Below are 220,261 nucleotides of genomic sequence, written 5' to 3'. Positions count from 1 at the left end.
AGATCCCTTGCTACTAATGGAAAAATGTAGCGGGTTTCCTCTCTAACACGATATGTCAAAATTATCAAATATTTGACATCCAGTAGTCGCAATGAATAATAAATCAATGTGCTCTAGTGGTGTCATTAAACAAAACATTAAATAATACTCACATGTGGTGAAGAAAGTCGTCTGCTCGAGGAAATTAAAATTCTGACACGCCCGTTGATGATAACATCATGCATATTTTCATAACACACATAATAACACACATACGTGTGATAACAATTTAAAGACATATGACTGGCGTACTAGTTGCTCATGACCAAGTCATTACTGCCATACCACCCAACAGTGAAACCTCTCTAAAGCGGAAACTTCTTAAAACAGGACTTTTTTTTATTAGGTCCTTTGGGTATCGAGTTTAGAGGGATTTTTATCTTGCTAAACTCTGAAAGAAGTTAATAGAGACCATTTAATGAACACTAAATTGACCAGAAAATGTCTCTGGCCATCTTTATTTTTAAAAAATTCTGGGGGCATGCTACCTTTAGGATTTCATCTCATCTACTTTTGACAAATTCAAATTTCCCTTTTTAGAATTTCGTGACATACCTGTTACAAATTCCTGCGACCACCCCTTATCTCTTTGTTTCTTCTTTCAGGAGATAAATTTCTGTGTTGCCATTGACAATTATTCTACTCAACACAAGTGGAAATGACAAAATCATATTACTTCAAACACAGATTTTTATTGCAAGTTTTTTTTAAATTATTGAACAGTCACATTCATCGTATTTCTTGTTCACAATTTCTAAACTTTTATACAGCTTTATGAATATAAAACAAGCATGATATTTTACAAACAATAGCTTTGTTATTGTGCAGTTTAACAATTTAATTAACTCTCTACCATTTGTACACAACTAATTGGCCAATAATATTTAAATAACTGCTAAATAAAGAGACTTAATAATCAAGATGACTGCCAACTTCTATAAATTGTCTAAACTAAACACACAAGCACAACTGCTATTAGTGGTAGATCCAGAAATTCTAATGGGGGGTGGCAATGACGTGGGCCACAAACGTTCCAGAAAAAGGATTCTTCAGATTATCTAATGGAAAAAAAAGAAGAAAAAAAAGGAGCAAAATTTATGGGGGGGGGGGGGGGGGGGCACCCCCTTAGATCCGCCACTGGCAATGAACAGACAGGCATGTGTCACAGAAGAATAAAAGCAATACATTTATCTATTGTGGTTTTAAAAAATAGGGACACAAAAGTGAAGCTGGAAAATTTTAAGTTGAAAATGCATTATAAAAATCCCCTAACTTTGGGTGGTTATTTTTTACCAAATACAGTGAGCTGTGTATAACTTTGATGTGTGTAAAACATCACGATCAACAGCTTTTATCAAATCTGTCTGATCTGGCACTCTTTGTATACTCATTCATTCATTTATTCATTCACAGGGTTAGACAAATCCACTACCCTTTGGTCCCGCCGCTAATTAGTGAAACTTATTAACTGTATTATTATAATACAAAGGACACTAGCCCAAACTTCTGCGAGAGCTTGTAGCTTTCTAAAACATTTGTTGTCACCAATTCGGAAGTGTTCCTTGAATCCAGTCCACTTTATATAACTTAATAGGGCACTTTTTGACAAACTAACATTAGTTTATCAGCTATATTTCTAGACTCCGATAATTGGCACCATTCCTCAAAGGCTATGTCGTTTTTTATTCCCAATTTGAAACTGATAAATTTCCAATCTGAATGTAGACAATTCTTTTTTTATTATATAAAAATATTTCTTTAAAACTATGCGTAACACTTGCAAAAGACCAAATATATGTTTAGTATTACTCTTTTAAATTCTACTGAGCTTAAGATATTTTTTGAATGAAACTAAAAATTCCTTCTTTTTTCATAAAACAATGCTAAAATTCCCAGTCTAAGCCATGGATGTCAAGTCAAATTTTAGAAATAAAACCCTGACTAATCATTTTCTTTCCTTACTTCTATGCCTATGCCATAGTTCAAATACTCAGTACTCATCCTGTCTTATCGCCAAATTAACCAATTGCTAATTTTTTACACAAAGTGGACACAAAATTTAGTCTCTGGCTAATACAAATTTCAGTCCTGACTACTAGTATGACCACTATTAATCAAGCTTCTATTCCACATGAACGTACACAAGCTTCAACAAAATGACAAACACAAATTATTTTTCCATAAATATGCACTTGATATGATATGGAAACCAGTTTATCATCATATTATATATATGGTTAAATGAAATAATTTTACGTACTGTAAATGTACGTACTCAAATTCATTGACTTCAAACAAGTTTCTGACATCATGGGCCAACTTTCAGTGAAAAATAAGAACTCAATTTCAATGCACCATCTAGATTACTGCCTGATATGGCACCAATTTCTATCCAAATTGTCTTTCTTTTTCAGGCATCTGAGAATTGAAAATTTGCGTAATCCATTTATGGGATATGCAAAAACAAAGTCGGGTAACCCATTTGTTTTAACGTAACCCATCATGACTATGTAAATGTCATAAATTCAATGTGCGAATGAAAAATGGGTTACACAAAACTACCGTACGCGAGCGATGCGCGAATGAAACTAAACTATCACAATTTTCAGAAGCCTGTTTTTTTGTAACACAAACTTTCCTTACATAAATCAATGATGTGAATCAAATCTTTTATTTATTTGGTCTAGACTAGAGAAAAGTTTTACAGCTACAGATTTGAATTGCGCATGTTTTATTTTGTTGATATTAACTTGAATACGGGTCAGTTCCACAAGTCACATCAGCTGCCTATTTTGTCAACCATGCCACTTCCGTCAACACCATTGTAGAAGAAAAAGTTGTTGTGTGGTTGATCTTTCTGGGATACAGCCTGCAATGTAAATAATAGAATGTGGATGTAGGCAGCCCCCAAAAAAGTAATTTTCTTGTTTATGGCAATCTGATTAAAATTAGCTCTACTGGGTTTAGCCAGTAGATCTAACAGCATTGTGTGGACTCCCATGTCCAGGTGACATTTCATCTATAAATAACAATTTAAATATCGACCAATTACACTTCATCTTTTATAGAGTTATTCGGGAGCATACAAATTCTAAAAATATCGGGTGAGACTATTTATGCAATAGGCGAACTTGTTGGTCCATTTCAACATTGAAAAAACAGGGAGGTAAGTGCAGTAATAAACTTTGGATTGTATACTAGTATAAACAGATTTTATGGCTATAGCATCACGGTTTTTTTTTTTTCATCTTGAAATGAATTTTATATAAATATATATTTCACGAATGTTTTCAAATTCTTTTTCAAATCACTGGTATGATTTTGCAAGGAAGGTTTTGATTGGTCGAATGAAAGGTCAACTGGACATGAGCTCCAACTGGCTGCTGTTAAATCCACATGTAATAGTGGAGCTAATTTTAATTAGATTGTTGTTTATGGTTGATATTAATTAATTAATGTCTAGCAAACTACACTGTACCAATAAATAAATGTAATAAATGTCTTACCTTTGTTAAGACATCCAATAGCTGATGTGTCTTTTTGTGCTGGGGTGTCGTTAAACATTCCTTCACTCGTTCAGTGTTATAAATTTATGCATGCACCTTGATACTGTAACTAGGGCTAGCTCTGGGGCAGCAGAAAATTTTGCCAAATTATCTATTAATCTTCAAAAATTACAGAAACCCAGTTATTCTGTGACAAAATAATTATTACATGAAATAATTTTCACGCCAATTTGTTTTTAATTCGCAATTGCCGAATTTGACAAGTGCCAGAGCTTGCCCTGGTAACGGTGTCACTGGTTTGTATATAGAGATTATTATATGAGCTTGTGTGTCATACCAATTTTACTAAACGAGTGTCAGGATTTTTGTATTGCCCGAGCGAGAGCGAGGGTAATAAATAAATCCTGACATAAAATCAGTACGACTCACACACGAACGTAATAATTTCTTTATTATCCATATTATTATTGTTGTTTTCTTTATGAATAACAAGACCCAACTCAAAATGTTTCAGCCACAATTAGAAGGAGACGACAAAATGACGTCATATTTCAAATGCAGTCTGAACTAGGACTGTAAAACCAACGTCATATTATGACGTCGCTTCCCAAAATTACGTTATTACACTTGTTATTACACGTGTGCTTCGTATGATTATTAACTCGGTTATGTTGAACCATATGGATAATAAAAGAAAACACACGGAACGTATATGAAAGGAGATTATTAATGTCCATGGTTTGTATTCGCAAGCAGATACCGGATACTTCAATTAGACATTTGTTTCCAAATTAAAAGAAGATCTGCTACTGTGAGTATATTTACAACAAACCTTGATGATTTCCTGTCCCAGCACTCCACCCACCACCGCACACACCGGGCTCAGCTCAGCAAAGCAATACCTAGAAACAAAACAAACCGGTACAATCAAATTATATTTACACAACTATAATTTATCCTGCAATCACAGTTTCTATTGACAGAATATGACGACGGATAAAGCAAAGCCAAATCCTGCTATTAGCAGAATGTGACTTCTGACGTCACACTCATAGCTAACATTACAAAATCACTCATTTGACCTCTAGGTCATCATACAATGTGGCTGAAATAACAGAAATAATAGCTTTTCCACTTAATTTTTATAGTCTGCAGGATAAAGAAGTAACTAGTTAATGACGTCGGATATCTGCTTTATCCCATTCAGGCCAATTGAGAAATTCCACTCGGCAGAGCCCCGTGGAATTTCCCATTAACTAGTTATTATCTATTTAACAGTATAGCCTTGGACAAAATGAAAGTCTAAAACACAACAATCTAAACATCGGATCCTGTTTAAATTGGATAGTTATTATGTCCCCTGTATGATCCGGATTAAGATAGGCTTCACTGTATAGTGAATATTTTGTTGTTATTCTACATCACCTAACTTGCAAGTTGTCTGGCTACATAACTGACATTTATAAACAAAGTTCTATTGTGTAATACACGCCTCTGAAAATTGCATGAGTAATAGTTTAGTTTGCGCGTCACTCCCATAAGTATAGTTTGCTTAACCTATTTTTCATTGGTGCATTGAATTTATGACATCATTTACCTGATCATGACAGGTTATGTAAAAACAAAATGGGTTACCTGAATTTGTTTTCACATAACCCATAAATGGTTTACACAAATTTTTAATTCTCAGAGGCCTGTAATAAAACATTTACAATGTTGGAGAAAAAAATGGCTGTTGTCAAACAGATTACTTTTTTTAAATTTACACTTACCACCAAGGTACACACATGACATCATATACCATACAATTTGATAAATATAGTCATGAAGCACTGGGTGGAAGATAAAATATTGAACAAATAAAGATGAATTTGATTTTCTACTTTCATTTACATGTATCATTGCTATCGACTAGAATTGTATATTCAGACAAACCTAGAAAAATCATCAGGCACTATTTTACAGTCACTGTGTATTTTCTTGAGAGTTGATTCTCTCAATTTCTTTAACAATATTTCATCTTCATCGTGGGATTTTATCAGAGGTCGTCTCTCCTGTTTTTCCAGGAACTTCATCAACACTATATTTAAAAACAAAGAAAGAAAAAAAGTAATAATAATAATAATACAATGCATTATGAAACAATCAAACAGCTAAATGCAATAAACAAATTTTAGTTTGGCTATTTACAACTCTCAACACATTTTATTTATGGTTATATGGCCTCGGACATATGGTTAAGGACCACACATATACTGAGAGAGGAAACCCACTGTCGCTACTTCATGGGCTACTCTTTTGAATTAGCAGCAAGGGATCTTTTATATGCACCAACCCATAGACAGGATAGCACATACCACGGCCTTTGATGCACCAGTTGTGGTACTGTATAGAATGAATGAATGAATGAATGAATGAATGTTTAACGACACCCCAGCACGAAAAATACATCAGCTATTGGATGTCAAACTATGGTAATGCAAACAAATAAAGTGATGATCACCATCAATATAAAAATTCAAGATTTAAATAAAAACAGTGTAAAGAACTGTGCAAAAATACAAATATCACAGATATATATACTGACTTTTACTCAAAATTTCAATTGTATCGCGTAAAAAACAAGGGGATTTGTGCTGTATTGGCCATTCTCAAAGAGAATGTTACACCCCTGCACCACAGTGAGGTTACAGCATGTGCAGGGGTGGTACTGTATAGAATATTTATATAATGAATATGAAAATGCATCTTTTTCAGCTAATTATGTATGAACTGGAATAAATCTGAACGACAAAATTATATTCCCTGATCAAAATCAAAGACGGCAATGGGTGTAGGGGGTAGGGACAGTTAATATATTACTTTAATTTTTTTAGCGGTACTTGGGGGGGGTGGGGGGGTGGGGGGGGGGGGTCTTTAGAGTTGGAGGCCAGTGACTCCTGCAACCACCCACCTCTGCTTCTAAGGCCTATGCAATTAAATCAACAAACATACAGAAATATGGTGGTGGGTGGAATCTGGATGTTTATGGAGGGTGTTGTTTTTACTTTGCTTTCTTCTTCCTTTTTTCCCCAAATAAAATGTTTTGAGAGCTAAGCTAATACTTTTTATGAATAGAGCACATTACTTCTTTAAAATAGCATTCTTTGTTACTTTGAATTGTAATGTCGTAATTTGTGCCATGTTGTTGCTGTTGTCAATTTCAGTGCCTAGACTAAGAATGCTGACTTCACATGTTATTATTCTCCGATAAAAAAACATTTTTTTAAAATATTTTTTAATACTTTATTGCCACAGAAGTATATTATAATAATGTCAGGGTTGAGGCCCTGAATTCACTACCTTACATTGTACACTCTAAACAATCATTACAAAATGTCAATCTACAAATAATGTACATACTAATATATAAAATAGGAGCAGCGACAAAAGTGGAAATAATTCCCCAATGATTAATAAATCAATGTGCTCTAGTGGTGTTGTTAAACAAAACAACCTAACTTTCGACAACTATTCCATTTACGTCAGTTTTTTTTATTATTATAAAAAAAAATGCTAATGAAATTGAAATTTATGGTATATTAAAAATCCAGCGAACTTTTGAGATGTCACCTCACAGTCTACAAATATAGTTTTATCTAACAAATGTCATGATTATTGTCAATTAATTTTATTCAGCGTACGTTTAACTTCAATTTGTATAAATACTGAACTAACTTGTGTACTGAAATTGACCTGCATTGTTGGTAAGTTTTTATTACTTTGGTTCAAAGACTTTACAAAGTTAGAATGACAAGGTACAGATCTTATGAACACATGTCATTAAAATTAATAACCATGATTATTAAAATAAGCAAACATCATTACGTTGTAGGTCTATTCTGAATGGCACCGTTTCTCGTTACCGGTCGCGAGATCACTATTACGCTAATTGAATATTTGGTATTATTATTATGTTTGAGGTGTCAAATGTAACCTTTTGTTCACATCAGAAGACAGAACACGGCTTAGCCAAAATTTTAGCCACATACAAATTTTATTTGCCATTTTTTGTAAAAATTAGCCAATGGCTAATTTGGCTACAGACAGTGCAAGCCCTAACTTTGGCAAAACAAAAACGTTTTGTATATTATAAAGCAGACTTGTTGACTATTACACACACACAAAAAAAATCCAGTATAATTCTAGTAAAGGTAATTATAAATATATTGTACAATAGCTATATAATCAAAGTTAAGACTTAAAATAACTCAAACTGAATAACTTACCCTGAATGATAAAATAACAGGCAGGTGTCTTTTTCAGTTTCTTCATCCCTTGTTCTGTTGTCCAGTCAAACTGCAGAGCATCTTCTAGACGTGAGAATGTGATGGACTGAAGCAAAACAAAATATCAATTATTATCAGCCATTAAAGGCTTTTGTAGGAGATATTGCTGGCACTATAATTTGCGAGATATCGCTTCTTATAATCTTGATTGGTCAAATTTTAATTACAAAACAATGTTTTGTTACGTCACTGTGTTTGTTTCAGCGCTAAACCTACCATTAGTGACGTCACGCGACTGCTAGTTAACGAGTCTACCGTGACATTCAACCCACATTAGTGACATTGTTTACAACTGCCACAAATGAAAAGAATGATAATGGATGATAATGCAGCAAGAGATCTTTTATATGCACCTTGTGTCTTGTGATATCATAACTGATCAGCACTCACTGATAAAAGTATAAAATCCTCGGCAAGCCTTGATTTCATACTTTTATCAACTCGCGCTGATCAATTATGATATCACAAGACACAAGGGGAGTATCCTCTATTTACATGGAATTAATTTGCCAAATTAAAATAAAATTTGACAACTGTTTTACAAATTTGTAAATATCAAATTTGGCAAAAGCCAGACCTAGCCCTGCAAGGTTAAACATGTAACTGTATGGATATGTTTGTAGTACGGTCGTTTTGTTTAACGACATGACTAGAGCACATTAATTAATTAATCATCGGCTATTGGATGTCAAACATTTGGTAATTCTGACACGTAGTCATCAGAGGAAACCAGCTACATTTTTCCTAATGCAGCAAGGGATCTTTTATATGCACCATCCCACAGACAGGACAGCACATGCCACAGCCTTTGATATATCAGTCGTGGTGCACTGGCTGGAACGAGAAATAGCTCACGAGGGTCGATCCTAGACCGAGCTTTACCACTGGGCTAGGTCCTGCCCCATGTTTGTAGTAAAGTAAAAATGATGTCTTAAGTTGATGAATTTCTGATGTTACATTCAAAAAATGAGGGGAAAAAAATATTTAAAAATAATGGATCAGTAAATTATTCTTATAACTATGGGGAACAATTTACTATGGATATGGCATTATGAAGACACTTTGACGATCTAGTAATTGATCTCATTAAATTTGATAATATTGATTGCATAGCACATACAAGGATACTAAATGTTTATCAGTTAATTACAGTTTATGGATAATTTAAAAAAAAGTATCACACTTGTATAAAATATTTATGGAAATAAAAAATGCATGTCGATTACCTGTGCAATACCAGACATTATTGTTTCCATCAAATCTAGAAACAACTCTTGTATGTGTTTCCAACTGTTTAAATTACTTTAAGATATAATTTAATATAAATTTAATTTTAGTCCAAATAAAAAGACATTAAGTAAAAACAGATATAAGAACAAGAAATGGGCACATAAGAATGCACTCACACATACACACACCTTTTTCACTGTGACAGTTTCGTGTTCTTCTTTTTTCATTTTCTTTGGTGGTGGTTCAACACTGTTACATGTTTTTTTGTCTTCTGTGGAAGATTTGGGTTTGGACACTTCTCTGATGAGGCAAAACAAAATTTTAAAATAATACACTAAATATCAATTAAAAATGGATTAGATGCTTCATTAAAATAATAACTCCCACTTTAACTCAGCCTTACCCCCAAAAATACAAATAAAAATCTAACTTGAGTTTTTTCTTCTTTTTTTTGTTTTGTGTCTAAAGCAAAATAAGAGTAGAAATCAATTTGCAAAACTAGAATTCATTCTACATGTATTACAATACTGGTAGCAAAAATATTTTAAATTGTTACCAATTACTTACCCAGATGGCATACATTTTTGACGTATATTTAAGAATAGTACTTAAAGATTAAGCTTTTTACTTTGATATATGTACCTGTAAGTTAGCACATACAAAAATTAAAACGACATCAAATATGATATTTAAAGGCTAAAATTCCATTAGTATTCCTCCTGCTTCTATTTAGCCACAACTGATACAATATATGATTTTTTAAATTCAGATAATATCTATTACATGTACTTACTCTGCAAATTCATGCTCTCCTAAATCACTAAACATGAAGCCATAGTAACCGAACACATCCCCGGCAAAGAACTTGACATTGTTGAGAGCACATATTTTGTTGATATGGCAGAGCGTGGCGGTGGGACAACACGTGGCACAGATCACATCAAAGTTTGTGAAAAACTTGTCAGGCTTCTTATCAACACATTCAGCATCGGCCGTCACTTCCACCATGGGGTTCAGAAGCTTGACTTTTTCCAGTGACGATTCAGCCCTCTGTTGTAAAATAAAACAAAAATTAAAGTTAAATGTTTGTTTTGTTTGGTGATGCTGCTAGAACGCATTCATTTATTCATCATCGGCTACTGGATGTCAAACATTGGTAATTTTGACATATAGTCTTAGTAAGGAAACCTGCTACATTTTTTTCATTAGTACCACTTGAGGGATTATTTATATACACCATTCCAGACAAGATAGCACACATCACGGCCTTTGAATTACAATTCAGCAGTTGTGTGAATTTAAATGTGTGTAACCGACACATGAAAAGAATGATACTTCAAAACGAATATTGTGTCTTGAATATAAAATGTTTTTAAACTATGTAAATGGAGAAATGCTGGGATTTAGGAACTCACATTTTTGCCGATATCCGCTCTAGACACCAAGAACTGAGCTGTTTCATCTTCTTTATCAACCTATGAAAAATACAAACAAGTGCCACAATAAATATCAACTAATAACAAAATAAATGTAATAATGTAATATACATGTATATAGTGGCAAGATTCGTAGCAAGTTTATTTCATACATTTTATTATCCCATTTAATACTTTATACAATTTGAATAAAATAAAATATGTTTTTCTATCTTACTTAAAATTTACCAATATATTCTATTTAGCTTCATTATCAAGTCATTAAAGCTTAATTTGCAGGAGCTGAATTTTGCAGAGGTATATCTGATCCTAAAATATCTTGTTGGAGGGAGAGTGGGTAGTTAATAAAGAATAAGGACACAAGCACTAATACACTATCATCCCCAGCTCGACAAAAATCGCATCTAAAATTCAAGGGGTATTTTTCCCCCATTCTGACATGGTATATTTTAATATATCAAGTACAATCAAACTTCGATCACTCCACATTCACTCCATTCGGGGATAATTACAGAATAATAGATCGCCGACTAAGCGGAACAAAATGATCTTGTGTTTGGTAGTCGGTGTCCGTCCATGGTGGAGAGCCTCGCTACGTAATACTTAATTACAGACACAGTCTGGTTAACTTCAAAGAGCAATTGTAATAATTGTTAAATAAATGCATATATTTCAAATTCATCTGGGTTATCTTTTTTGTTTTATTTACTTACTTTTACAACATACGCAAAATGAATGTACCACAGGCATCGAAGATGCCAACAGCTGGGGTGGGGTGGGATGGGATGAGATGGGGTGGCATTGGGTGAGGTAGTTCAGAGGTAGGTAGCGAAGCTAATATTAAGCGAAATCAACCAGCTGCAATGCAATGCAGTTTCAAATTTTAACTCTTTTATATTAATTTCGAAAACTCTAAGTCCCTGAAACTCAAACTATTTCCTCGTCCCCTTGAAGATCGAGTTATCGAAGTTTCACTGTATTATAAATATTATTTTTTTAAAAATGATGTTACAATAATTAATTTTAAGGACCAGTTATTGTAGCAGAACATTATATAACCCATAGCTCTATTTGTAGACATTTAGGTTCATACACACGCACACTAAAGACCCTTACTTCATACAAAATGTATGCTGACATTGTACTTTGTTGTTTGCAGTTTTAGCTGATGTTTGACAAATTGCCAGACACAAAATAAAAGTTGAATTTGTTAAAAGTCTTACTTCAAGAAGAATCAGATTCAACAAGCCATTATTTTGCAATCCTTCATATCTGAGGTGCGCAACTGCGCTTGTGAGCCCAAATGCACCTTAATTTCATAACAGAAGCTTTTGGGTTTTTATCCTCCTCCTAAAAATAATGTATCAGTGCACCTCCCACTGGTTATCTGAAAAGAAGCTGGCTTAACCCCAGCCCAATGGTAAAGTGCTTGCTTGATGTTCAGTCAAGGTTTGATCAATCCCCGGTGGTGGGCCCATTGTACTATTTCTCATTCAGCCAGTGCATCATGACTGGTATATCAAAGGCTGTGGTATGTGTTTGTGGGACGGTGCATATAAAAGATCCCTCTCTAAGACTAGATGGCAAAATTACCAAATGTTTGACATCCAATAGCTAATGATTAATAAATCAATGTGCTCTAGTGGTGTCGTTAAAAACAAAAACAATGACAAACTTTAACCCCAGCCAGCCATAGTGTTTGAATATCATTATACCGATTCGGTGCGCTATTTAAAACTTTACTCAAGCTTTACTCAAGAGTTTTCCCGATGTAATGCATATCACTCGCCTGGAACTTTTGCAGAAAGTGATTTTATCACTCACCTGATATTTTTATACGTGAAGTAATTTTAAACTATTTGCCATAATGCTCTGTGTTTTGACAAATATTTGAGAAAGTCACTAGCCTTCACAGAATCTTGGGCTAGTGTCCTGTGTATAATAGTAATACCATTGATAATTTCCATTAGCCCAGACCAAACATGCACTAGCCGTGACTGAGGACTAGTGGATTTGTTGAACCCCGTAATGCTAACAACATTTAGATTTTTTATACTTTCATCCTATTAAAATTAACAAAAACACATATATATATATGAATCTGACTCTAAAGCTTAATTTGTTGTAATCAGGACTTCTAGATTATGGTAGCCCCACTCCCATGGCTAGTGATATTCAGTGTTGGGCTAGTAAATATCTACTATTGCTATGCCCGACGGCTAGTGATTTTTTTGGGTCAAATGTGCAGTCGAGTCTTATTTTATAAATATGAATATCCTTTCCCCACCCAAACCCTTAATGTTAGTGTTTTTAAACTCCATCTCCCTGTTTATGTGACACATCTGATTATTACTATTATTTAGTAAAACTTTTATTAACTTAAAGTAAAGTAGGGCTAGTGAATTTTTAATCATGGATAGTAAATTTTTAAAATCACTGATCCCATGGCTAGTGGATTTTATAAAAATTCTAGAAGCCCTGTGTAAGCTTGGCTATTTATGAATTCTTACCACTGAGCTGTCTAACAGTGTCAAAGACTTGATTCCAGACAACACTATGTTCTTGGCAACTTCAGCTCCCAGACCTTTGATACCAATAAGTAGTACACGGGCCGCACGCAACCTATACAAAATACAACATTTAATGATCAGCAACTTAAACAAATAGATATGCAAGCTTTGTGAAGGCAAGCAGGGCTGCACAGACTGCACAAAAAGAAATTCAATTTGTAAGTGGATTGCTCGGAACCATGTTGGCAATAACCCATCTAACAGTAATTAACAATATTTTGATTGTGTTGCCACCACTCGCCAACTGCAAATTTTAGAAACAAATCGGCAAATTTTATTTAATTTGTTTTAAAAAGAAAATTCAAATAATGATTGATATTTTGTTTTTAAAACTGGGTTTAACAGATAATTTGGTAAAATGTTCTGCTTACCCAGAGCTAGCCATGCCTCATTCCACTAAACATTCTGGGTCAAACAATGGCAAATAGTTTCTTTATTTTTTTCAACTATATTACATGTATATATATTAGCAGGGCTCAAAACTCATCAGAAAAGTATGGTAGCCCAAAACAAAATATCTGGGCCACTAAATTTTCATTTTCAGTGGCCAAAACCTGCTTTAGGTAGCCCAAACACAAAATATGCCAACCCGACAATAATGTTTGTTAAATATGTAGGTGCTGATGGGTTTCCTCCTGTAGTGTGTATTAGTGATTGATATGTCAAATATTTGTTATCAGTGAACTCGATTTCAAATGATGGATGTAAAGGTATTTTAATATCAAACATAGGATTGTTGTTGTATCAGAGCAGAAATCTTTGACTACTGTTAGGTAGACATAGGATGGAAATATTTTATTTAACAACACTCTCAACACATTTACGGTTATATGGTGTCAGACATATGGTTAAGGACCACACAGATATTGACAGCAGGTTTCCTCTTCATGCACTACTCTTTTCGATAAGCAGCAAGGGATCTTTTATATGCACCATTTAGACAGCTAGTACATACCACGGCCTTTGATACACCAGTCGTGGTGCACTGGCTGGAACTAAAATAGCACAATGGGCCCACCGATGGAGATCGTTCCCAGACCGACCGCGCATTTACCACTGGGCTACGTCCCACTCCAGGTAGACATAGATTGCAAGCACAATAGTTTACTCTGGCCGTTCGACATGTACCCCTCCATATCAAAGGCTTTAAAGACTAATACTAACTCTAACCATTGAAAAGGGGGTATGGGTTGAACTCATGCCAAGGTGGTTTTCGATATCCAATGAATGAAGCAACCATACATATTTTCAAATTAATAAAATCATCAAATTACTAAATTTAAAGTCTATTTTTAAGAACAGATTTCATTCAGTCATTGCATTCTTTTAAGTCTGCAGTGAAAACAATATGATTCACTGGTTACATTTAAAATGTTTACAATGTTATAGATGGAATAAGACCACAAAAATTAGCCCCCCCCCCCCCCCCCCCCCAACTGACAAAGATCATAGCCAAAACTCGCTAAAGTAAAACACCTTCGTTGAGCATCAAGGCCCCACAACCGTATCTGTCTGTCATATAAAGCTGCTTCATCTTCTGTTATGTTCTGTTCTTTGTCCATTGTGTTTGGGTTAATCAACTGCATTTCACGTCGTTGTGTTTTGTTGGTTTTATGAAACACAGTATCAACTGCCACCAGTTTCACTTTTCCGCCTATTGCTGTTAAACGTCGAGTTAAAAACTGAGTTCAAAGAGCTATGACAAATTAAGTGTGTTGTACGTTTAGTCCAGTTAAGTTCAGTCAGCCGGTTGTAGATAACGCTTGCTAGACTGATTTTTTACGCTGCACATTAAACTGAATGACCACTTCGGGAATCAGTCACAACAGTTTGCAAACGTTTAGTGACAAACAGGCTGACTGAACGTAGATTTGGCCTCAGTTTAGCCGGTTGTTTTTCGCTTAAAGGAAGGGACAATTAAGGCATTTGGCCTGGTAAGCATATTCAACGATATATTATGCACATTATTGTTTAATATCAACAGGTATAATCGTATAGTAAATTAATAAAACGGTTAAATGTGACGGCTATTATATAACGGACGCAGCCATTTTGTACCATCCCAGTGATTTCATTTCATTTCAACTTATTTTCGTGCTTATATCCAATTAAGGTTCAAGCACGCTGTTCTGGGCACACACCTCAGCTATCTGGGCTGTCTGTCCAGGACAGTGGGTTAGTTGTTAGTTGGTTAGTGATTAGTGAGAGAGAAGAGGGTGTAGTGGTCTTACACCTACCCATTGAGCACTTAAGAACTCGCTCTGGGTTGGAGCCGGTACCGGACTGCGAACCCAGTAACTACCAGCATGTAGTCCGATGGCTTAACCATTGCGCCATCTAGGCCGGTCATCCCAGTGAATACGTCCTCTGGCGAGCTGGTGGTTACGTAATACCTAACGCGTCACTTCAGGAATTAGTTTTGGAACTGAAGAACCAAAACATACCTAATTTTTGCGGATGCATCGCAATGTTCTTTAATAATATCCATCCCAGTAAGCCAGCAACAAGTATATATTATTTTTCAATACAAAATAAACCACCATTGTCAGTGTTGAAAATACTGTATTATGTTTTGTTAATAATTTAACCCACGTAATGAAATAATAATCGAAGTGTTTTCCTGGTTAATTGGTATTTTCTTTCTGTGGCCTGTACCAGTGGTTCCTGATTGGCAGGTGTATATTTAGACGGTCCCCAGACACTGTCTAGACACACTAAAAAGACGTGTCTCTTTTATTAAGACGACAGGGTATTGCATGATAACCGCGCGGACACCCCTCAAATCGTCACGGACATTATCAGCCGTCCTGCTTTATTACTGTAAGTAATTCTGTAAAACCCTTGATTAAGTAGACTTTCCCATCTAAAATCACAAAACTGACCAATTACCAATCTGATTAAAATTAGCTCTACTGGGTCTACCACCAATAGATCTAACAGCATTGCGTGGACTCACATGTGACATTTCATCTATAAATAACAATTTAAATATCGACCAATCACACTTCGCCTTTTATAGCGTCATTCGGGAGCATACAAATTCTAAAAATATCGGGCGAGACTATTTATGCAATAGGCGAACTTGTTGGTCTATTTCAACATTGAAAAAAACAGGGGGAGAAGTGTAGTTATAAACTCTGTATTGTATACTAGTATAAACAGATTTTATGGCTATACCATCACGGGTTGGGGTTTTTTCGTCTTGAAACGAATTTTATATAAAATTTTATATTGCAATTAGTTTCCGGCATACTTCGTAATTCACCCGAATCATTTCATATACCCTCGGCATAATCCCGAATGTTTTCAAATTCTTTTCAAATCACTGGCATGATTTTGCAAGTAAGGTTTTGATTGGTCGAATGAAAGGTCAACTGGACATGAGCTCCAACGGGATGCTGTTAGATCCACATGTAATAGTGGAGCTAATTTTAATTAGATTGACCAATTACGTAGTCCCAAAGAAAAGAAAATTATCACTTGGGTATCGTGAGTGGTCGTTTTTGTTCGAACGTACCCTACCAATAGGCCTAATAATATGCTCTCTTTTTTCGGATTTTTTAAAAGAGAAAAATACTGTAACTCCATTTCGTTCTACTAATGCAAATTAAAATATATTTAGTTAAAGGAGACCGGACATGTAGTGTGTAATGGATTAAGTTAGAGTCAAAGACCGCATTACTCTAACGCCCGGCTCGCTGCGAGGCACCGGTCAGCTGCGCGTCTTAGGTTTGGGGTAAAAACAGAAGTGGGCGGGATTATGCATAGATCTGAACGAAAGCGAGGCAATACGTCATCGGTGAGAGTTACCAAGCAATACCGGTACACATGTTGATTCTTTGGTTGTGCCTTTCAGTCGTCTTTTCTTTTTCTGTCTCCAGGTTTATCGGAAATTTAATTTACAAGATAATTAGTGTTATTATATACTTTCGATGTAATTATATGATGGTTAACTGCGCAGTGTTTAACTGCAACAGTAACAGCAATGCATCCCAAGAAACGGCCAACATCATGGTTTCGATTTCCAAAAAAACGAGTTGTTTTAAAACATGGACGCATTATTGTCGTCGAACGGGCTTTGCACCAACTAAATACAGCAGGTTATGGTACATTTACAATGTGAAAATTAAAACAAGTATGTACTTAAGATATACATTAAATAAAGGTATTGCAATTTGTTCACATACGAATATTTAAACTTCACATTTATTTACCTATAATTACCAAATTAATTTTCACCGACAGCCCATAATGACTCCATACTAACGTCTCTTGATCTAGTTGGTTTGTTAATCGCATAACAAAACACCTTCAAAACGTGAATTATTACGTTAGTTAACAATGTTTATCGTCAGTTCAGTATATTGTCATTAAAATTAAAATGCTAACACTTTGGCAAGAACAACATATGTACTCTGGCCAGAAGGAATGATGGTTAAATAATTTTAAAGCTAATGTCGATTATTAAAGCATAATAAAATTGTACTTTTCAATGCTTTCTGTATGTCATATTAAAAATACTTTACACCAAATAATTATTTTAATACCTACCCTGGGTTTCTGCCAGAGGGTGCGGAGGGTAAACTTATATGTATATACTAAAAAAATTCAGAAATTAATGTATATATATATATATATATATATATATATATATATATATATATATAATGTTATATAATGTTTTATTTTTTCGATAGATTATAGTAACATAATTGCTGTTTAAAATTTATAAAAGTGCATGAAATAAAATGTTCAATAAAAAAACATTTCAAACCTATAACCACGCAATATACTCCTTTGAATATATTTAGTTTTTACAGGCCCGTAGGAACGACTGGGTGGGGGGGAGGGGGGCACTGACGGACTGGGTATAAACTCTATATCAGATTTTGGTTACAATGGCAAAAATTTATGTGATAAAGAAAAGCTCACAAGTGCCCCATCCCCCCCCCCCCCCCCCCCCCCCCCCCAGTTCCTACGGGCCTGTTTTATTACGTACCGTCAAATTATTTTCTGGCAGAAAACCTGGTACCTTTGGCAGAGGTCGAAACAAATGGTCATCTAATTTTCGACTGTTACCATAAAATAATATAATTAATCACTTTTGGCATCTAGCAATTTAAAGCAAAATTAACAATAGTTACCATATGGAATAAGCATCATATATTATTTTGTTTTACCTGTAATATATTTTACCTGTAATATATTTTCATCAGGACTTCTTTCTTCCTTCATGAATGATTAAAGAAAATAACACTGGATATATTGTAATTATTTTTATTTTATTCCAATATATAACAAATGTGTTTTATGTCAGTATGTGGAGCAAACTACCTGAAACAGTTGGTTTAAAATCATGATTACAAAATCCTAAAGATAAAAGGAACTGGTTCCTAACTTCACCCTCTACATATTATCTACATTTGTATAGGCCTGTAGGAACGATATTTGAAGTGTGTGTGTGGGGGGGGGGGGGGAGATACAGTCTCTAGTGAGGGATACAAACTAGATTGTTTTATCTTTATATCTTTATTTATGCAAAGTAGTGAAAATTTAAAACATACATTTTCATCCTAGAGTGTGTGATGGAGAACAAACCCCTAGGCCCGCCCCTCCCCAGTTCCTACGGGCCTGTTGTATTTTATATTAATAAATGCAAAGACTACATAATAATATTGTCGATAAGACATATTAGTTGTAAAGTGATTGTTAGTATGTGGCAACAGTATATATTTTCCAACATTCCTGTATTTCTGTACCCGGCTGTGGACAGTTTCGGCAGACTGGTAACACATTTTCTTAATAATTAAAAATACACGGTTTAACCAAACACATTAAAACTTGGAGGGTAACTAGTTAAGAGAAAGTTTTTTGTTAAATTATTATATCTTCCTTTGGTGAGGAGGGAACGCTTTTTGCAAATTTGCGAAATCGGCCTCTGGAATATCCACTGACGTGTCATATTTACATCTATGCTAAACAAGATTTATGATGAAATGTTATTACATTTTGTGTGGTTTTCTTCTAATTAGGTCCATTTGCTTCGGTTTACATTAAAAATGTCATAAAAAAATGTTTTAAAAAATGCTTGTATGCTAGTCTATGACCGTGTGGCTTCCTCGTCTTCGTCGGCAGTTGATTCATACGAATTTTCGTCTAAGACAACATTTCCAGGATTAGGAGCAAAGTCTCTGATAAGTGGTTCAAAATGATACGTTTGGATGCCATTAGCCCAAGCTGGACACAATTTTTCGTCACTCGAATCGCTAAGTTCGACCATGCTGCTTGGTAGTTTCTTCAGTTTTCCTCTCATCGATGACGTCACGGGTCTAGCTCATCAATTGTCGACAGTTTCCGGCAAACATCGGAGATCGGCCCAAAAAAAACACCCAACCAAGACTGGCACGCTTAACTTAAGCTAGGATTCCATAGTCACGATCGCGGCGAGCTTACGCGTCAAGCTTACACGACAAGCTTACACGTATGCGTCTTGTAAGATTCCATACATACAAAAATATATACGTTTTTTTAGTTATTTCGCGCCATTTGTTGTGGTAAGCGCACGATTTGTGAGCTTATCCGACTGGAATCGCTACAAGGTGCGATCGGACTTGTCGGATAAGCTAACACATAAGAAAACGCGTAAGTCACCGGACCTATGGAATCATACATATCTATTTCAACGGTTTCGATTTTTTTACGCATAACGCGTAAGTCTGACGGATAAGTTTGTCGTGTCTATGGAATCCTAGCTTTAGTCAATAAGGGGAGCGCGGTTGTTGCGTGTTGTGGTTTATGACGGCAAACAATTCATTACGCCGTATATATGTTTTGGTGTCCGGTCTCCTTTAAATAGTCTATTATACTATCAAGTCAATTATGTTGTTTTACAAGTCAGGTTGATGAAAACGAAGCGCCATGTCGTAAATTAGAGCATTTGTTTACACTGTGCATAGAGGAGTTGGACGGAGCCGACGTCACTTCGCCCCAAGCTATACCACCGGGCGTCACAAAAACGAAACAAAATGGCTGTCCCCAGTTAGCAGGAATAATCATGGGTTTTTTATTAACTTTAAAATTACGCGGGTTTGTTCATTTGTTAAAGTGTCAGTATGTGTTGGTGGTTCGGGTGGGTATGCATCTTTCCAACACATAAATAAGGCTCTTGTTAGAGTTGACCCTCCCTTTAAAGGGACAATCAAGTCAAATATAAGCCTTAATTTATATTCTCTAAAAATGCATACCCGGACCACCAAGACATACTGCCAGTTTAACCAATAAAAAACCGCATAATTTTAGAATGAATAATAAGAAGAAGAACATTAAAATGAAAAAAAAAATCCATTAGTATTCCTGCTAACTGGTGGCCGCTAGGCCTATATTGTAACAAAAGTGGAGCGCGATCAATTTGGGTAATTAGCAAATAAGCTGATTTTGTGAAAATTTGAATAGCTAAACCTTTATTCAAATGAGTGTTTTGTAAGATTTGATGAGCAAAGTTTCCATAAATATGTCTGACGTCCACAAACTCCCGCTTGGGTGTGGTTTGTATGGGTGTCACGGGGATCCTATAATACCCGTAACTGAATGAAACACACGATTATCCAAATATCTCTCCTAACTGTATATCTATTAGATCTCTCTGTAACGGGCAGTTATACCCGCGTGGCTCGTCTCTAGGTGTGAACAGAGATAAGATCTTATATAAAGTATATATAATATAGCACGTTTAGTTCACTAGAAAACACAACAAAAACACAATACACTTTGGAATCTGTATTAATCTACGCTGACAAATGTACTGCCGCAGTAGTTAATTAACAACAACAAATAGTAACAACCCAGAACTGATCACTTAATTAGTTAATCACTAGGTGTCTAGTTTATACAATATTCTAATCACTTCACCGTGACACAACACCCATACGTGTGATAATTGAGAAACGCTTCCAGGGGAACTTAATTAATAAAGGAATTACAACTCTATTCCTAACTGGTTAATTTTTAATTAACCCTTAACTACTCATACAGTAACCTTGTAATACAGAATTAATACTGGTACCTATCACAATAAAGACAGGATGACTGGTTAAGCTTTATATAAATTAGAACAGTGAGCCTACAGTTTACTGCGTCAGATTACCGGCAGCACCGTCTAAATAATATTGGTATAATACAGTATTAAAATATTTAAAGTCACATCAATCACATCAAGGTTATACAACAGAGCAGAAATAATATTATTTACCAGTCCGGACAGACAACGTTCCCCCTGGAAGCCTTCCTATGTTTCTCCTCGTAATCTCTAAAACCCTAGCTATTTATTATAAAACCCCAGTATCGCCTGGGGGTACATCACGGCACCGAATACCTACATGTGATATTTCCACAGCGATCAAGACGACAATTTTCCTTAGATGGCCAGACTTGCTGACGCCTAGTCGCCAAAATCACGGTTGTAAAAACCGCACTCGCGGAGGTATTACGTAACTACTCGCCACATGGCCTCCGGACCTGGGCTGGGTGTGTATTAGGCACAGCTCGACCACGGTCGCACGGAGGTATTACGTAACAAAGTGCCCACCTGGGCTTAAGTGCATATTGGAACTGCACACGGCCCTCTAAAACAATTAATATCGCCACAGGCGAAAACAAAATTAAGAGCATGTTCCGTCACAATGGGTGTGAGGTCTCACTACACAGATCACTTCCGGGTGAGAGTTCATTGATGACGGTCCACTATAGTTCCTAATTGTGAAACAACTTATGGTTCACTTCTAGGAAATGGTGAAGAATTGAAATAATATGTATGTTTAATGGTAAGCCTTATGGCTGTATTTTGGCCCATGCTATTTTGTAATATTGTGCATTGATCTTTTGGGACATGGGTGTATAACGTAAGAGACAGCCGGAGTGAATCGGTTAATGAACCGCCTGTTCGGACAGGTATTACAGTAAGAAGCGGTTATATAGCAAAAAAACTAAGACTGAAATGTTCTCAATTTTGGAGTGAAACTAAATACCTATATAATGTATGTTCGCAATGGTGTATGTTGTTAGTGCCAACATAAACCCGTTCTATGGGCAATCTTCATTTGGAGTTGGGCAATTTAACATGGGTTTCAATGGTAGATGACATCTGTGTAGTGAGATCTGGATAGTGTCAAAAATGCACCCCAAATCATGCAGTTTGGGCACATTATGATGAAAATAACACAAACATTTAACTACAAATATTTAAAATGAGTCATCTCTGTAATTATGACCCTGTTTGAAATTTACTTGAGACTAAAAATACATGTATCTTTCATACGTTTGTTGAATCGTTGTTTATTTTGTGGAAACTAAATTTAGCAATATTGAGCTTAGAGGGTATAGCGCTTTCCTGAGGTGCGATGTCTTGTATAATATGAACTAGAGGGGTTTTGTTTTCCCGTCCCAATTAGTCTACCACAATTCTAAAATATTGCTTATGCTATGGAAGCCAAACTTCGCTTCCAAGCATCTAACAATTGCTTGGCGTCATTTGTAATTGTAACATAATGGCAATATTCAGCGTATAGTATTTCGAGGACTCGCTTGAGGCTCAATGTCGTGCAGGATATAAAGTCGATGGGTTTCTTCTTGACTCAATCGGTGCCCAACGATTGTTAGATCATTGCATGTTTATACTGTCTGGGCCAAACAATTGCATGACGTCATTTGTCATTGTGGCATAATCTCAGTATTGAGCTTAGTGAGTAGAGCGCAACGTCGATGTTTGTTTTTTTCCGACTTAACCAGTGGCCAACGATTGTTAAATCGTCGTTTATCTTGTGGGGACCAAATTTCGCTTCCAAGCATGAAACAATTGAGTGACGTCATTTCTCATTGTAACATAGATGCAATATTGAGCTTATTGTGTCGAGCGCGATGTTGTGTAGAATGTGAAGTGGTTGCACGTGTTTTAGGGTGTGTTTTGTTGTTGTTGTTGTTTGTTTTTTGTTTTTTTCCTAGTACCATCCAGTGCCCAATGATTATTGGACCGTTGTTTATGGTGTGGTGAATCAATGTTTAACGACAACCCAGCACGAAAAATACATCGGCTATTGGATGTCAAACTACAATAAACTCTCTATATGTCAAACTCCGTTTTCTCAAACGTCACGCTATCTCAAAACAAGAAGTGGGTCCGAACCGTTTCTCTATATAAACATGTAAGAGTTTGTATGTTTATCTCAAACTTTGACATAAATATACACACGTTATGTCAAATGACTTATATGGTCTCATATGTCATATTCACTATATATTTTGTATATTTTTGTCGAAGTTGAAAACGTATTTTCCATAAATTAAAATAATAATTATTTAATAAAATTATTTCGATAAATGCAGTAAACCAAGCCAAGGGCTGCCTTTTAATTTATTATGTTTGTGTTCGATCATTAGAGGCAATGCTCGAAACCTTCGTGGTATATGAGCATGTAAAAATCTTCAAGTCAAGTCATTAGAGGCCAGTGGATTAACTTGTTATTGCCAAGTATGCCTAATTAGTATTTATTTAATCCGGTCGCTTGAAAGTGATGACCTATGAAACCGCGGCCGTTATCAAAAGCGGGTAACAATAAAAGTGGGATTGGGTATATAAACGGTATTGGATTAAGTGTTCTTACTATGAGTGGTTTTAACTTGTTATTTTAAGTCCAAATTTTAAAATAAAAATATAAGAGTGTACACTTGTTATGCATTCATCTTGCAATATGTCGGAAAACGAAGGCTGCGAGCAATCCAGTGAAGGACCCAGTCTGAGCACTGGGAAGTTAGCTGGATCCAGTGCTTTAACTCTGACACGCAAGAGAAAGTTAACAGTACATTCTTTTGAGAAGAAACATGAAGCAATCAAGGCAGTTGAACGTGGGACAAAACCTAAGATCCAAAGTGCATAGATGTTTAGTTATTTCAAATGTAACGATATCTCAAACTAACCGGCTGGCACCAGCAACTTTGACATATAGAGAGTTTACTGTATGTTAATTTATGGTGTGGTAGCCAAACTTCGCTTCCAGGCGTCAAACAATGTCTTTTGTCATTGTAACATATTCTCAATATTGACCTTAGTCGGTAGAGCGCAATGTTGTGTAGCATATGAAGTCGAGGGATGTTTTTCTCTCGTTCAAACCAGTACCACACGATTATTAAATGATTGTTGATTCTGTGGGAGACAAACTTCACCTCATTTTATCAAACAACTGCGTCTCTCTCTCTCTCTCTCTCTCTCTCTCTCTCTCTCTCTCTCTCTCTCTCTCTCTCTCTCTCTCTCTCTTCTCCCAACCAGTTCCCCACCAGTCATAGAACGTTTTTTTAGAAGCGTGAAACAATTGTGTGACGTCATTTTGAAATAATGGCAATATTCAACTTACTGGGTAGATCGCTCGTCTGAGGCACAATATCTTACAGGATTTGAACTGAGTTGTGTGTGTGTGGGGGGGGGGGGGGGTCTTTTTCGACCCAACCAGTGCACCACGACTTTTAGATGTTGTTTATGCTGCGGAAGCCGAACTTCGCTTCTAATCATCTAACAAGTGCGTGACATCATTTGTCTTTGTAACATAACAGCAATATTCAGCTTAGTTGGTACCGTACAGCGCGATCTCTTGTATAATATGAAGTCGATGGGTCTTTTTTTCGTTCCAACCCGTTCCCCGCGATTCTTAGATCGTTGTTTATGCTGTGGAAGCCAAACTTCGCTCCCAAGTGTCAAAGAATTGCGTGACGTCATGTGTCATTGTAACAGAATTGCAATATTGAGCTTAGAGGGGTACAGCGCTTGCCAGAGGCGCGATATCTTGTATAATATGCTTTTTATTCTTCCGTCTCAGTGTACCACGATTCTTAAATATTTTTTATACTATGGAAGCCAAACTTCCAATTGCTTGACGTCATTTATCATTGTCACATAACTGCAATATTAAGCTTATAGTGGTTAGAGAATTCACTTGAGTCGCGATATCGTGTAGAATATGGAGTCAATGGGTTTTTCTCTCGTCCCAATCGGTGCCAAACGATTATAAATAAGATCGTTGGTTGTGCTGTCTGGGACAAACAATTGCATGACGTCATTTGTCATAGCGATAATCTCAATATTGACTGTTGAGCTTATTGGATAGAGCGCAATGTCGTGTAGGATATGAAGTCGATGGGGTTGATTTTTCTTTATGTTGTGGGGGCCAAATTTTACTTACAAGCATTAAATAATTGAGTGACGTCGTTTCTTATTGTAACATAATGACAATAATGAGCTCAGTGTGTAGAGCTGGATGTCGTGTAGAATGTGAAGTGAGTGCACATGGGGCTTTTTTTGGTTCTTTCTTTCTTTTTTTTCTTTCTTTTTTTTGTTATGGTGTGTGTGTGTGTGTGTGTGTGTGTGTGTGTGTGTGTCTTTCTAGTCCCATCCAGTGCCTAACGTTTGTTAGATCGTTGTTTATGGTGTGGTAGCTACACTTCGCTTCCAAGCGTCGTACATTTGTTATTGTGACATATTCTCAATATTGAGCTTAATGGGTATAGGATATGCGATCGAGGGATGCTTTTTTTCTCGTTCTAACCAGTGCCACACGATTATTAGATCGTTGTTTATTCTGTGGGAGACAAACTTCACTTCTTTGTATCAAACAATTGCGTGACGTCATAAATTTTGTTATTGCAACATAATGGCAATATTGAGCTTATTGGATAGAGCGCGATGTAATGTAGGATATTAAGTCGATGTGGTGTTTTTTCTCGTCCCAACCAGTGCCCAAAGATAGGGCCTACTTACTTCGTTGTTTATGCTGCGATAGCCAAACTTCGTTTCCAAGCGTCAAACAATTACGTGGCGTCATTTGTTTTTATGGCGTGACGGGGCGTAGCCCAGTGGTTAAGCGCTCCCCTGATGCGCGGACGGTTTGGGATAGATCCCCGTCGGTGGGCTCATTGGGCTATTTCTTGTTCCAAACAGTGCACTACGACTGGTATATCAAAGGCCGTGGTATGTGCTACCTCGTCTGTAGGATGGTGTATATAAAAAATCCCTTACTATTAATGGAATAAATGTAGTTTGTTTCCACTCTAAGACTATATGTCAAAATTGCCAAACGTTTGACACCCAATTATCTACGATTAATAATCAATGTCCTCTAGTGGTGTCGTTAAACAAAACAAAATTGTTGTTATTGTGGCATACATAGAGGATAATAAACGAGTTACCAGTTATCAAATTAATGTCCCGAGTGAAATAATTTCCACTTGTTACGAGAGTTTGTTATTCTATTTATTATCCCAGCTATTTTGTTTTCTCTAAAATCCAATATTTTCAATACACATACACGCATATATATTTATAGAAACAATAAAAAAAACACTTTACATTTAATTCGAGCAAAAGTCAGCCTGCACCCAGAAAAAAAAAAAAAAAAAAAAAAGCCCGTACGCCTATGATGACATAATCTCAATATTGGGCTTAGTGGATAGAATTTTCGCCTGAGGCGCGATATCTTGTATAACATGAACTAGAGGGCAGTGGTGTAGCGTGGGTTACCAGCGCCCGGGACAAGGCATGTATTGCGCCCCCTAATCAGTGGACCGTTAGCACTCCCCGAGTCCCTTCCATTAGTCCAGAATTTTGCACCCAGGGCAACCGCCCCGGTGGCCCCGACCACGCTACGCCACTGCAGTAGAGGCGTTCTCTTTTTCCGTCCCAACCAATGCATCACGATTCTTAGATATTGTTTATGTTGTGGAAACCTAATTTCGGTTTCAAGTAGGATATGAAGTCGAGTGGTGATTTGTTTTCTCGTTACAACCAGTCATATACGATTACTAGATCGTTATTTATGCTGTGGGAGACAAACACCACTTCCAAGCGTCAAACAACAGCATGACGTCAGTTGTGAATGTAACATGATTAGAGCTCGCCTGAGGAGTGATATCTTATACAATATGAACTAGAGTGGGTTTTTTTGTTCCGTCCCAACCATTATTAGATATTGTTTATATTGTGAAAACCTAACTTCGGTTCCAAGAGTCTAACAATTACGTGACGTCATGGAGGCTAATATTTATAATACGTGTAAATTAGAAATACGTGTACATTTTATTTTAACTTTGTCGTCATGCTTACATCCAATTAACATTCAAGCACGCTGCCATGGGTATACACTTGGGTATACACTTCAGCTATTTAGGCTGTTTGTCAGGCCCGTAGCCAGGATTTTGAGGGTGTGTCGTGTAGGCTTATGGTGAAGTGCCCCAATTACCTTGGGGAGGGGGGGGGGGCAATGACCAATGCTGTTCAGCACTTCGAGAATGAACTTGATGTCACCACACCTCTGCCAGTGACACTGTGGCATAGTGCAAATCTCATCTGGAACTTCTTTGTGTGGCGCAGAGGCGGTTCCAGGGGGGACCAGGGGATGCGCCCCCACCCCCAATTTTTTTAAGTGCTCTCAAAATGTTCAATGCCCTCTTTGTTTGTATAAAAATTGTTTTGCACGTAAGCATTTTTAGCTGTATGAAGTTGTGCCTGTATGCGCAAGCTTGCAGATGTGTGTCTATGTTACTGATTCTCAATGGAGTTCAGTGTTCACCACATTGTTTAACGCGAGTAATGAGCGCCTTAATTTTGCGAGATCAAAGTTGCAGAATGATAGCCTAATAGTTTTTGCTTTGAAATTGTATAGATCTTCAAAATTACTTCTGAACAATAGGCTCTGTAATTTTTATGTATATCTGTCCTACCTAGACCGAGCCGTCCATATAATAGTGCCCTTTAAAGCTATTATTTACAAGTGTCCCTTTGTATCGGTTTTATTTTTAATATATAACTGCCCTACCTAAACCGAGCCGTCCCTAGAATAGTGCCCTTTAAAGCTATAATTTACAAGTGCCCTTTGTATCGTTTTATGTATAACTGCCCTACCTAGACCGAGCCGTCCCTAGAATAGTACCCTTTAAAGTTTTATTTTACAAGTTCTTACAAGTGCCCTTTTGTATCGTTTTCATGTATGTCTGCCCTACCTAGACAGAGCCGTCCCTAGAATAGTGCCCTTTAAAAACAAAAATCAAAGTCAAATGACAATGAAATATATGATAGTCATGTATGTATATACACATATATACGAACAAAAGTTGATTCTATGGCTTTTTCTCGGGTCTCCCTCACCCGTCAATCTAATTAAAATTAGCTCCATTATTACATGTGGATCTAACAGCAGCCAGTTGGAGCTCATATCCACCAATCAAAACTTTACTTGCAGAATCATGCCAGTGATTTGAAAATAATTTGAAAATATTCCGAATTATCCTGAGGGTAGGAGAGGGGAGGGTTAGTTGAGCCACTGGGTTAGTTGAGCCACCCCTTCCCATTTCTCTATAAAGAGTACTTTCAGACAGGTGGTGACACCTATTGACAGCTGGTGACCCACTTTGTCCTTGACCTAAGAAATAAACATGTCTGCCATTTGTATAAAATTTGAGAAAGAAAAGAGTGTTTTTCACATGGAAAAGTTGATTTCAACAAACAAGGTCAGTTGTTTACTATTTAAATAACTGTAAAGATTGTTAAAGTTATATTAGTGGTAATCAATAGTATAATAACTTATGTCTTTTCAAAACAAGTTTGAATCAAATGCAAGACATAACTTTTCCTTGATTAAGCAAAATGTCAAAATGGTGGGAATGGGGTAATTTGTGCCACCTTGAGTTGGGCAAGTTGTGCCAGTTAGGGCAAGTTGAGCCATGGCTCATTTTACCCCCATTGTATTTTTCAGGATGTTTTGTGGAAGACCTAAACATGTAGATATATTAACACATAATATGCATCAGTATGCCACGTCTCTATAAACGAAAAACCAGAAGGGGAAATACACCCATAGATATCTTAGAGAGAGCTGCTGCGGATGTTAGAGGTGGTAAAGGTATACGCTCTGCTGCTAAGGATTTTGGAGTGGACAGAATGACATTAAAGCGTTTTATCTCAAAACGTGATGTTGACCCTGAAGCTATAACTGGATATTCTGCCGTCTCTAGATCACATGCAGTGTTCACACCCAAAATGGAAGAGGATCTTGCAAATCATGTGAAACAGCTTTGTGATCAATTCCATGGTTTATCTCTACAAAAAATTTCTTAAACTTGCATATGAATTTGCATCATGTAACAATCTGCTTATGCCAGACAATTGGCAAAGAGATGGTAAAGCAGGAAAGGACTGGTGGTTTGGTTTCAAACAAAGACATCAAGATGGTTTTGTTTGACATTTTGTTAATGATGTGTTTTTCCAATTAATAGTAACCATGTTTGTGCATTCTGAAAACAAAAAATATTTACTGACATTAAGATTGTTATGTTTGACATTTTATGATTAATTGCCTTTTGTTTTTTGGTTACTGTAGAGTTTTGAAGAACACTTTTTGTTATATTTGTGTTCACATTTCTAGTAACCATGTTTGCGTTACTAAAGTGTATTCAGAGAGCCTTATTGATGTTAAGACCGCTATTTTTGACCTGTCATGGTTAACATGGGTTTTTTTCTTTTGGCTGTATAGTAACCATGTTAGGATTACTAAAGTGCTTATAAAAATGTACTAACGTGAAGACAGTTATATTTGATATTTCATAGTTCATGTTTTGTTTTCCTTGGCTCCAGTAATCATGCTTGCATTACTAAAGTGCTCATAGAATGCTTTACTGATATTAAGATATTTATATTTCACATGTCATAGTGAATGATGTGGTATTGCTTGGCCAACAGTTTTGAAAAACACTTTTTAAAGTTTCATTACGTTCAAATTTATTTGTTTTTACATTGTTTGTGTTATTAAAGTACATCCAGTTAAAGTTTAACTGATAATAAACATTTTTCATTATGTTTGATTGTGTTTACATTTCAATAAAAACAATTTAACACCACTGGATCAACTTACTCTTTGAAGTGGCACACTTTACCCCAACAGTGGGGAAAGTTAAGCCATTTAAAAAAAAAAAAAATTGATGGCCCATCAGACCGCATGTATTTGATCTATCATGCTAGCATCACTGGTAAGTATGAATGACATGATGATGTATGCATTACAATATTGATCATCCTCTAATATCTCATATCTTACACACAGGACACAACTTTGTAAAAAGTGGCTCAACTAACCCGCCCCTCCCCTATACGATATGTTTCATGTGAATTACGAATGCCTTATTTAGTCCAGTAGAACTAATTTTAATCAGATTGCTAACAATACTGCGTAGTTTCCAATGTCCAGGTAACATTTCGTCTGTAAATAATAATTTAAATATTGACCAATCACACTTCGCCTTTTATAACGTTAACGTTATTTGGGAGCATACAACTTCTAAAAATATCGGGCGAGTCTATTTTAGTGGCCGCAGTACAGCGAACCATACCAATACGTACGGGATGGGTTATCAGTCTTCAATTTTACATTAAAAATTATTTATTTATTTATTAAAAAAAACATGTTTTAAGGCATTCGTAATTCACACAAAACATGTCGTATACCCTCAGGATGTTTTCAAATTATTTTTAAATCACTGGCATGATTCTGCAAGTAAGGTTTTGATTGGTGGACATGAGCTCCAACTGGCTGTGTTAGATCCACATGTAATAGTGGAGCTAATTTTAATTAGATTGCCTCACCCGTTCTCCCGCCCCTGGTAATTTCCAAGGCGGTCAGTGCTAAAATTCACGATTTAATGATAGAGAGCTAAGAGTAACGGGTTTGAACTCTTCTAAATAATATTTTTTGGGTTATAAAACTCCAAAAGAGGAACTGATCACTGTCTAAAAATGGATAATTTTGCTATCAATCTAATTAAATTAGCTCCACTATTACATGTGGATCTAACACCAGCCACTTGGATCTCATGTCCACCAATCAAAACCTTACTTGCAGAATCCTGCCAGTGATTTAAAACTAACAGCACTGCGTAGTCCCCAATGTCCAGGTAACATTTCGTTTGTAAATAATAATTTAAATATTGACCAATCACACTTCGCCTTTTATAACGTTATTTGGGAGCATACAAATTCTAAAAATATCGGGCGAGTCTATTTTAGTGGCCGCAGTACAGCGAACCATACCAATAGATACGGGGTGGGTTATCAGTCTTCAATTTTACATTAAAAATTATTTATTTATTTATAAAAACTAAAAATAAATAAATCAGTCTTCAGTTTTACATTACAAATTATTTATTTTATAAAATAAAACATGTTTTAAGGCATTCGTAATTCACACGAAACATGTCGTATACCCTCAGGATAATTCAGAATGTTTTCAAATTATTTTTAAATCACTGGCAGGATTCTGCAAGTAAGGTTTTGATTGGTGGACATGAGCTCCAACTGGCTGGTGTTAGATCCACATGTAATAGTGGAGCTAATTTTAATTAGATTGTTTTGCTATGAAGAAAAAAAAACTAAACATTCTTGGGTTATGATACATAGATACATTTTAAAACAACTCGTTGTGAAATAAATGGTATCTAACGGCCACTTGTGTATTATTCTCTATAAAACATACCTTTTCATTTCTCCCCCCCCCCCCCTCCCAAAAAAAACACAACACAAAAAAAAAAAACCCACCAAACGTGTAGCAAATCATACGAGTTCACTTGAACTTGGAATTAACCATTTCGTGCAGATTGAGGTCGTTACGAAAATAAAATTACGGAAAATGCCGAACATAGTTAGTAATAATATGACCTTAGACCTCCCACAGTACAAGGTGAAGGTGTAAATTAGCACAGCGCTTGTACAGTTACTTTTTAAAATATACATTTAATATACTAAACAAAACAATAGCAAATTATATGAAACATCATCTATCATTTTTTTCTTGCAATATAAATTTGTAAACAACTTCTATTTCTTCTCTAAGTTAGCACGTGGTTTGACCGCGTGGCGTTGTTTGGTCGCCATTTTGTGTGTTTTTTGGCGGAGTGCAGAGGGAAGTGTATGGGGCTTTGATCGCACAATGAGCGATGAAGACAGAGATGTCGACGTAGAAAGTGATGTGAGTGAAAGAATGAATATTAAACTTTAATTTAGTATGTAAATTATTCCGTCGTACAAACTCCCCTTTGGGTCAGATTTGCTGTAAAACTGATCGGCAGGCGTTTGTACTTGCAGGGGGAAGACGATGATGGGAGTATCTATGGGATAGCCGACTCCCCGACCTCAGGATCCCAATCATCAGGTCCATTTTTTGATCAGGTAGTTTGAACCCATACGTTATCAACATTTGCACCTTAACGCATAATTTTAATGCACACGTATTTTTGTGGGAATACGTTTGACAGCTGAGCGTATGCTAATGAGTCTGCTGAACGGTTACCACGTGACTTACCTGTCATAACACATCGGGCTCATACATGTGCGCTTGTGTTTGGCATGGAATGTGTTCGAAGTTTCACCGATTGTGGTTGCTTTTTGTTTGTTTGTTTTTAAAATAACAAAACAGCAACATAGATTGCATATTTATGTTGGGTGTTCACATTGTTTTGGTTGACATTTATTAGTTTTACCATTGCTTTTGTTTAACTTTATCATCAAAATTTTAGTGTCATGTTGGATACCACACACTGACACAGGCTCTTGATTCATTTACTTTTTTTAAGTAATAAAAATGTATATAATATGGGTGAAGACTTGTAGAATTTGTCCACATATAACAGAAAAGGGGAAAAAACCATCATCAAATGAACATTAACATCTGAGTAACACATATGAGGGGTGGGATTTAGCTCGGTTGGTTAAGTGCTTGCTTGAGGTGCTAATGTCGCAGGATCGAACCACCTTGGTGGATCCATTCAGCCAATTTTTTTTTTTTATCATTCCAATCACAGCTGGACAATGGCTGTGGTATGTGCTTTCCTGTTTGTGGGAAAGTGCGTATAAAAGATCCCTTGCTGCATTACAATAAATATAGCAGGTTTCCTCAGATGACTATGAGTCAGAATTAGAAAATGCAGGGCTAGCTTTTGGTGAACACAAAGTTTCGCCAAATTATCAATTAAACTTTAAAAGTGGCAGAAAACCAGTTATTTTACAATAAAATGATGTAAAATTATTTCGCCAACTCAAAATAAAATTCGGCAGTTGTTTAAATTGCGAATTTGGCGACTGCCAGAGCTAGCGCAGAAATGTTTGATATGCAGTAGCCGATGATTAATTAATCAATGTGCTCCAGTGATATCGTTAAACAAAACTAACAAATATGAAATCCTCAACTTCTTATTATACTACTACTTTATAATATTACTGGTATGTGTAATATTGTTGCAACAATAATACACATGACAAACTGTAATGTAACTTTTCCAAGATTATATTAGATTAATATATATTTCAAAAAGGCCCTTTAGAGGGAACATTGTCATTATTGCGTTGCTATTCATTATGCAAATTTCAGAGATCCAGTAGGCCTACATAATTCTAAAATCTTTTCTAAAGTTTAAATTTTTAGTCATGTTTTAGATTGATTGCAACTGTCATTAATCCAAATATTGAAAACAAAATGTTCTTGTTTACATCTTAGTATTAAATATTAAAGATTTTAAGCTATGTTTAATGTCAGTTTTAGTTAATTAAAGCCGTGTTTAAACAATCTAGATCATGTTACATCTTGTTTTAACTTCAGCGTTCTTGCTGGGTGAAAATTAAAGGAGGGCGGCCGCTCGGCACCACACCCTTCAAAAAAACAAAAAACAAAAACAAAAAACACAATAAACGAAAAGCAAAAAAAAAAAAGAGGGGTGGGGAATAGTTTGGTTACCATATTGTTTTGTGTTGGTAGACTGAGAAAAAAGACATACTCCTTATTTTGCCTACAAAAAAGTGCAAAGGGGTTTATAAATATCGGTCTGACATTCACGGGCAGTTTCGGTTTTGCTGGACCGATCAAAGTTTTAATATTTTTTTTAATAAAGATTTCAAGATATACAAAAAACAATAAAGATGTTTGTAAAGTGATCTCCTAATGTCAGATACATTTTTGTTATTTCCATCTTAATCGAATGAATCGATCGCTGTGATAAAATAATATCGCCAGCTGATAAAAAGTAGTTTCGTTTTTGTAAAGACGGTATATATTATTTGGCACTCAAGATAAATGATAAACACTACCACTTGCGTTGTTTTTATAAGCGTTCATATCCCCTCAAAATGAAAAGTTTACAATATTTTATAAAGAACTGCTGAATAAACAGAATAACAGAAAGTAAAAATCATCAGTTTCAACCAATTATATCTGCAACTGAGGACAAAATATCAAACGATAGTGGAAACAAAAGACAGAATGACCGTTCTGATCACGTGACAAATTTGACGCCAAATAAGAGGGGTTTTTTTCAATCGGAGATTGCCGAATCTGTAAAAAAAAAAAAAAAGTTTTCATTGCTTACATAAAATATTACTTTTATTGTGTCTATCAAACATACAAATGGATACAGATATTGGACAAAATAGAGGCTGTTAAAAATACTGTTAAATTACATTACGGTAACTGTCATAAATGTTTCGTCAATTGCTTTTTCGTACACAACGCAGCTTGTTTCCTTTGATATCCAGTGTGCAGACTGATCGTTGTTTTTTGTGTGGAAAAAAGTGCATTTGGATATAGCAGAGATAGATGCTGGAAAATAAAGAGGGGCGCTCAAAAATAAAGGAGGGCGGGGAACGTGAAAGGAGGGCGGCAAAATGGAATAGCGGGGCAGGGTGCCCTGCTTAAATGGAGCAGCGAGAACACTGAACTTTTAAAAGTTAAAAACCAACATTTTATAAATGTAAAAAAAATTGTTTGGTTGTAAAGGCAGGGCTAGCTCAGGGTGAGCAGAAAATTTAGCCAAATTAACTATTAAACTGTTGTGTGTGTGTGTGTTTTGATGGTTTATGCTTTGTGTTCGTTTCATCTTTAATTGAACGCATTGTAATAGATCAATCATGTTGGCATTGATTGGTTTTAACTAGCTGCTTCCAAACGTCTCGAGTGGAGAGTTCCTAGTTTACCAGTGGACATCCGAGTGTATTAGGACAGAATAAAATAACTCAGTAACAGTAAAGATAATTCTGAGTTTTATGACTTAAATTAATTTAATATTATAATTGCTATTTTATTATGGATGTCCATTATATTTGCACCATTAAAGATAAAGTACAAGCAGCATAGTAATGTGTGTTCAATCATTGAACAACTTGCTAGATCCCATATAGGTTTCGTCTTCTCAAACTGCTTCAAATAATGAAGTGGGGGTGTGGGGGCTAGTGATTTTTCCTGGGGAGTGGTAACTTTCCTCAGCTACTAATCCCCCGGACCAGTGAAAATATTTCCTAATTTTTACCACTGTAAATCCTGTTGTTTTTTGTAGCAAAATGTCAATTATTACATGAAATTATTTTGTCAAATTAAAATAAAATTCACATTTGGTGGATTTGGTGAGTGCCAGAGCTATCTCTGAAAGGAGTGGTTGTAATGAAACAATGCTATAGACTTCATAATGGTTTGAATTGGTACTGTATAGCCTTTTCCAAATTGAATGCATTACAAATGTATATGCTTATAAAGCTTCATTTCTTGTGGAAAGTAACATTAATGTCTACCATGTTGCATTAGGTTTGGTATATACGTGTAGATCTATCTATGCAGGCGTTGACCTTAACATTTTTCAGTGGTAGCCCGCCGGGCTACCAGGTTATGAAAGCTGGTATCCCTCAGTAAAAAATAGTATCCACATAATTTTATTTAAAAAAAATTAAAACGAGAAAACAACCAAATCATTTATTTTTATTTAAACATGTTTTAGGTGTTTAAGCATCTTGTTGACTGTGTAGTAACTGGATGTACCAAAAAATTTAGTAGCCCGGTGGACTACCGTGTTTAGATATCTGGTAGCCCAAGTGAGAAATTGGTAGTCAAAACATCCCGGGCTACCGCTAAGATCGAGCCCTGGTATGGTTACCGTAATTTAGTAGTACAATTTTTTTAGGGTTTAAACCCTAAACATATTTTGTAAAAAATTGTCAAAGATGAAAGAAATAAAGTACTTTTTGTCAAATATATCATATAAAAAAATTTACCTGTGGATATATGTTATATTTATTGTGTACAAAGCAGGGCATAAAATGTGGCACGAACGATTTTGTCGTTCGTCTGTCGGTTATGCAAAACCAATATCAACATAAATGACGGATCGTTCGTGCAAAAGCTGTAGTCGTTCGTCAGAAAATCTTTTACAAAATTAACTTTGTTTTTGGAAGAAAATAAACCTACATTTCCGGTGTGCAAAAGATACAGTGTATCCGTGTACTTTCATTATAAAATGCTGCCTGCGTTAGCATGCCACTAACATATTTAAAATTTACGGTAGTGTGCTGAAATTCTCAATCCTGATGTCACGATATTCGATGCTTGAAGCACATCACAGAACCTTTATGGGTAGTTTCTTAAAATATATTATATTATATACCGATGCAATTTAATGACACTGATGAAAACAAAATATGTTAAACAAATTATACACGGGTGTCATGAAAATATATCTCACCGCTATTTCAAGTCATTCGGAATAAGTCTGTTGATTAAGGATTCTCCGTGGAGTTCGACACTTGTGTAGGTTCTTTCGGACTGAATTGTGTCTATTAATAGCAAACACAATGTTATTCTAGTGATTGTACCTAGTTTTGACAAAATGACCGCTAATATTAACTTTGTGACTTTCAAAGCATACCCGAACATAGCTTCATTTGGCTCATGAAGGTACCTGTGCAGCTACCATTAGATTGATTTAGTTTAAAACCCATTTTGCCTGTCACAAGAGCATGTACCATGCATTACGAACATGCACCATGGTGTGTGAGATCTCGTGTTCTCATATTATGAATAGCATTTTACAGAATTTCTAATTTCTAACGAATCGAAACTGACGTTGATAAATTTTGGCTAAATTATATCAAGGTTTTAAAATGTTTGATAAATATTATACTTGTTTAAGCCTAAATTGAAATTGATTAAATATGTTTTTTTTTTTTAAATAATTAAAATCTTCTGCAAAAGAGGTAAAAAAAAAGATTTTGACATGGGTCGATTTTCGTGGGTGGGTCGGTCGGGTTAGGACAAACACATCTAATTTTTATTTTCGCTTGGTAGCTTTTAAGTTAGTCCTAGCACACAAAAAGTATATTTTCGTGTTTATGATAGGAGAACTACGAAAATCGCTCGTTTGAATATCGTTGCCCATTAACCTTTTCATTTGTATCTGACTTACTGAAGAAAATCGTTTGTGTAAACATTAAAACCACACGAACGACATATTGGTTATCTAAAACTTTAAAATATGCCCTGACAAAGCCAAAACAATGTTGCGAAGAGTGACTGTCACCGACCTTAGTAACAAATTTTAGATTGCCATGGTTGACATGCCGGGCTTCGTCACAGTTAATGGTAACCCAAGGTATCTGGGCTACATGCAGTTTGTTTGGAATATTAGATTGCCATGGTTGACATGCCGGGCTTCGTCACAGTTAATGGTAACCCAAGGTGTCTGGGCTACATGGAGTTGGTTTGGAATATTAGATTGCCATGGTTGACATGCCGGGCTTCGTCACAGTTAATGGTAACCCAAGGTATTTGGGATACATGAAGTTTGTTTAGAATATTAGATTGCCATGGTTGACATGCTGGGCTTCGTCACAGTTAATGGTAACCCAAGGTATCTGGGCTACATGAAGTTTATTTGGAATATTAGATTGCCATGGTTGACATGCCGGGCTTCGTCACAGTTAATGGTAACCTAAGGTGTTAATGGTAACACGAACGACATATTGGTTATCTAAAACTTTAAAATATGCCCTGACAAAGCCAAAACAATGTTGCGAAGAGTGACTGTCACCGACCTTGGTAACAAATTTTAGATTGCCATGGTTGACATGCCGGGCTTCGTCACAGTTAATGGTAACCCAAGGTATTTGGGATACATGAAGTTTGTTTGGAATATTAGATTGCCATGGTTGATATGCCGGGCTTCGTTACAGTTAATGATAACCCAAGGTATCTGGGCTACATGAAGTTTATTTGGAATATTAGAATTTAGATTGCCATGGTTGACATGCCGGGCTTCGTCACAGTTAATGGTAACCTAAGGTGTTAATGGTAACCCAAGGTATTTGGGTTACATGAAGTTTGTTTGGAATAGTAGATTGCCATGGTTGACATGCCGGGCTTCGTCACAGTTAATGGTAACCCAAGGTATCTGGGCTATATGAAGTTTGTTTGGAATATTAGATTGCCATGGTTGACATGCCGGGCTTCGTCACAGTTAATGGTAACCCAAGGTGTCTGGGCTACATGGAGTTGGTTTGGAATATTAGATTGCCATGGTTGACATGCCGGGCTTCGTCACAGTTAATGGTAACCCAAGGTGTCTGGGCTACATGGAGTTGGTTTGGAATATTAGATTGCCATGGTTGACATGCCGGGCTTCGTCACAGTTAATGGTAACCCAAGGTATTTGGGATACATGAAGTTTGTTTAGAATATTAGATTGCCATGGCTGACATGCCAGGCTTCGTCACAGTTAATGGTAACCCAAGGTATCTGGGCTACATGAAGTTTATTTGGAATATTAGATTGCCATGGTTGACATGCCGGGCTTCGTCACAGTTAATGGTAACTCAAGGTATCTGGGCTACATGAAGTTTGTTTGGAATATTAGATTGCCATGGTTGACATGCCGGGCTTCGTCACAGTTAATGGTAACCCAAGGTATCTGGGCTACATGAAGTTGGTTTGGAATATTAGATTGCCATGGTTGACATGCCGGGCTTCGTCACAGTTAATGGTAACCCACGGTATCTGGGCTACATGAAATTGGTTTGGAATATTAGATTGCCATGGTTGACATGCCGGGCTTCGTCACAGTTGATGGTAACCCAAGGTATTTGGGATACATGAAGTTTGTTTGGAATATTATATTGCCATGGTTGACATGCTGGGCTTCGTCACAGTTAATGGTAACCTAAGGTGTTAATGGTAACCCAAGGTATTTGGGCTACATGAAGTTTGTTTGGAATATTAGATTGCCATGGTTGACATGCCGGGCTTCGTCACAGTTAATGGTAACCCAAGGTGTCTGGGCTACATGAAGTTGGTTTGGAATATTAGATTGCCGTGGTTGACATGCTGGGCTTCGTCACAGTTAATGGTAACCCAAGGTACTGGGCTACATGAAGTTGGTTTGGAATATTAGATTCCTAATTTGATTATAATTGCAAATTCACTAAATGGATATTGGGGAACTTCACTGGTGTTTTTACGGCAATTGTTTATTTTTAAATTTTGATAGGGGCTACCAGATCTTATAAGTTTGTATTCTTGATGGCTACCACTAAACCGTATAAAGGTCCAGGCCTATTTATAATAACATGCTATTTATAATAACGTCTGTTTTGTTTAAAGACACCACTAGAGAACATTGATTTATTAATCACCAGCTTTTGGACATCAAACATATGGTAATTTGACAGTCTTAGAGAGGAAACCTGCTACATTTTTCCATTAGTAGCAAGGGATGTTTTATATGCATTATCCCACAGACAGGATAGCACATACTATGGCCTGTGATATACCAGTCGTGGTGCACTGGCTGGAACGAAAAATAGCCCAATAGGCCCACTGATGGGGATGAATCTTAGACTGACCCTGCACCACGAATAATATATCCAGGCCTGCGCAAATTATAAATTTGATAAACGTGAAAAGGGATTATGCCAAAAGATTTTGCATAACCTATTTTGGTTTGCATAACCTGGGGTTTTTTTTATATAATTATAAACAACAACAAAAAATGTAATTTTGAGAAACAAGAGATTGGCAATGGTAAGTAAAATGTATATATATACAAATGTTTAAGATATTTAAAAATAATAATAATGATTAGGACTATTGTAATAAATTACCAAAATATAGTGAATGTCAGGCTTGACCTATTATATAAAACACATCATCATGTGTGCATAACTACGTGTGAATAAATAAGAATTCACTGCAAGGCAATCTTTTACCATTAATTTTGTAATATTAGTCTTTTATGTGTATATAATGTCATGACATTCAGTCCTAAGTGGGAGACTGTGCCATCCTCCTTAGCTGACGAACAGTTGATACTGATACTGTCATTGACACTGTCGTCGTCGTCACTGTCACTATCCGATTCGGAATTACAGTTAATAATAATAGGGTCACTGTGACTGGTTTACCCTGGTTGCTGATCCAGTTCGAGATTGTAATGACCATCACAATATCGCCATTTTTGATTGGTGAAATTCGGCTATAGGGCCTTCTAACAACCAATAGGAATGCACGTACTTTGCAAGATATTTATACAAACTTGACTGGTTACGTTACGCTCTACGAAAAAGCACTGCATCAGGAACAAGTCTAATGTTTGTACTCGCGATAAAAATATATTGGTACGTTGCCAGGACTCAATCTAATTAAAATTAGCTCCACTGTTACATGTGGATCCAACAGCAGCCAGTTGGAGCTCATGTCCACCAATCAAAACCTTACTTGCAGAATCATGCCAGTGAATCATGTTTCGTGTGAATTACGAATGCCTTAAAACATGTTTTATTTTATAAAATAAATAATTTGTAATGTAAAACTGAAGACTGATTTAGTTGTGGGTTTTTTAATAAATAATTTGTAATGTAAAATTGAAGACTGATAACCCATCCCGTACATATTGGTATGGTTCGCTGTACTGCGGCCACTAAAATAGACTCGCCCAATATTTTTAGAATTTGTATGCTCCCAAATAACGTTATAAAAGGTGAAGTGTGATTGGTCAATATTTAAATTATTATTTACAGACGAAATGTTACCTGGACATTGGAGACTATGCAGTGTTATTTTTAAATCACTGGCATGATTCTGCAAGTAAGGTTTTGATTGGTGGACATGGCCAGGACTAGTCGTTCAGTAAATTTTACACGAACGGTAAATCGGTTATGCCAAATAAAATGGCATAACCGATGCCGAATGAAACGGTCGTTCGTTCAATTTGTGCAGGCCTGTATATCAAAAGCTGTGGTATGTGCTATCCTGTCTGGGATGGTGCAATGCAAATAAAAGAACCCTTGCTACTAATGAAAAAATTTAGTGGGTTTCCTCTCTAAGACTCAAAATTACAAAATATTTGAAATCCAATAGCAGATGATGAATAATCAATGTGCTCTAGTGGTGTCGGTAAGCAAAACAAACTATCTTTCCTAACCATTGCCAAATAGCCAATTGCTAATTTGTATACAAAGTAGCTATAATATTTTGTATTAGAATACCAAAATTTCTGTAAATTAGTCACTTTTAAAATAATTTCCCAGTAAATACTATGCGTATATGAAAATTGGCTTTAAAAAAAAAATGAATGTGAGCCTTGCATAATCCAACATGAGATGATTTACAGGTAATTTCTAATTTTGTTTTACAGGTAATTTCTAATTTTGTTTACTAACACTCAATAGGAACTGGATACATTATTCATGCCAATTAAGTTGAATTTGGTCAGCTTAGGACCTTTACTTGTGTGTATGTGTTAACCTGTCTAAGGAATGGTACAGAATATAAAAGATCCCTTGCTACTAAATGAAAAAATGTAGCAGCTTTCCTATCAAAGACTATATGTCAAAATTACCAAATGTTTGACATCAATAGCCGATGATTAATAAATCAGTATGCTCTAGTGGTGTCGTTAAACAAAACAAACTTTATTGTGTGTTCTGGGTTGTTTACTTTGAGGACCTGTTGAATGGTACTTGTAGTAGTACATGTAGTTGTGACATTTGGTACTGGAAAAGAAACCACCTACTGCTTCATGGGATACTAACTTGTTTTCAAATTAAAACAATGGGTTTTTTTTATGTCTACTAACTTGAACATTTTTAATTTCAATGTTTGTACTGTTTGTACATGTACACATAATTTTTATGCATATAATAATAATAAAAATAATGATATATGTATATGGAAGTGTTCTATGAATTCCAGTGTTTACAATCAAAGTATGTGATAAATGCTAAAAAAGAAGAGGTAATGCATTCACTAAAAATAAATTTCTTTGAAATCTTGGATTCTGTTTTAGCTACTGTATTACATTGTTTTACTATGATTTGATCAAAAATGTCCTCTTGTAGTTGTAACATCAAATGTTAATTATTTTACCCACGAAAACATTGGAGAATTACATAATATAATAACATTCATGTATATGTATTAAATTAGAATTTAGAATGCAGAAAATATAATGAAATTAAAACCTAAGGCTGACACGCATACATTATCATATATTGAACTTGTACAGGCATGTAATATGGAAAAAAAAACCCACCTTATTTGCTGGCTATTTGATACAGTACATACATGCCTAATAAAAGTCATTGGCTTTTTTGGATTATATATATATATAGAGAGATGATTTCCTGTATTTGACCTATATATTTGCTATTTGTCGACTTGTATGTAATGTGGATAAGTACAGATCATTTATAAATGTGTGTACATGTAAATAGCAAATGTTACTGTAAATTGTGATGGGTATATACTTGGTACAGTAAGCAGAGTGATTCTAAATATGAATCATAATCAGCACTATCTTTACTGGTAGCTGTGTTTGGTGCTTACATCATAGCTAAATATCTGTACACACTACATGTAGCCTACAATTGATTCATACATGTGCTAACTTGTACTTGCTGACTAATGTATGTTACTGCTGTGTGTCTTCCTGGGCAATTTTATGGTAGGCTGAGACTCAGTCTATATGTTCATGTAATATTACATACTTGTTTTAAAGTTTTTTTGTTGTTTTTGGGTGGGGTTTTTGACATATTGAGCAAAGAAACTGCATTTAATTGTTTTTGTTTTTTTTTAAATTGCCATATTCAGCATTTAATTTTTATTTTTTTAATTTAGACTGCTTGGTCATGTTCGTTTTACATAATTTGTGTTCTAACTTAATGTATTTCAGTACTTATCTTTTTAATGTTTAATGTTAAATAGTTTAAAAATTTCTTTTTTTATTTATTTATTTATTTATTTTTATTATTTTATATAGATAATTTTATAAATTGCAAGTTTTGTTATGTGTTAACAGTAAAGACAAAGAATGACTACAACCAAATTTCTCACCCACTGTCAGGAAGTCAACACATGGTGGTGGGCAGTCAATCCTACTTTATTGACAAAGAGAGAAAAAAAGTTTTATTTAACAAAACACTCCACCCATCTTAATTATGTTTATATGGTGTCGGTAATATGGTTATGGATCATTCATAGATATTTAGAGAAGAAACATGCTGCTAATACTTTATAGGTTACTCTTTGTTACACCAGTTGTGGATCATTGGCTGGGATGAGAAATATGAGAAATAGCCCAATGGATCCACTGTCAGGGATTCAGTCCCACGTTATATCTGTATCCATTACGCAGGGCACAATATTTTACAAGAACTGCTGTTCTGTTCGCGTCACGAGAACTGCTAATCGGTTATGTGGTGAACAATTACATTCTAAAATTAATTGAAAGTGAAAATCAGTTTGTTTTTGAATCACCAGTGTAGCACAGAAATGTAGTTCGAGTGTTTTAGGATTAGGTAGGCCTAACTCATCAGTTACGAGGACTATATTCACATAACCGATCAGTCGGTTACCTAAGTAATACTCATGTGAATTGACTTCCAGTTGGTTAAGATTCTGAAATATTGTCCCCTGATTACAATGCTAATTGTTAATTAAATTTTATCAACCATGTCAAGTGTCCCGTATTTTTCTCTCAAAGTTTACAATTTTAGATGTTAAAATGCTTGATATGGCCTCAGACCACAATTAATTTCGCTATATGTTTCTATATAGCCTTAGTGGCTATAACATTTTTATTAATATCAGCAGGCCAGTGAAGTTTTGTATGTACCTTTGCCTGCATGGGGGACACATACCCTGAAAAGGACAACCCCTGTTGTCCAGCTCTTTCTCCCAGCATATTGGTTTAAACAGACACACCCTCTAAACCAGGCCGGAGTACACCCATTTCACACAAAAAGCACTACTTTTGCATGGGCCGGAATTACCACAAACAAGTCTTCAATGTCAGCAAGTTACACGTGTTTACAAACTACATGCTATCCCCTGTCACTTCAGTCAAACAGTTGCCACTTCATAGCTGTCTGCCATGAAATAATCACAGTCAAACAGCAGACTACTTGTGCAGTCAAATTTCCGGATTTTGGACAACCAAATGGGAAGATAACTGTGATCTGAGGCCTATCAGTCCATTTTTCCCCCTAAAAACTGGCCCACACTAATGCATTCCAATGATATACATATACTACTCAAAAGAATTTAAGGGTCAGACGATATTTTCGACATTATTTTCTGAATATCAATTATATTAGCTAGACCATAATGTCATGCATGGTATTGTTCCATTTTGACGAAAGTGGGTCTAAGCAACCCATAAATTAATTAAAATCCACTGTCATTGACACTGTCGACTAGTTCTAATGGCGAAAACATGCTTAGATTTGCACGTAAATTAGGGCGAAAGCGAAAGGTCTGCTAAGTGCCCATAACTTGCTTTTTCACAAAGCGCTTCATTTGCACGGTTTGCATGTGTATTCCATGTTCCCAATGCTGAATTTCCGTATAATTGGAGCTTGCGTTCGTGTACGGTGCACACTCCAAATTCGACAATGGTACGACGTCAACTGACTATCGAAGATCGAGGAAGGGCTATTGCTTGGCTTCAGGATGGCAATACGCAAAGAAATGTTGCTCTGAGACTTGGTGTCAGTCAGAGTGTCGTTGGCCGACTGTGGCAACAGTACCAAGCAACGAATTCTGTTCGAAATCGTCCACGTTCGGGAAGACCCCGAAGCACTACAAATAGAGAGGACCACTACATCACCAATATGGCTCTACATCAACGCACAACCACTGCACGCCGATTACGTGGAATGCGACTGGAACTCGAGTGTCTGATCAAACCATACGCAATTGTCTGAGAGCCAATAAATCTACACTGCCGTCGCCAGGCCGTTCGACCACCACTCCTACCACGTCACAGAACGGCCAGATGTCACTGGTGCACACTTCATCTGCGGTGGCAACGTGTTCAGTGGGGTCGAGTGATGTTCACTGATGAGTCCAGGTATAGTCTCCAGTTCAACGACGGTCGGGTTCGTGTCTACAGACGTCCTGGGGAGCGCTTCGCTGACGTTAACGTTAGACAACGTCACCGGTTCGGTGGTGGCAGCGTCATGGTGTGGGGCGGCATTTCTATCCACCACAGGACCCCCCTCTATGTGGTGGATGGCAATCTGAATGGAATCCGCTATCTGAATGAGATTATCCGGCCGTTGGTTCTCCCAGGCCTTCAGCAGATTGGTGGCGGGGCAGTTCTGCAGGATGACAATGCCAGACCCCACCGCGCTAGGGTGGTAACGGACTTTCTCAGACAACAAGGTATCACCAGGATGGATTGGCCAGCATATTCGCCTGACTTGGCCCCAATAGAGAACGCCTGGGACAAATTAGGCAGGAGAGTTCGGGATAACCATGCCCCTCCAGCCAACCTTCATGATCTGGGTCAACTTCTTATGGCAGAGTGGCAGGCCATTCCCCAAGAGTTCTTCAGACGTCTGATCAACAGCATGAGGCAACGATGTGTCGAGTGTATTCGCGCCAGGGGTGGATTCACACACTATTAAACGAATGTTCTAATGTGTAAAATCCATGTTTGACAACCTTCAACTTTGACAGCATGTCATGTGACTTTCTTGTATACAGTGACGTTTATTTGTGTTTTTTTGTAAATATGGAACAATAAATTAAATTTTTGGTGTAGTTTACATCATCAATCTAATACACTCTGAAACTTATTTGGTTATAAATTTTTGACCCGTAAATTCTTTTGAGTAGTATATTAAAGCAATGCTCAGTAAGTATCGGGATGTCACCTTTAAACCTGAGAGTATATAGAGGCTGTGTTAAAACACCTACCACAGTGCCTTGCCATGGCCAGTTTTAGCAATGGAAACTTGAGGAACACCAACTTCAAAATGTAATAACTTTATCAAATTTTGGGATTTCTTCATACAATGAGCAGCTATTTTTTCTTCTACATATGTTCTATCTGCACAGTGTTGTCTTGGAAAGATTTTGAAATATTTAAAGGAAAAAAAATCAATCATTAGATTTTACTTAATTTTTAATGAAATATTAAACTTAAATTTAAATTTTTGAAAAAAAAAAAAATCTAAAACTGTAAAATTTTGCATTTTAGATATGATAAGTGGAGGCTTAGTAAAGATATGGTGACTGAATTCATGATACATTATTAGAAATGTGTCAGAGGGATGGTGAAAGTCACAAAATTGGGGCCATTTGCAACACATTTTTACACACTAATTTCAGGGAAAATTAGACATGATAGGCCTCAGATTCAATTTTGACTTCCTGTATTTACTTAATCTACTTCATTTACTGTATTAGACATGTAGCCACTTTGTAAAAGGCAAAACAGTCCATATAAATGCATATTAATATGAATATGCCCTACAGATATTACTTAGGTATACACCATAATATGTTTTTTGTTGACGACAACTTTGAAAATGAAGATTTTGTCACAAAATGCTGATATAAATCCTACCAAGAGGTACTTGCACCATATTTTTCAGTTTCCAGTGATAACTGTCAACAAGTGTAGTCATGTGCCAGTGTCTTGGATACCTCAGTGTAATATTTCTTGATTGGAAGGATGTTTGTAGTAATGACCACTGAATATGCATTATGAATTATTCTGCCATAATGTATTACAAGCCAAATGTTAACCTTTTTGGCACATTTTCTGCAATAAACTTGACAAGTATACCAGCATCTGATTACTGAACACAATAAATACATTCAGACAGCATAGAATATTAGCCTATTAGATTTTCTAAGGATAAAAGACCATTTTTGAAAAATGCCTGAAGTGTGTAATTTACATAAATGTGGGTGAAATGTATTATTAGAGTACTTAATCTTGTTAAAAACTGTATACTATTTATTTAAAGTGTTTAATTACATTTAGTAGTGATATATTCATTATATTTAGATCTTCTGTCCAATTGCAATAATTGAGAAACTCGTTAAAATTCAATATGTAAAAAAAAAAAAAATCTCAATATTGACTAACAAAATCCAACTTTTGCTCTTTTTTACCAAATTATTAGCTCAAAACTGTTAAAAAATATTGCAACAACCTGTAATAACATCAGAGGTCATTTTATGCTATTTTGGAGGATATTGAAATTTAAAAGTTGAAAATTTTAATTTTAATTTTTAATAAATTCAAAAAAATGTTTTTTAATTTAATAAAATATTTAGAAAATAAATAAATTAGTTTTCATATTCCTTGTGGTATCCACAATCAGTCTGTGTAATTTCACCTCTCTGGTTATAATACTTTCATCAGAATCAAGCATTTAACCGGTGTAATGTGTGAACTATATCAGGCCTCAAACCACAATTAATTTCACTATATGTTTCTATATAGCCTTAGTGGCTATAACATTTTTATTAATATCAGCAGGCCAGTGAAGTTTTGTATGTACCTTTGCCTGCATGGGGGACACATACCCTGAAAAGGACAACCCCTGTTGTCCAGCTCTTTCTCCCAGCATATTGGTTTAAACAGACACACCCTCTAAACCAGGCCGGAGTACACCCATTTCTCACAAAAAGCACTACTTTTGTATGGGCCGGAATTACCACAAACAAGTCTTCAATGTCAGCAAGTTACACGTTTACAAACTACATGCTATCCCTTGTTACTTCAGTCAAACAGTTGCCACTTTATAGCTGTCTGCCATGAAATAATCACAGTCAAACAGCAGACTACTTGCGTGGTCAAATTTCCGGATTTTGGACAACCAAATGGGAAGATAACTGTAATCTGAGGCCATATAGGTAAAAAAAAAAAAAACACACACCTGCCTCATAACTCCCATACATGTATACATTATCTGTCATATAAATACATTGTAATTAAACTATGATGGAATGCTACTTAACACTGTTTTCCAGGCAGAAAAGCGAGCCCATCATAATGCTTTGGAAAGGAAGAGACGTGACCACATCAAGGAGAGTTTTCACAGTTTGCGAGATGCAGTCCCGTCTTTGCATGGCGAAAAGGTACATGTATGTATACAACCTTTCAATTTTTTACTCTCTTTCTTCGTAGTGTTAACCTGGTCAGCGTTTGTCAACGTGTGTCTGCGATCAATGTGGTAAGATTGTCCGCCAGGCTTTTTAAAAAGTAGTTTATGCATAAATTTGATGGATTTTAATACACAACTTGTCCAACTTAGGGATTCTGCAGCAGGATACAATTTTGGGATAAACAATTAATATGCAGGGATGTGATTTTGATTTCTTTTAGCTTTGTATCTGATTTCAGCTTTTTTATGTGTGTAAGGTATGATTTCAGCAAAGTTGACTACATTTGATCTGAAATGCTGAAACGTGATCTTTATAGTGTAGATAAACCATTTTATCCTATAACTTACCCAAGATATCCATGTCATAAACCCATGTGATAATTTAGTGTATTAACCCATGTAATAATGGTATGCAAATTTAAATGTATATTTTAAGGATCTCTAGGTAATAATGTGTTGTTGTCAATGTTGTTTACAAGCCAAGACTTGAGTGTAACGTTTCCATAAGATTTAGTTACAATGTGTGACGTCAAACAAATTTGTGCTAATTGTGACGATGTCATATTACCGTTTGAGGCAACTTTATTACTGTGATGTACTGAAAATCTGATTAAAATGTTATTTTAGAAGTGTTATAGGATAAATAGAATTCGCCACTCGTGTTTTCTAATAGGTAAAATAGTAACCTCTACAAATACTGATTAACATAGACTCGGTTGAGATTTTCCATATTAAAAAACACTTCCGACGAATGCTCAATATCCAGTATTAATGTATAATATAGAGGTTTCTGCATTTAAAATGATTTGTAAATGGGTATGGGAAAATGACATGCTGCTTGAAATGTTTTCAATATTTGTACCCACTTTAGTATTAACCATGATCAAAATGAAGGCGAGCTGAAGATTACTCTCCTGAAGTGTTGCTAGAAGAGTAATCACATGAAGTTTTCAATAAAATGTATTAAATTTTTTATTGATTTATTGCGAGGTGATCAGTTTGCCATTCAACTTCGTAGGAGAGCAGGAATTATTACTCGTCTTTCCTAGCGAAGACTGCACTTATACGTCAACCTCTTGAATTATTAAATAATAGTTTGAGAAGAAACATGTCAACTTCAGGCTTTTCTCCAGGATTTTTTTAAGGCGCTTACATTTTTAGCATCAGTATAACACAAATCAAGCCAAAATAAGTGGGATAGTGGGTTGAAAACAGTTAAGTGTTTGCCTTCAATCCTGCTCTTTTTTAAAGTAACTCATCAATTCCCCACCCCCAACAATTTCATAATTTGTGCCATGTTGTTGCTGTTGATTTCAGCGTCGTGTTAAATGCTTGTTGTGATTTCTGCTTGTAAAATAACTAGACTAAGAATGCCGACTTCACAGTATATTCCATTTATAAAAAAAAAAAACTAAAAAAAAAAAAAACCTTAATAAAATAAAAATTTACGGTCTTTTTAAAATCCAGCTAACTTATTAAATGTCGTACAAATATATATCTAACAAATATGATTATTGTATGCTAATTCAGTGTACGTTTAACTGCAATTTGTATAAATAATGCATGTGTTCATTTCCCGCAATCGCGATCTCTCAACCATAGATACAAAATTAACAAAGACAAAGGAAATAAATTAAACTTCCGTTAGGTATTCATTGATGCAAACAACTATTGTTTTTCTACAAATTTACATCAAGATTTACTTCTGTGTAATCGCATTGTTCAGTGTCCGCAACGAAGCCCCTTGACACATGGGTATCAGCTGACTCTGAAGCGTGACGTATATTCGCGTCGAGAGCTTTCTTCGGTTCAGCCAACGAATGTTCTTCTTAACGTTCGCGAACTATTTGATTTGGTGTCCATCGTGTCCATTTGGTTTAACATGAAGCACACAAACCAGTGTAGCGAATGTTTTATTTTCGCTCGATCTGGCTGAACTCAGCTCTTGGGATAAGTCTTTTGGCCCTGAACTGGCATGTGTATTCAAATTGACACGCATTATCGATTTGTTTTTATTACTTTGGTTCAAAGACTTTACAACATTAAAATAACAAGTTACAGATCTTCCAGATATTGAATTACCGTCACATTGCTGTCATACGTGTCGAATGCATGTGGTTTAAATTAATAACAGTGATTATTAAAATAAACAAACATCATACGGTCTACGCTGTATTCTGGATTTTCTCGTTACCGGTCACGAGATCGCTATTAAGCTAATTGAATATTTGGTATTATTATTATGTTTGAGCTGTTGGATAGATTATGTAACCGTTTGTTCACATCAGAAGATAGAAAATGGTTTAGCCAAAATTTTAGCCACTTGCAAATTTTATTAGCCATTTTCTTTTAAATAATTTTTAATTAGCCAATGGCTAATCTGGCTACCGACAGCACGAGCATTGGATGTTTTCAGTGTGTGGGAGTTTTGGGAAGGGGGTGTTAGGATAGAAATGATTGATTGCCAACTTAACTGTACTTTTAAAAAGTGCTTCATCTATCGTTTATTCAGTTAAATGGTACAGTTGATTCTGTCAATGGGCATCTTCTTTGATCGGCCTTGAAGCTTGATTGCTCGACACAGGAATCCCGTTAGCGTAAGCGCCTTCCTGACGGATTAGCGGTCCCAGTAGATGTGGTAAAATTACTAAACACCAATTGTGAGCAGACGACTGGTCCATTGTTAGGTATTTAGGACGTGTTTTACCTGTCATAGTAATTAGGTGTGCTTGATATACTGGTACACAAGTTGTTTGCAAGTGGTAGTCGACTGCCACGCTCGTACTTGTTTTTTTAAAGCACTTCAAATCAAGACGTAGCGGCAATTGATTTAAGGCGCTTCCACGCCGTCAAAGCGCTTACTTTACGGACCAAGGCGTGTCGGGCCGCTACGCCTAATGGCCCTGGGGAAACCCCTGAACTTAAAGCAAATGTATATCTTGTAATGATACATAAATAGAAAATATGTACACACAAACTTGCCTGATTATTTGTGAACAGATGTGGCCGTTTGAAGGTAAACACTAATACAAGAGTTGGCTAATGTGATTGAGTTTCTCTATTCAACAGAATCAAATTTCAAGGGCTCAGATACTAAAGAAAGCTGCAGACTATATTCAGTTCATGAGGCGGAAAAACCACAGTCACCAGCAAGATATAGACGACCTGAAGAGACAGAACGGTATTTTAGAACAACAGAGTGAGTGTATACTTCATGCAAACATGCCATACCCACTAAAATCTGAGTCATATTTATAGATACACAATCAACGTTAAATATTGTCTACCTTGTATGTGTTTTTTAGAGATTTCTCTCATTTGCAGTACTTTGTTTCATATCACTACTGGTTTTCATAGTGATTATAATCGGAGCTCACAGATTGATTATTAATTGATTATAATTGTTTTAGGTTCCCATACTAGCCATACATTTAGTTACAAGTTAAATCATTAGCAAACTCCGATCATGCTTTCACAGAAATAATGCAGTGACCTTATAACAAATGACTACTCCCTTAAGTTCCGTTAATTGTTCCAATTTGACCATAATTTATTAAATAAAGTGAAATATTATTTGCTATTACAAAATTGTGTTAACTCTGCATCACTGATAGTGTGAAGTGTGAGAAAAAAATTTACTTTCCTAAAACATGATGAATATTAATTAAATAGGCCATTCTCTCGCTGCTGAATTTTGATGGACCACTAAACCATAGATGATAGTTTGTCTCATTTATTAACTCCGCTCTTTGTGTCTATTGGGGTTTTGATCATTAAAATTGTGCATATGGATATTGCCACAGAACATTTTTGCTTTTAAGAAAAGTAGAATTGATTACGAAAGAGAATGTCTGTTTACTAAATCGGTATGATAAGGGCTAACCAATGTAAGAAAAGTAGAATTGATTACGAAAGAGAATGTCTGTTTACTAAATCAGTATGATAAGGGCTAACCAATGTAAACAAGCTTGATACTAACTTTGATAAAGAAAATAGAGAATGCACTTTCCTTTCTGTTTTCTTTGGGATAACTTTGGTTCAGGCTAGACTAGTCTTGGTAAGCCACTACATTTCTATCACTATATTGATACAAATATATGCTACATTTTTTGTAGCCAGTTTAGACTGAATATCGAAAACCAGAGTTTGTTCAGTAATATTTTAATATGTTACAAGATTTTACAATTTTTTTTATCATATTTCACGTGGATCTATGTGAATTTTGATTATTTGGCACTTGCATAAAACCTGATGCGAATATGATTTGGAGATTCACACATATTTTTAGCCCTGCTCATGGAGACCCTACATATTACATTTCTGACTTGTGGGGAAAAAACTAGTTTTTGCACTTTTTGATTTAGCGTTAAAGATTTTTGTGGTCAAACAAATGCTTGTCTTAACTTCTGGAATCTAAATTCACTGTTTATTGCATTAAATGGAGAAACAGTCTCATTATCTTGCTATCAAGTGCCTAGATGTTTATATAGCAGGGCCGTGTTTTACGCAGTTATCTTAGCGCCAAGATCACCTTAAGTGTGTAACTACCTTATGCACTTAAGATGATCTCAGCCCTAAAATCGGTTTGTAAAACGGGACCCTGTAGAGTACTGAGGAAAATGTTTTGACAATTGTTAACATTAAAAGTGATTTATATAACAAAAATTCTGTTGTTTCAGTTCGAGCCCTGGAAAAGTCGCGGACAACTGGTCAGTTTGTGTCCCAGCCCTCGGGGGCAGTTAACCCAAAAGGTGGTCAGATCTCGGCATTTGATGGCGGTTCCGAATCTGAGAGCTCCGACATGGAGGATGCAGCTCGTAGCAGGAATAAAAAAATAAAAGTAGAACCCAGCTGAGAGTTGTCGAGCCTTCATCTGAGGCAGCACAAACGTATATAACATTGTAGTATGTTTCTGTCACTTTCATCATCTATTACGAGCCCTCGTTTGGGGGCAAGGTTGAGATGTTTTAGGGCATCATTCGTCTGTTAATTAATCCTAGAAGTTGGAAGATTTAACAAGTACTGTGCAAGCCCTGAACATTTGAAACTGTGTGTGAGAGAGTGGAAAATTAGCATAAGTATGTTAACTTGAGTAAAAGAAAGTGAGTGTGTGTGTGTGTGAGGAGATACGTAATAATCACTCCCACTAGCTGCTATTACATGCCAAGACTACTGCTCATTACTAAGATCCCATCTGTGATATGGTAGAAATAGCCTAATAGTCTGGCAATTAAACAACCCTGTTTGGGACAATGGATTTGAAATGCTGATTACATCCAGCAAGTGATATTATTATCTAATGGTCTTATGTCTTGACGGTTGATAGTAAATCAATACTGCAAACAGGTGAAAACAAACGATCGCCTATTTCTGGAATGTCCTGTCATACCGGTGATATTTGCATAAATAGATAATTGTTTTACCAAAGAGGTTTGGGTTTTTTTGTTGGTGCAGGCAGCCATCTTTGCTTAAGAGTACAGACCACTGATGTTGCCAGTGAAATCACTGAGTCTTAATATGCCATGAAGTAACAACTCCCTGTTGTGGGTAGAACTCTTTTGAGAAGCCACAGTTTGTGCCCACGCTGTGTTTGACAAATGTTTGAGAAAGTCACTAGTCCTCACAGAAGCTTTGGCTAGTGTCTTATGTATTATAGTAATAGAGTGGATCATTTCCACTAGCCCAGACCAAACATTCACTAGCCGGAACCGAGGACTAGTGGACAGGCATGCTTGACAGTTTTCTGATGGAAGTATGCCAATTGGTCTCCTTGTCCATACCCAATAACCACAGTTTCTACATCAGTTTGTGGTTCTCTACCAAGATGTTGTTGAGAGTTCACTACAGAATAGTAGTCTTGGTTTGTAAAGCTGTCTATTTACCTGAATGATTGGAATTCTGTATATACATGGAAAACGTTGAAGATGCACCCTTGTGAATGTATCTTCATTACCAAGTATTCCCTTGCTAACTGAAAGCTGAAAGAATATGTTTTTTATTTGTTGATCACTTTCCTTTTCTATCTCCTTGTGTGTTGTTTTCCATCCAAGCATATTGGACCAATGTGATGTTACCCTTTTAACTGTTAGAATTTAAGAGTTAATGACTAATGATGCATCGGCATCAACATCATTACTCATAGATTAAATAATTTTACTTTATATGCATTAAATATATTTACCATAAAGAATTAATGTGAGTGCTCCCAACTCTACATTATTTGTATCTGGAACAAAGAGTTATTTGTTTAATATTTATATGAAATATTTGCTGAATTTTGTCCATAAATGTGCATTCACTTGCTGAGCGAGTTTGAAATGAAGCGTATGGTCTAAAGGGGCTGTCACATCAGCATACACTGTTGCATGTCGTTTTCTTGAAACTGTTGACACAAAGCATACAACATTGTTTCATATAGTTCCAGTTGCATTGGTAATATGAGTAATACAATAAATTGTTTCATTTCTTCCATAAGAAACTGGTATCAGTACTACTATAGAGTGAAATTCATGCTTGCAAAGAGTATGTCCAACACCCATATGCTGAATAGGTTTATGGTCATACGAGAGAAATTGTTTCATATTATAGTAGGCACTTGTTACACTCAAGTCTCTACATGTTCATGGTGTAAGTCAATAAAGCCAGATGTGTCTGTCTAATGTACACACAATGTTTTCGAACCAAGTTTGTCAGTTTTGCCTATTGAACATTCTAAATTGCCTTCGTACTAGGAAACGTACAACAATGCATGCTTGTGTGACAGCCTCTTACGGATTTTAAACTTGGTTGTTTGAAATTTGTTTTGTTATTTAAATTAGCAAGTTACTCCACCCACTCCCAATTTTGAAAAATTATTTGTAAAACCCAGTCATTAGTTAAAATTAGTTTAAATCGGTGCCACTTAAGTCAGAACAAACAATTAAGTGAAATGGGTCAAATCATGTAATTATGGATATATTGTTAAGGATCATGACACGTAAGAGCTGCTACATACATATGTATACACATAGATGTGTGCGTACAAACTGTTTTATCATCATCAGCCACACAATATTATACATAGAGCTGGGCGATATACTATATGTACCGTTCAGTATCGGTATCATGTCGATACCAATTTACCATACCAAGCAAATTTTAAAATAATGAAATTTCGGTATTGAAATAAGTTTTCCTCCATTTGGTAAAGCACGAATAATTTATCTGACAAATGCAAAATGGGTTAGGTATAAATTGGACAAGAGCCTTGTGTATGGAATTTAATTTTATTTAGATGAAATTAGCAGGTGAGCCTCAACTCGGGCATGCATTTAAAGCCGAGTATTCCGAAATTACCACTCGATATCGGTGTTGGTATTGTGTCAATACTGAATACTGTACCGATACTGAGGTAAATTACCCCCCAAAATATGAATATCGATGCCAAATTTCAATACCGCTCGGCTCTTGTTATACATCTACGAGCAGTTGGGTCCATGCATAACCATGTAAACTTCCATTGTAAGCTTGCCATTGTTTCTGATAGTAAAAGTATACAATGTTGAATCATTGGTGACTGTTGAACTACAAATGGTGTACTGTAAATCTGTGATGTGACTTGGGGGTGTGTACGATAAGAGGCTACTGCTGCTGTTGCCTTCCATGTTGTGTATATTTTGTACGGTGTACTTCATTTTATGCAACGTCCACGTGACCCGTGATCTCTGTATTTATTATTTAATGTCTGCAACTGAGGGGCAGTGGCATTTTATTTTTATTTTTATTTTTTATTTTGTTTTCTTTTTTCATTTGCTCCATTGACTGAAGTTTTACATGTTTGTGAAAACATGTAGTTCTGTTTTCATCCACTTTTTAAGCTGGACCAAAAACTGTTTTAGCAATTGGGCTAAAATGTATTTTAAATTGTTATGCTAAATTTGGTCACTCAATTTTCTTCTTTTTTTAAAAGCCAAAATGAAACAAAAATGCTTTTTAAATATGTGGTCCTTAAAGTAGTTATTTGGTAAATGTGTTATATATTTTACCAAATTCAGCTTTGTTTTGTACCCATCAAGTTGGCAAATGTCAGACTGTATGACAATAACTGGTCATAGTGCTAAGGATTACTGAAATGTTTGTTAGTGTTACCAATAGGGCAGACACAGTTTCCATCTAAACTGGCCACTGACTTGTCTAGAATATTGTTTTGAAATATGGGGCAGAATAATACATCTGGAAATAAATTTGTTTTATTCAGACAAGTGGATTATGAATTACTTTTGAAATTTGGTTAATATGCATATTTGTGGTATGGTTACTAGTATAACTATAGAGAGATGTACTAATAGCTTATTTTCTGAATAATTAATTTTTTACTTAGATTGTGGATGTTGTAAATTGATCCTTTTTTTTTTTTTTTTTAAAGTTTGCACAAAAATGAGGAGAGAAACATTTGTTAGAAAATGTGCTTTAATATGTTTGGTGCAGGCAGGTTAAGAGTATAAATGATCACAATGCTTTAATATGTTTGTTTGAAGTTGACCCTGCTTCTTGACTAAGATGTAAAAGATTGAATGTGCTCAGTTGATTTTGATTAGATGCAAAACAAAAAGTTGATAGATGTTGAATTGGTTCATTCGCCCTTATTATGAGCACCTCTTAAACTGACAGCACTACTGTCAAAACCATCATCATCATCACCCACTGTTTGATGTAAGGATGGACAACTAAATGGCTCAAAATGCAAAACTTGTGTTTCTGTGATAGTGAACAAAGGTATATGCATGTATATGCATGCAGATACAAGTTTCAAAAATAAAACAGTTGTATAAATATCACCTGTAGAAACAAAATTAAAGCTGCAATCTTAAGTGTGTTTTCAACATTTAAGCACGTAGAATAGAATCATCCTTTTGAAGCCGGTTTAAGAGTTTTCCCTCCGCCCCTCCACACACCCCAATGTAACATTCTTCATTTATGTTGGTTGTTACCAACGGTCTATGTTTACAGAAAAATTATACTTGGTCATTATGAAGCTCCAAAGATGGGATGTAAAGTTGAACAATATATTATAAAAAATAGTGATTTAACTTCTGTTACATCAGGGCAGTTAATAATATGTGTTGAGCATAAAATACACACAGTTATTAAAACTTTAAGTGTGTTTGTGATCTGTATTAGTAACTGTACCTGATGATAGTGGTTGGTGCTGTGAGGTTGCAGCTTTAAGAACAAGGTCTTTCAGTGGTTGGTAAGTTGCCAACACAGGTCTGAAGATTTCAGAAGTATATCAAGACTGCTGTACTGTAATTTTGATTGCATTTTATCCAGGTATTTTTTCAGTGGTTGGTAAGTTGCCAACACAGGTCTGAAGATTTCAGAAGTATATCAAGACTGCTGTACTGTAATTTTGATTGCATTTTATCCAGGTATTTTTCAGAAACAAGTTATAATTGACATTTTTGCTGTGAAGATGTTTTTCTCTTCATCTAATGTTTTAATGGGACATTATTGGAAAGATATTTTAAAGACAATTAATATTGTTAATGCCATGTGGCATCAGTTTTGAGTTGCTGTTATTGGGCTCATTGTTGCAGGCATTTAGTAATCCCAGTTTATGAGTAGTAGTTGACTGAAGGACTATTCATACTTGTTGTGCTTGTCATCAGAAGTGCAATTTCCATTCTTAGTCGACATATTTTTTAAAGTGTACATTTACATTTCGTTTTGGCAGATTGCTTTTTAAATGTTTAAACAATTAAAGACCATGACATTCAGTTACCAAAGTCAGTTGTTGTGCCTGGCATATCAAACGACCTGGAGTGAATACTCAGTTCTCTTTAATGCCATACTTGTCCCTCTTTCAGTTTGTTAGTGTCAGCTTGAACAAGTGCAAACATTATTCTGTCTGGTGAGTCCTGGTTTTTCTAATCCTGACCAGAGTATCACTGTGACCATAAAGCATAAAACTACATAACATGATTTTTCTCAAGAAAATGCAATCCAGTGGTTGCCTAACAATCTATTCTGTTCAGTGCTTTAAACACATATAGCATGCAGTTTGAGTCAAACCTGCAAGTTGGACTTTTAAAGTCTATACTTAAGGTTTGTCTTTGTCAACATGAATCTTTATCCTATTTTACAAGCATTTTTAAGTGAAGCATATGCAGGGGTTTTTTTAAAAGTAATTATCCTAAGCAATTCATATTCCTAACTCTTGAATAAGAGCTCTATACTAAGTTAACCTTTTTTTTTTCTTTCTTCTTTTTTGTTAACAAAGGCAAGTACATGTGAATGTACTCAGTATTCACTTTTTTGTCATTTCAGATATTTGGTAGTTGGAACATCAAACCTCTCCTCGGCTCCAACTTGCTCAATGTTATATTAACATTAGCTTCAATTTCTTCCTTGTGTACTTAAAGAATATTACTTGTGACCATTTTGTTAACTTATTCCTCATAACTGTCTTCATGGTCAACCAGTTGCAATCAAAATGTAATGTTTGAGATCACAATTGATCAACGATATTTCTGTAAATATACCACATCTATGTAGATTACATGTGATATTATATCCCAAGTGTTTGTTATTTTTGTTAAAAGCAGCATGGGGCCCAATTCACAGAGCTCTCTTAGGCTCTGCTAGACAACCACGCATCCTCTCTGCAAGTCTTTTAGCATTGCACTCTGAGATCGCAAAATTGCGAGTTTAGTTAATTAGGCCCCAGGTCTGCTTACCATTGTGGTTATTAAACTGGTTAAAGTAGTAGCAATACTAATTTTGCAGAACTCCATAAACAAAGGAATGTTTAAAATTATGACTGTTGACATCTTTAACGTATGGTTGTTCAACACTTGGTTTAAAGAGTGGACCTACCACCATAAAGGCTACTACTATAGCCACAAGATATCTTATATGTCCACTTTCCTATAGACAGGACAATACATACCACAGCCTTTAAATGTATCGGTCATGGGGCGCTGGTTTAGATGGGGAAACCCAGTCGGAGAACAGGTCCATCAAGGTGTGAATGCATTCAGTCTTCTGTATATCAGATACTGTTAATTATGGTCCATGGAATTGTTCCTGCTAATTCCAGTCCGCGTTCAGATTTGATGTTCTGACGCTGCACTTAATGTTTGGGATATCGAGGATGTGAAATTTGCTAAAAGTTTGTTGTAACAACACCACTAGAGCACATTGATTTATGAATAACCGTCAGCTATTGTATGTCAAACATTTGGAAATTTTGACAGGCTGTCCTAGAGAGGAAACGCTATAACATTTTTCCATTTTAACTTATTTTTGTGCTTTTATCCACTGAAGGTTCAAGCACACTGTCCTGAGCACACACGTCTGCTATCTGGGCTGTCTTTACAGGACAGTGGGTTCGTGGGTTGTGTGAGAGCTGGTACTTTGCTGCGAACCCAGTACCTACCACCCTTGGCTTAAGCACGACACCCACAGAGGCCAGTATTTTTCCATTAGTAACAAGGGATCTTTTATATACTACCCTACACAGGATAGCACATACCAGTGTAAGAGCTGGTACTTTACTGTGAACCCAGTACCTACCAGCCTTGGCTTAAGCACGACACCACAGAGGCCAGTATTTTTCCATTAGCAACGAGGGATCTTTTTTATATACCACCCTACAGACAGGATAGCACATACCACTGGCTGGAATGAGAAATAGCCCAATGGGCCCAACAGAATCGATCCACGCATCAGGCTAGAGTTTTGTCACTGGGCAGTGTCATGCCCAGTGTATGAGATCAACCTTATGACGATGCAGTTCTTACTATAGATAATCGGCAATGGATTATTTATTTACACTTTCCTTGAAGACACAGAATTATTACCAAATACCCCCCCCCCCCCTCCAAAATGTGCATCTACCTGGGATATAAGAAAACATCCAATATATAAATTTATTTCTGTGAATGTATGCAACACTGATCTAGGCAGATCTCAGTTGTCTGTTAAGTTACGGCAATTTGGGGTCCAATATGTGGTTATTTCGACCTTTGGTCGAGGGACAGAAAAGGGAACTTGCTGCCAACATGGGTTACAAGAGATAAAAGTGGATTAAGAAAAGAAAAATCTGGGAATTTTAATATTGGTGGCCATGTACAGTGTCCAGGGTTCTTACACATCTTGGAAATCCTGGAATGCCCTTAAAAAAGCATTTTATTTTATGGTGTCCTGGAAATTTAGGCCAAAAATTTGGTGGTTAATTTTTTTGGCATCTTTACTTTTGTTGTCCTCATAACCTGTCTAAATTCAGACAATTTGCTATAAAAATATTCTTTGATTGAACATTTCATGTCCTGGACATTTTTTTTTTAAATATCCCAGAAAAGTTATGAATGTTGTGGGGGTTTTTAAGTGTACGAACCCTGGTGATTAGCACTATGGATAGGTTTGCACAGTAGTCTAAAATGGTGGTCCAAATGCAAACGAAACATTGGGACAGAGAATGAAATAATTTTTTTGACAAACTGCAGAAGACTCCGAAACACTACCGTACAGATGATTTAAAATCTGGAAAATTTCATCTCCAAGTAATCTGTATCAAAAAGTCAGAATAGTACAAGTATACCACAGTCTTTAATGAGCCACTGGTTGGAATGAATAAACACAAACCAAAACAATTAAAGAAATAAAAGAGTTCTAGGCAATTTGCTCAACTTTATTGGTTGAGTATAATCAATATTAATGCCAAGTTAGAATGGGACTGTATATTCCAAAGCCTTTGATTTACTTCTAGTCATCTTTATCAAGGGTAATTGGTATTTTTAGATCAACTTTTCCCCATGTACACAACTGTACATTCAACAGCCTTTGATATATAATTTTACTTTTAGCTAAATTCCCAGTGGTTAAATAAAAAGCTATTTCGCATCAGTGATCTACTGATGCGAAATTGCTTTTCATTTGAAACTGGGAATTCAGCTAAAAGTAAAATTATATATCAATTACAATCAAATTTATGTCCACGAAAATATATAAGAAGACATCACAGACAATAATATACGTTTATTGACAATATCTAACAAATGTTATTGCTATAACTAAGTAGTATGGTATCAGCCTGGTGTTCAGTTCACCAGAGAGCAATTCTACACGTTCTGCAATGCTTTTATAGTTGTCAATGGGCAAGTGGATGTATTTCCACTACAACAGGTACGGTAATGTAAGGCAGATATTTTATAATACACCAAGTTTAATATAGGCATATAATATACTACATGATGGAATTCCACAAATCTCTATCCAGAACAAAATCTCTCACTCTGAATAATGTTCCTGAATTCATGATTTGGAATTTTGGTGGGATCACAGTTGGTAAACAGTTTATCATCAGTAAATAGATATATTCCTTTGTTGCATTGTTAATCATTATGGTATTTTTGTTTAAGATTTGACAACAAAGAAGATTTTTTTAAATATGACTGAAATTTTGATGTAGGGAATTTTTTTCCTTAATAAGTTCACTTATATAAAAAAATCACAACACAAATATTTGTTATAAAAACATTTCTGATTTGGCTCAAACTCTTCTTTTATGCTTATCATACCTAAGTTCTAATGAATACCAATTCCAGAAAGAAAAAGAAAATTGCTTAAGTGTTTTTATATATTTGATACAGTTGGCCATTTTAGCAAGTATATAATGATGCTACTGTTCCTCATTTCTCTGGTACAAACTTTAGTTATTGTGTTCAGTTTCATTTCCCGGTTTGGGTAAATTGTTGAAATACTGATTTGCTTGAACTACAGCATCTATTCCAATGTTGTACACTGGATGAATGGGTTTCTGAAAAAGAAAATTAAAAGGATATAAAAGCTAACCATTTGAACTAGGCCTAATTTTACAAGAGCTATAGCTACCAACATTTGTTATTCTTCAAAGGCATATAGGCTCCCATTTGTGGGGTTGAAGCGGGGCAGGCTGATTTTTGTCTGAATTAGCGAAAATGTCCGAACCTGGATAGCAATATTTTCTTCATATGTGCATTACCACCAAATGAATTAGTGCATTCTTACATGAATTACAACTAATATTGAGTAGAATGATAGAAGTACATGGTGAAAGGCTACCTGATCTTGCCCTACTGCACTTGGGGTGGGGTGGGGCAGCTAGCCCCGCCCCCGTCTTATGGTCTTGAAGGTATGGGACAAAAGAACAGTAACAGGTTTATTAAAAAATTCTTGTTTGGGGTACAACTACACAAATCTTAACATCAAAAGCCAAAAATATAATAAGAACCAAAAACACCCCCAAGAGTACCGGTGATATGATGGAAAACCATATGATTCAAGTCTAATTGTGAAATTTCTGCAATAAGATGGATGAACAGTTTGTTTTGGACCAACCACCATCCTAAGTTGTTCCTACATGTGGTTTGATGGTCCTAAATGCAGTGATTTACTGATTATGTGCAGTAGACCGAGATAAGTAGGTCACAGTAACCTAGTAACAGTACACGAGACACCGCCATCCCAAGTTGTTCTTACTTGTGAGGTTTGATGGTCCTGCATGCATCTGTATGCAAGATATAGTCCAGACAAGGATTTACTGTTATGTGTAGTAGACTGTGAAAAGTAGGTCACAGAGACCTAGTAATAGAATGCTACACACTGCCATCCCAAGTTGTTCCTACATGTGAGGTTTGATGGTCCTGTATGCAAGATATGGTCCGGACAAGGATTTACTGTTATGTGCAGTACACTGAAAAGTAGGTCACAGTGACCTAGTAATAGAATGGGACACATTGCCATCCCAAGCTGTTACTACATGTGAGGTTTGATGGTCCTGTATGCAAGGTATGGTCTGGACAAAGATTTACAGTTATGTGCAGTAGACTGTGAAAAGTAGATCACAGTGATCTAGTGATAGTATGTGACAAACCACCATCCCAAGTTGTTCCTACATGTGAGGTTTGATGATCCTGTATTCATCTGTATGCAAGATATGGTCTGGACAAGGGTTTACAGTTATGTGCAGTAGACCGTGAAAAGTAGATCACAGTGACCTAGTGATAGTATGCGACAAATCACCATCCCAGTTGTTCCTACATGTGAGGTTTGATGGTCCTGTATGCATCTGTATGCAAGATATGGTCTGGACAAGGATTTACTGTTATGTGCAGTAGAATGTGAAAAATAGGTCACAGTGACAATAGTACACGACAGACCGCCATCTCAGGTTGTTCCTACATTTGAGGTTTGATGGTCCTGTATGCATCTGTATGCAAGATATGGTCTGGACAAGAAAACATTAACAGACGGACTGACAATGTCATACCATAATACGACCCATCATAGATGGGCGTATAAAAAGATAAAAAAATATATCACTTCTAAAAATTAATATATTTTATACAATCTTACCACTTCGTTCTTTGGACTGCCAATGATATATTTCTCTGCCAGATGGCCTCCAGTAAAGTGCTGAGCAACAGAAAGACCACTGAGGCAATAACACGTGTGGTAGAAATCACGAGATCTGAAACACACAAACAAAATGGTGTCATTACTTCTTTCCATCAGTATACATCTGATTTGTAGATCAAATGTAGCTATCATATGATGCCTAACAGCTCATCATCTCTGAATGTAAAAGGTTTGTTTAAAGTTAAACTTTGTTTTGTTTTGTTAAAAACCACGACTAGAGTACATTCATTTATTAATCATCGGCTATTGGATGTCAAACATTTAGTAATTCTGACATTTAGTCTTAGAGAAAACCTGCTATGTTTTTTTGTTAGTAGTAAGGATCTTTGATATGCACCATTCCACAGACAGGATAGCACATACCACAGCCTTTTATATACCCGTCTTGGTACACTGACTGGTACGAGAAATAGCCCTATGGGTCCACCCAATGGGCTGCTAGTCCTGGGTACACACCTCGGCTATATGGGTTATCTTTCCAGGATGGGTTAACGGTTTGTTGTGAGAGAGAAGTCTATGTAGTGGCCTTACACATACAATGAGTGATTAAAACTTCCTCTGGGTGGGAACAACCTTAATCTCACTGAGGCTGGTGGGATCACACCGCTATTTCAGCCAATGAGCGACGTGTAGGCGACGAATTTAGTTCCATGAAAAAGAGTACCTCTTTTCTTTATTTTATTATGTTGGTGTCTGAACAGACTTGACAGTATGATTATGGAATATTGGAAGGGTAACATTGCCTCTTGATTTTGGCATATTAAACTGACAGATGCATATCTGCTTAGCTACAAGCAAGACCATTGTCAAATCAGTCACTTTACCAAAATCTTTTGATGTTTCTCACTTATGTCACCACAGTTTGTGTGTCAATATACACCACTTAAGTCTAGAGCCACATGTAATCAATAATCAAAGGCAGCACTGTAGAAATATGGTTCCAAAGAAATGTTCAGGCCATGGTATATATCCAGATTGCATTTTATAATAGTTCAGGTAAATAAATAAATACATACATACATACATACATACAAAATTATAACATATATATATATATATCCGAAAGAATTCACAGAGTGTTCACAGTTTGTTGCCAACAGAGTTATAGTTCAGTTCGGGGTCGAGTAAGTTTTTTGAATATGTTATTGTCCGATGAAGTCTATCATACATATTGTATCTTTTTCTTCTTAGAGATGCCCTCCTGGCTTGGAATTGCTGTGTTCGTTGACGACTCGCATGTCTCCTGGCTATCCGCTCGATGCTCTTCAAGTGGCATATGACCGATGTGGCATATGACCGATGTTTTGTCACGTACCCCAGCTCCCACAGCTGTACATCTTTGAATGACCGAACTTGAAAACCCACTGTTCAGCATATGCACGGCACTGTGTATGCGGCTGGTGAAATTTCTATGGTATGTAACAGTTTTTGGATTTGTTCTGCTGTACGCTCTGTTGACGCTCTCACACTTTTGAGTATTTGTGTTCAGTTTAGTCTTCTCAATGGCTTTTACACCCAGTCTTATGTCTATGCATTGTTTAATCAGTGCCTCGTCCTCTACCGTGACATTTAACTTTGTACCGGTAGGCATGAATGTCATGTTTGATCGTCCCTTTTTCACCCCTGAGCACACAAAGGAATGTTTTCTGCATGTTGCTCCACATTTCCCAGTCACACAATATAGTATACTCGTAGCGGTGTAAGACAGTTTGCTTACTAACTTGTTCATGTTGCCGGCAAGCTGGTTGTGTGCCGATGTATATTCACTGTGGCAGCGCCATCTCAAGTCGATAGCAAATCTTTTTTTAAACCTTTTCTCGTTCCGCTTTTGTGTTTCCAGGGAACATGTTGTCACTGAACTTGACCCTTTCTGTAAACTTCCTTTGTGATTCGGATAAATGACGGGTGTCTCTCAGATTTTTTATCTTCACTTTAGATATTTTGCTCTGGGATGACTGTAATCCGGACACGGCATGGGAATCGCCATCAGTCGTGAAGAATCCAATCGTGAGTGGAGAGACGTCTGATGAGAAGTCACTTGAACACTGAGCTGCAGAATGTTCTTCGTCTCCTATTGTGTCGTCAAGCCGGAGATTTGCTGTACAGGTACCTGTATGATCGGGGCAGAGTATTAGTCTATTTTCTCTCGCTGCTTGAAGCTCACGAGCCTTGCAGAGTTTACTTCCTGTGTAAAGTCCTATTATTTGTTTCTTGCCAGTCTCATTTTCCACCATAGTGTAAGTTGCTTGTGTAGCCGGTTGAAATGGTGTTGAACCGCACCCACTTGAAAGAGGATTGTTGTACCGGCAGTCTCTTTCTATGGCAATGGGATGGTCAGCTGAAAATCCCCTATTAATGTTCAGTTGTACTAAGTCTGCTCTGCGTGTGGACATGTCAAGTTTATTGAGACTGGTTGTCACTCGTCCCACTTCGTTGGCAGTATTCTGCATTCCGCTGGTAGCTGGGGGTGTGACTCCAGCACACAGCATTATTCCCCGGAAACCGGTAACACCGACAGATGTGCTCTGTAGTCCTACGTGTACACCGACATTTGGCTTTACTGATTTTGGTCCCCTCCTAGTATTCTATGTTGTCTCTTCATACAGTTTGTATTTTTTACTTGTGAATGAACACTTTTGACATCTCAGTCCTGCACGGGTGCACAGGCCCCATTTCTGACACAAGTCTAGATTCCATGTGTACTTGCCAGTGCACCCTGGAGAAGCTAGTCTGTGGTCTTCATTAGTGTCATTAAACATCTTCAGAAGCATACCACAGTGTATAATTTTGGAATCATTCATGTCCATTTTTGCTTTCAGGAACTCGCCTGCCTGTGTTCCACCTCCAGTTGAGATCCGTGTTGGTCGGAGAAGTCTAATGTCATTGGGAATTCCATCCGCATCCTTGACGATGTATGACGGTCTATCACAATGGTGTACCACAGCGTTGAACTCTTCTTGACTAAGTCTCTTGGTAACTGGTATGTTGTCACCTTCAGGCTTAAGACACTTTGTTTTAGTAACACCTATAGTTCTTTTGAACAGACATTGGTGTCCCTTTTGAAAGGCACCCTTGTTGTGCAGGTTTTCTGTTGGATTTTTCTTTGGCTTCATTGTTAGCACACTGGGTGTGGTATATTCTCTTAGTATAAGGAAAAGTTGTGAACTTTTGTATCTCTTAGCATGTAGCAGTCTTCAGTGGAATGGAACCTGTGGTGTGTGTTATGTTAATAAATACTCTCATGCAGTAAACTGATGCTGTTCTGTTTTGAATTTGTTTATGATTGTGGTCAGTTCTCTCAGCCATCAGATACTTTAGGCTTCAGTTCACTCCCAGTTTGAAATTGCCCATGTGTCCCGTTGACAGCTGCCAGTGTGCATACTTCCCTCTCATACTGTCCCAAAATAACCTTTTTGTGGCTCACTTGAATTTGCCAAATCCAATATTTAAATTAAATTTTTAATAAAAGTTCATGCATATGACATATTAAAATATGCCTGTACCCAGTATGGTCTTGTAATTTTAATGTGACCATTTCATAAGGTTCTGCTGTCAGTACCCCCCATTATACAACAGCAAACATTTGGAATGTCACCTCCATGTTGTAACTTTGGTCAGGTGAACTTGAGGTGTGGAGAAGCTTAATTTTCTATTATTTCAGCCCAGTGTTGCTAACCCCCGGGCCAATCTTCATGGCCTCTTGCGTTAATGCATATTAGAAGACATGACCAAATTTGGTGTTTTCCTACTAGGTATGCGTCATAGTATGTCATGTGTCAAAACTGACTAGCTATCCCATTCCAAACCCCCTCTTAAGGGATCACACCGCTATTTCAGCCAATGAGCGACGTGTAGGCGACGAATTTAGTTCCATGAAAAAGAGTACCTCTTTTCTTTATTTTATTATGTTGGTGTCTGAACAGACTTGACAGTATGATTATGGAATATTGGAAGGGTAACATTGCCTCTTGATTTTGGCATATCAAACTGAAAGATGCATATCTGCTTAGCTACAAGCAAGACCATTGTTTGCTATGCCTGTGGTACATATATTTAACGAGAGTAGCCTCCCCTCCATTAGCCCATGTGCTTAGGAGAGTGGATAATTAAAATTGCAGGTGGCGAAGTATCAATTTTATTTACTTAAATCCTGTCACAGAGGCTGTTCTCTTCATGTCCGGTAGTATATAGCACCTACTGTTAATAATTTAGTCAGTGCTTGGCTTTATATTTGTACTGTCACCAATGTATAATCAATAGTGGTGAGATACCTGGTGGTACATTCTAAAATACATCACAACAAAAGTAAAATGAACATACCATTGTAGGCCTAGATTAATGAAGAAATAATAGTCCAGCTTCAGAGAGAAAAATTAGATCGTGTTAAAGTGCTGTGCCAGACCATATACTAAAATTTAAAATTCCACAATTAAATGCTTTCTTAATTCATTGCAATAATATTTTACACCGATATGTAAATCAATAATTACGAAAATGCCCCATAAAAGTATTAAAACATCACTCCCGTAGAACACTGTCGGAAACGACCGAGTAAAATTCTCGGTAAAAACATTTGCCTGTAAATAGCCGTGACGTCACGAAGGGAACGCGCTTCACAGAAACCTACCACGAGATGACTTCCAGCGCAAGCGAAAGTGGGACCGACAGCGACTGCCAAGCTCATCGATGATGAATAGTGTAGTAATGATGACTGGACTAATATTTGTGCAACACAACAAATAATGCCTTATCAGTTTGAACCTGGAACATCTTCCGACGAACCACCGGCCTGACAGATGACGATGAAAATGGTCGTGGAGACAGCTTACCACTAGTTTACAACTTTTATTCTTGTTTTGTTCTTTAGCTTTTCGTGCAAATTATTTTGCTACACTGTATGTTCTAATACTTGTGATGTAGTAGAAAAGACGATAAATAACTCTTGAATTCTACGAGTCAAGTGGACCCGATATCGGTAATTTTAAGAAATAAACAAAAACGACTTTTAGTCCGTCCCATCCATGAAGATGAGGTTTTTTGTGTGAATAATTTCAGTTTAGTTTGACGTAAAAAAAAAAAGTAAAAGTGTTTTGGAAATAACAAAACAATACTATTTTTTGTGTGCAGTTGTGAAAACAGTCTGCTCAGAAATAAATAACTTATAGCACATTCCATAGTATGAAAAAAGGTTTTCTCTGTGGGAGGTATAGTAAAATTAATTTAATGTATTTATAGTCTGTTTTACAGGGAACGCCTTTTTTCATACTATGGAATTTACAAGTCATTTATTTCTGAGCCGATTGTTTTCTAAGATGCATACAAAATTAGCTTCTTTTTGTTTTTCTTTTTTTTTACAAAAAAAACCTACATTGTTGTAGGATTGGACGGACTAGGCTATAGATACTTACTTGTCTGTACTTTATTGTTTTAATGTTCTCGAACTATAAAGAAAAATCTCACAAATGAACGAGATGCAAACGACAACAAATCGGATCTCGATGATTGCACGAACCGTGCATGAGAAAACAAACTGACCGGAGTGTTGCAGAAAAATTGTTGGTACAGCATCTTTTTTTAAAGCCATAACACATGGTATTCCCATATCTCGCTAAAGCCGACAAGCCAGTTTGGACGAATCGAAACTAAAGTGTCTGCTGTCGCAACGGTCTCCGGCATTTTCTTCCTGTCCAGTATTTCCACGTTGTTTTAATCAAATTCACACACAGCTTTCTCAGCAACATTACTAGGAAATGCGTGAAGACTAAATTTATCGGCTTTTGTATTGCTACAGCCGCCAACAACACGCCGTTTAACCATAATAAACACAAAAGAAGCAATGAACAATAGCGCTGACTATCGAAAGGCGTTCCCTTCGTGACGTCACGGATCAAATCTTATGGAAATTCTCGAAACGAATTCAGCTGGTTCTGTTTTTCAGGGGAATATTTTTAAATGGAAAATATACCGGTATATAAATTTTTTACATTTTGTTTTTTAATTTTCTAATCATATTAAATAATATCTTGATTGATATAGCTCAATACATCATACATCTGGCACAGCACTTTAAAACAAGAAAATATAATTAACATTTCTTCAAATATGATGGATCAACCTGTGTATTGACACCAAAGGGTATTTAATATAATATATATTGTATACTACTTACTTGCCAGGTTTGTCTATAAGGCCACCACCAGGATGCTGGCAGCAAATAAGGAGATATTCCTGTAGTGCGTCTTGATGGAACATCCAGCGTTCAGCACTCAGGTGATCATCATCTGTAGGTTATCAACAAAGGAATCAACAAAACAAAATTACTGGCTGTAGCAAACAAAAAATCTGTGTTTTCAACCAGAAATCTGTGTTCTTATTATGAGAAAGGAAGAGAAAAATAGTTATTATCCACATAGTTCAAGATATTCAGGGAAATATAACCAGTACGACCCATTGTGTCATAATGTTTTCATGTGCACATCGAATGACGTCATTTTGGGAAGCGACGTCATAACTTAATGCGGCTTCCCCAGTGTAAATGCTTATCACAATGACGTCATTTCGGAAAATGACATTGTTTCATCGTCTCTTTTTAGTCACATTTCAAAAACGTTTTGACATGATCCTAGCTTGTTATTCATGAAAATAATGTTTTGGATAATGTGGATAATAAAGAAATTATTACACTTGCGTGTGAATCGTACTGATTTTACGAAACTCGTGTCAGGATTCATGTATTGCCCTCACTCTCGCTCGGGTAATACAATAATCCCGACACTCGTTTTGTAAAATCAGTACGACACACAAGCTCGTATAATAATCTCTATTTCTTAATAGTGGATAATACTATCAAAAGTTTGTTTTGTTTAACAGCACCACTAGAGCACATTGATTAATTAATCATCAGCTATTGGATGTCAAACATTTGGTAATTCTGACTTGTAGTCATCAGTGGAAACCCGCAACATTTTCCCACAGACAGGAAAGTACATACCACGGCCTTTGACCAGATGTGGTGCACTGGTTGGAATGAGGAAAAAATCCATTCAGCTGAACAGATCCACCAAGGTGGTTCGATCCTGCGACACAAGCACCTCAGTCAAGTGCACAACTGACTGAGCTAAATCCCGACCCATAATGCTATCAATATATGTGGATTTATGTACTTTGTCAAAAGTTTAAAATATGTTTAAATGCTATATTTTCATATTCCTTTCATTATTAGATCAATTCCAAAGGAACACGTTCAAAAAGATTTGTGTCTATATATCTTAACTATGATGTTAGAATTTTGAATGAACGAACGAACGAATGAACGTTTAACAACAACCAAGCAAAACAATACACATTGGCTATTTGGTGATGAGAATAATAATTAGTTATAAATCTAGTTCTATAGCCATACAGAAAGGCAGATAGATGACAAAGAAATGAGGAGAAGTTGAAACCTCGAGAACAGAGCACCATGTGAAACAGTGGGAAAGCTCCACCCTGCCAGAACGAGTAACAGCCATCCACTAGCTTGTTGGTCCTGCCTTGAAATCCACCTTCAAACCGCATCTGTCTGTTAGCAGTCCATCTCTGAAACCACATCATTAAAAAAAAAAAAATTAACACAGTTACCAAATGTATTACTACCATAGAACCTATTGGCCATTCCATAATTATCCAATTATTCTAAGACTTAACTTTAAAAATATAAAAATTATATGTAGTTATCAATGCCAATAAACCTGTTTCTGCTATATTGCAAACTGATGTGTATCATTATCCCAATATTCTAAGACATAACTTTACATGTAGTCTGAACTCAAATGCAAACAAAAATGTTACATTAAGAAAACAATTGCTATTCCATCTTAAATTATTTTTTATAATTTATTTGTTTACAGATTTGAAAGTGGGTTACGAAAAACAATTTATTCACAAATTTTATTTTTGGTGGCAGGGTACTGGATTGGTCATACGATAAGGGTTTCACAATGGTGAATGATGGACCCTATTCATAATCGATGTAAAGAATCAGGTAAACCATATTATGTTTTGGAAACAGAATATGGAATTTTTTTATAAAAGGCAGAAGACCCAGAAACACTGTACAGTCAATTTAAAATCCAGAATTCCAAATAAATATCTGGAAAACATTCATCTTCGAATGTGTGGCAGTACAGACCAACAGGTTCTTGATGTCGCAATGTTTGATGCCGCCGATCAGAATGAGTGCTGCCAGTCCACAGAATGAGTAGCCTCCATGTGCCTCCTGGCCAGGACACCCAGAAAACCCACCTTCATAACTCTGACACCTGAAATAGTAGGTACAATTCAGGTCTAAAATATTATTAATAAACTAAAACATATTTAATATAACATTTAGACATGTTACACAAAATGTTCTTTCTAAGCATGCTAAAGTACATTTGTAACACTTTAAAACAAGTAACTATTTTAAAAATGCAACTGTTGGTTAATGGAATTAAGAAAGGCATATATCAGTGTGCAAAACTGAAAATACATCACTATGGTGTAATACATTTTGTTAAAACACTGTTATAGTGTATTTTATCTATCAATTATTTACATAAATCTAATTAAGGTTTTTTTTTTACAATGAAAATCTAAATACTTTCCAGTCTATCTATTTTTAAAACCCAAAAGTTAGCCAGTATATCAAGAGATAAACATACTTGGCCAGCCACTGTGGAGTGTCTTTGAACAATTCTGGAGTGGAAATGTGAGTTAGAGTCGCTACACAAGCTGCACAATATGCACCTCTGAAAAAGAGAGAGAAAAAAACCCCATATATATATTATATATATATATATATATATATATATATATATATATATATATATATATATATATATATATATATATATATATATATATATATATGTGTGTGTTCATCGTTCACACAAAAAAAGAACAGTGGTGTGATACAGGTACCATATAACAAAATTAACATACTAAATGTTCCAGCCAATTGCTATTTTTTATACAAAGTGGCTACAACATTTAGTCTTTATCTAACAATATATTCCTTAAATTATCCAAATGTTAATAATTTACAAAGACAATCTCTATATTTATCTGAAAAATTACTAAACCTAAATGTGTTCCAGTGTAAGCCCTGGAACTGACAAGGAGGAAAGAGATAGGAAACCTACAATTACTGCCACCACTTGGGCTATTATTATCAGTGATAAGCAGCAAGGAGTCCTTTTAAAGGGACAGACCCTAGTGTTTAAACACTACGGCATATTTTTCACTATTACAGCTGTTTAAGATCACTGAAATCAAACTTTACTTTATTCTTCAGATTATCCATTTCCGTAGAACCGAAGTGTTTCTGGTCATCCTGGTGTTTGTAGTACTAAAAATAGCATTTTTCATATTTTTAAAAATGCATGTGCGTCTGAGAAGTAGCAGTTTATTGATTCAAGTGCTAGTCAATTTTTAAGGATATTTCCTGTTTTAACATAACAGACTCTTATTTTACTCTGTTATAACTTTATCCAAATGAGTTGCAGGTTTCTAAATTAACTAAACTTAGTGTCCATTTTTGACGTGTTAAAACTACGGTCTGCACCTTTAAGTGTGCTTTATCACAGATAACACAATGTTCCATATATATCTTGAGATATACCAGTTATAGCAAACTGGGTTGAACTGAACAAAACCCAATGGGTCAGTCCATCTCACTTCAATTTAGCACCTCACTGCTAAATTCAGTTTGTTCTCTCAAATAAATGCCCCCGCCATGTGTGCTCGCACGCTCGCTCGCACGCACTCACTCACTCACTCACTCTCTCACTCTCACTCTCTCACTCTCTCTCTCTCTCTCTCTCCACATATATAAATAAGTTTGCTGGTCACAACATTTACTTTACCTAATATCTACTTCACCTCCTTTATGCATTCTAAATGAACCATCTGGTGACCGCATGCTGAGCAAATATTCATATAAAGTTTTTCTGAAAATAAAGTTTGAATCAATACACTAAGGACCAGACATAATTGTTTTACACATTGAACAGAATAGAGAGGTTATCTGCTTAACATAAATACACCACTGTCAATCAGATCCTTATTAACTACTATAGTAAAAGTGTATAGCAAGATAAATGTGTCTCAACCACAAAATGAAGAAAACTTTAAAATCAGATCCCAGGACACAAAAGACAATTCTAGACAATGATTGGCTGTTGGGACATTCAGACATTCATCACAATATGGGGGCACACCACAAAGGCTGAAAGGTCAGATTATATATTTATGGAAAGAGAATGTGTTTGTTAGTCTAATCAAGTTGTGACTAAAGAATTATGGAATATTTTGTTCAAAAACATTTGATTAGCAACATTTGCTATCAGTTTCAAAATTGATCAGCAACTAGTATTTAATATTACAGAATTGCATAACAATCTCTGAAACCTGCATAGCAAATAGTGATGAGATACTGAACAAAATGTTCTCTAGAAGGAAATGTTTTATTTAACGACGCACCCAACACATTTTATTTACGGTTATATGGCGTCGAATATATGATTAAGGACCACACAGATACTGAGAGAGGAAACCCGCTGTTGCCATTTCATGGGCTACTCTTTTCGACTAGCAGCAAGGGATCTTTTATATGCACCATCCCATAGACAGGATAGCACATACCATGGCTTTTGATGTACCAGTCATGGTGCACTAGCTGGAGCGAGAAATAGCCCAATGGGCCCACCGACGGGGATCGATCCCAAACCGACCGTGTATCAAGCGAACGCTTTACCACTGGGCTACGTCCCGCCCCTGTTCCCAGAGAATACTAGATTCTGAATGTATGCCACGTACTGCACTAATAATTCTCTTTACTCGCTATTAAAGGAACAAATGAAAAATGTTCAGCATCACCATTTTTTATGATGGTGAAGGCAAATAAAATATAATACATTACCTATTAATAATTTTAAATGCTTCATCTGTGCTGAGAGATAGAATGCACAATGCATTGACAGCAGCATATGTTGGTGCTAGATGGGGCAACTGCTGTGGTCCACCTGAAATAAAAATCCAACTGGAAGTAGAAATACACTTAAGCTAACTAAAAATATATCTATTGTTATACCAAATTATATGCTCTAATAAATTTGAAGTTCATGCAAATACATAAATTATTTTAAAATAAAAATAAATTATAATAATCAAGTTTTTAGATATGGTCATTACAATAAAGCATAATTAACATTTATTGATTTATTCAGTTTCTGCAAATTTAGAAGAAAAAAAATAAAATTATTCCATTCAATACACTTATTAATAATTATTGTGATTGTTGAATAACTTTTTAAAGACGTTTATCAAGATTGTTAAGCAGAGCCTTGATATGATAGGAAAATTACTAGAATTCATTTTGTATTAAAATTTAAATATCTCCCTCCATCAACACTGATTTAGCAACAGCTGGAATCTGCATTTAATCCCATGGTAATATAATAAGGTAAAAGTTGAAAGTCATTTCCCATTGTGCTGTGGTGAATTATAAATAATTAAACACTACTTAACATGTTACACACTTGAATAGAAAAGAGATAAGATTAAGAGACTGCCTACATACCACCAAATCCACCAGAGGGCGACTGACATTTTCCAAGAAACTGCACAACTCTGAAACCAAAACAAATACACATGAACATGGAGGACCTACGAATTTCTCTCGAACGATGAGGTTGTGTTCCGAGAACGTGGCGATTTCTCTCCCCCCTACCCTAGGGGCTGTGCTTCGTTCGCTTGGGCCCTTGGCCAAGTATAGAATTGAGCACAATGGAGATTCAGCGACTGTGACGCTACATTACGGCAGCGAGACGAAGCGACGCGCAACCAGTAGAAGACGGAGGCGGCGACCTAAGACTACACAGGGGGAGCCTAACTTGGCGGCTCAACCGCCAGGGGCGGCTCCACCTGTCCCGAAGAGGAGGACGAGATGCGGAACGGTGCAGGGTGATCCAAACCCGGTGGCCAAACCACCAGGGGCGGTTCATTCTGCTACACCGACTCCACCCACTCGACCGAAGCACTCGCCAGGAACCATCCAGGGGGGACCAAAGCTGTCAGCTCCACTGACAGTGGAGGCTCCTCCTGTTGAGGTTCCTTCATCGATGGACACGGGACACGTGGTCACTATTGACCCACCGGAAAGTCCACCACCACCTCTGGTTGTTGTTGTTGAAAAACCAGCGGAGATCCAGCGAGAATCCAAAAGGAGGAAGACGTCATCGGTTACCTCACCGAAGAAGTCCGACCAACCCGACTGGATTATCGTATGTGATAAACTCCCAACAAAGTATAGAGGAGCGGTCATTGGCGATTTCACCGATGCCAAACAACTCAAGGGACCCTGGTCAGACAAGCACTGGCGCCAACTTCCGACTGGACAAGGGAAGTATCAGCTCCAGCAGGCCAACCACTCCAACCAACTTTATGTGACATCGCAGCAGGACGGGCTGTACAGACAAGGACTCCTGATGCCTACGATGCCCAACGCGACCATTCATCGCATCTTAAAGATGGTACTGCGGGACATCTACACAGGAGCCCTTGAACGTAACAACCAGTTTTTGATGGAAGGACTCCCCAACTTCTCCCCTGATCAGCCCATCAACTCACCATGAGTCCTGCTGCGTCAACCTTAACTAGGACAGGTAACCTCCTTTTTGGGCTTAGTTGGACTTTAAAATTTTTCGATCGAGCTTCAAAATTCGTATGTTTATTTTTTTCATAAATAGTCCAACGCATTTTACTTTGGCGCCCGTTCAATTGCTCAAATCACCTTAAAACCTTTTCGGTCGAGCAGTCAAACTTATTTTTGGGTTTAAATTCTTAGTCCGGACATGATGTTAGGTGCAGTTATTCTCTGTAGACTATAGCTTTTTCTAGTTAGACCCGAAGGAATCGAAATTCAGCCAGTCAGAACACGGCCCATTTTCGGTGTCTACTAGTCGGTCCGCGTAGTCGCTGGACGTAACTAAATACTTATTCAAAATTCTGCCCACTTCAAACTCATCCCCCCCCCCCTTTTCCTAGACTCAGTCACTAACAAAGGCCAGAGACTAAGCCCATGACAGGTGTGCGTGAAGCCTTTGTGGCATGTATGCACGTTAATAGTTGCCAACAACAACATGAACATGAACCTTAAAGCAACTATTGTTAACATGCATATATCTATATCCAAATAAACAATTAACCAATAACATTTGTGTTAGGGGGGCCAATAAAATATTATGTAATGTTCGGGGGGGGGGGGGGGGGGGAAGGGGATAAATACAGTTCCAAATGTTATGTGGTGTTACAGAGGGTGGAATCAGGTGTACTGAAAAATGTTATATTACACATTTTTCAAGGGACTAACCCTAGTTTTTAATCCTGCACTATTGAAACAATACAATGTTGATCAATGGTTAATATGTACATTTAAGACGCAAGAGATTTTTAAAAATCCTTAAGATAATATGTTTGAAGGGAAACAAGTTTTTTATTGCATATTAATCTAAAATATTTTTCATAACTAGTTATTCTCTATGTCAATATCACATTGTTTGTTGGGGGGTGCGATGCTTCTCTGAGCATAGGTAATAGTTTTGAGGTCTATAATCTAGCATTACAGAACATTGTAGCCATTTTTTCCTATTGTTCTAACCGTGCCGGTATCTGCTGATATTGGTGAAGGGGAAGGCAACCTTGATACTCATATGCTAGCTGTGGGCGTTTCAACATTCATTAATGGATGATTAATTAATGAATGTTCTCTAGTAGTGTCGTTAAACAAAAGATAATAGTGCTACCCTTACTTTAAAAGTGTTGTTTATTACATTTTTAAATGTGATGATACTGACGAAAGTATGGCTGACAGGAAAAAAATATTTAGGGCAAATTTTAAAATAATATGGGTTGCAGCAAACACTGTATTTTGAAGTAGAGCTGGGCGGTATTGAAATCCAAGGTATTTTCGGGGTGATTTACCTCAGTATCAGGTATTCGGTATTGACACAATACCAATACCAATACAGAGTGGTATTTTCGGTATACTCGGCTTTAAATGCATGCCTGAGTTAAGACTCACCTGCTAATTTCATCTGATTAAATACACAAGGCTCTCGTCTGATTCATACCCAACCCATTTTGCGTTTGTCAGATATATTGTTAGTGCTTTATTAAATAGCAGGAAACATTTTTCAATACTGTATAAAAGTTTCTGTATTTTGAAATTTGCTCTGTACAGTAAATTGGTACTGACATGATACTAATATCAAATGATATATATGGTATACCGTCCAGCTTTATGTATAACACTATGTGGTTGCTGATGATAAAATAGTTTGTACGCACACATACGTACAGTATACCGCCCAGCTCTATTCCGAAGGTTCGTTTAGCATGAACAAAACATCCGCATAGTCGTAAAATAAAAAAAATTAAAAGGTAAAGGAAGACTAACTGCACTGCTATGTCCTCAGGAATCAATTCCTCCAGGATCTCCAAACTGTGAACAATCCAGTAACACAGCCATGGCCGACTCGCATCTAAACACTGAAATAATAAAAAAATATATTTAAAAAAGAGGGTTTTTTGTTTAATGACACCACTAGAGCACATTGATTTATTAATCATTAGCTATTGGATGTCAAACATATGGTCATTTTGATACAGTCATAGTGAGGAAACCCACTACATTTTTTTCCATTAATGGCAAGGGATCTTTTATATTCACCATCCCACAGACAGGATAGCACATACCACAGCCTTTGATATACCAGTTGTGGTGCACTGGATGGAACGAGAAATAGACCACCGACGGGGATCGATCCCAAACAGACTGCACATCAAGTGAGCAATTTACCACTGGACTATGTCCAGCCCCTTAATAAAAAATAGAGATCTGGCACTATCCAAACACTGAAATAACAAGACATAGTGATCTGGCACTATCCAAACACTGAAATAACAAGACATAGTGATCTGGCACTATCCAAACACTGAAATAACAAGACATAGTGATCTGGCACTATCCAAACACTGAAATAACAAGACATAGTGATCTGGCACTATCCAAACACTGAAATAACAAGACATAGTGATCAAGCACATCCAAACACTGAAATAACAAGACATAGTGATCTGGCACTATCCAAACACTGAAATAACAAGACATAGTGATCAGGCACCATCCAAACACTGAAATAACAAGACATAGTGATCTGGCACCATCCAAACACTGAAATAACAAGACATAGTGATCTGGCACCATCCAAACACTGAAATAACAAGACATAGTGATCAGGCACCATCCAAACACTGAAATAACAAGACATAGTGATCTGGCACCATCCAAACACTGAAATAACAAGACATAGTGATCTGGCACTATCCAAACACTGAAATAACAAGACATAGTGATCTGGCACTATCCAAACACTGAAATAACAAGACATAGTGATCTGGCACTATCCAAACACTGAAATAACAAGACATAGTGATCAGGCACTATCCAAACACTGAAATAACAAGACACAGTGATCAGGCACTATCCAAACACTGAAATAACAAGACATAGTGATCAGGCACTATCCAAACACTGAAATAACAAGACACAGTGATCAGGCACTATCCAAACACTGAAATAACAAGACATAGTGATCTGGCACTATCCAAACACTGAAATAACAAGACATAGTGATCAGGCACCATCTAAACACTGAAATAACAAGACATAGAGATCAGGCACCATCTAAACACTGAAATAACAAGACATAGTGATCTGGCACTATCCAAACACTGAAATAACAAGACATAGTGATCTGGCACTATCCAAACACTGAAATAACAAGACATAGTGATCAGGCACTATCCAAACACTGAAATAACAAGACATAGTGATCAGGCATATATCCAAACACTGAAATAACAAGACATAGTGATCAGGCACTATCCAAACACTGAAATAACAAGACATAGTGATCTGGCACTATCCAAACACTGAAATAACAAGACATAGTGATCAGGCACTATCCAAACACTGAAATAACAAGACATAGTGATCTGGCACTATCCAAACACTGAAATAACAAGACATAGTGATCAGGCACCATCTAAACACTGAAATAACAAGACATAGAGATCAGGCACCATCTAAACACTGAAATAACAAGACATAGAGATCTGGCACTATCCAAACACTGAAATAACAAGACATAGTGATCTGGCACTATCCAAACACTGAAATAACAAGACATAGTGATCAGGCACTATCCAAACACTGAAATAACAAGACATAGTGATCAGGCATATATCCAAACACTGAAATAACAAGACATAGTGATCAGGCACTATCCAAACACTGAAATAACAAGACATAGTGATCTGGCACTATCCAAACACTGAAATAACAAGACATAGTGATCAGGCACTATCCAAACACTGAAATAACAAGACATAGTGATCAGGCATATATCCAAACACTGAAATAACAAGACATAGTGATCAGGCACTATCCAAACACTGAAATAACAAGACATAGTGATCTGGCACTATCCAAACACTGAAATAACAAGACATAGTGATCAGGCACTATCCAAACACTGAAATAACAAGACATAGTGATCTGGCACTATCCAAACACTGAAATAACAAGACATAGTGATCAGGCACCATCTAAACACTGAAATAACAAGACATAGAGATCAGGCACCATCTAAACACTGAAATAACAAGACATAGAGATCTGGCACTATCCAAACACTGAAATAACAAGACATAGTGATCTGGCACTATCCAAACACTGAAATAACAAGACATAGTGATCAGGCACTATCCAAACACTGAAATAACAAGACATAGTGATCAGGCATATCCAAACACTGAAATAACAAGACATAGTGATCAGGCACTATCCAAACACTGAAATAACAAGACATAGTGATCTGGCACTATCCAAACACTGAAATAACAAGACATAGAGATCAGGCACTATCCAAACACTGAAATAACAAGACATAGTGATCTGGCACTATCCAAACACTGAAATAACAAGACATAGTGATCAGGCACCATCTAAACACTGAAATAACAAGACATAGAGATCAGGCACCATCTAAACACTGAAATAACAAGACATAGTGATCTGGCACTATCCAAACACTGAAATAACAAGACATAGTGATCAGGCACTATCTAAACAAGGAAATAAAATAAAAAAGTGATTAGGCACTAGCAAAACACCGAAACAACAAAAAATAGAGATCTGGCACTATCCAAACACTGAAATAACAAGACATAGTGATCAGGCACTATCTAAACAAGGAAATAAAATAAAAAAGTGATTAGGCACTATCAAAACACTGAAACAACAAAAAATAGAGATCAGGCACATTTAAACACTGAAATAAAAAAAATACTGAACAGGCACTAATCTAGGATTGAAAATATTGAAAAAGTGACTTAAAAAAACTTTTCCCAGAAAAAAAAAGAGAGAGTAGTTTGAAAAAATATGGCGAAAAGGAACCAGTAACTGCTTATAAGACATTATTTCAAAAAATAAATAAATCACAACAGTTTTCATTTTTACCATTTTATTAAAATAAACACTATAAGTTGTAGAAGCAACACGAGGGGTATATGGGTTTTTTCCCAGAGCCGAAGGCGAGGGGGTAAAAGAGCACACAACGGGTACATAAAAAGCCATATACCCGAGAGATGCTTCTACAACGAATTAATCTTGCCGACATGTTAAACCATATAGCCAAATAATCAAAATAACGCCAGACAATAATTGTTAACAATTTATTAGCGGAGGCGAACGAAACCACTTGCCAGTGACGAAAAATAGTTCCATCAATAAACGAGTTTTTAACTTCAAATGTTTGTAATACGAAATTGTCTGAAACAGATATTAATAAAATAAAAAAAATGTATGTAGTAAAAAAATTTTATTGCTTTAGCATTAACTGGGATGGCTGGAAACTGTTGGAAATTACAGACGGGGTATAAGAGAATTTGACTCCCCCCACAGGGGTATAAGGGAATTTTCCAACGGCAAACAATCAATGAGATTAAAGAATTTTACATGAAGGCGAGATAAAAATATATATACTAAATGTGAGATGACCATAAATGTTGAAAATATTATAACTATTTTGACTAATAACTTGGCATATTGAGCCAATCTAGGGCAAAAAAAAGGCAATTTCAACAGCTAGATTAGTACCTGGTGATGTGTCAATGGAAAAAGAAAGAAAGAAATGTTTTATTTAATGACGTACTCAACACATATGGTGTCAGACATATGGTTAAGGACCAAGCCTGCTGTTGCCACTTCATGGGCTACTCTTTTTGATTAGCAGCAATAGACCTTTTATATGCACCATCCCACAGACAGGGTAATACATACCACAGCCTTTTGATATACCAGTCGTGGTGCATGAACCGCGCATCGAGTGACCGCTGTAACACTTTACTACATCCAGCCCTGTGTTAATGGAGGTACATATAACATTTAATATCTACCTGTTTTTAATCCAACATTTATTGCTGATTTAAATGAAACATATTGTAGAAGCAGCTGGATGAATGAATGGAATGAATGGAATGAATGAATGGACTGATAGAATGCATTCAGTTCCATATAGACCAATGAAGATACTGCTGTGGATTAGTGATAACTCACTAGCAGTCTCAATAATTTTCATTCAATATCTAAATATACTATGTTGGTAGTCACAAAACATTAATATGCATTGCTGAAGCGTTCAAATAAATTCTGAGAACATAACAGTTTTATATAATAATAATGAGTATACTGCTGTCATAAAATCTTAATTATAATAGCATTAATAATATAATTACTTTTCTTTAATGAAAAGTGGAACAGTCTAAACTTCAGCAATTCACTTTCAACCACCAGAATAATACATCCATAGAAATTAATGCTTTGCATCACTGGTAAAACTAATTTGCATCACTGGTAAAACCTACGGTATATTAAGGTCCACAAATAGTCGAATACAAAATGTAGTTATTCACAAATTTAAAGTTGATATGCAAAAGTGTCTTATAAATTTTATCCACTGTACTTTAAAATATGTTCATAATAATTATTGCTTTTCACAAACTGAAGTTGTTGAGGGAGAAGGGGGAGAGTAAATTAATGCGCTACCTCATATGCCCCCGACAAGCTCTTGAGTCCCTTCCAGAGGAATGTTCGATGAATACCACGCTCTAGTACTGGAATGCTGGGATGAGAAATTAGAAATGTCATTATGAATACATGTATATAAAACATATGCAGCCACAGTCAAGGAAGGAAATGTTTTATTTAATGACGCACTCAACACATTTTATTTACGGTTATATGGCGACAGACATATGGTTAAGGATCAGACAGATATCGAGAGAGGAAACCCGCTGTCACCACTTCATAGGCTATTCTTTTCGATTATCAGCAAGGGATGTTTTATATGCACCATCCCACAGACAGGATAGTACATACCACGACCTTTGTTACACCAGTTGTCAGCCACAGTCAAGTGCTTCTACATGTTTATATGCTGTGGACCAGCTGGCTAAAACTAATGTGGACTGCAGTAAAACACTTGGCCATTTTTGTCAACTTTCTGCTCTTACTTGTCTCACAGAGACTAGTCTTATCAAGTAAGTAGATTGCAACACATTGAATTGAAGTTTCAAATTATTTAACATAATACTAACACTTTCGAGACATTTCGGCCCAAGTGCATGTTCGGCCCCAGAAATTTTGGCCCCATAACCCTAGTTGTTTTGGCCCCGGTCACATGTCAATTTGCGTCTGATTATTAAATGAAACTATTTAATCAATGTGTGTTTTGTTGTTTATTTTAGACTGTACAGATGCAAGCAAACAATTCATAGTAGCAGGTCATTTTACTACATTAGAAATTAAAAAGAAATGTTTCTTTAGTAGCTATTAACAATAACATGCTTATATATCTGAACTGTTACTTTAGTTTCCATAACATTATATTTACAGTGTACTTTAACATTATTGACATTAAACATAACTTAATCCACAATTAATTTGGCCATTGTTGGATAATGAATTAAGAGGTCATTTTGCATGTTAAGAGTAATCATATGTTTTTAAAAGGTAATTGGATATGCCAACTACATAATTATATTAATTTAGCAATTACAAAATTACAATACTTAAATATTGTATATGGGGTCGAAATGACTTAAAACCATACTAACATCATTGCAGTAAATAATTTGTACATCACTTCAAATAACTGTAAATACACTACATTACATACGATGGACATTGCTTATTTTTGGTTGTTGAACAGAATATACATGCCGATGTAGTATTTATGTGCCCTGTGTGGCTAAAACCTGTTATAAAATGAAAAGGGTTGAGAAGAACAGTGCTTACTCTGGGTCATCCTTTAATCTACTTCTAAATGCTGTGTACAGTTGGTCAACGGAGTTTTCTACATTTACCTAAAAAACACAATAAAATATTATTTCAGAACACCACAACATACTGACCAGTATATTTTGTTTAGCATAAATGACTAATATTAATAGTAATTTGTCTAGGTCTGCTAGATTTCGATTACTTACAACTTCATCCCCACTTTTTTGGTTATATAACATGTTATATGTAACAAATATTCATGATACTAAATGTTTGATATCCAATAACCGATGTTTAATAAATCAATGTGCTCTAGTGTTGTCATTAAACAAAACAAATTCTTAGTACTAAAAGATATTTTACCATCTTAATGTGTATTGTGTATTGGAATAATCACTAATGAGTTCGGGAATTAAAGTATCACGCATTATGCAACACATGTTATGCAGTGGCGAATCTAAGGATGGTTAGCCTAAAAAAAACTAAATTCCTTTTTTTAAATTGGAGAATCCAAGAAATCCCTTTGGGAACGTTTGTGGCATTTGGCCACATGTCATTAGGGCCCTCCTAAATGGATTTTCTGGATCCGTCACTGATTGAGTACATGTGGAAACACTTCAGTTGATTTCTATATAAACTTTTGTTTACGCACCACACATTATAATCTATGTACACATGAATTCCTCGCTTTATACTGTTTCTGACCAGCCATCGGACATAGGTAATGGGTTAGCAGTCCATACCGGCTCTCACCCAGAGCAAGTTTTAATGACTCAATGGGTAGGTGTAAGACCACTACACTAACGAGAACCCCACTGTCCTGAACTGACAGTCCAGATAGCTGAGGTATGTGCCCAGGACAGCATACTTGAACCTTAACTGGATATAAGCACGGAAATAAGTTGAAATGAATGAATGCATGAATGAATGAAAAAAAAAAAAAATGTTTTATTTAACGACACCACTGCATGGCTCACGCAACTGGGCGAAGTGAGCTCAAACTTCTCTCTGACCAGCCTGACTTCGAAATTTGTGTCACCTTTTTGAAAATAGCCATCACTTGCAATGTACATAATCACGGATGAATGGTGAAGAACTTGAGGAACACCTCTTCATAGATAATAATTAAGTGTGAATGGCCTGAGTTTGTAGAGACACTGGCGCCACAAAATCATACGACAGGCTCACAGGTAGATGGTCTAGCTCAGACAACACCCGTGTCTGGCACTAATAGTTGGGAGTAATTATTTAGTTTTACGTAGACTTTGTCATAATGAATAAATTCAACATACAAAACAGATGTCAAAATTATAAAATAGCAGTGACCTGTCTTACATACTTAAACTGGATCCCCAAGTCACTAAAGTGTCCATGTTAAAACAGCCACTAAATTCTTTTTTTTATGGTAAACAACAGTGAATAGGTGCAGCAGATAAGCAATGTTCACACCTTCACGGATATTAGTACCCATTCAGTTTTACAACTCCATAGTGTATTAATTAAGAAGCTGAGACTGTGGGACGCATTTAATTGCCTCTGGGTAATCTCAGCTTGACTGTGGTAGATTAATCTACTAGGACAATACTCTTGTAAGAGAATGAATTCTAAACAGTCAAATTAGTACTCTTCATAATTCATTATCATTTCATTATTTCTAAAGAAGGCGACATGTGGAAAGGTGATTAAAAAAACAACAACTATAGAGCACATATCCATCAATTAGCAGTACAGAAAGTAAAATTTTAAAAAATAAAAATAATAAAATACAGATTGTAAAAGTTGCACCTGCATTAAGATATCTTCTTTTTATTAGATTAAAATTCAAGTCTCCCTGTCGTTAAAAACTTCGCCCTCTCTGAAGTTTGAGAGAGAAGTGACTTCGCGTGAGGCCTGCATTGGAGCACATTGATTAATTAATCATTGGCTACTGGATGTCAAATATTTGGTAATTCTGACTCCACAGACAGGAAAGCACATACCACAGCCTTTGAACAGCAGTGGTGCACTGGTTTGAATAAGAAAAAAACCCAATCTGTTGAATGTATCCATTGAGGTGGTTTGATCCTGTGATGCAAGCACCTCAGGTGAGCACTCAATCGACTGAGCTAAATCCCACTCCAAATAATGAATGAATGAATGGTTTCAGATCAACAAGTGAATAACAAGTTTTGTGTGTAAACAGAACATACAAGAAAGGAACTGTGACTTATTTAGGTTTTGACTTTTTAACAGGTGTCGAAACAAGTAGGAGCAGGGGGGCACTGAAGGGGTACTAAGTGGGATTGGGGAGAGTTGCTAGTGAGAGATTTGGATTTGGGGCAAGTTGACCTGCTCCCCTGTAGTCCTGTGTCCCTTTTAAATGCCATATAAAACACTTAACTTTGACTATTGTAGATGTCATTTTTAAATGGTGCATCCATGCCTACAAAAGTTTGTTTTGTTTAACAACACCACTAGAGCACATTGATTTATTAATCATCAGATGTCAAACATTAGGAAACCCACTACATTTTCCCATTAGTAGCAAGGGATCTTTTATGTACACCATCACACAGACAGGATAGCACATACCATGACCTTTGATATACCAGTCATGATGCACCGACTAGAACAAAAAAAGGAAAAAAAGTTTGATATGGTTAACGACACCACTAGAGCACATTGATTTATTGGATGTCAAACATATGGTCATTTTTGACAGTCATAGAGAGGAAACCCGCTACATTTTTTCATTAGTAGCAAGGGATCTTTCATATTCACCATCCCACAGACAGGATAGTATATTCCACAACCTTTCATATACCAGTCGTGGTGCACTGGCTGGAATGAGAAATAGCCCAATGGGCCCACCGACGGGGATCGATCCCAAACCAACCATGCATCAAGCGAGCGCTTTACCACTGGACTACGTCCCACCCCTTTACTAGAACAAGCCATGCATACAAATGCACAAGACTCTCACAAAATGTTAGGTTTGACTGGTCATTGTAGTTCTGATCAATATTTAATAACTTTAAAACCAGTGTTTTATTTTGCATGTCCCAATATAATATTTGAATAAAAAAGAACCTGTTCATCAGCAGTTTCGGTCCAAAGAGCATCGTCTTTATATTTCTCCTTGTTTAAATCAGTGGTGCTGCACCTGTGCCTGAGTTCATTAGCATCTTCCATGGTCCACTAAACGAACGATTACAATTGACAACTTTGCCCAAGCTTAGTAGTCTTGGAGTTGGAATTTGGGAGCTGGTAACAATTTCTTTACTTTAGAGTTTCAATTCTGTTGCATTACTTTACTTTAATTAGTTTACAAACATATTGATAATGCATAAAATAATCTAGTGTTTTACAAATATCGTTACAAATGCAAACCCAAAAGAGACGTCTCTGGTGAAAATTTGTCTTAGCATTAATTATTTTTTATATTGATAGTTGTTCTTCAGAAATTCTTAGCTTTATAGACTGGTTTGCGTGTTTTGTATTCAATTTCATACTTTTCGAATACAGTATATTCCGAGTGTCCACGAATCAAACCTTGGATGCACAACAGTTGCAGAACAGTCTTGAGTAAGTTGTCAAACGAGTGTCTGATTTACCAAGGCTGACTTTAAAAAATATTCAGTTAGCATGCAAGAATTAGTTTAAGATAATGTTGAGTGTCTGTTTTTATTATTATTTATACATAAAATTATGTTGGCGCTGTCACGGTGTATATAGTAAACACTCTTCGGCATCAGCGAAACTGACTTTGGATTGTGACTCACAATGTGAGTAGGCCTAATACGCAGGTCCTCAGTCCTGCGTTTTGTTTATTTTTTGTTTATTGTTTTAGACAATCAATGTAAAAACATATTATACATTAGTTCATTAAAATAAACCAATTAAACATCACTAGAAGGATACATAACCGAGTTGTAAAGCGCTCGTCTGAGGTGCCACGGCTTACAGGATCGATCACTCATGATGGACTTCATTATTATAATATTTTTTTATCTATGTTCTAATCAGTGTTCTACATATGGTACATTAAAGGATATTGTATTGTTCAGCCTGTGGAAAGTACCTTGTGCACATACATATAAATTAATTGCTGCATTTTCGATAGGATTAGCTTATACATTTGGTGGCAGTTGTTTCCTCTGACCGGCCTTCGGTGGCGTCGTGGTTAGGCCATCGGTCTACAGGCTGGTAGGTACTGGGTTCGGATCCCAGTTGAGGCATGGGATTTTTAATCCAGATACCGACTCCAAACCCTGAGGGAGTGCTCCGCAAGGCTCAGTGGGTAGGTGTAAACCACTTGCACCAACCAGTGATCCATAACTGGTTCAACAAAGGCCATGGTTTGTGCTATCCTGCCTGTGGGAAGCGCAAATAAAAGCTCATTGGGCTATTTCTCATTCCAGTCGGAGCACCCTGACTGGTAATTCAAAGGCCATAAACAAACAAACTTTTAACTCTTGATCAAATGTTGCAATAACCATATGATATGTTAGATACCACATAGGTGTAGTTTAAAATGTGCACATATTAGTCATCAGGTTTTAGATGTCAAACACTTGGTAACTTTTATATATAATCTCAGAGGAAACCTGCTACATTTTTCCATTTGTAGCAAGGCATCTTTTTTAATGCACCATCTCACAGAGAGGATAGCACATACCATAGCTTTTGATATATATATATATAAGAATTGTCGTGCATTGGTTGGAATTAGAAATAGCCCATAGGGCCTACCAACGGGGATCAATCCTAGACCGACCACACATCAGACGAGCACTTTACCACAGGTTTACACCCCAAACCCCTGTGTGGACAGTGTGGCAATAAATAAAATCATCAAATTCCAAATTCCAATAGTTTCATCTGTTTTGAGTTGTTATTAAACATTCCTTTTTTTTTATAACAGTCACTGATTCAACAGTGTTGTGGTAAGTCATTAAGGAAGCCTTCCTTTCTCTCTCTCTCTCTCTCTCTCTCTCTCTCTCTCTCTCTCTCTCTCTCTCTCTCTCTCTCTCTCTCTCTCTCTCTCTCTCTCTCTCTCTCTCTCTCTCTCTCTCTCTCTCTCTGTTTGTCAGTCTGTCCTTCCATCCGTCCATCTGTTTATTTATAATCTAATGTATCTATCTCTATCTCTATCTTTCATTTATTTTTTTAATTTGTAGATGGCGGGCCAAAGTGAACTTGGTTCTTTTGTGAATTTGTCTTTGAATGATCTTCCTGATGAAATACTAATGATAATATTTTCAAATGTGCCTGCCAAAGACCTTGTGCAATGTTGCTGCTTGGTAAATAAATCTTGGTACAAAGTGGTGGAACAGCAAACACTGTGGAGAATAAAATGCCAGAAAGAGAGGAAATATGTACCAGCAGTGATGCCGGTGTCAGATGATTTTAAGAAGTTGTACTTTTTCAATCCTTATGCAAGAAACTTAATAAAAAATCCTTGTGCCACAGGTAAGAATATACCACAGTAGTGGCTTAAATAATAGTAATACTGACATTTTATTAAATTGCAACATAAGCAAGTTGGACAGGGTGGTACACATAGTCTTAAGTATGATAGGCTATAGAATTCAGACCCATAAGTGGATATATTCAGGGCTTCTAGATTAATCTAGTAGCCCCACTCCCATTGCTAGTGATATTCAGTGTTGGGCTAGTAAATAACTACTACTGCCATGCCCGATGGCTAGTAAACAACAATATGTGAAATGCTGCAGTTAAGTCTTATTTTGTAAATTTTATATAAATATCCTGACCCCACCCCAACCCCACCCCAACCCCCAATGTTAGTGTTTTTAAGCTCTATCTCCCTCTTTAGGAGGGTGGGATGTAGCTCAATGGTAAAGCACTTGCTCAATGCATGGTCAGTCTGGGATCGATCCCTGTTGGTGGACCCATTGGGATATTTCTCGTTCCAGCCAGTACCACACGACTGGTATATCAAAGGTCTTGGTACACAAATGTATGTATGGTACTACTCTGCCTGTGGCATGGTGCATATAAAAGATCCCTTTCTGCAAGTAAAAAAGAGTAGCCATGAAGTGGCGACAGCGGGTTTCCTTTCTCTCAATCTGTGTGGTCCGTAACCATATGTCTGATACCATATAACCATGAATAAAATGTGTTGGGTGCGTCGTTAAATAAATAAAAAAATTCTTTCCCTTTATGTGACATTACTATTATTTAATAAAATTGTATTGACTTGAAGTAAAATAGGGCTAGTGAATTTTTAATCCTGGCTAGTAAATGTTTTAAATCACTGATCTCATGGTTAGTGGATTAAACATTTTTTTCTAGAAGTCCTGATATTGGATCTATAGTTAAAATTATCAGACTGTGTTCTGTGCTATCCTTTCAGGGAAGTTCACATAAAAGATGTCTTGCTGCAAATCAGAAGAAGTAGCCTATAGATTTGGTGGCCAGTGTCACATTGCCTTTTAGGCATGAGTAACATCTGTGTCAGCTACTACAGACCCTCCGAGGCGACGGGGGCAGAGGGGGCAGCTGCCCCCCTGAGAATCTCACTTTTGTTTAGGTTTTTTACTTCAGAAAATAGCATACACATCTCAGGGTTTAATTTGTATATTGTTTCATTTGTTTATAAAAAGTAGTGCGCCCCCCCCCCCCCCCCCCCCCCAAGATTTTGATTAGGGTACAGCCCTATACTATATACAGTGAAACCTCTCAAAACTAGACTCTCTGTAAACCGGAATTCCCTCAAAACCGGATGTTTTTCATGGTCTCTTTTTAAATATCCATGCAGAAGAGAACCTCTCTAAACCGGATACCTCTTAAAAACTGGACGTTTTACTTGGTCCCTAGTATGTCCGGTTTAGAGGAGTTTTATTGTATAACGTGCAGACTACATATTTTGTAGCTGGATACATTTAACAAACAGCCTCATATACCCTGATGTTATCATGTTGTACAGTTTTATGTACTGGTAGCTGTAATTATATTATTCTTTAACTGATGGAAAGAAATAAAGGATCACACAGATAGCAACAAGAAATAATGACTGCATCAAAAATCAATTGATATTGTCAGAAGTTGACTGGGAACATATAGGCAGCACATTCAACACTACAGACATTCAGTCCCACATTACAACTTGGTATGAAATACAGACATTACTACGCTAGTTGTGAATTGAATATGGTCTACAATTTGATGTGTTCCCTTATTTCTTTCCATCAGTATATTATTATAAATTTTAAATTATGTTTTTTTTGTTTTTTTTTGTAAGAGGGGATGTTGCACTGGAAAGTAACACAAAAAGGAGGAGACCAGTTTGTTGTGGAAGCTACCCCATCAGGATCTGTGCCACTTTCGACAATTGTTGATGCTTCATCCAATGTTATTGGTAACAATATAAAAAATACTGCATGACTTTGATTAGATGCCATAGTCACTACAGTTGTTTTAACAAGAAAACGTAATGAACATGAATGTATTATATTTCTTACATCTTCTTAAAAACCAGGTTTAAAATTAAATTTAAACATTTTTCAACTCAAATTCTTTTTATGGTACTTGCACTTTGTTTACATTATATTAAACAAATCTTCCTTTAATTTTTTATATTATTGAAACATATGTCCCATAAAAGAAATGTTTGTATGCTGCAAGTTAGTACATTGTGTATATCATGGTATAGATAAGACACTTATTTTCCTTTTGTGACATAATTTAATGGATGGAAATAGGATTATTGGTTACCAATAGTTACTTTCTGATAACTCAATAACAACATATAACTAAAATAGATAAACAAATTTCTTTATGAAACAAAGTTATTCAATGTTTTTTTGGTAATAAACTGGACTTGAATATGCTACACATTACTTCTTGTAATTGTTGAAACAATAAATCTTTAAATTTGTAATTATATAGATATATGCATACATATAACTAACCTGTACCAGGTACTCACAGTAACATGTCAAAATCAAAAGCTTTTTTTTTTTTTAAATACTTCATTTCAGGATCTATTAAAAATTGGGCGACATCATATTCACTGTGTGAAAAATACCAGCTTGTTGATCTGCTAGCTGAAGGTTGTACAGAAGTTGTACTGGACACATGGCAGCCTCCTATTGAAGTTTCTGAGTGGTAGGAACAACTGGGGTTTTGTGATTCTCTGCCCCACCCCCTCCCTAAATTTTACTCTTTTTTTTTCTTCTTTCTTGAGGTCAGTGTCTTTTTCTTTCCATTCTGACAAAGTCTTTCTTTCAAGTCTGTCTGTCTGTCATCCATGTCCACATCTCCGGCCTGGTCACTCTATCTGTGATAATTGTTTAGTTTTTTTGGTAATATAGTGAAACCATATGAATCTAAACAGGATATGGTTCCCTAGTAGTGTCCAGAGCTCCGTTTTACAAAGCGATCTTAGTACTAAGACCGTCTTAAGTGCATAAGATAGCTATGTACTTAAGGTGATCTTAGCGCTAAGATCACTTCGTAAAACAGGGCTCAGGCTGTTCAGTTTCCATACTAATGCATGGTATGTGAAGTTGTCTCCCTTGAATGACAAAAAACCCCCAAAACAAAGCATAAAATACAAATATCTTTAAAAACTTAATATTTCCTAAATTAACTGTTGTAAAGAGGAAATTAGTACTCTAAGCCAAAGTCATGATGGGTTCTTAATCTTGGTTTTTGTATTGTGTAAATGGTTACGTGTGTGCACATGCATGTGTGTGTGTGTGTATGTGTGCGCGCGTGCGCTTGTATGTATATGACTTCAGTGCTGTAGCTAGCTTAGGGAAGTTAGTACCTGCATGATGTTTACAATTATTGAGCTTTTTATTACTTCTGCATAGGTATGCTGGAAGATTTGATTGTGGCTGTGTCTATCATTTAACTGTTAAACTGCTCTCTGCTACAAAGAAGGTAATTAAGACATTTGAAACGGAGGAAAGGGTTGACCAATGGGCTGGAAAACAGTGGGAACAGGTATAGTTATAGTTTTGCCATTTATATAGTTTGTGATTGATACTTTAACTATTATTTTTTTGTGATGGTGTGAGATTTATACACTGGCCTAGCCAGGATTTTATATTTTATATTTGGGGTACCTACATAGGGGGGCATACGGTCTATGAGTCATGTTATGGGGCAACAGGAAAATATATAAAGTTGTTGGGGAAAAAGAGGTGTGATTGGGAGGATTGCCCCCCCATTTGTATAAATTAATATTGTTAGTTCCCAGTTTGAACACACATGGGAAATCAGTATTATTGTGAGGTTTCTAAGTGGCTTCTCCAAACCTACCAGACCACTTGAAACGGTGATGTATCTAGATCTTCATCTTCATTCAAACTGGCAGAGACACAATTTGCTGGGTTCTGATAGAACCTTTACTGAAATGTGTAGGTGTTTATATCCATTATTTTAACTGTAAGAAAAATAACTGAGATTTTAAACTATAATTCAATAAAACCATCTTTATAACTGGTGGATTTGTTGCAAATAAAGCCAACAATAACTAGATCTAAACTGGTGGATTTGTTGCCCCTTGATGATATAATTATTTCAATTCTACCATAGTGGTGTAGTTGTACATGTCTGGATAGCCGCATATGAAAGTTAAGTGAAAAATATTTAAAGCCAAGGAAAATCAATGTAAAGCAAATTAATAATTGTTGCAGTCAAATTTTAACTGAACTCTAAAATCTACAACTTTCAACATGTTTTTATTTTAGGTCATGCATACATTCAAGGACTATGGCACCGGTGTGCGTTATGTGCAGTTCACACACTCTGGAAAGGACACGCAGTTCTGGGCAGGTCACTATGGACCCAAGTTTACACTGTCATCCGTGCGATTTAACTTCACATAACACTCAACTGGGCCACTCATCAAAAACAAATACATTTGCTGCAATCATACCCACTAATGAAGCATTCGTCATTATTGTTTTTTCAACAAGAGAAAAAATAAGAAATTATGAAGGCGAAAATAAAAATGACTGGGGCAATGTTTAGTTGCAGCACAAAACCGGGTTGTGTATCAATGAGAAATTAATTTAAAATGTGGAAAATACATGTACTTGTAAAAATCATTGCAATAAAACCATGCAAACAGCCAGTCATGATTGCTAGTTACTGACAATGAACAAGAATCCTGGAAGATATTTGGAGTTGAGTGCTGGCTCTGTGTATACTCTGACTTTAAGAACACTGTGATACTTAATTTATTATTAGTCCCGTACTGGACCAACTGGGGGTGGGGGGGGGGGGGGGGGGGGGGGCGAGTCATAGGTTTTGTCTCCATTCTTCTGTCTGTCCATTAATTTGTCCCACATAGTTTTTCAAAAACAAATTCCATAATGCCTTAAGATATTGAGCTGAAATTTTGTATATTGCTCATATATACAGGGTAATATTTTTTTACGTCTGCACAGTGCTTTTACAGCCACTGATTGGCTGGCTTAAAAATTACGATGTTTGGTTGGTTGATTGCCGTGGCTGGAACTTCACTTTCATTTATATGTTTCCATTCACGAGTTCGATTCCACATATGTTATACGATCTACAGACATGTTTTTGACTCATTCGTTTCATCACATGAATTGGTATATTTTCATAAGCAGTGGCTTTTATAGCATTGATTTTTTTTTTTTTTTAATGCAACCCGTCGTATTATTTTGTATTGTAAACTTTGGCTGTAAAAAGAAAGCTGTTATGCTATGATGTCACATTACATCACGCAAGATTATATGATGTAATGGCTGATGGCTTTGTTGTAGACCACATGGGAATTGTTATATCCAAAAAACACATAAAAGTGACAATGGGTAATAAAGAGAATAACCAACTCACAATGAGGAGTTGTGAATTATAGATCTGTCCCTCATGAATGAATGTTGAAAAGCCCTTGCCAGAGGGTTAGGTCTACAACATTCATTCACTCGGGACAGATAACCCATAATTCCTCGTAGCTCGTTAGTTGTTCTCAAATTCATGTAGTTACAGATCAAGTTTTCTTTCATAGTGATTTACCTATTTTGGATAGAGTTATAGCCATTGAATTTAGGGAATACAAAAGCTTGTTGCTTGTTGTTATTACTAATATATCTAATAATGTAATGTGCAATATATCATGTAGTCTTCTCATGTGACGGTCACTCATGAATTCCTGTAGAGGTTTACAAGTCAAAAACCAAATGGCAAAATCTTCTAAAAGTTACTATAATGAAACCCCTCAAACCAGTATCCCACGGGACCAAGTAAAAAGACCAGTTTTAAAGGTATCCGGTTTAGAGAGGTTCTGTTTTGGTAATGATATTTAAAAAGTGATCATAAAAAAAAAAAACTATCTGGTTTTGAAGGAATTCCGGTTTACATAGGGTCCAGTTTTGATTACATAAAGAAATCAAAATGGTAAGATGTTTGTATGATTAGACATCTGTGGTTATACTATTTAAAATGTCTGGATGAACATTTTCCAGGATTTAACGTTTTGTTCGAGACAACTAGGATGTGGCAAAGTAAGTTGAAAGCAGAAACGGGTCTTTTTTTTTTCTTCTGGTGAACCATTTTGTTTCCAGTCTTGTTATTTGAAGTATGAGAGGTCATGTGATAGGATATGTATTTGTATATGTAGCCAACAAACATAAACATCCAAGGCGAGATATTTTTCATAAGCATACAACAGTAAACTGAATTAAAGTTTTCCAAAATTATACAAAAGTACACTGAATTAAAAAGACTATCCCAAGTTTGAAGTCACTAAAATATAGAGTGGATTTATCTAACTATATGTAATAATCTGGGTAATAAAACATTTAAATATATAGTTTGAAATTTAAAGCATTTATATTCTGTTTGCAGGTAGAAGAAAAAAAAGTGACATACAAACTAACAGACAATTCATATTCAGTTTCTACAAATGCATTAATTGTACAGATATTAATCTTAGCAAGAAAATTCATGTATTAAACTAATAATTGAAAAAGGCTCTATTCACCAAGGGGTGGGATTTAGTTCAGTCGGTCGAGTTCTTGCTGGAGGTGCTTGTGTCGCAGGATCGAACCACCTTGGTGGATCCATTCAGTATTCCAACCAGTGCATCACAACTGTACAAAGGCTGTGGTATGTACTTTCCTGTCTGTGGAAAAGTGCATATAAAAGATCCTTGCCGCATTAGGAAAAATGTAGCGGGTTGACTATGAGTCATATTAACCACGTTTGACATCCGATAGGCGACGATTAAAAAAAAAAATGTAGCAGGTTGCCTCCGAGACTATATGTCAAAATTACCAAATGTTTGACATCTAATAGCCAATGATTAATTAATCAATGTGCTCTAGTGGTGTCGTTAAACAAAACAAACTTCTATTCACTGAAAATGTGACAATAGCTAAAAACTTGGGATAGTCTAACATTTTAGAATAAATCAAAGAATGTTTTGAATTTACCTCGGTGCATGCCATGTAATTCGAGACAATATTAAGCCTCAGGTCCAGACTATTACCTCCAGATTCAGGTGTGTGTTTTTTTGCCTACATTTTAGCAAATAAAAACAAAATAACCAACAATTGTGTTAATATCAATATTTAATAGACCTTTATATATGATGACAATTATTTCCAACATTTCATCATCAAAATAAAAATAATATTTGTTCCTTATTTTATTAATTAATACACAAGGGTTTCATCATGGTTAGTTCTACACTACTAATAACTTATCAAGGTCAAGTGCCTTAGCTTAATATTAACTGATGTTAATTATTATAAATGCATTGTTACAATAATTAATATTTTTAATGCCACTAGTATTATTAAAAAACAAATCAGTTTTTAAAATGGTTATACATCTAGTATGATTGTCATTTTCTTTGCTCAAGTTGTCAGCGTTATTAACATTCATTATATCACGTTAGAGCAAAGCTATTATCCAATAAATTTGGTATTGTTTTTCCATTCCGTCTTTACTCTTTGTGTATCATAGGGGTAACTGTTGCTATATTTGGTTCATCTCCAATAACAATAACCGTGTCATCAATGTGTTTCTTTAAGTGCTCCTCAACAACCTGAAAACAATTAAATAATAATAAGTGATTATTACAGTAATGACATTCAAAGCTGCAATTTCACCTCAACATCCTGTAACACTGTCTACCAATAAAAAAAACCCCACAACTACAGTTTCAGTAAATTTATAGGTTTCCACTATCAATAGATCCCTAGACCTCAATGTGAAAAGGTAAATCGCTTGATGCATGGTCAGTTTGGGATCGATCCCCGTTGGTAGGCCCATTGGGCTATTTGTCGTTTCAGCCAGCGACCGGTTATCAAAGGCCATGGTATGTGCTATCCTGTCCGTGTTTCCTCTCTATATGTCAGAATTGCCAAATGTTTGACATCCAATAGCCAATAATAAATGAATGTGCTCTAGTGATGTCGTTAAACAAAACAAACTGATTGTTTTAACGTGAAAAATATTCGGGAGAGTGAATAATTGCTAAAAAAAATTACTCCCCTTGAACTAGTCTCAGATGAGGTGTGATGAAGAATGATGCCACCACTTAAATGGTGAGGTTAGGATATGGCCAATGCCCTGCTGCAACATGCAAGTTGTGTTGCACATGTTTTGTACATTATGCATTAATATACTCCTCAAAAAAAGATGGGGAACCAGAAATATTAATGTTAATATCAACTATTAGACCGAACATATGTTTTGATCACAGACATCCTAGTAAAGAACGTTCAGGTCTGTTTATCAGCACACTGAAACACATTCCATAGTTCGCATGTGCATCACGTGCGTGGGGTGTCATTCTCGATTTTGACAATTTCCAGGAAGGTTGATTAATCACTGTGGAACATTACTTCTGTCAATCATTTTCATTCTGTTGATCATACAGTTGTTATTGTTTTGTTTTTAGTCAAAAACATCATCTTTCAAATTTCACTTCTGACCTCAATCTTTCAAATTTCACTTCTGACCTCAATCGTCCTTCAAAATTATCTTCAACTTTTTTTGGTCCATAAAAATATTTTGAAAAGTCGCTAGCCACAGGGCTACTTTGTGAAAACCACTACCAGGTGTAATGTTTGCACAAGATAAACCACTAGCCCACCAAGATAATTCACTAGCCCACCAAGATAAACCACTCATAAGATAACCATTAGCCCACCAAGATAAACCAAGATAAACCACTAGCCCAATATACCTTAGCCCACCAATTAGAGTTCCCCAAAGATAAACCACTTTTTTTCAAGAGTAGCCCACATAAACCACTCAGAGTAAACCACTGACACCAAGATAAACCAGCCCACCAAGAAAAGTCGTTAAACCACACCAAGGCACTAGTGGATAAAGCACTGTGATCAAACCACTAGCCCATCAAGATAAACCAAGCCCACCAAGATAAACCACTAGCCCACCACTAGATCAAGATAAACCACTAGCCCACCAAGATAAAGCACTAGCCCACCAAAAAAGCACTAGCCCAAAGATAAAGCACTAGCCCAAAGATAAAGCCTAGCCACAATTATAACTGGATTTTTATAGCCCACCAAGATTTTAGCCCACCAAGATAAAGCACTAGCCCACCAAGATAAGCATTTACGAGTAAAGCACTAGCCCAGTAAAATAAAACTAGCCCACCAAGATAAAGCACTAGCCCACCAAGATAAAGCACTAGCCCAAATTCCTCCAAATCTGGATGTTTTTGTAACATTACACATTTACGAGTTTAAAATTTTAAATCATGTTGTAACTTTCAGTTTTTTGTCGTGTCATATGTTTGGTCTTTTGTCAAGTGTGATCCATCGTCATTGTCCCGTTTTCGCTTTGCCCTCCCCCGGGGAAAAATAATTGAGCAAACTCATGGTTGGCATCTAAACCCACTATCAAACTAATTAAATTTAAATGTGGATACGACAGTGTGACACACAGTAATAGATGGTTCAGTGTATTTGGTAGTTGGTTATATATTTAGGGCCTACTATTTATGTCGCCATGAACGGTGATGCCAATTGCTCAAATACAGGGCATTATCCCGTGTTAGACCGATATCAAAAGAATATAACGGCGACATCTAATCCGTTGTTAATTGATGAACAAAAAAGGTATTATCTTGTATCGACAACTGTGATGTATTATCCAAACCGCTACACGTAATAGGCCAAGCCGAGTCATTGCATATGCGGTTACCATTAAAGTAAATTGTTTTCCTGATTGCCGATAACCACATGTCAGCGAAGTGTTAAATTAGAAAACAATAGATAAATAAAACAAACACTGAAATTCAAAGTATGGCTGGGGTTTACTTGATTGAGATTAACCTGTCGTCGCGATTTGTGATTTCCAAGTTCTTAGCCTAAAACATATGTGCGAGATTAACTACCACGTGACGTGTCCAACCAATCAAAGCACGCATGTCATTAGACTTATTTCCTGTGCCAGAAACTTGAAAGGGAAAAGTAAACAATGCACGCTTAACTGTGACGATGTAGAGATAGCATGTTACTGCAGTTTGTGCGGGCTAGTGGTTTTGCATTTCTCACTAGCCTGAACTTAAAAACCACTAGCCATGGGTGTCGGGCTAGCGGATTTGTCGAACTCTGGTATATATTCAAACTTTAAAATGATGCTATGAAGATTTTACAACCACCTTGGTGTTGTTTTCGGTGGAGATCCAACGAGGGCAGTCCTTCCACGGACACCTCATCATTTTGGTGTTGGGCAGCGTGTGGTCTGTTATGATGTGATGCAGCAGGTGGTCTCGCAGTCCAAACACATATTTGCAGCCTGGACTCTGAAACAAGAAAACTGGCAATTACAATTACTATAAAAAAAAAGGATAATTTGATTGCTTTTTGTATGCATGGAAAGACCACATGAAAAATCCTAATTAATTTTTAAATGACAACGGTATTATTTATTGTATTAAAGTTTTTAATATTGCCCTATTCTCTAAAATATTTGAGATATTATACATTTTCTAAAATTAAAAATACAGTCATAAAATCAGCCAATATGGTGTCATATCTATTGTATAGCCAGTTTAAGACATGGCCCAGGTTTTTTCTCGGTAAAAGAATGGTTTACATTGTGTTTTAATATCTGCGGTATATGTGAGGTTATTAACAATAAAAACTGATTCTACAATTTTGCTTTAAAAATATAAGAAAACAATGGCAAATAAAATATTTGCAATTTATTCACATCGTACATTTTGCAATTTTCTTTTTGTTAAAATCTTAAAATTTTGAGAATTGTTTTGTTTTTTAATATAGGTGATGGGGGAGAGGTTGTCGGCAAAGAACTGTTAAAAAAATAAAGACATTCCATCTATGTTTCTGTGAGGTCTTTATGGAAGAGTTTTATAATTATAATAATATTTAAAAGTTTTAGTCCATTTAAGTCACACTTACTCTGCAACTCCAGCTCTTGTCGAGATCCAGACTGACACATTCCACCTCTCCCTTTCGGTTACCAGTGTAGAGCTGAAACAGATTTTACAACATGTTACCAACTTAAAATCTAAATGAACTAAAGTATAGCCTACAGAGTGAAACATTCATGTTAACCGTATATTATGGTTAATGACATGCTGGAGGAGCATGTCCATCCAGCAGTGGGAAGTTAATGAAGAATAAAAGAAAGAAAGAAATGTTTTATTTAACAACGTACTCAACACATTTTATTTACAGTTATATGGCGTCAGACATATGGTTAAGAACCACACAGATATTGAGAGAGAAAACCTGCTGTCGTCACTTCATGGGCTACTCCTTTCGATTAGCAGCAAGGGTTCTTTTATATACACCATCCCACAGACAGGGTAGTAAATACCACAGCCTTTGATATACCAGTCGTGGTGCACCGACTGGAACGAGAAATAGCCAAATAGGCCCACCAACAGTGATCAATCCCAGACTGACCGTGCATCGAGTGAGTGCTTTATCACTGGGCTACAACCCGCCCTTGAAGAAGAATAAAACTCAAAAGTAATTATTATATGAATATCTTTTTTCTTCAGTGTCAGCAAGGCCAGACATTTAATTATTCTATATTTTATGGGTCCACAGACATGAATTTTCTCGATTTAGAATATTTAGATTTGAAAAAGGTGCACTTTTTTAATTGCTACCAATACCATCAATTTATCAACTGCACATGTTAAATAAAAATTTTAACAAGTTAGCATTTTTGAACACTGTTTTCACTTGATGAATGCAAGGTTATGTACGTGAAATAAGTAACATATTCTGTTACATGGGGAGTATAAATTATTTCAACTCTTATATTAATGTAACATTATGATTTCCTCATGTTTTAATTTTATTTTTATGCAGATTCTTAACCACTGTTTTGTGTAAGAATTAGCCTGAAAAATATATAATAAAAAATGTCTGGCCTAACCCAAATCCATACCTTGTTACCATATACAGCCATGCACTTGATCGCACTTTTCCCAGCACCATAGTACATCTGCTTTACGATACGTTTCTGAAATAATTAATACCATCAGTGTATAATATTTGGTAAATGTATGAAAAATAGAATAAGTTACAGATTTTATACCTTTTGCACTTTCATTTCAATAATGTTAGACAACAGATAGTTTGCCAGCAATGATGATATATGAGCACAAAGTCACATATGATGGCTTTGAAAAAAGAATGGATGGACATGCAATATAAAAGTAGTTTGTCTGAAATCAATTTCTGGACAGTGACACAGTGATCATTAAGCTATTGAGGGTGAATAATGTGGTGAAGTTTTCATGAAGAAATCAATTTCCTCAATGGTCTACACACTCCTAATATTAAACAAGGAAGGAAGGAAATTTTTATTTAACAATGAACTCAACACATTTTATTTATGGTTATATGGCGTCAGACATATGGTTAAGAACCACACAGATATAGAGAGAGAAACCAGAATTAACAAATATTTGCGCTCCAATAGCCGATCGTTAATAAATCAATATGCTCTGGTGGTGTCATTAAACCAAACTTTTTTTTCATACACCAATCACTGATCTATGAGTAAATTAAATTTGGTAACGGGTATATAAAAGATCTGTCACTGCTAATCGGTAAATAATAATTCAGCTATGTTTTGAATGGATTTCATCCTCACCCACCTCCCCATTTACACCTGCTCTAAGCAGCAAGCTCAAATAGATGTGTGCCCAAATCAACATTCTTGCAACGGACACACCGCACAAAGAAATTACGACACCATTAATTCACCAACGCAGATTTGGTGAAGATATATGCTGTTTAAGTTACTGTACAGAAATTGACTGCAACACTAAAGCCCAACTTAAAAGAATGCTTATTTTCCTAAAAGCAATTCCTAAATTTTAAATGTTTAGATATATATTTAAAAATTAGGTAAACTAGTAAGAGCTCAATTATAATTTAAAATAAAAACTGGAAATACCTCTAAATCAAAACATCGAATGAACCCATCAAATCCTGCAGAGAACAACAAGTCATTCCAATACCACACACTGGTCACAATCCCCTTATGGTCGGAATATGTCCATTCCAAGTCACCCGTCTACAAAAGCAATTTAGCGTAATCACACATTTTGGTACTGTAAACCGTAAAAAAAATGTGTGCGTATAAATTTCGCGCCGTTCGCGTCCAACCTTATGTCGCGAAATTAATACGCACGCACTATTTTCCAGTTTGAAGTATGCTTAAAGTAATTTGTTTTGTTTTGAAATATTTTATTGAGAATAAAATTCACAAAAAGATTCACTCAACAGGCACAGCCTATACACGAGCTCTCCTTGATGGCGACTAATCGTTAATTGTTTTATGTAACTTCAATCGATGGCGACTAATCGTTTATTGTTTTATCTACCAAAGGGTGTTAACAGTTAACAACTGAAGCTGTGAGTTGTGATTCTAATAGTTAGTAATACAGGTGAGGTGGGTAGGGACTCTGAACCAGGCACAATTGCTTGATGTAGGATAACAGAATAATGATTTACAGACAGTAACTTTATAACAATTACAGTGAGCTGTCTTTATCCACTTTTTTTTTTGAGCTGTCAATGGTCGTTCGCGAAATTTACACGTCGCGAACATGTGCTAAGGTATACATTCACGAAAAAAACATGTCGCAATATTAATACGGTTTACAGTATGCGTTAAAACAGCAACTATATACTGAAATAAAAGTTAAATCATATATATCATTTTGTATTGAATGTATATTGTGCATGCTGTTGTATAGCCTTTGACAATGAAAACAGAATTTAAAAACTAACGCAAATGTACTTACCGGTATGCTGATTTCAAACTGAATTTCCCAAAAGCCAATCAAAATTAACTATATGTAAATAATATTGTTAGATCAAGCTATCAGTGACTGAACTTTTAATGTGAAGACAGGATAAGTATTACAAAATAAAAGGCTGGTTTACAGCATTGTTGTCTCTTTATTGTATAGACTAGATAGAAAAACAGAAACGACTGAAGATATTACACTAAAAATAACAGAATTTAAAAAACTTACATGTAAATTGTGTACCATAACAGTTCTGTCACCAGAGCCACTGAACACATGGTCTTGGGAAGCCTATAAAAATAATCATTGATCAGTACTTAAGAAATCTGCTTTAACAGTTTGGAAACTTATATAATATTAAGCAAGTAATCACATTATATGATTAGCAATATATTGAAATTCTGGTGTTAGGATTACTCCAAGTCAAATATGTCAGTTATTTTACTGATACAAGCCATTTTTTCACCAATGTTTTCCCCCTGAAATGAATGAATTTGTTACACATATTCTAATATCCATGTCATTCTTCCCTATTCAACTAATTTACTTTTGAAAAAATTATTAAAAGTAGTTTACTAATTTACCAACAAGTGGAATCCACTACTTAAAATGAAAATTCATGGTTTTTTCTGTGGCCACAAAAAGTATATTATTTAATCAAATTCTGTTCAATACAGTAATGTTTGAATGCAGGCTATTTAAGAAAGTAACCTTGATTGAAAATGCTGTCTTTGTGTGTCCTTCGAGAATCCTGATAGGGAGACCAGAGTGAGAGTCACAGATGGATATAGTCGCGTCCTGTGCTCCAATACACAGCAGCACTCGTCCTGCTTCTTTTGTGGAAGTAATGCTGTGAATGGGTTTGTCAGCACTCATAAAAACATCTTTAGTTTTATGAGTCTAAAAAATAAATAAATAATAATATGTAAAAAAAGTACATTTACCTGTTGCATAATTGTAGCATTCATATGGTTCAAAATATGTAGTACAGTATATATACACCAAATAACACATGATATACAGATTGTGCCCACATCAGTCATATAAAATGTCTGTCCTGTAAAGTCAAATATCTACAAAGTCACATATTTACATGATATTCAGATCTGTAAAGATTTTCATGGTTATTACAGGAACTTCTATTCCTATACTGTGACCCATATCAAATATAATATATTGTGACACATACTTAGTAGTCCATAGGATATGTGCACAAAAATTACCGAATTATGCACTTTTTGATAAAAGCATGAGACTTTGCACACTCATACTAGACATCATGGAGAATATTTTAAAGATTGGTGGCGTTCTCAATATGACCTGAAGTCTTTAATGCACTCAATATTATATATAAGATTGCAATCTTGTAACATATAATAACCAAAATATTGTGCATCAATGTTTGTAAAACACCTAATTTCAACTAAGCTTTCTTTGAATTATCAACTATAGGTTATTTTAATGAAAATTAACTCAGGAAATTTATACACCTTTGGACTTTCAATTTATATGATGATTTACATCTATTTATTCATTCTTTAGAAATTCTGTACACAAGCTCTTGGGACGTACAACTAATGGTTTGTTTGTTTTGTTTAACGACACCACTAGAGAACATTGATTTAATAATCATTGGCTATTAGATGTCAAACATTTGGTAATTTTCACATATAGTCTTAGAGAGGCAACGTGCTATATTTTTCATTTAGTAGCAAGTGATCTTTTATATGTACCAGCTCACAGACTGGATAAACCAGTCATGGTGTACATTCTGGAACAAGAAATAGCCCAATTGGCCCACCAACAGAGATCGATTGACAACTAATGGATGCAAGGAATAAGAGATATATATGGACAGAGGCAAAATATACCCAAACATGCTTCATTATGAGAACATAAACAAAATGATTGACATTTATCAACTGTACTTTAAGGGAAATGTTAAATAACTTTCAAGTGTTTTAAATATTAGATACAACAAATGTGGAGATAATATCAATGATTTCAAACCTTTTTTCTCACGACATGCACCTCTCCACTAGCAAGTCCCAGATAGACATAGGATCCAAAAGAGTGCATACACTGTACTGGGCTACTCACAGCAATCGAGTCTATAGGTTTACTTTCCTGAAATAACATATCACAAAAATATTGGTAATCCCTCAACACAGCTTCATGAATATTTCAGTTCAGTTCCTGTGGTAAATATAATTCACATACTTTTTTTTTGCTTTTTATCTTCTTACTAAGTTAAAGTCTGGCAGACAGTGATGTTCTTGCTTAATAAGAGAAAAATTATATATTTAATAATTTTTTATAAACATAAATGTGTATGTATCCCAAATCCCCCTACCCCCCCCCCCCCCCCCACCAACACTCATGTTACCTCCACATTCTTTTAATGAAAGCTGCTTTTACCTAAATTATTATCAGGAGAGCAAATGATTGCAGAGGAAACTCTCCCTACTTTATCTTCATGAGCATTTATACTCAAATAAGGTGTATCAAAAATGCTGCATTAAAAATCTTCAGTTTTAGAGTGGGTTTATAAATTAAATATTGAACACATCACAAATGTCAGAAATTTTGAAGTATACATTTCAAAAGTTAATAATACCTACCCGAATATCAAATACTCGCAATATCTGTGATGATCCACTGACAAACAACTTTACTGGAATTTCCTCCATCTTGGTTTTTAACACAACAAGGTGCTCAGTATATGATGATTCATATTCCATTACAAACTGTCCACTCTGCAATTAAAAAACAAATGCACTTACATGAACTTAAATAATCTCTGTTCACTTTTACTACTTTTAGTTTATTTAAAAAATGGTTCTTTATTAAATAAAAGTACTTGACCAATAATACTGTAGTCAACTGACTAATTAAAAATAGATGTATAATATATCAAATATTCCAGAATCCAGAGATGCCAACCCCTAGTCACAAGTGAAAGTAGCATTAATGACAAGCTGAGTGTAGCAAATGATATTTGAGCGTAGCATGGCCGAAGGTCATAAACAGCAGCAAAAGAAAACACCAAATAACTACTTCATAATAACTGCAAAAGACTGGCTCATGCTATTTTTAGCATAGATAACGCTTGTCGTCGGTTAAGAGATACGGACATACCCAAATTGTAACGAATGTTAACAAATAAGTCGGGCGATTTGAATAGGATTATGAATAACTAGAATTTTGTTTTTAAAACAAGATCAAAATGCAATTAACCCAAAATTAACTGTTGTGCGATGATGTGATCAATACTAAATTTGAATGCTTATATTCTTATTTCAAGTTAAAATTAAAATTACTCTATTCCTAACTGGCATACGTTCACATGCAATTTTCTATATTCACGGCATGCAAGCATAACACAATTAAAGAACAGTAACATTCTTTGAGGGTTTTATAGTACGTGACACTGGGGTCGACCTATAGTAAAACTACATGTCTGTTAATGCATACATCTTACTATAACTGTTTTACAATGGTTCTTAATCCGCAAATTATATTTTTATATGTTGGAATAAAAAAGAGAAAAAGCCACAAAAATTAGGAATTCAGTTTTTAGATTACATCCAATTTTTAGTATAATTGCCAGAAATCGCCCGCTTTCTAACTGTAATCTGTAGACCTATAATTTGTGATAAAGATGAAACGTATACGCTTGCCAAATAAAAACATAATTTGTTAGTAGAAACTTTGGCCAAATACACTAATCATCTAGTTATATTTATCTGTTGCAAAAGTTAGTACTGGTTTTCATTAGCGTATCATACTGGATTTTTTTCAACTGAGCATAGCAATTTGGGCATGAGCGAAGCAGCATAGCAAACGTCAACTAAGCGTAGCAAACTATGCCCAAAGCATAGCAGTTGGCATCTCTGAGAGACTATGACCGTCCTCGGTGGCATCGTGGTAGGCCATCGGTCTACAGGCTGGTAGGTACTGGGTTCGTATCCCAGTTAAGGCATGGCATTTTTAATCCAGATACCGACTCCAAACCCTGAGTGAGTGCTCCGCAAGGCTCAATGGGTAGGTGTAAACCACTTGCACCGACCAGTGATCCATAACTGGTTCAACAAAGGCCATGGTTTGTGCTATCCTGCCTATGGGAAGTACAAATGAAAGATCCCTTGCTGCTAATCGGAAGAGTAGCCCATACAGTGGCGACAGCGGGTTTCCTCTTAAAATCTGTGTGGTCCGTAACCATATGTCTGACGCCATATAACCGTAAATAAAATGTGATGAGTGCATCGTTAAATAAAACATTTTCTTTCTTTCTTTCTCTGAGAGACTACATACCAATGCATTCTGTCAGCTTTAGTTAAGAGCCCACTATATTTATAATATTCATGTATAAATGCTAAAGGTTTTTGTTTAATGATACAACAACAGCACATTGTTTTTTTCAATCATTGAATGTCAAACATCTGGTAATTAGACAGTCTTAGAGAAGAAATCTGCTACATTTGCCTATTAGTAACAAGGTATCTTTTTTTTATGCACCCTCCTACAGACAGGATAGCACATACCACGGCCTTTGATATACCAGTTGTCGTGCACTGGCTGGAATGAGAAATAGCCCAATGGGCCCTGACAGGGATCGATCCCAGACTGACCGCACATCAGGCAAGCACTTTACCACTGGGCATGAATTATAAAACTGGCAATATTTTCAACTAAAATCAGATCTTATTTCCACTCCATATTCACCACTCCACCTTGATCTAGAGGTCAGCATTACGAAATGTTTGATACCCAATAGCCAATGATTAATTTATCAATGTGTTCTAGTTGACCTAGAGCCAATACAATTTCAAGTCTAATGTGACTATTCACATAATGGGAGATTATAGTCATTTGATTGTCTGTCACAGATGTTTAGACCAGTCTGTAAGATAGAGTGGGTGGACTGGCCTCGGTGGTGTCATGGTTAAGCAATCAGATATGAGGCTGGTAGGTACTGGGTTCGCAGCTCTGTACCGACTCCCACCCAGAGCAACAACTCAATGGTTAGGTGTAAGATCATTACACCCTCTTCTTTCTCACTAACAACTAACCCACTGTCCTGGACAGACGTCCCAGATAGCTGAGGTGTGTGCCCAGGACAGCGTGCTTGAACCTTACTTGGATATAAGTACGGAAATAAGTTGAAATGAAATAAAAATGTGGTGGGTGAGATATGAGACAGGCCTCCTAGAATTATTAATTTGCATAAAGTATTTATGAGTTAAGTCAAAACAAAAATTCAGGTTATCCATTTAATTTTGTATAAATCATTACCACCAAACAAATGTGTCAAATGTTATGCACAAATTTTTTAATGAACAATTGGTTGTGCAAGTGCACAAGACTTGCTTGAGTAATAGCAACTGGCCTTGGTTGGACAGTGGTTAAGCCATCACACTACAGGCTGGTAGGTACAGGTTTCGCAGCCCGGTACCCGATCCAACCCAGTACCGGCTCCAATCCAGAGCGAGTTCTTAAGGGCTCAATGGGTAGGTGTAAGGCCACTACATCTTCTTCTCTCTCACTAACGGCTAACCAACTAACCACTAATCCACTGTCCTGGACAGAGAGCCCAGATAGCTGAGGTGTGTGTGTGCCCAGGATACTGTGCTTGAATCTTAATTGGATATAAGCACACAAATAAGTTGAAATGAAAATGAGCAATAGGTGAACAAAATCATTCAAGCAATTTTTAAATAACCGTTAAAGGTTAGGTTACTGTATGAAAAGAAAATAGGTGATACTTTCACATCAGATAAAAGTACACATAGTTATGTCCAGGCTGTTCTGTTAGTTGAATAAAAGTAGATGGATATTTGTGATTTATAATCTCATCTAACTTAGATCTTAATATCATTCCAAGCACATCTTTTGTATATGCAAATTACATTAAAAAAATATTAAGTACTCACTGTCACATCAAATTTTTTTACATTTTCCATTCCTTCATAAGAAATGTAAAGTTCCTTTTGGTATACTTGAAGACAAGATACTGGTGTTTGAGCACCAACAAATGAAATCTTGTCAGTTGTGGAGACCATATCACTGTTTGTTTCATTAATTGCAAGACCGACAGATGACATCACATTAGCACGGAATGGTTCAACACTCTCTGGTTTTAGCTTCAACCTATTGGAAGTATATAGAAAAATAAAAATTGTGGAAGCTAAAGAGTTATTATATTCATTTATTTAACCTGTTTCCTGCCAATAAGTTGAAAAAGCATTCCAATACCTCTGTAAACCTTTTTTTTTTTTTTTTTTTGCATTCCATTAAATCTTGGATTTAGTTTTAAATTTAGTTTCTTTCTTTGGAAAGACATTGATTGCAGTCATCATTTTATTAAACATATTTTAAGAGATTTTTTAAACTGGAGAATTATTTCAATATGATTCAATTTATTTCAGCTGAAATACATATTAGGTGCTAAAACTTTACAAAATGTATGACAAACTAAAAGTGGAAGAATGTAGACTAGGGATATAGGGTTTTTAAGGCTCAATCTATGAAGCAAACTCCCAGAAAACAAGTAAATCTTATAGTAAATATTGTCTCTTAATTTTCAACTAAACTTATTGGATGTAGTCATTGTTGAATGAGAAGTTTAATACTGTTGTACAAATTTCTAATTTTTAACCCAAAAGTATTCAAGCCAAGATAAAAATTCACAAACCGCTTGGGATCAACTTTAAGAACATCTGATTTTTTTTCTTCCAATGTCTGTTTCTGCCAAGAATTATCATTCATTTTGTGTTCGACAGATGAAGCTCCTAAACTGTCAAGTGGACCACTTTGAATTCGACTGCTGCTAGCATCTCCAGCTGAATGTATACCTCGATCATCTACCAATGGATCTTTCGTGTCTTTTACTTCTATGTTCTGTGAGTCATCAGAATTGTTATCATCAGACTTGCTCTGGAAAATCAACTGCTGCTTCAGCGATGATACATTTTCTCCTTTCTCTTCATCTTGAGAAGCATTCTCCGATGAACTCGAGTTAACCCAGTATTTATGTTTTCGGTTTGATATCAGGTCACGTTCTTTCTTCGTCTTCCTTTTCTTTTTGTGCGTAGGTGATAAGGAGCCTGTGTCCATCAGATAAAAATCCTGACCCACAATGTCATGTTTGGTTATTTCTAGTTTTTGTAGCACAACCGAGCACTGTTTTAATATCCTTCCTGGTGTGTTGTCGGAATTCTGCACACAATCGTCGGCTTCCAGGGTCTTATCGCCATCAGACAGACAGGCCTCGGCAGTATCAAGTGTGGCCCTTGGAATGTCACCTCGAGAGTAACACTTGATCTTCTCTCCTAATGAAGACTTACTTGCTACACTCCCTAAATCTGATTCTTCTCGTGGTGTCATTTGTCTTGTACTGTTATCATTTGACCCAGCGTCCAGTTCCATTAAGTGAACCTCTGATGCAGAATTAACTACATCAATCGCAGATGAATCCACACATACTGTCGACATCAACTGTTGGACATCTGCATTTTCCTTCTGGTTTAAATAAAGGTAGGAAATGGCGTTCACCTTATTTAGACCTCCAAGGTTGGCAGCTACTTTTTGTAAAATATCTGTACTATCCAAATCACCTCTGAAGGTTCCTAAGTACTTCACAGGCATGGCAGTACTTTTCTCTTCATCTTGACTTTGTGAACTTGGCATATATTCTGACTCAGAAAGTCTGCTACTGGACGTGAGGCATAAATCAGGATTCCCCGACTCGGACAGTGTCCTGGTAAACTTTCTTGCAGAAGGTGACAGCATTTGCTGTCCAGAGGAGAGAATTTTTTTTATGGTTTCACAGTTTGATCCCTCACTTACAGAATCTTTTCTTGAAGTTCTAACATTATCCACATTAAAAATACCTGGATTATTTTCCATTTCCACCTGGGAAGACCCCGATGAAGCCACAGGGTTACGCATTCTTGCAGCACTGGAAGACACAGCCTCTGACAAAGATGGACTCACTCTCTCTTCCTTTATTGGCTTTTCAGGATGATCATTTTTCTTTGAACTGCACATTCTGTCCCTACTGACAGCTGATGCACCAGGAACAGAATCTGATCTCTTGATAGTTTTGGCCGATGCAGTGGGATCAGAAACTGAGAGGTCCGATACAGAAACCACTGGAGTCTGATGGGCAATACTGGACACACTTGCTTGGTGAAGCTGACTGACTGAAACAGCAGCAGATGTTGATGACCGACTAGTAATACTGAAAACATGTGGTTGGTCGCCAGCAGCTGTAGCACCACCAGCTGTGGTAGAAGTTGATAACTGACTGGTAGAATTGAAAACATTTGGTTGCTGAATCGAACTGACTGCAAAAACAGTGGCTGGTGTTTGGCTGGTAGTGTCGTACTCTCTGTGACCAACTGGTATCTGGTATCTGCACAAACTAGGATGTTGAGTGTTAATGTTTAAGGAAGCAGACAGCGAAGCTTGACTGTCAGAATGATCCAACAAGCCGGTGTTTGCTGTCTGGTCGGTTGTCTGTAACACACTGTTCTGTTCAAGCAGGTGTTCTGCAGAACCAGCTGCTGCTGTTCTGGGTGCTGTGTTGATCTGCTGATGAGTGTTTTGCTGATGAGTGTTTTGCTGATGAATGTTTTGCTGATGAATGTTCTGCTGATGAGTGTTTTGCTGATGAATGTTCTGCTGAGTCAAGGGTTCAGGTGTGGCCACAGTGCTCTGGTTCAATCCAGTGCTAGGCAAGTTAGATGAAGTCATGCTTTCCAGAACCCTGTTACTGAAACTGTCCACTGTACAGGAAGATGATGGGACAACAGTCACAGCAGAACCGGTCATAGCACCTGAAAGAATGTCATAGTAATAAAAACAATAATTTGGTACATCTTTAAAAAGATATACAATTTAATTTGTTTTTGTTTTTGTTTTTGTTTTTTTTAAACTACTGGATTATAAGGGTAGCAGAAATATTTTATTTAGTTTTAAGTTGTGATTGGTTAGGCAAATTTATCAAATATTAAATTATTAATTTTTAAATGATTATTAACTTTAGCTAACGAATATTTTTAAAACAAAATGTTTGCATAGTTTCATGCGCCTGTTAATCCATTTGGTTTCAGCTAGTTGGTTTTGAAATGAATTTGGGGACGGGATTTAGCTCAGTCGGTTGAGTGCTCACTTGAGATGCTTGCATCACAAGATCGAATCAGCTCGATGGATCCATTCAACCGATTGGTTTTCTTCTCATTCCAACCAGTGCACCACATCTGGTCAAAGGCTGTGGTATGTGCTTTTTAGTCTGTGGGAAAGTGCATATAAGAGATCTCTTGCTGCATTAAGAAAATGTAGCAGGTCTTCTCCGATGACTGTGTCAGAATTACCAAATATTTGACATCCAATAGCCAATGATTAATTAATCAATGCGCTCTAGTGGTGTCGTTAAACAAAACTATATATATATATATATATATATATATATATATATATATATATATATATATATATATATATTTTGGTTTTTCAATTTTCAATTTTAAAAGCTCCATGGAGCCATGTAAATGAGTAAAAAAATACATCTTGTATCACAGTTGTCTAATTAATCCTGGTCCCCGTTTGATTTTTTCTCTCCAACTTCACCTTATAGTTATAAAAGTAAAATATTTTAATTACATATGATGACAGATGGTAAATAAATAAGAATTAATGAGTTTTCAAAATTATTTTAATATAATCAAATTCAAATTTCTGAGTACAATGATAAAGTTCTCACTGCTTATGAGTTGAATTCTTTCTTCTCTCAGGCTTTTGATCTCATCTTGAAGCTGAAATATCAGATTTTAAATTAATAAAATTCTAAGCAAATTTAGAACTACTGCTGAAACAAAACAAAAAAGAAAACTCTAAATACAATATTTCAACAGTATTAGCAACCACGAAAAAGATATTACACACATACGTCATACAAAAAATAAAAGTTGTGCTATCATAATGACTTGAAATGATAGATTTTAAGGTAGAGAAAAAATAAAGGGGAAAAATTAAAATGGTAAAAAAAAAAAGAAGTGAAAAAAAAAAGAAAGAGAGAAAAAGAAAAGAGAGGAAAAAATAAGATCCAATCTGGATACCTTTGTGTCCTGTCTTAGATTTTCTTGTTCCAATCAGTGCACCACAACTGGTCAAAGGCCATGGTATGTGCTTACCTGTCTGTGGGGAAAGTGCATATAAAATATCCCTTGCTGCTAATGGAAAAAAAAGTAGCCGGTTTCCTTTGATGACTAGGAGTCATAATTACCAAAAGATGATGATTAATTAATCAATGTGCTCTAGTGGTGTTGTTAAACAAAACGTGGGGTTTTTTTCCTGTCTTAAGACAAAAGAACTGGCCAACTTCAGAACTTGCACCTAAGACAAGCATATACAACAACAACTTGCTCTGAACATGCATGTTAAATTATTTCCAATTCAATCCAAACACCTTGGTTTGTCTGACGTCAAAGTTGGCCAGATGGGTAAGTATCTGCTGCAGCCAGTTGTGAAGTCTTCCCATTCTCATCTGTACACTCTCTAGCTCAGTTTGTTTCTCCTCTTCTTTCTGTGACAGGAAGAGAATGGATGACAAAATGTTATTCGGAGGCTGCGACGATGTTTCTGAAACAGGATCTGCAATGTGTGGTGACTGAGGACGTGAGTCTGTGATTTCATGGAATGATGATGGTCTCGCTTCCGGGGACAAATGGTTTACAGTGTTGTCTTGACTCTGATCTGTAACAAGAAAGGAAAATTAGATTTTAAAAATTAGTCAGGACCATTTGGAAACCACTACTACTTTCCTATATAATCAGTTCTTTATTAATATTGATCTGTACAGCTCATATGTACAATAATCAGGGAATACTGCTTGCAGAAAATAATATGGGGATTAGTAACAGTGATCAGTATGATACTCCACAAAAGAAAATGACAGCTTAACATGTCCACAAGTAGTTCCACTATTGCTATTTGTAGTTACAAAATAGAAGAGGCATTTTCATGATTTTGTTTACATGTTATCTAAATGAATAAAATACCATAAATGAATCCTTTTCATGTCTTGGTTGATAACTGCCGAAGATCTCTCACCAGGAATTATTGTTGTTGTTAACATAATATGCAAACCCTCATTCGCTACTTGACTCTTTTTTCAATAAAAAACATAATTCATATGAAAAATTTGGAAAAGGTAATTCGTCTGAACTTTGTGTAAGCAGGCTAAAAGTGATAAATCTCACCAACCTGTTATTGAAGATTCTAAATGTTCATTTGATGTAATATTTGGAACTCTTTCATCAGTAACATGTCCAGAGTCAACAGTTGAATCTCCCTAAATGTAAAGAAGTTACAATGAGAACATTACATAGTACACATAACATTACATTACTTTTGAAGATGAATGTTTCACCTGTGTATAAGAGTTTTACATAATCAACAGTACGACTTATGTAACAAGATACAAAATGAAAGTAGTGCTTCGTGTACAGTTCTTTAAAGGGACATAATGACATGAACAAGAAAATTCAATTTAACTTATTGTCACGTAAAACCGATAATATGACCTTCTTTCAAATATAAATAATATTCTTGTAAGAAAAATGTATCTATTTTTCCTAAATAAAATATTACTAATTGCATTAATACTTCAACCAGAAAAAGGGTGGTTCAACAATTGAGTGGCGTTCGACAAGAGATGGGGAATTATGGAATATGTTATGTTTCTGTTTAAAAGTTTTAAAATATTAGAGGACGAGGGTGGGGCAGGAAGAAGGTAACTTGAATTTACAGTACTGTCTACCAGTAACAGCAGCACTGCACGACAGGAGAAAAAACCAAGTTGGTAATATGACTATTACCTGATTATTTTTGTCTGTCAAATTTTCTGAAACCTCTGACGTTGGTTGGGATGGACTAACCAAATCATCCAGTGTTAAGTCTGTGCTTTCTACTTCCGGCTCCTGCTTTGCAGGTCTCTGTATGTGATCACCATCCACTTCCATCAGCTGATTTATGTTGGCCCTATTCTTATGTGGTGGTGTTTTAGGACTGGTCGACACAAACCCGGTATCAAAATCTACAATATCATCTTCAATTAGTCGTGCAATCTGCATTTTCACCTGAGGTGACAAATCCTCCAAAGTTATTTCAGACATCTCCTCCTCATCAAAGTCCAGATTATCATTGTCGTATAACCCACTTAACTGTACATTGAGACGGGAGGGCGCCAACTTGTTCTGAGTCTTACTGTGTGAACGTACTATCTGTGCCAGCTGAAGTCTCTCTTTTCTCGACCGTGGTGCGTTAATCATCTTGGCAAGAGAATCTTTACTCATGGGTCCTTTACCCTTTCCCACAGGTCTTCCTGTTGGCTTCAGATGTGGAGGCACCTCCTGATGTTTCTCCTGTCTGCTAGTTTCACAAGATGATCTAACAAATCTCTTTGTTCCTCGAACGCTACTTTCTATTTCATGACGTATTTTGTCAATGCCTGATCTCTGTGGAAGAGGCAGTGAGCTGAACCTGGGATCATCACTACGAGACGCCTGCTCCAAGTCAGTATTAGAACGAATGCTGCTGTGAGAATGAGATGATTCCAAAGCAATTCTACTTTCTGGTAACACTGACACTGATGACACAGATTCATTCTGGGAAAGATGACCCTTTAAATAAGACTGATTCGTTTTAGACAGCACAGCAATTCGACTGTTTAAAGATTTTTGTGTTTGGCGTAATAACAATTTCTCTTTTTCTCTCTGGGCATTTTGCCTTTTTTCACGAAGTTCTCTGCAAAGTTTTTCTGCTGTTTCCAAAACACCATTTCGAGAAGAATTTCTTTCACCATTTTTCGAAGATTCAGTCTGAATGTTATTTGACTTTTTTCCTGCCGAAAATTTCACACCACGCACACTTTTGGGTGACACTTTACCACCAATAAACCTTGGCCTTACAGAAGTAGCTGTTCGTCTTCTTTGCAAAGGGCTGTTAACCTTTTTCACCCCTGAATCTTTGGATGATGTTACACACCTATCTGATGATGACAAGCTATCCATCTGCTGTTCTGTGTATCCCAAACTTGCATGCGCCAGCTCGACAAATGGATTATTGTCACTAGACGTTTTCAAGAAATCTCGACTGGGTGAATTTGCAGGAGAAGCTTGGCGTTTGCGCAATTCTGAGATAAATTCTGCCTTCCGTGATGCTTTCGAGGCTGAGGATTCCCCTTCCCCATCTCTGCCTCTCTTTCGTCCATTCATTTGTTCCAGAGGTTCTGGGTTTGAACTGGACACACTAGGAGATCCTTCTCTGCTCTCATTTTTCTCTGGACCTTCTGGCCCCTCACTGGTTTGGAAAGATTTAGGCCTGTTTAAAGAATCATCAGATGGAACCCGCGTGTCTCTACTAAATGCCGGATCTGGCATTCTTGGACCAGAACCTTCTCGGTTACTTCTGTTATGGTAGTTCATCTCGTCTTCAAAGTTGAAGAAGGGAGGTCGCTCCATATCCCACTGTGCCACATGCCAATGAGGATTATCAAAACTAGGGTATTCAGGATATTCAGAACGACCAAAATTCTCCCGAAATGGTTGGTCCCACCGGCTTGGCTTAGCAAAGTCTCGAGGGGGTCTCTCAATCTGCCCATTTTGTGAGTACTTGTTGAAATCTCTTCTTTCACTGCCAAACTGGTGCGAGCCTCTTTTATAACTATCTCTGGAATTATACTCCTTATAATAGTCATCATCGTCATGCTGGTCAAAATGTGGCCTGCCAAAATCCCTTGGAGGCCTTTCAAGAGGATCCCTGTTATATCGCTGCCTAAATCCAGAATAGTGGTAAGAAGGAAAATCCCTCTGTTGTTCGTAATACTCCCGTTCATCAAAGTCATGCCTGTTGTTAAACTGGCCCTGTTTGGACCACTGTTTGCCATAATGTCTATGGTAATCAGGCTGGGGAAACTGTCTTTGGGAGTAAGCTGGATTTTGTTCATTTCTTGCATTAAAGGGATACAACTCATCATCATGGTCATGCCAAGCTTGTTCTCTGTTGCTGCTGTTGTTACCGTAACGAGTAGGGTTGTCATTACCAGGTATATCCTGATCTGGTTCTCTAGAAACAGAAACCACAACAGCCATTATAGTAAATACTATCTAGTAGCATATCAAAACAAAATAGGTTTAAAGTCACAGAGCATAGTGTCAACTTGTAAAAATTAATACTAATTTAGTTAATCTACAAACATTAACACATTTGGATAAAGTTACAACAGAGTGAAACAAGATTTTATGGTGTTGAAATAGTGAAATACCCTTAAAAATAGATTAAACATCGACTCCATAACTGTTACTTCTCAGACGCACTTGTGTTTTTAAAATTATGAAAAATACAAATTTGCGATATAAAAAATACCAGGATGACCACAAACACTTTGGATGCATGGAAATGGATAATCTAAACAATAAAATTTAAGTAAAGTATGATTTTAGTTAACAAAAATGGTTCTAATAGTGAAACATATGCCACAATCTTTAAAAAATAGGGTCTGTCACTTTAATAAAACATGTAATATGACTGACGGAAAACTTATGTGGGACAGACAGACGGACAGATAGACAGAAAGACGGATGTGAAACCTATAGTCCCCTCTCGTTGGACCAGTAGGGGACTAATAAGCATGCTCAAGATGTGCTCAGTGTGATAAAAACATATGTGGGACAGACAAAGGGACAAACAGACGGACAGAAAGACAGAAAGACGGATGTGAAACCTATAGTCCCCTCTCGTTGGACCAGTAGGGTACTAATAAGCATGCTCAAGATGTGCTCAGTGTGATAAAAACATATGTGGGACAAACAAAGGGACAGACAGACGGACAGACAGACAGAAAGACGGATGTGAAACCTATAGTCCCCTCTCGTTGGACCAGTAGGGTACTAATAAGCATGCTCAAGATGTGCTCAGTGTGATAAAAACTAAAGAATGGAATAATTACTCAAAAGGTTGGTTTGCAGGCACACTTGTTGACTGTTTCTCCCTTTCCTCTTTTGTCTTCTTACATTCTTCTGAATACTTTTCAACAGCTTTCTGGTGCTTGTCTCCAGACAAATGTTTCCTGTATTCACTAATAGTGGCACAGGCTGCATAGCACAGTGTGCAGTTGTGTAATGAATTCCTGAAAAAGTAAAGTAAAGAAATCTTCAATAAGTGGTTATTTGCTGTTCCTGCCACAAGGACTTATTTTATTAGTGTTCAACAGGAAGACTGTTTTACTTGGACTACACAACATATATAGGCCAGTGCATACTACAACCTCCAACTGTAATACAAGAAACAGGTCTTGATAAATAAAATCCTGCATTTATAAATATTTACTTGGTAAATTGCACAATTATCTAAAACAAACTATCATTTCATACAAAAATGTAGCAACTATTTTGAAAGTCTGTAATTTAAATTAAACTGGGCATATCAGTTAAAACAATAACTAAACATGTTGGATTTAGGGCTATATGTACCTTGATGGAAGGACCATCAACAGCTAGACCCAATGCACTTAACAATTATTAAACAAAGAATAATAGACCAACATATAGTTCATGACATCATCACCTGTTATATTTTTCTTATAAACTGTTATATAACAAAAACAATAACATACTTTTTCTTTTCTTCGATTTTCATGTGATGCATCAATGACCAGAAATGTTCCCTTAAATCCTAAAATATATAACAATGCACTTTCATATTAATGTGAACAATAATTGTAGTAATAAGAATACTACAATTTTACTAATATACAGTTTAATAGTCTGTCTATATCAATGCGATCCATAATCGATTGTGTAGGAAAATATTAACTGTAGTTATTGTTCCTCCAGTTTTGGTGATGGAATTGATGTAAATATGTTGGGGTTGGTGTTTGTGTTCATAATATTTTTTAAAAAGCAATTTGTAAGGTCTATACTGGTGAACATTACAATCAGTGAACGGTCCTTTTAATTACAATCCTTTTTATTTTTATATAATTCTAACCAAGTATGTAATCAAAAGTTGATCGGTTGATGCAAGCCGATTATATCCAATGATCGATGATGAAATTTCAAACAGTGATGATATACCAGTCGTGATGCACTGTCAAGAATGAGAAATAGCCTAATGGACCCACCAATGGGGATCGATCCCAAACCAACCACACATCAGGTGTGCATCTTACCACCAAGCTACATCCCACTCCTATAATATGCATATATATATATATATATATACATGAGTGTTTACATATATATGTAATCTGTTTTCATGATAAAAAGGAACTTTACTGGTCAAAAGGAAATTAACTTTTTTCACAAACATACCGGTAGCTTTCTTTATGCAAAACATCTACATAACACTTACTGGTTCACTAGTGTATGAGAGTTTACACAAGTTGCATTGATGGGAAACAATTTCCTTATCTTCTTTAGACTGTTCTGCCATTGTTTATATATTAGTAAACAATCTGCATCAAGCTGTAAAGCACAAGTACATTTACAAGTGAGTATATGTACACATATCACCAGTTAGTTCAGTTCAGAAAAAACATTAGAAACATGTAAATACTGCCTCCAAACAGTAACACAGATCTATCAAGAAATATTCACTGCAACTACAGTATAGCAAAAGAGGTGACCAAAGATGTTTTGACACTAAACAAGCCAGTGGCTTGATGTCAGTGGTGTGCTCTTTTTTTTAAATTAGATTACAACCAAAATATTATGACTTTAACTGTTCATTATTGCTAATTAATAATTGGCTACTTGAGGCACTTGCCAGTTATATTAATTAGGGCTTGTATTTGCTTGTCTCTAGTCAACATTTCCATTCAGATTATATTGGTAGAATGCATTTTATTTATATTATTCTGAATTTTTGGGTTACTCTAGTGGGATAGGCACTGCCGCAGTTACTTTTCTAATGGAGCATGTTAACTTACCCCAAAACCAATTTTCTCTGGCAGTTGGTTAACTCGGCCTCAGTTGGTTAACTCGCCCAAACTGAGGATGAGTTGAACAAACCCCTGTGGCAAAATGGTTTTGGGGTGAGTTGACCACCATTCATTTACTAAGTTTTAGGTTTCACCTAAAATAGTAAAAAGGCTAAATTTAAAATTCTAATTATTAATAAATTGAAAGAGATGGTATTAGCACGTTGATGGATTTTTTTGTTTTTGTTTTTAAGTATGTAAAGGGTGTGGAGGTGTGGTCGACTATTTCGTCCAACTATCAACAATCGTTACAATGTATTGTGATCATGAGTCATTGTTTAAACTCATTCATGCTTCCTCAAGTCTGCACACGTTTTGACAACTGAGCGCTAACAACATACCCATGCTGACACTGACAAATTTAATATAAAGGTAGCATGCTATAAATAATTCTTAATGCAATTATATTTTAGCATTTATCATACTGAATTAAAATTCGACTTGTAACAATATGTGGTGGGAACAAACAATCAGAATTTGTCAACAAAACTACAAAACGAAAACAAATTGACAAACATGTCTTCCATAGTTTCTTTTCCTTTGATGAAATCCCTCCAACGAAATTACTCATCACAGTCAGAAAACAACTAGGTCGTGAAACTGCTACAAACTTATTAATGTATTAAAAATTGTAATTGATTTAATTTCGCTTTTTCTAATAACCATTTCGTTCATTCTAAAGATTATTACGTGAAAATAAAGAAGCGCAAAGAATATGTTTGAGAGGCAACGCGCGCCTTAAACTCTAAAGATAATTGCATTAATTGCTCCCTAGTTAAAAAATACAACACCACTCTCATCAGTTATTGTCATCTTCCAACGCCTTATGGACCACTCAGTAATGCATGACAATATAAATATATTAGTAAATATGAAAAGCCAGAATAAAATATTGAATACGCGCATGTTCATGGGAGGGTTTTGGGGGTCGAAACCCCCTCTCTGCTTAAGCAAATCAAATTCCTTTTTCTTTAATATAGTTTCCAGGTGGGATGACGACTCGACCCCTTCCTATAAATTATGTTCGTTACAGTCTAGACTCCTCCCTGCTAAAATTTCTGCACACGCACCTGTTGAATTTAAACTACACACTTTGGCAAAACCAGAACAAAATCTATTTTATGCGAAACGTGAAAGGTAGGCTTACTTCGAGACCTAGGATATAAGTAGACTAATTAGCCATCTGATTAAAATCAGCTCAGCTGATTATAGATCAATGCACTTAGTTCTCGCTACTTTGTGATCTCGCATTGCAATGCCAAAAAGAAAAGAAAAGAGCAGCCTGAAGACTTATAAAGGCGGTGCGAGTTTTTAGAGAGCTTTGACTACAAGCCTCATGCCACGGAACCCCCCACTGGCGAAGTCAGAGGTCGGATCCGTGGTGGGCGTGCCTGAACCTTCGTGGATATGGGCACGTTAAACGAGTTTCCAATCCGTTCCATTTGACTACAATATCATGATTGTGCTATGATTTCCCCATCATTTAAACGTTTTTGTGGTTTGTATAAATATAACGCCCGCTCGTCTTAGGTGTTGTTCTCATTGTTTTACCCTCCCGCCATGGAATCGTGAGCTGGCGAAGTTAGAACCCGAGTCCATGGTGGGCGTGCCTGAACCGTAAGGATGTGGTCACGTTAATACAGTTCCCTTCCCTTCATTGTTTTAAATGGATGCTAGTTGGGGCGGTTATGTTAAAAGTTAGGTGATAGCTCACAGCACCAATCACATAGTTTTATGCGGGCTCATATTATGGTTAATATGGAGATGATATCATTCATCAATCTCCACTTTGCAATTCTTAACATTTCCATTATGGTGGAGGTGGTAGATGGGACGGCCTAGGGAAATTAATTAAAAATGGGGCGGACCTTCCCGTCTACTCTCCTCCGACATAAATAGATCTACCAGATTAACCAGACATATTTTATTGTCAATATTCTACTTTTTACGTAATCATTTGTAGAAACCCTTTTTAACCCTTTGTATAAATACTTTTTAACTTCCTTATAAATAAAGTTTATTTAACCATTAATTCGTATTTTTTATCTAATCATTTGTATAAACGTTTTTAACTCTTTCTTTTTTTTAACACTCTCCCCACCCTCTTCGTTGTGAGCACAGTTTCTGGCCGTAGTCGAAAATTGTGCTCGCAACGAGCGTGCTTGAACATTAAATTGATATAAGCACGTTAATTCCCGACATCTGACCTGACAGTCATTTGTGGGCATACATACATACATACATACATACGTCTGAGGTGTTCAGGTGCGTGTGCAGGCAATTTAGCAGGGTGATGGGGGACAGTGCCGGATTTATAAGGGGGCAAAGGGGGCAAAGGGGGAATTGCCCCGGGCCCCCCAAACTAAGGACTTCTTTTATAAAAAAAAATGTACAAATTATAAAATTAATAAAAAAAAATTTGGGGTCATGTAATTTAATTTCTATGTTGAGGGGCCCCGAACCTGAAGTGCCCCGGGCCCCTTAAGGTCTAAATTCGGCCCTGGTGGGGGATGAGTATAGACTGTGGCGGGAGGGTGAGTCCAGACAAGTATTGGAAAAAAAAAACGTTTGCTAGAGCAGGGAGAGGTTTCGATCCATGAAACCCTCCCCATGGACACGCGCCAGGTCGATCACCCTTAGTAGACTCAGGGTTCCCCTTTCCGTCCAAACCAGTGCCTTACTGGTACACCAAAGGATGTGGTATGTCTATGAGGGAAATGCAATCATTGCTGCTTTAAATGGTAGGCCTACCGTAGGAGCTATAGTAGTTTAGCTGTGTGACCATAAGCGTACGAGACAGAGGGCGAGGGAGGGGCAACTGCCCCTCTAGTACTGGAGCAAATTCTCAAATTCTGGCAAATATTATAGAGATATTCTGGCAAAATGTGCGAAACTGAGGCCTTTTCACCATGTATTTCCATCATTCTACCCGAAAAACTCGGGCAATTTTGTTTAATTCGGGTAAAAACCAGCCTGCCCCCCGCCCCCCCCCCCCAAAAAAAAAAAAAGCCCGTACGCCTATATGTGCGGCGACAGCGGGTTTCCTCTCTCATTTTCTAGACCATGTGTCGTAATACATGTAGGCCCTATATGCCTACATATACTATTTATTAAATATCAATACTTAACAAGTGCTGATGTGTCGTTAAACACCTTCTGGCTAGCTATTTTCTTTTCCGAAACGTGTCTTGTAGGCTACACGTTTTGATATTTTGATTTAGACCTAAATAGGCCTACACTAAACTTTTAAATGCATTTTTCAGGATGTATAATTTTTGTATGTACATATTATGTTATACGCTGAATACTAATATATTATAAACACCATGCAGTCATATCATTTGTTGGATCAAATGATATAATTAGACCTACTTATGATGAACCAGGGGCGTAGGCTAGGGGGGTTCGGGGGGTTCGGACGACCCCCCCCCCCCCCCCCCCCCCGCTGAAGCAAATGGTCCGCTTTCAGAACTAAAACATACAGGTTTATACACATGGAGTTTCTGGTGGTGCAAAAACAAAATAGAAAAAGGTCCACTTGGTTCATATTCGAACCCCCCCCCCCCAGGTCCAGATCACGCTACACCCCTGGATGAACAATAACAAACAAAATTATATAATTATTTTTTTCTTGTTACGGTACTGACTGACACATTACGGTACTGACGTCCGTTACGATACTGACAAACATCACTACTGAAAAAAAAAAAGAAATTTGGAAAATGAAATTGCAATACTATATAAATGAATTCCTGAACCAAACAACAGCAATATAATTACCTCCTCCCCCCGTACCGGCCTCGGTGGCGTCATGGCAGGCCATCGGTCTACAGGCTGGTAGGTACTGGGTTCGGATCCCAGTCGAGGCATGGGATTTTTAATCGAGATACCGACTCCAAACCCTGAGTGAGTGCTCCGCAAGGCTCAATGGGTAGGTGTAAACCACTTGCACCGACCAGTGATCCATAACTGGTTCAACAAAGGCCATGGTTTGTGCTATCCTGCCTGTGGGAAGCGCAAATAAAAGATCCCTTGCTGCCTGTCGTAAAAAGAGTAGCCTATGTGGCGACAGCGGGTTTCCTCTAAAAACAGTGTCAGAATGACCATATGTTTGACGTCCAATAGCCGATGATAAGATAAAAAATCAATGTGCTCTAGCGGCGTCGTTAAATAAAACAAACTTTACTTCCTCCCCCCGCCCTCCCCCCCAAAAAAAAAACGGTTAAAAAAATAAAATAAAATTAGGCAGTTCCATTCGTTTAAACTGGTGTAACAAAGGTTGTGGTATGTACTATCCTGTCTGTGGAGGTGATGCTTATAAAAGATCCCTAGCCAATCTGTATTTTGTTTTGTGCTGGGATGTAGTTGAACATCCATTAATTCATTCATGAATACATGAACACGCGCCTGTGGAGAGTCATCCTTTGGCAGGCCCTAACGCAATTTTGAAAGAAATTCGGGGAGTGGGGGTGCTCACACGAAGTATTATGAAAACTAGATATGAAATTAAATTTTTTGCTCATTGTAAAATGGATATAAACTTTAATTTTAAATATCCATCTGATAATTTATTAGATACATTTTAGATAACGCAAAAATCAGTCACAAGAACGACGACCTCGAATGACTCGCGATCAAAGCGAATCCACGCATGCTCAGTGCGGTCTCCGAAATCCTCTAGATAGAAAAAATATGTGACGTCAAGCCGGCGGCCATTTTGGGCGATTTGTCAATTTATTGACACACGTTAATACATTTAAGTGGTTTGCTTGGTAAGTAATCTCCGAGGGAGAAGTAGAAGTTTTATTAGGAATAAAGTAACGAAATAACAAGATCGCACAAGTTCTGGCATCCTTATTTACCGTGTGACTGTGCGCATATTTTATAAATAAATGATAAATCCCGTCTAAATCAAAACCGTGCGACGACGACTGTCGTTCCAGTAGGTGACATTTTCAACATAAATAGAAGTGGTGTAACCCGCCTGTTATCGTATTATTAGTAGCTCGTGTATGATTGTAGCTGGATCCATTTATTTAAATTACAGTGTTGCAGGTTTCATTTTAAAGAATAATACTTCAGTTAACCAAGGGTAATCATAATCATTTGTGTCGTCTGCTAGCCGCATGATGGAGTCGGGATAAGGGGGGTGGATATTTCAGTCACATATATTGCTACATTATGATTACAGTTAATAAAAAATTCAGGGTTACTGATTTCATTTTTTTTAATTTCCTGATCAGCCCAGATTATAATATTTTCTTGTGGAATGTCTATAGGGCAACAACCCCAGTATTTGACCACTTAAGAAAGAAAGGATTAGGGCAGGGACCCCAGTATTTGACCAGTACCCAGTATTCGACCAATGTATTTAATTAACTACCATGCTCGTTTAAACTGAATAGTATATAGATTTTCCCAAAGTATTTAAAACATACGCGACAAGGTGAACATCCTTTCTTCCAGAAACGCAATAGCAGACGATAACCATATGAATGAATGTGAGTATATATTCATCAGCTATAATGATAATATGAACATCTGCCATTGTTATTGCATGCTATTACACCATGCAACATTTCGTGAACATTTGCAATACATTTAATGTATTTGAAATCTTTGAAAATGTCTTTAATGCTTTTATTTATTGTCAAACAGAGCTGGCAATGCAATGTGACCTCAGTCATTATAATTTCGATCACGTAACCACGTGATCAAATCATGACATATGATAAAGAGGGTTGCCCCAGTATTCAACCAATAAAAAGGCTTGAAGATACATTCCCAAAATAAACTCCCAAGAACCACAAATGTATTACTTTTATGTCTTTTGGTGTTGTTTGTCAGGACTTACACAACTACATTTTCTTTTATTTTCAGTCTAATATCATTATCTGTAAATTGAGATAGGACCAAAGAGATTGTTTATCAGAAAGTATGTGTGCGTGTGTGAATGTGTATACAAGCATGTGCGTGTGTGTGTAAATGCATGAATAGGTGTTACAGTTGTTAAAATCAACAGTTTTTGGATTTAGTTGTTTGATATATGCTGCATTTACTATAAAATAAATTTCAAAGTTTAGTTTTATTAGTTAATTAGAAAGTGGTTGAATACTGGGCCATCTGGTCGAATACTGCATACTGTTCATTGCGGCACTCAAACGTACTCTAGTCGGCGTATACTGCATGAACAAAACTTGGATCTATTTCATGAATAGCATTGCCAGTAAGTATGTAAGAAAAACAAATATTAGCAAATGCCAATAAAACAAATATGTTATAGGGTAACAATCTAGCTTTTCTATTGGTTGAATACTGGAGCAACCCTCTCTATCATGTGTTATTATTTGACCACATGGTCACGTGATCGAAATTATAATGACCGAGGTCACATTGCATTGCCAGCTCTGTTTGATTGTAAATAAAAACCATAAAGACATTTTCAAAAATTTCATCAGTGTTCGAGATTAAAAATTTTAGGGCAGTATCCCAGCTGGATACTAACATTTCAAAATCTGGTATCCAACCTGAAAATTTAGTATCCCACTTTTAGATATGGTTACTTGACATTCAAATATAGCAAGCAAGCCAATTTTAATTTTAATAAATAAAACAAAAGGCTGTATTGGTTGAAAACATTTTATAATGGCTACTTGCCTCTTCAGTGTATTTATCGACTTTGGAATTACTAGGCCTAATTAAGGAAAACTTAGACTGGAAGGTAACATGCCAACAAAACAATAGCAGCTTAGCGGTTCACAGTCTTTTGCTATACCGCTATTGCTCCAGTGTAGCATTAGACTGGGTACGAACTCGAAAATACTGTTGTACTTAACTTCATCTGTAAATGACAACTTACATTGTTTCAACAAAAAGAAACACTCAGGATTAAAAAAACACAACATTATATGGTATCCCGGCGGGATACTGGATTCTTGAAGTTTGATATCCAAAATTAAAATCTGGTATCCCTGGGAAATCTGGATACTGTTAATCTCGAACACTGTTCATTTGGATTAAAAGTATTGCAAATGTTCACGGAATGTTGGATGGTTTAATAGCATGCTATAAAAATGGCCGACGTTCATATAATTATCACTATAGCCGATGAATATATACTTACTTTCATTCACATGGTTATCATCTGCAATTGCATTTCTGGAAGAAAAAATGTTCACCCTGTCACGTATGTTCAAATTACTTTGAGAAAATCTATATACTATTCAGTTTAAACGAGTATGGTAATTAATTAAATACACTGGTCGATTACTGGGGTCACTGCCTTACTCTATATCTCTGTTTAGAACTAAAAAAACATACTATTTAAAAATGGGGCATTTAAAACAAAACTGTGTATTATTGACCATTGACTTGACAAGACATTTGTTCAGGAAACACTTTTTCAGCTAATAAACTGGTATGTTTAATTCAGTTGAAAATCATTATTTGTTTCAATAATTTTAAGTAGCCTACATTTTTTTATAGAGGGTATAAAAATGACAGATTCTTCCTACTCATTCTAGCTCTTACCGGCTTCGTGGTTAGGCCATCGGTCTACAGGCTTGTAGGTACTGGGTTCGGATCCCAGTCGAGGCATGGGATTTTTAATCCATATACAGACTCCAAACGCACGGACCAGTGATCCATAACTGGGTCAACAAAGGCCATGGTTTGTGCTATCTTGCCTGTGGGAAGTGCAAATAAAAGATACCTTGCTGCTTGCCGTAAAAGAGTAGCCTATGTGACGACAGCGGGTTTCCTCTAAAAAAACTGTTACAATGACCATATGTTTGACTTTCAGTAGCTGATGATAAGATAAAAATCAGTGCTCTAATGGCGTCGTTAAATAAAACAAACTTTACTTTTTTTCATTCTAGCCCTTAAGACTACTCCTAGTTTTGTATAGGTCGGTATGTTTAGGCGTAACTTAAAAAAAAAATCTGACATACTTTAACTTTTGGCAAAACCGTTCAAATTGGCATTCACTCACTAGAAAGTTTTCGGACATAATGCAAAAAAATTACTTCAACTTTTTGGCTTAAATCTGCTTCTGATAATTTTCTAAATTTACCACCGCCTCTTTCGCCTCGTTTATCTTGACAACAACCGGTCTTCAGTGCTCTTTTAGTGCTAAAGTTGTAAGCGAGAGTCCCACCTTCCCCTCCCCCACCCCTATACTATCTTGGATGCAAGCACTTTTTTCGCAAGAGCTTGCATCATGACAGCCGTGCACTACAACAGCTTGCATGCGCTACAACAGCTTGTTCTGAATGTACATGTTAAACCCCATGACCTGACCTGACCTGACCTGACCACTCATTGGAATGTTTATTTAAAGTGAAGAAGGTAAACACTACTCAGGGTTTGCACACATCCTGGAAAAACCTGGAAAGTGCTTAAATTTTATTTTCATCATAAAAAGTGCTTATAACTCCTGATAAAATGAATTAACCCCCTGGAAAGTCCTGGAATTTTATTATTTTATATACCGGTATATATATATTTTTTCATTTAATAATAATTGTTTGAAAAATATATTTATAAGTTATAAATAATCGCGTTTGACGTCTGGTTCCAAACTATATCCTTCACGCAACAGTAATTATAAGAGGTCGACTGTTCAGCGAGACTCGTGCAAAAGTTAAGAACTTGTAGTTGACACATATTCTTTCGATCACCATTGAAGTCTTAGATGACTCAATACTAGTACACAGCAAAACGTTATCCTAAGCAATCATTTGATGGGTTAGTTTTGATTGTTTACGTGTTATATAAATTGGTGGTAACAAAGAGTCCACTTCAAGAGATTATTTTTGTGCTATCAATGAATAATGTGACTGACATTTAGTTACTCGCGGGAACAAGTGTAATTCCGGTAAATTTTGTATTTGAAACACGATGTCAGTAATGAGTTTAAAATAATTATTTATGAAAATAAAGCATGTTTATATGATTTATGTAATTTTGTCATTAGGTACTTTTTAAAAACACAAATAAATAATGATGTAAAGTACATGTACACGATAAGCACCGACCAATGAACATACTACCGTAAATGTATTAATTAATGTTTAGATGTTCTGTGACTTACAATTGTTTGTTTTTTTAAATCTTTTTTTTTATTTTATTTAATTTTTGGTAATAATAGATCTGGATAATACCGGTATTTAAACATTACTCTCTGTTTTTTTCTTCATAGTTTTTGGTAGAAGAGTGAGTTTTTTAATTTAAAAAAATCTGGATAATATAAATTAAACATAAAATTTTATTTATTTTTATATAACAACACCCCAGTACATTGTTTGTTTATTGATTGTTTATTTGTAAGTGAATTACAAGTCTTTTTACTTAATCAGTTTACCATTAGGGCATAAAAATAATGCACTTTTACAAGAATGAACTTTATCAATAAACCTTAAAATCTTGAGATGGTGACCAAAATGCAACAAATGTCTCACTTGTAAAAATTAACATGCAGCATGTGACTGTGCGTGCAAATTGCAAAACTTGTTTATTATGCTTATATTTTATTGCCATAAGTAGTAATTTTTAATAACAAAATTAACAGATATTTTTATTTTTGTGCATTTTTCTCAAACTCTTTCTCCATGTGAAAAAAAAGTCACTTCTGCTTTTTGCAATTGCCTATATGTAAAATAATTTATTATGACTATTTTTCTTTTACAGTTGACAGATCATCCAACAAAATATTTTATCAGCTAACAAATTTATCAGTGTTCAAATATGGCAAACGATAATGATATGCGCTCTGAACTCCAAGAGCTACAGATGCAGGCCAATCTGGTTACTGATGAGGTAAGAAACTATATTATACAGGGCTCATGTTGTCTGTAGTCAAATTAACCTTTTGGCTAATTTTTGCAGAAAGTGGCTAATAATAACTGCAAGTGGATAAAATTTAGCCAAACCTATTTTCATCTTCAGGTGTGAACAAACCAGGCCTCTGAAAATTGTGAAAACAAGTTTCATTTGCGCATATTTTGTGCATAGTGGGTTTTCAGTGTTCAAGATTAACGGTATCCCGATATCCCAGGGATACCAGAATTTAATTTTGGATACCAGACTTCAAGAACCCAGTATCCCACCGGGATACCATATAATACTAAATTCTCAGGTGGGATACCAGATTTTGAAATGTTAGTATCCAACTGGGATACTGGCCACAAATTTTAATCTCGAACACTGGTTTTGTGTAACCCACTTTTCATTTGTGCATTAAATTTAGCAAGTCATATTTTAGTCTGTTGTTTTCGTGCAAATGGTTGATAGTAGACATTGTGGGAATGTGCAGTACAAGAATTAAATAAAATGTACATATTAATAAAATTAGTGAACAATAATTGGGACATTAAAATACTATTATGCGACTGCTCAGGTGATGTCTGGATTTTATATCAACTGTCATTTTCAGTTTTTTTATCCTTCTGTCCACATAATACAGGCTATCCAAATAAGACATAAATGCAATGATTTTAATAAAATGTTACGCCATTAGTCTTAGACATATAATTCAAAGCTGAAACCAACAACCATAGCAATAACAATATAGTTGAATCCACTTTAATCGCATATTGGTTTAAACTTTCTAGCAAATTGTTTATTTGCCTATTATTTTGCTTCATAGAACTGGTTAGCATTTAAACAGTACAAATTATTTTGCATAAGTGAATAACCATATAAGAATACATACAAGTTATCAGCCCTCGAAATAAGTTGTAGTCTGATTACTAGGTTAGGTAGCAGGGGTGGGGAAAAGCCCTTTTCTCCCGGTCTGCGACCGATTCTCGATCTCTGAGACTGAAAGTATTTTTTTAAAACGTGTGTTTGACGGTCCCACTTTTGTCATTCTTGTCGGTCCGAAGCACCTGTCCATTTCTATTATTGGCACAAATTCTTATCCGTCAAGTGGACCGGCCTGCCCAGACATCGGTATTTCATAAATAAATAGTGGTCAATATGGCTTGTGTTTCAGACGTTTGTGATTTTAAAGTATATATCGTCAGTCACTGAAGTCGGACTTACAGTAGTGTCAATCCACAGCCACTAGGCTAGACATTAATTTTGTCAAAGTTGCTGAGCCGGTCAAGAGATTAAACAGACGTTAACAATAACACCATTCTTGGTGAGAGAGCCATCAAGGTATTACACTCCAATTAAAACAAAGGACCCAGAGTTTGCAACTGGTTACAATCAACACCTATGTATGGAGCTTTGTCGGGTCGAGTGTCCCTGTCCGAAGCAAGAGACTTTTGTGCAATACAAACTGCTTGAAATAGCATAAAATATACTGAAATAATCTATAAATGTATTTATTGTTGACTGTTCAATGTAGTCTATCCAATAATTATAAAGGATTTTAAAATTAACAAAAGGTTTCCAATTTTTTGTTAACAAGTGGGAGTAAGCAGAACAGCTACATGTACTGGTTATCTCAAGAGCCAATAGAGGTCAAATTTCGTCCAATCAGTGATGACGTTATTAATCTCTTTGTCTAAACATGTGCTGGCTCAGTCTGTCAAACGCTTCAATGGTCCGATCTTTTATTAATTTTCAGGACACAGTACTGAATACTCGTACTTTTTATATATATATGGGATTTAAATTCATAACTTTTATTCCTTTTTTTATATTGTTTATTCCATTATGTAAAATATATACAATTTGTGGGTTTTCTTTTTTTTCCACTCGAATCACTAATATGATAAAAAAAATTAATTTTTTTTATTCCTTTCTTTTTTTTTTCTCTCTCTCCCCTCTCTCTCTCCGCTCCCCCCCCCCCCCCCCCCCGGTTAATGACGACATCAAGCGGGACCGATTGACAATTTTATTTCCCCCCACCCCTGTTAGGTAGTACTTCTCAGTCATAACCAATTCGATTACTATATATTTAAAATTTAAATCAGAATGCAATATAGGTTGTCGATCAGAATGAATTGTACACCAGACAAATGGATCATAGTGATATTAAAAGATTGTATTTAACATCAGAATTTTCGGTCAGTAAATTTCAATGCATTTGGATGTTTAATAGGACACATGTAATTCCCACAGAATGAAATCCAGTGAGATGATAATGCAATTAAAATGGTGTCTGTAATACTTTCAGTACCATAAGAAATAATAAAATTTTAAGTAATCAGAAACATTAGTTTAATTATTTGTTATAGTAAGTGCCATCACCTGAAAAATTTGCAAATAAGCATTGGTCACAGGAAGGGGCTGGGTGTAAAACCAGTGGTAAAACTCACTTGATGTACATTCGGTTTAGGAACGATCCTCGTCAGTGGGCCCAATGGGCTATTTCATGTTCCAGCCAGTGCACCTTGACTGGTATATTAAAGGCAGTGGTATATGCTGTCCTATCTTTGGGATGGTACATATAAAATATCCTTTACTACTAATTGAAAAATGTAGCGTCTCTTAAGACTATGTCCAAATGTTTGACATCTAGTAGTCGATTATAAATAAATCAATATGCTCTTGTGGTGTCATTAAATAAAACACCACTTATTATTCGCAACTTATTTTGAGGGCGAACAACTTTCTAAAATTGTAGTATAAAATGTTCCTGAAATCTTTAACATTTAACCATATTCAAGTATAATGGCACAACCGAAAACTATACTGTATAACCGGAAACTTCCATGGGTTTCGAGGGTAAGGCTAAAATATCTGAAAATATCAAATTCTATCAAAAATATTAATTATGACCACAGTACTATGGTTGGTTAGTAGTATATTCCTCTGCTGTCGTCTTCGAAGCACCACAGAAACTAATAATTGACCAGACTATAGTATATCCTGTTATGTGCAGACAACAGGAAACTACAAGACAATAGGGTAGTCAACACCACAAGTTATTATATTACAAATAAACAGAAAATATTTATCAGAAAACATATATTTATTGGTGAACAACAATAACAAAAAAAATATAATTAAAAACAATAGAACACTAAGACTAGAATAAAACAATCATAAAAGTCTTTGTTTGTATGTCATTAATTGTTTATCATAAACTGTATAGTTACACTACCGTGAATGCAGAATGCAGTTAACAATAACAATAAAATATTCTTGCAATCCATATTTCCTAAACCATGAAATTAAATCTACTAACAATTCAGGTTTGTAAAACCTCAAAAATAATGAATCTTGAAATGTTATTTGTCCCCAAATGACGAAATCTTTAGACCGCGAACATTTCTGGTTATATGGCATATCACATTGCTAAACTAATCAATTTTCAATTATAATTGATGATTGAAATATCAATAAAGCATTCAAGTTTTAAAAATAATGAAAATGCAGGCATCGAAATAAGTTGTGTGTGGTACCTCATGTACCGGTTACTACAAAATATGGATCTGGTAACCTAGAGGTTGCGAACATTTATCTAATTATTTTTTAAAACAGTTTTTAATGGGTTCCCATAATCATAAGGCACGGAACCGAAAAAGTGTTTCCCATGAAAGTTGAAATCCAATGGCCTGTAATTGTATTGATACTTGAATAATATACTATAGAGCTATTTCACATTCCATCTGGGCATGTGTGCCAAGAGTAACGTCCCTAACCAAATCAAGCTACATAGTGATTTAATAATGATTGAAATGAGCAAATGTCCTCTTGCTCTGACAAGTGAAAATTTACTCGCACAAACATAATATACCTTGTTGGTTATCTGGTGGACAAGTAAAGAACTTATAAAGCAGTATCATAATTTTGAGCAATTATTGTATTTCAATAAAACAAAATAATGATGGATGAAAAAACAACAATATGAGCGATCAACAAATCTCAGGCGAAAAGGTCAATCACCAGATTTATTGTTGATTTCTACAAGTTTGTCATTTGTCAAGCTTTGACAGTCACAAACTTAATATTAACAGTCACTTTCTATTAAAGCAGTGTGATGCAGTACATTTTAAATACATAATTGAAATAATTTTGTGACCATATTATGCAGTATGCACGTTATTATACTTGTAAGAACACCTTCTTTGCCCAGGACTATTTCTCGCTTCAGCCAGTGCACCACGACTGGTACATCAAATGCTGTTGTATGTACTATCCTGTCTATGGGATTGTGCATATAAAAGATCCCTTGCTGCTAATCATGAAGTGGCAACATCAGATTTCCTCCCTCAATATCTGTGTGGTCCTTAACCATATGTCTGATACAGTGTTCGAGATTAAAAATTTTGGCCAGTATCCCAGTTGGATACTAACATTTCAAAATCTGGTATCCCACCTGAGAATTAAGTATTATATGGTATCCCGGTGGGATACTGGGTTCTTGAAGTCTGGTATCCCCGGGATATCGGGATACCGTTAATCTCGAACACTGCTGATACCATATACAGGGATTTACTTTGTTTTTCTGAAATGGGGTTCCCTTGGACTCACTCTTTCTTTTCTGGGGGTCCCAATCTGAAAACAAAGGGTCCCAAAACCACACAAACGACAGAGAGCTGCAGACAACAAATCACGTGTATACTATATGTTTCATTAAAGTAAATTTAACAAGCTGTGTTGTTGTTTTTCCTTTCGGGAAATCAATGTCGGTATTCATTGTTTATTCTTTCAAAATCAACATTTCACTTTGATCTGTATAATTATTTGAACCATTTCCTGCAAACTAAATGACACTCACAATACCATGCGTTGTTTATGAATCGTGCTACTTGTTTGTTAATGCAAATCAGAACATTTAACCAATTTGTTTTATTCGCCCGGGAATTTCCGATTGTGTTCGGCCTGTTGACGAGAAGTTCCGAATGATCGCAAATCCGCGATCTCTTTCCGGAAATTACTAACTTTACCCGATTAAGCGCAGCAAAGGATAAACACGCAGTGTTCCCAGAGATTAAAACTTTTTGTTTTCCATATGGGGAATCCCCATTTGAATACGCAGTTTATAGGTAGAAAAGAAATAGTGTGTTACACAGAATGATCGATCATTGATAGTGAACAGGGATACTGAAAATGTCAGATATTTTATGCGTCCCACGGGACGCAGTATCTCTATTTTTGCGGGTCCAGTTAAGTTTTAGTGCGTCCTATGCGCAAGTTTTGTGCGTCCGGTATATCCCTGCATATAACTGTAAATAAAAAGTGTTAAGTGCGTTGTTAAATAAACCATTTCCTTCATTTCTTTCCTACTTAGCCCAGGAAAGTTTCCTGTCTACATGTATTAATAGATCTGAGCAAGCCCAATGTGTTGTGAATGGCTCAACAACCAAAACATCTTTTAACACGTATGTTTACCCTTCTAAAAATATATTAATTCAAATCCAGCTTCATTTGAGAGCAGGCCTGTGCACCCGTACCACCCCCAACCCCTGCTTTTGACATCTTTGACAAGTGGAAATATTGGCGGACAAGTACAATTTAAAGTTTTTGCTTACTTCTATCTGTGTTTAACAGTTGTGGACATCCCTAATGGAGTAGTCAACACCTACACCCCTGACAGGCTTGCACTACAACAGCTTGTTCTGAATGTGCATGTTAAAACCTATGACCTGACCTGTTGTGGGCAACAAGGATAGTTGTCGTATGTGATGTGACTGCAATTAAGAATTACAAAAGCATTTGTTTTATCTGATGGTGTAATGGCTGCAAAAAACGGTCTACTAAAGTTTGCATCGAAATGGTTCAAGATCAAAAGCAGTGAAACAACTTATATGAAATCTGTAGCCTCCATTCGAGGACTTTAACAATGCAAAATTAAAATATGCATACAATACAATAAAATTAACTGAATTGGAATGTCACATTATGTGTTCAATGTTGCTTTTAACAATTAGAATTATAGTTAAATATTTGTGCATATTTCCAGTGATGTTTAATTCTCCACCTGTATCAGCATTTAAAATTTAAAAAACTGCCACCTCATATAGACCTTTATCACAGCTCTATTTTGTTCTGTAGATGTCTATCCACAAATTAATTAATTAATTTAATCTTCACTATCATTTATATCAGTCAAATACAACTTCATTTCAAATATCTGATATTTACGAAGTTTAAAATTTTTTTTTATTTATTTACTCTTCACAGTTATATGTATCATATTCACAGTACTGTTACAGTCAGCTACAATTTCATTTTCAATCTGGAGTTTACGAAACTGATTATTTTGCTTCTTTTTTCTTTACTTTTTTTCTTTACTGGCTCATTTCTTGGTCTCTGTTTTTGTTGAATGTCTGTCAGCTGAGGTGTAGTACATTCCACCTAGGTACCTTATGATTGCACATAATAAACCCTCATACGTTTATACAGGCATCGAAATAAGCATTGTGTCTAGTAACCCATTTACAGGTTACCACAAAATATAGCCTGGTAACCTATAGGTTACCACAACTATATGAAAGTTAGCATTTAATTCCTGTTACTACTACTTTTAACGCGGACATTCTGAAATTGTATCGGTGCACGCGAACATCGGTTCGAGAAACGAAATCTGGAAGTAAATGAAAACGAGGATTGCCGGAATTGCTTTGCAATTGCACAAATGCGCATGAACATCGGTGCAATTTTGTACGAGAAAACGAAATGCGGAAGTAAATTCATCCAGTGGACGCTGCTTAAATGCCGAATGACTATAATTGCTTGCAATTGCACAAGTACGCGAGAACATCGATGCAATTCCTTACGAGAAAATGAAACGCCGAAGTCTGGAATGAATTGCCTGGTTTACGTTCGGAAACGAAACTACAGTTCGTTGAACTTTTTGTCGAGAACGAAAGACCGTTCTCGACGTTTCTTACATGTGGTAACCTCTCGGTAACCTGAACGACCGTTCTCGACTTATTTCGATACCTGTTATATTGAAAGGACCATCCTGAGTTTGTAGCCATATTATCAAGTTATCGGCTAGTCTAATCTCTTAAAAATAAAATGACAGTGACTGTATTATCCTCATCAGCGCTACATTATAAAATCGTCCAATGTTCTTCAACATGTTCTGTTGCGTAATCTTACATAAGTTCCTTGATAACATCAAAGAGTTGCTAGGAACTCTCCTGTGCGCAGTTGGAATGTGAAATAGGTCTATTGTTTAAAGTGTATTGTTTAATAAGATTTTTTTGAGAACAAAGTACCATTCTCAACTTCCTTAACATGGGGGTAATCTGGTAACCTGAACATCCATTCTCGACTTTGATGTCTGAAAATTAAAATGGGCTTATTTATGAGTGGAGGACCAATCCTTGTGAAATAAAGCATGGTGACCTAGGAAGTAAACAATTATTATACTGTGTTGTAATATGTCATATTAATGTTTTGAATTTATATGTACCAATAACAAAGAAGTAATAAATTTCATTCATCAATATAGAATATTCAATATATTATTTTACATTTAATAATGAAAATAATATATTGAATATTTTTTTAGTTTGTTTTCTTTCTTATGACATGAACGCATGCAAACATTGCTCACATACCATCAAAATAAAATCACATTGTCCTAAATACTGACATGTCTAATTCACAACTGATATGCATTCAGGTACTGAAATTCCTCAAGGTCCCATGTTAAAAACTGTTTTCAACATCACTGTCCATATCTTTAAAAAATATTTAGCTTCAGTTTTCTAGTGCACAGTAATAGCTTTCATTTCCAAAATTCGAACTTTAAAACAAATAGTCCTTTCTCCACTGCCTCTTATGTGATGCTAAACCAGTTCAGTTCTGTTTACTATACATAATTCTGTACTGTTATGGTGTTTAATATGATACTACAAGATTGTTGGGGCCCCAGGACACATCAAATGAAATTATGAACTTTGCTGTTGTTATCCATCCATTTTCTGTTGCAGTGATTAGTACATTGTCTGGCACTTAAATGGCGGGTAACACTTGTGATCTTGTTAAACCATTTGTTTATAAATTATGCACTGTATTTCGGGAGTATGCTTATGGATATTTAATACTGCAGCACATTTCTGCTGTTAGCGAAAGACTAGTCTAGATAAATAGCTACACTGCCAACGAATGAATGTATGCTACACTTTAAAAGCCAGTTTAGACTGAAACTCGAGAACCAGACTATTCTGTTATTTTTTAAAGTTATTTTAGTTATTGGTAACATTTAGCAGACTGATTATTCGATTTTATAAATTTTTGGAAATATTTTAATCAAATCCATATAAGTACATTGATTAGGATGTTTAAAGCTTGTGTGAACCCTGACCCAATTTCATGCAAGTTGGTATGGGTACAATATTTTTACACGAGTTTTAACATTATTCATTAATTATTGAGTTACATGTCAATGCATCAGTTTCCTTTTAATGCAAATAGACTATAACCTGCGTGTGTAAATTTAAAAGAACACCACGAATACCTATTCAGCCAATTCAAGAGGCTATTTATTTTGACAAACTCTGTATTGCTACCCTGTGAAAGTCTCTATAAAGGTGTGTAATTATCACCTTTAATAAAATACAGTAGACAATTCTATGTTGGCTCTTTGACCTGCTAGGCAAAAAAAACCTTACAAGTATGGTTATGATTCACTGTACAGTACCAGATAATATATAGAAATAATAAGCAAAAAAAAACAACCAATTTTTTTTAAAACAACGGGTTGACAAAAGGTTGCAGAGATGGCACCTGTGCATCAGGTGGAAACAAATATAGGTTATAGGGTGAACATTTGAATGAGACTACTAACATAAATTGAAATAACTTGGGTATTGGAAAGTTTGTATATATTAAGGTAATACAAATTATGTATGCACAGAATTGTAATACAGAGTTATGGATGATAATGTGAACCATTCTGAACAGGATTTGAACCGCTGTTTGTGACTTAACAGTTACATGTATGTTTATGGAGTCCATGGTCTTGTAAACAATTTAATGAAAATAGATTGTTGAATGCATAGATGTGTCTACTTGGAAACAATTTAGGTTCCCCCTCTATGCTACTATTTTATTAGCAATTAACCAATTAAAAAAATTAAAAATAATGTGGTCTTTGGCCTTTCACTCTTGCCAAGCAGTTAAAATTGTCTAGGCCCAACCGTTGGATAGTTAATTAATTACATAAATGAAAAAAAAAAAAAAGGTTGAAACTGAATTATTAACATGATAGAGTTGATGTTTGCATAAATAAAAAAAATAAGCTTCTTCTTTAAAAGGGGTGGGACATAGCCCAGTGGTAAAGCATTCACTTGATGCATGGTCGGTCTAAGATCAATTCCTGTCAGAGTGCCCATTGGGCTATTTCTCACTCCAGCCAGTGCACCACGACTGGTATATCAAAGGCAGTGGTATGTGCTATCCTGTCAGTGGGGTGGTGCATATAAAAGATCTCTTGCTACTAACGGGAAAGGGTTGCAGGTTTCCTCTCTAGTACTATATGTCAAAATTACCAGATGTTTGACATCCAATAGCTGAAGATTAATAAATCAATGTGCTCTGGTGTTGTCGTTAAAGAAAACAAACTTCTTCTGTTTTTTTCTTTAGAAATTATGTGATGATGGCATTCCTTTGAAATGTCTTGTCAAATATTAGATGTCGTTATGTATGTTTTCAATTCCAATAAAGGCTATTTCAGTTTAATAAAATTATTGAAAATCCTGCATTAAAATGGCTTTTTGGCAAAAAGGCAAAAAGAACCAAGAGTTAACTCTTTTAAATAGTAACATTTGAAGGAAGGAATGTTTTATTTAACAACTCACTGTACACATTTTAAGGTTGTATGACATTGGACATGTTATGCTAAGGACCACACAAATAATTAAATAGAAAATCTGTTGACGCCATGCAGTGGGCTACTCTTTCCAATTTGCAGCAAGGGTCCTTTTATATGCAGCATCCCACAAACAGGATAGTACATACCATGACCTTTGTTTCATGGTTTTGAAGCACTGGATGGAACGAGGAATAGCCCAAAGGGGCCCACTGACAGTTATTAATTCCATTCCAACCGCACAAGAGGCAAGTTCTCTACCACTGCCCCTAACAACATTTGTGTGATTTTCCCTGTCTGTAGCTGTGTAATGTATACACGGAAAATTATTTAGAATATCACTAATGAATAATGATGTTCTTTTTTTATTCAAATAAACTTTGGAACATTTAACATAGGTACATGTATTTTGTAACACACTTTATGGTACTTGCATAAAAACAAAAGTAGGAATAACACTTTTTACTTGTTAATGGAATAAAAATTATATATATATATATATATATATATATATATATATATAGTAAATAAAGGATAATAAACAAGTTACCAGTTATCAAATTTATGTCCCGAGTGAAATTTCTCTTGTCACACGAGCTTTTAAGGACATAAATTTGATAATAATAAATTTTATAATGACTGGTACCGAGTTTGTTATTCTATTTATTATCCCAGCTATTTGGGGGTTTTCAAAAGCCTTTATTTTCAATATAGCCTACATCGGCTACACGTTCATGTATATAGAAACAATGTAAACTACTTCACTGTTTTGTGTATTGCTTTAACTTCGTATTTTATTCACGGTTCACAGATAATTTTCAAAACCCAAAGTTCTATATATTCTGTTAAAAAAAAAAAATCTATAATGAATTGTATTAAACTACCATTTTATTACAAGTTTAACACTGGAACCAGAAAGACGTAAACACAAACACTTTAAACTACATGATGTCATTGAGTGCTTTGCCAAATCGTGATGACGTCATATTTAGTACTGACATGGTGATTGGTTTGTTGGCGTCAAATCATCCAATAGTGGTGTACATTAAACCAATGCATGATAATTTCTCGGTGAGAAATTATGATTTTTATTTTCCCAGTTATGAGTGCCTGCTGGGGTAATAAAAAGATTTAAACCGTATCGCTCATAATTAACAATTTAATTTCTCATTTCTACTATATTCACCCCAACTTGTTTGAAAGGGGACCCAGGAAAACTTAGCTGGGTTACAACCAAGATTGATTTAGCTGTGTCCTAGTGAAACTGTGTCAGTTATGTGAGACTTACTGAAGTCAGTTATTGATATTTTTCAATTCACACAGGCTGTTGCTTATCTACTAATAATCAGTTTTTATGACTCATTCTCATATGCTGCTGTACACTCAATAAGTAAATCAAATGTTGCCTGTATAAACTAAAATAGCCTGTCAGTAGATTTATTTTACCAGGATACAGTAAAAAAACATGCACAAAAGAAAAAGGAATCAATTTTTATTTACTCTCCATATATTGTTACATTTACAAACAAATAGGAACATATTTAAGTGGATGTCATTCAGCAATGATTATTTTATTTAAGCACATATGTTACATGTACATGTGATTGTAGCAATATCAAATGATCAATAGTGTAATAGTGGCAGAATACCAAATGTAACAGAAAAGCCATTTTTCATGTAAAATACATAGCACAGTAAATATTTATAGTACCAATAGGTTTGACAAATTAATAATTTTTGATGAGACAAGATCACATGGGTACAAAAGAATAAAAAAAAAAATAAAAATAATAATAACCCATAGACTGCACAGATGTTGAATCAGTTAATCCTTAATTTTGTCAAAAGATTGTAAAATGTTTCATGGATTTTAACATCACCCACTGATCCTTTAAAGGAGTACCATTAGTATTACAGGTAGTACTAAACCAAATGACTTACGGCTGGGTCAAAGTTCGAATGCACTTAACTTTTGATAGAGAAGTTAACAATACAAGTCCTGTGATTGTGATAAATGTGAATGTGTTGGTTGTAAAAAAAATTAGTTTCAGCTGTGCAAAAAAAATGTATGCAATTTTATTTCATCTAGTACCACTGTGTCAAGTAGACTTGTGCTTGAAACATGTATGGGGTACTTGTAAAAAAAAAGTACTAAAATTTTATGCAGAACTAGGGTAGCAGGTCTCCCAGACCACCTATATTTCCTCTTTTTTTTATAGGATCCTATAAAACTCCTATATTGAGATTCATTTCCTATATTTCCTATATTTGACGTGATTGCTTTGCCAAAATGCCGATGAATAAAATATGTTACCAAGTTATATTCACAGTGAAAGGCAGCCAGCCTGTCAGAAATTCAAAAGATGATTTGAATGTGGGAGATCTGTATCAAGTGCCAATCAAGATCCTGCTCACCTGATGAGGTGAGGAGGATGTGTTACTGATACAAGATGCATCAAATTTCAAAGTGTCCTGGATATTGCCATAGACTGCTGGCAAGCCTTGGTATATATTTGTTGAGGTAGTAGTTGGTATCTTGTGTATCCAAATTTTCCTATAAAACTCCTATATTTGACCTCAAAATTCCTATAAAACTCCTATATTTTGGTATGCAAATTCCTATATTTCCTATATTTTAATACGTACAAATGGCTGGGAGGCCTGGGGTAGTCATAGATGCTACCCGTTAACACTGAAATGAACAGCTTCATCCCCAATTTTTTCTGATTGACTTTTAAGGGTGAGGGATGGTATTATTTATATCCATGGTGTTTATGCCGATTGATACGCTGCATGTAGGAGTTTTAGCCACATATGTTACTATTGTCTATGGGATTTGATTTAGTAGTATACACCCTAGAAGAGTTCGAGATCTAGCTCAGTGGAGTGCTTGCCTGAGGTGTTTTTCTTGAATGATTGAATGCCCTCGATGAACCATTCACAGGTTTTCCCATCTCAATCAGTGCTCCGTAAACGGCTGTGGTGTGTGCTGTCCTGTCTGGAAAAGTACATATAATTAATAACTATAATATAAAAAATTTAATGTGCTGGCATTAGCTTTCTCAATAATCCTGGTCTAAAAACAGAAATTACATATGAAGTAAACATGTATCCATTTAACAAAAACCCAAACCTACAAAAATGTCAGAAGCATACACTGTCCCCATCCCTTAAAGGAAGGGATAATTAAGGCATTTGGCCTGGTATGCATATTCAACGATATATAATGCACATTATTGCTTAATATCAACAAGTATAATCGTATAGTTAATTAATAAAACGGTTAAATGTGACAGAAGTTATATATAACGGGCGCAGCCATTTTGTACAATCTCATTGAGTACGCCCTCTGGCGAGCTGGTGGTTACGTAATACTTAATGCGTAATGTCAGGAATGAGCCTTAGAATTAGAGAAACACAATGTACCTGGTTTTTGCGGGATGATAAATAGTCATAGATTGCAGTGTTCTGTAATAATACACATCCCAGTAAGTATATCCAGCACTATATATATTATTTTTCAATACAAAATAAAATACCATTGTCAAAGTGGCTACACAACAAGTCGAAATAATTAACAATGTTTTGTCCATGCATTAACCTACGTACTGAAATGATACACAGAGTGTTTTCTTAGTTAATTGGTCTATGCTGCAGGGGTGGGGAAAAGCCCTTTTCTCCCGGTCTGGGACCGATTCTCGATCTCTGAGACCGAAATTATTTTTTAAAAACGTGTGTTTGCCGGTCCCACTTTTGTCATTCTTGTCGGTCCGAACCACCTGTCCATTTCTATTATTGGAACAAATTCTTATCCGTCAAGTGGACCGGCCTACCCAGACATCGGTATCTCATGCATGATTTAAAATAATAAATAAATAGTGGTCAGTATAGCTTGTGTTTCAGACATCTGTGATTTTAAAGTCTGCCTAAGTATATATCGTCAGTCACTGAAGTCGGACCTACAGTAGTGTCAATCCACAGCCACTAGGCTAGACATTAATTTTGTCAAAGTTACTGAGCCAGTCAAGAGATAAAACAGACGTTAACAATAACACCATTCTTGGTGAGAGAGCCATCAAGGTATTACACTCCAATTAAAACAAAGGACCCAGAGTTTGCAACTGGTTACAATCAACACCTGTCAACACCTATGTACGGAGCTTTGTCGGGTCGAGTGTCCCTGTCGGAAGCAAGAGACTTGTGCAATACAAACTGCTTGAAATAGCATAAAATATACTGAAATAATCAATAAATGTATTTATTGTTGACTGTTCAATGTAGTCTATCCAATAATTATAAAGGATTTTAAAATTAACAAAAGGTTTCCACTTTCTTGTTAACAAGTGGGAGTAAGCTGAACAGCTACATGTACTGGTTATCTCAAGAGCCAGGGGCCCTATTTTCGAAACCATCTTAGCGCTACGAAATCGTAAAACTGTCGTAGGTTGTGACGTCACTACAGCGCACGCCATAGTGACGTCATAGCTTACGATAATTTCACGATTTCGTAGGCTAAGATAGCTTCGAAAATATGGGCCCAGTAGAGGTCAGATTTCATCCAATCAGTGATGACGTTATTAATCTCTTTGTCTAAACATGTGCTAGCTCAGGCTGTCAAACGCTTCAACGGTGCGATCTTTTATGAATTTTAAGGACACCGTACTGAATACTCGTACTTTTTATACATATATGGGATTTAAATTCATAACTTTTATTCCTTTTTTATATTATTTATTCCATTATGTAAAATATATACAATTTGTGGGGTGTTTTTTCCCACTGATGTGATAAAAAAAATGTTATTTTTTTATTCCTTTCTTTTTCCCCCTCTCACCCCCCCGTTAATGAAGACATCAAGCGGGACCGATTGACAATTTTATTTTTCCCCACCCCTGCTATGCTGTTAGTTGCTTCTACCCGTGATTCTTGATTGGCAGGTGTGTATTTGATTGGTAACCAGACGAGCCAATTAATTGACACTGTCTAGACAGAAAAATACATACCGGTATTGTGGAATATTACCTGTCGCCCCTAAAATGGTAATGGACATGGTTTATTACTGTAAATAGTTCTGTAAAACTATTAATTAAGTTGACTTTTCCATCTAAAACCACAGAACTGACCAATTACATAGTCCCAAAGAAAAGAAAATTATCACTTTGGTATCGTGGGTTGTCGTTTTTGCTCCAATGTAGCATATCAATAGGCCTAATAGTGTACATTTTTCCTTTGGATTATTTAACAGAGAAAAATACTATAATCCCATTTTGTTCCGTTATATTTCGTTTAATAGTTTATTATATTATTACGTCATTTATGCTGTTTTACAAGTCAGGTTGATCAAAGAGAAGCACCTTGTCGAAAATTACTGCTTTTGTTTACACTGTACATACAGGAGATGGTCAGGAGCTGACGTCACTTCGCCCCAAGCTATCCCACCGGACATCACAAAAACAAAACAAAATGGCTGCCCCCAGTTAGCAGGAATAATCATGTTTTTTTTATTAACTCTAAAATTACGCATTTTTCATTTGCTAAAGTGTCAGTATGTGTTGGTGGTCCGGTTTGCATCTTTCCAACACATAAGGCTCTTGTTTGAGTTGACCCTATCTTTAACTATAAAACTGAGGTGGCTAGAATACATGTGTGCACTGTGCATCCCCCACTTGAGATTAATGAATGATTTGAGATTAATGAATGATTGTTTAATGAAAAAAAAATACATAGGCTCAAACACGGGTAAATACATACCGTATTGTTCCTATTTGTAGCGCCCCCTCTAATATAAGCGCCCCCTATGATCACGAGAAATGTATCATGAAACGGTACCCGTAAAATAGTAAAACTGGCTTACCTGACTGCCGACTTTGCAATGATTATAATTGGTAAACAAATAAAATCCAAACAGGTGAAGCACTACGACATTAGTATGGGCGAACAGTATGTCACACATGTCATTTATCAAATGTATGTCGCTGTTATCTCCACACAGAATGAACGCACGACACTCCGTTAACGCTGTTAAAAAACCGGAAGTACAAACATACCGGTAGGTATTTACACCGACACCGTAACACTCCGCAGGCCCTATATGCCTACGTGCATAGTACCATGTATTTCGATAAATCAGCTGACGATGTACGGTACGCTATGTCATTTCAACAAGAAAACATTACTGGTGGAGTGACTTGGCGGCAAAGCTTTTGATGTCTCAGCGAGCCAGACGCATTGACAGTTTGATACGATGATTTTTCACACGTATTACGAAACGTGTTCTAGTACTCTAATTAGCGTGCCCCCTTTGTGTTTTGCATCGCGCCCGGACGCTACAAATAGGAACAATACGGTAAATGAACAAATAAAAATTCAAAAGTTTAATTAAAACAGTATAAAGAGCTGTGCAAAAAATACAAATATCACAGATAGGTAAACCATCTCAGTTGAAAGTCGAATTAATAACTACCGGGTAGTACCACCATCCCCTCATTAGATAATATCTTCCAACGCCTATGATGTTAAAAAATATCTTGCATGTGACTAACGTTTTTTCATTGAACAATATGTACTCCATTACCATTTGAACGTGCACCTATATCAACTTCTAAATTTAAGCCCTGGGCCTAATTGCAAATAAAACTTTGTCTTCTCCATGTTTGTATTTTCCATATTTAACCAAGGGTTATGAAAAATCCAGGTATTGGTACTAAGATTTTCACTTTTTGCTAAATGTGAGGCAACAAATGCAATGTGCTCAATATGTTTTCAAAGAATGAGTCACTGAACAGTTTTTGTTGCAGCAAATGATTATAAAGGTTGAGTCATTGATAATAACAAGAATCAATGTATTTATAATAAAGTTGTTTGTTTTGTTTATCGACATCACTAGAGAACATTGATTTATTTATCATCAGCAATTGGATGTCAAACATTTGGTAATTTTTACATATTGTCTTAGAGAAGAAACCTGCTACATTTTCCATTAATTAGTAGCAAGAGATCTTTTATATAACCATCCCACAGATATAATAGCACATACCATGGCCTTTGATATACCATTCATGGTGCACTGGCTGGAACGAGAAATAGCCCAATGGGCCCACCAACAGGGATCAATTTTAGACTCACCATGCATCAAGCTTATGCTTTACCACTGGGCTATGTCCCGCCCCCGCCCCTGCCCCCGCCCTCCCCCCCCCCCCCCAATGTATAATAATGCTTTGGATTAGGGTTGTTTTTGTTTTGTTTTGGGGGCTGTTGTACTGTCTTGACTTGGGTAGGATTTTGTGTGTGTGTGTGCGTGCGTGCATGCGTACGTGTGTGCTGTGCTGTACTGTACTGTACTGTACTGTACTGTACTGTACTGTACTGTACTGTACTGTACTGTACTGTACTGTACTGTACTGTCTGTTTTAAAGTGCATATAAAAGATCCCTTGCTACGGGGAATTCCAATATTTAAGCTCCAGGGTTTAAATTAGGATGTTGAAAAAAAAGTTATACTATAATAAAGATAAAAAGATCAAGTTACGATAGTAACGCATACGTAATTGTTGTTCCATGATTTAGTCACATGCAAAAATATGTTTCAGAATCAGAGGGTCTGATTTTATTTAGTAATGAGAATTGTCATCTGAAATATGTCAATTGTATATTACGGTAAATGGTGTTTCATTCTTGATGTGTATCAGAGGATCATAAATGACATCCAGTTGCTGATGGTTAATAAATCAGGTCACAATCATGTACATGCATATTAGTAGCTGGTTGATTCCATTTGAGCATCTGCACAGTGTTTCTCTAAAGAAAATAAAACAAGGAACAAAATAATGGGGGTGATGTCACTTTTCTTTATCTCAAAAGTTGGTGATTATTTCAGTAATTTTGATATATTTTTTTTTTACTTTTTCAAAAGTTTAGATAGTGTTATCTGATAATTTAAAAAATTTGAAATTGTTTATGGATTACTGGATGCACTCATGTAATGCATGTAAATAATGTAATAATGCATCATATCAGGCTTATGAATGACCATAAACAGTATAAAACGACAAACAGAAATTAATATCGAGATAGACTATAGTTAAAATAATTTTAGTGCATTCATAACTATGACATACACGTGTATATTATGGTAATGGCAGGGAACATTTTGTTCAGTTTTACGTTGCGATTCGCCACAAGTTTCAGAGATCACTACACAATTTTAAAACATTAAACAGTAGTTGCTAATCAGTTTTCAGTTGACAGTTCAATCGAGATTTTAATAACAAAATGTTCCCTGTATGGACATTAAAGCAACTATAATATTATACAAGAATGAACAGTTCTTGCCAATTCTATAGTACATGTATGTGATATCAAGGTCTGCATGTGAAAATAGGTTGTATATTAAATAGTACACACACATTTGTAAATAGAGAATAACAGGTTAATGATATACTGTAAAATGGGTGTTATTTACGGGAGTAAATTTTTGCGATATTGAAAATTTTAAAAAGAAATTGTCACATGTACAAAATTTTATTTTGGTACATTCTAGAGTATTCACACTTAATAGTATCCCATGAGCGACTGTGCTGATGAGTGCTGCAATCACATGTCTTTTAGACCTATCCACGGGTGACCGCATGGTGCATACTATTAATAAATGTAATCTCGCTGGTTCAATCAACACTTGGGCAAGTGTGAAGAAATAAAGAAAAACACTTGTGCAATTTGTTAAAAATGTCTCAACTGTTTTGTTCCTGTACGCTAATACTAAAAAAGCTACGTCTTGTGGTTGACATTTATCGGAACTTTACAAAACAGTGTCCCTTAGTTTGATTGGCCAGTTAAAAATAGAAAGCAGTACTGAGTGAAAGCATGTCCAAATTATATTTTGGAACAATAACAAAACAAACTTTGTTATTTGTTTTGTAACAGTTGACTGTTTTGTGTTTTATTTTTTTTACTATATTGGTAGTACAAGTATTGTGAGTAAATCTTCTTGTTTTTTTCTTCTAGTAATTAGACCTATTCGCGTAAGTAATTTTCACGGTTAAATTAAAAATGCGAAAATTACAAACATGCGAATAATACCTATTTATCATGTGAGGGTAAAGGTGAAAAATTCTGCGAGGCTTGGTGAGCAGGTCCCCTTATTCATTATGAACAGGACAAATGTGATATGCTATGTTATTAACCTGTTATTGTTTTAATCCTGCAACAGGAAGGGTTGGAAAATCATCTTTATTCCTAACGTTTGATATGATGACCAGACTAAACAAGCAAACTTTTATGAAGTATAACGGACACAATTTACAAATTTATTCTTCTGTGTTATATTTGTCACATAAAAAAAGAAGTTTTACCCATAATTCCTGAATAAATATCTAAATTTAAAATTACATATTTACCAAACAACATTTTTTATTTTGATTGAAATTAACAATGTTAATAACATGTAAATGAATGTCTAGTCAAAGCAAAAGAATAGTAGCAGTCTCTGACTTTGCTTTACATGATCACTAATTCTATAATTGGTCAGTGCAAACAGTGGTTCCAGGATAAAAATACAACAAATGTTTATAATAGGCTTGAGCCAGAAATTTAACTTTTAAATATCAAAATAATAATAAAGTAATTAGAAGAGAAACAAAATCTACAGAATTTGGAATTCAGTTTCAGGTTTATGATTCTGTTCAATTTTCTGTAATGGTGGAAAACTCTACATGTCCTACTCTGAAGCAGAAAAAAGTCCATTTTATAACCTTGCATAACTGAGAGATCGAACACCATGTATTATTTTTGTACCTGTCTTCCTTTAACTTGTTAAGTGTAGATCTACTCAATAAAATATTAGCTTAACAATTACAGCTCAGTAAGTTGGGAGATGTGTGTGTTTATCCACAGAGAAAACTGTATGATGTACTGAATACACAATCTGATACACGAAACCTTAAGGTACATTCTGCAGCATGTTTTCACTATATAAAAATTAGAATGTGTTCTGGGAAAAAACCCAAATAGATTATTACAGTACATGCATTGCTCACGTTGCCTTTCCATGCAGTACAATTATTTTTTTTATCAGTAAAAGATCAAAATAAATTTAGATCAAAGTGTTACAGAGAACTTTAAAACATGTTTTTAATGCATTTTGTAAAAAAAAAAATGCAACCACATGAATCTGCACATCAAATAAGCCTCAATATTTTCATGAGCGTTAAACATCCGAATCTACATGGATTCGCATGAAAGAATTCAGAATTTTATGGAATTTAATAAATAATCAATGCACAAAATGTTATTACATGTATAATAATAATGAAAACAAAATTAGTCTGGTTCTTGAGCTACAATCTAAATTGGCTTTAAAAGCATTTTGTTCATTTGTAACTGTGTAGTAGTTAAAACTTCATCAAGACCACGCTAGATTAAAGTGTAGCGATGGTTGACTGTTTTTATGAATCAGAGTCATCCCGAAGAGAAACAAAGGAGAAAATGGATGCTAAATTTTGTTTTCTTAAATTAATATTACATCAAGCATTTTCAAAATGGTTCATTGACATTTTGTTCTAAACATTGGTTTATTAAATAGATCTGCTCTTTCTTTTCAACAGTGGAAATATACTATTGTAATATTCATACCAACAATGTCAGTGAGCAAAATCCCAAAGTACACTAGTGTGTAGTTTATAAATGAAGACACACCATCTTCTATGGTTTAGTGATTAAGCCATCAGACTGGCTGTTAGGTATCTGTGCCGTCCTATATTGTTTTAATGGATGACTGAAAAGGTATAAGGCCATTACATTTGATTCTCTCTCACTAACAACTAACCATTGGTTAACCCAAGGGATCTTTTATGTGCACCATCCCACAGACAGGATATCTCATACCATGGTCATTGATATACAAGTCAGTGTACTGACTGGAACAAAAATTCGCCCAATGGGTCCACCAGCGGGGATCGATCCTAGATCAAGTGATCGCTTAGCCACTGGTCTCCTGCTGTTTAGCCAGTTTGTCAAACTGCCTTGGATCCATTTTTAAAGTTCTATAATATGCTTTCCTAGAAATATATACTTTTTCTTTGCCTTGGAGCGATGGATACATAAATAATCCAAAATGTAACTTCAGTATAATGATACTGAAAGAAAAGAGAATTGGGCACAGTGTATGTTAGTTACTTTTGAATTAATTTTCAGTTCTTTTTACAGATGATTTAATTCCATATGTTAATTTATTTCATATATGTAGGATGCATCAAGTTACAGAATAATTTTACTTGGTAGACCCCAAACACTTAAGTTATTTTCAGTTTTAAACCAGTTTTCCACCAGTATACATGTATTAAAGGCCATGCTATGTGTTTTCCTGTCTAGAAAAAAGTACCCGTTTGAAACATCAGTTGTTATTCAGAAAGAATAGATTCTGTGCATCGTAAATATGCATAGATGTGTAACACACACACAAACACACACACACACACACACACACACACACACACACACACACACACACACACACACACACACACACACACACACACACACACACACACACACACACACACACACAGTGTGAGTCATATCATTTCTATTTGTACAATACAGTTTTCATAATTGTGTTAGCACTATGCACATCTTTACATTGATGCTGAAAGGCATTTGTGACATGTATTGATAAAATGTACATTACTCCGTGGTTGTTTCCATGTATGCAAGCCACAACAGACATGGATCACTGTTGCTTGAATGGGGCTCTAAACTGTATGCATGTTGATGTTCTGCGTCAATCAATACATGAACAAATGTCTATGATGATTCATTTTGTAATGATTCTGTTGGGCCCTGTGTAGTTTATTTTACAGCTTGCTACTTTCTCTTAGGGCTGGGCATGAAAAATTAATCATAATCCCTGTCCATGACTGTATTATAACTAGGGAATTATTTTGTGGCCTGCACCATCAGGCATTGTATTGGTTTGCCATTTGTCTATTCTAATGTGGTTCAAAGAGGCAGACTCATTAAAGGCACAAACCAATAAGTTGCTCACGCAAAGCACCTACTATCTGTGTGTAAATCTTACAATGGAATTAGTGCGAGGACGTACACACTGCATACAAGTTTCCATTTTTGATGCCGCGTACTGCTATGGGTTTATAAATGTATAGTTTCCTTTGACGTCTGGTGTGGATCTTTGCATGCTGGATTCATTGGCTTGCAATTACCAGTCTTAAAGCGACCTAAGCACATGCATTGTTGCTACACACAGCGATTGATTGGCATCCTGTGGGTATGTAGTGTTTAGCACACACTGCCTGTTGACATCTGAGCTCTGTTATGTGGTGGATCGCTCAAGTTTACCTGGGATTTAAAGACATTTCATTTCCACTTGGTAACTGACTGGAGCTGTGAGCCAGCTTAGGAACCTCACTGCAGATTCCATATTCCGATCGTTCGTTTTTGGCTTTTCTTTGCAGTCACTTGTGAAGGCAACAATATCTTTGTTGTTAAGTGCTGTTTTTATATGTGTTTTGAAGTTGCATTCCTTGAAAGTCTGGTATATTGTGGATATAATTCCAAGTGCTTAATTTTTCAACCATTTCTGCCAGTAGGATATACTTTGTGGAGTCTAACGGTGTTTACTAAACATCGTTGGAAATTGCCCTTCGCCAAGTAAATGAGCAATGTACAAGTTGAGAATGGTGTGGGTCCGGCGGGTATTGACATGGAAGGTGTGGACCCCGAGGCAAGAGAGCTCATGGTTCAGATTGAAGACAACGTAAATGAAGTAATGCTTTTTTTCATATTCTATTTTTCTATCTCGTAGTTTTTCAGTTAACATGATATGTAAATGTTTTACCATACAATGCATGTACCTGGTATAAAAGGGTTATAAGTCGTATTTAATAAAATGGAGTGATTTTTTTCAAATATAGGTATTAAAATGACACAATACATTCAATATGTTTTGTAATGTTTTATTGAATTTCTTTTGAATTTAATATTTAATGACAAATTTATTGGCTAACATATAGCATTACATTTGTAAAATTTGACTTCACATGTATATATGTATATATCCCTATTGAAACTTCTTTTACCCAAGGGAAGTGTGTGTGAAAAATTTGATTTATTTTCAAGTCCATACATTAAACTTCATGTTTTTAAATGTTGATCTTGACTAAATTACAGAATGCCCTTAATATTAGTAGACCTTTTGCTGTGTAATGGTGCTGGAAGTTGATCTGCACACACATATATATTCTTTCTTAGAATCTTAACAGGATGAATCAAATGCCATGTATGTGCTGTCCTGTCTGAGAAAGTGTAGCAGGTTTCCACAGTCTGTCAGAATTACCAAATGTTTGACATCCAATAGCTGATGATTAATAAATCAATGTGCTCTAGTGTTGTCATTAATCAAAACAAACTAAGCTTAATGGAATGCATGTAGGTCATGGCTTTGGGGAAGATCTTAATTTCATAGCAGAATTAAAACATAATTTTTTTTTTTGTGTCTTGCATAAACAATGGATGTTGCTTGTATTCTTGCAAATTCCACTTAACATTTGTGATTAAAACCCCCAAACATTTATAGCTTTAATTTGAAATAAATTATAAACATCATACTTACATTAGGTAACTATATTCTTGATAAGCTAAACAATTTTAAATTATGACCTGTGTAAAAAGAAAATGGTACATATATATTGAGAAGGTACTCAATAGTGTAGCACTATATGTGATTCCTGCATCCAGAACTATTTTAAAAGTAAGCCATGTATCAAAATGAAAATTCCACCATCATTACACAATATAATAAACTGCTTTTCTGCAAAATATCAGTGTTCTGCTTTAATTACCTTCCCCCAGCTATTAATCTTCAAAAATGGGATTTTTAAAAATCATTTGATACATGCACATATGAATGGACGCACACAGTTAAAACTGTCTAAATTCTTTATTGTTTTGGCAGTTGAGAAGCTAACTTGTTTGGTGTTTCATTTGTCTTGTGACTAGTTGCAAATCAAATAAAAAGTATCCCGAACAAAACTCAATTAGATGACTTTGAAAATCGATAACAGTTGGGAGCACAGTGTTTTCACATAATGACTGGAAATTCGTTACTTTTTTGTTAGCCTGGTTTTCTTAAACATAAATATGGATGTTCTTTCATTTAATTGATTTTTACAAGTCCTTTGATACATGTACTTTAATGTTGGACAAATTAATAAAATAAAGTAAGCTTTGCTCTTGTTGGTTTAAATATCAACGTTTCATTTGGAGATGCTGATACACAATGATTATTGGTAAATCATCTTTTTTTTTCTTCTTTTTTCAAATTGAAGAAGGAAAAACCCATTAATATATTTTATTATTTATATGCATTTCAGTTTTAATTATTGTTTATTTTAATATATCATCTTGTCAAGCTTGCTGTTTGAATTAGCTTTTTAATTTTGTTTAGTGGATGTGACCTTTATTTTTATTGATCTGTGATCCACTCTATTCCCAAATGCCCTGTTGTTTTTTCTGACATTTTTATTGATTGCTAATGAATTTTCATTTGTCATCATTGAACACCTTAATCACTAAAGAAACAGTATAATGCTAATTATTCATTTGTTTACATTTGGATATTTATTATTGATACCATCTTGTGTGTCCCAAGCTTATTCACAGCTTGAAACTTCCACATTTCTGCTTGCTTTCTACACACTGCATGGATTGAAAGTGGAAGGAAATCATTTTGTATGCGATCCACTTGTCAGAGTGGTGCTTGTCAATTGTGGTTGAAAGGAATCGTTAGCTTGGCGATCTACGAGTATATACCAACATAGTTATTGATTATGTTGGTGTTACCCTTCTTTGTGTCCTGGTGTTGATTTGGATCTATATGAATAGTGTATTCTATAATAAATGAGAAAAGTTTCTCTCCTCTCATTGGTAAATGAATATCCCAGGACCATCATGGGTCTGCCACACATTGATTAACGCCAGGACCGTTTTCCCCTGGGCATTTGTTTGGCACTACTTTATGCAAAGTCCCAAGATAACATCTGTTAAGGGATGTGGTGACTGTACATTATATCACAATAGCTGAAACCTACACAGAAAAACTGAGTGCTTGTCCCAACATGTATACAGTTACATGAACATGAATGTGTTCAGTTGTTTAAGTATTATTTTTTTAAATGTTGATTAGCAACAGTTGCTATAGATTTTATAACGTTTTAGCAAGTACTTTGAAAAAACATTAAAAATTGGAAACTTGCAAAGTGAATCATGAGAACTGACCGAAATGTTCTCAGTCTACAAATCTGTGTTGACTTCTAATTGACCTTCTTGCATTAAAAAGTATGACTGAGATTACAAAAAGAATGTACACAATACAATTTGAATATGCACTCAGGTACTTGTTTTCTGGTAGACACTGAGACAGCCCACTATTGTGTTTTTAATGCACACTGAAGTATAACATTTTGTTTTGTAGTTTTAATGTAAAAAAATAATAAAAATAAATAATCTTCTCTTTATTCAGTTATAAAAATTACGAAGCAATTTATAGCGATATATGAAAATAGACAAGTAAGTAGTAACTATTTCAAATACGGTACTGGTTGGAAAGTTGCCAAATCAGATGTCATGCTATTTAGTACTGACTTGGTCATTGGTTAGTTAATGCGTAATCATCTAGTAACATGGAACACTGTGTGGGATTTTCTCATTAATAAAATATGAAAAATATTTCCCTTGTTACAACTGTACTATGAGGTAATAAAGACAGTTGTTGTATTTGACACATTGTGTTTTCTCATCTACATCCTTCCTGCTGTTGTTCTTAATCTGCAAAGAACTGGGTGGGGTTTTTTACGTTATGTTAACTTTACTTTAATTTCCCAACATGTGGTTAGGAATATGCAGTGAAATTATTTTAACTTTAAATAATCACAAACTTGATTCCTGGGGCAGTCCATTTTGATTTTAAATTATGGTTGTTCATAAGCATAAGCATCTTGTGACACACTTGTCTATATGTCAAAATAGTTTAATTTTTTTTTATAGTTACTTGTAGAACTTAAAAAAACAACCCCCCCAAAAACAATCCCAAAAATAGATCTTACACATGATATTCAGTGTTTAAGATATCATTTGCCCAAATTGCCAAATGCAAATTATAATCAAATAGCTAATTTGAAAATCAAATTAAACTAAAGAATCATAATAATTGTGTGTTATTTTGTTTGTCTAACAATTGGATATTGTATGTTTAATGTTTGCTCTATCAAATGGTGCAGATGGAGATTTTAAACATTAAGATATATGTAATACCATGTATATTATCCATGAGTTTTCAAAGCTAAACCATTTACAGGAATGTTTATTATTGAATTGTAAGCTCCAGATAAAAAAAAAGAAAGCATTGTTTGGTTGGGGTTTTTCTTCCAAGGTCAGTGAGGATAATTAAGCCGTAAAAAGATATAGTAGTCTAATGCTTAAGGCTGCTGAGTATTTTGAGATTAAAGTTGATGATTATAGTTAGAAAAACATTTTGTTTATTGTAAACAGCATTTTGGTGAATTTTATTTTTAAATATTTAGCCAAAGTAATGTTTCTTTAATAACCAATTAATATTGTAAAATACCAGTAGCAATACAAGTTCATTCTACATATAAGGAGCATTATACATCAAATAAAAAAATGAGCTATAAAAATAATAACCTGTCCATAGATATTGGTCACAAGTAATTGTTCTTCCGTGAGTAACACCAGCCAAATGATGCCAAATATGCATGTATGCATGTGGATGCTTCCGTCTTCTACTGATTATAACACTGTCATTGCTAGATGTTACAGTCAGTCTGTGAAACCATCACTGTGCTAAATTAATGACGTGACTTGTACTGGTTTTGCATCCCATTTGAAGCAATGGGGGATTTTTTATTCCAGTATCGGCTCTAACCCAGATTGAAGAAGCAGTGTGTTTTGTTTAACGACACTACTAGAGCACATTGATTAATCAATCATTGGCTAATAGATGTCAATCATTTGGTAATTCTGACTTATAGTCATCAGAGGAAACCTGCTACATTTTTTTTAATGCAGCAAGGGATCTTTTACGTGCACTTTCCCACAGACAGGAAAGCACATACCACGGTCTTTGACCACCAACCCAGAAGAGTGGACCACTTGGCTCAATGGGGAGGTGTAAGGCCTCATACACTGAGTTCACCCACTTCACGGGTGAGATTATGTGTGTGTCCCAATGGTATGATCCCACATGGGAGATGATTATATGACAGGCACTGCAGGTTCCACGTAACCCGGGTTCGGCTGATATCGACCTAGCTAAGCTGACGGCAAGCGTGGATCACAGCAAAGTGGAAATACTCTGGCTTCACAATTCATCTCATCATCAATAAGTTTGTGATGTCATAACAAACAAAAAAAAGTCTTTGTCTCTTTGTTATGTTTGTGGCGTCTTTAAAGAAAGAGAGAAGAAATTAATGACTAAATAGTCAAATATCAAACCCCTAACATACATGTATATATATCAACTGTTTAATTTGCATCTTGAAAGTGCAGACATTTATGTATTTTGATGATCAAAAGAATTTGCTATATTTTCTGAACACATCTTAATAAAAGAGTTTTGTTTCTTAAATTATAGAATCAGCTTTGAAGTAAACCAAGTTTTCATTATTATATTTATGATATGAATCTGAAATTATTATTGTTACTTTGTGTGTGTGTGTGTGTGTGTGTGTGTTGCAATGGGTATCTTATTATTATCATTATATCCAGATTGTTTAATCAAGCTTGCTTTTGAAAAAACCCAGATGTAAAAAAAAATAGCAGTCCTTAAAATGACAAGAGGGTAATCACACTTAAAATTATTATGTATTTTCACATGCACTTGTATAGTGAAATAACATATTGTTCATAACATTCAGGGGTCATAAATCATAAAACAAATAAAATGAAAAACAAAACTTCACAACACTTGGACAGTCACGGGCAATTCAAAAGTATCGGCACTGACAACTTGACTGACACCCGATATAAATATTTATATACCGTAACGCTGCCATCCACACAGCGTCTACCGTCCCCAAACTAGCTGGTTCCTACCAATTCTCGCTACAAAATATTTCCTATTCACCCTAAAAACCTCGTTGATGCATCCCAATACTGCTTACCGAGTGTGAATTTTTTAGACACCATCTGGCAAGCTTCAGTCTAATTAATAATGAAATATTTCTTAAATGTTGTCATTAACTTACTTCAAAACGAGTTCTGTATTTTGTAAAACATGTTTTTCATGTTTTACGTTCTTTGTATTTTCATGAATTAAATTATATTTTTGTTAAATGGGTTAGTAATATCGTCAATATAAAATCTGTATTTGGTGGCGAAATAATCCAGAAAGGGACAAACTAGTACTAAGTAGGGTCGATTTGACAGGAGACAAAATGTTTGGTATCACTGAAAATGCAGATCAGGCCTGGCACTCGTGATCGTCACGTGTACACTGTTTTACCAAGCATTCCCGCGCTTTCTCACTCTAAGGAGCCGTTCAACAATTAAGCAATTCCTGCAGTCTTTTGCGTCATTGGAATTTTAGCATTATTGAATAGTGGGGGTTGTTTGTTAAGAATTATGTATCCTTTTAAAAACAAAGTAAAAATTATATTCATAAAACTTTTATGAAATGTGGGCAACCAAGAGATGATGTTGGGCAACCAAACTTCAACTACTTTCACATTTGTGCACCCCTGACATTGTATACAATAATCTTATTATAAATATTAAAAGTAGACAAGGAAGTTAAGTCGATATTATAATTGTAGATCTGTAAATTGGCAAAGCTTAATAATACAAATTTAAGTTTATAAAAGAATGCAAGGTGTTATTTTTATTGGTGTCACTGTATATGTAGAATGGATTCAGTAAATAATTACAATTTACAAGATGTTAAATTTTCTTTTATAAGTTCAGTTGGTTCTAAGTAGGGGCATGGTGTGTGACAATTTTAATTAACAGGGTGCACAGGTGCAGTCAAGCTTTTGCCTTTGGAAAAATAAATCTGTTGAATCTGGTTTCATTATGTATGAAAATTAAAAAAATTAAATGCCAATTCAATTACTTAGTTGAATTTCATTTTCATAATACAACAGACTAATCTTGTGCATAGGATCAAAATAAATTTGAATAGGTTTAAGAAGTGAGAAAAGAATGTATAAGTATAGTTTGTAGGTTTTTTTTGTGTATGTTTAAGCTGAATGATATCTAATGTATGGTATTGCATGCATATATTAAATGGATCCGTTACAGTTTATGCACCTTGTGGGAGAGACAACATTGAATAAGTCCAGTGTTTGTGCAATAAATTAGTATAGCATTACAAGCAAATTTACTGTTATTCCATTTTACTGTTATTCAAATTTGAAGGTCAAACCCCAAGATAGTTTTATGTTGGACACATGTTGTGTTGGGTCTAAAGAACGATGTCAAATTTTGGAGTTTACCAAGGTGGAAAATAAACCGTTATTGTATTCATTAGTGTTTCAAACTTTGATCGTTTATTTAAGCACCATGTATACAGTTTGAGCGGTGTTAAAATTTTTATATACTATAAACCAGGAAAATAATGTGTCTGGCCACTAAAAAATGCACTAAATAAACCATTTCCTTCCTTCCTCTAATGGGGATTGATCTTATGACCTAGTTGGCCATAGGAGTGTGTTCTGACCAGTGGGCTCCAGGTACATTTTGCTCTTTGGTTACTGTTAGTAACATCAACCAGTGGTATGGTGAACATGTTGTACACTAATGTTTCTGAGTAGCACAACACATTTCTTATGGTTGCTTACAAGATGTGCATGTCAACTTGTATAACCTTATCCATCCGCTAGTGTGGGTGGAATGTACCATTAAAGTGACAGTTTGTAACTGAAGATTTTTTTTTTATTATTGTATTAATAAAATCAATACATACACTGTCATGTGTGTGTGCCCTGAGAGGACTTATTATAATTAGAAATGGAATCAATTCTCATTCTTTCCCCACATGACTGTCATAACCATCATTTTCCCAAGGACTTTCACTTGCAATGAAATTACTTTTAAGAGAGAATGGTATACTGTTACATGTTACGGTTGAGGCAATCTTATTTCTGATTAATCAGCCTTTGAGTCTGGAAGATCCCTTGACATATATGTAACTTAATTAGTTTAATCAAACCAGTGTTCCTTTGAAGAAGAAGAAGAAAAAAACTTACCTAATTTGTTACGGATGTTAAATGTATATTGTTGGTAATTTATTCTGAAAGATCAGTCTCTTGCTAGCATTTATTTAAAATTTAAGTACATGATGCCTGGAATATCTTCAGTGTTTGAACCTTTGTTGAATGTAGACACGTAAATTCATATATCTTACCAATGTCTAATTATTTTAAAAGGCTTAGTATGAACAGCATGGATTGATATGCTTAGTAATGATGTGCATTATTACCAGTATACCAGTAGGGTTCTATCTATTTTGCATCCCGTCCACAACGGTGATATAAACATCTATGAAATAATGGTTACATGATTTTTGTTTTCAGTGTTTCTTACATGCATGTGAAATAGAAAATTTCTACCATAAATACTAAATACAAATATCAATGGTATCAAGTCTCGTCCACAACAAAATAAATACCATTGAATCACCCATTTTTATTATCTAAATTTAAAGTGTTTTTTTTGTTTTTTGTGAAAACGACACTAAATTTCCCAGTCATTGCAATGAGTGTCATGTCAAATATCACAAATAAAACAATGAATATATTGTTTTCAAAATTATTACCATACACTCTACATTTACCAATATATTCACTAAGTTCCAGAATAGTTATTTAAAAAAAAAGAAGATTTGGTTAATAAAACTAATAGAGTACTTCACACTTAATTTAACTCTAGCAGTTTTTTTGTAAAAGAATTTAAATACATTTCCATGTCATTCTATTCACATCTGAGTGTGCCTCTAAGTGTGTCTTTTTTTATGGAAGCCGTAGAGAGGTTTTTGGAGCCAGTATTGGGGTGAACTATAAAGTGCAATCCTCCTACAGATGTGGTTGGAACCATATATGATTATGGTCAAGATAGCTTTCATTTGTAGGCATAGCATCCAACAGTGAGTCATGCTGCATACTCTCTTAATTAACTACCCTAATTTCTTTTGAAATCACTCTTTTGCAGAGATATGGTATTAAATATGCAAATAGCAAATTCATAATTGTCATGTATGTTACGGTATGCATTGAAAATTTTACATTTTTTGGTGTATTACTGGTGCTTGGATAACACATTTTGTCATGTTTGTCGGGTGTGGAGAACTCAACTTTTTGAGGACGAAATACCTTTAATTTTTTTAATTATTAATCACATTTGATAACTATATGATAAGTAGTCTTCAAGGGAAACCCATTACATTTCCATATGCAACAATTGTTCTTTTATATGTAATCCCCCCCCCCCCCCCCCCCCCCCCCCCCCCCCCAACAGGACAACTTACCATATGGCATTTGATAAATCAGTCTAATTTCAAGAAAAGTCCATTGTCATTTGAAAACACCAAATCTTAGTTTTGATTGGTTCTGTGGACTGCTGTCATTAGACAAAAAGGAATGGTTAAAGATTACTAAAATGAAGTTCAATACACTACGTTTTGAGGTTAAAATAATAAAACTTGAAATCATGTATTTGTTTTATAGAAGTCTTTTATTGCATTTGGGGAATTTTAAATATGTAATATGGATATTTTAGGATTCTATCTCATAATCTTGGGTTTCCAGTCCAAAATCTGGGATTCATGTAAGCATGGAATCGTGCTAAATTCAAGCCGCTTTGTTAAAATATATTTGACTGTTGTGAATAATATATTACAATATGTATCATAATTCTTAATATAGAATACCCATATCTCAGTGTATTGTAATACAAATATTTTCATAATACTCATCCATAATGTTTAAGATCTCATTTTCAAATGCAACAATGTATGTTACACACAGTCTTAATGATGATGTTTCGTTTTTGTTTCTTTGGAAATTTTTTTTTATGGGAAGAGGAGTTGTTGGTAGTTAAGAATACTTGTAAGTTGTTAAAACAAAAATCAAAGTACATAGTAGTTAATATACATAAATAACTGATCATGCAATAGCAAATGGCCTTGTTCAACTTAAAGTGCCAGCACAACAACTGCAAAATTTAATGCATTTAGTATAACTATTTTCAGATGTATATTTGTCCATGTTTTGGTAACAGTAAGAACAGATACTATGGAAGGATTTAACTCATACATGTAGTTGCATGTGTTGGTTTTTTTGCTGCCATTGCTTATTGATTTTTACTGAGAAATGTAGACTGCACCTAAAGTGGTATTCACAAACACATTTATAATTAAACTGAGTCAATTACTGGTAGAACATTTCTCATGGTTGTACTGATTATATGTGTCAAGATGCAAATGGTGAAGTGCATATACATGTAGCTGCATTATCGATAAAGCAGTAATGGGTTTTTCGTTAGACACATGAACAGACTGTAATTTTTTATTATTATACCAATTTTAAAAAAAGGTAACTTATTGTTAATTATTAATTAAAAAAAAAAATTTAAGCACATGTCTTGAAATAGTCAAAGTTTACATATTTTAAATCTATTTTTTTTACATGTCCATATATGAAACTAGAATAAAATGTAAGCACATGTCTTAATAATATAATAAAAATGTACATATTTTAATTTTTTTTTTTTTTTTTACTTGTTCATATGTGAAATTAAGTGATACATATTTGTGCTTTACTTACTTGTAACAAGTATTATTGGTGTCACTATAATATCATTTATGGAAATTTTACTACATGTATGCAGGGCTAGCTCTGGCACTCGCCAAATACGAATTTAAAAAATAATTGGAAAATTTAATTTTTATTTGGTGAAATAATTTTATGAAATAATTGATATTTTGATAGAAAATAAATGGGTTTCTACAGTTTCTAAAATATGATTGATAATTTGGTAAAATTTTCGGCAGACCCAGAGCTGGCCCTGTGTATGTCCCTGGGCTGTTAATACTCAGTCCATTGCTTAGAAATCAATTTGATACATTTAGAGAATTGTTATTCCATTATGGTCTATCAAATGAAGAGATGTAACTGAAAAGAACAGTCTCAATCACTGCTTTTCAAAATTGGAATGGCAGTTAATAATTTTGTTTCCATAAAATAAAATTATACGTGTTTTATATTTGTGTTGAAGCCAAAGCAAGAATTAATGTACTATTATAATATGATCATGGAGCACAGTTTGTAGGTAAGACCAGGAGCCTGGTACTTGCATAAATAATTTCGGACTCCCAACTTTTATGTAGCATTCATATCCATTGGTCTCCTAAAATTGTATGTACCGTAGCATTCATGTCGATTGATCTCCTAAAATTTGATTCAGGATAATATATTGATGGAAATAAATAAATGAACACATAAATAGTAAATGCTCATCAGTAGTATCGGGAAAAAAGAAAAAGAAATGTTTATTTAACGACACACTTAACATTTTATTTATGGTTATATGGTCAGACATATGGTTAAGGATCACACAGATATAGAGAGAGGAAACCTGCTGTCACCACTTCATGGGCTACTCTTTTCGATTAGCAACAAGGGATCTTTTATGTGCACCATCCCATAGACAGTAGTACCACGGCCTTTGATATACCAGTCATGGTGCACTGCCTGGAATGAGAAATAGCCCAATGGACCCACCGATGAGGATCGATCCCATACCGACCGCGCATTCAGCGAGCGCCTTACCAATGGGCTACGTCCCACCACCCCTAGTATCAGGAAGTGAACCGTGTTAGTAGCAGGCAGTTACATACTTGTAGAACTGACATTTAATCCCACTTCACTGCTTTGTATTTTATACAGACATAACTACCAGTATTACAGAATTAAATTTGGTCTTGCCGTATGTTCTCATAATTCTTTTCAATCAGTGTATGTAGTTTCTCTTTTTTTCTTCTTTTTTTTCTTTTCTTTTCTTTTCTTTTTTTTTTGAATGTCCTGCATTTTACGAACTGATGGAGAAAGAACAGTAATACACAAGCTTGGGTGATTGTTTTTCCATGTTTTAATGGTGCCTGAATAACACTCATTAACAAGCCACGGTTTTCAGAATTTTGCAAATGTTCGTTACAGAATGGGATGAACTGGCTATTTAGAACACCATGGCTCATTAGAGTTGAAATCATCAAATGACTTTTTAGGGATGGTTTACGGTCATTATCTGCAAGTTGGAAATGAAAATGGAAATGTTTTTGTTCGTTCTTTTTAACTATTCTGTTGCATATGTTGTAGGCCTTGTTGGATTGGTATCAAGCTTGCTATATATATATGCAAAGAGAACATCCTTGTGGCACTTTAATTTTTGCGACAGTTTTTATTGCATTGCACTCAGTTGTTTCTTGGCACAATGCTATATGGATAATATTTCGTACTGAATTTATGGCACTTTTCTTTATTCATACTAATGGAGAGACTTACAGAGCTTTGTAGTCTGCCTCAACGTACTATAATATGTTTAATTTATTAATGCAAAGTACAAACAACCACCGTTTTCATAGATTTGTATGAATGCATGTTTTTGCTTTCAATGCATATCCTCAACTGTTGTTCTCGTTATACGATTAGTTGCACCGACTCAATCGCATGCGATCAGATTGTACTGTGAGAACACCTAAATCAGAACGACTTTTCTGATTTTTGTAGGGCCGACAAATTGCTTGCGACAAGTTGGTGCGATTAATCATATAATGAGAACACTGCTTTATGTGCATCTCAAGTGTCATGTTGCCAGTGGTATTATTTGTAACCAATTTAGACATTACATATATAGAGAATAACTGATCTGATTCTTAAGATATCAGCTTTATCTTGCAAAGGTTAGAATGACAAATGTTGCGAGGCTTTGCTGAGCAGCATTTGCAAGCATCGTGTCATTTGCCGTTCAACCTGAGCATAATAAAGTTGATATTTTTAGATAGTAACTAGTTATTTTGTTTATCCTTCAATCCATATAAAACGAAAAATTAATGAAATGAACCATTCTTTTCTTTTTTTTCTTTTTTTTTCTTTTTTTACAACTTAATCATTTTTCAATGTAGAATGCCTTGTCACCTACAATCTATACACCAAAACAAACTAGTTCTTAAATAACAAAACTTTATTTTTATTTTTAAAAATAAAAATTGTATTTAGTAGTTATTAAAAATATAAACAATCAACTGGAAATAAAAGAATAAGTAACTGAACAATACAACATTCCTTTGCTGTTCGTAACTACTATAGTGTAAACGTAATTCGAAAAAGCTATGTTTTCTGTCTGTGACCCTCACTGGTTTTGGTCCTCCATGCTTCTTACATTGTCATCTTTCCTTCTAGTTGCCATAAACTGTGGTGATAGTAACAGTGGTGCTCAAATATATACACGGAATTAAACCACATATTGTCTGACGCTAGCCCAGGGTTGGTGGGCCCACTGTGGAGATTGAAAGTAAAATACACCTAAGTAGTGTGATCATCATCTTCAAAGGCTCAGCTTAGAGCACAGAAAGGTGTAGAATGGATTAGGTAAACCAGGGGACTGGATTTAATATAAATAATCTAAAGTTAAAGGTTATTTTGTTTAATGAAAGAAAGAAAGAAATGTTTTATTTAACCTTTAGACTACTGGATTAATTTTTAACAAAAACCATGTTGAGTGGGTAGAAATGTATAATTTTTACTGACATATATTCACTTAAATGTTTTATAAATACATGAATTAAAGTTCATATATGAATCGGTAAGTATTATTTTTGTGGGTTTTTGTAATTTTTATTATTTTTAGCTCAGTTAATGGTGATTAAAATTAGGCAAAAAATTGGAAAAGTCGCATTTACTTATGGGCATTTGTGGCCAGCTGTCCAGTATTTATGTCCATTATTCCCGATAACAGTGGTTTTCTGACCAGAATTTTTAAAAAAACCGAACTATGATTCATATTGCAATATTTGGTGATTTTCGTTGTTGGTAAAACGATAAAAATTTATTATCAAATTAGCTGTCACAATCAGCAATCGATCCCTGAAAATGGCCGCGACGTGCCGCCATTGTTGTCAAGCGAAAATACTTGCCAAAATGTCAAGGTATTTTCAATTGAAAAAATCAAAATAAAAGCCACCATTTTAAAAAGATAGCTTTTTTCTTTTATTATGTTTTCGGTGAGTTTCATGTTTATACGGTGGGAAATATGAATTGGGGAATGCACAGTATGCAGTATACAGTATGTTGACTGACGTGATGTCGGGTGAGATATCTCGCCTGCAGTAGTCAGAAACTTAACGACGCACTCAACACAATGTATTTACGGTTATATGGTGCTAGACATATGGTTAAGGACCACACAGATATTGAGAGAGGAAACCTGTCGCTACTTCATGGGCTACTCTTGTCGATTAGCAGCAAGGATCTTTTATATGCACCATCCTACAGACAGGGTAGTACATACCACAGCCTTTGATATACCAGTCATGGTGTACTGGCTGGAACGAGAAATAGCCCAATGGGCCCACCGATGGGGTTCGATCCCAGACCGACCACATATCAAGCGAGCACTTTACCAGTGGGCTACGTCCCGCCATTTGTTTAAACGACATCACTAGAATACATGAATTCACTAATCATAGGCTATTGGATGTCAAATATTTGATAATTCTGACATGTAATCTTAGGTAAAACCCTTTACATTTTTTCCCTAGGCAACAAGGAATATTTTATAGGCATTTTCCTCACCGACAGGAAAGCACATACCATGGCCTTTGATATTCTAGTCATGGGGCACTGATTGGGATGGGGGAAAAACCCTAATCAGAATGAATTCACCAAGGGTTCTGCATACATGTTATAAACATAAATTCCATTCCTTTAAATGAATTTCAAAGGAAATACTTTAAAGTTTAAAAATTTAGTAATAAATAAATATAATCATATACAGTGAAACCCCACCTAACGACCACTCTTAAATGATAGTAAAATGATAGTAACCTACTAATAAGACCATATTTATTTAAATCCCAAAGGTGGTCGTAATAGCGGGGTTTCACTGTACTTAATTTATTTTCTTAAAGTGTTGCTGACTTTTTATTTTCTAATGGTTTTTGTTTCACATCCTTTGGAGGCCAATTCCTTCACATCAGCATTCACCTAATTTCGTCCTTCGATGCAAATCTAATCATCAGTGATCTGGCCAGTCTAAAGTTGCTTTGCATTGCCGAATTACAAAATACACTGAACAGTAGGAATTCATCTAGATGCTTGCTGTAGTCTGTAACCTTTAATGTATTGAAATTAATCATGTTTTGATGCTGTTGATCTCTTGTATTAGATGAACAATGCACACATTGATTTATTTTTTTAGTGCACCAAAGCCGCATAACATTTATGATGTAACCATGTTCTGAAGTGGTTGGCATGTGACAAAAAATTGTTCTTGCTTTGTGTCATATTGAGGCATGTGAACGAACAGTCGGCTAACCCATTTAGCTTCTCTGTAAACAGGCTATTTTTGTTTCTGATCAAAATGCATTATCTCAGAATATACATATATAGCTTGTTTATAGTAAATTGACGTCAGAGCCATTCTGGTAGAACTGTTCGATGATACTTGGCTTGTAATGGTAATACACACAATTTTTCAGCAATCCATCAATAAAACATTAACACTTCTTTAATTAGAGCCCAAGACATTGATGATTCCCAGGATACTGCCAGGCAATGATTGGGATTTAATGGTTTGCCCAGCAGAGACAGTAGTCTTCGACACAAGTCTCCATTATAGTTATCTGTGATAATGATTGAGCTAAACACAAATTTACAGGTACAAGTGTGCAGGGTCAGAATAATAAATATGTAGAAGTCTTAAAACAAGAGATAGGGAAAATGTGGCTTGATTTTTAGACGGCATGAAATGACGGCCACTAATAAGCAAGGATAATAATAACAGTCTTGGAGACAGAAACCAATATTCTGGGTTCATTAGAATGCATAACATACCATGTAGTTGTAGTTTAATTTGCATTCCCATTCATCTTATTGATCTGGTGTGTTTTGCCATTAACAGAAATGCTAAAACATGTACTTCACCTATATGTTCTGGAAGTAGTACATGAGGGTCAATTTGGGTTAGGATTTTTTTCCCCCTTCAATGCAAGCATTTTAATCCAATTTTCTTTCTCCATTTACGTGTAATGTCTCAAGCTGGTCATTATCTTTCAAAGTAAGAGACTGAGAAAATTGGTGGGTATATTTATACATTGATACAGTGAGGTGATAATTGTAGGCATGAAAAGTAGGTGGTGGTGCATGGCACACTAGTAGCACCAAAAGTTGCTGCTAGCCTCACTAATAAACAACCAGATTTTTTCCAGTTCCATGATATGACTAAACTTTAACTTTGGCATGCATTGGTTTAACTAAAGGCTTGATCCATAAACTTCTTGTATATGCACAATAATTATATATATCTAGAAAACATATCTGATCAATAGCATCATCTTTTTTAAAACAATAAAATCAATATAAGAAGTGTTTTGTTGGTAAGTGGCTGGGGTAGGGGTGGAAGGTCAGTGGTAAAAAATAGAAAACAATATATTGTTCTAGTTGTTAAAATATAACTTTAACATGCATGGCCTTAAACCATTAAACTTGAACACGCCCACTATAACAAACCCACCAACAGACACGTACACACACAAAATAATAAACGTGTCCAAACTACATTACACTAACTCTATTCTGTTAAAGAGTTAAAAGGGAACCATTAAACTGGCATGTGAGTATATTCTGAATAATGCTAAAGCCTGATTAAAGACCCATTAATTTTTAAACCCATACCAACTCTTAAGAACGTTTTTTATATTAACTTTTAACGTACATAAAAGTTTCTTTAACGATTACCATGAAATTGTATTTAGATTAAATCTTGTTTTTAATGCCTGTATGAAAGCAAAATGCAGGGACAGCCAAGATAAGTTGTTACACCTGAAATGTGGCTACTGAGTACTAATCGATATGTAATATATAGAGACGAAAGAGAACTACATTAAATACATGCAGTTGCTTTTCTTTGACTGATCCAGCAGTTTCTTTCATCCCTGTATCAAAAAGAAGATTTAACCCATGTAATTTGATGGTATATTATACATAAAGAAACATTTCTATTTACATTATATAATTATTATTATTATTGTTTTAATGTAAACATTAAAAAGTTTTTTTGCCGGTTATAGAGCTGCTTATTAATTTATTTTAAATTATTATCAAGGGGGTCAACTATTATGTTTGGAATCCTTTTTTTGTTTTTAATGCAGTGTTAATTTAACATGCGGGTGAAGATGATAAACTAATGGATTTTTATGAGGCTTTGTTATTAATATCTTGTTACCAACAAAAAAAAAAAAAAAAAAAAAGACACACCCAAATCCCCCCCCAAACCCCCCCCCCCCCCAAAAAAAAAACCCCACCACCAAACAACAAACCCAACTAGCATTAATTCATGTATGACTGTACCATATATGTAATGTATTTACAATAGATAGGGTATTGAATTGTTATTGTTTTGTTTCAGCTAATAATTATTATGCACATAATTACCTGTTTGAATCAGTGTGTGTTGATTAAAAATAATTTCCGAGGTCTTGATTACATTTTACAGTGATCATTTGTACTTCATTTGATTTTCACTCGATGAACATTCATTATGCTATTTTTCTGTCTTAATGATTTATATTATTTTCTTTTCAGTCTTTGGAAAGCACACGGCGAATGTTACAGTATTGTGAAGAGGTAAGCCTTACGATAATTTATATCTATTAAATAAATTTAGTTTTAAATTGATTCTTTATTGACAACCCCCTTCCCTCATTTGTGAAAGTAGTATAATGATAAGAAAATGTGTAAATGGCAATTATATAAAAATGACAGACTTGGTCATTGAAAAGAGATGATCTATTTTCCATTATGAAGAATAAATGAGCTTACTTATCAGAGATGAAGCAGATTCAACAGATTGTTTTGGACTTATGGATTTTGGTACTTATTGGATGAAAAACTCACTGTAACCTCTTACTAAGTTCACGTGTAACATTATCATTTCCCCTTGTTAAATTACTTTAATAAGATATATTTGTATTTCAACTCAACTTACAAAAGTTGCAAATTTAGTTTCTGATTGTAATTAACAAGTAATCTTTGGGCAGTCTTACAATTTTGAGATGGGTTAATTGTATAAAAAGTGAAAGAAGGTGGGGTTGTTTTTGTTTTTTTTCATTTTGATTTTGTTTGTTTTGTTGGGGTTTTTTTCTCCTTTTTTTTATCTTCCTTTTTACTTAGGGTATATGGTTCATGTTCTTTCTAAACTGTTCATTAGATTAAAAATCTCAAAATATTTTTCACTTATGGTATCCCAACATTGTAATGTAGTATTACTAAGTAAAATCTCATGTTAAATAATTTTATTTGTTGCATCCGCTCTGCTGTGCAGAGTAAGGAAGCTGGCATCAAGACACTTGTTATGCTTGATGAGCAAGGAGGTAAGATCGCAGTCAATATATTGTGACCAGTATGTTTGATATGCTAGTCAAAACAGTTTAGGGAATGCACCTCTTTTTGATAGTTAATAGAGTTTGACAGTAACAATAGGGGATTGACAGTAACAATAGGGGATAATGAACAGAAGGTTGATCATCTATGGCCCAGTGTATTTCGTTTCACTGCTACATGACTGGCATACCGCGAGTCGTGACATGTACTGTCCTATCTGATGAAGACATTATAAAAGACACCTTGTTGCTGATCATCAAAAATAGTCTGTGTTAGAAATACCAGTTATATTGTGAAAATGAAGTTTATTTCGTTTAACGACACCAATAGAGCACATTGATTTATTAATCATAGGCTATCGGATGTCAGACATTTGGTAATTTTGACATATAGTCTTAGAGAGGAAACAGCTACATTTTGTCATTATTAGCAACAAGGAATCTTTTTATATGTACCATCCCACAGACAGGATAACACACACAATGGTCTATGATACACCAGTCATGGTACACTGACTGGAATGAGCAGTTACATTGGAAGTCCTATTACAAGAAATTTGTAGATTGTATTCATTTGCCGTTTTTTCATGGTAACCTGAATGAGCTATACCTACTCATTAATTGTGCAGAAAGAAATCCCTATGTTACTTTGAAAAAATTAGACCATGCAATTTCATCAAATATATCTATCTGTATATAGATATAAAATGTAAACCTTATTAGTGTATATTCTGTCACAGTTATACATGTGTGTTCCCTAAATTGATTTGAGCATTATATATTGTGATGTAATAAAAAGTTTTATTATTATTAATTTTGTAATTATTATTACTATTACTTCTTCTTTTTGCACAAGTATGTATTGTAGTGTTTGAAACACCTTTTCTTTAAAAGATATCTAATTACATTATATCCAGTTAGTGGAATTACTTTATTATGTGTATTACTAGTACCAGTGTAGCTTTGTATATTACTCATACATGTATGAATATTGAAAATAAAAGACTTGTAAATGAAAAAACCCTGAGGTATTATATAGAATAACAAACTCAGTATCAGTTATTATCAAATTTGTGTAATAAATTTCTTTCATCATTTGCTAAATCATGTGACAAGTGAAAATTATTTCAATTGGGTCATAAATTTGATAATAGATAATTCATTTATTATCCTCTATACGATATATATATATATATATATTAACTTGAGGAAGACATTAGGAATTTGTTGGTGTGTGGTAGCTATAGCTGCTATATGTAGATGTAGTAGGTGGGTCGTTTGGGCACCTTTATACATAGATCTAATGTTAAGTTAATTTTTGTGGCAGTTTACTTAATTTAACGTGGCTAAACGACAACCTACTGACTAGAGCATGTATAACGTTTTTGGACTTAAATTTTAGTCACAAGCGCAAAGTATTGGTTTTACTACTTAGTGACTATATACATCTGTGTTTTTAACATAACAGTTTTTATTGGTATAATTGTTGATAATTCACATATTTGATGCATATTACTTAAATATATGTGTAGATTAATGTCATGTTTTTGCTCAAATTAAAGTTATGCCGGTATGGTTATTTTATTTTGTATGCTTTATTTGGTTTATGCATGATAGTTTTTTGTTTTTTGTTTTTATTAATATTATGCCAGTGAAGTTTGATGTTAAATAATATTAAATAATCCTAAATTATATTTTTAATAATTATAAAGAAATTTATATTATGTTATCATTCCTTCTGTATCACTTTTGTATTATTGGACGTAAGAAACAATTGTTTGGGTTTTGGGTTTTTTTTTAAAATTGTTATTAGTCATGACATGTCAGTGTTACAGCTAGATGAAAGAAGACATTCTTGTTTTTCTAATATTCCAAGGTTAGATATTATCTTTTTTTTTTAAATGTAGACAGATTTACTTAACATGCAGAAATATTTTGAACAGCTGATTTTTATATCCCTTTCTTATAAAGACATGCCCCCATCTTAACTTATCCGTAATTGTTTTGCTATATCTTGAACAAAAGAATCTACTTTGCAAGTTAACGTTTTCAATTCTTTTTTTCTTTTTTTAATAAAGCAGATCATTGCAATGTGTGTCACTAACAGTTGTTTGTGTTAAGTTGAGCCAGCATGCCTAAATCGGGACATTTTGGCTCTGTTCGGTAGTGTATTCTTATCACATCAAGCGCTTCCTAATGTTGCATATTTTTGTAATCTGTTTAATTGGGACAACTCGTAATACGTTAGTATTGCCAAAATTAAAACTATAACTTTTGATGTATTTGATTATTTTCATCTCGAAATTCAAGCACTTTACCATGTAGTCTGATATATATGTGCTGTCAAACTGAATTTGTTCCTGAAAATTGTGGAAATTATTTTTTTAGTTGCACAATGCTCATGCAAGTCTGGTTTTGCATAACCCTTTTTTTTTTATCATACATTATATTTAGGACATCACTTACATTGTCATAACGGATTATGCAGATGCAAAATAGGTTACCTGAATTTGTTTTGCATAACCCATAAATGGGCTGAGCCAATTTTCAATTCTCAGAGGCCTAAGGCAGATAATCAGACTATTTTCCAGGACATCATAAATAAAGGTAGAATTCACACTACTGGACAGTGTTTGATGGTGTTTACTATTGGATGGTGTTTAGTAGGGCCATCGAGAATAAATGTCATTCTAAATATAGTACAATATTGTACAGGGATGTTCAAAACATTAATATTAAGTATGTGATTTCTTTACAGAAGACTGAATAAATGAATTGAAATTGACCTTTCGATATTTTATATTCTTTCTGTTAAAATGCATGGCTTCAATTTTTTGCTGCCAAAGTTTAGAGCAGGCACCAAACAGATTCCAGGCAGCATTATTGCTGCTTGCTGCATTTAATATCATACTAGCTGTATTCTTACTCAAATACCAGCGATCGAACAACATTACAGTACTCTGTGTGTTATATGCTATTTTCAAATGTACCATCTACTGCAGGTCAGTAGATTATGGTTAATTAACTTGATGATTTTAATGCACTGGATCATATATTAGTCTAATTAAAAGTGTGCTGGAAATTAGCTGGGCTTGCTTGTTTACATTTGTGGCCAAATGTCTAGTCATTGTGTTTTGTTGACCAGTTTGTTTTGGAAAAAACTTACTGTTCATACCAAGGCAAAATTTCGTGAAATTTGTTGGTGACACTGTCAAATGTTTTATCAAATTACATGCAGCAGTCAGTCAACTATCTATTCTTTGAAATAGCTGAAATGTCATGCAAAATATTCTTGCCCAAAATTCACCTTTTAAACTGTAGATGTCTAGGTATTTGTCAGAAGAAAAGGTAAATCTGCTGGGGGGTTTTGTTTTTGTTTGTTTTGTTTTTCAAACTATTTGTGACCAATGTAGTGTGCACATGCTAAACCTGTGAAATTCTCCTGTTAATCTATTTGGTTACATCCATAGTCAGTGTTTCTACCATAAAGAAATGTTTGGGTATGACGCTATGGAATTGAATGCAACCACAGTCAACAGTCACAGTCCCCCAGAAAGATAATGGGTTAAGTTTAGGGTTCAGGTTAAGAAAATCATACAGTAATGATAAGAGTAATTCATTTTGTCAAAAGGTTAAAATAAAATAAAAAGCTGAAAAAGGTTTTGGGAATGGCAGAAACCCTGATAGTATTATAAATGGAAATTGCATTCCATAATTCCATCAGTTTTTCCTCTGATCTGACATGTGAATAAGTATCAAGATTATCTTAACATACTTTGATATTGAAAATATGAGACTTCAAAACTAACACTGGAATGAATTATTTAAATTACATGACCTGATTGACAAAGCCCATTTGTCAGCCTACAAACTGTCAATCCACAAATATCACAAAACAGAATTTATGTCAAATCATAATCATTTATTATATAGTGAGCTAGACAATATAAGTTATAGGAAAAAAACCCGACTGAGTTTAGAAGCAACTTTGCTGCATGAATGGTACTACATCTGAGATAAGCATATGACATAAATAATGCACTTTATACTGAGAGATTTTGTCTTTTAAAACAAGTAATCCTAAAAAAGTCATCCTTGAACACTTCTTATTTGCTATAAGTTACAGGTATTAATATTACTTTGCATTATATAATGAAACAGCTTTTGAACTATATTTTAATTTAAGAGTTTGCATTAGAGTTCGACAAATCCGCTAGCCCGACGCCCGTGGTTTTTAAGTTAGGGCTTGTTGTCGCTCGATCGTGGGTTTTTTCTTTTTCTCTCGGCTGAAATTTCGTTTAATAAATTTGATTGTGACGTTTGTCATCGAATAATATCAACAACGCTATCAGTATATAATAATAATCTACTTAGCTAGGTCTGCAAACTGCAGTAACATGCTATCGCTACATCGTCACAGTTAAAGCATGAATTGTTTACTTTTCCCTTTGAAGTTTCTGGCACAGGAAATAAGTCTAATGACATGCGTGTTTTGATTGGTTGGATACGTCACGTGGTAGTTAATCTCGCACATATGTTTTAGGCTAAGAACTTGGAAATCACAAATCGTGACGACAGGTTAATCTCAATCAAGTAAACCCCAACCATGCTTTGAATTTCGGTGTTTGTTTTATTTACCTATTGTTTTCTAATTTAACACTTCGCTGACATGTGATTATTGGCAATTAGGAAAACAATTTACTTTAATGGTAACCGCATATGCAATGACTTGGCTTGGCCTATTACGTGTAGCGGTTTGGATAATACGTCACAGCTGCTGACACAAAATAATACCTTTTTTGTTCATCAATTAACAACAGATTAGATGTCGCCGTTATATTCTTTTGATATCTGTCTGACACGGGATAATGCCATGTATTTGAGCAATTGGCATCACCGTTCCTGGCGACATAAATAGTAGGCCCTAAATATATAACCAACTACCAAATACACTGAACCATCTATTATCGTGTGTCACACTGTCGTACCCTCATTTAAATTTAATTAGTTTGATAGTGGGTTTAGATACCAACCATGAGTTTGCTCAATTATTTTTCCCCGGGGGAAGGCAAAAGCGAAAAACGGGACAATGACGATGGATCACATTTGACAAAAGACCAAACGTACGACACGACAAAAAACTGAAAGTTACAACATGATTTAAGAGTTTGTATTATTTTACTGTTACACTCGTAAATGTGTAATGTTACAAAAATTATATAAAAATCCAGTTATAATTTATCAGGAATTTGGGCTAGTGCTTTATCTTGGTGGGCTAGTGGTTTTCACAAACCCACTAGCCCTGTGACTAGTGACTTTTCAAAATATTTGTCATACTCTGGTTTGCATCATAACTTCACTGGCAAATGTAGGATAGCTTAGCTGTTGTCATTTTAGTTTTTGTTTATTTGTTGTGAATTTCAGAGTCAAGATGCGGGAATCAAAACTATAGTAATGCTGGATGCTCAAGGTGGTAGGTACTCATAGCTGTTTTTATTGACTCACTGGCCCATCTTTGTTGGTTTAAAATAATCCATAAACATATGTGCTGGAACCAGCCTGGATTGTGCTGTGGTTGATCTGTTCATTTGGATTAAGATTTTTAATCACTGGGTTTGTATCTCAGTACTGGCTCCCAAGTCAGAAAGCAAAGGTCACTAACTCAACTTCCCACAAACCATTAAACTCTGTCCATTTAGCTGAGGTGTGTGCACAGAGCAGCATTTTTAACCTTAATTAGATAAAAAGACATATTGAATCCCTTGCAGTAAACATCTTGGGAAGGGGTCCTATAATTTGTGTTTAGTCTTATCTGTTGACCTGCATCAGTGAAATTGTTGTCCATAACCATATTCATGCTTTTCTATTAAATTAAAAAAAAAAAAATTGGAATACATGTAGGTATTTAATCAGTTACAGTATGCTGTATACATTTTCTGTGTTATTTTGCAACTGTAACCAGGGTTTTTATCACCCATGTTTCTAGACTCCAGTAATCGGCACCATTCCCCACCATTCCTTAAAAGCTATGTCGTTTTTTATTCCCAATTTTAGAGTAAAACATTCCCAATCAATGTAAATAAATCTCATTTTATATTATTATATAAAGGCATATTTTTAAAACAATACATAAAACTATATATTAATTTAAATAAATACAAGTATATGTATAGTATTAGTCTTTTAAAACAATGCTAAAATTCCCAGTCAGAGCCATAGGTGTTAAGTCAAATTTTAGAAATAAAATACTGGTAACTAATAAAATTTAGTACATAACCAGGTACTAGTGTTCTTGGAACGTTTTGTTGTATCGTTTTTCAAGAGCCTAAAATTAGCTTAATTGTAATTTGATGCTAGTTTTATTAAACAAATAATAAAAATAAGTTGATTAAATATGAAACATAATGAAAGATAAATTTTTTTTAAAAGAAAGTCTTACTAAATCAGAGCACAATATACCACGCAAACGATCATTCTGTTCACGCAGGGTTTGCACGGGTCATGGAAAGCATGGAAAGTCATGGAAAATAAAATTTTATTTTCTAGGCCTGGAAAACCTGGAAAAACGTGGGTTTTACAGGAAGGTCATGGAAAATAGTAAAATCGTGACTTTTCAACTTATATCCAATTGAATCCACCTCGGCTGGGATAAAAGTTAGGTGTTTTACGTGTGAAAGTTAACACGATTCCAGTTTTAACTGCCTGATCCGGTTTTTAGCACAGTTGGTTGTACGACTGGTATTGTTAATCCCGTTACGCTTTTACTTGCTTTGCTTAATACAAACAACTGAGAAACAGTTGAAAAGGTGGCCTTCTTTTGAATTTTTTTTACAATAGAACTGAAATCCAAAAAAAGTCGACTTGAAAATGATGCCAGTGCTTTAACAAAATCAGCTGATTTGTTTGCAGAACAAGCTGAAGCTACCAAGAGTATGACGCAGTTGAGACATCTGATTGCTAAATCCAACAGCCCCCGAAAGTCTTCCAAAGAAAAAATGGCAGAGTGTTTTGGTCTGAACCTGTCAATTGACACCAAGTTGGCAGAACTTAAGGAATGTTAGTGTACATAATCTGCAGACATGTACATTGACAATATATATATGTTATCTGTTGGTGGTTTTCTTTTATTTGTTGGGACTATTTTTTTTATGGAACTACAGAGTACACTGTTTTATCATGAGTGAACTTTAATTTATCACAAGAACATAAATGTTGCTTTGAATTCTCTCCTGAATGTTTATACTAGGTGACTACCTGTGCAGTGAATTGGAGGGTGTGTATGATTTTGTATTGCATTATTTACATGTATTTCAAATAAAATATATTTGACTTTTCAAGCATATTTTCTAGATTATAAGTAATGCTTATTGATTTTGCAATGGTCATGGAATTTTGATAATTTAGTCATGGAAAGTCGTGGAAAAGTCATGAAAAATCAAGTTCCAAAAGGTGTACGAACCCTGCACATGTTGATGATACCACTTTAAATTCACACCAATTACCAACTACCAGTTTGTTACATGGTCAAACATTATGTTTTAAAATTAATGTTGTGAGCAATGTGATGCCAGATGCCAGCAGGTTTTCTCTTCTCGACCAAATGTCAAAATAACCATATGTTAGACACCAAATAGTAGTTGAAATGTCCATGGTTTTGCAGATAACATCTAAGGTTAACATAGTCTCGTTTCTACAGCCTGTTCCTTATTGTCATTGTCACGGTCATTGTTTGTTATCCATTTGGCTGTTTTAATTTCATCTACTATGTTGACATTGGTCATTTCTGTGTAGATATCATTATCAAGATTGATGAAATGTATGGTGTCACTTGTCAGTCCATATTGCTCCAATGTAGAGAGGGGAATATTGTTGTTGTCATCATGTTCTTCTAACAATGTATTTGGAATGTCAAACCCATTGTAGCGGAAACAGTTCTTCATCGTTGAGACAGTCACATTCCACTAAGTCTGCTGCATGAGATCCAGTGCATCTAAAATATTTAGTGTTAACTCTGTTTTAGCAAATGGCCAAGAAGAAGAAATGTTTTATTTAACGACGCACTCAACACATTTTATTTACGGTTATATGGCGTCAGACATATGGTTATGGACCACACAGATTTTGAGAGGAAACCCGCTGTCACCACTACATGGGCTACTCTTCCGATTAGCAGCAAGGGATCTTTTATTTGCGCTTCCCACAGGCAGGATAGCACAAACCATGGCCTTTGTTGAACCAGTTATGGATCACTGGTCGGTGCAAGTGGTTTACACCTACCCATTCAGCCTTGCGGAGCACTCACCCAGGGTTTGGAGTCGGTATCTGGATTAAAAATCCCATGCCTCGACTGGGATCCGAACCCAGTACCTACCAGCCTGTAGACTGATGGCCTACCACGACGCCACCGAGGCCGGTCAAATGGCCAAGATGTAACTTAGACCATTTTCCTATAGAAACTTTCAATTTTGCATGATTCCTGGTCCATAGGTTGTGTTTATGATGTAGTGTTAGGTGACAAAAATGAAAGTTCAATTGATTTTAGACCTGCTAATTTGAGACCTACTAATTTGAGATGGGCAGAGGAGTTCTACACTATAAAGACAATTTTTCTCTTTTTGCAGGACATTTGTATATTTTCGTCACCCATTTAGTAAAAATATCTGATGTCATCCAAACTTTTTTGGTGGCTAAGTAATCAGTTGGGAATGTTTTGATGTTTTGAAAACAACATGGTAGTTTGTCAATGCCAGGTATATCTGCAATAACTATAGCTATTCCTTACTTTACTCTCTCCCCCACCCCACCCCCACCCTCCTGACTGTACATATTTAGATTCAAGTTTTCCGTCTGGCAAAAGGCAGTAAAATATCCGTTTTACCCATGTTGTAAATGTCATTGGCATCATATTTACTGAGAATGGCTTGTAATCTCTCAGGCCAAATGGTTCTAACATTACAGTGTCTCCACAGCCTTTTCTTCCCCACACACTTTTTAAAATATTATCCCGTTTCTTTTTTCAAATGTATGAAGCCACCCAGAAGAAGCCTTATAATTTACACAGTCAAATATCTTAGCAAATTGTTCAGCTTTTGTTAGTAATACAGGGCCAGTAATGGGAAGATTTTCATCTGTAGCCTTTTTTAGCCATTTCAAAGTTAAAATCTCCACATCCTCAAACATTCCTAATCTCCTATTGTTAAATTTTGGCCCAAACTTTTAAACAACCTTGAATAGAAATTTTCTTTCTAACCCAGGTTGAAAAGAGTACTTTTTGCAGATACTAAATTCCGTAGCAATGGTGTGTATGAATGTGTGTGTGTGGAGGGGGGGGTTACCTGCCTCAGTCTTCATTACCGCTGTGTATTTTATCTTGGTGGTTTTCACCACTAAACTCTCTCATCATACCGTTTATTTCTCTCTTACCAGTTCTTTCCCCAGATTGCTCGATCTGTGATATATCAGTTTTTAACACGACTAAAAGACTGCTAATGGATAATAAAATGAAACGTAAAATTATTTTTACGTGTCAATACCCAATTAAAGATTCAGTCAAGTTTACCATGGGCCTCTGACTATGCTAGGGATAGGGCTAGAAATAAGTTTGATGTGTGTGAAATTTGCAATAAGATTTAGTTCTGAAAATTTATGTCTGGATGACCAAATAAAAAGAAAAGACTGCTTTGCCAGAATTTTACAACTGATTTTGAACAATTTAGACAAGCTGACAAAATTAAGTCTTCGCAATGAGTAAAAATCAAGGCGAGCTGAAGATCATTCTCCTGAGGGTCATTCCACGCCAAAACAACCAAATTCCAGAAATCTTCACGGTTACCATCTCCGATTTTGATGATCTTTTGATGATCATTTTACTATCAAGGAGTTGATCCACAAAGTCAAAACTTAGTACATATATAGCATATGCACATGAGTTGCTCATGCTAAAAACTCATTATGCTGGGTAATTGCCCACATGGTCAAACCACCCCTGGTATGCAGGTGTATTTTTCACAATTTATTTTTTCTTCTCAACTTTGGACCCTAACTACACATTAATAAAACATTTGATTCATATAAGCTTTCTCATAAGGAAACATCTATAGGAATATACTTCAAATCAAGTAACGGTTTGTATCTGTGATAAATAATCGGAGTAATAGTCCCCCAAAATATAACAAATATCATTTCTGAATGATAAAAAACTAAACTTTAGGGGTCTCAAAGTCAGAAACCATGACAGATGTACAAAATGAGTACAATTATAGATTCTCCAGGTATGAATTAGCTAATATAGCAAATTGCAGCTTGATATCTTTATAATGAATTCAGTTATTAGAGTCGCAAATGTCAAAAATGGGACAATGGGCCCTGCATTTGATTCAAAGGAGGCCAAAAATATTTTAAAGTACCCTAAAGTTACCGAAAGAAAAGGTTCATGGCTGTCCTGTCTACACAGATGAAATTACTGAGAAAGGATAAAACTTGGAAGAGGTTTTGTCAGTGGTGATAACTCTTGATAGTCCTCCATCAGGATTATCTTAATAACTTACGGATATCTTGGTTGCTCATCTCTGGTGACTGGATACACTGATAGTAAAGGTTCTCTCTGCAAACTGTGCCAACAACCACTAACTTGATAAAAAAAGGTTGTAGGTCCCTTTGCCAGACGGCAGTAGATGAAGTTCTGGAATTGATGTCATGAAGAGGTTGTGAGAGTCTTTCTGTTCATGGATGTAGGACCAGTACTTCTCCCTGAATATGCCTGTAGCAATATCCTAAGGGGTACCTTCATCTGAAGGAGTCAGTAGCTTCCTCCTTTTGGCTGGCAATTAGTGGTTTGCACAAACGGTCTCTTTCCCACCACTTATACACACAAGGCTGACTATCGGTGCAGAAGGGAGCCTATGAAGCTGAAGTTGAAGATGTGTTGGGACTGGCCGGGATGTCTACCACAGTCATGTTGGGTGTCACAGCTGGTGTCACTGTAGGCTGGATAGGCTGACTCAACTTGTTAGGCTTGGCAGGTCCAGCTGGGTGCGACAACTTGGTCGCCACCAACAGTTGGACTGGCAGTTTTGGGCACTCCTCATGCCACCCCTAGCACACATTTCCTCATCTAATGTCCTTGTCTTCTTATCACCATAAACTGAAGTAACCAGGGGTGGGGAAAAGCCCTTTTTTCCCGGTCTGGGACTGATTCTCGATCTCTGAGACCAAAATTATTTTTTTAAAACGTGCGTTTGCCGGTCCCACTTTTGTCATTCTTGTCGGTCCGAAGCACCTGTCCATTTCTACTATAGGAACAAATTCCTATCCGCCAATTGGATCAGCCTGCCCAGACATTGGTATCTTGTGCATGATTTAAAATAATAATAAATAAATAAATAGTGGTCAAACTGACTGTGTTTCAGATGTCTGTGATTTTAAAGTCTGCCGTAATATGATAAGTCGGACCTACAATCAATCTACTGCCACTAGGCTAGACATTTGTCAAAGCCGCTGTGCTGGTCACGAGATAAAAGAGGCGTTAACAATAACATCATTCTTGGTGAGAAAGCTACCAAGGTATTACACTCCAATTAAAACAAAGGACCCAGAGTTTGCAACTGGTTACAATCAACACCAGTCGACGCCTGTGTACGGAGCTCTGTCGGGTCGAGTGTCCTAGTCCGAGGCAAGAGGCTTTTGTGAAATACAAAGTAACAAACTGCTTGAAATAGCATAAAATATACTGAAATAATCTATAAATGTGTTTCTTGTTGACTGTTAACTGTAGTGTATCAAATAATTATAAAGAACTTTTAAAAAAAAGAAAAAAGGTTTACACTCCTTTTTTTTTAAAGTGGGAGTGAGCTGGAATAGCTAAACCAGCTATTTTTAAAGCCAGGAGAGGTCAAATGTCATCCAATCGGCGACAACATTATTAATTGCTTTGTCTAACGGTGTGCCAGCTCAAGTTGTCAAACGTTCTAGCTCCAAATTATATAAATATTCGGCCGAGCAGTCAATTTTTTTTTTTTTTGGCTTGTAACCTTTTTTTTTTTTTTTTTTTTATTTATTCTATTAACTTTTTTACTAATTGCTATTTTCAAAATTCTGCCCATTTTCAACCCCCCCCCCCCCCCCACCCTTCCATCCTGAGTCAGGCCACCGATCTTATCGGAGGTCGGACTCGGGATGGGCGTGTTCGAAACCCTAGTGGTATATGGGCACGTTAAACTAGTTATCATCATCATCATCATCAAACGCTCCAACGGTGGTATTGTTTATTAATTTTCAGGACAGTACTAATACTGGTACTTTTTATACATATATGGGAGTTAAAATGCATAACTTGTATTCCTTTTTTATATTATTTATTCCATTATCATCATTATGTAAAATATATATAATTAGTTTTTTTCACTGGTGTGATCAAACATTTTGTTTTTCTTTCATGTTTTGATGTTTATCGTTTTGCGTTCATGATTCAAGATAAAAATATACAAATGCTACTATCATTTTGTTTTTAAAACACTATTTGGCAAATATCACCTTTTAAATGATTTTATAATTTTTATTTGTATTCCTTTCTTCTCTCTCTCTCTCCTCTCTCTCTCTCTCTCTCTCTCTCTCTCTCTCTCTCTCTCTCTCTCTCTCTCTCTCTCTCTCTCCCCCCCCCCCCCCCCCGGTAGTGATGACGTGGGACCGATTGACAATTTAATTTTTCCCCGCCCCTGGAAGTAACTTTCTCCCTGTTACTGGTGTACTAATTTCGGATATCTGTTAGCATTCCTAATGATGCAGTCGTCACCCACACGGTTATGGGGAAATTGTGAGTCACAACACTGTTCAAACTCAGAATGTAATGGATAAATTATGAGTATGGGGCATTTTTGGCATAAAGGTAAACAGACACTTAAATAGCATATGACAAGTTTGATATGATTAACTTGTCTGAGAGCAAAAACCGTGTTAACAATTATTACAACTGTTCTTTGAAGGTTACCAGACTGTGTCTGTAATTGGTTATTATTATGTATCTCTGCCATGCACATCAGGGTTCGTACGCGCCTGGAAAACCCTTAAAAATAAACTAATGTATTCCAGTGCTTGAATACCCTTGAAAATCATCTTGCGGTCTGGAAAACCCTTGAAAATGATAATTTGATGTCAAATAAAATATAAACGCCTAAAACGGAAGCTTTATTTACTTTATTTAACATGTAATTAAATTATTTGTTTTATTTCCGCGGCACAATCAAATGCCAATCGTCTGGCCAGTCGATGTTTACCGGCTCAGTTGACGTGTGAATGTTTGTTGTTTTTTATCTTGCGATGCGAGGATCACGCGGCCACGAGATCCAAGCGACAGCGTCGCCATATTGGAAAAGAAAGTTTGTCACTTTTTGCCGCTGGGTATTTAGCAAGTTCAGGGAGCCTGTCAAGTTAATGAATCTATTGTAAACCCACACAGATGGTTGGCACTTGCGTGTTTAACGACCTGTGGAAACTCGGTACGGTCCTGGAATTTTGGTAAAGTTGACCTAAAAAAACCCCTGGAATTTTGACTTCCTTTAAGTGTATGAACCCTGGCACATGTACCAACAACCAAACACAACTCATAAGATCATTTTATTTGCTTAGTTGGCTATTATTAATAACCACCTGATCACTCAGCACACATCAGGTTATAGAAGTGCAATATCTATTACATATTTATGGTGGAACAAAAAAATTAGTTTGAGAGATCATGGTTTGAAAGTTTTTGAAGTCTGTTATTACTAGTTTGGGAACATTGCTTCAGTTTGAGACATCAAAGTTTTCAAGAGATGGAAGTTTGAGTTACCGAAGTTGGTCTGTATATTATTTATTTGTTGTTGCCTTTACAAAATAAAACAAATTATATGTAGGTACTACATTTCTGGCAATGGCAGTGGCAAAACAGTGGCGTCAAATTTTACATTTAGCTCAACGTTTAAAATGTTCGTGTTTAGCTCCCTTTTTCACAAATTATAAGTAAGATCAATGAAACTTGGTTTATAGTTGTACCTATGGATGTTCATCACAATGCATCTGGGGGGAAAAACTTAAAATTATATTAAAAATGTTATTATTATTTTAAAAAATATATATATATATTTTTCTTTCTTTAAACATTCATCAAGATGAATCTGTAATATATGGATACAGCTGTTGGTGACATTGAATATATTTATTGTAGGCAAAACATATAATTCTACAGAATTCTTGTTAATTGTACTATCTGATATTAAGAGTAAGAAACAAACTGTGTTATCTGACGATGGTACACTATTCTACAATCTGGGAGCCTATACATACTTTGTGTGGATCTGGCAAGTGTGTATGGGGTTGTGGGGTAGATTAGGTGTCCTTATTATTGCAGGTTGCTGCTAGGGCATGCTAGTCTGTATTTGTGTTAACCACCATAATTGTACACTGAAAAGGCTGTCACTGTCTTAGATAATTATAGCATATGCAAGGCTTTAGTAGCAGACATCCAAACTGATGCAGTCTATTGTCTCTCGTCTAATCGATAAATATTGCATTTCTGTGGAGTGCACCTTGGCATGAAGGCCATGCTGACCGTAGTAGTGTCGATCAAAATGTGTTTATTCCAAGTTATGTGTGCTATAAACTAATACTGTAATACATGAAAATAATGCAAGAAGAGAAATTACTATGATTGAAACACAAGGTAGTAACAGACGCATTAATTTCACAACACATTAATGTTTGTAGTTTAATAACCTATATAGAAGCAATAAAGATATGATACTGTGGACAGATGCAGTTTAATTTCACTTAGTATCATTAAACTGTCAATCACCTTGATTAGGTCAGCTGCACAAAGATTTTGCAAATATGTTAAAGATGCACTACAATTTATCCAAGATTTTATAGCAGAGTTGCATGTGTTATGGGATTGGAAAAATTAATGGGATTGAATCATAATTGTGATGTGTGTTGGGTTTTTTTTTAGGCCATTGATTGATGTAATTCACCATTGTTAACTTAAATTATTAAAACTTACATAAATACAAAAATATTTACTTAATAAATTGGGAATTTGTAGTGCCTGTTTTGAGAAAGGGCTTATGTTTGGTATTGCAGAATGCCTAAAGATTTTGCTGGTTATAAGTGCATGCACGTGTAAGTGTGATCCTTTATGTTACAGATATACTTAATTATTTTTTTTAGAAAAATGTCACTGAATACACATTTACATGTACATGTATAATAACTATAAATATATTTTAGTGTAATCCTTAAAATCATTTACTGGTCTGATTATTATACTGCATAACATTAAAGCACTTTAGATCTCCAAGTCAGGAGTCTGTCTGGTTAATAGTCATTGAGTTACAGACATCTCCATGGGGTTGTTCCATCCATCAGTTTGTATGGTTCTCTAGGTACTTTACTTACCACAAAGTGTTAGGTCTAATAAGATTATTCAGGCAATGGCAGGCATAATTATGCACATATATACTCCTAAAAAAAAGTTGCGCATATCTTGATATTTGTATGCCTTGTAAACATTCTTCATGTGTTGCTAATAACACGTTTGTATGCTATGAAGAATAAATTTGATACACTGGCTCATAGTAATTAGTATTCCATACTTTTAAATCAGATGGAATTTAAGAGGTTCATATTTGGCATTATTTGAATATTTGATGAACACATTTGGCCAGATTGATGTAATTGGTGCCAAATGGTGCAAAATAAGCAGTGTTTTAATATTGATATTAGGGCAGTTTCATTGTACTGTTACCAGGTTTTTAAAAATACCGGTATATTATCTTATGAAAAAAAGATTTTTTTTTTATTTTTTTTTTAAAGCATGATTCTTTGGATAAGAATTCTGATTTTGTGCTTGGCACATAAAATTATCAAACCAAGATTGCTTTTTTTGTTGTTGCATTTTTGCTTCTTCTTTTTTTACATCTGTTTTTTTTTCATTCTTTTTCTAAAAGTTTTTTCTTGACAGCTGAACATGCGCTTTTTGACATACATGTAGTTAAGACAGGAATTTTCTCATTATACACCGATTTTTTATTTCTATTATTGGACATTCAGTTGGTTATTACCTGATTTGAAGAAGCTGATTTATCAATATGGATGAGTTTGTGTGGTTGGAAGACATTACAGAGCTGGCCTTGCTTATTAGCTGAACTTAATGATGAGACATACCATATGAGGCGCGCACTGAACGTCAATACATTATAACACACATTAGCCAGTGTGGTTCAAACAGGCAGGGTCATCTGACCATAATTGCCTTACTGCTGTTACATTTTCTCTTGTCCATTTAGGTTCAATACATGGCTTCACTCAAATCTCATTTCATATTTCTGGCCAAATGACATTAATATTTTTGTTTCTGTTTCTCTTAAAGCTGCACTGAGTATTAAATATGTATACATCTTTGAAGAATATACATATTTTTATCTGTGGAAAATATAATTTGTATTTTATAGGGTTTTTTGTTTATTAAAAAATGTCCATTTCATGACTTATAGCTATTAACATCATCTGATATTTATCATCCATTTTGATTATTACAAAACACATCAAATCATAACTATTAACTTTGATTGATATGGCCCTTAGTTTATATCTAACTTGTTTAATGTAGGTTTATTAACTTAAATGGTACCATAAGTACATGTATTAACCATCATAGATAGCCATCTAGATAGATAATTAATCAAGCAGTACTATAGATAATTAATCAAGCAGTGCTATATATACCTTGTTTAGATACTTCTGTAAAAGACTTAGAATTAATGTATAAGTATCACAAATGAGTGCACACCCCATTAATATCACATAGACAGCATTAAATTTAACCCAACCACCCAACCTAAAAAAAAGAAGAAAAAATATCATTTTATATATTTTAGTTACTTATTGAATTCGAACTTTGAAAAATCTTATTTCGTCTGAATAAAGTTTGGGAATTACATGTATGATAGGAATCTGTTTTTTCTTAATATACTCACTGAAGTTTGTAATGTCTGTTGTCTAATGTTGCTTATTAATTTTTTCATATTCTTGATGAGACCATCCACCTTGAACAGCAGTTTTACTAACAAATAATAATAATGTGGAATACATTGGGTAAATTTTCATTTAAAAAAAATATCAACCTTGAACCTACAGGAAAATTTATTGTATTTTATTAAAAGTTGCAACATTGTGGTATGTATACATGGACATTTAGTTGTACGGTCACATTGTCAGCAAACAAAATGTCACTGAACAATATGTCAACCACTGAGTGTCTGAATGAGTTATAGTTATAAAGGGTTTTAAAAATGTATAATCTAAAATGACATTTTAACTGGGTTTAACTTTAATTGACATATTGTTTGTGAAAATTGTGTCCATTAACATCTTGTTTGTTGACATTTTGACCACTGACAAATAAGGTGCTCTGTAGATAAGCATTAAATATTATATCAGAATCTATAATGTGTATGTTCATGTTTAACGTTAAAGACATTATAGGCAACAATCAAATCTATTTGCACATAACTTTTACAGACTTTGATTGTCAACCTTTTGTATGCCTTTTTTTTCTCTTTTTTTTTTCTTCAAATGTACATATATTTCTTAAGAAGCATTTCTGTTGCAGAACAACTTGATCGTGTGGAAGAAGGGATGGACCAGATTAACAAAGACATGAAAGATGCTGAGAAAAACTTGGAAGGGATGGAGAAATGTTGTGGATTGTGTGTACTTCCTTGGAAGAAGTAAGCAATATTTTCTTAATTTGCAGTTGAGAGCTCAAGTTTTAACACACTTTTAATTTTCACATATGACCTTTTCTTCCAAATATTAACCTGTATTTTTGCATTTGGGGATGAACATGTCAGGATTAATGAAACTGTATAGGGTTTTTTACTATCAAATTAATAACATAATTACTAGTAAGCCATGATGCATTGTTACTGCTTTAATTGTTTATTCTGTTATATATCATGGGTGATACTTTAGGCTTACAAGGCCTGTAAGAGATTAACGAATGTGACTGCCATGTTTGAAGTAAATGATGACAGAATTAATGAGGTAATCCTATGTAATAGTGTCACTTTATTCTTTGACAGTATTATTGAGGGGCAGGACCGTAGCCTAATGATAAAATGCTTGCTTGATGCAGAATCGGAACTAGGATCAGTTCTCATTGGTGGGCCCATCGGGCTATTTCTTGTTCCAGCCAATGCTCCACAACTGATGTTACAAAGGCCTGGATATATGTACCATCCTGTGTGTGGGATTATGTATATAAAACATCCCTTCCTGTTAATAAAAAAGAGTAGCCTATGGAGATTGGCAGCAGGTTTCCTCTCAGATTTATCTGTGTGGTCCTTAACCATATGTCCATCACACTATAACTGTTAATAAAAATGAATTGAGTGCTTCCTTGAATAAAACATTTCTTCTTGTATTATTGAAATCAATACAGTGTGGTAACAGTTTCTTCAAAATTGCTAAAACTGTTAGTATCCTGCTAATATAAATTTTGAACCAAATGTATCTGTTAATTGTTCCATTTGCTCGCATCATATTACCATATATTCATTTTATTTTTATTCACTTGAATAATTGGAAGTTTCTTTTATCCTCTATGTATCTTGTTTTCGTTTCGTAGTTCACTTAACAAAAAGGGAAAGATTCCTTTTTCAAAAATCTTTAATAAATGAAATGAAAGCAACAGCATTAATGTGAAGTCATTAGTTGACTTCCAGGAGACTGAAAATGCCATCTCTTGTTGTCATCACCAGTACATCGTTGATTTGATTTTTATTCACGGCGTGTATAACAGCAAGTGTCTATTATGCATACACCCTTAAAAGTTAGTTCTCTTATCTGATTGTGTTGATTTCAGGATGTTTTTAATGAAATTGAGTTGTTGGCTTCAGTGGAAAGATAATGGAAATAGCCTTCATCCATATGGAACAACATCATGTGAAGTACAACTGTTGCTTGGATATAATCTGAATTTGTTGACAAAATCTCGTTAGACTGTTCTATTTTATATTATCAGATGAAATTGTATAAGATGTTTGAATATAATATTAATCATGCATAAAATCTTACATGTAGATCTTTTTGTAGATGCCACTCTGATTCTTAAATAGTATTACATATATGCTTACAATATTTACAGTAAAAAGAAAGTTTGCTTTAGCATTCTAACAAATCTTTTTTTCATTTCAAAAGGTTTTGTTTATTATTTGTATTTTTTCGTGTGTACAACTGGTTCTACTTTGTGATTAAAAAACATGTTATTTTAATGACTTTGTTGACATCATCTTGACAGCATCGGGGTATTAATTGCCATTTGTAGGGCTCAGTTTGTTTATGATTAGATACTAATAGGTAATAACTCGGGGAACAATATTTCAAAATCTTAAGTAACCAGGCCCCGTGCTTATAAACCTTAAAGTCTAGACTTTAATAAAGTCCAGACTTTCACGTCATGGCAATGCCATTCAAATAGCATTACTTTAAAGTCTGGACTTCATTAAAGTCTAGACTTTAAGTTTTATAAGCACGTGCCCTGAAGTCAGTTCATGTGATATTTACCCAGTTAACCTATTTTTCAATTCCTAGTATGTGAATTGTACTTATCATCTTGAAATATTTTAGTGAATAATTTGTTGATACTTAGTGAAATGACTTCTAGAAAAGGTAACAGTTCACTATATTTATTCATTCATTCATTCATTCATTCATTCATTCATTCACTATATAACTTGTTGGTGGTTTGGTTAACCCAACACACAAACAGAGCAACTATTTTCGCCTGAAATATTGTGCCCTGTCATGGTAGTTTTATATGAATAGCTGATAATTGTTTTAATAAACATGTACTTTTTAAAGATTTAAGTATTAAACTCTCCTTCATTTAGCATATTTTAAAGCTTCTAAGGTATGTATGATTTTACTAATGGTAAGTAATGAACAAATAACTTGTAAGTGTTGATTATTATTCTAAATAATAGTGTTTCTGGATTGTAAAATTTAAGTAATATATGCTAGCTAGTAACTTTATCTTTAAAAAACCTATTCTCATAAAATGCTATGCATTGAGTACTTTGGTCTTTGAATCTGCCTATGTTTAAAATGACATTGGACATGCCTGGTCCCAGGGTTCAAAACTTGCCCAAAAAAAACGCGTGGTCCAAAAATAATAATGGATGTCGGCAAATTAAGTTAAGCGAACCATGAACCACGAGAGAGATTTTAATGTCAAATAAATATATACAATACAGATATTAATAGTGGCTCATATGTTATAGTTCTTTAATATTTAAGTCACCCAAACGGGATATTGGTATCATTTGGCCGTTTCGAGCCCTGCCTGGCCCAGAATTGTTTCAGGTTTTGCCCACTCTATATGGATTTTCAGTGCATTTTTGCAAACAAAACACATTGTAATATTAAACCAGTTTACAGTAGCTTACAGTATGTAGTCTAACTTACATTGTTTTTAAAAAAACTGAGTTCAGCAAAAAAACCTGTTTGATTTAGACTTCTAGTATATGGGTTTTTTATTAAAAGTCTGGAGTAGTATTTATTAGTGTAATGACTAATTGCTCTTTTTGATATATTTTAATCTGCAGAGGTAAAAATTTTGAAAAAGGTTCAGACTACAACAAGACATGGAAAGCATCCGAAGATGGTGAAGTGAATGCCTATGGACCAAGGGTAATAGTTGCTGATGCAAATCAGGGTCCAGGAGGTGGATATATTACAAGGTATTTACATGTCATGCTCATCTTTGTTTTTCAGGGGTAAAAATTTTGAAAAAGGTTCAGACTATAATAAAACATGGAAGGCTACTGATGATGGTCAAGTTAACGCTAATGGACCAAGAGTAGTTGTAGGGGAACAGCAAGGGTTTCAAGGTGGTTTCATCACAAGGTATTTCTCGAAGCTTGCCATGTGGGCTAGCTGTAACCAGGCACTTTCTTCTAGTTACATACTTGAGCTGATGTTTCAGTGGGGTTTTTTTTTCTTCTCTTTTGGGACTTCGAGCATTAGTTACGGAAGTAACAAAGATGGTTGCCTGGTTTCAACAAAACCCCACTTTTTTCCTTTTTGCATCCTTTTTAAATTTTTCCTATTAGTTGCAGGGTGTTCCCATTTGTTAAATTAAAAATTAAAACCTTGTTAAATTAAAAAAAATTAAATCATTTAAATTTTCTTAATTTTTATTTTTAGAGGATAATTTTTATTACTTTTGGGTCATTTTCGGATGTTAAATACTTATGGGTACCCTTGCTCTTGTGCATAATTTTATTGCATTTTTGGCAAACTTGCACAAAGATTCCATTTCTTTGTCACCTGCTAAACAATGATTGATTTTTCATTAGGTTGGATATTTCTTTTAAGCACCCAGTTACAGCAAGGGTTATTTTTTGTAATTAATTTTGTTTATTAAGTGTTATTGTATGGTAATTTATTGGACATAATCATCCAATTTGGAGGTTATTACCTTGACTAATATGTACTAAAATTATTATTTTATTGGACTTATTCTCTGTTTTTGTTTTTTCCCTATCCCAACTGATACCACGTGACTGGTATATCAAAAGCTGTAGTATGTGCTGTACAAAATGTATCTGTGTGAAAGTGCATATAAAATATCCCTTGCTACTAATGGAAAAATGTAGCTGGTCTAAAAACAAGTATAGCTCATTAAGTAGTTTTCATTGGCCTTTATCTGTTCCATGACATGTCAGAATGACATTGCTTGACATCTAATAGCTGATTAGTAAGAAACCAGTTTGTTCTAGTGGTGTTAACCACAACAAACTTTTGTTACAGTTTTGAACATTTCTGCAAATATTTTAAAAGTAGATTCCATTTCTATTTTTATTAATGACATTTAAGAACTACTACCGGTAATACAAATTGTACAAGAAATCTTAATGTTTTTTTCCCAACAAAATAATTGGTTAGTATTAACATTCTTAATTAATAAAGCTTATTGTATATGGTTTATTATTAACTAATAATAACTGTAATTATGTCTCTACAAATGGGTGTCTTGAGAGCAATATCCAACCAGTTACTAACTTTTGTCACAATTGCATCATGTTACTTTGCCTGGCAAGCTACAATGCTGGTTTTGACTTACACAAGCCACTAGTTCATGAGTTTTGCATATTTTTATCTTCATTTCTGTGCCTGATTTTGAAATGAAGTTATTCATGAGTGTAATTTTTTTTTTTTTTTTTTTCTAAACAGTTGTTTCAAACATGAATTTTCTTGCCCTTTTGCTAACCATAACATTTGACATTCATTTGCATCTTGGATATTTGCATGATTAATACTTCAGCTTACTCATTTCACATCTACTAGTAATGTATGTCCACACTTACTTAATAACCTTGTTATATTAAAAGTGAAAACACACTATCCACCCACGACCACACATGTATGTTGATTAACTACCTGTATATATGTATTTAACATTTTATAAGAATTTATACCTAAACTTAAACCTAACCACTTTTTTGTTTGACCAGTTGATAACGTCAGAATTAATTCAATAATAAGAGTATTATCCTTTAATTAGAAATTAGTGTAGTGTATATGTACAAATTAAAATACTATCTGTATGAGTTACTCAATCCAATTCAACATATTTGTGTGCTATGCAACAACTGAAGGTGATCATATGTAGTATTTTATTTAAATATTAAACTAACCACTCCATTGTATTGATATACAAGTTTTCATGCATTACATTCATATTTTTATCTTTGTCGACACCCAGTAGCCATGTATTTTTCATGCTTGAGTGTCATTAAACATTCATTCTTTATATGCACCAAGCCCATTCCTTTTGTCTTTCCCACCCTCCACCTCAAATAATTATAATAAAAATGACAAGTTCATAACAATAGAAAACTTGAAATAACAAATGGTCCATAGAGAAACATTGTCATTATAATAAAGTCTGTAGCGTATATTACTATTAGATTATTAAAAAGACATAGTGTTCTTTTTTTATTTTTTTTAATATAAGACATCTTAGTTAGCTTGCTTCTGGTCATTCCAAAGACAAAAAAGCATGTTAACTTTTAGAAAGCAGCAATAAAGTAATTTTTATTTAATTAGCTTATCTTTGAAATAATTGTCATTAATAATGATATATGCAGACCTTATTTTTTGAAAGACGCAATGAGTGTAAAATATTACATCCTTACTTTTGATAAATGATGCTACTAATTATCAGCAGTGAGTCAATGCACATGATTTAGATGAGGTATATTTAGGTAGGAGGCTGAGTGGCTGCAGTCTCTTGCTTGACTTTTTCAATGAACATGACAGGATACCTAGTATATGGGAAAGGTTGGAAACTAGTTAAATTGTTTGAAAGTTCTCAACCTCCTGAACATGCTTTGGAAAACTGCAAATTTTGCTATTCCGAAATTGATTCATTGGCTTCCACGGTCTGCCTCAGTACTCTACAATTTTGAAAAGTGCAATTGTTCAGTAGCTTGGGGTTTTCAAAACAAAGGTCTGTATATGTTTAATTTATGAATATGTAGCCTAGAGAATGCCATTTTATAAATTTTAAAATACATGTAGATTAGTTTTAATTTGTATTGCACCTGGTTTTCTTTCAATAGTATTCTAGTCTTCTTACATAAAAATGTATTTTATTATTATAATAGTATTAATAAAATGGCAACATTAATATTTCCGTAAAATGTTTCAAAATAAGTCTATTTTACTTCACATGATGGTACATGTTTACTTTGTAGTTAACTTGTTTTAAATCCAAACGTAATATTATTTGTACATAAATTGTATTAACTCATTAATTCCAGATATACATAAAAATGTTTGAATATATTGACATAGAATCTGAATGTGACTCATATTTTCATTAAAAACTGCTGGGTTTTTGTTTTTGTATAGAATTTAATGCACTGGTATATATAAATGATTTGATAAAAGGTTTTGTTTAAAATATTCCTGTAGAGAACTAAAATTGCCTGGACATGGTAAGCAGGTTTTTTGTGTATATCATTTATTATTTTATTTCACTGAATTATTTTTGAAAATGTACATTGCAGTGACATTGATAGTGAATACATGTGTTGTAAAAGGTAATTAATAGTTATGGGTTGATGATATGTTAATTTAGGCAGATCAAAACGATTAAAACAGAGATGACAATGCTCAGTTTTTTTTCACTCAAAAAGTACTGATTTTAGCACTACCTCCAAATAGTTTCTATTCTTCTTCTTTAATAAAACGGTCACATTAACTCCCTACTTTTCCAGACCCTTCAAAGTTAATTTTAATCCCTGTTAATATAATATTATATACATTTCTATGTGGCCCCCATAAAGAGTTGCTGATACATTAAGAAGCGGATCAACATTAAATGAAATGATTTTAAATAGAATATAGAAATTCACTGTCATTTCAGAAATATGGGACTCTTTGAAACAAACTGGCCTCGGTGGCGTCGTGGTTAGGCCATCGGTCTACAGGCTGGTAGGTAATGGGTTCGGATCCCAGTCGAGGTATGGGATTTTTAATCCAGATACCGACTCTAAACCCTGAGTGAGTGCTACGCAAGGCTCAATGGGTAGGTGTAAACCACTTGCACCGACCAGTGATCCATAACTGATTCAACAAAGACCATGGTTTGTGCTATCCTGCCTGTGGGAAGCACAAATAAAAGATCCCTTGCTGCTAATGAGAAAGAGTAGCCCATGTAGTGGCGACAGCAGGTTTCCTCTCAAAATCTGTGTGGTCCTTAACCATATGTCTGACGCCATATAACTGTAAATAAAATGTGTTGAGTGTGTCATTAAATAAAACATTTCTTTCTTGTTTTTTTCTTTGAAACAAATATTAATTACATATTACAATCAGACATGTACTATCCTGAGTTTGTAGCCATTTTAAAACGTTTTTGGCAAATTAAATATTTTTATATTATTAAATTTACAATGCATTTCTGGACATAATAATGTGTAGTAATATCTCAATATCTATTTTTCTCTAAAATAATTTCGTACATACAAATAATTTGGCTAAAGGTCTTTCCAAATGTATTTTTCTATACACAAAAAAAAAAGTGCTTTATATTTAAACCATGGCATAAGATAGTGTTTTAAAAAAAACCAAGAAAAATAAGATGTGTGTTTATTTTGTTGTTAGAGCTGAATAGTCCCTTTATATATGCAAAACCATCAGACTCAAATGCTATATAATGGTTAAAGTCCATTGTGATCTTTGTTAGTACCATGCTCCAAGTCTCACCTAAAAAAATGCACACTGAAAATGTATTGGGATGCCCGACATCAGATGTCTTAAGCATGTCTGGTATTTATTCAAGCATCATCGATTTATTTTTAACACAATCGGTGCAATTGACATTAAGATTGTATTTAAGAGTGAATTGCTTGAATCGAAGCATTTCTAGGTTGTTCTATCCCAAATTAAATTGCTTTTATCTTTTTGAAATCTGACATGCAAGATTACTGAAGCATTACTGTAAACCCTGTGCATCAATTTAATTGATTTCTTACTTGCTTTATATCATTTGCTTATCAGATGTTACTTTTTGTTCAACAAAAACACTGCATTGCAATCTGACAAAAGAAATGTTGCATTTAAAAAAAAAAAATTCATGCTGATGAAATAGAATATAATTTGTCATTCTGTGTTGATAAATAAATCTCAGATGCATTCATCCTATTCTTCCATCTTGATGTTTATGTTTCTATCAGGTGTAACATGAAATTCAAGATGATGTAAATTATGGTCCATTCTGTAGGCTGATCTCAGAATTTTAGTCAGAAGTATAAGGTTATAAGACAGAATCTCAAAATATCAACAGTAGATTACATAATTTGTATGAATTTGGTGGGGGTTTTTTGTGGGTTTTTTAAATATTCAGATTCTCAAATACTGTTAGAACTTTTTTTTTGGACAGTTTGCAGTTTGTGCTCAGATATGTGAGATCGATTCACTGCCTTGGGCTCTGAAAGGGTCAGACTCTAGTTTTTAAAACACTAAGGCATATTTTTCACTATTAAAGCCATTTATGATCACTGAAATCAAACATTACTTATATTGTATTCCTTAGATTATTCATTTCCGTACAACCAAAGTGTTTCTGGTCATCCTGGTGTTTCTAACACCACAAAATAAATTTTTCATGTTCTTAAAAACGCATGTGTGTCTGAGAAGTATTGGCTAGGGACTCGTGTTTTAGTCTTATTTTCAAAGTCCCAGACTCTTGTTTCACTCTGTTGTATCCAAATTTGTTACAGGTTTGTAAATTAAACTTCGTGTTAATTTTTACGGGTTGAAACTAGGGTCTAGGTGAAAAATATGCCTTAGTGTTTAAAAACTAGGGTCTGTCCCTTTAAGTGTTTGTCCAGTTTTAGATCAATCAGTAGTCTTTGAGAATATTTTCTATATGTAATTAGTATATTTGACCCTAATGGGGTTTTTCCGTGAATCAGGATGATTGGACTTAAGTATTTATGTTTCATTGTGTGTATATTTACATTACAGTAAAGGGCTTTTAAACAGCACATCTCCTAGAGCAAGTTAAATGTTCAGCTTAGAGGTTTTAAGTTTACATTTCTTTGGTTAACTAATAGACTGTGAAATCCTTTAGTTTTGTGGGCTTAAATTTTATGGTTTTGCTGAAATACACTTTTCGTTGGGTGCTTAAATTATGGATAAAAAAGGTAGTATCATAAATTAGTATTATATGTATAAATTTGTTGATTGCACTAGTCCACAAATTACAAAAAAAAATAATAGACCACCATGAATAAAAGTTCTTTCCCCGGTTAGTTTAAATGAAGTATTAGTGTACTGGTTGTTCATGGGTTTTTTATGTTTGTTCCAGTATAAAAATAAACTAAGCCAACAACTGTTAATGTTCGCATGCAGTGTATTGAAAAACCCTTTCTTCGCCATTTATCTGTTGATAATGCTAGGCAATACTGACATAAGAAATTAATCATTATTTGATGGATGCTGAATCAATATAAATACAAGCTTTGTGTCAGCATTTCCAATTGATGAGTGTTCTAGTCTTGTTTGTTTTAGCCACCATGGTCTTGAGCAGTGTGCTCACATATGTCAGCTAATATTTTATAAGTGACATTGGATGCAGATTGAATGTACATGTAGCTGCTTCAATGTACGAGTGCAGCATTTTATAGACGTGATACCAAATAAAGGTTGTTTTTTTAAATGCCATTGGTCAGAAGGTCAATATATATATATATATCCAGTCTAAAACTAGTTTTGCTATAAATGCTTGGATTGGTAAATAGAATCATCTGAATTTTTTAAAGCATCAGTTTATATTGGCACAACTTTCACAAATACATACCGTATATCTGAAAACTTGAAAAAAATTTTAACTAAATTTGTATGACCATTATACATAAATGAGCTAATAAAAATGAAAATTCTAAGACATAATTACAAACAAAACAACTAATATGGTTGCAAATACACACAACTGGAATTGTTTCATCCTTATTGTGATCCATTTTACATAAAGATGTAAATTTTTCTTTGGTTTATAAGTTAACATTAAGATTATTGGTGACATCCAATGAAAATCAAGTAAATTGTATAAAGTTTTTTTATACATTCATTTATCATCTGGGTTTGATAAAGAAATAAAAAGATGAGTTAATTATTTAATTCATGTTATGTACATTGTAGAATAAAAGACAACTATGACATTCATACAGCCTGTAAAGCAGTTCTGTGGTTCGTGCTTACATCAACGTAAAAAAATAATCACGTATATTTATTTAATTAATACATGTACAGTAATCATCTATTGTTTTGTCCTTTGTTTGAAATATTAACCTTCAAAAATTAATACATTACCTTCAGTCTGGGGTTATTTTAAATTAATATATATTCTACAAGATCAGTTTTATCAGTGATGACCGACTCCTTTCTATCCTTTCTATCCTTTCCATGTATATCCCCACTTTATTCAAGAGTACTAACACTAGGCTTTCTGCCAGAAATTATTTTAAGAGAGTTTAATAAAAAAAAATGATAAACCAACCATAGATGCCCCTATTAGGTGGATCTTGATTTAAAATGTTGGACACTATATTTCATGCACTTGGCACATTTTATACAGCAATTTAGAAAAATTGCGATGTCACTCGTCAGGCTATATATATAATTAATATATATAAATATATATATTAATTGCTAACATTCTGGTATATGTAATTTTACCTTTGGTACCCTGTGACAAAATCCCTAAACCCTATTGTCCTTTCTTATTAAACATATCTCTGATCAATAGATTACCAATATTGCTTTAATTGATTGTATTCTATGAGAAACAAAAGAAATGACTGAAATTGGATGTCATATAATCTTATTTAGCAAGTGCACTTTCTGCAAATAGCAAGCCTTTTATCCACACTATTAACTGTTTGAACTACCAGCTGAACGTTATCTTCTGCTAAATATGTTTATCAAAGAAAAAAGTGGATTCTGTAATTATGGTGTACTTGAAACCAATTACAGATTATTGCCACAGGCTGGCTGTGTAATTTGTATTGGTGAAATGATACGATTTTAAACTAAGCAGTCGCAGATTGATGATGAGGCTAGATGGCCAGTGACACATAGGCATATTGTACATTGGGTTTACATGTAAAAGCTTGTTGACATTTAACTGTTACTTTTATACCCACACTTCGAGAAATTGAATTGCTCTATTCACCCGTAAAGCTTTAAGCCTGTTGTTCAATCAATACTCCGATCAAGATATACGAAAATTGAGTTGTATCAGGTGGGCTCCTGTGCACAGCATAACAATTAGATCAGCGACTAGCTTAACTAGGGTGTCATTAAACAGTAAATGTGTTAGTGTCTTCTCTTGTGTCTACATTACCAAATGTAAAGTGATATGTAAAATATTCTTGTTTCTTCACAATAACATTTAGATTAAATCAATAGGTATGCATGTAACTCAGATTTGCATTTGCAAAAAATGCTGATGTTAATCAATTTTACTTTAACCTTTACATGCTAAAATTGGATTGGTTGGAGGTGATATTTTAAATAGATTTGAGTAAAAATTGACAATTTGTTTTACTAATGTTGACAATTTTGATAAAAGCTGGAAAGTTTAAGTGGTTTGTGTGGGGAATAATACGTTTATCTCTACTGTTTTTTTGTTGTTGTTTTTAGGTCAGGGTCCTTAGGGGCAGGACCAAAACGGAAAAATAAAGCCAATTGTTATACCGTAAATCATATTCCAGAAATGTTATAACCAAATAGTCTTCATATATGTAAAGATCAATAGATGCTTTATCTAATTTGTTACCGTCATTAATGTTTGGTCCCCCCGTTTGCCCCCAGGGGAAGGGCTGAAGTTTACTATAGTTATATAGAGAAGTACATTTAAACAGTTATTTCGTAGACTTCTCCAAGACTACTTGATCAATTCTAACCAAATTTTGTGTGAAGCTGTATTGACACATCGAGAAACAAATTTGTGAATATTGTCATTCTGACATCCCAGAAGTCTGAAGGTGGGATCCAAAAGGGGAAAATGGAGCCAATTATTACAAATATTCTGCTAAGTCTACTATACCAATTCTAACCCAGGTTTTTTTTTAAGCTTCTTTGGCATGTGGAGAAAGATTTGTGAATTCTTCTCCAAAACTACTTGACTGATTTGAATTAAATTTTATGGGAAGCTTCTATTACGCAAAGGGAAACAAATCTGTAAATATAGTCATTCTGACACCCAAAAGAGGGAAATTAGCTTCGTTTTTTTTTAAATTATTATTTTTATTTTAAAATCAAATTATTTAACCAATTGCAACCAAATTTTGTGAAAAGCTTCCTGGGCACATGGAAAAACAAATTTGTGAATTTGATCATTCTGTCCCACACAGGAGCCTGATGGGTGGGGCCAAAACGGGGAAAATTAAGCCAATTTTAAAAAAATCATCGTCTTTACTTAATAAATGCTACAACAAATAGGTCTAAAGGGTGTATACTACCAAATCAAATCCCATAGACGACAATAGTAACATATGTGGCTAAAACTCCTACCTGCAGCGTATCAATCGACATAAACGCCACGGATATAAATACTACCACCTCTCACACTTAAAGTGAATCAGAAAAAATTAGGGGTCAAGCTGCTCGTTTCTGAGATAACGGATAGCGTCTATGACTACCCTAGTTTTGCACAAAATTCGAGTACTTTTTTTTACAGGTACCCCATACATGTTTCAAGCACAAGGCTACTAAACACACTGGTACTAGATGAAATAAAATTGCATTTTTGTTTTTACCCAGATGAAACTATTATTTTTTACAACCAACACACTCACATTTATAACCAATCACAGGACTTGTGGTGTTCACTTCTCTATCAAAAGTTGGGTGCACCTGGAACTTTGACCCAGCCGGAAGTTATTTGGTCTAGTACTACCTAAAGATGGTTTATCAGTTGTAAATGTCATTAATGTTGCTTCCGCTGTTGTGCCTGGGGAGGGATGAACTTTACTAAAGTTTTAGAGAAAAATGCATTTAAACTGTAAAATTTTCACAACTACTAGACCATTTCCATCTAAAGTTGGTTGAAAGCTTTCTTGTTACTAGAAGAAACAAAATCAATTTGGTCATTTTGACCCCTCTTCCACGCCCTCCACCCCAAGTCTGGTAGGTGGGGTCCGCAATTGACCATTAAAACCCATGGTCCTTTTGTTTTCTTTTAACATGGGAATAATAAAAAACGTTAAATTAATGTTGAATTGTTTGAATATTTTTCCTTTGATATTTAGGATAACGAATGATGCCCGTGAAGATGAGATGGAGAATAATATTGTTGAAGTGGCAGGAATGATTGGAAATCTGAGAAACATGGCTATTGATATGGGCAGTGAAATTACTGCTCAAAATAGACAGGTTGACAGGATAAACCAAAAGGTAATCTTTAGTATTAATTGTTTTTGTTTTTTGTTTTTTTTTAATCCTTATTTTGTGGAACCTTGATTTATTTCCATTGATTTTTTGTATTATTATTTAAAAAAATTTTAATTTAAAATTGAAGTTTGTTGAACTAGAATAAATAATTCATTTTGATGCTAGAAATAATTGTGTTACTTCAGTGTTTTTTCTTGTTATTTTTGTCTTCATATACAAAAAGATTTAAAAATTAGTTATACACTCCTTTTGATTATATTCTACTATAATGAAGTGTTTTAGTATGTTCAATTCTAAATATGACATTACATGGTTTGACTGTTTTGTCTAACATGAATATAATCTTGATCTTTCAGGCGACGTCAAATGAGACTCGTATCTGTGAAGCCAACAAACGAGCCACCAAAATACTCAAAGATGCTTAGAACACAAGTGATTATCAAAAAATGCATAACACTATAGAATGCTTTTTCATGGCTTAATTAGTATTTTCTTTAGTTCCACTTCATTTAATCAGTATTGTTAAAAATTGTCATAAATCTTAAAAGCATGTAGCATTAATTATGCATACCAACATTAACAGTCTTGTGCACAAAGACAGGCAATTTATTTCAAAGTATGTTATAAAAAATTAATACATGATATTAGTTTAAAGTATTTTCTTTAGTTCTGCTTCATTTAATCAGTGTCATCTACCAACAGTTTAGTTTAGTTTTAAAAATTGTCATAAACAGAGATAATTATGCATACCAACATTAACAGTCTACTGTACAAGGAAGGAAGGAAATGTTTTATTTAACAACACACACACAACACATTTTATTTACGGTTATATGGCGTCTGATGTCTCCTGCACAAAAACAGACAGTTATTTCAATTTTTTTTTTTAAAAACAAAAACAAAAAAAACTTCTGTTATTGCAAACAATAAATAATTATTTTGTTAAAGCTGCAATGTCTGGTTTCAATCGTATACAGTCAAGTTCTAAGTTCAAATACAAGCATAACTGCACTTTTAATTCACTCACAAGTTGTCGTCATTAACGCATATCGTCAAATGCTTACTAGCCAGTTAGAACAATTCTCGCCATTTTGTAATACCGAGCGCATTCTAGCAGCCACTTCCTAGCAGCCAATTACGCTAGCAGCCAATTTCAGCAGATACGCATGGCGACGTTCTAAACACCGGACCATTATGCCTTTTATAATGTGTGTTGTGGTGTGGGCTATACGATACTAGTTGGACATCCTATATTACCGTAGTACAGACGGATTTTTAAAGTGATACTTCAGATATTTTAAAAGTGCTTAATAAAAAGGTTTTGGTTGTATTTATACGGATATTAGTAACAATAAGACTGTGAAAATGAATCTTGGTTGTTATTTTGTTTTTGTGTTGTTATTATATAAAGATACTCTTTAAAACTCTAAAATTCTTAAGTTGTAGTGAATAATTAAAAATTAGCATAAAAGTGTGTGAAATACAGGTAACAATCGAAAGGCGTATGAGTCAGGTGTTTAGATCGTCGTCACGAGGGTCTGCTGAAATTGGCTGCTAGGAATTGGCTGCTAGAATCCGCTCGGTTTTTGTAATGCAACAATAGCCGAACCGTACTATTTTTAGCCCAGAGGGAGCCCGGCAAAAGTGTCCCATTTTCAAAATAGTGGGTTTATTTTTAACTTGGAAAAGCCAGTGTAGTGAAACCAATTCAGAGTGCGGTGTCTTATATGCACCAAACGTAATGGGATTTTCTGTTCTAAATGCTTAAATAATAAAAAATATTCCAGACATAGCCGCTTTAAAGCTCACATCTGGTTAAGATAGTTCAACAGATATTTTATCTTTTTATTAAATAATATTTATGATGCAGGCTCAATTTCTGTCTGTGTCTGTAATGTTCAATACCGGTAATGTAGGAGTACTTTGTGCACAATTTTATCATTTCAGCAAAGTTATATTTTTTTAATATTAACAAACAATAATGCACAGCACAAAATTGATCAGTAATTCACTTTACTAATAGTGTGTTTGTATTCTCCACTTTCAAAAGTCATAATTAAGCTTATTTTCAAAGTTAGCTTGCTTAACATATGAGTTATGTTGGATTGATAAAGGATAAAACTTAATTCTTGTGGTTGATTCTGACTACAAGTATTTCACATAAATATTCAACAGTTGCAAACATTAACTGTCTGACTGCTGAAAATAATTTTTGACAAAAACATTTTAAGGGGGTACAAGTTTTTAGCTTTATGGAACATTCCACATGCAGTAGTATGAATTGTTTTATAGAATGAACTTTTTGGAAGTTGAATCACAGGGTGTTGTACAAAATTATCCTGCTTAGATAACAGATCAGGCTATCTTTAAAAGACTTGAAATAAAATATGTAAATAGAGTTAACCATAAGAGTGAATGATTCCAATAGGTGGTGTGGGTTTTTTTGGAGGGTGAGGGGGGGGTTCTAAAAAAAAAAGGTTAGTCGTACATAAATTATTAAAATTCAGTGCATGTCTGGGAATTAATGGGAAGTAACTCTACCTATCACCATTCCCAGGAATTGAGCATGGATCTAATATAACTCACATTGAAGTTAAATAGTGATTATAATTGTTTTGTCAATGTTACAATCATTTCCAAAGGAATTCATAAATACAATTTATACATGTACATGTATTTAAATAAAGCTAAACTACAATTAATTTGCAACCTAAGGTTGACAACAGTCACTTTTCGCACCCTTGTTTTGGCTTCATACATAATAAATAAAACATATCCAATGGTAATTTTTTTGTATCATATATTTGACAAAAGGTACTTTTTATTTGTTTCATCTTTTAAAACTTAAACTTAATATTTTGTCCAGAATTATGAAAAATAAAAACATAGTGACCTGTAAACAGCGTTGTCTGCTTGTTATAGAATTTTGACGGGGGTCACGGTTAGTAGACCACTTTTTATTTTAATGTGGCAAAACATTGTAATAATATAGCTAATCTTGAATTTGAATGACGTCACTTTCCATCTCCATACAATAACCATAAACTGGGTACATGACGTTTCCGTTTTAAGAATGATGGAAAAATTCCAATACAAAATAGCTTTTGAAATGTTTTTTGTTTGAACGTTACTAATGCACCTGAATGTGTTTGAAGAAAATCTTGTGCTTAATTTTTTTTACCTTTTATGATATATGTTATATTTATTGTGTACAAAGCCAAAACAAGGGTACGAAGAGTGACTATCGTCGGACTTGATGTGAAGAACTTTAATAATTTAACATTTTCAATTTATCAGATTTTAGTCGACTTTTCTTACTGGCCAATAAATTAAATTGGCTTCAATTTGGGTTTAAAAGTTATTTTTGATGTTACCCTTTTATTTTTATTTTCTAGCCAAGAAATGTAATGTATAAAATATTTATAACTCAGTGGAATAATTGTTTGTTTGATTTTACATCTTTGTTTTTCATTTTATTTTTTCTGTATCCTGTAGGGTGGAGGATTGAAGATTGACTTGAAACTGCAAATGTCCATACTACAAACATTCTTCAGAACAAATGAGTTTTTTGGAAGGTGGTACAAACTTGCTCCGAAGATAAATATTTTGTTGCCCCCCCCCCCCCCCCACACCCCACCCCAAAAAAAATACTCTAACAACTCTTCTCTTAATGCTGTAATAGTCTTATGTTACTTTTACAAGAATTGAGGATATAAAACATTGTTGACAGCTTGTAACTATTTGTTGTAGGTTAAGCTTGTACAACGTACAAGTAATAATGCAACGATATATGATGATTAAAAATGCAGCTGTTATGCATTCTATTTTGTTAAATAGTTTAGTGAACCATTTTTAAGAACAAGAAAGAAAGAAAGAGAAATAATAGAGGGAGCAAGTGGTTAGTTATCTCTTTTAAACAGTATCACAGCATGTGTAATACATTTATCATCGGTTTTATGTTTCAATCTCATGTGTTGTGCAATATTACATGTTAGAATTTGTAATATGTATGTTTTATTGTCTTTATTATAGATCAGCTGACTTAGTTAATTCACTATACATATATCCTAGTAGAGGTGCTGACCAAGAATTATTAGTCCTTAAGATGTGTGTGAAATCCAGTATCGGACTGACCCAGACAGTTTGACATTGTACTCAAACTCTTAAAGCAACTGTTCTAAGTTGCTGCTATTGTAATGTGTTTCTGACCGACAGAGCATTTTTAATGACTAAAATTACACATAAAATGTCTAGAATGACAGTGTTTGGATATAAAAGGTGTGATTTCTTGACTGTTTCTAGAAGCCGAGAGATTTTACCTCCGAATAATATCGTACGTACAAAAAAAGAAGTTAATTAAGAAGTAAAATAAAGTTTTAGCTGCTACAAACATTATGACAACCAGAAACGTATTGAATATACAGACACAGATATCCTATATAAGAAAATGCATTTAAAATGTAATTTTAGTTGTTAAAAAGCCTGTTTTAGTCCAAAACATCTTACAGTGGTAACAAATCAAGACAGTCTCATCAAAAACATTGACTAAAAGAATTCTAATGACATGTAGATTGTCATCTTCATAAATCAAGGCTAATATTCGTTCCTCGTATTCAGCCTTGATACATGTCGTCAAGAAATCGTGCCACAAAATGCTTAAATTTCATTGGATGCGATGAGATCTGATTGCAACGAATCGCAACGCTCCTTATAGATTCCCTTGTTATTGTAAACAAAGATGGCAGCGTCAGCGTCCGGCAGTTAATTTTTGATATTGCTTTCAAGATTGTCACATGTTACCGATGCTGTGATTGGTCAGCGATGTCATCGTGTAAGGGACATAATCGGTGTTACAAATTTTCTTCCAATAGAGGGCGCTAGTAGTGGATATCAGTAATCTTGACTACATGTATTAAGGCTGAATACGAGGAACGAATATTAGCCTTGATTTATGAAGATGGTAGATTGTAGGAACTAAGTATTACGACCCTTTCTATTAAAGTTGATTCTGATTATCTTTACATTTAATATACAGTCAATTATCTTTTAATATAAAATAAAAAACATTCAGACAAAATAAAAAACATTCAGACTCTTAAATATATTTTTCTTCGATTGTCATTTTGTCATCCATGAAAAACAAACTCAGTATTTATTTGAAGAAAGATTTTTAATATGTATTATAAAAAGCCATCCATTAAAGGGACATACCCTATTTTTTAAACACTAAGGCATATGTTTTACTATTAGAGCCGTTTTTGATAACTGAAATCATACTTGAATTAGATTTTATTGTTTAGATTATCCATTTCCGTACATTTGAAACGTTTTTGGTCATCCTGGTGTTTTTAATATCACAAAATACATTTCTCATATTTTTAAAACCGCACGTGCGTCTGAGAAGTAACAGTTATGGAGTCAAGTTTTAGTCTATTTTTAGAGGGTATTTCACCATTTCAAAGTCACAGACTCGGGTTTCACTCAATGGAACTGTATCCAAATGTGTTACAGGTTTGTAGATTAATGAAACTTAGTGTTAATTTTCACGGGTTGAAACTAGGGTCTGTCCCTTTAATTGATAATCACAATGTATGGATTTCTCTGCACCTCTTCATCGTCCATGCACCCCCATTTCATCTGTTGATTATACCATCTGATATCTTGATTTCTTCATAGTCATTAGGGTTAGCAGTGGTATCAGTATTTCATATTATCATAAAATTATGTTAGTGTAGTGTATACTTTTTTACTATCACTTAATATTGTGATTTTTGTTCCAAAATATTAGTTGCTGTAGATGTACAAAGTACGTTCATTGTTATCTAACTTAAGAAATGTATTGTTTTATTATGATATTTAAGTTGCATTCTACTGTAATGTTCAGAATGATCATGGATTTTGTTAAATAACAATACAATTATATTACACCTGACAGAAAAACACTGGCACTTTAAAGTAGTTGTTGGGTTTTGTGTTTGTTTAATAACCATTCATAGTAGCTGTCTACGACATTACCAGACTCAACTTAAAAGTAATACAAACGACTTGTTCATGTAATGACTTGAAACACATCGTTATTTTCTCAAGTCATTTATTGATAAATCACATACGGGCATTTTCCTTTTTTGTTATTTTGATGGGAAAACTGCTGCAAGTAGCATAGTGTGCATCACTTAAAAGACATTTGAGTTTAATAAATATCATTGTGCTTTTCAATGCTATTTGTGTTATATATGTTGGTGGTTTGTGGACCTAAGGATTTAGTCTTGAACTTGCAATAGACTACCAGCAATATTTCTCGCAGGAATGCATTTCAAAGGTTTTACAACCATTGTTAGGTTCTTATTTTAACAAATTTATTTTCACAATCTGGTACTGGGTAGTAAAATATAGAAAATGCTCTGAGCACATGTCTACTGCAAACAGTTATTCAGTTGAATAGTCATTCTTGAAAATTGGAGGTGTAGTTATTTCACATTTGACGCTACTCTCTCACAATATGTTAACAAGTACCTAAAGAAGGGATATACCTTTTGAGGAAGAAACGTAATAACGGATAAAATATCTTAAATTAAAATGGTTATGACATGATTTGCCAAAAACTAAATCTTTCTCTTTTGTACCAAATGTTTCTCTTGGTTTTAAATATGCATGTATATACAGGTCACACCTCAATTGTTAATGAATGTATTTTATTTTATTTTACTTTTCATCAATGCATTCACTATTTTTATTTTTACCATTATTTCTAAATCATGAAATTGTAAATAGTTGTATAGTACTGATAGAAATGTGAGAGATTTGAAATTATATGTATTGATGCTGGGTGACAGGATTTTGGTCTAGGCCTAAGTATCTTGTGTATTCTGCTTTAACAATACCAAGATATTATGTGAACCCATTTTGTCTGGAAAAGGCACCAAAAGTTTGAATTTTATAAATAAAAAACAGTGTAAAAACTTTTTTTCTGAAATAAAAATCATTAAGTGCACTCACTGTATTTATAATTTGGGTAAATCATGTTGAAAGTCATTAGTGAACAAGGTTTTATTTGTTATGTTTGAAATGTTTATTTTATATTATTTAGATGAGTTGTTATTCCCTATTTTAGTAAGTAACAAGGGAAAATAAGATTTTTTACTGTTCATACTGTTTGAATGGATTTTTTTTTTTCCCTTTGCAGTGTGCTTTTGTAAAGTGTACATACTGATGTTCTTGTGGCTTTTTGTATTGTGCTTGAATTTGTTAGTTTTTTTGTTTTTTTTGGGGGGATGGGTTGGTCTTACTATCAGTACACAATTTAGCCATTTAATCAATACCCCTCTCCATTTTGTACATAGAGGAAGTGAGTTGATTAGACTTGCATTCTGAGAATGACCAGCATCTGACTGTGGTTAGTTCTAAGCCTTATTCTCTTTCCTTGATAGTCATGTTGAGATCCAAGATTATATTAATGCTCTCCAAATAAGTCACTGTGAGCAACTTTTATAATTACTGCAAAATGGCACTGGTTTCTTTAAAAAATATTGGTAGAACAAAAAAAAAAAAAAAATCAATATCATATGCCAGACAACACGATATTGATTTTTTTTTTTTTTTTTTTTTTATAACATGCTTACAGTTTTCAATGCTTTCCATGTTTACTGTTAATAAATATGGCAAACCAGTTAATAATCAGAAGATCAGGTTTGAACTCTTCATACTGTATAGAAAAAACTTTCCATTACACACACATGGACACTGATGCATGGACTGAGGGGCACAAAAGTTTCATTGATAAGATTTAGTAAGTAAATTAATGTTATGGTCTGTGTTTGATTAACTCCCAGCATTTATGTGACATTTTAATTGGGATACAGTTAAAGAAAGGGTTATCATTTCTCATTCTTACAATACAAAACTGTTCGGGTGGGGGGGACAAACATTACATGCCCTGAAATGTTTTCCTCTTAAATAAAAACTGTCAATATTTTTTTTAAGGATTATTTGTCATGATGCAAATATAATATATGAAGATTACTAAATATTGTGTTTACATCTAGTCATTCTTATATAATATAAAAACACTAGTCCTAAGGTTATAAAGATGTCTATATATATATTTCTTCAGTTCAAAACATGTCATTTCATCATGTTGACAATCATTAAACATTCTATTTTAACAGTGTATTCTGTCCTTAGTTTTTAAAAGTGTGTGAAGGACCATAATTCTTTGCATTAAAGACTACCAGTATTGACATTGATGATGTTGAAAATCGATTTTCTTTTTAAAATAGACATTGTATATGAATGTTGCAAGTGTTTAATTTATAAAAGCAATATTTTTGTCTGCCTGGATATGAGCACATTAATACCTACAAAACAAACATGCACTTTTTTTTTTTTTAATTCTGAGAAAATACAAGAAACAATCGGATTAAAAAATATTGATGACTGCATGGCATCCTTTTCACTAGCTTCTACTAAATTTATCTGAACTATGATTTTGTCAAGATTCTTCAGAACTGTCTACTGTTTTGATTCCATGTGTTGGAGAAAATTACATATGAAAAGCGGTGACCACTGGTCTAGGACAACTATTTTTGTATACGATATCTGATTTCATTGGTTAAAAATAAGCAATACAGATATATAACTAGTTTAGACCCCTAGTTTTTTTGTGTGTTTTTTTTTAATCTGTTCACACATTGCATGCCAATAATCAGGTCCAGTGTAATGAATTTGTAAAAAGTAAATAATGTACATATATTTGATTTTGTTCAAATGTAACCATAGTTTGACACAAATGGCCGATGTATTTTTTGTGCTGGGGTGTTGTTAAAAGTGTAAGGTAAACACTAAATTCTGATATTTAAACAGCCTGGCACAGATATTTGATATGTGCTCCAAATATATTTGTCTTTAACCGAATATGTGTGTTTAAGGTCTGGTGCCCTCTCCCCTCCACTGTTCCGCATATATACTGGTTTGTGTAACATACATTAAAGCTTTCACTGTGGACTAAAGCAATTAAGCACATTCCACTCTTGATTTATTGTTATGCATAATTATTTGGCTTCCATTATGTTTAATGATATATATATTTCAGTGCAGTTTGTGTTGTCTTAACTATTTGTTTTTTGTTATGTGTTTCTTTCTCATTTTGGGTTTTTTTTCTTTTTTCTTTTCTTTTTTTTTTCTTTTTTTTTGTTCACTTTGTACAGAAATAATTACTATGCTATGATTTACTAAGGCCGAATGAGCAAACGTTGACAAACTAGATTTGAATGAGTATATTATGTACATATATGTATTTATGTGTGGTTTTCGCTCAATGATTTTAATTGTGATGTAGATGAATGAAGCAAGCATATGATTTAATTTTTGTACTGATACAGTGTTGATACAGGTTCATGTGTTACGAATGCCTTAGTTAGCGAGATCTGTCTCTGATGTTTTTCCTGTTGGTTTTGCGGGTCAGCCAAATAGTAGCAAATGTATAGTCTTTCAAAGTAATAATTTTCTGTTCAGATAATGTATAATTTCCTTAAAAATGGTCTAACTATTTTTGATGCAAAATTTTTTTTTTTTAAATAGGTCACATGTTTAAAAGATGTTTTGCTTGTTAATCAAGACAATCATAAAACTGATATTAATGACTTGGGGAATGATCTTAAAGTTGCCATGCAGAGAAACTGTTCAACAAGATAATTTATCACCAATTCCAAACTCTCCTTATGTCTCATTGAAAAGTCTCTAATTGTGTTATCATTAGCAGGTTGTAGAATTTTTCTTTTGAACTTTTTAACAGTAAATGAACTTTTTTAATGCAAATGAACTTTTTCTCCCATTGTTCAGTGTTACACACTAATGAACATAGTAATTTATATTTGTCAGTAAGCATCCTCCTCTCACTCCATCCCCTAGGTCATAAGATGGTTACCTTCATGCATGTCTGGTGTAAGCAATATGAACTTGCAAAACAAAAGTAAAGTCAACATGAAATTTTACTTTTTAGCACCTCATTCCCATCACATCTCGTACTAAATGAACTCTGATTTTTCAGTTTTTAAAGATTTTTCAGTCGTTAAAAATCAGTTGTAGGCAAGCAATAAAGTTCAGTTTTTGACAAGCAATAACAGTTTGTTATGGATGAGCAATAATGTTTTCCATATTTAGTGTGAAATTAAGTTATTTGTCTTGGGTAAGCAATATAGTATCTAGTTTTCACTCGATGTTTTTAATGCATATAGTGCACACTGAATTTGGCAAAAGAGCATTCTTTTTATTTAAAGGGAAAGTGGGGGGGGGGGGGGGGGGGGGGTGGGGGGTGGGGGGGGGGGGGTGGGGGTGGGTGGGGTGGGGGGGGTAGTTTCTATATCTCCATTTCTTCACCTTGATACCTGTGAAAAGTAATTTGGTGTTTTGGCTGTTGGTCCAGTTTTTGAAATGCATTAGTGTTCCTAATCGTGATGTATATTTGGGTCCCCCATACCCTGTTTAGTAACTTGAGCCATCAACATTTGTTGTGATAGCCACTTATTAACCCGAAACCCTCATTAGTTTTCCAACTGTGTTCTTAATATAAATTATGCAAATTTGTTTTTAATAATACAGTAAACCCAACCCCCCCCCCCCCCCCCCCCCCCCCCCCCGAACAACAAGGTATGGTTTAAATGAAGTGGTCTGAATTCATATTATTGCTCTTAAAAATATTTAACATTTTATGTGTTATGACCTAACGTGTGTGGAGAGAGGATGGGTTATTTGTTTTAATTCAAATACCATGATAACGTAAGTTCTCAGTTCTCAGTGCGCTGTTAACGTTTGCATGTGTATTGATTACATTTAAATCTTATGACATGTGGCTGTAAAGATTAAGCTGGAAAAGGCAGATGATTACATTATAAAATATTTATAAGATCTGCTGATGTAAAAAGTTCACAAAGAAGAATACTTTTAGATTTAGGAAGTAATTACTTTATTTATTTATTTAATTTTAATTTTTAATTTTTAATTTTTTTCCTATAGCAAGATGGGTGTATTAGTTCCTATAATTAAAATATGTATTGTTAATTAGAAGACGTTTCTACTGTACATTTCGTTAGATAATGACATAAATAACACAATCAGTTACTGATGAGATTAGTGTGTTGTAGGTTAAAATATTTGACAGTTTATAGTAGCTGGACATGGGGTATACTTAATTTAATTTTTTGTTACTGATTTTTTTTTTTTAAAGAAACAAATTAACCTTTGTTAGTTTCCTGTTAAATGATAGGTGTAAGAGTATATTTTCAAGTGTTGATATGAGACCTATCATTTGACATACGTTCAACACTAATATAAATCAATAAATGTTTTAGAATTATGCATACATGTGTGTTGTAGGAGTACGTTAGGGTCTCATTCATTTCAGTTTCAATCCATTAAGTAGTGTATTCCTTTCTGGTTAAAGAAAAACAAGTAATTTTGTACACATTTAAAAAAAAAAAAAAATTGGCAAATATTTGCTTAAGCCATAAAATTAAAAATATATTACGTAGTTTAATAAATTTCTCTTTTAAAAAAAAAATTATACATACTTCTTTAGAATGTGCACAACGTCCTAGTTGCATATTTCTTCCATTCCTGATTGTATACATCTTTGGATAAATATTATTTTCTAGTAGATTGATGTGTCTTTCATTAGATTATATAGGTTGTTAGTTGTGGAATCCATAAATGCAGACCATTACTATGCCATTCTTATTATGCTTGAAGTGTAAATTCACAATTCAAGAATAAAGTCTCACAGTGTTAAAGTGTTGTTTTTATTCCATGTGGAGATTTCTGAATGCTTGAAAAATATCCTGTTTCTTTTGTTTTAGCTTGGGATTGATAACTCTTGAAATTGGCAAGAGCTATATCTATGTCTACTTTTATCATCATTGTTTATCAGTATCCTTTCAACATTGCCTAGATTTAGGAATGGATACAGTTTGGTAGTAATAGAATCTTACTGTCGGCTTTGTCTTGGAGATCTTCATTTGTAGATCTAGCATGGCAAGTGCCATTTCATGCCATGGTGACCTTTTGTTATGAACTGTCGATTCGAATGTGTTAGGCGACGCTACATTATACCGGTGCTTCGAACGAGAGTAGCCGATTGACAAGGCAAAACAATTCATTTAATCTGTTTATGCAGTCGGTTATTCTCCTACGAGGAACTAGTATTGTGTGGCGTCGCATTTATGTTACAAAAGCATTACATAAAACCTTTTGTAAAAAAAAATTGGTGAATTAATAATGTTTTAGGATAGCTCCAGAAAGTCATATTTATGCTATCTCCTACCCTTGTGGCATTTGTAATATCGAAGATGGCAGCCATCATTAATTGTATCTCCTAGAGTTTTCCATCGATCGCTTATATATATATATAATAATAATAATAATACAAATTGTTAGGTTGATCCCTACGATGTGATGCTCGATTATACAAGTTCATAATCGATATTCCTTTAAATCTTTAGCTCAGGTTCTTCCATACTCATTTAATTGATGTAAATGGTCTGGGGCTTGGGTTTGTTTTCATGTATATAAAGAAAACTGATAATTTATCCGTGTGACACGGCAAAAAACATGCCGTGGAAACAAACTTGAACAAAAGTGCCATGGAGAATTAAAAACTCCATGGCAGTGTCAATTGGCGTGGGAAGTTGCAGGAATTGATGCTGGGACATGCACATTGAGATAATTGGCATTAATCCAGAATGGCAACAACTAAATCAATAATTGGCACACGAATGTTCTTTCACTTGAGAACAACAAATCGGGTGCAATGTATCCTTATGCTACTAGATTTTTGTAATTTGGCTATGAGTAGTAGAAATTATGCTGACAAAAGTTTAAACTGAAAAATCGAGTATGGAAGGAATGTTTTATTTAATGACACATTTCACACTTTAATTGCGGTTGTTTGGCATTGGACATGTGGTTAATGAGAGAGAAAACCCACTTCTGCCTCTCAATGGATACGTCCGATTAGCAGCAAGGGATCTTGTATATAATGCAGTATCCCAGAGGTAGGATAGTATATACCACAGCTTTTGTTACACCAGTTGTGGACCTCTGGTTGGAACGAGAAATAGAGAGACCAGCAACAGTGTTGATAAGCATATCACTGTGCATATTGCTCAGGCACTGAGGATCACGTTCGCCAAAGAATGATGTGATATAGAATTACTTGGCAAGTAGTGCTGTAGCAAAGCTTTGAATTCATGGGAAATACATTAGATGGGAGACATTGGGGCAAATTCCAAAGTTAACCCGACTTTCTTAATGATGCTAACTCGTACCACCCTCCAACATCCCCCAATTCTGTGAACCACCTGTAATATTTAAACAAAACAAAAACAAGCTATATGTCATATAGTAGTTGCCTCATCCTTTTACACGCCTAACATCTAACCATAGGGTACACCATGGGTAAGATCAAAGGAACCGACAGCAACGCATGCTACAACTTTAATTATGGAGTGAGGCGAAAGACGCACTCAACACATTTTATTTACGGTTATATGGCGTCAGTTCGAGCTAAAAGAAAGCATAATAATGTATTCACGTGTTATAAAAGCATGGATGGATGCAGGATTGTTCCAGGAAGACGATGCAGCATTTAAAAAGGGCAGCAACAATATTCTATACTAACATGCATTATACATACTGATGACATTTTAGAACAAATTTGATTGATTACTAACGTAGTTCTTGTATTATGTGTGTATAGAATACAAATATATAATGCGGGATTGAATGTCACTAAAATGGAGTTGAATCCCAATAACATAATTAGCTTCCTGACACTATATGCGAGTGTTTTTGTTAAAGTCAAAATTTGCCGTTACAACTTGTGTGTTCCCCTTTTCTTTCTTTTTTCTTTTCTTTTTATTTATCAGTGTATATATAACAATATTTCCCCAAAACACCAAAACGGAAAAAAATATGTCCCCTGCTGAACACAAATATATTCATTGTATTCCTTTGCTACACACTAGATTTTTCGGCACAGTTCAGAATTCGAGGGTGTTCCCTAAGGGGGGGGGAGGGGGCGTAGTCCAGTGGTAAAGTGCTTGTCTGGTACGCGATCAGTCTAGGGTTGATTCCCGTCATTGGCCCATTGGGCTATTTCTCGTTCAAAGTCCGTGCACCGTGACTGGTATATCAAAGGCCGTGATACGTTCTGTCTTGTCAATGGGATGGTGCATATAATGTCAGGCCCATTCTCCACTAATGTGCATTTCAAAAATAGAAGGGGAAAAAAAAAAAAAAAAAAAAAAATGAAGTTTGTAGAATGTAGATAATTTTTTGTTATTGTTTGTTATTAGTGAACGGAATCTAACAGGGTGTCATCTTGGAAGCAATATTTTGTAAAATAATTTAATATATATGATAGCACCCATTACGGTAAACAACGTATACGTTACATACTGTTTTTCAGTAACATAAATAAGTTTTCATGGTTGATGTCTTCAATACAAAACAGGCGTTTGTTTTGTTGAAAGATATGCCTAATTAGGACATAAATATACATATTTGAAACAGATCAACTTAATCACGAATTTAATACAAGAAATGATAATTCTTCCACCTTAATCTGGATAAATATATATTAAATGTCTATGAATCAATAAATGAAATGGCACTACATAATACAATGGACATATCCATGACAAATGTTGTAATGTATCTGTTTAAAATCTTGCGTAACACAAAACATACAGACACTGTACATTCTTAACTATATTTTATTTTTAAATTGAGGCTTTAACTGGATATACCATATATTCTGTAAATGAATTAAGGTTCAACCTGCACATGTTGTGATCTACATCCAGTTATTCTATTCTTGTAATATGGATCTACGCTTACAGATACGATACAGTAACGTATATGTCCTGCAATTTGCGACAGGTGTTTTAAATTTTCTCCAAAAATATTTCTTCCTGAAATTAACAGCAAATGATGTTCAATGGCGTTAATATTATCAGAGCAACCAAAACACCCTTCATTCTTGGTGCACACAGGTGCATTTGACAACTACAAGGTAAGTTAATGATGACACCCTTGCTTGGCCATAGAGCAAATTTTGCTAAATGCAGCTATTCACTGATGTATTGTCGACGAACTGGGGGACTGAGGGATATATATATCCTAGCAAATCTACGTTGGTTAATACCCACTTTAATACGAATTATCATTCCATATCTAACTTTTCTTTTATGCCTATTGAACAAGTATTTAGCAATGATGAACGTCATCGACTAGTTAGAGAAACTTTTTGGATACACGAACTGAGAACCAAAACGCCACATGGACTTAATGATAACGTTATATTTCATGTAAACACATCTTAGGCATTCAGTAACGTTATAAATATCCAATGCAGTACAGTGACATTACTTTGTGTTTCCATGTTCCATAATTAATTAAATAATCTTGTCTTTATAGTAATTTAACAAAATTGCTATAAAATGCATTTATACACTTATTATTACCTTTTTCTATTTAAAATGTGACATTGTTCTTTAAAATTTCAATATGTTCAGTTAGTGGTCTAATGTCTGTTTTGACGGCTACTTTTCAATGCATTAACCTGCTGTTTTTAGACTACTGTTGTATCTACGCAGATCCTGTACAAATTGATAAAACAATATTACAATAATGGAAATGAGAGTGTATAAAAAATAAAAAATGATCTGTTTGTCTCAATGACGTCATGATGAGAATGACGTCAGGATGACGTTACGTCATCTTATTGTTAATTTGAAAAAGGCAATATTATGCCGAAACATGTCATTATTAAATAACTAAACTGTTGTAAGTTTTATTATTATTATTATTTTTTTTAATGTAATTTTGTTATATATATATATATATATATATATATATATATATATATATATATATATATATATATATATACACTAATTAGTAGAGAATGGGCTACTAATAGAAACAAATAGCGGATTACCCTCCAAGACTATACGTCAAAATTACAGTCACAGTTCCAGAGTTGGTACATCAAAGACCAAATCAATAATCAATACATCGATTAATCGATCAATCACTCATTTATTGCCATATATAAATCCAGATATACACATAGGCGTACGGGCGTCTATTTTTGTTTGGTGAGGGGGGGGGGGGGGGGGGCAGGCTGATTTCTGCCCGAATTAAACAAAAATGCCCGAATCTGTATAACAACATTTATTTATATGAACTTTACTACCAAATAGTTTTATAGGGCTGCAAACACATTTTTACATGGATTACAACTAATTTGAGGGTAAAATGATTGAAATACTTGGTTAAAAGGTTTCAGGTTAGCACATTTCCCCCGAATATCTGCATAATTTTAACCCGAATTTGAGGTTTTGTTCCTGGACTTTTTTTTTTAACTTTTTTTTTTTGGGGGGGGGAGGGGGGGGGGGGGGGGGGGGGGGGGTGGGGGTGTCTCGTACGCTTATGGACATAAACAATAACACCAGACAACAATTACGAAAAGAAAAACAAGACATGTTACACTAGTTATGATTTATATAATAAGTTTTAAACCTAGTGACAATATCATTCGGCAGGAGCTGAAAGAAGTCATTGTTCAAACATCTCGTAGCAAGCCTTTTTAAAAGAGTAAACCGGCCTCGGTTGCGTCGTGGTTAGGCCATCGGTCTACAGGCTGGTAGGTAATGGGTTCAGATTCCAGTCGAGGCATGGGATTTTTAATCCAGATACCGACTCCAAATCCTGAGTGAGTGCTCCGCAAAGCTCAGTGGGTAGGTGTAAACCACTTGCAGCGACCAGTGATCCATAACTGGTTCAACAAAGGCCATGGTTTGTGCTATCCTGTCTGTGGGAAGCGCAAATAAAAGATCCCTTGCTGCTAATCGGAAAGAGTAGCCCATGTAGTGGCGACAGCGGGTTTTCTCTCAAAATCTGTGTGGTCATTAACCATATGCCTGACGCCATATAACCGTAAATAAAATGTGTTGAGTGCGTCGTTAAATAAAACATTTAAAAAAATAAAAAATAAAGAGTAAATGATGTAATTCTGCATATAGTAAACAAGATTTTGGTCGTGTGTGTGTGTGTGTGTGTGTGTGTGTGCGTGCGTGCGTGTGCGTGCGTGTGTATGTGTGTGTGTGTGTGTGTAATGTGAATATTGTGACATTCAGTAAACCTTAAAAATAATAATAATAAAGTGAGCTATATATGGTGATTTTATTTATTTAGTTTTTTTTTACTATTACATTCCCCGTGCTGGAACGAGCCTGAGCACAACTGATGCAAAACATTAATTCAGTATTCATTAAGATGTTTTCTAAAATAAAACTGTTGTTGGAGATTTTATTATGACTTATAAGAGTTATCTCCCATTGGGAACTCGCCAATGTATGGTTGGAAACAAAATGTCGAACTGTAATTCAAGTGGCGATACCATGGAGAAAAGCGAAGAAAATGATATAAAAAATAACATCGATGCAGTCAACGAAGACGACAAAAAGAAGGCTGAAGAAATTAAAGAAAAAGCCAACTCGTATTTTAAAAGTAAATGTGTGGAATAGTGTTTTTAAAAAACGTGATGTCCAAAAGTAACGATAAACACGTGATTCATGTCATCATCGTGGTGTTTAGTCTGCACGCCAGTGTGTAATGTTTTGCCCTTAAATAGGTCTTTGCAGGCCACAGGCACTGCCACTGACAATGTCAGAGGTTGTAACTAGAAGATGGACTTAACCAAAGTTTAATTGGATACGCCTAGTTAAAGTTTGTTTTATTTAACCATACCACTAGAGCACATTGATTAATTAATCATCGGCTATTGGATGTCAAACTTTGATTTAGTAAATCTGACATATAGTCTTAAAAGGAAACCTGCTACCATTTTTCATTAGTAGCAAGGGTCTTTTATATGCCCCATCATGGCATCACAGACGTCATAGCACATACCACAGCCTTAATGGGCCACCGACGGGGGTCGATCCTAGACCGACTGCACATCAGGCGAGCACTTTACAACTGAGCTCCATCCCACACCTGATTGGATTGAGGCACACTAATACTAATAGTTCCACTGTCAGAATATTCTAGATAGTTCATTCATCAGCGACCATAATTTAAGTATGACATCAAATTCACTTCTATGTATGAAATAGGGAGAACTTGTGATCATGTTGACCACATTGTATGAATTTGCACAATATTTAATAAGCGAATTCGCTGTTTTTTGTCGACCAAGTGTTAAAAGGGTGGAGAAGTCAA

The 220,261-nt window shown here is 35.0% G+C and overlaps 7 protein-coding genes and 1 long non-coding RNA gene across 15 annotated transcripts in view; 5 read left to right on the top strand and 3 right to left on the bottom strand.

Annotated features, from left to right (window-relative positions):
• Nucleotides 1-715: 715 nt before the first annotated feature.
• Nucleotides 716-14,784, bottom strand: LOC121370960 (SUMO-activating enzyme subunit 1-like). The gene is made up of 9 exons (XM_041496519.1): nt 14,586-14,784; nt 13,050-13,161; nt 10,519-10,578; nt 9,897-10,153; nt 9,292-9,403; nt 7,814-7,919; nt 5,481-5,625; nt 4,378-4,447; nt 716-2,908 (listed from the first exon to the last, which is right to left on the bottom strand). The coding sequence occupies exons 1-9, from the start codon at nt 14,693-14,695 to the stop codon at nt 2,819-2,821; spliced, it is 1,062 nt and encodes a 353-aa protein (XP_041352453.1). The 5' UTR covers nt 14,696-14,784; the 3' UTR covers nt 716-2,818.
• Nucleotides 14,785-25,154: 10,370 nt separating this feature from the next.
• Nucleotides 25,155-29,997, top strand: LOC121372290. The gene is made up of 2 exons (XR_005957913.1): nt 25,155-25,427; nt 28,898-29,997. It is a non-coding gene; the product is annotated as an uncharacterized LOC121372290 (long non-coding RNA).
• Nucleotides 29,998-31,899: 1,902 nt separating this feature from the next.
• On the top strand, nt 31,900-58,947 carry LOC121370959 (protein max-like). 4 transcript variants are annotated; one of them, XM_041496517.1, is made up of 6 exons: nt 31,900-32,158; nt 32,275-32,358; nt 48,263-48,370; nt 51,466-51,595; nt 53,076-57,642; nt 57,741-58,947. In XM_041496517.1, exons 1-5 carry the CDS (start codon nt 32,120-32,122, stop codon nt 53,249-53,251), a joined length of 537 nt encoding a protein of 178 aa, XP_041352451.1. In that variant the 5' UTR covers nt 31,900-32,119; the 3' UTR covers nt 53,252-57,642; nt 57,741-58,947. The 4 variants fall into 4 exon arrangements, with proteins under 4 accessions (XP_041352451.1, XP_041352452.1, XP_041352448.1 ...); XM_041496514.1 differs by having other exon boundaries at nt 31,905-32,158; nt 48,263-48,376; XM_041496515.1 differs by having other exon boundaries at nt 31,905-32,158; nt 48,263-48,376; nt 53,076-57,705; nt 57,804-58,947.
• A 2,451-nt stretch (nt 58,948-61,398) lies between these two features.
• Nucleotides 61,399-87,727, bottom strand: LOC121370957 (protein farnesyltransferase subunit beta-like). The gene is made up of 13 exons (XM_041496512.1): nt 87,329-87,727; nt 84,275-84,342; nt 83,024-83,099; nt 78,311-78,402; nt 75,434-75,483; nt 74,774-74,876; nt 73,719-73,802; nt 72,516-72,602; nt 72,005-72,134; nt 71,280-71,412; nt 70,004-70,115; nt 63,772-63,886; nt 61,399-62,194 (listed from the first exon to the last, which is right to left on the bottom strand). The coding sequence occupies exons 1-13, from the start codon at nt 87,428-87,430 to the stop codon at nt 62,087-62,089; spliced, it is 1,260 nt and encodes a 419-aa protein (XP_041352446.1). The 5' UTR covers nt 87,431-87,727; the 3' UTR covers nt 61,399-62,086.
• A 108-nt stretch (nt 87,728-87,835) lies between these two features.
• On the top strand, nt 87,836-94,349 carry LOC121370958 (F-box only protein 6-like). Its single transcript, XM_041496513.1, has 6 exons — nt 87,836-88,023; nt 89,419-89,710; nt 91,506-91,622; nt 92,245-92,371; nt 93,082-93,214; nt 93,964-94,349. Exons 2-6 carry the CDS (start codon nt 89,419-89,421, stop codon nt 94,099-94,101), a joined length of 807 nt encoding a protein of 268 aa, XP_041352447.1. The 5' UTR covers nt 87,836-88,023; the 3' UTR covers nt 94,102-94,349.
• Nucleotides 94,350-96,801: 2,452 nt separating this feature from the next.
• On the bottom strand, nt 96,802-121,103 carry LOC121370955. Of its 2 annotated transcripts, XM_041496510.1 has the most exons (19): nt 121,093-121,103; nt 119,949-120,061; nt 119,212-119,270; nt 118,546-118,725; nt 115,415-117,662; nt 114,801-114,888; nt 114,004-114,290; nt 113,299-113,350; nt 110,227-112,372; nt 109,466-109,682; nt 106,154-106,288; nt 105,543-105,659; nt 104,244-104,432; nt 103,761-103,823; nt 102,674-102,793; nt 101,657-101,731; nt 100,654-100,725; nt 99,891-100,034; nt 96,802-97,298 (listed from the first exon to the last, which is right to left on the bottom strand). In XM_041496510.1, exons 2-19 carry the CDS (start codon nt 120,027-120,029, stop codon nt 97,197-97,199), a joined length of 6,375 nt encoding a protein of 2,124 aa, XP_041352444.1. In that variant the 5' UTR covers nt 120,030-120,061; nt 121,093-121,103; the 3' UTR covers nt 96,802-97,196. The 2 variants fall into 2 exon arrangements, with proteins under 2 accessions (XP_041352444.1, XP_041352445.1); XM_041496511.1 differs by lacking the exon at nt 121,093-121,103 and having other exon boundaries at nt 119,949-120,073.
• Nucleotides 121,104-125,278: 4,175 nt separating this feature from the next.
• On the top strand, nt 125,279-205,618 carry LOC121370954 (synaptosomal-associated protein 25-like). Of its 4 annotated transcripts, none has more exons than XM_041496508.1 (9): nt 125,279-125,348; nt 130,264-130,392; nt 170,184-170,225; nt 176,405-176,453; nt 188,622-188,739; nt 191,786-191,917; nt 201,841-201,985; nt 202,339-202,414; nt 205,478-205,618. In XM_041496508.1, exons 2-8 carry the CDS (start codon nt 130,321-130,323, stop codon nt 202,405-202,407), a joined length of 627 nt encoding a protein of 208 aa, XP_041352442.1. In that variant the 5' UTR covers nt 125,279-125,348; nt 130,264-130,320; the 3' UTR covers nt 202,408-202,414; nt 205,478-205,618. The 4 variants fall into 4 exon arrangements, with proteins under 4 accessions (XP_041352442.1, XP_041352443.1, XP_041352440.1 ...); XM_041496509.1 differs by lacking the exon at nt 176,405-176,453 and adding an exon at nt 170,923-170,971; XM_041496506.1 differs by lacking the exon at nt 125,279-125,348 and adding an exon at nt 152,901-153,079 and having other exon boundaries at nt 130,286-130,392.
• Nucleotides 205,619-219,148: 13,530 nt separating this feature from the next.
• The window catches only part of LOC121372187 (serine/threonine-protein phosphatase 5-like), a 15,734-nt gene continuing 14,621 nt past the window's right edge, over nt 219,149-220,261 (top strand). Inside the window, exon 1 of the mRNA XM_041498471.1 lies at nt 219,149-219,547. Within this exon, the coding sequence (XP_041354405.1) occupies nt 219,352-219,547 (196 nt within the window). The 5' untranslated portion in view covers nt 219,149-219,351. The remainder of the gene's footprint in view (nt 219,548-220,261) is intronic.

Source organism: Gigantopelta aegis, chromosome 4, assembly GCF_016097555.1.
Source record: "Gigantopelta aegis isolate Gae_Host chromosome 4, Gae_host_genome, whole genome shotgun sequence".
In the NCBI taxonomy this organism is placed as follows: domain Eukaryota; kingdom Metazoa; phylum Mollusca; class Gastropoda; order Neomphalida; family Peltospiridae; genus Gigantopelta; species Gigantopelta aegis.
The sequence above is the reverse complement of the archived record's forward strand: the minus strand, read 5'-3'. Positions and strand labels throughout refer to the sequence as shown.

Excerpts from the sequence above, each read along its gene's own strand:
- LOC121370960 (XM_041496519.1), bottom strand. The coding sequence starts at position 14,695 with ATGCAGTTGATTAACCCAAACACAATGGACAAAGAACAGAACATAACA. Across the intron at positions 10,579-13,049 it reads CACTGTTAGACAGCTCAGTG|GTTGATAAAGAAGATGAAAC; the intron begins GTAAGAATTCAT and ends TATTTTTCATAG. Across the intron at positions 5,626-7,813 it reads CTGTTATTTTATCATTCAGG|TGTTGATGAAGTTCCTGGAA; the intron begins GTAAGTTATTCA and ends TTTTAAATATAG.
- LOC121370958 (XM_041496513.1), top strand. The coding sequence starts at position 89,419 with ATGGCGGGCCAAAGTGAACTTGGTTCTTTTGTGAATTTGTCTTTGAAT. Across the intron at positions 91,623-92,244 it reads TGCTTCATCCAATGTTATTG|GATCTATTAAAAATTGGGCG; the intron begins GTAACAATATAA and ends ACTTCATTTCAG. Across the intron at positions 93,215-93,963 it reads CTGGAAAACAGTGGGAACAG|GTCATGCATACATTCAAGGA; the intron begins GTATAGTTATAG and ends TTTTTATTTTAG.
- LOC121370955 (XM_041496510.1), bottom strand. The coding sequence starts at position 120,029 with ATGGCAGAACAGTCTAAAGAAGATAAGGAAATTGTTTCCCATCAATGC. Across the intron at positions 112,373-113,298 it reads AAGAATTCAACTCATAAGCA|GTGCTATGACCGGTTCTGCT; the intron begins GTGAGAACTTTA and ends ACATTCTTTCAG. Across the intron at positions 101,732-102,673 it reads TTCGATGTTTTGATTTAGAG|AAACGTATCGTAAAGCAGAT; the intron begins GTATTTCCAGTT and ends TAATTATTTCAG.
- LOC121370957 (XM_041496512.1), bottom strand. The coding sequence starts at position 87,430 with ATGGAAGATGCTAATGAACTCAGGCACAGGTGCAGCACCACTGATTTA. Across the intron at positions 78,403-83,023 it reads GCTTGTCGGGGGCATATGAG|TGTTTAGATGCGAGTCGGCC; the intron begins GTAGCGCATTAA and ends TTATTATTTCAG. Across the intron at positions 72,603-73,718 it reads GGAGGTGAAGTAGATATTAG|AGGTGCATATTGTGCAGCTT; the intron begins GTAAAGTAAATG and ends TCTCTTTTTCAG.
- LOC121370954 (XM_041496506.1), top strand. The coding sequence starts at position 152,969 with ATGAGCAATGTACAAGTTGAGAATGGTGTGGGTCCGGCGGGTATTGAC. Across the intron at positions 176,454-188,621 it reads AATGCTGGATGCTCAAGGTG|AACAACTTGATCGTGTGGAA; the intron begins GTAGGTACTCAT and ends TTTCTGTTGCAG. Across the intron at positions 188,740-191,785 it reads TGTGTACTTCCTTGGAAGAA|GGGTAAAAATTTTGAAAAAG; the intron begins GTAAGCAATATT and ends TTTGTTTTTCAG.
- LOC121370959 (XM_041496514.1), top strand. The coding sequence starts at position 32,120 with ATGAGCGATGAAGACAGAGATGTCGACGTAGAAAGTGAT. Across the intron at positions 32,159-32,274 it reads ATGTCGACGTAGAAAGTGAT|GGGGAAGACGATGATGGGAG; the intron begins GTGAGTGAAAGA and ends TTGTACTTGCAG. Across the intron at positions 51,596-53,075 it reads CGGTATTTTAGAACAACAGA|TTCGAGCCCTGGAAAAGTCG; the intron begins GTGAGTGTATAC and ends CTGTTGTTTCAG.